General features: G+C 44.3%; 2 protein-coding genes across 2 annotated transcripts; one reads left to right on the top strand and one right to left on the bottom strand.

The window, feature by feature from the left end:
• Nucleotides 1–67,464: 67,464 nt before the first annotated feature.
• Nucleotides 67,465–157,878, bottom strand: LOC144774123 (vomeronasal type-2 receptor 26-like). Its single transcript, XM_078659147.1, has 8 exons — nt 157,454–157,878; nt 146,618–146,779; nt 96,979–97,270; nt 91,764–92,606; nt 81,429–81,647; nt 79,049–79,160; nt 76,118–76,131; nt 67,465–68,385 (listed from the first exon to the last, which is right to left on the bottom strand). Exons 1-8 carry the CDS (start codon nt 157,876–157,878, stop codon nt 67,465–67,467), a joined length of 2,988 nt encoding a protein of 995 aa, XP_078515273.1.
• A 2,707-nt stretch (nt 157,879–160,585) lies between these two features.
• On the top strand, nt 160,586–282,743 carry LOC144774122 (extracellular calcium-sensing receptor-like). Its single transcript, XM_078659146.1, has 9 exons — nt 160,586–160,635; nt 160,735–160,746; nt 197,908–198,069; nt 219,251–219,542; nt 238,933–238,986; nt 247,384–248,226; nt 253,588–253,806; nt 266,265–266,385; nt 281,824–282,743. Exons 1-9 carry the CDS (start codon nt 160,586–160,588, stop codon nt 282,741–282,743), a joined length of 2,673 nt encoding a protein of 890 aa, XP_078515272.1.
• Nucleotides 282,744–288,358: the final 5,615 nt, after the last annotated feature.

Raw genomic sequence — 288,358 nt, 5'->3', positions numbered from 1 at the left:
GACGTTGGATCATGAGGCTCCCCGGCCCTGAAACATGATTCAACCCCTAAATAACGCCTTTTACCCCTCCTAAGCATCTTCATATCCCTGGTCCCGCTGGGGAAGTCAGTGGTCTCGGCTTCGGCGGGCTCCGGTCGCCTGGTCCGCCCGGATCGCTGCCCTGCCGGAGAGCCGGGTCAAGCCCGAGACTGCTCCGACTTCCCGCCCCGAGTTGCGAGTAGGCTAACCAAGTGATCCGAAGACAGGGCTCGGAGGGGAGCTTTGAAGGAGGGGTACACTAGTGGACGGTGACCGCTGGGTGCAGCCCTGCACCGGAACCCCAGAGCCGGCGGCTGAGGCACGGCTAATCGCGAAACTTCAGGCCCCGGTCTCGGGCCTACCCGGAGCGGACGCATGACTCCACGGCGTCCTTGGTGGAGCGGAGGACCCGATCTGGGGGTCCGGTGATCCGAGCTGCATCGGCCACACGAGCGCTGCCGTCAGGAGCCCGATCGGCCCCGCGGGACACCTGCTGCGGACCTTCGGCTGCGCCGGACCCACCGCAAAACTTGAGGCCCCGGCTGTGCGGCCTAACATAAGCGGAGCTTGACTGGGACTCTGAGGACCTGCCGGCGGACCTGGGGACTGGGTCGTGCCCTGTGGTGCAGCACACCCGGACTGCTACTAGCGGCTGGCGACTTTTGGGAGAGACCCCCCCTATGCGGGGCCAGGAGTGACAGCCCCTCGGGAGACCGGAGTGGGTGATTGCAGCGCCGCTGGCCACCTGCTGCAAGGACGGCCCAGATTGGGACTGGCGGAGACGGAGGACGCAGCGAGGAACTTTGCTGAATCCGGTGGCCCTCTGTGGCCGACTTTGGGCCACGGTAGGCGGGGAGTGCAGCACCTGCCCCGGGAGCCTAGTCCCCGGCTAGGGACCTGCTGGGTGGCGGCCAGAGAGATCAGCGTTCTTAGTGCGTGGGTGCGGCGCGGGCTCTGGGCCTCTCCCCTGCCGAGACCTCCCACCTTTGGCCGCAGGAGCGGGTCGGCCCACTGGTGAGCTGCAACCTGCAAGACCTGGCTCGGCCTTGTTGGCGGTGACGGCCTGGGTCGCGCCCACGGAGACCTATATCACGGCACTACAGTTGATGGGCCCGTCCAGCTGCATGGCCCTGCCTGCCCCCCTGTGACCGGAGTTGGAGGTGGCGGATCCCCTGTTGGTGGCCATAGCGGCTGATCGACAGACCCTAGCAGCCTGCGGACTGTGTTTTCACCCTGCGGGCCGGCGGGGGTGCGGTGAGTGGCTCCCCCTCTGATTATACCCCGATACCCGACGTTCCCGGGTACTTCTCCAGACAAGCTTTGTGGGTGCTGCGCCTAAGGGGGGGCCCCCTGCGCCCCGCTGGCCCCTGCTTCCCTGATTGGGCTCCTGGAGTCTGTCCATATCTCTTCAGTGCCCGGAAAAGAGATCTCCGACCCGCCTTGAGCCCCTCGGAGACCTGGAACTATGGCTAACACCAACCGCCGAGCTGGCCGCACAATACCAGACATGCTGGCTAAGAGTGTTGTGAAAGGGGACAAGGCCCGCACGCCTCCCTCGCCCACTGTCCCGGCCGATGCTTTGGTGCAGGATTATGGGAATGCCCCTATCACCAGGGCGTTCCTGGAATCCTTATTCAATACCCTGCGCGATGACTTCACAGCCTTGAAACAGGATATGGCCGGAGAGCAACGTGAACTGTGCAGAGATGTGGATGGTCTGGGCGAGAGAGTGGCGGCAGTGGAATCCGCGGATCAAGCACGCAGCGAAGAGGTTGAATTTTTGCGACAAGAGGTGCTCCAACTCCGGGAACAGCAGGTGGACCTTCAAGGGCACACAGAGGACCTTGAGAACTGTTCCCGGAGGAACAACATCCACATGCGGGGTGTTCCATTAAAAGCCGAGGGTAACATCGTATCCAGCTACCTACGGGATCTCTTACGGGAGATTCTCGGGGAGCCGGCTGACTTCGAGGTCCGTATTGACTGGGCACACAGAGCGGGGCTGGTGAGGCAGGCCTCTGCCCCTCCGCCGGACATTTTGGCGTTTCTTCCGGATTTCCCTTTGAAAGAGCGCATCCTACGAGAGGCACTCCAGAAACAGCCTCTTAGCTTCCAGGGCCATTCAGTGGCATTATTTCAGGACCTTTCGGCCATCACGCTCCAAAAACCGGAAATCCTTCCATGCAGTCACATCCTTTCTCCAAGCCAAAGGGATACTGTACTCCTGGGGACACCCATTTTGGATTATCTTCAAATGGCAGGGAGCCCTGCACCAGATGCGCTCCCTTCGTGACACCTGCGCCCTGTTGGGCATCGACTTATTGGAGGAGGACCCGCCTGGGGGAATGTCGTCACAAGGGTCACGCGGGGGGCCCTCGTCGTCACAAGCAGACGGATGGCAACGAGTGAGAAGACGCCGCCATCCTAAGAAGGGCCTCAAACCTGACCCAGAGACAGTGGCCCAAGAACAAGCTGCAGCTATCCAAGAAGTGGTGAAAGACACATCGCACCCTGATTGACATCTCAAGGTTTGGGGGTAGAAGTATTGCAATATCTTCATGCAGAGGGGGGGGGGAAGGGGCCGGGGAGCCGATGGGGCTGCTGTTGCCACATTCCACCTTCCACGTTCCTCTACGTTGCTCTACTGTAGATCTGGACTACGGGGTAGCTGATCTGGACTTGCGGCTGTCAATCCAGCGCCACATTTCCCAACATTGACTTGAACTATGGGCTACCACGAACTCGTGACCGGTCCAGGACTATTTTGTTCTTTGGGGGTTTCTCAGTTGGGGTTAGGGTGGGAGTCAGGAGGGAGTTGGGGGGGTTTGGGGGGAGTCCAGAGCTCAAGTCGTGTGCATGCACGCTGATTGCGCTTCAACGCAACTCGCTTCTTACTGTATGGGGGGGGACCCTTTACAGCCCCTGCTGAGAGCCGCCTGCGGAGCAACATGGTTTCAGCCCACAACCTCACACGCCACAATGCCTAACACCTTCACAATACTGACACTCAATGTGCGTGGGCTCAACAACCCAGTTAAGAGACGAGCGATCCTCTCTTCTCTGGAAAGTACACGCGCGGACATCTGCCTCCTCCAGGAGACGCACCTGCTGGCCCGGGATTGTCACAAGCTCCGCGCGCGGGCGTTCCCGGGCCAGTACTTCTCCTGCGGAGCCACTAAGACGACCGGAGTTGCCATTCTTGTAGCAAGACACTGTAGGGGAGAGGTCCTCCACAAAATAGCAGAGATAAGGGGTAGACTCCTGGTGCATCGTGTTGTCCTGGGTGGAGTGACCTTCATGATAGGCTCTTTATACAGTCCCAACAAGGGTCAGGAGAAATTCCTACATGCCGCCCTTACCGAAATAGAGGTGTCTCTGGACAGACACATTATAATAGGCGGGGACATGAATGTAGTCTTTGATGTTGCCTTAGACCGGTCTTCTCCACGCACTTTCAATGCTAAAGGCCTCTCGACCGACTGCACTGACAGATTGCGGGACCTTGATTTAATCGACCTGTGGCGGCGGCGACATCCGGAGGAGCGAGAATATTCTCATTATTCTGCGGCACATAAGTCGTACGCCCGCATAGACTACCTCCTAGTGACCAGCCCGGTGTGCTCTCTTACTTCGGTGGTGGATATGGGAGTCATATCCCTATCGGATCACGCCCCGGTATCTATGACCATTACCGCTCCGCCGTCCCTACCACCTTCCAGAGTGGGGCGCCTTCGGGACACGCTCTTGCATAGACAGGGTGTAGTGAAACAGATACAGGAATCCATACAGGATTTTCTACGACATAACGCGAATCCTGACACCCCGCTTGCAACCCAATGGGCCTCATTGAAAACTGTCCTTAGGGGAGTATTTATAGCGATCTCCTCAGTGGACAATCGCTTACGGGAAGAAAAGCGTGGGGATCTCACCCGGAAGGTGCGGGAACTCGAGTGCGTGAATCAGTGGACGGGAGCCCGAAGAGTCTGGAGACAGCTCAAGGTGGCGCGAGGACATCTTGCAGCCTTCGATAATGACCGGGCAGAATTTGCGGCATTGAGGTTGAGACACGCCTACTACTCGGGGGGAGATCGGTGTGGACGGTTACTGGCCAGTCAACTCCGAATAGTCCACCAACGTCAAAAGGTGAACGGACTCACGCGCGCCGATGGCTCTCCTGTGTGGGAGGATGCGCAAATAGAAGAGACATGCTGCGATTTCTATGCTGATATTTACGAGGGCACCCCCCCCGAATGTTGCTGCCGTGACCAAGTATCTGGACTCGGTCACACTCCCATCTCTGACACCCGAACAATCGGACTGGCTAGAGAGAGACATTCCCATTGAGGAGGTGCTCGCTGCCATTGCTCGACTTAAGGTGGGGAAGGCACCTGAGCCGGACGGCTATTCTCCATTCTTTTTCAAGACTTTCTGCACCGCCCTGCCGCCGTTGCTCACTCGCCTATTTACCTCATTTGCGGACCCGGGGGCCATCCCTCCAGATCTCCTGCGCGCCTTTATCTCAGTTGTTCCAAAGCCGGGCAAGGACGGTACTAAATGTGGGGCGTATCGGCCGATTTCCCTCCTTAATGTTGACCTCAAGCTCTACACCAGCATCCTCGCCACACGTCTGGCTGCCCATCTGCCGGGCTTGGTAGATTCCGACCAGGCGGGCTTTGTCCCTGACCGCCAGACAGTGGAAAATACTAAAAGGGTAACCCACCTGATCGAAAAGGCCTCCCGAATACCTGGGGAATACATGATATTGGCGGTCGATGCGGAAACTGCATTCGACCGTGTCCACTGGCCCTACCTAGAAATGGTATTAGCCAAGTTTGGGATGGGGGAGAAATTTTGTACCCTAATCTTTAACTGCTACAACAGACCCTCCGCAGTAGTGAGAGTCAATGGCTACACTTCAACCGCGTTCCCCATCGAGAGAGGGACAAGACAGGGGTGCCCTCTGTCACCACTTCTCTTCGCCCTTTATATGGAACCCCTTGCGTATCGGATCAGGCAGCGTCGGGACGCCTTGGGCATCAAGTTCGGAGGCGATCTCCATACCATTAGCCTCTACGCAGATGATGTCCTACTTACTCTTGACCATCCGCGGACAGCACTGCCAGCGTGCGTTACCGAGCTTGAGGTTTTTGACGAGGTGTCCGGCTTCAAAATGAATACGGACAAATCTATAGCACTAGACTTGTCTCTTACGGCTTCGACACAGGCTTATCTACAATCCCTCTTGGCTGTTCAATGGGCCACGGACACTGTTTCATACCTTGGAATTCAGCTCGCCCGACCCTGGCTGGGATGGTCACAGCCAACTATAATACTCTACGTGGCCGCATCCGCGGGGAGCTGGATCGGTGGAAGCATCTTCCCCTATCCTGGCTAGGTCGCTTTGCGGCGGTGAAGATGACCATCCTACCACAGGTCCTGTACCTTTTCCGGGCCCTGCCTCTCCGGCCCCCAGCAGGCTGGATACATCAAACCTAATCCAATCTAGCCAAATTTATCTGGCAAGGTCGGAAGCCCCGACTAAAGAGAACTCTCGCCACTTTAGCTCCAGAGGACGGAGGTTTGGGGGTCCCTGACCTGCATAAATACTACCAGGTGGCGCAGTTGCGCTATCTGGTGGAATGGAGTAAATGGGAGTCCGACAAGCACTGGCTCTTTCAGGACCAGGCGGTAGCGGGACGACCGTTGCAGGAGATACCATTCCTACCTCGGAGTTATAGACGTGCCAACCTCTATGCGTCCTCTATAACCCGAGTCCCCTTGGAGGTCTGGGACGCGACTAATACACTCCACGGCTTGACTACGTTCCCCTCCCCACTTACACCTTTGGTAGATAACCTGGATTTCACCCCTGGAATGGCCAAGGGAGTCTTTGCACACTGGAGACCAGCAGGTTGCCGCTTCCTGTATCAAATGTATGGCCCAGATGGGGTGCTTCCTTTCCAGCTCTTCAAACAAGAATATAACCTTCCCGAAACAGAGCGTATGAGATATTTGCAGGTGCGTCACTGGGCATTGCAGCCACAAGTACGAGATTCGGCTGCTAGGAAATTCACTCGTATGAGAAATGGCTTTTCTCGCGCACGTCCAACTCCAAGCTCATCTCTGATCTCTACAAACTGATACAGACACCAACCACACACATCTATAACCCAGGTAGGGTGCGCTGGGAAAGGGAACTGGGCAGATCCTTGAGTCATAAGGAGTGGGAGAGCATTGCATATAGGGCTAGGCGCTCTGCATACCACATGGGGCTCACCGAAACACTCACAAAAATATCACTATACTGGTACTACACCCCCAAGCGACTGTCCGAAATAGATCCTTCCAAAGATAAACTCTGCTGGAGGGGTTGTGGGCACATCGGAACTCTGGTACACATCTTGTGGGACTGCCCACTCATCCGCTCGTACTAGACACATATCCTAGATGAAGTTGACACGCACTTCCAGACAGAAATACCATGCTTTCCTGCTTATATACTGCTAGGCCTCCCCAATGCCCTAACCTACCCACTGCGCTCCCGCAGGGGCCGTCAAATGGCCATAGCCCTTGGGTCAGCTTTGCAGAACATTCTGGCGCACTGGCGTACCACCATTGTCCCTACCACCACAGGTTGGCTTCACCGGCTGTGGCATGTGTTAGGCATGGAGAATCTGTCACTCACCGTAGCAGGGAAAGGGGACCAATTTGAGGAACTCTGGCAACCTTTCAGAGCCTTACTTCTGACTGAATTTACAGAGATTACCTGCACGAAATATCTCCGGTTGTTGCGCCTAACGGCACCTGTAGCCACAAACCCTGCGACATGCGAGGCATGAGAAATTCAGACGTTGAATGTTTGCACCATGGAGAGATTGCTGGGAGCTCTGGGCTGGGCGGGGGGAGGGGGGAAGGATGGGGGTTTGGAGGGGGGGGAGCTGTGGGTGGAGGGCTGTTTTTTTCTTGGATTGTTTTGTTCTATTGTTCTCTTGATGCAGTGCATTTTGCATTTCCGTCGAGCTGGATATGGCGGTTACTGTCAGTATTACCTTGCACACTGTGCCTCAACAGCAATTGCTATCTGTATTTGGCGGGCTCACAATGCTATTTGTATTTTCTTGCACTGTCTTTCAAAATAATAAACAGATTTAAACCTAAACACCAGCATTGTGAGTTGGCAAGAGGACCTGGACTGTGGGAAAGCTCTGGGCCACAGCCTCCGTGGTGGTCATTCCCTACTGCATACAGCCTTCGACCATGAGCACCAGAGGTTAGCCACAGGGCATGCATTGCCTGTAGGGCCAGACTTATGGCCAGACCCTGCAACCGATACTCTATCGCCAGGAAACCACTGCTGCTCATGACCCTCAGCACTCAACCCAATGCAGAGGTAGTTGACGGTGTCATGCGTAGTGTGGGTTGACCTCTAATTAGGCCTTACAGCCAACCCTCTGCGACAGAAAGCCCTTGCTGCACATTGCATTTTGTGTCTAACCCTGTGCGGGGGTTATTGACGGGGCTTGGCCTCTGGTCTTCCCCGCGGGCAGCAGAGTATGACTGCAGGTCATGCCCTCCAGCCAGGCCCTGCAGTCTATCTGCAGCCTACCTCTTATGCACATACCTTTTGGCACCCATAGCGTGGGGGTTGGGAGCAGGGCCTGTCCTATGGCTAATGCTCAATACTGTAGGCCTGAGCTGGTTATGGTGAAAACCAATGATAAAAGTTATTTGCCTGATTGGTTCATTGGGAAAACTTCTCCCTAGCAAAAGGAATGACAAATGTGTGCAATTTGAATAGAGTGGCAGGTAAAATGGCTGCCAAGACTTGAGATTCCCATGAGCTGTCAGAAGTCCTGTACCTAGGATTTAGACCACATCATATGTCAGTACCAACTTTGCGCCTCACTGTATCTTGAGAACTGAAGTTCATGAGAGGGGCTTCCTCCTGGGGACCACTGTTGCTTGTTGGTTTCTCGCCACTCCACCATGCCCACATTGAAAACAACGGTACTATGCCAACAAGCCCTTCCATCTTCCCATGATGGGTCTTAGCACAATTCTGGTGGAGCACATGGAGAAGAAGTCAGATAGGAGGCAGGTATTTGGGCCCTGGCACACAGACCATCATAGAGACAGTGAAGTAGTGAAAACACCTTTTGTTGACGCAGAAAATAACTGGATTTCAGTTTGTTATTCATGCATACACATTCAACTGAAAGCAATACATGCCAATTTATGTCATAATTGTATTTAAGACATTTGAAGCATGACTGACAACCTGGCGCCTCCCCTAAGTCACAACCTGATTCAGGAGCTCCCACTAGAGTCCTAACATGCCTGCCCGGTAGTGTTGGTCCTGCCCCAGCAGTGTTCACTGCTGGTTCTTTCGTGTACGCACCACTGCACGTACCCTTATTGAACAAATGCCTCTGGAAGGCGTGCCCCTCCACCAGCCTGCTGCTTGACAGTAACCTGCAGGAAAGGGGCGTATACCTTAAGCTCAGAATAAATGTTTGTGTAGCCTCTGAAGAAGACACTGGGCCTGTTGGTGTTCATCTTCTGCCATAGCTGCAGGCAAAATATACAAATAAATATGAAAGCAAAAAAAACATAATTCAATACAGCTGATGTAGGAAGGAACTTTTTTTGTTTTTTAAAAAGGTCAATGTATGTGCTTAGGGCATACATGCATTATTCACTATGTGATATGACAAACAAAACTTGAAAACTCTTTGACTAAACATTCAAGTATGTTTTTCTCTCACCTGACAACACAGTGTACAGAATAATGGAGTATGCAAGGTTATTTATACTGCAAATATATGCTGGAAATGGGGCTCTCATTATGAAAAGTACAGCAGAGCTCTCCTTCCACATGGACAATCAGCTTTGTACAATACACATCATTCTTGCTGAAGTGTAAGTATGATTGTGCCTTAGGATAATTTATACAGCAATGTGAGGTTGATGTGATCATATATCTTCATGCCCTTGATGAAGCATTCTACAGAATGTACGGCACCCTTCGAGGTTGCCAGTGTTCAAATAAGGATGACATTGACCTACCCGGTGTCATCATCCAGATGCTAGAAGATGGGTTCCTGAACAGCAGTTCTTAAGTCACTTTGTGTGAGGAACCATTCCACTTTCTTTAGCAGTGAGAGCTGGTAGCAGGTCATCTTAATTTTGCTGGCAATAAGTTCCTTGAGGGTGAGTTTGACTGCTTGAAGCTGCGGCTACTTAGGGTTGGGCCTGGCAGGCCCCAAGACGGTTTTGTGAGTTCATCACACGTTGAGGTCGCACAACCATACACAATAATAAACTTCTTTCCTTTTAGGATTTAGAAAAAAAGACTGAGGCTGCATACATTTGAAAATGGAAAGTAAGGTCAAGAGATACTAGTTAAGTCTAACTATTCCAAATATTATGGAATAAGGCCAACCATTTAGGCTAAAAGCCAATATGACAATGCTTATCTGAAAACCAAGCTAATATCTAAGTGACTGGTTCAAACCAGGACCCATATTTGTTGTTCATAAAAGGCAAAGTTTACAAATGCAGAATGTGCCTTTCAGTGTCTCATTCACAATAGAGAGACGCTAGATGCTGATGGTCTTATCTTGCTGGTTCCATCCAGGGTTTTGTGTAGATTCATTAGGTAATGTCTGATAAACTGTGTGGGGATGTTTTTTTTAACTCTCTTTATTGAACATTGTGCATGTAAGCATCACCTTATACACATTTATATCTTTAGGTACAGCAATTAGACATATACCACAAACAATTTTCATAATGTACATAGTGCGCTTTTGTGGATATTGCAGTCTTTTATATGACAATGCATTGTTCAACTGTCTTCCGGCAATAATTCCCGAGACGGCAATGTACAAATGATCTCTCTGTATTGGTTCTACCACACACCTGTTCCCATTTCTTGGGGCACCCTCTATTTACATACATAGCCTTTTTGGCTACCATCACCCAGTCCATATCATTGCACCATTCGGTATAAGTTGGTGGATTTTGCACTCCTTAGTGTTTAGCAATATCGCGTTTCGCGACTGTCATACCCAGTGTCTCCCAGTCTTGGGTTTTACAATTGAGATCTGTGGCTTTGCATATATTAAGGAGACATCTTTAGGTTCTGGTGGTACAGGGGCCCGGCAATTTGTGTAATGGTTTTCATTATTGCCTCCCAGTACGTTCTAATTTCAGGACACTCCCATGCCGTATGGAAAAACGAGCCGGTGTCCCCACAGTTCCGCAAACAGAGATGGGTGTCAGAATTTCCTATTTTAGCTAACGTTACCCTGGAAAGATACATTCTGTGGAGTATTTTGAGCTGCACCAGTCGCAATCCGGAGGATATTGTCACCTCCCGTGAGGATTCCAGCGCTTCCTGACACTCAGTGTCATCTAATTCTCCGATGTCTTTCTGCCATTTCTCGTGGAGGGTCTGCGTGGGATCTACAACTAAGATTATTAATTAGTTTCTGGTAAGTTAGGGGGATAGCCTTTCGGTCAATTCGTTCTGTGAGCAACCTGTCCTCCAGTGGTGAGGCCCCTAGAAAAGTTGTGTCAGTGGGGATAGTGGCCATGAGTTTATGCCTGATTTGAAGGTATTGGAACATTTCAGTTGGTGCCGTGTCACATTTGTTTCATGTAGTCTTGCAAATGGGATAACTTTCCCCTAATCTCAGATATCTCCAACCCTCGAGATTCCTATCAGGTCCCATTGTTTGAACCCTTTGCAGCTGCTCAATATGCCCAATTTCCTGGTCTCCCAAAGTGGGGTTAACTGTGTTGGCTTGCCATCATTTTAAAGAGTGCTGCTCTCCCTAGTAGTGTTAAAGGGAGGGACGGTCAGTGTTTGACCTCCCTTTGTAATCATTTCAGTGGTTCTTGAAGATTTTTGTTCATAAAAATCCTCTTTATTTGCTGTAATAACAATCCCTAGATAACGGTAGCCTTCCTTCACCACTCTCACCTCGCAGCCCCTTGGCATGACTGGGCGAGGGCCATTCAAGAATTACAGAATTGACTTGCTCCAATTAATTGTGTATCCAGAGTACTTCCTATAGTACTCAAATGATGTTTAGAATTCAAGTCAGAGAGTGCACCGGTGAGGCCATTTTTATTAGAATATAATCCACTTACAATGACATCCGGTCCTCCCATTCCTTTGACCAGCGGAGTAGACAAATGATGGGGTCTATTCTCACCCAGGCTGCAGCAGTTCCAGCACAAGGGCGAAGAGGAGTGGGGACAGTGGACAACACTGTCTTGTCCCCCTCCCCAGGGAAAACGCATCAGAGAGTCTGCCGTTTGTCACCACCTGCGCCAGTGGCTTTGTATATATTAGCCATACGCAGTACCTGAATTTGGGGCCTAGCCCCATGTGCTCTAGGACTGCAAAAAGAAATGTCCATTAGATTGTATGAAAAGGCCATACGGGCATTGAGGGATAATATAATGGCTTCTTCCTGCATAATGTGTCTATATCCTAACACACCATGCAAGCAACGCAGGTTAAGCGCTGTATTTCTGCCTGGCATAAAGCCATATTGATCTGGGTGTACCAACTTAGTGAGGTGGGGGATTAGTAAATTGGTGAGTACTTTTCCTAAAATTTTGGCCTCAGCGTTGAGTAGCGAGATGGGACAGTAGGAGGAGCATTTTTGGGCTGGCTTACCTGGCTTACTGATTGTTACTATTGTTGCCATACGTTGGTCCCTGGGGAGCTCTCCCTCTTCTAAGCTAGCCCCAAACCTTTCTAGTAAGTGTGGCATTAATTTTGTGGCTGCCTTTTTATACAGTTCAATAGGGATGCCGTTTGGTCCCATGGCCTTTCCAGATTGAATACCACCTATAGCCTGTCCTATTTCCTCATTGGGATATCGCTCCCAAGTTGCTGGGTTTCTTCTGCCGGGAGCGTTGCGGTACAGATATCTCTTAGAAATCCCGCGGCCTCATTTAGTGTCGCAGTGGCCACGTATGTACGTTTTCATATTAATGGGCGAATGCATTCACCATATGCTGTAAGTTCGTAACAAGATCCCCATTATTGAGTTGCAATCCAGTCACTTATCTGTCAGCCCTTTCCCGTCTATCTAACCAGGCAAGAAGCTTAAATGCTTTGTCTCCTAGTTCCTAGATTTTGTGTCGGTTAGATGGTAAATTAACCCTGGCACCCTCCCACATGTGTTCTTTATATTCTTGTTTTTTCATGTTTACTCGGGTTGTGTTGAAGTCTGAGGGGTCCTGGGAGTGTATATTTTCTAGATCCCGCACCTCCTGCTCTAGGGCTTCTGCCATTTTAGTTTTTTCTTTGTTGTGACCGGCAATAAGGAAAACTGCTTGTTCCCTGATGACTGCCTTGTAGGCCTCTCATAGGATAAGCGGAGATGAGACAGAGTGTTCATTTTCGTGAAAATAGTGTTGAGTGGATAAAGAGAGGCCTTTCCAAATTCTGGGGGTTTTCAGATATCCTGGGTAGATGGGAAATATTTGACGCTGGGCTGGGGCAGCTAAGGTGTATTAAACTAAAATGAGGGAGCGGTGTTTTTCTTTTAAGATATTGTGGAACTAGCCCTCTCTTCAATTTGTCCTTGGGTCCATGTAAGTTCTATGAAAGAAGCTGTGGGTGCTGGCCACCTGGGGGGTGGCCTGTTGGTGTGGGTGGAGTGTGGTCAATCAGTGTGGTCATGTGTGTCATCTTCTTTCATCTAGGTGTACAAATGTGTCAGGATATTGGAGCTATGTTACAGGCGATGCCTATTGAATTGTGCTAACAACAGTATCAAACAATCGTAACTAAAAATACAATAACCATTTATTTTTTCCGCCCATCCCTCCCCACTCCCTGCCTCCCTGCATGATGGATTCAGAGCTATCTGCCTACCCAACAGTGCAGAGTGCCTGTTACCTCTTTACCGGTACCTCTGTGGGGGGGAGCATTCCCAGAAACTAAGGATGGTCGTATTTCCGATACCTCTGTGGGTGGGGGGAGCATTCCTAGAAACTAAGGGTGGGCGTAGTTGGCGGAGTACTACTACACGGAATTCCATGAAGTTGAACAAAATCTCCGTGAATTCAGCAACTTTGCTCTGTTGGACTCCAAATTAATAAAACAGAAACCGCATATAATTTTGGTAAAATAACAAGTTTCTCTGTCTTTACAATTTACATGCTAAAATGCATATAGTCATTTCACAAAAGTGAAAATGCAAATTTAGCAAGCAGTGAGAGAGGTGATGATTTTGGGATCCTCCCTAACCTAGGGAGAGAACCAAGCAGATGCTGAATGTTTTGGTGGTGGTTCCATCCTCTTAGGACCACCCCAAGCTCAGGTATGGTCAAAAACACTTTCCCAACCAAAGGCCCTGCAAAGCATTATGGGACAAGATTAGCAGTGGGCAGTGAACATTATAGTATCAAATATCAAAATAATTCTACAAAGAGCTGCAATTCAACTAGTCATTACTAGGTGTCCCTCACGAGTCAAAAGCAAAAGCATTGAAACTCTGTCATGATGCTGCAGTTCCACTAGTCGTTACTAGCTGTCCCTCATGAGTCAAATGCAAAAGCATTTGACTTGAGGGACACCTAGCACTTGAGTAGGCTGAGTCCTGCCTCCACACAAAGAGCTGTATTCTCCCTGTAGTTAGTCTGGAGCCAGGGCATGGAAGGCAGGGCACATGTGCACTTCACAGAAGCTTCCCCCACTTCAAAGGCATTGGATGGTTCTTCCTCCATATTCACATTTGAGGAGAGGAAACAAAGGGGTCCCTACGGGCCCCCCTGTGCCTTGACAGCATGTGTGCATGCCTATAGGTTCCTGTCCACCATTCCATGTCCATGCCACACAGGAACCTTGTAGTGCGGTCCCATTGCGGTGCCTTTTTCAAAGGCTCTGCAGCCTTTGATAGAGACTCAACATCTGGACCACCACTGCTCCAACAATAGTCATAAAATGGCAGGAAGTTTCTTATGCCATTAGGGATTTTCCCACACCCATGTGATTGTGTTAAATGACACTCTTCAGCCCTGCGTGATTTACTGCTGCTGGCTCCCAGAGGGAATACCATAAAAACTTGTTTGTTCCTTAGGCTTAAGATATTGAAACAAGATAAATGACAATTGCATCCAGTTCTTGAGAATGCCTCATTGAGATACCTGTGTTACACTACGGAGTAAGGTCCTGGGACGTGGAGGCAGCTGGACCAAATAATTATCAACAATAAACAGAAATTGCTGACCCCACACTTCACTCTTTACACATATATACAAAACAATTTCACAAATTACATATATACACATTATATACAATCCTCATCTATATTACACCACTTTTTGAGCACAAATAATTACTCTTTGTACGGTATTTTTCAAGTAGTGATGACTAAACATAAACAACAATAATGGACAAAGTCATGCTTAAAGAAAGATCGAATGGGACTTAAAGTGATATTTTTAGTCGAGTTCACAATCAGTGTGATTATTTTATCCTTCCTTTATGCCAAAGGAAGGATAAAATGTGTATATATGTAATTTGTGAAATTGTTTTGTATATATGTGTAAATGTGTGCTAAATGTATAGTGTTTTCTCTCATTCATGAAAATTGAAAAATCAAAAAATGAAAGTAGGAAATTAAAAGGGTAAAAATAAATATACCTAACAAACATAAGACTAGGATTTGTTTGTTACTCTTTGTATTGGAGATAAGAGTGAAGTGTGGGGTCAGCAATTTCTGTTTATTGTTGATCATTGAGATACCTGAGCATGGCTCCATGTGCATGCCTAGTGGTCATGGGAGCATGCACTGGACATGTTTGTCACCTTTGATTTTGAGAGAAGTAGCTATTCCAAGTATAGTGTGTCAATTTGGCAATCAAGGGAGGTTTCTTCTTTCTCAGGGTGATTTTTAGTTTTTAATGGGTCTTTCGCAAAATATATAATTTCTCTTCTTAGAGAAGTCAAATTGTCATTCTGTACTAGTTGAGCAATAGTAGAAAGACTAGCTAGAAAAAGTTATTTTTACCCCCCATATTGTTCATGAATGCAGAGATTCCCTAGCAAGCTTCTGGTTCCTCTGGTCTAAGCCATACAACCACCGCGCAGTCACTTCCAAGCTTGACGCATTAGGGACCATATGTATGACCGAGCCATTTTGCTATTTCCTAACTGCAACTTTTTGTGACTTCCAATTAGTAACTCACAAAATGTAATGTACTACTTTGTAATGCATTAAGAATTGCTAAAATACAGGGATGGTGGTCTGTTAGGCAAAGAAGAGAACCATGTCTGTATTAGCTTTTTCATAAAGTAACTTGAAATAAAAAATACAGCTCATTGTTCTTAAAGGAAAATGGGATGAATTTAAAAAAGAAAAATGAAACATTTCAGTTTCATTTTTTTAGAGCAGACAGTAGTCCGTGGGATCATATCCTGCTCTTTAAAAATGTTTTTGCTGCCATTCAGAAAGGAGGAGGGGGTCTCCTGGGCACCCCTTCCTGTTTGTGACTGGCTTACTGCCTACTTAAAGTAGGCAGTAAACTACGAATGCTCTGCGACTGCGTTCCATTCGGAAAACATTCATACATCCCCCTGCGACTCGTTATTAGTAAGGGACGACCTTGAGGTGTCCCCTCCAAATATCGACTTGCAAACCCTATTTTGATAGTTGGAATTAGGTTACAGAATCACAAAATAGGGTTAGTACATGCCAAAAGGCCTGATTCTCCATTTACAATTGCTAAAACCTGTCGTACATATGGCCCTTGAATTTTAAACTGCAAAGTGCACATCATTACAGCAGACCAAGGATATTAAAGGTTTTCGATGTTATCTTGAGGCAGGAGACCTGACTGTCTAGGTCTTTATTAGAGAGTGGGATGGAAAGCCCCCAATTCTTACTTGGCGGAAGTGCCTCTGACATACGGTATGAGTTTCCATATTCTAGGGAGTGGCGCCTTTGTGCCTCTTTTGGCAAGGACAACATGCACAACACGGCCTTGCATTATCTTTGTCAATCTAAAATGATTGTTGTTGTTGGAGCACAGCATGCGGAGTCTACTATAAAAAAAACTGGCAGCTTCTACCTGTGAGGGGGTTTTCATGAAAACATAGCTCACTACAGAGACTACAATATCCTTAATCAAGAGCTCAAATCAGGCTTTGCACCACGCTGCAGAGCAGAGAGTGATGCAAGGCCCCTGATCCCGACTCTGCTCCTACTTTCTGAAGGTATTGGTTCCAATATTTGGAATTGCACATTAGCTTCTCTGCAATGGTCCTACAATGGTTCACCTCCTACCTAACCAACCACCATCAACATATTCAAATGCAAACCTCTAGATCCAAGAAACTCAGCATGTCCTGTGGTGACCTAAGATAGATTTAGTCTCACCACCATCCTCAGTCTGCACAGGCAACCTAGTGGATATATAAACACTGACAGCAGGATCAAGATCCTACAATAGGTCAATGGCAAATAAGGTTACCACGCAATTTATTAGTCACAGTACACAGCAACTCAGAGTTTACCTTAATTGAATTAGAACTGGAGGTCAAAAGCTTAAAGCTAAAGCAGACAACTGAGGAGTTTTCTCTCTACACCAACAGCACAAGACAGGAACAGGTTCATGGTTGGCTATCTGATATGAACATGGGTGGCTTTGTCCTCAGCCGAGACTCAGAGTCATTTGAATAAATCCTGAACATAGATCTTTCCTTCAAGACACACATTACCAGAATGCTCTTCCACTTGAATAAGTGATACACTGTCTCCCATAAACAAACGTTGTGCTTGTCAAAAAAAGACTTTTATCAGCAGCTAGTGGTCCAGGGGGCAATTGGCTACTCTTAAATACACTTAAAAAGGATCATTTTTAAATGCAGCCCATTTTCATAAAGTCAAGTCTGAGAAAAATGAACTTGTTGAGGGAGAGCATTATTCTTTCTTTTTAATATGTTTTTTGAACAGCAAATACCTGTCCAGCTGTATGATAGTTCTTGCTGGGTGCCTACCGCCTGTGTCCATGGAGGAGTCATCATAAACCATGATAGTATTTATTTAGAGATAGAGGGATCGAGAATGGTTCCTGCAAAGCTCTGTAGACAACACATGACTCTGCTAAGGAGCCTGTGTGTGCTTGGAGGAATTTTCTAAAGGGTAATTCCACAAACGTTCATATTGAGTAGCTAGGGGAACATAGCTGGTCTATCAGCTAAATTTGATAACCATGAACAGAGGCAGTACATTAAAAGGTTCCAGATAATCTGTTTGCAGGAGACATGGGCGGTACACTGTAGTCCCTTTTATTTAGCAGGGTATAAGTGTTTCTCTGTGTCCGCCCAGAAATCAGTGTCGGGGAGGGCTTCTTATATTTGTTGATTTGCACATGGAGGGAGTGTGGACCAATTTAAACTGGACCTCAAACAATATGCAGGCTCTTGGGTTCTCTAGAAATGGGTTGAACGTGATATTGATTAATCTGTATAATGCTGCTGCAACCAAAGGGAAAGAATCCATAATACAGGAAGTAGATAACAGGCTAAGTGCTGAGACAGCCCAGAGGAAGGGGGCGGTAGTATTAATTGGTGATTTCAATTGTCATCTATGCCCTAACCTACTACCCCCCAATGAAGAGTGGTCTTGCTGCCCGGCGGAGGAAGGCCCGCATTTCGAGCATACGAGTGAGGGGATTGAAATAGGCAAGGTATTGAAAAGCAACACTTTAGAACATACTATTGATCTGGTTACTATTGGAAGGGATGGTGTTGTTACCCCAACCTTTAAAGGGAGAGGATGTAGCTAGTACATAGACTACATTGTGGTGTCTAGTTTATTTAAGGCCTTGATATTAGGGGCTGAGATTGAGTGGAATGCATTTAGCGATCACAACCCTTTAGTTCTCGAGATTAGGAACTTGCCCCCTAGAAAAGATAGGAGAGGGAAGATTGTAGGTAGTATCGAGAAGGTAACGACCAGGGAAGATGTTTGAGATGGTCTAACATTGATGGGGAGGCCTTCTATAAATCATTAATGGAAATTGGGAAAGAACCCATCGGGAGTGTTTAGACCTCTCTGTGGAGGGGCCGTTGGTGGTTAGGGCATTCGAGGCAGTGGCCCACTTAATAGACGGTCTATTAAAATCTACTACCCCTGTGAGGGCAAACACTGCCCGAGATGGTTCGACAAAGATTGCTCCCGAGCACAGAGGGATTTAAAAATTAGTCTGAAAAGCCTTCCCCATGACAAGTCTAGAATTGCGCAGTGTAGGAGCGCATACAAAAAGGCGATTAAATATAGGAAGACCTCCCTCCAATTTCAAGCCTGGGAAGATTTAAGGGACGCAGCAGAGAGAAGAGATATGACTGTGTTCTGGAAAACAATACACAAACGGTGTTTCCAGGACAATAATACTCCAGAAGAAATTGGCACAACTATCCTGCCTGAACAATGGCATGACCATTTTAAAGGCCTATACAATCACTCAGAGGAGAATAATTATAATAAAGGGGGTGTTGCCAGTGGGTTTCCTTGGTAGAATTCTCTCTGGGGGAAATTATAGTGGCCATACAGGGTTTATCACAAAACAAAGCCCCGGGTCCAGATGGCATCCCACCTGACCTCTTTTTAAGCAATGTTGAGTTATGGGCCCCTATCCTCACAAGGGTGATAAACACGGCTGTTGCAACTGGCCTCCCGCGTTCATGGTCGTCGGCAAAAATAGTTCCAATTTTTAAAAAGGGGAACAGGGACAACCCTTAGGGTTACCGACCTATCTCACTGATAGACGTGACAGCTAAAGTTCTGGGTAGAGTGGTCCTAATGCGCCTTATAGACTGGGCTGAGGAACACCGAATTATCACCAATGTCCAGTATGGATTTAGATCTGGGAGATCGATGATGGATCAGTGTCTGAACCGCTATCTCTCGGTGGCTAAGTATACTATAGCCAGTAAGGAAGCGGTATATCTAGGGTTTATGGATCTCACTGCAGCCTTTGATCACGTAAATAGAGAGAAGCTGTGGACCCTGATGACCAGTCTAGGAGTGGATCAGGGCCTGGTAAATATTTTGAGAGCTTTGCACTGGAACACCTCTTCTAATGTGCGTTTTAATTTAGAAGGGGGTACTACAGAATCCTTCCCCTGTAATAGCGGCGTTAGACAGGGATGTATTCTGGCCCCATTTCTGTTCTCCCTATATATAAACAACCTAGATCAGGCTTTAGGCAAATTAAAGGTGGATTCCCCAAGAGTAGGAACTCGACCCGTCCCAGTGCTGTTGTACGCAGATGACGCGGTACTGCTAGCCCGTACTTCTAAGGGACTTCAGTGTCTGATTGACGGGTTTGCTAGTTTCATGGACACCCTAGATCAATCGGTCAACCTGACCAAGCCCTTCGTCATGTTGGCTGGTTCCAAACCCTGCAAGAAGTTTTCCTATAAAATAGGTGTACACAAATTAGGACAGGTACAAACCTTTACCTATCTTGATGGGTTTTTAAATTTTAAAACATTAATTAAAGAGCGATGTACCAGGTTAGTGGCCTCGACCGGTGCTATAATGAACTATGGGCGTAGGCTGGGGAGGTGGTCACCGGAGAAAATTATGAATCTGTATAGCTCAATATGTTGTCCAAAAGTGACGTACGGGTCAGAAGTTTGGGGCTTTGCAAATATTCAGCAATTACAGCTGGAGGAAAATAAATATTTAAGGAAGGTGCTCAAAACCCCAAAAAGTACTTCGGCCATAAGGAACTGGGCAGGCCCTATATAGAGGATTTGGTAAAGGTTTGACCCCGCATGGCCTGGCTAAAGATTTGGACAATCCGGAGGCTGACCTGAGCAGAGACATTATTAGAGATTGCCTGAATAGGGATAAAGGAATGAGAAGCCCATGGCTAAAGTATGTGAAGACGTCCCTTGAAGGAATTGGCTGTGAGGATCTCTTCACAAATCCAGGGGAAATTATCCGCCAAGACAAATTCAGAGTTGATAGATTATTCTTGGAGCAGGTAGCCTCATGCAGAGCAGTAGTTGAAGGAGGCAATCCCACAGTCTGCGCTCACAGTTTGATCAAAACAGGGGAAGGTATGAAACCTTACTTCGCTCTCATGTATAACGCACAGGATAGATTTCTAATCACTCGTTTTAGGCTCAACCGTTTACACCATTTACTGGCCGACCCGTCAGGTTTTACTCTAAGTGTTGAGCAGAAGGGTGCCTGCGGCTGCGACAATCGGTCTCCGCAGGACACCCTTCATTTTGTATTCTTATGTCCATTTTATGCATCACCCAGGCGTAGTTTTTTAGTAGGTATTTTAAAACAGGCTAAGTTTAGACATGCTAAGGTTGCCCTATTATTCTTGCAAAGGGCCAACGTTCCCCTAACATTGTTTTGTATTATGAATTTTATAAAGGTTGCTTTAAGGCCGAGGAACACAAGAGGGTTGTGCTGATTGAATTTCCTGTTAATCATTTTAAAATCCAACTCTGTAGCGGGCACGTGATGTTTATAAATTGCATTTTTATTCTCCATTTTTAAATGTATAAATATGTACTTTTATGCTGTTTTTTTAAATACCGAATAAAGGATTATTGAATTGAATTGAATTGAGAAGCTAGTGTTATTTCCTCTGTTGAATTAGGTCACAATACATGTCAAAGCCTGGTTAAAATCATCAAATAAACAAACCTTCTGAAATATTTTTTTTTAGAGATTGTTAGCAAAGCATGACTGAGTAACGTTGATTATTTCACAACACACAACAACGCAGCAAGCCCTCCTGCTGTGCTGCTGTGCATCAAATGAAAAGAGCAGAAATGCGCTATATCTACAAGATTCGATCCAACGCAGTCCTGTCCTTTTCCCCAGCACTGGTGCACAATGGACTGCCATGCGCTGGAGAAACAACAGGTGTTTTCCTCTGTCTATATGTGCTGCACAATGCAGCACACATGGAAAAGGAATAACAAGGAAAAATATAGGTATTTTTCCTCATTGAGCCTCCCTCATGCCTCCCCTGGGGAGGCTTTACAATCTGACACATTCCCAGGTGTACAAACCTTGTAAATCTGGGAATGTGTTTGGTACCATGGTTGTTGCGTGGGAACACCCACAGCAACACCAATGGAATGATGGAACGATGGAACGACCCTTTCACGCAGAGTACTGCGTGAAAGTGGACCATACTTACAAGGCCATGAAAAATAACACAGAGTCACTTTACGGGGCTTTGTAAATATAGGCAGGCACACTGCGCCACTGGGGCATCCAAATAACTGACACACTGGTGGCACAATGGGCTTCAAAATGAGGCCCTTAGTCTGTATGAACCTCTAGCTTTTCTGACTCACCCAGCGTGTGTTCTAACAAGTGGACCTAAATGCCTTGCCTCCTGGAAGGTTCCTTAGTGTGATGAAATACTCTTTGTTACAAGTAAGGGCTTGACACTGCTGGAGAAAGGAGTTTACCCGAGGGACCCCCTTTTCATCATGGGTAACTACCATCCCAACGTGTAGGCCACATGGCTGGCCACGGGGTCAGCTGATCATTCCATATATCATTCACCCCTTTTTCTTACCATCCTAGGTGGCGAAGATCTCAACTGATCCTCCATGCTAAAGTTGGGACTCTCCACTTCCCTCCTATTTTGAGATGTACATGTGCAGTAGATTGAGCTAAACCGGCCTCTGTCTGGGGTCCCCATACATGTATGTGAGCCCATGTGCTGCATTACTGTGTTTAAAGACTGACCCTACTGGTAGCTTTTATTTGTCACTAACGACAGGGGTAACCCAATAACCCAAGGGCATCTGGGCACAATACAATAAAGTAAGAACAGGTGATGCCTACGGTATACTACTTTTTTGCTAAGTTCTAGGACAGATACTATTAATTATCCTTCCTACACACACTTAGTTGTCTAAAGAATTAAATCAAAATTAATTTTAGAAGACCAGCACCCTATATTCCTATACATGCATATTCATCAAATCAATCAATTGAAAGAAAAACTGAAAAAGTCCATTCTTGTTTTATCTTATTTAGAAAACACATACACATATAAACATTACACTAATATATACAAACATATATATACAATATTTCTACGGACATCAATTAACAACATCTAACAACAATCCAACTCAAGACAAATTATAAAAAAGACTTAAAAAATAATTCATACATAAACCAAGAACCTGATTTCTGGTTCAATTGCCCATAAATATTTCAACTCAGGGATGTTATCCAACAAATATGTCCTAACATTCCCAGTACTAAGGTCACCAACAATAAGTGTACTGGAGTTTTTTAAGGAAAAAATTATTTCTCCCTTTGTCACTATAAAAACTCTTTTTTTATATTTTATAAATTTTCCATTTAGCTTTTATTTGGATCTGGGCATGCACTGCTCTCTTCTCTTCTCCTCCCATTGGTAACATTCTAATGTGTGTCTGGTTTGTACCTGGTTTACTGTTTCTCCCCATGTGAATTGCAGAGCTGCTCTATCCCTCCACACACACTGAGACCAGGCTATCCCATTGTTATCAACAAACTCTTCATTGGAGCAGACACTTGATCTGAGTGCTCACTCAACTGCTTTCAGCATGTTTGATGTGACAGACTGTGCCCCCCCCCCATGAAAAATCTCTCCTAATATGGAAGGGACTATGAGCATCATCATTACCTAAAAAAAAAAATGTGCCTGGTGCCCTGCCCTACCCTGGCTCCAGTTTCAGAAGATGGGCTGCAGCCCTAGAAGCAGCCACATTGGCTCAGGTTTGTCTTCTGAGACATGTTTTGCTCTCATTGGACTCCTACTGACATCACATTCTTGTGACCATTTCTCTAATGTAATTATCCTATTGTCATTGGTTTCATGGAGATTCTTGGATGCTAATCAAACCCACCTCATTGGCTGTCCCCAAATTCACATTACTGAATCCAAAAACACACCATAGCCCAGAATGCTCTCACATTGAATCTTACCTGCTTTCATTGACCCTTGCACTTCTGTTTTTACTGTTCCCCTGAAGTAAGTTGTCCCTAGCAGGCTGGAAGGAGTGGCCCTGAAATTAACTGAATGTTCATCTGTTACAAAGATAACAGATGCTCCTTGACGAATTAGTCTCTCTTGTAGAAGCATCAAGGAAAAAGATGCATGACATTAATAGTGTGAACACATCCTTTAATTTTATCCATATGTTCACCAAAACTATAGGAATATAGGGGCCTATTAGCAACAACTTGCGAAAATTATCGCAAACTGCGCTTAGGACGATTTTTTTTTATCACCTCCTATCGCTGGATCTTATCGCGGAGATAGCGCGTTATTACCAACGTTTTTCTCCAATGCGATAAAAGATCCAGCGATAGTGGCGAAATCCACCAAAAACCCAAGTAAAACAGCAATACAAAATGTATGGCTAGCGTAAACCTTGCTAATAGGCAGAGGTGGATTCAGCCTTAGAATCCACCTCCCATTGAGTATAATGGCTAAAAAGTCAGGGGGCTCATTTATGAGTAATGACGCATCGCTGCGTGAAAGCAGCGATACGTCACTTCTCAGTGCGCACTCCTTTCGACATACCTGATGCGTCATATTTAATGTATGATGCATCATGTCACCAGGAGTTACAGCTATGTCAGTATTTCTGACGTATCTGTAAGCGCAAAAGTGACGCATTGCTGGAGTGTGTCACTAAAGTGACGCAACTCCAGCAATGCGTCCTTTCACATGGGGCAAGCCCCATGTGAAAGGGCCTGCGTCAGTCTTACGCCTGCTGTAAGGCAGGCGCAAGATTTTGATGCAACGGCGTCCTAGAAGTGACGCAGTGAAATCTCATAGATTTCAATGCGTCACTTTTACAAGGCTTTTTGCGGGGGAACGCCCCCCCTGCATATATTATACCTGATGCAGGTATAATGTAGCGCAGGGGTTTACTAAGTGACACATCTGCTTAGATGCGTCACTTTGTAAATAGTGCACAAAAGGAGGCATGTTTTACGCCGCCAATGCGTCACAAAAAGTGACGCATCGGAAGTGCAAAACTAACGCAAGGCCTCATAAATGAGGCCCCAGGTTTTTAGCTGGTGTAACAATTCCTGCGATAACCCGGGTTAGCGATACTTTTTATATCGCTAACTGGGCTCGGGGCTCATTGCTAATAGGTGTTAGGACTGTTAGCGGCTGTTTTTGTGGTCTTTTAGTTGGGTACGCCTACTTTGCATACCGCTGACTTGCAAAGCGGCCCCCCAAACGGTCGCTTTCACCAGAAAGCTGTCGCTAACAGCTGTTAGTGGCAGCTTGCTGATCGGGTGATAAAAATATCGCCGCTTTAGCGGCAAAAATTGCCCGGTAAAGCGCCGATATGGCCCTTGCTAATATGCCCCACTGTTTTTATCATTGTTCCATGATGCAAGCAGAACTGTGAATTCTCGCTCCAGGGATCTGAATCATTTTAAACTATACCTTTGCAACCATCAAACTCTTTTTGCCAAATTTACTTTGTCTACTTTTCTGGTCTTCAAAAACTATACCAGCCCCAAAATAACCAGATTGCTCAGAAGACTTCCCAAAGTGCTATAGGTGAAATGCCAGATGGGAAGGTAACTTACAATTAAATAAATGCTCATAATTATCTATTGAAATTATTGTGCTGATTGCACCTAAACAACTTGAATTTAACAGCATCTATAAATATATATTCACAGGGACCTTTACACTCCTTCTCTTGCCCAGTGGTGTCTCTTTCACCAGAATTCACCCTGAATACTATTTCACCCACTCTTGCACTCAAGGCACCTTCATCATTCACTACACACCTCACACCCTCCTTTACTACCTCCATAAACCCTCCTAAAATGACCAGCCCTAGACATGTCTCAAAGCAGGAAAACATTTACTTTAGAACTATTTAATGGTGGGCCACAACTGAAACACACCACTGATTGGACTAAACATACTCGCAGCAGCACAAGATTTCTTGGCACAGAGTTTTGTTGAGAACCCACCGAGTTGTCCTCTGATGATGCTAGGAGGAGCACGTATGTTCTTTCCCACTATTAAATTGGATGGCTGAACTGTTTTCGGATGATGACAGTGACTTCATGCTGGAGGCTGTTGCTGCATATTTTGCATATTCAGTCCGGTCCTAAAGGATTTCAGGGCTTTTGATGACAAACCGTTCTTACTTACAAAATTATTTTACAAATTATGCGTAACTTTTTCACCACCCAGACCTATTGACTTGAGTAAAAGTAAACAATGGATTGGCAAGTTGGATTTTTTTAAAAATTTACTTAAGAAAATGATTTTTCCATCATTTTTAAATTTGACCTGGCTCATCGTTCTTGAACTCTGCTTTCATGATGTGCCCCTTGCCTTATCTTATCCGTGCTCGGATCATGGGGGATGTCACATAGTTACTGCTTGCCTATATACCGTATTAAGTTAGCATGAGCTTATTAAATGTTTAAACGCCATTTTACCGTTTTCTGCTTCTGCACACGACACATAATTGTTGTTTTAGCTTTCAGCCTAGAAGAGCGTTGTGATTTACACAAGAATAATATGTTATTGCTATGATATCAGCTTTGCTTAGTAAACTGTGTCTGTACAGTGAGTGCTGAAGCCTTCAAGGATAACTCGACACAGTGTTATTGTGAGGTCTGATCTTCGCACCTTCCTAGACATAACATAAATGCAGCTGCTGCCAAAATCTGGCTTTAGGCGCGTTTTATATTGCTTTGCATAGAGCACACGAAACACACTTGGGGGTCGATTCCGATCCGGTAAAAAGTGCTCCGAATAGTCGTACGGAGCGTTTTTCCCCGTACGAATCGTACCTGTAGGCGTCCCCGTACGAATCAGCAAGTACGATCACAGATCAAAGCGTCACTCCGTACGACTCGTAAAAAAGACCGTACAAATCAAAAATCCATACGAATTGCAGTCGCTGACGCACCACGCAGCGTCCGTACGTAAATAGACCGTGCCATCCGACCCAGGAAGTACGATCCGTGTTGTACACACTCCGTACGGCTCTTTTGCTACGAGAGCTCTAAACTACCGTAAACCGACACTCCGGCAAGACCCGCACCCGGTACACGACAAGCAGGACATGAACGCCATCGTCCATCTCATCCCTATCCTGTACAGCCACCACCTCGTACTTAGAAACCGACGACGGCGCAGAAGGTGAGCACAACGAAGTCCAACATACCTGTACATGTAGCCAGACGGCCACATCGCCATTGCACGCTTGTAATGTCTGGGTATGTTGCGCCACACACTCCCGCACATCACTAGTGTAATACAGAGGGAGGCCGCATGTATGTCATCGACCACGGGGTACGGAACGTCACCGCACATCAGTACAGCAATACGGTGACATGGCGAACCTACGCCATCGACCACGGGGTACGGAACGTCACCGCATATCACTAGTGTAATACGGTGACAGGCCGCACCTACGTCATCGACCACGGGGTACGGAACGTCACCGCACATCAGTACAGCAATACGGTGACATGGCGAACCTACGCCATCGACCACGGGGTACGGAACGTCACCGCACATCACTAGTGTAATACGGTGACAGGCCGCACCTACGTCATCGACCACGGGGTACGGAACGTCACCGCACATCAGTACAGCAATACGGTGACATGGCGAACCTACGCCATCGACCACGGGGTACGGAACGTCACCGTACATCAGTACAGCAATACGGTGACATGGCGAACCTACGCCATCGACCACGGGGTACGGAACGTCACCGCACATCACTAGTGTAATACGGTGACAGGCCGCACCTACGTCATCGACCACGGGGTACGGAACGTCACCGCACATCACTAGTGCAATAGACGTATGGGACATACGACTGCTATATCAACGTTAGTCTAACTGCTGTATAGTAAACACATCCACCACTGCCCACCACTGCCCAGCATCAGAGTGCACACCACTGCCCAGCATCAGAGTGCCCACCACTTCCCAGCATCAGAGTGCCCACCACTGCCCAGCATCAGAGTGCCCACCACTGCCCACCACTGCCCAGCATCAGAGTGCCCACCACTGCCCAGCATCAGAGTGCCCACCACTTCCCACCACTGCCCAGCATCAGAGTGCCTACCGCTGCCCAGCATCAGAGTGCCTACCACTGCCCACCACTGCCCAGCATCAGAGTGCCCACCACTGCCCAGCATCAGAGTGCCCACCACTGCCCAGCATCAGAGTGCCCACCACTTCCCACCACTGTCCAGCATCAGAGTGCCCACCACTTCCCAGCATCAGAGTGCCCACCACTGCCCAGCATCAGAGTGCCCACCACTGCCCAGCATCAGAGTGCCCACCACTGCCCAGCACTGCCCAGCATCAGAGTGCCCACCACTGCCCAGCATCAGAGTGCCCACCACTGCCCAGCAACAGAGTGCCCACCACTTCCCACCACTGCCCAGCATCAGAGTGCCCACCACTTCCCAGCATCAGAGTGCCCACCACTGCCCAGCATCAGAGTGCCCACCACTGCCCAGCATCAGAGTGCCCACCACTGCCCAGCATCAGAGTGCCCACCACTTCCCCCCACTGCCCAGCATCAGAGTGCCCACCACTGCCCAGCATCAGAGTGCCCACCACTGCCCACCACTGCCCAGCATCAGAGTGCCCACCACTGCCCAGCATCAGAGTGCCCACCACTGCCCAGCATCAGAGTACCCACCACTTCCCACCACTGCCCAGCATCAGAGTGCCCACCACTTCCCAGCATCAGAGTGCCCACCACTGCCCAGCATCAGAGTGCCCACCACTGCCCAGCATCAGAGTGCCCACCACTGCCCAGCATCAGAGTGCCCACCACTTCGCACCACCGCCCAGCATCAGAGTGCCCACCACTGCCCAGCATCAGAGTGCCCACCACTGCCCACCACTGCCCAGCATCAGAGTGCCCACCACTGCCCAGCATCAGAGTGCCCACCACTGGCCACCACTGCCCAGCATCAGAGTGCCCACCACTTCCCACCACTGCCCAGCATCAGAGTGCCCACCACTTCCCACCACTGTCTAGCATCTGAGTGCCCACCACTGCCCAGCATCAGAGTGCCCACCACTGCCCAGCTCGTACATCAAAAACATACCATTGTCAACCTCATTACCCTCAGGGGATGGACACATTTTAGCACACCTAAATGTGAATATCACACCAGCTCCCAGGCACCCAGCAGTCACAGACATCATCACACAAACTACAAATCTGAAAAGCAAAAAATCAGCTTTATTCAGCGGAATCACAAAAGGAAAGCAAATTAGAGTCCTCGCTCATTAAAGGCCAATGGCTAGTCCAATAGAGTCTCAGCAACAGTTTGTGCCTCCATGGGTGTCATCTCACCCAAACCTGCCTGCACATGGCGTTTAATCAGCTGTGCTGACTATGGGGGCACCATCTGTGGAATCCTCCGACACCGCATGGACAGGAGAGGGAAGGACAGGTGGAGTGGGTGCAGGTGAAGTGGATTCATCCACACTGGTTGGGGCATTGCCGAAAGTAGATTCAAAAACCTGGCTGCACACCTCAGCCAGGGCGGAAAAACTACCACCTGAACCCGGGGACACATTGGGGGTGGAGGTACAGGGCTGTGAGTCTGTCCTACTGGGTGTGTGGATGCGTGTGTGAGTTGTCTCCCCTCTCCCTGTGGGTGTGCCTACTTGCCCTTGAGACTGTGTGCGTGGAGCTTTGAGCGTCTTATGGTGTGTGTGTGCGCTGGGTGTGTCTGACCTGTGGCGTGTGCGTGTATGCTGTGTAAGTATGTGAGAGGCAGAGGTGGGTGGCTCTGAAGGAGGGGGGGACAGATGCTGCTGGGTGTAGAGAGGTGCCGTCAGTGTTGATTCAATGGCAGCCACACTCCGACGCAGATCAGACATGGCTGATGACATGCCCTCGATGAACGACACCACCTGTGTCATCAGTTGTGTATGTCCATGGAGGACAGACAGCATGGATGTCTGACCTACTGCAATCTGCCGGAGTAGGTCCGCTGTCTCAGCACTGAGGGCAGCAGGGGACACAGGGGCAGGGGCTGCGGTGCCGGGAACAAAGGAGACACGGGGGCTAGCACGGACCATAGGCACACCAAGGCCTGGGAGGTTGGAGATGGGACTGGAGGAGGGGAGGGCAGCCAAAGATGAATGAGTGACCATAGCTGCATATTCCCCCCCCCTCCTGAGAGTCTGTCTCGGATTCGTCGGCATGGTAAGATGTGTCAGTCACATGTCGTCCGGCCTGCAGACTCTCCTCACACTCTGTGCCACTGCCTCCCTCTGACACCTCAAAGCAGGTGGCACTGTCGGTGTGTCCCTCTGCCTGATCCGCGCCTGTGTCTCCTCCAGATTCAGATGATGATGCTGTGAGCAAGGAGAAGAATGAAAACATATCAGTCACCTGTACACATCAGACATATCAGCTGCAAATCATTTGGCCACATTTCTCAATATGGCATGCATCATGAGTCACATGACACAGAACTCTGCATAATGACAAGTCTACTTCTGGACAAATGTCAGAGACACAACGCTCAATGTAAGGTAGGAGACAAGGTATAGGCAAGGAAAATACTTGTATGAGAGACACAGTCATGATCCACTGCCTGACAACAGGATAGCTGATGATGCATCACAGTACATTAGCCAACCCTGACACCCAAATCAAGACCTGGTCATGTTTGATTTGCTTTGACTCTGTGCCACAATCGAAAAGTCCTGGGTGAACTGCCATGTGATGCTATCCTGGGACCTGAAACAAGTGTTCCATCACCTCACACTGCCATCACAGCTTTCTACATCCAAAGTCACATTGTGTGGCAGACCATCAATACTATGTACAAAGAACATGCAACAGATGTTGAGAATATGCACACACGCACTGCCCAGTGTGAGTATGCAGAAGCCCAAAATATAGCACATTTACATTGTGCACCTGTAGCTAACACAAGATAATTAGAAAGTGTACCATGGACAAAGGCCACTGAGGCTGACTTGTGCATAAAACACTTGTTGAGACTCAAGAACAGTGCCAACATATGAAGAAGGGCAGACACAGTGCACATGTGGTGCTACATATAAGGTACCAACAGGTGTCACATACTCCCCTACAACATGATGATGTGCAAATGAAGATCCATACTGAGACATTGCACCATAGGAGTACATGTCAAAAACAAGCATTAGCCAAAGCAAACCTCTAATGTGGAGTAGGGCAAGGCATGTAAAGAAGCAGCTGCTGACAGAGGGACAATCAAATGCCAATGCATGAAGTGCCTGTCTGACCACACCACTCAAACTATGGGAGTGTGACCATGCCTTGGAGCTCTTCAGGTACCATTTCACACACACATGACTACAAACAGACAAGTACCTACCCCCTTCGTGCTGCTGTCCCTCCTGCAACTGCCTATGGAGGTCTGGGAACACCACTTCCAGGACCCGGAGCATGTTGGGGGTGAGTTGGCGGCTGCCGCCATGCCGGCGTGGAGCTTCCAGCTTCAGCTGGACTCGGGCGATGCGGCGGCTCCAGCACCGGATGTCCTGCCACCTCTTCTTTATGTTTCGGAGCCTCCTGCGAGGCCCCCCCTCTCTCCTGACAGCCCTGGCGATGTCCACCCAGATTTCACCCTTCTCATAGGCAGATACCTGTCACAAATGTAAAGTTACAGAACATCAGTATACCTGGTCCATGTTCCCAAGACACCCATATGTGCACAAAATACATGAGGACAACAGGGCATCGTATGCTACACACATTTGCGTCATTGTCCAGGAGTATGTGGCCTGTGTGCAAAAACAACTGCATTGCATGACATTGAATTTCTACAGATGACATGAGGCCCGCAAAACACTCTTTGAGCATGGCACTCACTGAACAAAATATGCTATATCTGGGTGCAATGCAGCACGTGACATGCTGTCACACACCACACTACAACAAATAACTCTCTTGTAACAACACTGTGCACCCTGGCACTCACTCACAACAACATTGCATCTATCCACTATACATACACAGTGGCTATGATGTCACACACACAACAGGTGCACACTCCAAGGTATTGCACACATCACTCACCTGATCCTCTGGTCTCCCATACAGCTTGCTGAAGTTAGGCAGGAGGGCATCCAGCAGGGCCTTGTTCTCACCATTAGTGAATGCAGGTGCCCTCTCCATGTTCAGCTAATCAGGGTCCAGAGGATTCAGAGACACCAGCTGTGGTTACCACACCAATGTTGTGCAGGCAAGTGCCCTCCCACAGCCACATGCTGCCTTATATGTGTGCTGCAGACGGTCTGTGAGTGCAAGGAGTAGTGTGTGATAGGCCACCATAATTTGCATCCTATGTTCCATCCAATCACATCACACCTAAGCCCATGACACACATATGCATGGTTTGAAAATAGAGCCAGAGCCGAACAACAACTTTCGCAACATTGTATACTTTTTGCAAACTGATTCTTCCAGGACACCTGTAGGAGTTTAAAAAAAATCCGTATCCATGACAACCTGGTTGCATTTTGAACAGTACACTGTCCCCCTAGTTGTTCCCTATGCATTTTTTAAAATTCACACCCAAGTACGGTGACATTGCCATTGCAAATGCTACACATTGAATGGTGTCACGATGCGTACACACGCACGTACCATTGGGATACGCTTAGCTCGCGTACAGCCGAAATGCGATAGGGAAACGAGGCCGACACACTCACGTACCATTGGGGTACGCTTAGCTCGCGTACAGCCGAAATGCGATAGGGAAACGAGGCCGACACACGCACGTACCATTGGGGTACGCTTAGCTCGCGTACAGCCGAAATGCGATAGGGAAACGAGGCCGACACACGCACGTACCATTGGGGTACGCTTAGCTCGCGTACAGCCGAAATGCGATAGGGAAACGAGGCCGACACACGCACGTACCATTGGGGTACGCTTAGCTCGCGTACAGCCGAAATACGATAGGGAAACGAGGCCGACACACGCACGTACCATTGGGGTACGCTTAGCTCGCGTACAGCCGAAATGCGATAGGGAAACGAGGCCGACACACGCACGTACCATTGGGGTACGCTTAGCTCGCGTACAGCCGAAATGTGATAGGGAAACGAGGCCGACACACGCACGTACCATTGGGGTACAGTGCGTCAGACATGGTCAAGTGAACGATTGTGTAGGCAGCCTCCCTGTCCACCTTCATGTCACCATTGGGAGAGTTACACCAGGAAATCACACAGCAGGGATGTAGTCTACACTCATGTCAATGATGTGGATGCATACATCAGCATGGCACACATACATCAGGATGTGCCAGGTGTGGCAGACATTGAAGAAGCACAGGGATTGTGACCCTGTGCCTCAGTTGATGTGTGAATAGCTTGCACAACATGTCATCAATCATGATGCACATGTGCATCACATGCATTCAACATTTTCAACCCGATTAACGTCACCAACATGTAGCGACGCACATGAACACTCGAATGGCCCACAATTCAGTACAGGGAACTGGCACATGATGACAGGAACATGCCCACTGTCACAGAGGTGTCATAGCCGCACAGCATGACCCTGTGTGACCACGTCATGTGTGTGCCATGTGCAACATTGTGCATGCTGTTAGCATATGCGATGAACAGGTCAGTAATGTATTACTCACCTCTGAATATCCCCACATGTCATCCTGGACATGGCAATATCCGTAATACCGTACACTTGTGTGTTGGTGTGTAAATCCTCTGGCTCTGCAAGTGTCCTTGGCGTTGTGTGTGCCCTGATGACGTTATCTGAGTAGTCATATGTCACCTCTGCGTGCACACGTCAGGTCCTCTGTTTGTTTCTCAACACCAGCGCAGGTCCGGTCTAAGTTAAAGCTTACACATTTTGTACCCTAAATCATTGTACAAACACTTCTGACCATTTAGCTTTTATTGTCATACTCAAGACCGTGCAAATAGGGATGTCACTTACAAAGCCTGGGAGGAATGAAAACGCCTCATGTTGGTGAGTGACCCTCACCATCTGTGTCTCCACGGTTTTCACGTCAGGCACAACAACAAGAGCTGCTCCAATTGCGGGGACCAGACATATGAATCCAGGTGTGATTTGTCCCACAAGCCACTCAGACTCCAGCAGTTGGCACAGCACCACAATAGCTCATGGTTGGGATGTAGGACGAGTGCATGTGTGTGGGTGAGGAGACATGTGAGCCCCTTATTAGTACATCATTCCCCATGCCAAACTCGTCAGGTAAACAAAAGAAGTCAGAGATGTGTAATTGCATTAACAAATAACCACGATGCTAGTGCAATGCTACATGGGATTAGGGTGACAGCGACCACACGGCTCCATCAGAATTGCAGCCGTCGTAGCCAGCACCACGACCTACGGTCCCAGCCCTGCATGTGACACAGGAGGAGTAAGTGTACTTCCTCATGTCCATGATGTCCCTCACCCCGCCCACTGACTCAGTGTCAGCTTCTGGCCCACCGTACCCGTCTGGGGGCAGTAGCGCCTCTGTTGATATGCCCCTGACGCCATCACTCGCTGAGTGATGGACGCAGGCGGTGCATACGTCCCAGAACCGCTGTGACAGACATGATCGGAATGTTCATCCTGGTCCCCGCTGGTTCAACTCACAACCTCACTGCCAGATCTCCCCCAGGTGTCAGCCGTGGCGCCATTCTGGGATGGTGCTGGCCCCGATACCACACACTGTACGGCTCCGCTGTGGTAACTGTGTGGCAGAACACCGCTCTTAATGCTGCTTGTGAATGTAAACATCAATGAGCCGGCCACACCTCATTACAATTGGCACAAATGAGTATTGGGAGGGTCATGAAGACCCACTGGCACGTGAGTGTCAGTCTCAAGACCACAGGACAGGTAGACTGGGGGATGCGAGTGTTGTGGACACCTAGCCAGACACTGGTGATGTCTCAACTCAAAAGATGTATTTGGATGAGTGGGCAACGTACAGTGTTGTGTTTATGTGGGCGGTCGGAACCATGGCCCTTCATCTCCCCATTGCTGCGGTGAGGACCAACTTGTCACTGAGGTCCTTCAACTACACTAACGCTACGCTGAGCCTCTGCAGGCCTATCTTGATGAAAGTACTGTATGTATATTGGCAAGCATGTACAGCCACGCAGCATGTTTGTCTGTAGATAGGCACGTTGTCAGACCCCCACTGCCCTACCCGGACTGACCATGTTCCCTGTCCTACCACCCCGTCCCAGGAAGCATCTGCATCCAGGCCTCAAAACCACAGAACACATTCCCGTTAGCTACGCTGTAGAGGGTATCCAAGAGGTACAGGCACTACGCAAATATGTCATCATCCTACCTGACTCTGGGAGTGATGTTTAGCTACTTGACATCCATCATTGCCTGCTACCCACACTCTCTGTGGGATATGTTTGTGTAACAGCTGCCAGTGTATGCGTTGTAGGTACGGGCAAAACGTGGCCACGCCCTTGTCGGATGCCAATGTACAACACTGGTTTTGTTACGGTGTGGCCTGGATAGCCACCACTCACTGGTCAGATCGATGGCACCCAGGGAGGCTAATTAGTCCTAAGCTATGTATGTATTGAAATGTGACACTTTGCTACTGCCTACTGTTCCTTACAGATATTGGTTTACAAAAGGTAAGTAACTAGTCCTTGAAAGTTCTGTGCATCTGCTGTAGGAGCATCTATGTTGTGTCCTTGCTGTGATGTCAGGGTTACTAATGTACACACACCATGCCACGTGTGTTAATGACCCGTTCACATGTGTGATGGCTTCACAGACCATCAGTGACAAATGTAATTATCATGCTGTATGATGATGGTCATGTAATTGTAACTGAAAGTACACACCGCAACATGACTAAGGCTGAAGAGTGCAAATGACGGCACATGTTGTGTGTGTGTGTGTATTGCAGTCAGCCGTCTGGATGTGCAGACAACCTCCTACTGACATTGACATGACGTGTCTCACTGACATGATACATTGTCATGCTCACTGAGACCTTTCCATCTGATCGTTTGTATGCATGTCACATCCATTCCACACACTACAGGTATTTTCCTTTACCACGGAGTAGTGTGTGGGAGCTGGCATCACTGTGTATCCCACGCCACACTCCAAATTGTCTACATTATTTGAAGCAGTGTTGCTTGTGCCATGTACATTGTTATAGTCTTATTCAGACAGTTGAAGACATTTCCTTAAAATTGTGTCTTGCAGGGCACCCCCTCTGGAAAGGCCGTTGCCTGACTTGGAAGCCATGAGGAAGCGCAACTGCATCCGTCGATATCGTTTCGGAAGACAGTTGATCAAGGAGCTGACGGGCAGGCTTGAGGCTCACCTACAACCACGCCACAGGTATCCGACTGCACTGACACCCAAGGTAAAGGTGATGGCAGCCCTCCATTTCTTTGCCACAGGTACGTTCCAATTTACCATAGCTGATGTGGGAGGGATGTCTCAGACGATGTTTAGCCGGGTTTTGGGTGATGTTTTGGATGCAATGTTGCTACACCTTGATGAATTCATTAAATTCCCTACTCCAGAAGAGTTGACAGATGTCAAGGGGGAATTCTATGCCCTGGGACGCATGCCACATGTAATTGGTGCAATTGATGGTACACATGTTACTCTTGTCCCACCACAGGCTCAGGAGCAAGCGTATCGCAACAGGAAACACTACCACTCGATAAATGCCCTGGTGGTGTGTCTTGCCAACATGATTATCTCACATGTTTGTGCACGTTATCCAGGATCGTGCCACGATGCATTCATCATGAGGCGTAGCAGGGTACCACAGATGATACTGCAGCTGCACAACCACCGGGCATGTCTAGTTGGTGAGTATACACTGTGAGCTCTGTATGTCAGTATGTCACAACTTCATGATCTGCATCATATGATTCACTCTTGTACATGATGTCAATTTGCAGGAGACGCTGGATATCCAAACATGCCGTGGCTAATGACTCCGCTACGCAACCCCAGGACAGCTGCAGACCAGCGTTACAACAATGCTCATGTGAAGACCAGGCAGGTGATCGAACGGACCTTTGGACTCCTGAAGAGCCGGTTCAGGTGCCTGGACAAGACAGGCGGAGCCCTCCAATACAGCCCACGCAACATGGCAGTGGAGAAGGCCGTGCCACTCTACCTGGATCCTGATGAGCTGGAACATCCGCCCGTTGAGGATGAAGGCCTTGGCCAGGATGCCAGTGACGAGGAGGGTGAAGATGATATCCGCGGTCACCTCATCCGCAACTTCTTTTCATGAGGGTGAGTCATTTCATCTTTTATGTAAGAGATGGACTATAGAGTTGCATGGGTAGCATGCTGTGTATGCAACAGACTGTAAGCAAGATCACTTGGATGTGTGTTGTGCTGTGTCACACGTTCAGTTGTAATGCTACACACATACGTGCTATGTGTGCACTTGGAATGTACAGGTGTCATACTACATCTGGCTATTCAACAGACATTGACAAAATGACATTATACAGAACTTGACCCCTTGTGTGCCACTCTCATCCACAGCTCGCCCTGCCTGTTGTCCGTTGGGGTACATCGTGGTCATCCTGCTACTGCTCATTATGATTGCATCGTCAGCCACATCAACGGAGCATGCTTGGACATGAGGAGAAGTCAATTTGGGTAAGGACTCATATGAGGCTGTTTAGCGTTGGTATTTGTAGAAACGTGTGGTACTTGTTCATGTGCATGTAGTGTCACCTTGCATACATGCTACACCATTATGTACCTCATGACATGTATGGCCACTCCCATGACAGGATAGTCACCCCTTCTGTCATCTGTTGTACTTTGATACTCTGGTGAATGCATCAATGTGTGTAGACATTGCCACAGCAACATTGCACATACCATGGCATGACATTGAGTCAGAGGTCACAACCACGGACTCTGTGGGGGATTGCAGCCTCACTGTGTGCATTAGAATGTGACTGGATCATCACCTCCAGCTTGTGGGCCAGTCCAGTGTGATTACCATGAAACCATGTGGTGTCGGTGTTGCCCAGTGTATGTTCCACATCTTAAGACAACTGTCCTGTGAATCAGTTAACATGGATGCATTGCCCCCTGCAGCAGTATATCATGTCACTGTCATGTCGTTACCTCAGTGCAGGTTGAGAATACTGCTACGCCAGCTTTCACAGTGAGTAGCAGTGATGTTTTGATGCACATGATGCCATGTATGTTTAGCATGACTAGGTACAAAGTGTTAAAGATGCATATGTGATTTTTGTGTTGCACCAGTGGAGTGCGGTCATTCACATGAATCTCTGGTCGCCGGCACCATTACTGTGCTATGGTAGGGTCTGATTATGTAGCTTGGATGGACATCACTTGCACTTAATATTTATTGTACCTGCATATGATGTTTAGCATTGTGATGCATACTTGACACACCAAAAGACTGGCTACAGAGTGCCTTCATTGCATGTCGATCATTAGCTTCCTCATCATATGTGATACTAACAGCTGTTGTGGTTTTGCTCAAGTTAGCCTACATGGCCCTCATGGCTAACCAATATCAGATACTGACTTTAGAGTTAGCGGTAGTTGGGTTTCCATATGTTTCCATTTGTTACTGAGGTCCACCTCATCTGTGCCTGGGAATGTGTTTATACTACATAGGTCTTTTTGCATGGGTGCACACTTGTAAGCGTTACACATGACTCTAATGGATGACAGACTGTCCCAGTTTTTATGTGTCTGTGTCACAGCATCGTATCTCATGTGATGGCATGATTAATCATCATTATTTTTCACCAGTCAGTACACTTCACAGGTGTGACTGGTACAGTGTAGCTAATGAGGTTTTTGAAGTGTCTGTGACATGAGAATGTTGTCCTAATGCGTATTTGCCTCTGTTTCAGGTCTCCCTCCCAGCAGTTCCCATCCTCTCCTTCCCTCGCCTGATCACCCTTTTGTGTCTGTCGTTTGTACTCAGACCAATGGGCTATTTGGAGGTGGAACCCTTAGAGCATCACACCACTCTGATGAAGAAAGGTACGGACAGTCCTTGACAGCCTTGTAGGTATTTGTAATGCGGCATCACAGGTGACATCATGATTAGTGTAAATTGGACTTATTGACAATGCACATGTATGTTTGTGAAAGCTCCATGGGCTCACAATGTAAATTGTCTTGTTGTGCATGACGTCTGACTCCTACAGAATATTGTGCCTGCTTGGGGCTCAACACACATGTCCTTCTAATGTGCACATATACTATTTTGAATGTAGTTACCTCATGCTTGTTATGTGTGTAACTGTATATTGACCACACGCATGGGGTGGGTGAAGGCTAGAAAACTATGTTGTGTGTGAGGTAGATGTCTTTGTTGGTGCAGTTTGGATTTGAACACACTAGCTCTTGTATACACCTGCTGACGCTGTGTGTCTTGTGCCCCACTTGACCGTAAGGGCCCTGATCCAGTGACTGTGATCTGTGGTGATTACTGTGCCATTTTGTTGTCAGTGAGCCTGAGTGAGGCAGACACTCCTGCCTTCACATCCACATGTCACTTTGTGCATTGCGGGTGCCCTTGTGTTATGTGTTTGTTTAGCAATTAGTCACACCCCTCATGCCGTCATGTCTTCACTCATTGCTGCAGCTGCATACACAGCCACCATGCAGCGCACACTATCCAGGAACACAGACACCTACAGGATGACCCTCCTTCCTTCCATCCATTAATAGAGCATGCTCCTGCCACCCTACACACAGACAACACCAGACATTCACCCTCGTGCTATCAAAATGCTTTGTACTCAGCCATAGCTGCTGCTATGCGTGTGTGTGCAACACATACTGGCACGACTATGCAGATTCACATGACATTGGGTCTACATACCACCAGGTCATGTGCCGTGTCCGACACACACACACACCTTACATAGGCACAATATTGTACAGTGTTAGCTTGTCAACACCAGTAGATCAGTAAACTGTTAGCTTACAGTCACGTGCCAGAACACAACATGCTCACACCACTTCAACATTGCTGTCACAGTCAGTCAAGTTGGCACATGGGACACACACCATGACCCTGTCTCTTTGGTGTGTTGTGATTTGGCCGTTCTGGGGTAGGTATTTGTCTGATGTGTGTCGTTGTTCTGTATGCGTTGCTCCCATTACAGTAGTATAGTACTTGTAGCTCCATAGCGGTAGGTCACCTAATCAGGTGTGCTTGTCTAGAGTGCTCCAGCCCATTGCCCACAGTCTGTCCTGCCACCGTTATCCTGTGCGGCATTAATCACATACACAGTAATGCATCATGCTGATACTAGCTCACATACCTGAGGACACAGTTGTAGGTACTCCCTACATGGACTACTACTTTTGTGACACTGACATGTACTCCTCAAAGTGACTCTCCTGGGCCTGCCTGTGCTAGCAGTATTGGGATTCAATCCCCCCTCCAGCATTGACTGTCCTACACAGGTGTGTCTTACCATCCATGTATGTAGTATGTGGAAATTTCTGACCAATGTGTATCCTCACTCAGATTCTGATCCAAGTGTGTGGACGACTGCTGTTTGTTGTATACCTTGCATTTTTGACATTTTCAGACACATATACATGAATGCTGTTTCAAAGATTACTCACCAAATGCGTATGATGTTTAGATTATTTATTGGGTGATCTTGTGCAGGAAACGTAAATAAGTGCTGTACAGAAAGGGGTGGAATCCAAAATTCACTGCTGGAGATGAGATGCCTTACAGTTTCAGTCAACAGAGTCCAGGCCACAGTGCCTGACATCATTGGGCAGACTGTGACCAGCAAGTCCATGTGGGAGAGTCTCATAGGGGATGCTGTTGCACCCAGGGGCAATATGCCAGGTCCAGTGTCCTGGGAGATGTCCATGGGCCACAGGCCCTCAACGTCTTCGCCGTGGACGACCCACCTTCCTTGGGGGACCCTCATGTGCAGGCATGGACGGTGCATGGGACGCTACGTCAGAGGGTTCCTCCTCCTCCTCCCTCTCCTCCCTCCCTGTGGCTGGTGTTGCACTTTGCCGTGATGTTGCTGGCCTTGTGACACAGGGAGGGGGCTGCATGTTGGCAGCCATCTGACGTAGCACATGGAAAATTTCCCTATGCACCATCAAGAGCTGAGCCTGGTGTGCCTCCACCCGTCCATAATGCAGGTCTTGCCTGGCTATTTGCTCTGCCTGCTGTTCTCTGACCTGGTTGAGGGCCTCCGCAAACTGGCTTACCTCCCTGGTGTCCCGCTGGTATGCCTCAAGGATGTTTGTGAGTTCAGGCATACCGGGTGCTGCAGCTGCCTGTCCAGATTCTCGCCTCCACCTCGCGCCACTCCCACCACCCTGACCCACATGAGCACGGCCTGCGCTTGTGGGCACATCCGATCGACGGGCCCCCCGAGTGCTGGGAGGGTGGAGGTTGTCACCAACCTCAGGGGAGCCCGACAAAGGGTGTCCCTCATTTTCAGACTGGCTCGATTGTGAATCATGGGCAGGGCTCTGACCTGTCTGCTGGGATGTGGTGGGAATAGGTCCGGTGGTTGGCAGAGATGTAGCTGTTACAGTTGCTGCAGGGGTTTGGGATCCAGAGGAGCCAGGTTGGTTGGGGTCATCCACAGTGCGTTGAGGGAGGGCGCTGCCGGTGGGTTCTGGGTCCTGCTGAGCCTGGGACTGGGATCCTTGGCCTCCCTGGCTGGGGGGGAGATCCGCACGTTGCCCTGTGTGTGGGAGAGACAGACACTGTTAAGGCAATATCAAGTGAAATGTGGTTTGGTTATCCATTATCAGCATCACAGTTCCACAAGCTATACATTGTTGACATTGTGCAGTTGTGTATTTAGTGGTAGAACAAACAATTGTAAGATGGGGTATTTACATTCTTCCAATCTCTTGACAATGACTGACACAGCCATTGCTGTGTCTTGTGTTGCCGGCACCACATGTGTAAAGCATTGGTAAGTTTCACGCAACATCCTGAATACGGTGAAAATTCTTATGTGTGCGTCAAGCATGCACAGAGTTTAGATGCAGCATGTTGATGTAAGAGACAGAGCAACATTATTTGGCATGTCAGCTACTACTTTGGATGTCTTTTGCTGTTCCATGCTGGCCAAACAATGCCAACACCCCTGGACCTGTACACCCACTTCTAGAGCATGGCTTTAGAACTTGGGACTTCTGTAAGACGCATCACCTTGTCAATACCCATGTCCGTGTTGGTACTTATGTGCATTCCCAAAGGTAATTTTTTAGAAAGGCACAATGGACTGGAGCTTCTGTTATGTGCATGTATGAGTTGTATGCATATTCATATGAGTGCGTGTTTTGTTGTGGTACATGGCAATTGGGACAGTGTTGCAATCCAACGCCTGTCCCCAGGGGATGAGTTTCTGTAAGGGGTGTGTACAACAGGCCATGCTATTACTTTGTTTGTGAATAGCAAGCGTCCATTGTTCATGATTTGGCTGTCCACTCATGTGGCATGCTGCCATAATCGTGGATTAGTGTTGGTGCACAGGATGTGTGACCTTGTCCCGGTGTTTGTGTTTGCAATGAGCACAGGAGGGACTTGTGCTGCCTACACCTGTGCCCATTGTGTACTACAGAGCTTTCTGAGAAGTGTGTCCTGACACAGTACAGTGTTGACAGCAAATGGTGGGTGTCTTCCAGGCACATAGCAGATGTTTGCTGGTACTTGTGAGACATCCCTTAACATTCTGCTCTATGGAGTTTGTGAGGCCTGTGCAGTGCTTGTGTGCAACTGTGTGTGTGCCCCAGGGAGGTGCGTTGAGGTGACAGAGGGACAAACACTGACTGATGGAGACAGAGGGAGTGGGAGAGGGAGTCAGAGGGAGAGGGAGAGGGAGACAGAGGGAGAGGGAGACAGAGACAGAGGCCGACCGAGGGAGAGGGAGACAGAGGGAGAGGGAGAGGGAGACAGAGGGAGAGGGAGACAGAGACAGAGGCTGACCGAGGGAGAGGGAGACAGAGGGAGAGGGAGACAGAGGGAGACAGAGGGAGAGGGAGACAGAGGGAGAGGGAGACAGAGGCCGACCGAGGGAGAGGGAGACAGAGGGAGAGGGAGACAGAGACAGAGGCCGACCGAGGGAGAGGGAGACAGAGGGAGAGGGAGACAGAGGGAGAGAGAGACAGAGGGAGAGGGAGAGGGAGACAGAGGGAGACAGAGGGAGAGGGAGACAGAGGGAGAGGGAGACAGAGGGAGAGGGAGACAGAGGGAGACGGCGAGACAGGGATGGAGACAGGTAGATTGTGCTTGCTCTCTTGCTACACTGCCTTACTTTGTCACAAAATGATGCATCTCTGTAAGGTCTGTCAGCAAATAGTAAATATTTAGAAGCTGTGGTCTAGTATCTTGTGTGATCTTTACCTATCCCTGTGCATTGGACATTATGCTTGTGTGTGTCCCTGGGACATATGGCATGAGAGCAGCCTCTTACCCTACACATTGCGCCCTATGTGCCTTCCCCTTGCAACTCTCACCATTTGGTAGTGTACTGCTTGGACTCATGGCCACCCACCCCATGCTGCTGGGCACTGTTGTTAGTCTACCCATATGACTTGTGTTTTTTGTACACTCACCAGACTCAACGGCTCCTTCTATTCCATGTACTCCCACCGCTGGCAGTAGGACCATGACCTTCTCCTCCCAGGGCTGGTATACAGGAGGTCTGCGGGAACCACCGCCTCCGGTGTGGTGTGCATTGGCGTAATCCTGTGCCATCTTCTTCTTCACCATCCTCCGCAGATCGTACCACCTGGCCTGGCATTCATCCCTGGTGCGCCTGATGGGTGCAACAGCATTGACCCGGTCTACGATCCTCTCCCACATGCGTGTTCTTTCTGCCAGGCTGGTCTGTCTGACCAATGCGCCAAACAGCTGCGGCTCGACTCTGATGACTTCATCAGTAAGTATCTCCATCTCCGGGTTAGTGAATTTTGGATTCTTGTGTGTGCTCATGGTGTGTAGTGTATGTGATTGAGGGGTTGATGGTGTGTATGAATGAGGGTGTTTGGGTCAGAATGTGAAGGGGGTGGTGTGGGTGTAGATGAGATAGGGTGTATGTGTGAAGGTATGTGTCTGCAATAGTTTGTGTGCTCTCAGTTTCCTCGCAAGAATGGGTATGTTGCAAAGGATGATGGGTTGTATGTGTGGTCCCTTTTATTGGTCAAATGGTGGGTGTGGCTTAATTTGAATTGTTGGGGTGGGTGTTATATGGGGTGGGTGTTGGTGTTGTCCTCTGTTTGGCTGTGACCAGGACATTGATTGTCAAAGGTGTGTACACAGGAGACATGTTCAGTGTGGTAGTGCGACTCGTTAGCAAGTTCCTTGTGGTCGTTTTTGTGTTGGCGTTATGTGTGCGTGTCGTACTTGTACGTACGATTGACTGGTACAGGCCGTTGGGGGGTGGGGGGGTTCGCGTAGGCTTGGCCGAGGGATGTGCGTGTCGTACTTGTACGTGCGATTGACTGGTACGGGCCGTTGGCGGGTGGGGAGGTTGGCGTCGGCTTGGCCGAGGGATGTGCGTGTCGTACTTGTACGTGCGATTGAGTGGTACGGGCCGTTGGCGGGTGGGGGGGTTCGCGTAGGCTTGGCCGAGGGATGTGCGTGTCGTACATGTACGTGCGATTGAGTGGTACGGGCCGTTGGGGGGTGGGGGGGTTCGCGTAGGCTTGGCCGAGGGATGTGCGTGTCGTACTTGTACGTGCGATTGAGTGGTATGGGCCGTTGGCGGGTGGGGGGGTTCGCGTAGGCTTGGCCGAGGGATGTGCGTGTCGTACATGTACGTGCGATTGACTGGTACGGGCCGTTGGCGGGTGGGGAGGTTGGCGTAGGCTTGGCCGAGGGATGTGCGTGTCGTACTTGTACGTGCGATTGAGTGGTACGGGCCGTTGGCGGGTGGGGAGGTTGGCGTAGGCTTGGCCGAGGGATGTGCGTGTCGTACTTGTACGTGCGATTGACTGGTACGGGCCGTTGGCGGGTGGGGGGGTTCGCGTAGGCTTGGCCGAGGGATGTGCGTGTCGTACTTGTACGTGCGATTGAGTGGTACGGGCCGTTGGCGGGTGGGGGGGTTCGCGTAGGCTTGGCCGAGGGATGTGCGTGTCGTACATGTACGTGCGATTGAGTGGTACGGGCCGTTGGGGGGTGGGGGGGTTCGCGTAGGCTTGGCCGAGGGATGTGCGTGTCGTACTTGTACGTGCGATTGAGTGGTATGGGCCGTTGGCGGGTGGGGGGGTTCGCGTAGGCTTGGCCGAGGGATGTGCGTGTCGTACATGTACGTGCGATTGACTGGTACGGGCCGTTGGCGGGTGGGGAGGTTGGCGTAGGCTTGGCCGAGGGATGTGCGTGTCGTACTTGTACGTGCGATTGAGTGGTACGGGCCGTTGGCGGGTGGGGAGGTTGGCGTAGGCTTGGCCGAGGGATGTGCGTGTCGTACTTGTACGTGCGATTGACTGGTACGGGCCGTTGGCGGGTGGGGGGGTTCGCGTAGGCTTGGCCGAGGGATGTGCGTGTCGTACTTGTACGTGCGATTGAGTGGTACGGGCCGTTGGCGGGTGGGGAGGTTGGCGTCGGCTTGGCCGAGGGATGTGCGTGTCGTACTTGTACGTGCGATTGAGTGGTACGGGCCGTTGGCGGGTGGGGGGGTTCGCGTAGGCTTGGCCGAGGGATGTGCGTGTCGTACTTGTACGTGCGATTGAGTGGTACGGGCCGTTGTGGGGTGGGGGGGTTCGCGTAGGCTTGGCCGAGGGATGTGCGTGTCGTACTTTTACGTGCGATTGAGTGGTACGGGCCGTTGGCGGGTGGGGGGGTTCGCGTAGGCTTGGCCGAGGGATGTGCGTGTTGTACATGTACGTGCGATTGACTGGTACGGGCCGTTGGGGGGTGGGGGGGTTCGCGTAGGCTTGGCCGAGGGATGTGCGTGTCGTACTTGTACGTGCAATTGACTGGTACGGGCCGTTGGCGCGTGGGGAGGTTGGCTTCGGCTTGGCCGAGGGATGTGCGTGTCGTACATGTACGCGTAGGCTTGTTGGGGGGGTGTGCGTGTAGTATGTATTGGTGGTGCTTGCAGTGTGGCAAATGTTCCGTACGAATCAATGTTGAAGCGTGAATACTTTGGCCTGTACGTATCTCGCTCAGGCCTTTCGTTCCGAATCGGAAAAGTGAGTTTGTACGGCCTGATTACGAATCGTACGGTGGTCTGCACGAGGCTTATTCGTACGGGTATACGGATGTCATTCGTACGGTTTGTAGAAAATCGTACGGAAATCAACGGAAACGGATCGGAATTCGGAGGTCGGACGGTAGTTTCCCGATCGTACGGATTTGGCTACAAATACGATTCGTATGGTGTATTATTTTACCGGATCGGAATCGGCCCCTTGATGGTGCTTCGCATGCAGAGAGCTGGTGGAAAATGATGTGATCCTCTGCCACTAGGATCTTGAGGTATGCGGCCGCCCTGCTAAAACCGAAAGAGACCTTCTTGGATATAATATAATATACTGGATAGGGAGGGTGAGAATTAGGTGTTGTTTAACCCTATTCATTTCAGCATTTTAGCATGTTGTCACCTTTTGCACTCTATGGACTAGTAACTATGCTGATAACTTTGCTTCTTATAATATGTTTGCTTGTATTATCTAAGATACTGCGTTTGAGAACAATGCATTCGTAAATAAACATTTCAAATGTACATGCGTCCTCATTTACTCCACGTTCTGGTTTGAAATGACTGTATAACGAAAGAGTGTTCATGTGTTCCACGTGACCTGAGGTATTCTAAGTTCATGTTCTGGTTTGTCGAAACATTGGGAGTTTGTAATGACCAATCAGACACTGTGGCTAGCTCGGTAAGGGGATTTTGGGTACTAAGGTGAGTTTTGGCACACCCTAATTCACTGAGGTTCCAAGTCTCTATGCACAGTTCTGTAGGAGAACGGAATCCCTGCTACATGGCGCCCATACGTTGGTGGTCTTATTTCATGACACTCGAGTAGTACACCATTCAATCCTTAACCCCTTCATTGTCGTTTCCGGAAAACGGTGGTGTCGGAAAAAACCTACCTATTGGTGAAATAGGTCTTTTCAAGCTTGAATCTTTCTAAACGGTTTCCTTGAATTACTGCCCAGTTGTGCTACAAAGTTTCCTTTTTCTTTTTACCTTTCTGTGACGTCATGGCCGCTGTAGTGGACATTCCGCAGCTTGCCGAGAAATTTGACCAGCTGGAAGCTGTATTTCCTAACACGACTGCTGGTGAAAAACACAGGATTCTGACAACTAGTTTACACAAAGACTTGGCCCCTGAAATCGGTGACTGTGAGACCTGGGGTAGAACATTTGCAGCGGTCTATGCGAGGTGTTACGGCACTCCGTCTATGGCTGTCCTGCCTACGGTCCTTACGCGTGTTCAGGATGAGCAGGGACCCGAGGCGTGTTCAGGATGAGCACGGACCTGAGGCTGCGGTTGAATTGGGTATGCCACAGATAGTGAGAAAGCGGCTTCGGAATCTGACATGGGCTCTGACCTTGCTGGACAGCACGGCGGAGATTACCATAGTGCGAGAGGCCCTGCGTCCACTACTGAAGGTGACAGCGACTAACCGTTATGTTGTAGTAGAAACAGCTGACACTAGAGTTGCTCCCCCTGACAGACTTTATGAAATTGTCCTGTTAATCGAAGGTGACATTCAGCGTACCATAAAAGGGATATTTTGGGAAAATCTTTCGTCTACGTATGACATTTTGCTTTCGAAGGCTGACTGGCCCCCACCTTTTGTTCTCGCAGCTCCGCGAGGGGAGGAGGTGATCCTCCCCAGTTTCGCGCACACAGTCTCCAAGGAGCATGCGCTGAATTTTGCAGAAGAGTGGGCTAAGGCTCTAGCGCTGGCTCTGTACCATACACACTGTGGTTGGGATCAATTTTCCCCACACCACGAGAATCCATTGCGGTCTCAGCCACAGCCTCAACCTCAATATCCCATACGACATGAAGCTAAGGCTTCCGTTGCGGAAATCCTTGACCAATTAGAGTATCAGGGAGTGATTGAAACGTGTGTGTCTCCAATGAATAACCCACTTTTTACTGTGACCAAGCCAGACGGTTCGTATCGTTTGGTTTTGGATTACCGGCATTTAAACTCGCATTGCCGTACCTGTGCAGTACAGACTACTCACAGCTCCGCCTTAGTGGATAGTCTTGTGCGTAAGCGGTTTAAGCTTGACATTTCCAACGGTTTTTATGTCCACCACTTGGATGGTCTGAATTCCCAATGGACCTCCTTTACTTGCGGCGGTGTGCAAAAAAATGTTGGCGTTTGCCTATGGGCTATAAGAATAGTCCAGGGATTTTTTCTGCCCGCATAGTCTCCCTTTTGGAGAGGGTCGACCCAGATGCATGCTCGTATGTGGATGACATTTATCTCACAGACGACGAACTTTGGGAGCATCTGTGTCGCGTTGACCGCTTAATTTGTAGCTTTGCAGACATGGGTTACAAATAACTTTGCGAAATCGCACATTGCAGAGTATAAAGTGTTGTTCCTGGGCTACGAGCTCAACAATGAAGGTAGAGGATTGGCTCCTCACTTCTTGGAGAAATTCGCACAACTGCGCGCTCCAACAACTCTGAAAAAATTACAGCCTTTACTGGGTTTTTTAAATTTCGGAAGGATATACATTCCGGAATATGCCCAGCGTATCAAGCCGTTGTATGCTTTGATATAACCAACTTTTTCCAAATCATGCTGGCTGCCTGAGCACTCAGCTCTCCTGCAATCTTTGCAGGCTGATCTGCTCGCTTCTAAATTCTTACTGACTCGTGACAACCACAGCAAGCTGGTGATAAGAATCATCCCTGGGACGGTGGGTTTCACTTACCTGACTTTTAACGAAGGAGACACAGTACCTATTGCTAACAAGTCACACTTGTACACTTCGGCTGAAATGCAATTTTCCACTGTGGAGAAAGTTTTGACGGCTGTACAGATGGCGATTCTTAAGGAACGTGCTCTTTCACAGGGAAAACGCATGTTGGTTGGTACCCCGTGTCCTGCTTTGGAGTCAGTTATGAAGGCCAGTGTACCAAATTCTAAAGCTTTGCACCCTCGGTGGATACAATGGGCTGCTTCATTGACGTCTCCGGATGTCACGTTTATTTTTTTACGCCTCTTTACGGTCGCAGGAGTACTTACAGTATGAATTTGTTCATCCAGCTCCTTTGGAGGATTTCCATTGCATCATTTACACTGATGGGTCGGCGCAGGTTGCGCATGGCTCTAAACACGCCTACGTTTCCGCATGCGCCATTGTGGTCGGTGCCATGGTGAAGGATGAGTTCAAGTCCAGAGTCGTGCACATGCAGACTCTAGGGGACTGCACCGCACAATTGCCAGAGCTTCGTGCTCTGATGCTTGCATTGGAATACGCTGATCCTAGTGTGACGACTCTTATTGTGAGTGATTCCTATTACTGTGTCCAGTCTTACAATGAAAACTTGATCTTTTGGATTCAAAATGACTTTCGTGATTCCAAGGGTAGCACAATAAAACATAAAATGATCTGCGTTCGAGTGGCTGAGCTCAAAGAGCAGTTGCCACTTGTGTTTGTAATTCATACTCTCGGCCATCAGCGTGTTGGAGTTCACGCTGTGGGTAACTCGCTTGCTGATGAGGCGGCGAAATCAGCGGTATCGACATATTTAGTTGCCGCAGTTACACGGTCCAAAAGTAAGATTGATGATGATATCTTGGTGGCTCTTGCTGCCACTGAGAAGGGAGGTGAATATCTTACGGGGTCCCCTTCAAAGTACACATGTCACTTAAGTCCCGATAAGGTTCCTTATGTGAAAATTCCTGACGTTGGGGAGAGGTTGATTCCCAACTCGGACCGCAGGCATACATTGATTACAGCGGCGCATGAAGGTGTGGCGTCTGCGCATGCGGGCATCTCGGCCACTGTATCTCAATTACAACAGCGTTTCTGGTGGCAGGGACTGTACAAACAGATGCGCGATTATGTCCTTCAATGCGACATTTGCCAGCAGTTAAGCCTTCAACTGCTGCGCGTCCGCTACAGACAGAGTTGTACATATCTAATAAACCACTAGGATGCGTTTATTTAGATCACTGCGGTCCTTTTTCTTCTGATACTGCATATAAGTATATCTTAGTCGAAGTTGATTCTTGCACACGCTTTGTCTGGGTCTGGCCCCACCGTAGCGCTGATTCAAGTACTGTCATAAGAGATTTGCGCGTCTTTGTATGGATTTTTGCCTGTGGTACCTTCCATTCGGATCAGGGTCCTGCTTTCGCCTCTAAGGCGTATAAGGATGCTATGATGTCGTTTGTGGTCCAAGTCAAGTTTTCGTCTCCATACAGACCTGAGGGTAATAGTGTAGCGGAACGAACGAACCGTGACTTAAAGCAATCATTGACAGCACGAGTTATAGGCACTGGCAGGAACTGGCTGGCCCATCTCAATGGCGTGCAGCGTGCTCTTAATAATCTCCCTAGAAGGTCTCTGGGTGGGCGGACCCCATACGAAATGCTCTTTGGTATCAAGATGTCTGTCCCAGACCTTGACGGTCTAGACTGCGTGGCCCAAGCCACAACCTTTGACATAGATGAACATTGCAATGTTTTACAGGATCTAGAAAAGACCAGAGACAGTCTTGCAAAGGAACATTTGCCCTCCACATCGGATGATGCGTTGCAGATCCCGGTAGTTGGCTGGCTACCCCAAGTTGGAGAACTGGTTCGAGAGAAGATCGATAACAAGAAAGAATTTGGTCCTTCCTATCGAGCTCCGGTTCCTGTGCTTGGCGTGAAGGGCACAAGAACAGTCATTTTACCACCACTTCCAGGTCGTAAGGAGAACAGGTTTTTCTCAATTGACAATGTCAAGATACACAGAGTTGCCGATTCTTCTTAGTATGACACCGGCTGTCTCCTGTCCTTCGATTGTGAGAAATTCTGTTTTGGCCACTGCTTCCAATCCTGAGCCAGAGGTGGCCATCGAGATGCCTATAATTTCCAGTCCTTTATTAAGTACTTTGCCTAGTAATAACGTTGATGAAATTGATTACACTTACCCGACTGACTTATCGATGCCTGATTTGCAAACACGTTTGGCCACAGAATCCAGATTTTCTTTTGACACTGTTTCGCCTAACTCAAAGAAGCCCTCACATATTGCAATTAATGCCAGTTTATTTAAAAAACACTTTTTGATTCCCCCTTGGACATATATTTGGTTGGTACTTTTTTCAATTTACCTTTTTATGTCAATTGGTTTTGTGTTTTATTTTTTTCGAATCGTCAGTGGACACTATGACGAGGAGAGAACATGCATTCGACATCTAAATGGAACTTTGACCCCCCTTTCTTCATCGCATTCAGCACACAGACTGAAAAGAGACTTGACTTTTGTTAACATCACTGCTTGGCCTGTCCTTGATGGGATTGTGTGGGATGCCGTTAAATTTCAAATCCATGGGTCTACTGAGGTTGTTAATGTCCCTAATGTGCTCAGGGTAAACATGGGGTATGTAGTTAAACAAAACATACGTTCTGATGATTGGGATATTCAGGCCGTAGAGGCATTGTTTTCTGATTTGAAATATTATGCTGCCTTTGATGCTGAAGATTTGTACTTAGAATCTGCTAATTATGGTGAATTATTTTGCTTCCAACATTTTGGCAACCATTATCTGCATAAAACTAATTCCAGAAGGAGTACTGTAAATTATACACAGTGGGAGCATTGCCCGTCTCCTTTACACGGCAGTTCGAGTACTTTTTTGAAAAAGTACTCATATTTTACTGACTTTAATCAGTCCAATCCCGCTTCTTTTTATTTTAAATTGACAGAGAAGTCCATGTCCAAGGTTAGACTTACCGATACTCAGGGCTTAATTTGTGCCGGTGCTTTCCGGTGCTTAGCACCGGCACTTAAATGTCAGGGCCGGGGCTACGCTTCCCATCTCCTTAAATGATTTCTGCAGTACAAAGTTAAGTAAATATAATCATCAGCAGCAGCTGCTGCAGCTACAGGCCCGGCCGGCGGCTGTTCGTGGTGTGTGTGACTGTGTTCGCGTTCGTTCAAACTGCTGCTCATGTGCCAGACTAGAGTCTCTGTCTCAACTGCAAGGCTCCGATTCCCGCCCGCGCGCAAGACTGCAAATGCAATCAATCATGTATGTTGTAATTTTTTATTTGCGAGTGTGCCTGGCTGTCCCGTCCGCCGGCCCGGGCGGCCCGCCCCGCGCACATTCTTGTTGATGTCAACTGATCCAGCCAGCAGCCAGGACATGGTAGCGTAGCCCGGCCGGCCCGCCCAGGCCAAGAATGATTAATTAGAGAGAGAATAATATAAAATCGTTTGCGCAGACTAATATACTGTTGTACTGGCCAGCAGCAGTGCACGGCCGTTCAGTTTCGTTTACAGGTACTGGCAGCGGTTTCGTTTTGGCGCCCAGTACTGGTGGTGCCGATGTTGTTAGTTTCGGTTTGAGTGGGTGGGCGAGCGGGCCGGGGCCGCGTTCTGAATGGTGGGGGCAGTTGGGTGGGGGAGGGGGTAGTCAACTGAGGCAGGGGCTGTACTGTGTGTGCGCGCGGTAGCGCGCGGAGCCGCAGATTTCACTTCTTGGCTCAGGCAGGCTGCCATACTGCCCTTTGCCACGCCCCAGCATAACCTGCGCAAGTGCGCAGTCACATCAGCAGGCGCTCCCCCACGCCACGGCCGACGACCACGAACGAAGGAGGGCACCCCCCCCCCCCGACGACCACGAAGTGGCAGAGAGCTGGGCCTGGGCTGCCTGTCGGCTGTCCTCGAGTCCTGTGTCCCCTGAGTCCCCGAAACTGCAAGCAGGCAGCAGCCAGTACGCACACGTCGCACAGAGAAGAGAACTGAGTAAGTACAAACACGAACACCAACCAGTTGGGCAGCCAATCAGCAATGCATGCATTCCAGTGTGTGTGTGCATCAACAAGGCACACATGAGATCAGATCACATCACGATTCACCCCAGGGCCCCCACCTGACCTGCTCATGGGACTCAATGTATTGATCTCGAGATATCTATATTGGAAAGCTGTGTGTCTCTGCAACTTGACATCAGCGAGCATACCCACAGAGCTTTACCCCAAGCCGCATAGGATTTTTTGGTGACCATAACCTGCAGTCTCTGTCCTTTATAAACATACAGGTGTTTGTGCCGACCTGCAATGTCCTGGTTAATTACATTTGGAAATAATTCATGTCTTATAACATCTGTGACCTGTCACAAAGGTACTCATTCCTTTGCTCTTACGCCTACTTTTCTGTTGACAAAACGTTTTCCTTCACACCTTCTCGTCGTCTTTGTTTTCACCTCTTTCTTGCTTTCGCCTCGACCTTTTCCCCCCTCCCAGAAGCACCTTATGCCCTTCGCTTTTACAGACGCCTTGCAGTTTTTCCTGTCCGTTGCTTACAAGTACGTTTTTCTGTAGCAACCGCGTCTTACTCTCATCAGTCTTCACCCCTCCCCCAGCACAGATTTAACAAAGGTGGCTCACGCCAGTGGCGAAGCAAAGATCGCAGAGCCATAGTGCAGTTATGCCAAATAACCCCTCCCCCCCTCCTCCCCCGCAGTCCCTTGGTTAGGTACTGAATGCAGCCATAATAGGAGTGCACAAGTCCCCTCAGACCTCTGGGTCCCGGTGCCACTGCAGCTGCTGTACCATTGAAAAGCACGCCTCTTGTTCTCACAGGAAGAAATGTACTCATTTCCTAGAAAATCGGCTAGCGGTCCCCTTTATTTGTAATAAATATGGTGAAACAAAATTTGAAGCAATTATAAAGGGCATTTATCCGTATTTAGGTATTTTTTGTTTGGCGCTGCATTCCTTCGCAGATGTATTGAATTGATACGGGTGTGGGGGGGGACAATATGGTCAAGATCACACAGTGTAACCAAGTGTACATGCCAGGACTAGAATTAAGTGCTCTTAGTTCAAAAGCCTGTCAAGTAGTCACCAAACGTGCTGCGTTGTGGTTCCGTAAATAAGTGCTTCCTTCAGCTTACTGGGTCTGGACGCTATTTATTTTATCGACGCCAGAAAGATGAAAGGCACTCCTGTCATCCTGTAACCTGTCGGTTAAAGCGCTTAGCCTCGCAGCTGACGCTCACTCCGCTGCCCTTTCTTCCTGACAGGTGAAGTGAAGAGGACAAACAGGGGTCGATGAGAGGTGATAAGAGTTGTAAACACCGCTTAGAAGTTTGCAGTGATATACAGGCGCTTGTGCAGGAGCACGCGGTGAAAGTGTCCCTTGTTACTGAGAGGCACTATCTCACTAGTTAAACGTTCGGCGCCAGACATGAAATGCCGTGTTTTTTATTCTCACTTGTGCCTTTGACCAAAACCGTGTGACCTTGGGCAGACTGGGCCGGGTGGGCCCAGGCCCCAGCACAGCCAGTATATTCTATTTTTAAAAGCACCTGCTGCCGAGTTCCTTCCTGGCCTCCAGTAATATTCAGGCATACATTCAAATGTCAAGATAACTGGTGATTAATCGTCTTCATAGAGAAAGACAAGAGTTTTGTCTAGGGGAAGTTGTGACTGCTTGTAAGGTAGTACAGATGCCAGATGGTTACTATACCTGCTGCAAAGAACGTTTACCATGCTGATCAAAAAGTGCATGCAATCATGTAAAGTAGGTCAGTGACACGTGTTACTGCTTCTGTCAGAGAGATCCTTTTGTTACTTGCTATTTGTATATATTACATCTGACGTTTAGCAGTGTCAGTTGCCGATGTGGGTGGAGCCAATATAGTAAGTGGGTGGAGCCAGAGAAACGTGGGCGTGGCCTCCGACAAACATTTGAGCACCTGCACTTCAAATTTTACAAATTAAGCACTGCCGATACTAAGTTGTTGTACTCGAAGTCATTTCTAGACAAGTTGGCTGTAGAAGGCTACGAGTTATGGAAGGAAACTATTGACCTTAAATCTGTTTGGGGTTCTAAAAGCTGGCAGGTACAAGGCACTGAGGCTTTGCACCGAGCATGTCTCATCCCAAATCATATGTTGTTTTTGAATTCTACCATTTTGCAAACAACATTCTTTGGATTGGCTACTTCTAAAAAATTAAATACACCTACAGTCCCTGATTTATAAGAATATTCTGGTTGGAGTAATATTACACAGTTTTCCATTAGGGAATTGCAATCTCTATTGCATAATTCGTCCTTTAACATATCCAGTTTGGATCCAAAAGGTTGGCTGATGTGGCACAGAAGTACTGATTCATGCCAACGTTGTTTTCTGGGTTTAGCTGATGGATTTACACAAGTCAGGCCTGATCCCCTTTTTGATACTGACCATTCTGTCACCACCTATTCAGTAGGCAAATTATGTCAGAATTGGCTTCAACATTCTACCTTGGCTGCGGGTAAACTGCATCTATCCAAGCTGACTGATGATGTGGATTTAAATGATTTCATAAAAGGCACGGCTAGTGGTAGATCTATAGGATGGATATATGCGATTTACAATGAAATCTGGAAAACATCGCAGATTGAGGCGCCTACACGCCTTAGAGTTATTGATCAAGCTATTTTAGAAAAAGTGCTTGCAGTTGTAGATAATAGTATTAACATGCTTTCTTCTCGCATTTACACATTAGATAATATAGTGTCTTCTGTTGTTGATATTGTGCAAGATGAAGTGTCTGTGTTATACCATGGTCAAAATCAATTGCGTTCCATTATGCAATTTGCATGGACCCTACAGACGCTTAAATCTGGAAAAGTGCCTTGGAATTACATGAACGTGTCCTCCAGCGCTTGCTTTCAATGTGAGATGCATCTTTTTCCATGTTACACATTGAAAGGTTGGAATCTTTACTGTTCTCTGTGGCAAAAGCCACTGCTGCAACGTGGCTTATCCACGGGTTAATCACATTACCATTTGCTTTGTTTAAATTTACAAATTGTATGTGATATATTGCGATAGGGCGATATGAACCTCTGGGTAGTTCATTTCTCCATGAAGCCTGGTCGCTTCCATTTACTTACAGATGCCTAAAAGATGGACAAGAAGTGTATCTTAAAGGTGAAGAGTGCACAGAGACACCAGATTTAGACACCAGACATTAATGTGTATACATATTCAATTACACGGTTCTTGTAACCAAGAACGGCCAAATTTAGCCTGTGTTTTGAAAGGTACTCCGGTTCCCGCAATCGTCCCCACTTTCACATTACTGGCAAACGGCAGGTATTTACTTTTAAATAACGAAGATTGTTGTGGGTTAATTAGTGGTTTTGCTTATGTGGTTACAGTGTCTGAGCGAGTGGTTTGTTGCAAAAATGTTTTGTACCGACCCCCGCATGGGAATTCAGAGGTTTCCATCTGGCCGCGAATCCCAACCTTGATGGCAGAGTTCAATGGAATGAGTAGAATAAGAGCCCTTTTGTCCCAAAAAGAAGTGGCCCTGAGTTCGGCTCGTGAAACATTTGTCCTTCACATAGCTAACACCCGAACAGAGGTGCAGGCACTATTAAATACTGACTTGCCATTGCATTTCGGTGAGCTGATTCATTCAATATTTAACGCGTCCTCCACTTCTGGCCTCGCACACTTTTTTAAGATAGTTAGCAGCGGTCTCGTGACTTCCTTTGAAAAGATATTTGGAGTAATTCCTGCTTTCTTTCATTCTACATTTTCGAGCCTATTTGGTGGATTTCCTGTATTGCTGGCGCTGGCTGCAGGCCTTCTGGTGATATTTTGTTTTATTAGAAATGGATGCCCATCCTGTGTTACATGCCGCACAGCCCCACCTGGCACTGTTTCGCAACATGATGCTTGAGTACTATGGCACGTTGCCACTTGCGACTTTAAGCGCGGCATATGGATTATCGTTTCGATTTTCCTATTTCACATGTGTCGAGCCTGTGTTACATTGCCTGAGCTGTGATTTCGAGAGGCCCTTGATTTGTATCTCTGCAAGACGTTGTATCCTGACGTCGATTTTAATTATCTGATGAGTCCCTTAGTTGCTCATGAGTTGTTTTGTTCGGACGAAAGAATTATGGCCTTGGCAGGGATGCATGGACTAATGGGTCGTTGGAACATACTCGCAGCAGCGCAAGCTTTCTTGGTGCAGAGTTTTGTTGAGAACCCACCGAGTTGTCCTCTGATGATGCTAGAGGCTCCGGTGCTGGAGGAGCACGTATGTTCTTTCCCACTATTAAATTGGATGGCTGAACTGTTTTCGGATGATGACAGTGACTTCATGCTGGAGGCTGTTGCTGCATATTTTGCATATTCAGTCCTGTCCTAAAGGCTTTCAAGGCTTTTGATGACAAACCGTTCTTACTTACAATTTTTTTTACAAATTATGCGTACATTTTTCACTACCCAGACCTATTCACTTGAGTAAAAGTGAACAATGGATTGACAAGTTGGATTTTTTTTAAAATTGACTTATGAAAATGATTTTTCCATCATTTTTAAATTTAACCTGGCTCATCGTTCTTGAACTCTGCTTTCATGATGTGCCCCTTGCCTTATCTTATCCGTGCTCGGATCATGGGGGGATGTCATATAGTTACTGCTTGCGTATATACCGTGTTAAGTTAGCATGAGCTTATTAAATGTTTAAGCGCCATTTTACCTTTTGCTGCTTCTGCACACGACACATAATTGTTGTTTTAGCATTCAGCCCAGAAGAGCGTTGTGATTTATACAAGAATAATGTGTTATTGCTCTGATATCAGCTTTGCTTAGTAAACTGTGTCTGTACAGTGAGTGCTGAAGCCGTCAAGGATAACTCGACACAGTGTTATTGTGAGGTCTGATCTTCGCACCTTCCTAGACATAACATAAATGCAGCTGCTGCCAAAATCTGGCTTCAGGCGCGTTTTATATTGCTTTGCATAGAGCACACGAAACACACTTGATGGTGCTTCGCATGCAGAGAGCTGGTGGAAGATGATGTGATCCTCTGCCACTAGGATCTTGAGGTATGGGGCCGCCCTGCCAAAACCCAAAGAGACCTTCTTAGATATTAATATAATATGCTAGTTAGGGAGGGTGAGAATTAGGTGTTGTTTAACCCTATTCATTTCAGCATTTTAGCATGTTGTCACCTTTTGCATTCTATGGACTAGTAACTATGCTGATAACTTTGCTTCTTATAATATGTTTGCTTGTATTATCTAAGATACTGCATATGAGAACAATGCATTCGTAAATAAACATTTCAAATGTGCATGCGTCCTCATTTACTCCACGTTCTGGTTTGAAATGATTGTATAATGAAAGAGTGTTCATGTGTTCCAAGTGACCTGAGGTATTCTAAGTTCATGTTCAGGTTTGTCGAAACATTATGAGTTTGTAATGACCAATGAGACACTGTAGCTAGCTCGGTAAGGGGATTTTAGGTACTAAGGTGAGTTTTGGCACACCCTAATTCACTGAGGTTCCAAGTTTCTATGCACAGTTCTGTAGGAGAACGGAATCCCTGCTACATGGAGCCCATACGTTGGTGGTCTTATTTCATGACACTCGAGGAGTACATCATTCAATCCTTAACCCCTTCATTGCCGTTTCCGGAAAACGGTGGTGTCGGAAAAAAACGTCCTATTTGTGAAATAGGTCTTTTCAAGCTTGAATCTTTCTAAATGGTTTCCTTGAATAACTGCCCAGTTGTGCTACAAAGTTTCCTTTGTCTTTTTACCTTTCTGTGACGTCATGGCCGCTGCCGTGGACATTCCGCAGCATAGTCGCATTGCCGTACGCAATCATTTGCAGAATTACAATGTCCCCGTGGATGGCATTGCCATGATAATGGTGTTGTGTGTGGAAACAGCTTACCCATACGAAATCTTTTATTCGTGGGTGACATTTCCGGCTGTGGATGCAAATTCTGGTGTGTTCCACACTTACACTCCCACGCCTGTGCCGAATGAATATACTCCGTATAGGGCACAGGAGGTACCTATAGATACTTGGCAGCATCGAGTTTAGTTTGGTGGCGCCCTCCCCCATTCTTTAACCGCTCCGAGGTTAGGTCCTTTGTCCATTCCATGTGCAAATTGGCCTGTTTTGGCTGGATTTACTCCTCATCCTCAACACGGCAATTGTACCGTTGTTGAACTTCGCAGACTAAATGTAGTCTCAATTAGCGTTATTCGGGCTTTGGTGCAATACATAACCCGTAATCATCCGGGTGGGGCCCCAGGTGGTGCGGCGCTTCCTGCGGGACAGAGCGGTATGAAGCTCAGTCCCGTGATGGTCAATGCTATGATGGGCAGGCTTCCCCAGGATAAGGATGACTTTCCTTTCTGGCTTGCCGAGAAATTTGACCAGCTGGAAGCTGTATTTCCTAACACGACTGCTAGTGAAAAACACAGGATTCTGACAATTAGTTTACCCAAAGACTTGGCCCCTGAAATCAGTGACTGTGAGACCTGGGGTAGAACATTTGCGGCGGTCTACGCGAGGTGTTATGGCACTCCGTCTATGGCTGTCCTGCCTAGGGTCCTTAAGCGTGTTCAGGATGAGCACGGACCTGAGGCTGCGGTTGAATTGGGTATGCCACAGATAGTGAGAACGCGGCTTCGGAATCTGACATGGGCTCTGACCTTGCTGGACAGTGCGGCAGAGATTACCATAGTGCAAGAGGCCCTGCGTCCACCACTAAAGGTGACAGCGACTAACCGTTATGTTGTAGTAGAAACAGCTGACACTATAGTTGCTCCCCCTGAGAGACTTTATGAAATTTTCCTGTTAATCGAAGGTGACATTCAGCGTACCATAAAAGGGATATTTTGGGAAGATCTTTTGTCTACGTATGACATTTTGCTTTCGGAGGCTGACTGGCCCACACCTTTATTTTTTCTCGCAGCTCCGCGAGGGGAGGAGGTGACCCTCCCCAGTTTCGTGCACACAGTCTCCAAGGAGCATGCGCTGAATTTTGCAGAAGAGTGGGCTAAGGCTCTAGCACCGGCTCTGTACCATACACACTGTGGTTGGGATAAAATGTCCCCACACCACGAGATTCCATTGCGGTCTCAGCAACAGCCGCAACCTCAATATCCCATACGACGTGAAGCTAAGGCTTCCGTTGCGGAAATCCTTGACCAATTTCAGTATCAGGGAGTGATTGAAACGTGTGTGTCTCCAATGAATAACCCACTTTTTACTGTGACCAAGCCAGACGGTTCGTATCGTTTGGTTTTGGATTACCGGCATTTAAACTAGCATTGCCGTACCTGTGCAGTACAGAATACTCACGGCTCTGCCTTAGTGGATAGTCTTGTGCGTAAGCGGTTTAAGCTTGACATTTCCAACGGTTTTTATGTCCACCACTTGGATGGTCTGAGTTCCCAATGGACCTCCTTTACTTGCGGCGGTGTGCATTAACAATTTTGGCGTTTGCCTATGGGCTATAAGAATAGTCCTGGGATTGTTACTGCCCGCATAGTCTCTCTTTTCGAGAGGGTCGACCCAGATGCATGCTCATATGTGGATGACATTTATCTCACAGAGAACGAACTTTGGGAGCATCTGTGTCGCGTTGACCGCTTAATTTGTAGCTTTGCAGATATTGGTTACAAATTCAACTTTGCGAAATCGCACATTGCAGAGTGTACAGTGTTGTTCCTGGGCTACGAGCTCAACAATGAAGGTAGAGGATTGGCTCCTCACTTTTTGGAGAAATGCGCACAACTGCGCGCTCCAACAACTCTGAAAAAATTACAGTCCTTAATGGGTTTTTTACATTTCGGGAGGACATACATTCCGGAATATGCCCAGCGTATCAAGCCGTTGTATGCTTTGATACAACCAACTTTTTCCAAATCATGCTGGCTGCCTGAGCACTCAGCTATCCTGCAATCTTTGCAGGCTGATCTGCTCGCTTCTAAATTCTTACTGACTCGTGACAACCACAGCAACCTGGTGATAAGAATCATCCCTGGGACGGTGGGTTTCACTTACCTGACTTTTAACGAAGGAGACACAGTACCTATTGCTTACAAGTCACACTTGTACACTTCAGTTGAAATGCGATTTTCCACTGTGGAGAAAGTTCTGACGGCTGTACAGATGGCGATTCTTAAGGAACGTGCTCTGTTCCAGGGAAAACGCATGTTGGTTGTTACCCCGTGTCCTGCTTTGGAGGCAGTTACGAAGGCCAGTGTACCAAATTCTAAAGCTTTGCACCCTCGGTGTATACAATGGGCTGCTTCATTGACGTCTCCGGATGTCACGTTTATTTTTGACGCCTCTTTACGGTCGCAGGAGTACTTACAGTATGGATTCGTTCATCCAGCTCCTTTGGCGGATTTCCATTGCATCATTTACACTGATGGGTCGGCGCAGGTTGCGCATGGCTCTAAACACGCCTACGTTTCCGCATGCGCCATTGTGGTCGGTGCCATGGTGAACGATGAGTTCAAGTCCAGAGTCGTGCACATGCAGACTCTAGGAGACTGCACCGCACAATTGGCAGAGCTTTGTGCTCTGATGCTTGCATTGGAGTACGCTGACCCTAGTGTAATGACTCTTATTGTGAGTGATTCCTATTACTGTGTCCAGTCTTCCAATGAAAACTTGTTCTTTTGGATCCAAAATTACTTTCGTGATTCCAAGGGTAGCACAATAAAACACAAATTATCTGGGTTCGAGTGGCTGAGCTCAAAGAGAAGTTACCACTTGTGTTTGTAATTCATACTCTGTTGGAGTTCACGGTGTGGGTAACTCGTTTGCTGATGAGGCGGCGAAATCAGCGGTATCGACATATTTAGTTGCCGCAGTTACACGGTCCAAAAGTAATATTGATGATGATATCTTGGTGGCTGTTGCTGCCACTGAGAAGGGAGGTAAACATCCTACGGGGTTCCCTTCGAAGTACACATGTCACTTAAGTACCGATAAGGTTCCTTATGTGAAAATTCCTGACGTTGGGGAGAGGTTGATTCCCAACTGGGACCGCAGGCAGACATTGATTACAGCGGCGCATGAAGGTGTGGCATCTGCGCATGCGGGCGTCTCGGCCACTGTATCTCAATTACAACAGCGTTTCTGGTGGTATGGACTGTACAAACAGATGCACGATTATGTCCTTCAATGCGACATTTGCCAGCAGATTAAGCCTTCAACTGCTGCGCGTCCGCCACAAACAGAGTTGTACAAATCTAATAAACCACTAGGATGCATTTATTTAGATCACTGCGGTCCTTTTTCTTCTGATACTGCATATAAGTATATCTTAGTCGCAGTTGATTCATGCACACGCTTTGTCTGGGTCTGGCCCCACCGTAGCGCTGATTCACGTACTGTCATGAGAGATTTGCGCGTCTTTGTATAGATTTTTGCCTGTGGTACCTTCCATTCGGATCAGGGTCCTGCTTTCGCCTCTAAGGCGTATAAGGATGCTATGATGTCGTTGGGGGTCCAAGTCAAGTTTTTGTCTCCATACAGAACTGAGGGTAATAGTGTAGCGGAACGAATGAACCGTGACTTAAAGCAATCATTGACAGCACGAGTTATAGGCACTGGCAGGAACTGGCTGGCCCATCTCAATGGCGTGCAGCGTGCTCTTAATATTCTCCCTAGAAGGTCTCTGGGTGGGCGGACCCCATACGAAATGCTCTTTGGTATCAAGATTTATGTCCCGGACCTTAACGGTCTAGACTGAGTGGCCCAAGCCACAACCTTTGACATAGATGAACATTGCAATGTTTTACAGGATCTAGAAAAGACCAGAGACAGTCTTGCACAGGAACATTTGCCCTCCACATCGGATGATGCGTTGCAGATCCCGGTTGTTGGCTGGCTACCCCAAGTTGGAGAACTGGTTGGAGAGAAGATCGATAACAAGAAAGAATTTGGTCCTTCCTATCGAGCTCCGGTTCTTGTGCTTGGCGTGAAGGGCACAAGAATAGTCATTTTACCACCACTTCCAGGTCGTAAGGAAAACAGGTTTATCTCAATTGACAATGTCAAGATACACAGAGTGGCCGATTCTTCTTAGTATGACACCGGCTGTCTCCTGTCATTCGATTGTGAGAAATTCTGTTTTGGCCACTGCTTCCAATCCAGAGCCAAAGGTGGCCATCGAGATGCCTACAATTTCCAGTCCTTTATTAAGTACTTTGCCTGGTACTAACGTTGATGAAATTGATTACACTTACCCGACTGACTTATCGATGCCTGATTTGCAAACACGTTTGGCCACAGAATCCAGATTTTCTTTTGACACTGTTTCGCATAACTCAAAGAAGCCCTCGCGTATTGCAATTAATGCCAGTTTATTTAAAAAACACTTTTTGATTCCCCCTTGGACATATATTTGGTTGGTACTTTTTTCAATTTACCTTTTTATGTCAATTGGTTTTGTGTTTTATTTTTTTCGAATCGTCAATGGACACTATGTCGAGGAGAGAACATGCATTCGACATCTAAATGGAACTTTGGCCCCCCTTTCCTCATCGCATTCAGCACACAGACTGAAAAGAGACTTGACTTTTGTTAACATCACTTCTTGGCCTGTCCTTGATGGGATTGTGTGGGATGCCGTTAAATTTCAAATCCATGGGTCTACTGAGGTTGTTAATGTCCCTAATGTGCTCAGGGTAAACATGGGGGATGTAGTTAAACAAAACATACGTTCTGATGATTGGGATATTCAGGCCGTAGAGGCATTGTTTTCTGATTTGAAATATTATGCTGCCTTTGATGCTGAAGATTTGTACTTAGAATCTGCTAATTATGGTGAATTATTTTGCTTCCAACATTTTGGCAACCATTATCTGCATAAAACTAATTCCAGAAGTAGTACTGTACATTATACACAGTGGGAGCATTGCCCGGCTCCTTTACAAGGCAGTTCGAGTACTTTTTTGAAAAAGTACTCATATTTTACTGACTTTAATCAGTCCAATCCCGCTTCTTTTTATTTTAAATTGACAGAGAAGTCCATGTCCAAGGTTAAACTTACCGATACTAAGTTGTTGTACTCGAAGTCATTTCTAGAAGAGTTGGCTGTAGAAGGCTACGAGTTATGGAAGGAAACTGTTGACCTTAAATCTGTTTGGGGTTCTAAAAGCTGGCAGGTACAAGGCACTGAGGCTTTGCACCGAGCATGTCTCATCCCAAATCATATGTTGTTTTTGAATTCTACCATTTCGCAAACAACATGCTTTGGATTAGCTACACCTACAGTCCCTGATTTAGAAGAATATTCTGGTTGGAGTAATATTACACAGTTTTCCATTAGGGAATTGCAAACTCTATTGCATAATTCGTCCTTTAACATATCCAGTTTGGATCCAAAAGTTTGGCTGATGTGGCACAGAAGTACTGATTCATGCCAAAGTCGTTTTCTGGGTTTAGCTGATGGATTTACACAAGTCAGGCCTGATCCCCTTTTTGATACTGACCATTCTGTCACCACCTATTCAGTAGGCAAATTATGTCAGAATTGGCTTAAAAATTCTACCTTGGCTGCGGTTAAACTGCATCTATCCAATCTGACTGATGATGTGGATTTAACTGATTTCATAAAAGGCCCGGCTAGTGGTAGATCTATAGGATGGATATATGCGATTTACAATGAAATCTGGAAAACATCACAGATTGAGGCGGGTACATGCCTTAGAGCTATTGATCAAGCTAATTTAGAAAAAGTGCTTGCAGTTGTAGATAATAGTGTTAACATGCTTTCTTCCTGCATTTACACATTAGATAATATAGTGTCTTCTGTTGTTGATATTGTGCAAGATGAAGTGTCTGTGTTATACCATGGTCAAAATCAATTGCATTCCTTTATGCAATTTGCGTGGACCCTGCAGACACTTAAATCTGGAAAAGTGCCTTGGAATTACATGAACGTGTCCTCCCTCTTTGCCCCTTTTAATTTGGCTGCCAAGCAGCGCTTGCTTTCAATGTGAGATGCATCTTTTTCCATGTTACACATTGAAAGGTTGGAATCTTTACTGTTCTCTGTGGCAGAAGCCACTGCTGCAACGTGGCTTATCCACGGGTTAATCACATTACCATTTGCTTTGTTTAAATTCACAAATTGTATGCGATATATTGCGATGGGGCGACATGAACCTCTGGGTAGTTCATTTCTCCATGAAGCCTGGTCGCTTCCATTTTTACTTACAGATGCCTAAAAGATGGACAAGAAGTGTATCTTAAAGGTGAAGAGTGCACAGAGACACCAGATCACTCATTAACGTGTATACATATTCAATTACATGGTTTTTGTAACCAAGAACGGCCAAATTTAGCCTGTGTTTTGAAAGGTACTCCGGTTCCCGCAATCGTCCCCACTTTCACATTACTGTCAAACGGCAGGTATTTACTTTTAAATAACGAAGATTGTTGTGGGTTAATTAGAGGTATTGCTTATGTGGTTACAGTGTCTGAGCGAGTGGTTTGTTGCAAAAATGTTTTGTACCACCTCCGCATGGGAACTCAGAGGTTTCCATCTGGCCGCGAATCCCAACCTTGACGGCAGAGTTCAATGGAATGAGTAGAATAAGAGCCCTTTTGTCCCAAAAAGAAGTGGCCCTGAGTTCGGCTCGTGAAACATTTGTCCTTCACGTAGCTAACACCCGCACAGAGGTGCAGACCCTATTAAATACTGACTTGCCATTGCATTTCGGTGAGCTGATTCATTCAATATTTAACGCGTCCTCCACTTCTGGCCTCGCACACTTTTTTAAGATAGTTAGCAGCGGTCTCGTGACTTCATTTGAAAAGATATTTGGAGTAATTCCTGCTTCCTTTCATTCTATATTTTCGAGCCTATTTGGTGGATTTCCTGTTTTGCTGGCGCTGGCTGCAGGCGTTCTGGTGATATTTTGTTTTATTAGAAATGGATGCCCATCCTGTGTTACACGCCGCACAGCCCCACCTGGCACTGTTTCGCAACAGGATGCTTGAGTACTATGGCACGTTGCCGCTTGCGACTTTAGGCGCGGCATATGGATTATCGTTTCGATTTTCCTATTTCACATGTGTCCAGCCTGTGTTACATTGCCTGAGCTGCGATTTCGAGTGGGCCCTTGATTTGTGTCTCTGCAAGACGTGTCTCCTGACGTCGATTTTAATCATCTGATAAGTCCCTTAGTTGCTCATGAGTTGTTTTGTTCGGACGAAAGGATATGGCCTTGGCAGCGATGCATGGACTAATGGGTCGTTCGAACATACTCGCACCAGCGCAAGATTTTTTGGCACAGAGTTTTGTTGAGAACCCACCGAGTTGTCCTCTGATGATGCTAGAGGCTCCAGTGCTGGAGGAGCACGTATGTTCTTTCCCACTATTAAATTGGATGGCTAAACTGTTTTCGGATGATGACAGTGACTTCATGCTGGAGGCTGTTACTGCATATTTTGCATATTCAGTCCTGTCCTAAAGGCTTTCAAGGCTTTTGATGTAAAACCGTTCTTACTTACAACATTTTTTTACAAATTATGCGTACATTTTTCACCACCCAGACCTATTGTCTTGAGTAAAAGTGAACAATGGATTGGCAAGTTGGATTTTTTTTTAAATTGACTTATGAAAATGATTTTTCCATCATTTTTAAATTTGACCTGGCTCATCGTTCTTGAACTCTGCTTTCATGATGTGCCCCTTGCCTTATCTTATCCGTGCTTGGATCATGGGGGGATGTCATATAGTTACTGCTTGCCAATATACCGTGTTAAGTTAGCATGAGCTTATTAAATGTTTAAACGCCATTTTACCTTTTGCTGCTTTTGCACACGACACATAATTGTTGTTTTAGCTTTCAGCCTAGAAGAGCGTTGTGATTTACATGAGAATAATATGTTATTGCTCTGATATCAGCTTTGCTTAGTAAACTGTGTCTCTACAGTGAGTGCTGAAGCCTTCAAGGATAACTCGACACAGTGTTATTGTGAGGTCTGATCTTCGCACCTTCCTAGACATAAGATAAATGCAACTGCTGCCAAAATCTGGCTTTAGGCGCGTTTTATATTGCTTTGCATAGAGCACACGAAACACACTTGATGGTGCAGAGAGCTGGTGGAATGCAGAGAGCTGGTGGAAGATGATGTGATCCTCTGCCACTAGGATCTTGAGGTATGGGGCCGCCCTGCTAAAACCCAAAGAGACCTTCTTAGATATAATATAATATACTAGATAGGGAGGGTGAGAATTAGGTGTTGTTTAATCCTATTCATTTCAGCATTTTAGCATGTGGTCACCTTTTGCATTCTATGGACTAGTAACTACGCTGATAACTTTGCTTCTTATAATATGTTTGCTTGTATTATCTAAGATACTGCGTTTGAGAACAATGCATTCGTAAATAAACATTTCAAATGTGCATGCGTCCTCATTTACTCCACATTCTGGTTTGAAATGATTGTATAACGATAGAGTGTTCATGTGTTCCACGTGAGCTGAGGTATTCTAAGTTCATGTTCTGGTTTGTCGAAACATTGGGAGTTTGTAATGACCAATGAGACACTGTAGCTAGCTCGGTAAGGGGATTTTGGGTACTAAGGTGAGTTTTGGCACACCCTAATTCACTGAGGTTCCAAGTCTCTATGCACAGTTCTGTAGGAGAACGGAATCCCTGCTACACTACCATGGTTAAAAAAAAAATGCTGGTCTATCTGCATCGTCCTTGCTCACTACAGTGACGCTGAGGTTACTTGGTAGAGATGTCACAAGTAACTCATGTAGTGAGACGATAAACATCTGTACCAAGTGACCATAATCAGCAGATGCCTGAAAGCTTGAATTCAGATCACCAGTCCTTTGAGATGCACATCACCAATGGGAAAGAAATCCCACCTGCTCATGCCAACTTTCAGTTGCTTGGCTCTAGAGTGCCTTGAGTCAGATTCCATTGACATGCGCTCACAACATAATGTAAATAAACAGAAGGGGGACGTTTCACAAAAATAAACTTAGACCAAATGTCTAAGTTGAGACCTAAAATATGTTTAGTGAGACCTGTCACTATATTGGCATGCCCAAGCTTGCCTACAACTGCTGCCAGACTTGCAAACCTGAAAAGAATATCTCATCTCTCATTTTCCATGGTCCCACAGTGGAACATGTAAATAGGGCACCAGACGCCCTGGGAGATTGAAACAAACAACATTATTGATCTCACTAATTTGCACCTTTTATCCTGCCAAGATTCAAGGCATGGAAAGCATTCATTGGCCTTCTGCATTTGCAATTAGACCTTTCCCATAAACCTCATGTTATAATACTGCAATGCAACCCAAACTAAGTTTAACAACACCCACTTTCCTGTCTTACACAGTTTATTGCCTCACACCAATATAAAGTGCATTGTTTATTATATACTTTTAATAGACCCAAAATGCCTTTTTCCAATAAGATTATGCCTGGTGTTTCTTTCTGGTCTAACCAGAATACTATAACACTTGGGAAAGAATATGCATCCGAGAAGTCCAGCACTGGAGCACAGGATGGCAAACACCTCCACGGCCACCATGCACTTCCCCCGTGTGCTCAGATACGCTGGGATGAAGGAGATCCACACACTGACAAACACCAGCATACTGAAGGTGATCAGCTTGGCCTCGTTGAAACTTCCAGGCAGATTTCTTGAGAGAAAGGCTACTATAAAGCTGACTGTGGCCAGGAGCCCCATGTATCCCAGCATGCAGTAGAAGAAGATAGAGTCCCCTTCATTACACTCAATGATAATTTTTTCTTTGTAGGCTACAATGTTCATCTCTTCAAATGGTGGTGATTTCACCAACCAAAAAAGACATATAAGAACTTGTATCAGAGAAGAGACGAGGACTATGCAGTTAGGAGTTTTCGATGCAAGCCAACGTCTTGTTTGGCCATTGGGATGTGTTGCTTTGAAGGCAATGACAACAACTATAGTCTTGGCCAAAACAGATGAGACGCTAATAGAAAATATCACTCCAAACACTGTCTGTCGGAGCATGCAGGTGAGTGTCTGAGGAAGGCCGATAAATATGAATGAGCAGAGGAAGCAGAGCATCAGGGAGGTGAGAAGAAGATAACTGAGTCCTCGATTGTTGGCTTTGACAATGGGAGTATCTTTGTACCTAATGAATACTCCTAGGACGAAACAAGTAATGAAAGTCAAGAAGACAGCAGAAATGGTAAGCGTGAGTCCCAGGGGCTCTTCAAATGAGAGAAACTCTCTCACTTTTTGGACACAATCATCATGTTTTTCATTGGACCATTGCTCATCAGGACATTTCATACATTCATCTCTCTCTGAAAATGAAATTAGGTAAAATTAATATTTGAAAATAAAACCCAGCATCATAATTCTTATTGAAAGACTTTATGAACTTCACATCTAAGCAAAAGTTTAATTAATGATTTACAGTCTGATTTGCAAACATGGAGCAACACATAGAAATATGACTGCATACAAATGACTTGTATGTTGTGAGATTGTATGGAACCAGTACAATTAGCCCTACTTTATAAGCATAAAAAATATCACATTTTCCACCAATCACCAGTTATTTTTGCTTTCCATCACTCACATTAGTAGTGAAAGGAGCACGTTAATGTCACTTACAAGCTATGTAACTGCCCTTGAAACTGATCTGATTTCAATTCCTCTCTCATAAAATATTATGAAATACATCAGTTGGTGGCATGGCTTGGTGCTGTTAAGTATGGGTGTCTTCGCCGCAGCACTCAGGAAGTTTTTCTCTGTTACCTCTAGTGAAGGTTTGGAAGAGCAGGAGATTCATGGGCAGGAAGGTCACCTCCTCATCATTCCTAACCTCAGTATTGCTCTTTTTCTTAATTTATCTGATGCAGAGACCAATTTCTCCCACATACATTCCTTACTTCTCTTCGGTGAGGGCTGTCTGTCATTGTTAGTATTGCTGAGCAACATATTTTTTTAAATGCCTCAAATATATTTCTTATCTAAAGCTGACTTTTTAATGCTGCTGCAAAGTATCTACGTGACTTTACGTAAAATACTATGTCTCATAAGCTTTTCGTAGTTGAGATATATTTGAACTACACAGCAAGTTTGAAACTGTGCTACTGTTAGTCCGCATATGGGCAAAACCTGACATTTAAAGCTGACCAATGCATTTGTTCTATCTCATTCCACATCAGAACCATATGTCCAAATAATTGAGGGGATAATCAATCAAAAATAAGAGTTGTGTATTTCTGATTTGCAGAAACCATCATTTACAACCAAAATATTTTTGAGTTCTGGTAATTGAATTAGCAAGAGGTTATAACGGGGAGGTTTATGAGGGAGAGGTGTCGCACAGTAGCCAGAATGGCTGACTCTGGAGCACAGGCCTCATGGTTGATCCCAAGAGCCGGTGACAGCTCAGCTCAGCACCATGTGACTGTGGGCAATAGCTCGCTTAATCTCCCCAATGGCCCCCAGCGCCTTAAAACCTTAACCGCATGCGTGCGGGCGGAATTCCGCTCGTACGCTGAGATATGCGAAAGCGCATGTTACGTGACGAGCTGGGCTCGTCATCAGCATAGCAGGAGGCTACCTCATGACGAGCCCAGCTCGTCATCAGCATCGAAGGGGTTAAGGGGTAATATGCTTGCGCTTCACAAATATGGATTATTATTATTATTATTAATATTAATATTAATATAACAAGATCCTCCTTAACCCAACGAGTCAAACTGTTCTGTTTCGATGGAGTTACTCATTGAGGAAATCATAGCTCTTAGACAATATGTTGCAGAAACTAAAAAAAGACTTCAAGAGAGTTACTGATGAAGATCACAAGATATACATTTAGCATGATACCTCAAGAAGAATAAAATCTACGCACATGGAAATCTTTCCTCTTATAGAACCAACGGAAGATCTGGTGAACAAATGGAGGAGAGATAATATTAGAATGTATGGGTTGCTGGAAGTTGTAGAAGGGAATGACCCACTTAAATTTTTTCTACTTATCATTCCTAGGCCACTTACCTGTGAACAGTCCTTTGACCTGTCAAAGCCCTTTCAGACCCAGCTCACATGCCTAAAGGCTCGTACCTCACTCCTTCTGCTCTCTCTCTTCTTCTGCCCACATTGACCAGCTCCTTTTCTCCTTTCTCTTTCATCCGAGCCAGGGTAATTAAACTGTGAAACTGGCCGCATCAATTCACCATGGTTGCACCTACATTTTTGATGCATTTAGAAAAAGGCCAAATTGCTAAAAGTAAATCAGCACGGGATGGTGCCAGGACTGACATTTTGAAACCAGACTAAACCTCAGGTATATTAATCACCGCAAGAGGAGTCTGATGCCTCCCTTTCAAGGTGTTCCTCCTATTCAGTTCACTTAAATTCTACTCAAACTTTGCCTATGCTCAGCCTCTTGGATTCCAGGACAAAACTGTCTGCATTTATGTGACCAAATAAATTCTGCCCCAATCTTTTAGTGTCTCCATTAAAGATCATTTTAGTCCTGATGACCCTGCTCCAAATGCTTATGTCAACCTGGCAAAACATCTAGAAATGACATATGTAGACTGCTAATTTTGATGGTGCTTCACAAGTGTGGACTTCAAAACATTCTATTGTCGCGATCAGTTACATTTATCAATGTTGTACAAAACACAAATGCACTTTTGATTCACCTTGTATTACTTTCACTGTGTCATCACTCGTTAGGAGCTCTTTTTTATATTTACTTTGTAAGTTAATATATTCATAAATGAGAGAAACGCGTAACAATTGTACTCATTTGAGAGGGTTTTCTTCTTTCCCTAAAATAAAACTATAATTCTGCCTACTGCTTACCATTGGTTTTGCACCTCCATGAGTCTTATGTTGCTTTTCATTGGTTGGCACCCTGATACATCACTTCAGAGTGAAAAACAGAAGCACCGGTCAATTACAGTTTTCTTATGCTGTAGCTGTTTCTTTTGTTCCTTTGGGGACTACTTCAATAAAGCAAGAGTGATGCTTGAAACATTGTCCGCCATAAAATGCAGGCTGTCTGCCGCTTCCCCGCTCCCTGCTGACAGCATCTCTGCTGGGGATGCTGCCTTATCTAAGGCCTGCCTTTCCAAACTCTCCCCTATACATTTCTTTTAGGTTGAACATTCAAGACCTCTTATATATACTTTATTATATACTTTTAGATTGAGCATTTAAGACCTTTTGTATATACTTTAGTATGTACTTATATGTGTATGTACTTTGTGGGCACTGGAGATCATCCCTAGGACTTGTCTGCTTCCGCTTAGAAAAGTTTTTTCTGTTCACTGCCTCTTTCTAACTGTCTTGATAGAAAACAACTAGTTTAGGTCAGTAAAATAACAGAATTGCTTTCTGCTTAGGGACTTTCTTTTTTTAGTTTTTCTGGAAAATGCCTCTAACTTTCTTGATAGAAAACGACCAGTGGTGGTCAGTAAAATACCAGAATCGTCTTATCATTCTCTAGATTCCAGTCCTTAGAAATTGTCTTCCACAAGTACCCATAGACAATAATATTTTTCTCAAATCTTGTATTTTCAGTGACATGACCAACAAAGACCCTGATTTTTTATTAAAACAGAGTTTTGGATTATACCATTTCCAGCTGAAAGGCAATATTTCTCTCCATGTCTTCCCATACCTGGCATGTCAATCAGTTTGGTGCTTACTTTCCCTCCATGTTAAAGAACAGTAGATATTTCAGCACCCAGGCTAAAGTGCTGCATAGCTAAATACATATAAATTCCCAAAGGTGAGACCAATTGCATTGCAAATGCTTGTTGGCCTTCAGCCCAATGTAACATGCTCCTAGTAGCACACCCACTTCCCTCCTGCACCTTTTCCAGGCTCCCGTCCCACCACTCTTTACTTGCTCTTCCTGCTGTGTTGCATTCCCACCTCTTCATCCAGCACCGCTGCAGCCTAACCCATTGCCCACAAGCTCTGCTCCTCTCCAGTCCCAGGACCTACAATAAAAGTGATCACTGCATGTACGCGGCACTGGCCCTCCAAATGTGTTCGTACACACATTGACCATACCTAGTGAAACCCTGCAGTACTTTTTTGCAAAACATCACAGTAGGAGCCTTCAACTGCACCCTCTGCCAGTTTACCTGCAGCAGCTAACCCACACACCCCAACTTGCAACACCATCAACACCTCAACATAACACTATCCTCTCCAGCAAACCCGCACCACAACACTGACTTACATGCATGTTTCTCAAAACACAATCTCTCAGCAAACATGCAATTGAAATCTCGGACCTACTCAGCAGCAACGCACTGGACCTCCTCTTTCTAATGGAAACCTGACTCAACTCCACATTGGCAGCCGACATCACCACTGCAATCTCAATTGGCAAAACAATTACACAATAGGACCAAAAGCCAGTAGAAGAACTCAGAATCATCTACAAAGACTCAGTCAAGTGCTCTACGTCCACTGGGACCTCCACCCCTATCATGGAACATCTACACATCAAACTTAAATTGCAAACCTTGAACAACTTCATTTGAAGCTGAAATTCTCTGAAAACTTTACCCTGAACAGAACCCCCATCTATCGACCATCCGGATCGCAAGCTATATTCGTCAGCCTCATCCAGGACTTTATAGCCCCTCTCCCCATTGACGCCAAAGCCTTCATATTCCTCAGCCACCTCAACTTCCATTCAGAAGAAAGGACCAACCCCTGCTGCACAAAACTCTTCGAAAGCCTGAACAATATTGAACTAAACCAGCACATCACAGAACCAACATGCATTGCAGGGCACACACTGGACCCCATCTTCACCACGAGCAACAGTATCAAGTAAAACTCCACCTCACTGCTCACATGGACAGACCAGTCCATCATCCACTTCCAAACCACATGCTAGTCCACGTACCAACCAGTGTCAGTCTACCCAGCTACAGCTGGGGTAAAATCTGTGAAGTAGAACTGCTCAACGTGCTCAGATCAACCTAACCCCACTGACCACCTCACTGAGGACATGACTGGATCAAGAACTATGCAGACTCCCTTGCACCCATAATCAAACCCATTAAGCAAAGAAAAAGCAACGAGCAGGCCAGTTGGTACTCAGAAGACCTTTGAAACTCCAAACGCCACTTCAAACAGCTAGAAAGAAAATGGAGAGCCAGATAGAAAATGTGTATTCAGCTTTGAAGAAGTAACAGCCTCTTTACTAATATAAACGCGCTGTTGCGGTCACGTACAGGGCTTAATGAAGTCTGTTGATTACCATCCTCCTACGTTGCGGTGTGCTAGCCTGCTAAATTTATCATGGCTGTCGTCCCTGGTCTTTTCTCCCTGCCCCCTCCATTAGGAAAAAAAGGGGTTTCCTCTCTCCCGACCCCTCTACTGTGACCCTTGATAGTGGTGATCCATGTACCATTATCAAACTTATAACTTTAAATTTCACATAGCAACATGAATTAACATTCCAATGTTGTTGAACCATTAACCGTGTGGTAGAATTCTACTTGGTTCGTGGTCTATTCTGCTAAAGCACATTATAGTTATCTCATCAACCATGGGAAAACTACAGAAAAAAACACACAATATAGAGATAGTGTTGCGCTGGAGGCTAAATCGTAAGCGCTTATACAGTCCTAATGAGCCCTATTAACAAAGCCTCCTATCCAAGAGAGCTCCAATCCCCTTTTTTAGCTTATCTGACAAGATGCCCTGTGGGAGATTTGATTTTTTAAGCGTTCTGGAGGTTCTCTCGCCAGTCCAGTTAGTCTTGGCAGGTTAGCTCTCTTCTGTCTCTGATGAATTCTCCTGTGCCTTTGTGCATTTCTGTGTGTTTCATTGACGCTTTTCTTTTGCTGATTTGGCGGTGCTGGAGTCTTTAGTGCTGTAGGCAGATACTTGTTCTTCTTCATAGGAGATCCCTAGTATTCTCACTGTCTCTTTGAACTCAGTGCCATGGTAAGATATATTGTGAGATTCAAATGCCAAGCCGAATGGGTTCGTCCATCGATTGCTTATCCGTTGCTGGTCTGAATTGTAGGTACCGGGACAACGTGGCTGGAGCTATATCTTGGAAGAGTGCACCTGTTAGTCTCTGGAAGGTAACGTTTTCCACCTTGCACGCCACTTGTTGTATAGCCTCCTTCACCGGGAATGAGTGGAGCTAAACCAATACATCTCTGGGGCACTTCTGAGGCCCCTCCTGTTGTGGTTCCACTCAGTGTACCCGGTTAATTTTCACCTTCATTGTTGCATCATTAAGCAGATCCGAGAACATTCTTTCGACAAATGCCCACAGATTCAGGCCATCCACTGTTTCCGCCAGATTATGTATCTGAATGTTGTCTCTGCGAGACCTGTTTTCAATGTCCTCGCATTTTAGGATAGTGGATTTGGAGTTGTGTCTTCATGAGGTGAGTCGCTTTTTTCATGTTGTGTGCATGCTGCTCCAGTTCTTGCACTTTGGCTTCTAGGTCCAGCCTTCTCGTGCCATTGCATTCAATACTGTTTCTTTACTGTCCGGAGTGGAACTTCAATTTGCCACCAAAAAAAGGAATTCTCTCTCTCAGGCTGTTCAGCTACTTGGCAGTCCCTTCGCAGGTTGATGTCAAGTGCCTACCTCCCATTGCACATCGTCTTTGACATATCCCCTGTTTTTTAAGGGGTTTCTCTATTTTCCCAATCTAGGCCTCCCCCCATGCCTGTGTCTTTAACTGAGGCTCCCTGCGAGCCCCCTCTAGTGTACTTCATGCTGTTTTTGCCATAATTTCCTTTCTTTTTGAGGGGGGGGGGGCTCAAGTTTTCTCTCTCTGGGCAGACTGCTTGTCCCGGTAGGCCCCCTTTTCCTGGGCTCACCCCCACAACAGTTCAATGTGCCATGTTCTCCCCACTGTATGTAGCGGCTCCCTTCATATGCTTGAGGTCATTACCTGGCGCTGATGCGGCGTATGGACTCTGCCCTTTGGCTCGTGTGTCTTTTGATGAGGTGTCGGGGATGCGTCGCTATTTCAATTTTGCCCTGAGCCCCTACGTACACATTAACCGTCTGTCTCCGATGCCAGAGGCAGGTTAGCGGATCAGATGTTGACCACCACTGGTTGTTTGCCTGCTTCGCCCATTTGCCGCTCTATGAGACCCGAACCAGCGCCATCTTGAAGTCAGGCATAGTTGGACTCCGTTTACAGGCCCTGCCCCATATATGCTTCACGGCAGATCCCGCAGCCTTTCCCATGCTCTGCTCCCCCTCCATGTATAGAGTAGCATCATTATCTCATAATAGTAAATACCAGCGTCAGTTGAGGAAATGGTGTAATTGACAGCTTTTTTGTATTCAAATTGTGGTAACTGATTTAGTACAACTAGTTTTTCTTACATTTGTACAACACATATTGTCTGGCTACAGTAGATGCTTGTGTTTCTGCTCTTATTATCACATTTCTGTCAAAACCTCTTTTCATAAATTGCCAGCAATGTTATTTGTTTCAGTTTTGTAATCATTTAGCTCATAAAAATTCATAGCTGGGGATGTTGTTAACCCAGTGTCTTGGATGTACACTATTTGCAGAGGTTGATTTTCTGTACTGTTTGCTCTGAATTCTATAGTTAGATATGTGAAATTTAAACTCAAGTAACCATTTGACCTGCTATTTTTGAGTACGTTCAATAGAGACAATATTAATATTCAACTTTATGTGGAATCCAAGAAGATTTAGTTTTTCCCCCCTCCAAATCATAAGCACATTATATATGAAATGCAACCAGATTGTCACATTGTTTTCATAATTATGTAGGTCTGGAAGTGAGGTACACTTTCTCTTAATCTACCCCTTGAACAGGGTGACATAAAAGGGAGTGAAGCCGAAACCCATTGCTGTATCACTAAACTGATGAAAAAGTATGGTCTTACAGAAACATAATTTTAGTACTCACTATATAATTTGATTTGCGCTGTTTGACTGTGTGCGAGGCTTGGAGGAAGCGACAATCATTTATTTATGAATAGTACTGAAACATATTTGTGGGAGTCTTTTTTATTGTTCTTAGCAACGTCAGTTGAAGAAGCTATCCTTTAAAGATGAATTAATGATGAGATAATCAATATAAAATAAGAATCAACTTTTCAAACCTAAATTGAAGATTATGGGACTGACTCATTAAGTTATCTTTTCAGTAATTTACATTTTTTCAATAAGTGTATTACATTTTAGATATTGAAATAATCAGAGTATATAGTTACTGAAGAGTGTAAGCTACAAGTCTCCACCCCTGCAAAGGGGACAGAGCTAAATTTACGAGTGCAAGTCACTACTGAAAAAGTAGCAGTAAGTCCAGCACCACACCATCCCATAGAACATAATGAATGTAGGGACTTTAAATAAAACCCAATAGGAAATTATGTTACATCAAAAAATGTAAAAAATATATTGGAATAGTCCATATTTATTATTTAATGCATGTAAAAAAGTTAACAACCATTTTCAAAAAATAATTATTGGATTACTTACAATTAATTCTAAACATCACTTTTAATAGTTTTTAAAGCATATTAAATTTGTATTTCTTTAAGGGGAATTTATAATTTAATTTAAATACTGAACTTTTTTATTTTATTTAACATATGTCATTTAATTATATAATATAATTCATAATAAAGAGCATAGTGTTGCAGCATTTCTTCTTTTTTTTTTGCAAAACATTTGAAATAAATATGAAATGATTTACATTCATATTTTACATAAAAATATTTTGTTACGTTAAATAAACCTTTTAATATGTCCCCATACCAATTACACTCTGAGTGCGGCCCGGGTCCCCATGCAGACCTCCTGACTTTCGCAGGCAAAGCCCTAGGCAACAGCAGCTGCTGTTTACTCAACTGAGAACTAATAATAAAAAGTGGTTAAATGTAAGGGCAAGCATTTATTTAAAGTTATGTGCAGTTAAGAAATGGAAGTGACAAAGGTGTCCAGCTCTGCTTAACATTAGGTACTCCTTCGTTTTTAAAGACATCTTTCATCAAATGTGTAAAAATATAATAAAGACTCTTTAAAACGTGTATTTCATTAACATGCAGAACCATTTCAACGTAGCAATTCAAATTATATCGGTGCATTTAGAAGGTTTTTTTTGCATAAGTGACAGTTTTCAAACATGAATGTAGCAACATTCCCCATTTCCCGTCCTGCTAACAATGCCGATAGTGAACTAATAGGCAAGTCAGTTGGCAAGTGCACCCTTAGGATAGAAAGGGTTGCTAATATACATGAACATTACAGTTTATTAAATCAAAAAGAGGGGAAATAATGTGGCCTAACAGCTAGAGCAGTCGACCTTGAAGCTGGAAACCGGGTTCGAGTCTCGGCAGGGACGCTCAACATCCTATGATTCTGGACAAATCACTTAATCGCCCTTTGCCTAATAAATATGAATAGGTCTGTATGTATATAACTGGTGCTCATGTAAAGTGCTCTGATACCTTCAGGTTGAGTTTGAGCTATATAAAACTCCAAAAAGAAAAAGAAACAGGAAAAAGAAACATAGGAGAAGGTTTTGTACAGCACACATTTTGATGCCCTCTTATATGTCTTAATGAAATAAAAGAGGGAAAGTGAAATAAAACAATTGCCTAGGATCACACAATTTGGTCAAGTGGGCAAACCAGGATTGATCATGTGTTTTCTGGGTCCACTTTGTGCAATTCAGTTCAGCCACTAGATGTGCATGCCTCATCCTAGCCTCCTCCCCTGACACCACCCTCCTGGCATTAGTGCGGGCCTCAGTCACTTTACAGACCTGTGAGGAAAGGTTTGTGAGTACCCATGGCTTCTAATGAGTATTTCAGTCTACAGGAGCCCCGGGCGGGTCAGGGGCACTAGGCACGAGGCCGCTGGGCAAAGCAGCAAACCTGCTTATTTAGTATTCATAGAGCTGTGTCAGGTACTCCCCATAATGTCCTGAAAGGGCTGATATTGCATATTTGATGTTACATGTGGTGCCCCAAGGCAAGGCAGGGGCACCACCATTAACCCCTTCCACGCTCATGACGAGCTGGGCTCGTCATGAAGTAGCCTCCTCGCACGCTCATGACGAGCCCAGCTCGTCATGAATAATGGGAATCATCAAATCTCAGCACAGGGGGGGAATACCATCAGCATTGATGTGGTTAAGCACTGAAGTGGTGTTGGGGGATGCAGTGAGTATAGAACCCCTGCAGGAATGTTTATTACATTATATTCATTAGTCTCTGGGGCCATTGAAATTCTGAACCCCAGAGAAGGTTATTATTGATTAAGTCTGTCCTAAGTTTGTCTTAAGTCTGTCTTAAGTCTGTCTTATGTCTGTCTTAAGTCTGTCCTACTACTTTGGTATTGACAGAAGGCATTTAGTAGTAGTAAAGTTAGGATTTTGTCTTAAGTTTGACTTAAGACAGACTTAAGACAGACTTAAGACAGTCTTAAGACAAACTTAAGAAAAACTTAGGACAGAGTTAAGACAGACTAAAGACAGATTTAAGACAGACTTAAGACAAAATCCTAATTTTACTACTACTAAAAGCATTTTGTGAATACCAAAAGTAGTACGTTTAGGATTTTGTCTTAAGTTAGTTCTGTGAATCAGGCCCAATATGTTTATATCTTTGTGGATATGTGCCTCTATGGACACCCATGTGTATTACTCACCTGTTATGATCTTGTTTCTTAATTTGTTGGCTTGGTAGCTGAGAGGGTGTCTTCCCTCACTTTGGGAGCTGGTACATCCTGTTCAGTTCTCGAGTATGTTGTTGTCTGCTTTACCTGTTCCTCCTTTCCTGATCATGTGTAAAGAGCTCTGATGCCCTCAAGGGTCATGTTAATGATATATACATTTTAACAATAAATACAATTAAAACAAACTCTTCCAGGTCTGGTGTGGCCTAAATAAAAGCCCAAATGTAATCAATACAATAAGGACACCAGGTGCTAAAACTCACCAGGATCACTGATCTCTCCCTGTGAACAAGGGATGCACTCAAAGCAGCAGACAGGCTGTCCTTCTCTGGGAGCCCTTCTGTATCCTGGAGGGCACTTCTCACTACAGACAGAACGTGGGATCTGCGGAAAGGGGGGAAAGACTATGTTCCTTCAATGAATCAGACCACTTAGCAGAAGTAACATCCCATGACCTTTTCCCAATTGATGGCATCATAGGCAGTGATGGCACCTGCCATTATTTTAGTTACATTGCTGACATTTATAAAAGCCTAAGGCTACGTTAAAGAACATGTATTGGGAAATGGTATGGATGTCTATTCAATGTGCAGGTACTAATGCAAACTTAACAGCACGTTATCTGAATATCAAATCGGTACCTTCTTATGAACTTTTTTGGGACTTTATCGAAAAACCATTTCATAGAAAACTATACTTTCAATTTAGGATCGGGACGCTTCCCATAAAGGCGTTTACCAGTAAATGGTCGAAAAGCATAGACGATAAATGTCCCCACTGTAAATATTTGATAGAGGATGTAGCTCATATACTGTTTGTTTGCCCTCTGTATGCTAATCCACGACGTAACTGGATAAAACCAGTGTGCCTGAACATAGGAACGCGTAGGTGCATAGAGGCACTAAGAATACTAGAATCAGATTGTACATCTTATCTGGCCATTGCTATTGCAAAATTCCTAGGCTGGTCATGGATTATACGTACTCGCACTATACAGCTGCTTGGCACAGTTTAAAGATTTTTAGTAATGATGGATTTTAACGACTTGATGTAGCTAATTTCGTAAACAACAGTACTATGTTTAATTAGTTTCTTAAATGACGTTTTTTAACTTTGTTCTAGTATTTATTGTATTGTGTAAGTTAGGATGTATAAATGCTTTTATGACTGTTGTCGAATAAAGCTTTGAAATTTGAATTTGAAAAGCCTATAATACCTGCAAAATTAGTAGACAATTGGAAATGCCTTAGGTTTGTCTTTATACAGTCTAAATCAGCATAAATAATAGCTTTTATGGTCACTGAGTTGTCTACAACAAGATTTCAACCTGTGGCTTTCAATTTGAGTTGAGTTGTCCACCTCGGAACTCTTAGTCTAAATAAAGGGGCATATTTACTAGTAAAGTGGCAAAGTATGTCTTTAAGCCAAGAAGGCTAGCGACACATCCCGTCACTTTAGAAACGCAGCGCTGCACCATCTTTACAAGAATATGGTGCAATCCTGCGTTTCTCTCTGCACTGGTGCTAAATTTAACGGCCTAGCACCAATGCAGGCACCCTGGCACCACAGTGCAAGGATAACTGGTGTAGGGGAGGATTGTTTATGTACAGGAGGCAGTCCCTTCCTGCACATAAACAATCTTTAAATGGCGTTGTGAAATGCAATTTTTTGTAAACGAGTGTTTATGTGCAGGAAAGGTCATCTTTCTGCACATAATATCAATGGGCAATTGCTGTTTCTATGTGTGCTGCATTATGCACACATAGAACAAGAACAACAAGGAGAAATTAAAAATGTCTTCGCGTTACGCTCGCTTAAGACCAGGATTTCCCTGGGTAACATTCCTATGGAACAAAAAAAACTTTAAACAGTCTACTTAAAAATCATTACTATAGAAATTAAAAGGCAACTAATCTTTAGATTGTCAGCTAGTGTTCCCAACCAGAATTTCCATAGTTCACTCCTTTGTACAGTAATCCTATTCTTGCCAGAGCTGTGCGTGGCCCTGTATGGCTTGATAAATCCAGAGTAATGTGCAAATAATTGCGTTGCATTACTCTGCCATGGGAAGGTGTTCCACGGGTGGAAAAAGGGGGTGTTCCCACACATCCACTCATGGATTGTGACGCATTCCCAGATTTACCAACAATTGCTGGTCCGTCTGGGAATGAATCAGGGTTCTACGCTTCCCCAGGGTTGGCGTAACGAGGAGAAATATCTGTATTCTACCGCACACGTAGAAAGAGGAAAAAGCCTCAGAAGTGTCCCTTCCTGCTAAAAAAACAATCTTATCTGCAACGCAGGTACCCGTGCCCCATGGCACAAGGATTTTTGTATTGGTGCTAGGCAGACAAAAGGGTACAAGCACACAGAAATGACAGGAGTATACCATATCATGTCAAATATGGCAGAGTCCTGCTCCTTCCCTTTCATGCAGCACAGCAAGGTGGCTTCTCTGCTGCGTGAAAGCTTTATAAATATGCCCCTTAGTTCATGATTCCATGCCAGTGGATGGTCCTGATCATTGCATTTTATATACAAACAGATCTCTGTAGCTTTGTGATACTTCCCAATTGCTCATGTACATTGTTGTACAGACATAGTGACATGTTATACAAAAATACATACTTGTTTTCAATATGCCCTCCTCACCTGGTTGTGGTCAGCCCATAATATGCTTGTTGTGTTGATCTGAACTTCTTTGCCTTGTTGGGAGTCGTAGCGGCCCACTTTTACCAGCCGGATGTCGTCATCGCCGAGTATCTGAACGTTGAGGATGTCGTAAGCACTAAGGGCATCGCCATTCACATCAAAATATAGTTTGGCACCATTATTAAGCGTCACATTGATTTGTCTCACATAGTGGAGAACCTAAGAGATTGGAGCATACAAATTATCTTTCACTCACTTGCATTGAAAGAGAGGTATCGATTCAGGATCATTTACAACTGATTATATAGATTTTCTGGTTGTCAATGGGGAGCTCTAGGCTGGTATTGATACAGCATGCACCTGTAGATTATTTCTGTGTTTGCATTGTTTCCGATTGGATGAGTTATACTTCCACTGCAAACGCGCCATTCCTCAATCCACTTCACCAGGTCTTGGAAATATTACTGGCAAAGTCACACCCCTTGGGGCAGGCCCGTAGCCAGGAATATTTGTTTGGGGGGATTTGGCCCCAAGCAATGACAACAACATAAGTGTGGTTCAGTGTGTTGGAAAACAAACTTTATCATTGAATTCTTTAAAAAATGTTTACATTTTGGTAAGATTATAAAGACTGCTGGAATCAGGACATGCAGTGAGAGTGGGTGTATACATTTTGGGGTAGTGTGGGAAGGGAACACAGAAGGTTTTTGGTTTGGTTAGTTGAACACAAGGACCTTATCTTTATTAACCATCACAGAAACAATAGGTTGCCAAGCACTCCCTTGCCAAATCACACAACCGGTTTACAAATGCATTCCAAATCAATATTTTGAAGGGGCGGGTACAGCATCAGTATTAATTTGCATTGCAAAATGCTATGTAATAATTGTTTGCAACCATATTTTGGGTCGTAAATCATTCTTAGGTTCCCAACTCCTAAAACGTGGTTGTAACCCATTCACAAAAGTAACTTCGTCATTTAAAGACATTTTCCCTGTTGTGAATGTAAAACAAAAGTTTGGAGTGGGAAGTGGTCTAGTGGAACTTTTAAAATGATATTTTAAATGCAACACTGTTTCTTTCAAGACAAAAGGCCTGCATTTAAAATAAAAAAAATATTGAAAATGAGAGCACAGACATGGGCATTTGCTGACAGCAGATCAGTATTGCTCTAATGACCGTCCACTGTAGTAAGTCACAATTTGCCACCTATTTCATAAAGAGTAATGGAGTAGGTCTGATTGTGCCTCACTCCAAACCCTTATTGTGCTAAACGAACTACTAGTACGTAGGTCGGTTCACCAAAAAATGTGGCTGCCACAAAAACATATTTTGTAAATTGTGTACATCTGGCCATCAGTTTCTGTCATGAATTACTAATAATAATTGCATAGTAATGTCCTTTGAAGAAGGTTGTACACATAAAATGTTTCTATTATTTTCACCCTTCCTTTTGCAAGTGGTTCACAGAGACTGGGAAACTGTTCTTCCTCCCTTAGAGCTTAATACAACATAAGAAAGAACAACAGCACTGTTGTTCCTTGGGGTCCCTCTTCTTGGGGGTAAAATAGGTATATATCCAGCAGCAAAAAACAAATTGGTCTGATGCAATGGCCTAATGTCTGCAGCTCAGAGAGGAGGTGGTCAGCACTGCCAACCGGCACCAAAATGCAGGGCTGACTTCATTCAGTTGTGTCTTTTTAGCCAACACTTTTTGGGTATTCTAGGATTTGCAGACTCATTTTTCAAATAATGTATGAGTTGTTTCATATTGTAAAGTGTTGTTGGATATAAAATGGTTTGGCAGAAGATGACAACAGTGACAGTTGACAGGTATTTGTGAGTAACTGTGAAAACGATAGACTAACTTTGTTCTAATTAGACAACTTCTATCCATGTGATGAACTAATCTCAAAGAGGCCTCAGGCTTTACTTTTGACTTGTCTACTCTTGGTGTGAATGGTCTTAAGTACCACACCTATGTATGAAATAGAAAGAAAGTTTAAAGGCATCTACTATACTTTAAGTTCAAAATGTTTCCTATTCTGCTTTGTGTTGTTTTTTGGCCCATGTGTCTAGCATTGTGTTGACATTATTGGGCTACATTCACACCCTGCAGCCCCTTGCTTCCTCCATGCCTTAAGCTAACTACCTCCACCTCAAGGGCTGGTCTCTTAATGTCCCTATTGACTTGGAGGTACAGTAGTTGAGCCTGCTGCAGATCAGCCCCTCCTTCCTCCCCCTCCTTTTAAAGGTTGCTCAGCTCACTTATTTTATCTCTCCCATCAACATGTCCCTCTCGGGCATCCAAATAAAAGGAAGAAGGATACAAGTGTCTGTCTGTGGTGTATTCCCTGTTTGTGCCGGATAGACGCGAGGGCTTGAGCCATAGTTTGGTTCCCTTCCATCTCTGTTCTCTTATTCTCCAATTCCCTACCCAATCCACCCTGGGTGAACTCCATACACTACTGTTTTGTTGGTTGATGTCACACATGGACAGACTCCTTTGTAGTTTAATAATCCCTCCAATGGAATACTCCTTTGTTTTTCTTGAGTGAACATTATACATCACTTGTTTGATGTTTCAACAGCACCTCCCATTAGATGTTCTTCTGTCTCTCCCTGATGCTTCTAGAGAGACTTTGCATAATAAGTTGAAAAACCAATCTCTGTATAAAAGACCATGCCTCAATTTTTTATACCCGTTAAGTTGGAATGCATCTATTCATATATAATAAAGAAACAACATAGCTGCTCGACTATAATAAGTTATTACAGTTGAGTTTAGACGTTAGAATGCCTGCTGCCTGCAGCCAGGAATAAAGGCCATTTAACCAATGAAAATGGTTGTTTTCTATTCCTCTTGACAAATGTTTCTAAAAAGAAAAGGTGAACAGCAATAAAGAGACATTCATGCAAAGGTGTTTATTGTTTTCCACACTGTTGGTCATTGCAAGGAAGTTAGAATGTCCACAAGTTTCCACACAGTCTGATCCACAACCATTTTACTCTGACTTGCATCAAACTTATTCTATTATGTTTTTGAAAAAATTAGTATGTGCATTTGGTGTGCTTAATTTTGCACTACAGATTCTGGTTTTATACTTCTTATCTGTAATGAACATAAAAGAGCAAGTCACCAAAGGCAAGATAACCAAACATTTTGTGCTGCTTTTGTGTCACAAAAGTGACGCAAACCTGTGCAATATTTTTTTATTAACTTTCCAGCTCAAAAATTAAGTTCCCTTTAGGAAACACAAAGAAGCCCTTAGCTGTGAATTACTCTGCAAAGGGGGGTGTTGCTAGGGTTTCAGGAGTTAAAAAGTAGAAATACTTGTATTTCTCCTAACTGTCCCACTTTGCATGTGTGCTTCACTGTAAAGGGAGCATTGCATGGGTTGTATATGTTCATTCTTATGCAACCACCCATGTTTTTTTAATGTAACACCCCATCTACTAACAATAGTAGGCTGGGTTTTGGGACAAAAATAATGCCACTATGAAATAGGTGTTAAAATAGAGAAAATATTTTGTTTCTCCTAACGTTTCCCACTTTGCACGTGTGCTGCACTACACAGCAGTGGGAGCATTTTAAAGTTAGTCTAAGCATAGTAGTTTTTACTGGTACTGGAAAGGTGCCCTTCCAGTACAAAACATATGCAAGACTCCTCCAGACACCCTTGCACAATGGTGCAACTGTGTGTGCACGGCGCTCTTCTGGCTGATGGTGCGTTGGTGCTAGGGAGAGGGGAGGAGAGTCCCATATATCTGTAGATACAGCACTTTTCTCCTTTCTCCTTGTCACGCGACACAGGGCAGCAACTTTAGTTGCTGTGTTGTATTATCTGGGCTCAAGGTTTTAAGATGTTTGAAGGAAAGGGGATGTTATACTTGTCCTTTAGCTTTGCTGCTCCTCTATATGGAGTCCTTGGTGACTTGCAATATCCTTATAATGTACGGCTGGGGAACTTTATTCCATTTATAATACTAATTGGTGATTTAACAACATCTCCACATACGTTGGTGAGTGCTGTATACCCTAAAAAAAACAAAAAGCAGATTTTTATGTAGCGTGAACTTGACCCTTACCGAATCGGGTATCAGAGCACTTACATAGCACCAGTTACGTTAGGACACACATACATTTTTGTCAGATTAAGTGATTTGGCCAGAACCACAGAAAGTTTGGCGTCGTTACAGAGACTCGAACCCAGATCCCCAGGTCCGAGGTCGAGCGCCCTAGCCGTTAGGCCAACTCCTCTCCCCTCCCTACTGTACCCTTGTGATGCACATCAACAGTGGATTCCATCTATAGTGCATGTAGGTGCGGCTGAGTCTCTCTCAAACCTTCTGTAACACTTATGTGCAGCTACACTCCATGTAACATGTGCCCACCATGTCATCATATTTTCATTTATTTTCTTAATATTCATTAACTTATGCAACTTTAAATCTCACAAACTCAAGCATACGGTATTGGAATGCTTTACATGAGCAATTAAAACATGGTCACATTTATGTATTTATTTTAGGCCCAGAGAGTTTGAGTGATTTGCACAGAATCACTAGATGTTGAGCCTCTCCTATCACACCTCACACTCTTCACCTAACATGTCCAATAAAGGTCACACCACAGAACCACCCTTTTGAACGTGCAGCAAGCAGTTGATACAAATTGCTTGCTTCAATATCCTTGTCACAGGTCTGAAGCAGTATATAAATAATGAAACCAAATCACCCAGCAATGTGATTAAGGCCTTGCGAGGGACAGACTCAGTGCTTTCTGAAAAACATTACAATTCAATCCAATTGTTTTCCAAAGTCCAATCAGCATTTTATGAATTTTAATATTGTGGCCCAAACCCTGGTTGTTTTTTATGCTTTCAATGTTTTTAGTGTAGCCCTGCATTGTGTTTGTAATTCTAATCTGCAGTTCATACATTCCTGAAAGTGATTCCCAGGCATGCCTGGATTTTGAATTTCCAGCTACAATACCAGTATGATCTTCTTTCTCTTACACTAGTAGAGATTGCATGTATTATACTTGTTAATTGTACAGTTCCCAGCCACTTACTAAAAGGCAAATCATGAAGGTATGAAATTGGAGTGTTTAAGTGGAAGAGGAAAGCTGATTTGTTCATCATCATAAGAAGAATACTAAACTTTTTAAAAAAATAAATTTTTAGCTTATACTCCAAATGAGAAAAATGCATGGATGTTACTGAGTATTTTTTTAAAAACTTCCTCATCGGCCCACTGCCAAGAACATTTGGGGGGGGGGGCATTCATCACGATGGGGGTGCTGGGCCCTGCTACCCCCGTGCCTACAGCCCTACTTTGGGATCAACCACTAACTTGCCAAGAAACAGAATCAGAGGGAGAAGGCAGCATGCAGCAGCAGCTTTCAAAAGAAACCTGAATGGGAGTGAAATTGCCCGGCTTCCTGACACTGACTGCTGGCCAGTAAGGTCAAGTCCTGTGAGTTAGCATGGGTGCCATGAGCCCTAATTGAAGCTGGTAACTTGGCCTCCCTGGCCCGTTGTTTGGGTTGGAAAAGCAGTGGTCTTTGGAGTGAAGTTGACTTCTCAGTCCTCTGAGCCCCAGTGCCACTTTATCTGCTGCACCATAGAGATATCTATGCTCTTGTGGTTGCCAGACTAACCCTGCTGTGCTCTGTAGTGGAACTGACTGCACCAGGTTCTGTTTTCAGCATTTGCCTCCCTCTGCCTCTCCCTAGTGATGCTGGAGAGAGTTGAAGTGTGTATGCCTCTTGTTCCTCCCTTGCCCTTAAGCAGCAGTTACATGAATGCTGTGATGATAGGGTGGGATCTGACAGTTCCCAATCCTTTTCAGACTCTTAGTCCTTGCAGGAAAGTGGGTAAGAAAGATGTGAGCCCATCACAGGTTACATGTATGCAAACTTCCATTTAATGGGAACCAGGTGGCATATATACTAAACGTTGATGAAACAAAGGACAGCAAGCAAAGCTGCTGTGCTGCTTCGTGTGGATGGGAGAGAGCCAAAGTGATTTGGGCCTCATTTACAAAGAATTGGCCGCACCACAGGTCATTTCGCTGCGCTGCCCTAAGCCAATGTGAAAGGGCAGGAATGAACCATATTAAAAGAGATATAGTGCATTCCTGTCCTTTCATTCAGCGCCGGTGCACAATTTGCAGCAGTGCGCCAAAGCAGGCACCCTTTCACCATGGTGCACAGGTGTCTGTGTTGTTGGTATGATTGTTTTTCTGCAAGAAGGGGCATCTTTCTGCACAAAAAAATCACAATAGGTGTTTTCCTCATTCTTTGTGTGCTGTAGAATGCAGCACATGTGGAAAGAGGAGAGAACAAGGAGAAATGTAAACAGTTCTCATCGTTACGCCTGCTCTGGGTAGGTGTACCTTTTTGGCGCTGCCTCATGTTTAGATGATGTTGTAAATTTGTGACAGCATCAAAATCCATGGGTGTTGAGTAGGAAAACCCACAGCAAAGCCCATGGAACACCTCCTTGACGTACAGTAAGGCCTGGCAGTGCGTTGAAAATTAGGACCTTTATATTTACAAAGATATGAAGCATCTCTGCTCTCTCCTTTCACTGGCACACTGGCGCACCTAGGGCCAACTGGCACACGTGCACCCTAATGCAAGGGTGCCTGCATTACAGGCAAGAATATTTTGTACCAGAGGTACCCCTTCCTGCACAAAAACAATCCTTAGAGACATGTTCCTCTTTCTATGTATGCGGCTGAATGCATAAAACATGGAAAGAGAGAATAATAAGGAGAAAAATATATAATTCTCCTTGTTACACTCATGGTGGAAGGCATAGTGTTTCGACGCACTCCCAGTTCTTATATTCTTCAATATTCTGGAAGCCTTTGTGTTGTCTTTGCATCATGCAACGACAACATAAAGGTAGAATAAATCTGGGCCTAAGTACCCTATTGTGACTCCTGAATCTCCCAGGGTAGAAAAGGAGTGCATTCCAAGGCCAACTTAGGGAAGGCAGTGTGTGCTAGTACCCCAAATAGCTGGTATGCAACAAAGAACACTCAATAAATCATTGCCCAGTCGATGATTTTTTGTTATAAAAAAGGAAAAGTATATTATTATACACACAATACTCAATACTGCACATTACTTTACAAATACGTACAAAAATGCAGATGATAATACCCACGATGAAGCCCACAAAATATGCATAACGAGCCCTGACCCTTTAATCATAAACTCCCACCACCTATTCTATATACAATATAATGGGGCTTCATCATCTGAAAGGCATGCCTATGGGCTATGTTAGGTCTCGCCCCACTTCAAGCATAAGTGAACAGTCACTGAAAATCCCCTCATTTGCATGCCTATGACATCAATGGGGAGCAAGCACTCTGAAGACAGGGACCTCCTGAAGTCCCATTCTGTGTAGCAGATCTGTCATCAGCCCCTCCTTGGATGCTTAAGCAATTGTTTTTATATTAATAATAATCCACATTTGTAAAGGGCGAACAATCACCCGTTAGGGTCTCTAGGTGCTGGGGGCCGTTGGGAAGATTAAGCAAGCTATTACCCAGAGTCACATGGTGCTGGACTAATCTGCCTCCGGCGCCGGGGATCGAACCATGATCCCCAGATTCCAGCGTCAGACGCACTGGCCGCGGCGCCACACCTCTCCCAATTTTGTATTTCTGAATTTTAGACCAATTATGTATTCATGGCCTGCAAAGATTGACACAGATTTTTCTAGGGCCTCATTTATGGCATTTTGGTGTAGGGCAGCAAGGCAATCTGCTGTGCTGCCCTATGCCAAAGTGAAAGGGCAGAAATGCACAGTATTTAAGCAACACAGTGCATTCCTGTCCTTTCTACCTGAACTAGTGCCACTTTGACAGCCTAGCACTACTGTAGGCTCCCTTGAGTGTGGGTGCAAGGCTGCCTCCATTGCAGACAGGATTGTTTTTGAGCAAGTTGAAGCATGCTGAAGAATGCAGCACACATGGAAAAAGGAGAAAAGAAGTAGAAATACAGACACTTTTCCTCGTTTCATCTCACCTCGTGAGGTATAGGGATTTGGGGGTTCCCCAGGTTACATCACTTTGTAAATCTAGAGCAGTGTCGAATTCCATAGGTTTTGCATGGGAAACCCCACTGCAACACCCATAGAACTCCTCCCGGGCTCAAAGTAAGGCAATGCAGCAATGTATGCAGTGTTGCCTTTCTCATGAGTTATGAGGCCACTCAAAGCCAAGCATGGTGGCTTTGCATGGCTCCATAAATCTTTATGAGAGCCTTACGTCACACATGTACTACTTTACATGCTGCAAAAGTGATACATGGCTCTCATAAATAGGAACAATAGTGTTTTGCCCCCACACTGACTCTCTGAATCGTAAAAGAGGCATCTTCAGAATCCACATGGACTATAATGCTGTGTGTTGTCACATATATTAGATTGAACGAGACACACTGTTTTACATGCTTCACCTAATCTGCATGCCACTGGATGCAAGCTTCCTGGAGTCTGGGGCAGGAGGTGGGCGGTATAGTGCCAGGAGAAATTGTAACAATGTAGAAGTAAAACTCTTGACAGTATCCAGCGAGCCCCAACCTCGAGCTTTTGTTGTTTCTACAAAACTAAACAAAAGAGTGAAAGAGCTCTTCTCCTTGTGTTACTTTTTAACCCCAGAAGCCAATGGCCTAAAGAGCAGTTCCAGTGGAATCTAGTGGCAGGTCTGGGGTCTCAGCTATAACCCCTGACAACCCCTAAGTGACATCTACGCAGTACCAGAATTTTGGTGATCAGTGGTGCATGACCACTGGATGATATCTGGGGTAAAATTATAAAAAAGAATCATTATATTTTAGCAGCCAGTACAATGGTTTCTGGTAGAAAGATTGCCAAGCATTCAGAAATTGAGAGAATCCACTTAAAACATTTGAGAAATGTCCTTTTTATTCTCAGGGAAAGCCCTAAATACAGCCCAAGTTTACATGATGACAACAATTCTCCAAAGATCAACTCTGCATTTAGGTTGTTATTACAGAGAGCTATTAATGGAGCTCAGTTTTTGGCCCAATTTTCAGGATAAAAAGTCATTTGTTATTTTTGGGATGGCTGTGGATATTGGACAGTCACGGTTAGCAATATGTGTTGAAACACATGTGCATCATATGGTAGCACAACATAGCAAGAGGGCCTCACTCCAGTGCTTAATTAGTAAAAAATGTAAGTGCCAGGGCCCTTCTCAGGACGCCTCTGCAACCTACACCTCCATTTCCCCGGCTAGCTCTGCCAGTGACAGTATCAACACAACTGCATTCCTACAAGTGTGACAAATCAGCCTACTTTAGGCCATCCAAACCTATAATAATTGCAAAAGTGGCAGATGATGTTTTATTTTAATGTATATAGATTTATTTATTTATTTATTTTTTAGTCCTCATAAGCCTCTTTAGTGGAGAGAAAAAACAATGACGATCTTCCACTTGCACATCTAGATGGGCCCCTAGATGCCTCTGCCCTCTTATGCTTTTCAGCAGTACAGGTAGGTATAGGTAGGGTAGGGGGGCAAGCTTTTTGCTTGCCCTTGGTCTCTGGCTCCCTCCTCCCTCATATGCATTTGTCTGCTTTCTCCCTCTCACTTTCCAACCAGCAGAATATGTAGATTTATTACACCCTGTTGGTGTGATTATCTCAAAATTGAACATACAGCACCCCCATGTGGTGGACTGCCACTAGAGCCGGGGCTGACAATTGCCTGCGAGTACTGAGCATCAGAAACCACCTGTTTAAATTAAGTACTGCCACACTCATGATAATGGGAAGACACACAGTGATACAGATGTCTTACAATTGTCAAATATGAGGATTCATAGGTAATATCTCTGGTGAAATAGCACATGGCAAAGTAGTAGCCAAAAGAATCTGAATAGACTTCATATTTTTTACCGCTCTGTGCCTATCCCAAAGTTAAGTTGTTAAATAGAGGTAGGTATTTCTACCTTAGAGGGACATAAATGTGAGATCCTGGGGCTCATCAATGGCATCCTAAATAGCACCCCAAATTGCATCCTCAATTATACCCATCATAATAAACAAATTGATTTTGACTTGATAAAGACTGAGGGTTGATTTTTTGTTTCATTAAGGAATAGAAGAAAAGGAAATTTGTCTGAATGGGAAAATATGTATTTCCTGGATTTCATCAATGGCCTTTCTGAAACATTAGCTAATAAGCTAAAACTGAAATAAAGCTCGGCCTTAGCCAAGTTCACCATACAAGTGGAGAGTGACTATGTGTCATATTTTGTTGTGTTATATTTGGGTATCACTCTTTTACCTGCCAAGGTTGAATGTTATTGACATCAGCACACTCTCCATTGAAGAAGAGTCCTTGTCCAGGTTTACATTTCATCAATGAATCCAAAGCGTGAGCTAATGCATAAACTGCAAGGTAGGTGTGATAGGTGGAGCCAAGATCATCCAGCTCAAACAGATGTGCTACCATTTTATGTAAAGTCAGGTTCTCAGAGCATGGTAAAGGTCTTCCATCTTTCTCTGTGTTAGTCGTTACCTGGGTAACATTAGTGTCAGGCCACTTACAGTTGAAAGCCTTCTCCCAAAAGAGTTTAATAAATGTATCACTGGGATCTCGTAAGGGATGAAGATGAGTAAGAAACTCCTCAAAGCCTGGCATATTTGTGAAGTGGAGGACTATCGCCAGGGATCCATTAAATAATGGCCAGGTCTGCCTCGGGAAGAGTCCAAGAGTCACTGTGAACGAAGCAGAGAAGGCAAAGACTTTGTCGGTCACATTCTGTGAGTAGAAGGCCTCCATCAGCATCTTTACATGGACTTCAGGGCTGTGGAGAATGATCACTTTCACACCATGCCTTTGGGAAACTTTAACAATGCTGAGTATCTTCGCTCTAGGATAGCTCAGGTGGACCTTTTCCATAAAAGCCACACATCCCCCATTTCTCTCAATCACCCTCTTCATGGATTGTCCTCCCACCATTCCCACTTCATCATCAGAGATGATCATCCCAATCCACGTCCAGCCAAAGTATCCCATTAGCCATGCCAGAGCTGTGTTCTGGAAGGTACTGCTTGGCACAGTGCGCAGAAAAGATGGAAATTGGAGCTTGTCACTTAGAGTCGAGAGCGTCGATCCATAGCTGATCTGTAGGGAGAGATCTTATTCCACACATACAATTTCTAACAGTTTGTCAGAAGCCATATACCATACAGGTCACATACATAAGCCCTCAGTCCTGCCATCCCAGTTCTGCAGGATTTCTGAAATTATAGTTGCCTCCTTACTTCCCTTGCAAGCAAGAGAAGCAAGAGACAAAGGCATGTTCAGTGTTGGATATGTGCACAGACTTAATCATACAGATTATTTCTTCCTGTGTGACAAATTCTATTTTGCTGTATTGGTGATTGTTTTGACTGTTTAATAAATATGGATATATTTGGAAAAGGTTCCCAGTCTTGATATACATTCTAACCTCTTTGTGAATTGATTGCACCAATTATAATTTTAGCTCCAGGAAATGAACACAAATGGTGGATAGGCTGTGTTACACAATTTATTCCTGGAAGGGACCAGAGGTCAAGTGAGGGTATTTTAGGAGAATTAATTTCTACCATCGACAAATGTCGTCTGACTAGTTCACAGCTACAGAAGGTTGTAATGGATAGGGCAAAGATACTCAGACCTAATAAAGACAGAAAGACTAACAGTTCATTTTTTGATAGCATTAGAGGTCGAAAATAAATCCACAAAGGTTAAATTAAAAACTGTACCACAAGGCAGAGAAGGTTGAATTGAGTTGTAGTAGGGCGGTGTAGGAAGTATACCTTTTCTGAGTAATCACCCTTTTACTGTTCCTTATATTTTTTCTGGCTTTAGAACTCTGTGCACTTTACTCCTACTAAACAGTCAAAAAGTTGCTGTGTTCCCCCTGAAAATGTGGTTAAAGGTATCTACTTCTAATAGGCATATTTAACTTGCCTATAACTTTCTAGTATATAGTACAAAGTGTACCCTGGGCCAGGAGCATCTATTGTGCCATCCGCTGCAGTGGGAGTGCAAAAATATTGTGCCTTATTTTAAAAGTGCACAACATGCACTGCGACCTGTCAAAATAAATCCTTCTGACTAGTAAAAACCTTGGGCCTGATTCACAAATGTAAACTGAAACTTTTGTTTAAGTTTCCGATTGTTTGCTAGCCACAGAGGGATATATAGCAGTATCTTTATAACTGTGGAGTCTCCGCACATAAAAAGACAACGTTTAATTAGGCCCATTTGTTTTAAATATTAAGATGTCATCCTATTTAGTCCTTGTGGTCCAAAAGGCCGGGAGCATGGTGTTTACAAGTAGGACATGTAGAATTGTTAATGTTAACATGTCCACACAGTGACTAGCACCTGAAAGCTCTTTTTCACTGTAGCAGGCTTAGAGTCCTATGCAGAAAACCAGAGTACAGATTAAAATCCCAAATCTATAACTTGGAAATGGGACCAGCTATTTTCATAGTTATTCAAAATCTAATTTGATGGTGAAGTCAGATTTATGAATAAATATTAAGGGAAAGTAGCTTCTAGAAAGTTACCTTTTCCAGTCAGATGCATTTGCTCTCCTGCTTCTCCCAACCAGTAATTAGCCTTAAATATGAGTGAAATTCCTCCTAGGAGCAATCAATAGGCAGACCTGAATGGACTGAGATGATTCAGCTGAATATGCAGGTTAGGGCTGTGGGCCTTTTTGAAGCTACAGTGGCAAATCCTGCTTGAGTGTTAATCCTGCTTGATAGGTCTGCTGGATTTACATATAACACTCAGTGCACACTTGAAAGTGGTGAGACCAGAATGCCAATATAATTCTTGTGGATCCATGGTCTGGAGGCTGAAGGACTCTGCTTTTGTTCTACGAGGCTTCAGTCTCTGGGTGTGCATATAACCCTTGTGGTACACTTGATAGGTGAATCAACAGAATGCCAAGACAATTCTTGTGGATCCACAGTCTGGATGCTGAAGGACTCTGTTATTGACCTACGTCTGTCTATGGGTTGTTGTGGGTGCAGTGTTTGCCTCAAAATGGACCTTAGAGTAGGATTACCATAGTACACTTCCCACACACATGCCCAACTTTCAAAGCCCATGTTTAGTCTGGCTGAAGACATTCACTATCTTAAAAATGCTTAAAGTGGCTTGGGTTGGGTGGGCCTAGAAGTCAATCCCACTTACTAGCTCATGCCAGGCATAAATATGGCATCTCTGGGCACCCACGTCAGAAGACTCCTAGTGCTGTGGAAGATCAGAGGAGTACCGGACCTGCTATTTGTGATCTGAAAAGAGTCCTGAAAGGACTAGGTCTGCTCACTCTTGTATCAAAGACAAAGAAGTGGACTCCAAAAGTCATAAATAAGGCTGATCTCCTTTTAAAACTAGAGGGATGCAATACTCTTCAATAAGCACTTCCCAACAACTGCCTAGCTTTGGACTAGATCCTGCTGTCTAACCTCTGCCTAACATCTTGTGAGTCTTTGAAGACTCCTGGCATGTCATATAAGGGCTTTAGAAATGTACTCCTAGTTATTTGGACCTTAAAGGATTTGCCAGAAGGTAAAATGTTTGACCAGGATGAACCTAGTTGTTGTATCTGACCCATGATCCACCTCAATTTGCACCTTTGTTCTAGTCTAACGTGACCATTGACTAACAATATTGGTTTGTGCTTTTTATACCTAAATCTTTAAAACTTCAGACATCTGGTTGCCTAATTGGATTGTTGAACAATTAAGTGTGCCTTCAGAGGATTTATTAAAGTACTCAGTTATACTATTCTCAATCACAGTTAAGTGCAAGGTTTGTTATTTGCTTGCTAATTACTTTCTTTTGACAATCTATTTTCTAACAGCGCAATTTTCATACTGTTTAGCTAATCACATAGAAATATATATATCTAGAGAGAATATATATCGCAAAGCAAGAAACAGCAAAAAACACGGGTGTGTATAAAAATAATGAATTGTATCTTTGGATTTCATAAAGGGTACTCATATGAAACAATTGCAATGAAACAAGAAGGAAACACTCTATTATTTCAACCTTCACTGTTACAATTGTATACACTTTTTCACAATCACAATCGAAAAATTTTAGGAAAGAAGTGTACAAGTCGACGTTTCGGTCTCTAAGCTTTCGTCACTGAGACCATCTTCCGGACTAAAGTGTTTAAAGTGGTTGACCCCTGAGTTCTGTTGTGAAAGAAATTCAATAGATTTGTAGATAATGGGCGTATTCACTTTGGCGATAATGTTGGACCCTGAGTGAGTAAATGTTGACCTTTCAGAAGCACGAACATACGGAAAACAGCGTGTACGCTCTGATTATTTTAAAATTCAATCTGATTAAGCGTCTTTATTTGTTGCCAGGAAAATATACAGACGTACCAGCTTGTCAATCTGTAGTCTCCTTTGTAAGTAGAGGCTGGGGAACACTCGTTAGCGCATCAATGCGCTAACAAGTGTTCTCCAGTCTCTTTGCATGTCAGCGATATTTATCGCTAATGATATGCAAAGTAGACGTTCCCGACCAACAGACTTGGTAAACAGCCGCTAACAGTCCTATCGCCTATTAGCAAGGAGGCCCTGGCCGTGGTTAGCTACGTGAAAAGTTGTTTTAACCTGGGTCATCGCCGGTTTTTTAACACCAGCTATTTTCCTGACTTGACCATTCCTGACATGGGGGATGGTTTATGCTGCCCTTCCCTCCCGCTATCGCTGGAATATATATCGCCAGATCGCTAATTGTTGCTTATACAGCGTTAGTGTGGTGATATATTCAAGTGATAGCTGGAGATAAAAAAATTCGCGCTAATCACGCTCTGCGATATTTATCGCAGTTTGTTGCTAATATGGCCCATAAGTCTGGTGACTCAGATAAAGCTGCCTCTAAGACAGACCTACACATTTGACACTTCTACAGACGTATTCACAGAACTAACCCTCCTGAGACAACAGGTTACATGGCAATTCCGGGTTCCAGCTCTTTAGTTAAATGCACACCATGCACAGCCAGTGGTTTCCTCTGAGCACACAGAACACTTCAAAAGCCACAGATCACATGGGATAAATATCCAACACTAGGGAAATAACATTTCTCACTGAGCTGAAATATGGCCATGTGAGTATTAATGTTCTTTTTACATGAAGAAAAAGACGACAGCATTTCACTTTCTGACGAGCCCATTAAATACGATCAGCCCAGATTTTGCCCCAGTGCAAATATTAAGAATATAGTATAATGGCATGGGTGTAAATCGAAGATTCTTCACTGTGACTTAATGTTTGTGAAGCCTGCCCAGATGTTTCCCGCCATCACTGTGTTGTCATAGTAACCGGTACAATTCACTCAAACTTTATCAAATATATCTATTTTTGCTGCTGGGTAATTCTCAAGGTCATTTAAACACCAACTCATTCATACATTGGGTTCTCCAGCAGTCATTTTATTTCTTGCTCCTGCCATGCATGTTGCTTACCTGAGGGAAATGGAACAGTCCTGAGATTCTGCCCAGTGGAACAGACGTGGAGGACAGTATTTCTCCCACAAGCCCTAGCGGCATTGAGTGGGGGCTGCAGTGGTACCCCGGCACTTGCTGCTGCTTCCCAGTCAGCACCTCCAGAAGCCCCTGGATGGCCCTGGTCTGGAAGGTGCAGGAGTCGAAGATCTGGAAGCCAAGTGTAATGTTTGGTAGCAGGTCAGGGGAACGATTAATTTCCTGAGTGGCGAAGACCATGGCCAGTACATCCCGATAAAACCTAATATGGAACCTGCAGGGTAAAAGCAGGATATGTTGAATGTATTCGCTTTAGGGGCATAGCTTTCAATGGTGCAGTGGGTGCAGTCACACCTGGGCCCAGAGGGATAAGGGGCCTGATTAATGCTATTTTTACTATCTAAACAGTAGTCTGGGTGACATTTCACTTGCTTGCTCTAAGGCCTGTGGCACCCTTGCTTCTCCACCCAATGCTACATGAACGGAGGTAACCTCACACAGCCCAGCCGAGTGCCACACATCATGGGTCAGACTAAAACACATTAGTCATTGCCGCATTGCCACACTGGAACATTTTATTACACAATTTGGAGCATTGCTCTGTGTTCAGCAGCAGTTCCCTTTGTGCCACAAGTGTGAAAACTGGGAAAGGCTCAGCATTTACCTGCTACCAGTGTCTGTCCCCAAGGGCAGTGATAAGTGGTCAAGGAAAGCAAAAGACAAAAAAATTGATGGACAGAATGCAGAACAAATCAAAACATTCACTCCCAGTCAAGAGATCTGGGTTAAATCCATCATTCTTTTGCTCACCATGCCACCCCTGCTTGGACCTGGCCATTTGCAAAACAGTCTTGACCCTGTGCCTCATGGGAACAGTCCAGCCTGAACTGCCAAGCCCGGTCCTCCCTGGAGTCAAGGAAATGCATTGTTCCACCAGTGAGCAGCACTCCGTCAGTGCAAGCACATTTGAACACAAGGTGGCCCTTATTCTAGTGCTTCATATGGCACCAAGTGCTATAATTTCTCGTGTGTGTGCTTACAAGGATTTTCTGCCTGGTTTGTACCGAATTTGTATCTCACATGGTGTTACACATAAGTCATGGAATGTCACACTTAAGTGCATTTAAAACATGGCACTGTCAGACATAAGCAATCTCAAGCACAGGACAACATATTCCAGTAAGGAAGTCATTCAGATGTTGGCACCAGTAAATGGCAAAAAAGGAGTTTGTGTCTGTTGCTAATGCCACAGAAATTGCATGTGGAGGGCCACGTTGTTTACATATTGCCTCTTAAGTTAAGCCTGACTGTTCTGTGCCAAGCTACCAGAAGGGGACCACAGCATAATGTAGGGTGTGTTTTGGCTTACCCTGACTAGGATTATGGTCCCTACATGTACAGGGTGCATACCTTTGACAACTAGAGACCCAATTTCTAATATTGGTGATCAGCGGTGGGGACAGGAATTGTGTTTGTGCAGTGCCGTACAGTACTATGCATACACTACCCATCCACATCCGACACCATTTCTAAAGTTTTTTTATTTTTCCCTGATTTGCATTTTGATTCTTTCTCTACATCATATCTCTGGCTTGTTCTACAACTGGAGTCAAGGAGTTTAAGCTGGCCAAGGTGGAAGATTACACAGTGGCTCAGTTGAAAAGCTTTTGCAAGCTGATAGGGGTATCTGTCGAGGGAGCCGCCAATAAGGTGAAATTTCAAAAGGCCTTGAGGGCCTGGGCAGAGTGATAAGATGAGGGAGCCTGAGAATCACCTGCATCAGTTGAGGACACCCCTGGATATGAACTCCCGTTGAGAGCAGGAAGCAGTATTGCCTCCTGTGGCCTATTCCCAGAGGAGCTGATCGAGCGGAGGGAGAAGATAGATTTAAAGCTACAGATGATCATATCCAAAATAGAGGCTCAATAGAAAAAGGCTTAGAGGGAGGCCAAACAAGGGGAGATTGACAGAGTCTTCGCAGAGAAGGAACTAATGCTGGCTCATGAACTGAGTCTAAAGGAGCTGGATATCAAGGCTTGACAGTCTGATTCCAGCAGTGATGGTGACAGCGTACATGAAGTACCTGATGGAGACAAAACGTTCCATGTACCTAATGATTTGCTGCCCAATTATGTGGTGGAAGATTACATTGATAAGTGGTTTTCTGCTTATGAGGTTGCACTCAAAGTTCACAGGGTTCCGGAGGAGCACTGGGCGGCGTGGTCTGTCAAAACACATGCCAACACTTGGGAGGGATGCACTACTGACATTAGAGGTTGGGGACCAAACCAAGTACCCTTCTATAAAGGCAATTTAAGGGCCAAATTTGGACTGACTCCTGAAAAGTATCGCCAAAGATTCTGGAAAAGTCAGAAGCTCCCCAACCAATCCTTGGTAGAATGTATTGATTTCTCCAGTAAGGCACTGAATGGCTGGGTGAGGGGCAGCAAAGTGAATGATTTTAAAGGGTTGTATCATTTGATCATGAGAGAGCACAGACTCAGTATCTATTTTACAGAGTTCTGACAGCATCTAGTTGACAGTAAGCTGGCTGAACCCAGGAAGCTTGCTTAGGAGGTAGCCTCTGAGCTAGGACCCTAGCATCAGGGTGTCCAAAAAGGTATCTTGGGGGGCACCCACAAAGGTGGTCAGGGTTCCCAGCAGTAGAAAGAGGGGGGGACTTAAAAACAAGCATCACTCAAAAGGCCCCCAAAATAATTCCCATGGGAATAGTGGTAACTAGTCCTGGATTGATCCAAAGAAGAAAGGGTTCTTCAACCATAAGACAGGGAGGTTTGTACTCCAATGTTCAGAGTACTATAAGTATGGTCAGCTAAGCTTGACTCGACATGCCCCAAAATGGTACCCCCCCTTCTGTGGGCAGACTCCAGAGTTGGCAAGTGTAGTGCTGTCGTGGAGAGGGACAAGGGGTGCAGGAAACCGGACCCTGAAATGTCTGTGGTGGAGGTACATGGGGCATATTATCAACAACTAGCGATATTTATCGCTAAATGGGCTTAGCGACATTTTTTTTATCGCCGTACATCGCCGGATTTTATCGCAGAGATAACGTGCTATTAGCAACGTTTATCTCTAAAGCAATAAAACATCCGGCGTCAGCAGCGAAATGCGTGAATATCGCTGGGAATCCAGCGATATTCAGGCATTAACGCCAATAGGGTCTTAGCCTGAATATCCACCTCCCATTGGATATACAGGCTAAGAAGTGGTCTGCGCAGGTGTTAACTTTTGGAGATATTCGCGCTTAGAGCGGATATTTTCATCGCTACGCCTGCGTTGATAATAGGCGATAGCGATAACAGGTTGGGTATGCCCACTTTGCAAGTCATTAGCGATAAATATCGCTGACATGCAAAGCGGGCCCCAAACCGCTCGCTATCGCCTCAAAGCTGTCACTAACTGATGTTAGCGACAGCTTGCTAATAGGGCAATTAAATTATTGCCGTTTTGCGGCCAAAAAGCGGCGATAATTTCATATCGCCCGCCTTGATAATATGCCCCTTGGTCTCCCTGAGGATGAGGCTCCGAGCCAACCAGGGAGGACAGTGCCGCCCTAGGTGACCTACCTGGGCTTGCAAGCTGGCAGATTGACGGCGGGCCCATCAAGAAGTAATTCTGCCAAGTGCAGAGAGAGTGCCTTACTTTTAAGGATTTGAGGTACCAGGTCTCTGCCCATGCAGCAGGAGAACTCTTTGGGTATCATCTGATATACTGGGAGAACAATTTCCTTTAAAGTGAGGCTAAGAATCATGGTGCTGGGGCAGCATGTGTGCTGACGGTATCCCAGTTTTACCAGTCCTTCCTACTGGGTTTGTTTCAAGACATTTCCCTGGCAGGACATTTGGGGCAAGATACGACCTTTACCAGGCTTGTCTCCCACTTCTATGGGCCCTGAATGAAGACAGCCTCAGATACATTCTGTAGGGCATGTCCCACCTACCAGGCCAGTGGGAAATCAGGGAAAAAGTAAAAGGCACCCCTGATACCACTACTCTGTGTTGGTATCCCATTTGAAAAGGGTGGCTATCAGCGTCATTGGACGTTTAGACCCCAAGACAGCCATGGGCAACAAGTTAGTCCTGATCTTGGTGGACCATGACACCCAATATCCAGAGACCATCCCTCCAAGATCAGTGAGTTCACCTGTGGCGGTGAGAGCTCTAATTGGTTGCCCAAGGTGATAGTTTCAGATAGAGGCATTAACATTATGTCAGCAAACATGAGGTCCATGTGGGAAGAGTGGGGCGCAACTTAAAAGTTCACCACACCCTATTCCCCCACCATATCATTGGTCTGGTTGGGAGATTCAACAAAACCTTGAAAGGCCTGATTTCGGGCCTACCTGAGCCAATGGGATATAATTAGAAAAATCCTCTTGCCATACCTTCTCTTTGCCTACAGGGAGGTGCCACAGAAAGGAGTAGGATTGAGCCCCTTTAAACTCCTTTATGGCCACCCTGTTAGAGGACCACTGAGCATTGTCAAGGAGGGGTGGAAGCAAGTTCCCAGGAACCCCCCCAGGATTTTGTCAACTACATACCGACCCTCCACAACCAGATGCACTGCTTCGGGAAGAAGGCAAAAAGTAACCTAGAGGCCAGCCAAGAGGTGATGAAACCCTGGTACGGCCCGAAGCCACACTGGTGGAATTTTATTCTGGCCAAAATGTATGGGTCATGGAACCTTAGAGCCCAGAGCTCACCAGGATGGCTGGATTGACTTATAGGAGATACAGTAGCATAAAGGGGAGGCCACCTACCTGGTGGACATCCAGACCCCCTAGTATCCACCTAAATGTCCTTAATGTGAACAGACCTAAGCCTCAATTTGAGTAGTCTGAATTGAACAGGCTCTTAGTGACAGAGGAGCAGAGGGGGGAGGAGATTGAACCTCTCCCTTGACTCCTCTCTGCACAGGGACATGATGGATGAGTTAAGACTCTCAACCTCACTGGCACACTGACCAAAGAAGGCTTTTGGTTGGTCTAGGCCCTCCTCATTCAGCTGTGCTAACACTGCCCCTATGCCGTGTTCTGAAACATCTGTCTTCACAATAAATCATTCAGAGAAGTCATGGGCCCTGAGCACAGGTACTATGCACATGGTTTCCTTGAGAAAATCAAAGACTTTCTGACAAGCCTCTGTACAGATCACCATTCTGGGCAGATTTTTAGAAGTCAGCTCAGTTAATAGGTCAACAAAGGTGACAAATTCCTTAACAAATCTTGGGTAGTAGCCTGTGAGGCATATCAAGACTCTCACTTCTGGAGTACTTTCTACTGGCTAATCCAGTAAGTGCTACCTTGTTGGGTAAATGTAAAGGGCTTTTCCTACACTGCAGCTGCGTAAAGGGCCAGAAGATTTGTCTCCAGTGACCATGTGTGCCTGTAACTTTGCCACCGCGCCAAAAGGAGCTGAGGTCCCTTGAGTGAGCTGTCCATCATAGTTGGGAAACGGCGGGAAGACGTTTGATACCGCTAAAGTGTGGTGCGGGGCTTCTAGGTGTGTCAACATGCCTCTTGTGTATAAATGGTCAGAGAGCGAGCAGGGCAGCAGGTGAGGAGAAATCAGCTTCCTGGTAACAGGAACTACACCGGGATTGTGCTCGAGAAACTCAGGGATGCAAAGACCTCCCTCCTGTATTGCAGCTAATTTTCGAGGGCAGATATGGGGTTAAAGCACATTTGCCCAGCCTCGAACGTGCTCACTAATGTTTTGGGCTGATTAAAACATTACTGAATTTGAGCTTCAACTCGGGCACCTGCTATATCTGTAAGTGCTTCCTGTTGAGGTTTATTTTTTGGCCCACAGGAAGCACTTAGAGAGTTAAGGCAGGTGCCCGATTTGAAGCTAACTTTTGTTACCATTTTAGAATGGCGCGGGCAAGCTGCCAGAGTTGAAGTTGCAACTAAGCAACTTCAACTCTGGCAGCTTGCCGGCGCCATTCTAAAATGGTTACAAAGTTAGCTTCAACTCGGGCACCTGCCTTAACTGTAAGTGCTTCCTGTTGAGGTTTAATTTTTGTGACAGGAGCCTCGTGCCAGAATGAATTCTGCCCTGCATAGTTATCCAAGAAGATGCCACTATTTTGTGCAATACCTCTACTCAACTGGAGTACTTTCTACTGGCTAATCAGTAAGTGCTACCTTGTTGGGTAAATGTATGGTGCTTTTCCTAAACTGCAGCTGTGTAAAGGGACAGAAGATTTGCCTCCAGTGACCGTGTGTGCCTGTAACTTTGGTCCCTTGAATGAGCTGGCCATCAAAAAAAAAAAATCCGCCCGTGAGCGAATTTGCGAATTTTGCGTCAATTTCACGAGATTCGTCTTTCTTGTATCTTTCGGGATCCATCTGTAGATCTTGCGGAGCATGCAGTGGGTGTTGAAGCAGGAGGAGGAGACTGCGTTGACCTGCTTGTTCATGAGAGCGTTGAGTCGAGGATGATTCCCAGGTTGCGTGCATGGTCGGTGGGTGTTGGGGCTGCCCCTAGTGCCATTGGCCACCAGGAGTCGTCCCAGGCTGAAGGATTGGAGCCGAGAATGAGAACCTCCGTCTTGTCCGAGTTCAGCTTTAGACAGCTGGTCTTCATCCAGTCGGCGACGGCCTTCATTCCTTTGTGGAGGTCGGCTTTGGCGGCGATGGGGTCCTTGGTGAGGGAGAAGATCAGCTGAGTGTCGTTGGCATAGGAGATTATGTTGAGGTCATGTTGTCAGGCTACGTGTGCGAGCAGGGCCATGTAAATGTTGAACAGCGTCTGGCTGAGGGAGGATCCCTGGGGTACGCCACAGATGATCTCGGAGGATTTGGTACGGAATGGGGGAGGCGGACGCTCTGGGTTCTGCTGGAGAGGAAGGAGGTGGCCTTGTCTCGGATCCCTGCGGCGTGGAGGCATGCGCATAGTGTGCAGTGGCAGACAGTGTCGAAGGCGGCAGAGAGGTCTAGGAGTACGAGTGCTGCGGTCTAGCCGTTGTCCAGCAGGGTCCTGATGTCGTCGGTGGTGGCGATGAGGGCAGTCTCAGTGCTGTGGTTGCTGCGAAACCCTAACTGGGAAGGGTCCAGGATTTTGTTTTCTTCGAGGTATCGGGTTAGCTGTCTGTTGACAGTTTTCTCGATGCCCTTGGCCGGGAAGTGAAGCAGAGAGATGGACCAGATGTTCTTGAGGTCTCTTGGGTCTGCCTTAGGTTTTTTGAGTAGGGCTTTGATCTCGGCGTGTTTCTAGATCTCTGGGAAGGCCGCAGTCTCAAGGGAGAGATTGATGATGTTGCGCAGATGGGGTGCGATGGAGCTGCATGCTCTGTTGAAGAAGTGGTACGGGAATGGGTCTGACAGAGAGCCGGAGTGAATTGAGCGCATGGTCTTGATGGTGTCATCGATGCTCAAGCTGGCCCAGGTTAGAAGGGGGTCATGGTTGATGGTGTATTGAGGGTCTGTTGTATTGCTACTTGTTGGGGGCTGTCTGGGTGTTGAAGCTGTCATGGATGTCTGCTATCTTGCGGTGGAAGAAGGTGACGAGGGAGTCGCATAGGGCTTGCGACGTCGGGATGTCGTTGGTGTTGAAGCTGGGGTTGGAGAGTTCCTTCACAAAGTTGAAGAGCTCCTTGCTATTGTGTGCATTGTTGTCGAGGTGGTCTTTGAAGGAGGTCCTCTTGGCTGCCCTGATAAGGTGGTGGTGATTGCGGATGGCGTCCTTGTGTGCTGCGTGGCTGTCCAGAGTTTGTTCACTGTGCCATTTCTTCTCTAGTTCCTGTCAGGAGGCTAGTAGTTCTGGGGTGAACCAGCTGGCCCTCTTGCTGGTGTCTCTGTGGGGGGGTTTCTTCAGTGGGGCGAGGGTGTTGGCGCAGTCCTCGCTCCGGCGTCTGAGGCTGTGGCCAGCTTCGTCGGTTTTGGAGGGTTCGGTGGGCGGGCTGAGAGCGAGGTTTGAGTGTAGTTAGTCTTCGGTGATTTTGCTCCAGCAGCCGTGGGGAATCTGTTGGGTGCGGTGGTGTGTGGTGGGTTTCTGGAAAGTGAAGGGGATGCAGCGGTGGTTGGTCCAGAGGAGTTTGGTGGTGTGGCTGATAGAGACGGATGGGCTTGAGGAGAAGACGGGGTTGAGCATGTGGCCGGCGGAGTGGGTGGGCGTTGTGACGAGTTGCTTCAGTCCAAAGTTGGCGAGGTTATCGATCAGGGTTGTGGAGTTGTTGTCATTGTTGTTCTCAAGGTGAAAGTTCAGGTCTCCGAGGAGGATGTAGTCGGTGGAGGTCAGGGCGTGCGTGCTGATCAAGTCGGCGATGGAGTCGCTGGACTGGGGGCGGGGTCTGGGGTTCGGTAGACGAGGGTGCCTCTGAGGGTGGAATTAGGGTCTGTGTGGATCTGGAAATGCATGTGTTTGGCGGTGCTGAGCACGTCATCGGTGGTAGTCGGGACCCTGATGCTGGTCTTGTGGTCGATGGCGATTCCTCCTCTGACTCTGTTGGTGCGGTCTCTGTGGGTGATCTTGTAGCCGTCTGGGATGGCTAAGGCGATGTCGGGTGCGGAGGAGTCGTTAAACCAGGTCTCTGTCAGGAAGGCGACGTCCGGGTATGTTGTGTCGAACAGGTCCCAGAGCTCGACGGCATGCTTGCATGCGGAGCGGGTGTTCAGTAGTATGCATCGGAGGTGGTTAGGGTCTTTCTTGGCAGGTGGTTTGTCGGCTCTGAGGCTGATGTAGCTGCAGTTCCGGCAGGTGAAGGGGCTGTGTGTGCATTTCGGGACGACATTGAAGCAGGTGTGGATCCGTCCGCAGCGGCTGGCATATATGAGGAGGTGGGTGGGAGGAGCAGCTGGGAGACGGGGGCAGCGAATGGGCAGTGGGCAGTCAGGGGGGCGGGGCTGCAGGGGACGCAGTGGTGAGGGTGGTGAGGTCAACAACAGGTAACAGAAGAAAAAGGGGCACAAAATCGAGGGTACAACGAGTGGCATAGAAGGCAAAAGGGCACAAAAAACAAGTGGAACAGAAGGTAAAAGGGGCACAGAAATGAGGGATAAACAAGTGGCTCAGAGGGCAGAAGGGCACAAAAAAACGAGACATTGGCATTCTTCACAGAGTGGAATAAGAAAATTAGCACCTGCCTCAGAAATACCTCTTTATTTTACTGCCACACAGAGTCTGGGCTTGTGTGTTTTTACCTGGCCAGCCAGCCACTTCTGCTTCTGCATCCCACTCACTTATAATCATTAAATGTGCTCCAATTAGTTCACAGTGTTCACACTGCTAAATTATACATCATCAATATATGAAAACCAAAATATGTCAAATGTATTCAGGTTTAAAGTGGGGGGTTGAGGCAGGGTTTAAATATTGAGGTGCAGGAGCAGGAACAGTATGGTTGTTGATCACACTGCAACCATGAGGGTAGAAAAAACATTTCTGTATGACTTGAAAACATCAAGGTAATGCCTGTGATAAAAAAAATAGGCTAATAATCACAGTAATGTCGCTTTCTCCTTTTCTACCTGGCTCTCTTAAAATATTATTAGGGAGCAAAATCTTTGTTGTTGTCGTCACTTCAAGAATAAGTTGCATCCTTGTTAAGTTATGTTATGTATTGCTTAGCAGTAGAGACACTCTAAAACGTAAGATCCAGCGGAAAGCAGCACCTGCCCTAGGAAAGTCAAAGTTACAAGAGCGATATAAAATGATTTGTCTTTTACTTTTGGGGAGCTAGGATTCAGTGAAAGACCCCAATTTACTGCAGAAGATCAGTGTTGCTGTTGCAAGCATGACAGCAAGATTGCTGATGCTCTCTCCATCAGTAAGCACCTTTAATCGCCAACTCACACGCAACCAAAGCGTGATCATTGTAACTTTGCATCTCTGACAACCTCAAAACAACATTGATGGAATTACCTTCCCACATGTTATTTGTCTTAGCTTTGGACAGCACTGCAGTATTTTTGAGTACGTGGCAATACTCACAGAATACACTGCATCCTACACATAAATAGGAGTCAAATATCTTTCATTATCACCCCTCTTTGCCCACTCTGTTTGTTCACATCCACCTATCTTCTGCTTTTCTCCCTTCTTTCTAACCTTCCTCTCTACTGTCTTCATGCTTTCTCTTTTATTCTTTCTTGCTTTCCTCATCACCTCCAGATGACAGCAGCATTGAGACATTGTAGCAATAAATGACATTTCAGCGCCATGCATTATTACCAATTTTTTTTACATGGGCGCACAAATGTGTAAATTGGTAGGAAAACGTTGTTAACTATAGGATCAATAGTAGTCATTCTCTGTTCCGAAAAACTAATTTCAGAGAACTGTCAGATGTCCCCATGTAGCGAGGACCCCGAGTTCAAGCATTCAAATTGCAATCTTCCATCCTTCAAGCAAACATTATGGAGGTTCTGCCACTTGTGGACTGTAGATGACACTGTTGTATCATTGCTGTTCTCGCTTTTATTGAAGTAATTTCTATTCAGTTAATTATTATACTTGTGGGAGCTGGTAAAGTCCCCCTCATGGCAGTTGGTGGAGTTATTGCTGAATTCCGCACTCCAAGCGGAGCACAGAGTGGCAAAACTCAGCAAAATCTTCTGGTGGTTAATAGTGTACCACCCACTCCTATGGAAAAGATAGAACATTTGTTTTAAACTTTACATGTTCAGGTAGTGAAACACTCTCATTTTAATTTTTCACTACTGCAAGGCTAATCTACCCAATAGAATAACATTGGAATTACCTTACTACATCTTATAAATATAACTCCAACTTGTAAAGAGAGAGACTTTTCAAGTTTAGTGTCAGGGAACCCACAATTTAAAATCACAAAATACAGCTCTGCTTGTCTGATGCTCCAGTAAGTGCATGTAGGGCCAGGTTTATAAAAGTTGTGTGTCAGGTTTGCATTCTACTTTTGTAGAGAGTACCCAACACAAAATGCTTTTCAAGATTTACAACGCGTTGATATGTAAGTAAAAGTAACTCTGTTTTGCAATACACTGGTCTATGGGTGGTACATGTGATTTTCTGTCAACCATACATGGGTTTTGATACAAGACACTCTCTACTAAGAAGAGTAGACAGTGTTTTGTACAAAAAATGAATGCCACTTGAAACACAGGTGTTAAAAAGGGAAAATGCTTTTATTTCTCCTAACCTTCCCCACTTTGCATGTGTGCTGCACTGTATAGCATGCATACAGGGAAGGAAAAGTGTTAAAGTTAGTCTGAGCATAGTATTTTGTCCTGGAAGGGTATCCCTCTGGTACAAAACCTATGGTAGATTCATGCAGACACCCTTGTACGATGGTGCAAAGGTGTGTGTGTGGTGCTCGGTTACGCAATGCAGCCGAGTAACTTTGGTGCTGCACTGTGTTGTTTGACAGATTTGTACATATGGGCATTTGAGTTTCACGCAATACCGGGGTGCTAATTGCACACCCACACATGTTGATTCTGCAGGTGCAGTGTTTGTTAGATGAGCGATTACAGCACTGTTACTAGTCAAGGACTTCGAATAGGGAGACATCATGTTAGTTACATGTGTGGTTTGACTATACAAAAACGTTTGACCTTCTGATTGCACATTTGAATATTGAAGGTTATTTGGCAGCAATACCTGTTAACATTCCAGTAACTGCTGTCTATCCATTCATTCACCCGGACATTCAAAAAATCCCCCTGTGGCTCAAGAGGCAGCCTTTTTTTTTGTTAGATGTGAAGATGTGAAAATTAATAATTTATTGAGATATTTAGATTATATATGATATGAGCAATATGTACCTGGGTAATAAAATGTGCATTTATGACACTGCTGTACACATTACTTTAACAACCCTAACAATAAAAGAAAAACAAAAGGAGAGCACAGGCACATATGTCTGGATATAGCATACTTTGACTGCCAGTGGAGGAGGGGGCAGAGATTGGTCAAAGACCATGTCCTGCAGCCAACCCCTGTTGTGTTGGCTGAAGGCTTTTTGCAAAAACAATGTATTGCCCCTAAATGGTTAGGTACACAGAGTGATCCCTGCTGCACATGTTAATAGTTTAGCAGAGCTGTGGTGAGTTATTCAGAAATGTTTCAATGCAGGTCTTAATGTGAAGCTAACACTTGTTGCCCACCACCAATATGCACTAGGAAAAGTTGTGCAGAGCAGGCTTTTCTGCCTGTAGAAGGCTAGATATATGTCCAGAATGCAGACAAAACATGAAGTTTGATAATGTACATTATAGGCCCTAGCTAAGTGTGTAACCTCAATCTATGAAGCTTGGCCTGGTGGTGATTTAATTAGTGGATCAAAGTTTCATCAGATACCAGCTTTGGACCTGGGCAGGGGGTACCCTCACTCTGTGAGGGTCACCCTGGTTGCGGTCTGCCATGTGTATGGAAAGCTGATGTGCTTCTGCCCTGGGGCTGGCATAGCAGGGCCCTCAGTCCATAAAGCGCAACCTGGTGGTGGTCTCCTGTGTGGATGGAAATCTATGCAGTACCAACTTGCCCTGATACCACAGGACCTTTCGGTCCGTGAAGCTTGGCCTGGGGTTGTTCTACCAGGTTGATGGAAGCTTGACCACCTACTGGCTTTGGCCCAGTGCAGCAGCATTCATCAGTCCCTGAATCTGCGGCTGTTTCCTGTCTTCTGGGTGAATTGAAGCTGGACAAGCAATGGCTTTGTGTGCAGCACCATGAGGCCTCTTAGTCCCTGAAGCTCAGCCTGGTTGTGGTCTACCAGGTGGATGGATGCTTGAGGTGTTACCACCTTGGCTGTCTTAGTCTCTGTGCCCAATATAACATAAGAAAGATTTAGAGAGAGGGCTCTCTTAGTGTCTGTGCCAAATATAACATAAGAAAGACTCCTAGAGAGGCTGTCTCAGTCTCTGTGCCCAATATAACACAAGAAAGACTCATAGAGAGGCTGTCTCAGTCTCTGTTTCCAATATAACATACGAATGACTCCTAGAGAGGCTGTCTCAGTCTCTGAACCCAATATAACATAAGAAAACTTCTAGAGAGGCTATTTCAGCAGCCTCTGTTCCCAATATAACATACGACAGATCCAAGAGAGGCTGTCTCAGTCTCTGTGCCCAATATAACACAAGAAAGCCTCTTAGAGAGGCTCTCCTAGTCTCTGAACCCAATATAACATAAGAAAGACTCAGAGAGAGGCTGTCTCAGTCTCTGAGCCCAATATAACATAAGAAAGACTCAGAGAGAGGCTGTCTCAGTCTCTGTGCCGAATATCACATGAGAAAGACTCAGAGAGAGGCTGTCTCAGTCTCTGTGCCCAATCTATATATATAAAAACAAATGTATGTCTGTCTGTCTCTTTGTCCTTTATGCATTACTACACCATTCATCCGATCGCCATGAAACTGTGGGAAGTTGTTGAGTACACTCCTGTGAAGGCTTCTGGCAAACATTTCTTTTAAAGATCGCCCCCCCCAGGGCCCTCATAATCTTTTGAATACTGAATTTGCAACCACAACTTTGCAACGGTACAAGACTTTTGGTATAAAAGATGATGAACAATGTCATCAAAGCTACAATTTTGAATGGGAAATTGAAGGGGGAAGATGTGCTGTTGCCACGTATTCCAATTATCCCAACAGATATACCATTTGAATTCAAACGTTTACAGTTTCCGGTGTGACTCGCATTTGCAATGACCAGCAACAAAGCACAAGGACAATCGCTGCAAGTGTGTGGACTAGATTTGGAGAATCGGTGCTTCTCACATGGACAACTGTATGTGGCCAGCTCACGCATCGGAAAACCTTCAGATTTATTTTTGTACGATGTATGTCTGTCTGTCTATTTGTCCTTTATGCATTACTACACCATTCATCCGATCGCCATGAAACTTTGGGAAGTTGTTGAGTAGACTCCCACAAATGTTTCTGGCATAATTTTTTTTTTAAGATCGGCCCCAGGGCCCTCATAATCCTTCAAAAACTGAATTTGCAACCATGACTTTGCAACGGTACAAGACTTTCGGTGAAAAAGATGCTGAACAATGTCATCGAAGCTACAATTTTGAATGGGAAATTCAAGGGGGAATATGAATTGTTGCCACGTATTCCAATGATCCCAACAGATATGCCATTTGAATTCAAACATTTACTGTTTCCGGTGCAACTCGCTTTTGCAATGACCATCGACAAAGCACAAGGACAATCGCTGCAAGTGTGTGGACTAGATTTGGAGAATCCGTGCTTCTGACATGGACAACAGTATGTGGCCAGCTCATGCTTCGGAAAACCTTCTGATTCATCCGTGTATGCACCAGACGGAAAAACAAAAAATATTGTGTATCCACAAGCACTCGAATAAATAAATAGAATTAAAACGACACTTTCAAATGTTTTCCATATTAAAATGGATAAGGTTCAATAAAAATGACACAATGTAAATGGAATGTTATCATAAAGAGTTTACTTGAATTTCCTTTCTTCTGAGATCGCAGCAACGTGCGACGGGTAAGCTAGTATGACATAAGAAAGACTCAGAGAGAGGGCTGTCTTAGTCTCTGTGCCCAATATCACATAAGAAAGACTCCTAGAGAGGCTGTCTTACTCTCTGTGCCCAATATCACATAAGAAAGACTCCTAGAGAGGATGTCTTAGTCTCTGAACCCAATATAACATAAGAAAGACTCAGAGAGAGGGCTGTCTGAGTCGCTTTGCCCAATATAACATGATAAAGACTCATAGAGAGGCTGTCTCAGTCTCTGAACCCAATATAGAATAAGCAAGACTCTGCAAGAGGCTTTCTCTGTCTGTTCATCAATGCAACTTTATGAAGACGCGGAGAGAAGCTGTCTCAGTCTCGTCATCCATTGAGAGACCCAGAGAGAGGACTGCCTTGCTATCAGCAGTAAATATAACTTACGAAAGACTGAACAGTGAAGAGATGGATATCTCTGCAGCTAATGTAACATTTGCAAGAATGAGAGCGAGAGAGGAGCACTGGATTCTGAAGCCAAAGTAGCATACAAAATACTCAGAGAGAGGAGTGTGTCTAGCCAATGTAACATACAAAATACTCGGAGAGAGGAGTATGCCTGCAGCCAAAGTAACATACACAAGACTCAGACAAGAGTTTGTCTTCAGCCAATGTAACTTACGAAGCACTCAGAGAGGACTGTGTCTTTAGCCAATGTAACTTACGAAAGGCTCAGAGAGAGAGGAGTGTGTCTTCAGCCAATGTAACATACAAAAGGCTCAGAAGAGAGAGGAGTGTGTCTTCAGACAATGTAACATACAAAAGGCTCAGAAGAGAGAGGAGTGTGTCTTCAGACAATGTAATATACAAAAGGCTCAGAGAGAGAGGAGTGTGTCTTTAGATAATGTAATATACAAAAGCCTCACAGAGAGAGGAGTATGTCTTTAGCCAATGTAATATACAAAAGCCTCAATGAGGAGTGTGTCTTTAGCCAATGTAACATACAAAGACTCAGAGAGGAGTGTATCTTTAGCCAATGTAATATACAAAAGCCTCAATGAGGAGTGTGTCTTTAACCAATGTAACATACAAAGACAGAGAGAGAGAGAGAGGAGTGTGTCTTTAGCCAATGTAATTTACAGAACACTCAGAGAGGAGTGTGTCTTTAGCCAATATAATTTACAAAATACTGAGAGAGAGAGGAGTGTGTCTGCAGTCAATGTAACATACAAAGACAGAGAGAGAGAGGAGTATGTCTTTAGCCAATGTAATATACAAAAGCCTCAGAGAGGAGTGTGTCTTTAGACAATATAATATACAAAAACCTCAGAGAGGAGTGTGTCTCCAGCCAATGTAACATACAAAGACAGAGAGAGAGAAGTATGTATTTAGCCAATGTATCTTCCAAAATACTGAGAGAGTGAGATGAGTGTGTCTGCAGTCAATGTAAGAAAAAAGGCTCAGAGAGAGAGGAGTGTGTCTACAGCCAATGTAGCTTACACAATACTGAGAGAGAGAGGAGTATGGCTTTAGCCAATGTAATATACAAAAGCCTCCACGAGGAGTGTGTCTTTAGCCAATGCAACATACAAAGACAGAGAGAGAGAGGAGTGTGTCTTTATTAAGCATGGGCGGATTTTGCGAATTGGCAATCTGCAAAATTGAGTATTTACGGATTCGTAATCCGCAAAATCCGCGAACTCTCGCGAATTTTGCGGATTCCTTTTTTTGTGTTCGCAAGTTTTTCTGCCATTTCGCAAGGGTTTTTTACCAGTTCGCAAACGCGAACTTACTTGTCGGGTGGCAACGGTCGCGACCATGTTGTTTCTACGTCTGTTTCACCACTGCCACCCTCTGTTTCACCACTGCCACCCTCTGGCTCACCCATGCCACCCTCTGGCTCACCCATGCCACCCTCTAGTTCATCACTGTAGATTATGGGGGAAAAGCACACCTGCCCTGCCTCAACTGACATGAATGAATTACGGGCTGATTAATGTGTCACTGAATTTGAACTTCCAGGCTGGCACCTGCTTCCTTATCTGTAATTGCTTTCTATTGCAGTGTAATTTTTTTAACAGGACCTTTGTTGTATACTTGTAGCTATTCTCTGAGCCTGCTGTGAGGGTCAGAGCAGGGTCATAGAATAGTTGCAAGTAGGCAAAGGAACTCTGAAGGGGCCCCTCAGGAAGCACTACAGGGAATGGTTACTAATGATAAGATTGAACTTTTGCACCTGCTGAGTGCTTTCAGTTTTGCAAAAATCCAAATATCCAGCAGCATCCACAAAAAGTAATCCCTCCAGGTCAAGATCCAAATCAAAGTGACCAGCACATGAAGAAAGCACTGGGAGGAGCCTGCTGGACATGAACAGGAAGTTGGAGACTGTGGGGCACTTCCTTTCTCCCACCCCATCCCCCAAAATGGACTCCTTGCAAAAAAAAAGTGCAGGCAAATGTCAACCTGAGGAGTTATTCTGATAAAAATCGTAATTTTCAAGGTTTGTGCTGCCTGCTGGTGGATTTCATGTGCGAAATTGCAAATTTTGCAATCTCGCAATTGCGAGATTGTCGCTGCCCGCCGCATCTACGTGTTCGCAAGTGATTACTCCAGCGAAATTGTATAGTATTCTAGTTGGCAAGTGCGACCAAGCAAAAAATCTGCTTCGCACGGATTTACGAATTTTCGGCAAGTTCGCGAGAGTTTGGGAATTGCGAATTTGCCGAAAATCCGCAAAATCCGCGAGCGGAACGGATTTTAGGCCCATGCTTAGTCTTTATCCAATGTAATATACAAAAGCCTCAGGGACGAGTGTGTATTTAGCCAATGTAACATAGAAAGACAGAGAGAGAGAGGAGTATGTCTTTAGCCAATGTAATATACAAAAGCCTCAGAGAGGAGTGTGTCTTTAGCCAATGTAACATACAATGACAGAGAGAGGAGTATGTCTTTAGCCAATGTAACATACAAAGACAGAGAGAGAGAGAGAGGAGTATGTCTTTAGCCAATGTAATATACAAAAGCCTCGGGGAGGAGTGTGTTTTCAGCCAATGTAACATAGAAAGACAGAGAGAGAGAGGAGTATGTCTTTAGCCAAAGTAAGATACAAAAGCCTCAATGAAGAGTATGGGGCACATGCATCAATGTACGATTTTGCGATTCTTAATTTGCGAAAATTACCGAATCGCAAATTAAGAATTGCAAAATGGTATGCATCATTTTTTTGGCTATTTTTTTGGGATTCGGTAAAAATCGAAATTTTTACCGAATTCCAAATAAATAGCGAATTCCTAACTGCATTTTCGCAATTCCCATTGATTTCAAAATTCGTAATTTGTTCATGCATTCCATGGGTGCGAGGGGGTCCACAGTACCCCCCCCTGCACCCCTGAAATGTATTTTTAAGTGGATGTGTTACACACACATGTCCTAAGGACATGTGTGTCTGTAACATGCAAGTTTAAAAAATGCATTTTTTTGCTTTTTTAAACATTTTCGCAAATTAACACGAGGGTCAACCTCGTGTTAATTTGCACTTCCAATTTCCAAATTCGCTATTTTTAAAAAAATGATGCATTGCATTTAAGGACTCGCACAAATGCGATTCCTTAAATGCATTCGCATTTTTTAGAAATGCTAAAAAATGTGAATTGTGCACAAAAGTTTGATGCATCCCAAAAATGGTTTTTGCATTCGCAAACGGACGATTTTTCCGATTCGCACCGTTTGCGAATGCAAAAACCAATGATGCATGTGCCCCTATGTCTTAAGCAAATATAGTATTCAAAAGCCTCAATGAGGAGTGTGTCTTTAGCCAATGTAACATACAAAAGGCTCAGAGAGAGAGGAGTATGTCTTTAGCCAATGTAATATACAAACATTTCAGAGAGGAGTGTGTCTTTAGCCAATGTAGCATACAAAAGGCTCAGAGAGAGAGGATTATCTCATTAGCCAATGTAACTTACACAATACTGAGAGAGGAGTGTGTCTGGAGTCAATGTAACATACAAAAACAGAGCGAGAGAGGAGTGTGTCTTCAGCCAATGTAACAGACAAAGACAGAAAGAGAGAGAGAGAGGAGTGTGTCTTTAGCCAATGTAACTTACAAAACCCTCAGAGAGAGAGGAGTGTGTCTTTAGCCAATGTAACTTACAAAACTCTCAGAGAGAGAGGAGTGTGTCTTCAGACAATGTAACAGACAAAGACAGAGAGAGAGAGAGAGAGAGAGAGAGAGAGAGAGAGAGAGAGAGAGAGGAGTGTGTCTTTAGCCAATGTAACTTACAAAACCCTCAGAGAGAGATGAGTGTGTCTTCAGCCAATGTAACATACAAAAGACTCAGAGAGAAATGTTTCTATAGCCAATGTAGACCACAAAAGACTCAGAGAGAGAGGAGTGTATCTTTAGCCAGTGTAATATCCAAAAGCCTCAGAGAGGAGTGTGTCTTTAGCCAATGTAACATAGAAAATGAGAGAGAGAGAGAGGAGTATGTCTTTAGCCAATGTAATATAGAAAGGCCTCAGAGAGAGAGGAGTATGTCTTTAGCCAATGTAACATAGAAAATGAGAGAGAGAGAGAGAGGAGTATGTCTTTAGCCAATGTAATATAGAAAAGCCTCAGAGAGAGAGGAGTATGTCTTTAGCCAATATAATATACAAAAGCTTCAATGGGGAGTGTGTCTTTAGCCAATGTAATATAGAAAGACAGAGAGAGAGAGGAGTATATCTTTAGCCTGTGTAATATACACACGCCTCAATGAGGAGTGTTTCTTTAGCCAATGTAACATACAAAAGGCTCAGAGAGAGAGCAGTGTGTCTTTAGCCAATATAATATACACAACTTTAGCAGAGGAGTGTGTCTTTAGCCAATGTAATATACGAAAGACTCATAAAGGAGTGTGTCTTTAGCCAATGTAACATACAAAAGGCTCAGAGAGAGAGGAATGTGTCTTTAGCCAATGTAACATAGAAAGACAGAGAGAGAGAGAGGAGTGCGTCTTTAGCCAATGTAACATACAAAAACCTCAGAGAGGAGTTTGTCTGCGGTCAATGTAACATACAAAAGGCTCAGAGAGAGAGGAGTATGTCTTCTGTAACCTGTAAACTACAAAATACTGAGAGAGAGAGGACTGTGTCTGCAGTCAATGTAACATAGAAAAAGCTCGGAGAGAGGAATGAGTCTTTAGACAATGTAATACACAATACTTCCAGAGAGGAGTGTGTCTTTAGCCAATGTAATATACACAAGCCTCAGAGAGAGAGGAGTGTGTCTTTAGCCAATGTAATATACAAAAGCCTCAGAGAGAGAGGAGTGTCTCTTTAGCCAATGTAACTTACAAAAGCCTCCACAAGGAGTGTGTCTTTAGCCAATGTAATTTACAAAATCCTCAAGGAGGAGTGTGTCTTTAGCCCATGTAATATACAAAAGCCTCAGAGAGAGAGGAGTGTGTCTTCAGCCAATGTAACATACAAAGACAGAGAGAGAGAGAGAGGAGTACATCTTTAGCCAAAGTAATATACAAAAGCCGCAATGAGGAGTGTGTCTTAAGCCAATGTAACTTACAAAAGGCTCAGCGAGAGAGGAGTGTGTCTTCAGCCAATCTAACATACAAAAGGCTCAGAGAGAGAGGAGTATGTCTTCAGCCAATGTAACTTAAAAAAGGCTCAGAGAGAGAGGAGTGTGTCTTCAGCCAATGTAACATACAAAGACAGAGAGAGAGAGAGAGAAGTGTGTCTGCAGCCAATGTCACATATAAAGACAGAGAGACAGAGAGGAGTATGTCTTTAGCCAATGTAACTTACAAAATACTGACAGAGAGAGGATTGTATCTGCAGTCAATGTAACATACAAAAGAATGAGAGAGAAAAGAGTGTGAATGCAGTCAATGTAACATAAAAAAGGCTCAGAGAGAGAGGAGTGTGTCTTTACCAATGTAACATAGAAAGACAGAGAGAGAGAGAGGAGTATGTCTTTAGCCAATGTAACACACAAAAACCTCAGAGAGGAGTTTGTCTGCAGTCAATGTAGCATACAAAAGGCTCAGAGAGGGGAATGAGTCTTTAGCCAATGTAACTTACACAATACTGAGAGAAAGAGGAGTGTGTCTGCAGTCAAAGTAACATACAAAGACAGAGCGAGAGAGGAGTATGTTTTAGCCAATGTAATATACAACACTTCCAGAGAGGAGTGTGTCTTTAGCCAATGTAATATACAAAAAAACTCAGAGAGGAGTGTGTCTGCAGTCAATGTAACATACAAAAGGCTCAGAGAGAGAGGAGTATGTCTTCAGCCACTGTAACCTACAAAATACTGAGAGAGAGAGGACTGTGTCTGCAGTCAATGTAACATAGAAAAAGCTCAGAGAGAGGAATGAGTCTTTAGACAATGTAATACACAATACTTCCAGAGAGGAGTGTGTCTTTAGCCAATGTAACTTACAAAAGCCTCCACGAGGAGTGTGTCTTTAGCCAATGTAATATACAAATGCCTCAGAGAGAGAGGAGTGTGTCTTTAGCCAATGTAACTTACAAAAGCCTCCACGAGGAGTGTGTCTTTAGCCAATGTAATATACAAAAGCCTCAGAGAGAGAGGAGTGTGTCTTTAGCCAATGTAATTTACAAAATCCTCAAGGAGGAGTGTGTCTTTAGCCAATGTGACAAAGAAAAACAGAGAGAGAGAGGAGTATGTCGTTATACAAAAGCCTCAGAGAGAGAGGTGTGTGTCTTTAGCCAGTGTAATATGCAAAAGCCTCAGAGAGAGAGGAGTGTGTCTTCAGCCAATGTAACATACAAAGACAGAGAGAGAGAGAGAGAGGAGTACGTCTTTAGCCAAAGTAATATACAAAAGCCGCAATGAGGAGTGTATCTTAAGCCAATGTAACATACAAAAGGCTCAGAGAGAGAGGAGTGTGTCTTCAGCCAATCTAACATACAAAAGGCTCAGAGAGAGAGAGAGTAGTGTGTCTGCAGCCAATGTAACATATAAAGACAGAGAGACAGAGAGGAGTATGTCTTTAGCCAATGTAACTTACAAAATACTGACAGAGAGAGGATTGTATCTGCAGTCAATGTAACATACAAAAGAATGAGAGAGAAAAGAGTGTGAATGCAGTCAATGTAACATACAAAAGGCTCAGAGAGAGAGGAGTGTGTCTTTACCAATGTAACATAGAAAGACAGAGAGAGAGAGGAGTATGTCTTTAGCCAATGTAACATACAAAAACCTCAGAGAGGAGTTTGTCTGCCGTCAATGTAGCATACAAAAGCCTCAGAGAGAGGAATGAGTCTTTACCCAATGTAACTTACACAATACTGAGAGAAAGAGGAGTGTGTCTGCAGTCAATGTAACATACAAAGACAGAGCGATAGAGGAGTATGTTTTATCCAATGTAATATAGAATACTTCCAGAGAGGAGTGTGTCTTTAGCCAATGTAACATACAAAAGGCTCAGAGAGGAGTGTGTCCGCAGTCAATGTAACATACAAAAGGCTCAGAGAGAGAGCAGTGTGTCTTTAGCCAATGTAACATAGAAAGACAGAGAGAGATAGAGAGAGAGAGAGAGAGAGAGAGAGAGAGAGAGAGAGAGAGAGAGAGAGAGAGAGAGAGAGGAGTATGTCTTTAGCCAATGTAATATACAAAACTTCCCTAGTGGAGTGTGTCTTTAGCCAATGTAATATACAGAAGACTCAGAGAGGAGTGTGTCTTCAGCCAATGTAACATACAAAAACAGAGATAGAGGGGAATATGTATTTTGCCAATGTAACTTACAAAATACTGAGAGAGAGAGAGGAGTGTGTCTGCGGTCAATGTAACATACAAGGACAGAGCGAGAGAGAGTATATTTAAGCCAATGTAATCTACAATACTTCCAGAGAGGAGTGTGTCTTTAGCCAATGTAATATACAAAAAAACTCAGAGAGGAGTGTGTCTGCAGTCAATGTAACATACAAAAGGCTCAGAGAGAGAGGAGTATGTCTTCAGCCACTGTAACCTACAAAATACTTAGAGAGAGAGGACTGTGTCTGCAGTCAATGTAACATAGAAAAAGCTCAGAGAGAGGAATGAGTCTTTAGACAATGTAATACACAATACTTCCAGAGAGGAGTGTGTCTTCAGCCAATGTAATATACAAAAGCCTCAGAGAGAGAGGAGTGTGTCTTTAGCCAATGTAACATACAAAGACAGAGAGAGAGAGAGGAGTACGTCTTTAGCCAAAGTAATATACAAAAGCCGCAATGAGGAGTGTGTCTTAAGCCAATGTAACTTACAAAAGGCTCAGTGAGAGAGGAGTGTGTCTTCAGCCAATCTAACATACAAAAGGCTCAGAGAGAGAGGAGTATGTCTTCAGCCAATGTAACTTAAAAAAGGCTCAGAGAGAGAGGAGTGTGTCTTCAGCCAATGTAACATACAAAGACAGAGAGAGAGAGAGAAGTGTGTCTGCAGCCAATGTAACAAATAAAGACAGAGAGACAGAGAGGAGTATGTCTTTAGCCAATGTAACTTACAAAATACTGACAGAGAGAGGATTGTATCTGCAGTCAATGTAACATACAAAAAAATGAGAGAGAAAAGAGTATGAATGCAGTCAATGTAACATACAAAAGGCTCAGAGAGAGAGGAGTGTGTCTTTACCAATGTAACATAGAAAGACAGAGAGAGAGAGAGGAGTATGTCTTTAGCCAATGTAACATACAAAAACCTCCGAGAGGAGTTTGTCTGCAGTCAATGTAGCATACAAAGACAGAGCGAGAGAGGAGTATGTTTTAGCCAATGTAATATAGAATACTTCCAGAGAGGAGTGTGTCTTTAGTCAATGTAACATACAAAAGGCTCAGAGAGAGAGGAGTGTGTCTTTACCAATGTAACATAGAAAGACAGAGAGAGAGAGAGGAGTATGTCTTTAGCCAATGTAACATACAAAAACCTCCGAGAGGAGTTTGTCTGCAGTCAATGTAGCATACAAAGAGAGAGCGAGAGAGGAGTATGTTTTAGCCAATGTAATATAGAATACTTCCAGAGAGGAGTGTGTCTGCAGTCAATGTAACATACAAAAGGCTCAGAGAGAGAGGAGTATGTCTTCAGCCACTGTAACCTACAAAATACTGAGAGAGAGAGGACTGTGTCTGCAGTCAATGTAACATAGAAAAAGCTCAGAGAGAGGAATGAGTTTTTAGCCAATGTAACTTAGACAATACTGAGAGAAAGAGGAGTGTGTCTGCAGTCAATGTAACATACAAAGACAGAGCGAGAGAGGAGTATGTTTTAGCCAATGTAATATAGAATACTTCCAGAGAGGAGTGTGTCTTTAGCCAATGTAACATACAAAATACTAAGAGAGAGAGGACTGTGTCTGCAGTCAATGTAACATACAAGGACAGAGCGAGAGAGAGTATGTTTAAGCCAATGTAATATACAATACTTCCAGAGAGGAGTGTGTCTTTAGCCAATGTAATATACAAAAAAACTCAGAGAGGAGTGTGTCTGCAGTCAATGTAACATACAAAAGGCTCAGAGAGAGAGGAGTATGTCTTCAGCCACTGTAACCTACAAAATACTGAGAGAGAGAGGACTGTGTCTGCAGTCAATGTAACATAGAAAAAGCTCAGATAGAGGAATGAGTCTTTAGACAATGTAATACACAATACTTCCAGAGAGGAGTGTGTCTTTAGCCAATGTAATATACAAAAGCCTCAGAGAGAGAGGAGTGTGTCTTTAGCCAATGTAACTTACAAAAGCCTCCACGAGGAGTGTGTCTTTAGCCAATGTAATTTACAAAAGCCTCAGAGAGAGAGGAGTGTGTCTTTAGCCAATGTAATTTACAAAATCCTCAAGGAGGAGTGTGTCTTTAGCCAATGTGACAAAGAAAAACAGAGAGAGAGAGGAGTATGTCGTTATACAAAAGCCTCAGAGAGAGAGGTGTGTGTCTTTAGCCAGTGTAATATACAAAAGCCTCAGAGAGAGAGGAGTGTGTCTTCAGCCAATGTAACATACAAAGACAGAGAGAGAGAGAGAGAGGAGTACGTCTTTAGCCAAAGTAATATACAAAAGCCGCAATGAGGAGTGTGTCTTAAGCCAATGTAACTTACAAAAGGCTCAGTGAGAGAGGAGTGTGTCTTCAGCCAATCTAACATACAAAAGGCTCAGAGAGAGAGGAGTATGTCTTCAGCCAATGTAACTTAAAAAAGGCTCAGAGAGAGAGGAGTGTGTCTTCAGCCAATGTAACCTACAAAGACAGAGAGAGAGAGAAGTGTGTCTGCAGCCAATGTAACAAATAAAGACAGAGAGACAGAGAGGAGTATGTCTTTAGCCAATGTAACTTACAAAATACTGACAGAGAGAGGATTGTATCTGCAGTCAATGTAACATACAAAAGAATGAGAGAGAAAAGAGTGTGAATGCAGTCAATGTAACATACAAAAGGCTCAGGGAGAGAGGAGTGTGTCTTTACCAATGTAACATAGAAAGACAGAGAGAGAGAGGAGTATGTCTTTAGCCAAAGTAACATACAAAAACCTCAGAGAGGAGTTTGTCTGCAGTCAATGTAGCATACAAAAGGCTCAGAGAGGGGAATGAGTCTTTAGCCAATGTAACTTACACAATACTGAGAGAAAGAGGACTGTGTCTGCAGTCAATGTAACATACAAGGACAGAGCGAGAGAGAGTATGTTTAAGCCAATGTAATCTACAATACTTCCAGAGAGGAGTGTGTCTGCAGTCAATGTAACATACAAGGACAGAGCGAGAGAGGAGTATGTTTTAGCCAATGTAATATAGAATACTTCCAGAGAGGAGTATGTCTTTAGCCAATGTAATATACAAAAGCCTCAATGAGGAGTGTGTCTTTAGCCAATGTAACATAGAAAGACAGAGAGAGATAGAGAGAGAGAGAGAGAGAGAGAGAGAGAGGAGTATGTCTTTAGCCAATGTAATATACAAAACTTCCCTAGTGGAGTGTGTCTTTAGCCAATGTAATATACAGAAGACTCAGAGAGGAGTGGGTCTTCAGCCAATGTAACATACAAAAACAGAGATAGAGGGGAATATGTATTTTGCCAATGTAACTTACAAAATACTGAGAGAGAGAGAGGAGTGTGTCTGCAGTCAATGTAACATAAAAAAGAATAACAGAGAGAAGAGTGTGTCTGCAGTCAATGTAACATACAAAAGGGTCAGAGAGAGAGGAGTGTGTCTTTAGCCAATGCAACATATAAAGCAGAGAGAGAGGAGTATGTCTTTAGCCAATGTAACATATAAAGACAGAAAGAAAGAAAGAGGAATATGTCATTAGGCAATGTAACATACAATAGCCTCAATGAGGAGTGTGTCTTTAGCCAATGTAACATAGGAAGACAGAGACAGGAGTATGTCTATAGCCAATGTAATACACAAAAGCCTCAGAGAGAGGGGAGTGTGTCTTCAGCCGATGTAATGTACGAAAACTGCAGAGAGGAGTGTCTTTAGCCAATGTAATATACAAAGACAGATAGAGAGAGGAGTATGTTTTAGCCAACGTAATATACAGAAGACTCAGAGAGGAGTGTGCCTTCAGCCAATGTAACATACAAAAAAGAGAGAGGGGAATATGTCTTTAGACAATGTAACTTACAAAACACTGAGAGAGAGAGGAGTGTGTCTGGAGTCAATGTAACATACAAAAGGGTCAGAGAGAGAGGAGTGTGTCTTTAGCCAATGTAACTTACAAAATACTGAGAGAGAGGAGTGTGTCTTCAGCCAACGTAACATATAAAGACAGAGAGAGAGAGAGAGGAGTATGTCTTTAGCCAATGTATTATACAAAATCCTCAATGAGGAGTGTGTTTTTAGCCAATGTAACATACAAAGACAGAGAGAGAGAGAGAGGAGTATGTCTTTAGCCAAAGTAATATACAAAAGCCGCAATGAGGAGTGTGTCTTAAGCCAATGTAACATACAAAAGGGCTCAGAGAGAGAGGAGTGTGTCTTCAGCCAATCTTTTTTTTAAGTTTAAAGACAATTTTATTGGGTATAAGAATGCAACTCGTACAAGAAATAACAACTGTGATATGAAACAACTCAAGCAAGCTAGATCATTTTATGAGAGAAAGAGGAAAGAAAGAGAGAGAAAAGGGGGGAGAGGGAAAGAAAGAAAGGCAGGGAGAAAGGGAAAGAAAAAAGGAAAAGAAAGGGCAAAAAGTCAGCAGAAGAAAATACAGTTACATTATTCAAGGCATATCACTATAAAATAAGCGTAACCATTTTAACTATAGGAAATAATGAAACGAGTCGAGAACATAAGAAAAAAAGCAAGCAAAAAACATTTCAAGGAGGTTTGGGCACTTCCTCAGTACGAGGGGAATGAAGTGTAGAAGGTGTAGCTGAGGAGTCTAAGAAAGAGGTGATAGGCAACCACAATAGATCACGTTTGATAGCAATCGTGATGGGATAAACATAAGCTCTATCCAATCTATGGTTAAAACAAACACCATACCACCAAGCCTGATATGATATGGATGAGGTATCTTTCCACGCTTTGGTGATTTGCTGGAAGGCTATCGCTAGAAGGAGATCAATAATGGCGGTGTTGAAAGGAGAGGAGGACCATATGTCGGAAAGGCTACCCAGGAAAACATTTGTATAGGAGAAAGGAAAATTAGCAGAAAAAATATTATTAATTTGCTTCCAAACCTTGGACCAAAATGCACGAACAAGGGGGCAGAGGAAAAGCATGTGTTTGAGATCCGATCTTGGTTCCATACAAGACCAGCATGTAGAGGGAATAGTGGAATTCACTTTATGTAATCGTGCAGGGGTGAGCATAAGACGATTATAGAGAAAAAATAAAGTTTGGGTAGTGTTGGCTGCTCTAGAGGATTTCCGTATTTTATTCCATATGTCTTGCCACAAGGAGGTAGAGAACGTTTCCCCTAAGTCCGATTCCCATGCTAGTTCAACGGTCGATTTATCTCGGGTAGGGGACGTTTCATGTAATTTTTTATAGATCTGCGAAGCGGAAGATGAGGATAAGAGAAAAGAGAGCGTAAGAGGAGAAGAAGAGGAAGAACAAGAGGTAGAGGAGGGAAGGGAGTCATAACCTAGTTGAACCGCAGCAGTCAAAAGAGTAAATTTAGAGAGGAAGGAAGGAGGAAGAGAGAAACGATGTTGAAGAATAGGGAAAGGAATACAAGCACCATGCTGAAAAACTTGATGCACCCAAAAAAGCCCGTGATCATACCATGCCTTCCAGAAAAGAGTCCTATTTTTGAGCTTAATAAGAGGATTATACCAAAGAGGAGATTGTAAAAAACTCGTATGGCTATCAAGGGTAGTCTGATACACTGGAAGGAAAAGTTTCCTGGAAATCTTAAGAGTAGGCAGAGACAGCTGCTTTGGGATACGGGGCAAAGAAATAAACTCTTTAAACGAAAAGGGATGAAAAAAGGTGGATTCAACATCAACCCACAAGGGAAGAGAAGTATCATCAAATAAAGTAGGAGACAGCAAGGAAACTGAGTGAGAAAGAAAAAAGGAAGTATGGTAAGAGGAAAAATCGGGAAAATTAACACCTCCCAAATGTTTGGGGCGACGAAGTTTAGAAAACGACATTCTAGCTCTTTTATTTTGCCATAAAAAACGGGACAAAATAGAATAAATAGTTTTAAAACAAGATTTGGGAAGAAGAACAGGAAGATTAGAAAGAAAAAATAAAATAATAGGAACTAGCATCATTTTAATTGAGTCTAACCTTCCCCACCAAGATAAAAATAGCGGATGCCATCGTGATGTAGAATCTGTGAGAGTAGTCTGTAAATGTTTAATATTAAGAGCCACTGTTTCTTTAATGGATGGAGCGAACCAAAGGCCTAAATATTTAATCTTAGAGGGATTCCAATGAAAAGAAGATATCAAAAAATCCGCATGAAAACAGAATTTGTTAAGGGGAAGAATCTCGCATTTATCGACATTAAGTTTATATCCTGAAACGGTTGCAAAATCGGAGACTTCAGAGAGGAATGCCGGAACAGAAACTTGAGGATTAGAAATAAAAAGAAGAATGTCATCAGCATAGGCGGATAACTTTATTTGTTTATCTCCATACGGGAAACCCGAAATATTTGCATTGAGTCGGATTTTTGTTAAGAAAGGTTCTAAAGCAAGAATAAAAAGAAGGGGTGAAAGAGGACATCCTTGACGAACTCCACGAAATAAAGGAAAGGAGGAGGAAACAAGGCCATTAGCAAAAATAAAAGATCGAGGAAAAGAATATAATAAAGAGACGTAAGAAAGAAACTGCGACCCAAAACCAAACCATTTAAGAGAGGATAAAAGGAAGGGCCAGTTAACTCTGTCAAAAGCCTTTTCAGCATCTAAAGCTATAGCAGCCAAAGAATGAGGGGAAGCATGCGATTTAGTAAGGACATCAAAAAATAAACGAGTGTTATCTGAAAGATGTCGACCTTTGATAAAGCCACACTGCTCCTTACCAATAAGTTGAGGTAAAATTTTGTCTAAACGTAAAGCTAAAATTTTTGCAAAAATTTTATAATCAAGATTAATCAAAGAAATAGGCCTATAATTTTTACATAAAGTATGATCTTTATTATCCTTGGGGAGAAGGCAAATCAATGCTTCCTGAAAAGAACCTGCAGACTGTTGGGAAGAAATAAAGAAGGAAAATAATTGAAATAACTTAGGAACAAGAAAAGCAGAGAAATGAGAATAAAATTCAATAGAGAAACCATCTGGACCTGGAGCTTTCCCCCGTTTAAGGACACGAATGGCTTCTAAAATATCTACAGACGTAATGTCTTTGTCTAGAGAGGAGAAATCTACATCAGAAACAGAAGGGGAAGGAATAGAAGATAAGTAATGATCAATGACGGAGGGGGTAGGAGGAGACTCAGGAGTGTAAAGATTCTGATAAAAAGAAGAAAATTCACCCAGTATATCTTCATCCTTATGAAGAATAGTGTTAGTGGAAGAAACAATCGATTCAATTTTGGTGCGTTCTTTCTTAACTTTAAGATAATTCGCCAACATGTTACCAGCTTTATTCTGAGAGGAATAGTACTTAGCACTGGATTTAAGTAAAATTAAATTCGCAGATTCGGTGGATACTTTATTGAAGGATAATTTAGCGGAAATAAGATTATTAAGATCAAATTGAGATTTGGAAGAGTAATATACGTGTTCCAAATGTTTAATACGAGCGGTAAGCGTAGAGATAGACTGTGCGCGTAGACGCCTCTTCTTGGCAACATAAGAAATGATGAAATCTCTAGATGCAGCTTTAAATGTGTCCCATACTAGTTGGGGGGAGGTTTGAGGGGATTCATTCTCTTTAAAGAAAAGAGAGGCGAAGTGAAGGTAGGATGTAGAGAATGTAGTGTCGAGGAGTAGGGAATTATTGAATCTCCATCGCTTAGTCCCCTTATTAGGAGGAAGTAAATCAAGCTGAAGGGAGACTGGGGCATGATCGGAGATTAAAATGGAACCTATATCTGAGTGGGTAATGAGTTGAGAAAGAGCTTTGGAAACAAAAAGATAATCTATACGGGATTGGGAAGAATGGGCTGGAGAAAAATACGTGTATTCTTGTAGGGTGGGGTTACAAAGTCGCCATGAATCAACTAGGGATCGTTGGGCAACAAAAGAGGTGAATTGAGTATGGATTGGAGACGGGGAAAATCGGGAGTGAGATCTACGATCCAGGAAAGGATCCATAATCGTGTTACAATCCCCACCAAAAATAAAATAATCATCAGTATATTGCATCGTGGAGGAGAGAATTTGTGGCCAGAACAACTTATCAGGAATGGTAGGGGCATATACATTAAAAATGGTGAGAGGAATTTTGTTGACCATTAATGAAGCAACAACCCATCTGCCCTCCGCATCATTATCTTGTTGAACAAGTTGAACATTCAAACGTTTATGAGTCAAAATAGCAACCCCATTACGTTTTCCCGTCCCCGGAGAAGCAAAGACATGACCCACCCAATTACGTCTTAGTTTAGAAACTTCAACATCTTTAACATGTATTTCTTGTAACAACACTATATCTGCTTTCAGATGAGCTAAATGAGCAAGAACACGTTGTCTCTTGATAGGAGACCCCAAACCTTTAACATTCCAAGAGACAATATTAATTGCCATTGAAAAGTTTAAAAAACATCCGAAACATATATAGAATCATGCATAAAAGTAACAGTGTAGCAAAAGAAGAAAAGGGAGAGGCAATGCAAGGAACTGCTGAAAGCTGAGAAGAAAGAAGAAAAGGAAGAGAAGAAAAGAGGAGAAGGGAGGAGAAGGAGAGGAAAAAGAGAAAAAAGAGGAAAAAGTGAATACAAAAAGAAGAGAAAAACAAAAACCAATGTGATAATAAAACACATACCATACAAATACAAGAGAACTGGGGGTGGAGGAGCCATAAAGGAAGGGAGCACAATGGACCGGAGACTCCACGGAGACGCGGCAAGGGGAGGAACCACCGGGCAAGTGAGGAGAATAAACGGAGAACAAATGGTAAGGACCACAGGACCAGCAACTAAAGGAATAGGGGAGAGAAAAAATAACAAATATGAGAACAAATTAGGAGATAAAACACATTAGCTACAGAACAATTGCACAGAACAACCAACATTAGGAAATAGAGGGAACATCACAGGAAAAAACAAGAAATGCAACAAAAATCATCATGGGTGCAGGGTGTCCATCGTTTCGGCGTGACAGGAATCCAGGAACTGCTGCAGGCGAATAGGATCTTCATAAGATGTCGTCTTGTTATTATAAGTGACCCTAAAGATGCAAGGATGAAAGAGTCCGTAGCGGGCATTGAGGGCCCGTAAAGCAGGTCTCATGTCCAAAAATCTTTTACGCCGGTCTGCAGTAGCTTTAGCATAGTCCTGAGCAAAGAACAAGTTAGATCCATTGTGTGAAATTTTTCCTTTTTGTCTGGCAGCATGAAGAACGCGAAGGAGGTCAGTATATTCTAGAAAGTACAGTATAACACCTCTAGGTTTTACCGAAGTGGATACATTTGCTGAAGGAGCTACTGGACCTAGACGGTGAGCACGTTGAATATTCAAAGGAGGCGAAGGTGGAATATTGAGAAGAGTGGGAAGAAAAGATTGAAAAAATGAAATTGGAGCGGACCCCTCAAGATTTTCGGCAAGGCCATAAATACGGAGGTTATTGCGCCTATTTCTATTTTCCAAATTCTCAACCTGCTGCTTGAGAGAAGCAATCTCCTTCTGCATAGTAGGAACCTGGACAATGACCGTTTGAGCTGAAGCCAGGGAATCTTCAATATCCACCACTCTCTGCTGTGTGTGCGACCAATTATCCTCAAGGCTCTGGAGGCGGGAGTTGGTCTCTGACATGTATGGCCGGAGGGCTCGAATCTCTTCCAAAAGAAGCTCCATAGAAATTGCGTTGGACATATTTGTAGGAGAAGGAGGATTCACTTTAGTCCGCTTTCCTGAGTTGGAATTCGAAGATGGAGAGACAGCTTTGGAAAGTGGCTTCATGGAGCGCGAATTAGGAGTAGTAGAGCTTTTGGTGCTAGCAGAATCAGATTGTGAATCATCAAATGAGTCCTGCAACACATTGAAGGGGTTATTATCCGCCAAAAGCGCCTGAGAGAGAGAGCGCTGCTGAGGAGGAGCATTGCGGTTTGAACGGGACGTAGCCATTGTAGTGAAGATTGGATTGAAAAAATGCACTACGTGAAAAAGGAGAGCCCAGCACAAGCAGCCGCTAAAATGAGGAGAAATATCAAGAAAAGGTCCTGAGAACTCAGCAGCAACTCAGCAAGGACGCCTGGATCCAAATGACAGCAGCAGGGAGCGAAACCAAGGGCTACAGGAAATAGGAAGAGGCCATGAGAAGCAGAATAATCCCTCGAGAGCACATTGAGGAAAACATTACAAACAAAATGGCGGCCGGAATTTGAGGATAGAAATAAACATGCTATGAAATCAGCATGAGAGGGCAAAAGCTGAGAAGTATTCAAAAAACAGCAGGAAATGTCCAAAACGCAGTGCAGAACAGAAAAAAATTCAGCATCTCAAAGAATAGGAGGAAGTCACCTCGGAAATGCGGCACATCTCGTAAAATGGCGGCCGCAGGGCGAGCGAGCCATCAGAAACTGTAGACTGAGAAATGCCGGCAATTAGGGCTGCTCGCGAGCCGGCAGACACATGGAAATGCGCCGCGTACCTTCCGACGCACTTTAGCGCTGGTCCGGCAGGCAAAGAGGAGAGAAGTCACCCGGTGAAGCTCCCGTCACCTCACGTCGCGACGGAGCTGTCCGGGATTGCGGCCATCTTCCTTGGCGCCGTAGCCACGCCCCCCCGTCTTCAGCCAATCTAACATACAAAAGGCTCAGAGAGAGAGGAGTATGTCTTCAGCCAATGTAACTTAAAAAAGGCTCAGAGAGAGAGGAGTGTGTCTTCAGCCAATGTAACATACAAATACAGAGAGAGAGAGAGTAGTGTGTCTGCAGCCAATGTAACATATAAAGACAGAGAGACAGAGAGGAGTATGTCTTTAGCCAATGTAACTTACAAAATACTGACAGAGAGAGGATTGTATCTGCAGTCAATGTCACATACAAAAGAATGAGAGAGAAAAGAGTGTGAATGCAGTCAATGTAACATACAAAAGGCTCAGAGAGAGAGGAGTGTGTCTTTACCAATGTAACATAGAAAGACAGAGAGAGAGAGAGGAGTATGTCTTTAGCCAATGTAACATACAAAAACCTCAGAGAGGAGTTTGTCTGCAGTCAATGTAGCATACAAAAGCCTCAGAGAGAGGAATGAGTCTTTAGCCAATCTAACTTACACAATACTGAGAGAGAGAGGAGTGTGTCTGCAGTCAAAGTAACATACAAAGACAGAGCGAGAGAGGAGTATGTTTTATCCAATGTAATATAGAATACTTCCAGAGAGGAGTGTGTCTTTAGCCAATGTAACATACAAAAGGCTCAGAGAGGAGTGTGTCTGCAGTCAATGTAACATACAAAAGGCTCAGAGAGAGAGCAGTATGTCTTTAGCCAATGTAATATACAAAAGCCTCAATGAGGAGTGTGTCTTTAGCCAATGTAACATAGAAAGACAGAGAGAGATAGAGAGAGAGAGAGAGAGAGAGAGAGGAGTATGTCTTTAGCCAATGTAATATACAAAACTTCCCTAGTGGAGTGTGTCTTTAGCCAATGTAATATACAGAAGACTCAGAGAGGAGTGTGTCTTTAGCCAATGTAACATAGAAAGACAGAGAGAGATAGAGAGAGAGAGAGAGAGAGAGAGAGAGAGAGAGAGGAGTATGTCTTTAGCCAATGTAATATACAAAACTTCCCTAGTGGAGTGTGTCTTCAGCCAATGTAACATACAAAAACAGAGATAGAGGGGAATATGTATTTTGCCAATGTAACTTACAAAATACTGAGAGAGAGAGAGGAGTGTGTCTGCAGTCAATGTAACATAAAAAAGAATAACAGAGAGAAGAGTGTGTCTGCAGTCAATGTAACATACAAAAGGGTCAGAGAGAGAGGAGTGTGTCTTTAGCCAATGTAACATATAAAGACAGAGAGAGAGGAGTATGTCTTTAGCCAATGTAACATATAAAGACAGAAAGAAAGAGAGAGGAATATGTCATTAGGCAATGTAACATACAATAGCCTCAATGAGGAGTGTGTCTTTAGCCAATGTAACATAGGAAGACAGAGACAGGAGTATGTCTATAGCCAATGTAATATACAAAAGCCTCAGAGAGAGGGGAGTGTGTCTTCAGCCGATGTAATGTACGAAAACTGCAGAGAGGAGTGTGTATTTAGCCAATGTAACATTGTAAGACAGAGAGAGAGGGGAGTATGTCTTTAGCCAATGTAATATACAAAAGCCTCAGAGAGGAGTGTCTTTAGCCAATGTAATATACAAAGACAGATAGAGAGAGGAGTATGTTTTAGCCAACGTAATATACAGAAGACTCAGAGAGGAGTGTGTCTTCAGCCAATGTAACATACAAAAAAGAGAGAGGGGAATATGTCTTTAGACAATGTAACTTACAAAATACTGAGAGAGAGAGGAGTGTGTCTGGAGTCAATGTAACATACAAAAGGGTCAGAGAGAGAGGAGTGTGTCTTTAGCCAATGTAACTTACAAAATACTGAGAGAGAGGAGTGTGTCTTCAGCCAACGTAACATATAAAGACAGAGAGAGAGAGAGAGGAGTATGTCTTTAGCCAATGTATTATACAAAATCCTCAATGAGGAGTGTGTTTTTAGCCAATGTAACATAGAAAGACAGAGAGAGAGAGGAGTATGTCTTTAGCCAATGTAATATACAAAATTTTCAATGAGGATTGTGTTTTTAGCCAATGGAACATAGAAAGACAGAGAGAGAGAGAGGAGTATGTCTTTAGCCAATGTAATATACAAAATGTTCAATGAGGAGTGTATCTTTAGCCAATGTAACATAGAAAGACAGAGAGAGAGGAATATGTATTTAGCCAATCTAATATACACAATTTTCAGAGAGGAGTGTGTCTGCATCCAATGTAATATACAAAGACAGAGAGAGAGAGGAGTATGTCTTAAGCCAATGTATTATACAAAATCCTCAATGAGGATTGTGTTTTTAGCCAATGGAACATAGAAAGACAGAGAGAGAGAGGAGTATGTCTTTAGCCAATGTAATATACATAATTTTCAATGAGGAGTGTATCTTTAGCCAATGTAACATAGAAAGACAGAGAGAGAGAGGAATATGTATTTAGCCAATGTAATATACAAAATTTTCAATGAGGAGTGTATCTTTAGCCAATGTAATATACAAAGACAGAGAGGGAGAGGAATATGTCTTTAGCCAATGTAATAAACAAGGCTTTCAGAGAGGAGTGTGTCTTTAGCCAATGTAACAAACAAAGACAGAGCGAGAGAGCAGTATGTTTTAGCCAATGTAATATACAAAAGCCTCAGAGAGGAGTGTCTTTACCGATGTAATACACAAAATACTCAGAGAGGAGTGTGCCTTCAGCCAATGTTACATACAAAGACAGAGAGAGAGAGAGGAGTATGTCTTTAGCCAATGTAACTTACAAAAGGCCCAGAGAGAGAAGAGTGTGTCTTTAGCCAATGTAATATACAACAGCCTCAGGGAGGAGTGTGTCTTTAGCCAATGTAAAATACAAAGACAGAGAGAGAGGGGAGTATGTCTTTAGCCAATGTAATTTAAAAAAACTTTCAGAGAGGAGTGTGTCTTTAGCCAATGTAATATACAAAAGACTCAGAGAGAAATATTTATACATGAGGAGTGTGTATTTAGCCAATGTAACATAGAAAGACAGAGCGAGAGGAGTGTGTCTTCAGCCAATGTAATATACAAAAGCCTCAGGGAGGAGTGTGTCTTTAGCCAATGTAAAATACAAAGACAGAGAGAGAGGGGAGTATGTCTTTAGCCAATGTAATATAAAAAAACTTTCAGAGAGGAGTGTGTCTTTAGCCAATGTAATATGCAAAAGACTCAGAGAGAAATATTTCTATAGCCAATGTAACTCACTAAAGACTCAGAGAGAGAGGAGATAATCTTTAGCCAATGTAATATCCAAAAGCGTCAATGAGGAGTGTGTATTTAGCCAATGTAACATAGAAAGACAGAGAGAGCGAGAGGAGTATGTCTTTAGCTAATGTAATATACACACGCCTCAATGAGGAGTGTGGCTTTAGCCAATGTAACATACAAAAGGCTCCGAGAGAGAGGAGTATGTCTTTAGCCAATGTAATATACACAACTTTGTCGCAGGGATTCTGCTCCTACACAGAACTGTGCAGAGAGACTTTGAACCTCAGTGAATTAGGGTGTGCCAAAACTCACCTCAGTATCCAAAATCCCCTACCAGACTAGCAATCAGTGTCTCATTGGTTCTTACAAAATCCCAATGTTTAGACAACCCAGAACATGGACTTAGAACACCTCAGGCAACTTAGAACACATGAACACTCTTTCGTTATGCTAACATACCAATCCAAAATGAGGAGTAAATGAAGACACGTGCAAGTTTGAAATGGTTATTTCTAATGCAGTGTTCTCAAGTGCAGTATCTTGGTAATACAAGCAAACATATTATAAGAAACAAAGTAATCAGCATAGTTACGAGTCTATAAAATACAAAGTGAGAAAGCATGTTAAAATGCTAAAGGGAAAAAGGTTAAATGGCACCTAAGTGTTACCCTCCCTCGCTAGTATATTATATTATATCTAAGAAGGTCTCTTTGGCTTTTAGAAGGGCGGCCCCATACCTCTGATCCTAGTGGAAAGGGATCACATCATCTTCCACCAGCTCTCTGCATGCGAAATTCATCAAGTGCGTGTGCAGTGTTAAACGCGTCTAAAGCCAGAGTTGGCCGCAGCTGTCTAGGACGTGCGCTGATCAGACCTCACAACAACAACTGTGTTAAAATAACCTTGAAGGCCTCGGCACTCACTGTTCAGACATAGCTTACCAAGAAAAGCTGATACAATAGCAAAACACATTATTCTCAAAGCTCTAATAACAATATGTGCCGTGTGCAGATGCAGCAGAAAGGTAAAATGGCGTTTAAACTTCTAATAAGCTCATGCTAACTTAACACAGTGTGCAGGCAAAGCATATCTATATGTCAACTTTCAGAGAGAAGTGTGTCTTTAGCCAATGTAATATACAAAAGACTCATAAAGGAGTTTGTCTTCAGCCAATGTAACACACAAAAGGCTCAGAGAGAGAGGAATGTGTCTTTAGCCAATGTAATATACACAACTTTCAGAGAGGAGTGTGGCCGATTCACAGAATGAACTTACTACTTTTGGTATTCACAGAAGTTAGGATTTTGTCTTAAATTTGTCTTAATACAAACTTAAGACAGACTTAAGACAGACTTAAGACAAAATCCTAACTTCTGTGAATACCAAAAGTAGTAAGTTAATTCTGTGAATGCCAAAAGTAGTAAGTGCATTCTGTGAATACCAAAATAGTAGTAAGTTTAGGATTGAGTTCTAAGTTCATTCTGTGAATCGGGCCCGGAGTCTTTAGCCAATGTAACATACAACGGACTCAGAGAAGAGTGTGTATGCAGCCAATGTAACATACATAAGACTCAGAGAGGAGTGAGTCTTGAGCCAATTTAACATACAAAGACAGAGAGAGAGAGGAATATGTCTTTAGCCAATGTAATATACAAAAGCCTCACAGAAAGAGGAGTGTGTCTGTAGCCAATGTAACTTACAAAAGACTAAGAGAAAGAGGAGTGTGTTTGCAGACAATGTAACATACAAATGATTCAGAAAAGAGTCTGTCTGTAGCCAATATAACATATAAAAGACTCAGGGAGAGGAGTGTGTCTGTAGCCAATGTAACTGGGAAGATGAGTTGGATTAACGGCTAGGGCGCTCGACCTCGGACCTGGGGAATCCGGTTCGAGTCTTGGTAATGTCGCTAAACCTACTGTGATTCTGGGCAAATCACTTAATCTCCCCGTGCCTAACAAAAATGAATGTGTGTCCTGGTGCTATGTAAAGCGCTCTGATACCCGGTTCAGTTCTGGTCAAGTTTGCGCTATATAAAACTCTGCAAAAAAACAAAAACCTTACAAAAGACTCAGAGAGTGTGTCTGTCATAAAAGTAACATACAAATGACTCAGAAAGGAGTGTGTTTGCAGCCAATGTGACTTCAAAACGATTCAGAGAGAGAGAAGAGTGTGTCTGCAGTCAACATAACATACAGAATACTCATAGTCAATGTAACATGCACAATTTGCACTGCAACGTGTGTCCGCAGTCATTGTAACAAGCAAATAACTTAGAGGAAAGTATCTGTAGCCATGTAACATACAAAACATTCAGAGAGAAGTGTGTCTGCAGTCAATGTAACATACAAAAGACTAAAAGGGGAGTGTGTAAGCAGTCAATGTAAGATAGAAAAGACTCAGAGAGAGAGAGAGAGAGAGAGAGTGACTACAATCAATGTAACATACAAAAGACTCAGAGAGGAGTGTGTCTGGAATTAATGGAACATACAAAAGACGCAGAGAGGAGTGTGTCTGGAATTAATTAAACATACAAAAGACTCAGAGACGAGTGTGTCTGAAATTATTGGAACATACAAAAGACTTAGGGCCATACGTAGGTAGCCAAATAACGGTCGGTAATGGAGAAATTCGATAAATTTCACCGTTACCGACCGGTAAATAGGCATGCGCGATATAGGGAACGATTCAAGAAAAAACAAACGGTAAATACCGATTCCTCATCATCGAATGGGAATTCATCGATTCATAAATACTGAATCGAATAATACCTGTCCGGAAAATACCGAATCGGCAAATAAGAAACGCTCAAAACAATAAAAGAGATGTAGGAAAATGTGTTGATTAAGAAATCGATGAAATTCGGTATTTAAGAGTCGGTAATTACCATGGATTGAAAGCAGGTGGTAACCAGGTGCAGGCCATAAAACAGGCCCCAAAATGCAACAGTGTGATCAGAATGGCAGCTTTCTACGTAATAGCAAGGCATCTTGCAGTTACCAGGAGGTGATAGCTGTGATAGGTGGGGTGTCCCGGAGCTGCCTGTCCTGTTTCTACAGGAAGTTCCTGGAGGCCATGATGCAGAGAATGCATCATTACATCAGCTTCCCATGCAGAACTGCTGAAGACCAAGACTGACTTTTACCAAATGGCACAGTTCCCACATGCCATCGGCTGTATTGCTGGCACACACATCCCAATCTGCCCACGTGCAGTCACTGAGTACATCTACAGGAACAGAAAGTCCACCCACTCCATAAATGTGCAGGTAATCTGTGATACTGCCAACATAATCACAGACATTGTGGCCAAATTCCCTGGAATCACCCACGACTCCTAGATCTTCCAGAACAATGGGATCTACACACGCCTGGCAGCGGGGGAATTCGGAGAAGGATATCTGCTAGGTAAAACACTGTGACACACCCTGATAGATACTGCAGATGTAGGTGTTGTTGTGCATGTGATTAATGGCTCTCTCTTTTCCACATAGGCGATAACGCATATGCCGTCTGCTTGTTCATCTCACTCCTTACCAGAACCCATCAATCCTGAGCGGGGGACAATACAACGTGGCACACAAATTTACACGCAACGTTGTGGAGCGCACCATTGGGCTGGTAAAAAGCAGGTTCCGCTGCCTCCACAAAAGCGGAGGCGCACGTCAGTACTCACCCCTCATCTGCTGTAAAATCATTGCAACTTGCACAATGCTGCACAATCTTGCCACTAGGAAAGGAACATCAGTAGAATTAACAGATATTGAGGATGATGATGATGAAGATGAATTTGCACACCCTGAGCCCAACACAGCAGGAGTGGCGCCAGCAACAGATGGAAGACAAAGACGGGCAGAGATCACACACAACTATTTCTAAGTAAGTAAGGAGACACAACCAATTGTTGTATGTACACAACGTACTTTTAATATCTTGGCACTATGCCAGTATACAAAGGCCCAAATGTGCCAGTCCAATTTTTGCCATCCATAAAGGAAGTCCTGGGTTACTTCACCCATTCCAGTTAAGGGAGTGTGGGCAGCATCAGTGTCTGCAGGCATGCCCACCAGTGCTGGATGCCATTGGCTGGGTATCCTCACTGGCTGTGTGGGCAGTGGCAGCCCCATGCCGTGTGCTGCTCCTCCGGGTGTCAGTAACAGGGGGGTCATGCTGCTCCTACTGGTGGTGTCCTTGCTCTTTCCCACATCCAGAGTAACAGTATTTGCTGACTGAGCAGTTAGCAGCACCTCAACTGCACTTGTCACCCTCACAAGGCCCCTGGAGACTTCACTGCTGCAGTGTGCCAGTCCCTCCTGCATGTTGATGCAGCACCTGCAGAGCAGGGAAGTGGCAGTGGCTATGCGGTTCACTGCCCTTGTGTGTTGCTCAGACCTCTGCCTCTCGCTGTGCCTTGTTGCCCTGTCCTCGTCCAGCTTGCTGCACAGCAGCAGCACTGACTGGACATGTCCCGTATGCCCGCAGCCATCTCTCATTCCCTCCGCCATTGAGCTGATGCCGTTATCAATGTTTTTCACATTTTCATTTAGGTGCTTCATCTGTCGTTGGACCGACTGGATGGCCTTCCCCTACATGCACTGCATATTTACCATACTAGCCTCCAGTCCGCAGAAGACACCACGACCCCCGCCAAGTTGGTTTGGACTGCTCTCCCTGACCCTGTGGCGTCTTGCACTGGTGTGGGTCCCCTCAGCGGTGGACTGCTGATTAGCATTGCTGTCCTCAACTGCCACGGTTGACGTGTCACCCCCCACCGTGTCTTCTGCGGAAGATTACATTTCCCGGAGTGTGCCTACAACATGCCTCCTGGTTCTTTGCACTGCAGGTGTTGTTGCAGCCGGTGATGCTACCAGTTGAGGTGAGGACAGGAGTAGTGGTGAGGCCAGCAGCTGTGGTGACGCTGGCAGGTGTGGGGAGGCCAGCAGCTGTGGTGACGCTGCCAGGTGTGGCGAGGCTGACAGTGTTGGTGATGCCGCTATTGCCTGTGTGGTGTGCCCTGCACTGGTACTCACCTCCTGTGTGCCTTCCCTCCGGGATGCACTACCTTCCTTGTCCTTTGGACGCCTGCGAGTTGTCTCGCCTGTGGACAGAAAATCATACATTAGCTCTGTGGTCCTACAGCCTTGCTTGTACAATTAAATTCTCATCTCTAAAACACTGTCGCTATTGCCTCAGCTTGCTCATCACTGATGTTTGTCACATGCCTTGTTGTTTGGTGTGTTGTCTGACATGATAGGTGTTTCACTGACTACATTTCCTATAATGCATTGCTGGTGTATACTAAAACCTGTACTGGAGTGGAGTTCACACTACCACATTGGGGAAGGGGAAAGAGAAGGTGAAGGGGAAAGGGAAGAGGAAAGGGTGTGGGTGATTGCTGTGCATGCTTCTTACCTTTTTTGATGGCAGCTCGGGCTGACCTGTCTGCATCCCCAATCCCACAGACGCTGTCTTTGCTCCTTGGTGGACTCCACTAGCTCCTCAAGCTCAGTCAGGGCAGGTGCCCTGTTCCTCCCTCCTCCTGTCTGGTTCGCTTGTTTCTGGAGCTCAGCCATTTTCCTGTTTGTCACGCTCCGGAGGTCATACCACCTCTTCTTGAGATCGTCGATGTCCCGTGGGGTCACTCCAATGGCATTCGCCTTTGTTTGTATAGCCAGCCAAATCTTCCTTTTGACAGATTCTGCCACCTGCAGGGACTGCTTGCCAAACAACTTGTGGTGTTCCTTCACTACCTCCTCCACAAGGACCTGCAGCTTCATGGTGCTAAATTTCACCTTCCTCTTTCTCTTTGCTCCTTCCCTTTCAGTGTCATTGCTTGACATCGTGCTGTTTTCCTGGAGAAAGTTTCCCAGTGTCTCAAGGGCTCTGCTCTGCTCTCCCAGCCTCTCCAGCAGCTTCAAATTGAGTGCACCTGCATGAGTGTGGTCGATTCCTGGTTGGAAGGTGGGGTGGTTGCACCGGATTGGCTGATTCCTTGATTGTTTCTTTTATTGAATTGCCAATTCGTGCCATCTCGAAAGATCTTTTCACCAGGCTCAGTAGTACTAATTGGCCCAGAGTCTCTACAGGTCACGGTGATCACATTGAACACATTTTTTCCCCCACCATATCGAAATCTATTCCCGCCCCAAATTCACCACCCTGCCCCAGAAACCCTAAGCCCGACTTTGTGGGTACTGATCTTCAAAACCTTCTCTCTTCCTGCTCCCCTAGGTCCAATGCTAACCTGACCCTGCCAAGGCAAATACATTCCATCATTCCTAACCCGAATAGAGACCCTTCCCGCAACCTGAGATGTAGCAACTCTGACAACCTCACTAGGGTGACCATCAACCAGACTTCTTCCCGCATGAATCCGCCTAGTCTCAAGTGTGTGCTATTAAATTGCAGATCAGCTAGAAAACACGCCTCTGATATCTTTGACCTCATCCAGCACAACGATTTAGATATTATCATCCTCACCGAAACTTGGCTAAATCCAGCTTCTACTCCTATTTTAGACCTCCAAGTACCTCCCACTCATGATATAGTCAGGCTTGATAGAATTCTGAAACTGGATGGTTGTCTAGCCTGTATTTAAAGGAAATCTCTCTCGATCTCTATGGTGGAGTCCTCTTCCCCCTCCTCCTGCAAATATCTCTGTCTCAACATTTCAAGTAAGAATATATCAATCTGTTAACTTCACAATTTTTACCACCCACTGGGAGATAATCTCCCTTTCATTGAGCACTTAATGGATATCGTCTCGAGCAATGTTGACTCTGCAGTATCACAAATCTTCCTAGGGGATTTCAACCTGTACTGGTCCAATCACAATGACCCAGTGTTATCCTGCCTCAAATCATTTTTTTTACATGATAATGATTTATCACAGCATTGTGACCAAACAACCCACACAAAAGGGGAAATCCTTGACCTTATCATCTCCAAGGATCAGACCATCTCCTTAGATTCCATAACACCTTCTGATTGTCCGGACCATCACAGCATCCTTTTCTATATTAACAGGGAGGTGATATTGAAGAAGGCTCAACCTGATAAATCAAAGATTCTGAAACAAGATCTCAGATCAATTAACCATGACAAACTAGCTACTCATTGTAAATCCGTCCTTGCCTCCCAAGCTGATCTGTTTAAGGTCCAATCTCTCACAGACCACTAAAATTCAAGCATCGCCAAGATCTTGGACGACATTGCCCCACTCAAGCTTAAAAATACCTCATAAAAAATTTCCAAACCATGGTCCAACAAAAACTTAAACTCTGAACGTCGCAATCTTAGAGCAGCTGAAAGATCCTAGTGTTCCAATCCTTCATCTGTTCAACTAAAACTTCTGAGAGATGTCAGAGGCCTTTACAACAAACAGATCAAGAAAGTTAAGGTTGACTACTTCAGATTACAACTAGACCAAGCGGCAAATCGCCCCAAGAAACTATTCCAACTGGTCAAACAGCAATCTGTTACTGCTCCAAGCCTCTCTGATTTGAATGACATCTTACCCTCATGCAGTGAATTTGACGCGTTCTGTTCGGCGAAATCACAACTTATCTCCATTGACCTCGCCTCTAAGAAGGCCCTATTGCCCCCTTCATTAGCTGCCTCACCCTCCGACTTCCATGAAAAGTGTTTCCCGACCGTCGTCGATGATAAGAATAATGCCTCTTGGGGCTTCTTTTCCCCTTTTAGTGAAAAAGACATTGGAAAAATTCTCCAGACTATCAATCCGTCTAACAAGTCCGGGGACCCGCTGGAAAATCAAGAGCACTCTCAGCCCCACCTGGACCAGGATTATAAACGCCTCCTTATCTCAAGGCTTGATCCCCGACTGCCTAAAAGCAGCCCAGGTCTCACCTATTCTAAATAAAAAACAACTCTGACTAATCGGATCTCAATAACTTCTGACCTGTCTCCAACATCTCCACCCTTGCGAAACTTCTTGAAAAATGTGTCTAATCCCAGCTCTGTGCTCACATTGAGAATTACCAACTTTTAGACCATCATCAATCAGGTTCCCAGAGGGGTCAGTGCACTGAATCGGCTATTGTACACATTTTTGATGACATTCTGAAAATGCTTGATAAAAACGAATCCAGCCCCCTGATCCTCCTTGACCTTTCCGCTGCATTTGATACATGACATCCACCTATGTATCTTACAAAATAGAATGGGTTTCTCGGATCAGGTGCTCCTCTGGTTCTCATCCTTCCTTCTACACAGATCTCAAAGATTCAAGCCAAACCACTCTCTCTCTCAGCCCTCCCCAGTACTTATGGGGGACCCCCAAGGATCTGCCCTTTCACCGATCCTCTTCAACCTTTTCTTGGAACCTCTCACTAATTTACTTAACTCAATGAACATTCTCTTCCACATGCATGCTGACGACACTCAACTCTACTTGAAAATGTCATCCGCGGATAACATCATCGCGCTAAATTCTATCCTCATGTCGACTCAAAATTGGTTAATGGAGAACCATCTCCTGCTCAATGCCTCCAAAACGTAATTCTTGCTCATCTCCCGCCGAACCACACCCCCAAGATCGAGCTCTGGATGCCGCACCTCACGGCTCTCAACTGTACTCTGATCATCATAGACTCAGCCAAATCGCTCGGAGTCATAGTGGACAGTCACCTGAATATGAAGACTCATATCAGCAACGCTTGTAAGGGACCCAACCACTTAATGCAGAATCTCAGATTGAACAAACCATTCGTGCCACAAAAGGATTTCAAGCTGGTTGTACAAGCTCTTGTCTTACCAAGGTTAGACTATGGCAGTGCAACTCTCTGTGGCCTTCCTAAATTTGCCCTGGCTCCACTCTCTGAACTCTGCAGCAAGACTGATTATAGGCTCCAAACGAAATGAGCACATATCCCCAGCCTTAAATCTCTCAACTGGCTACCATTTGAAGCATGAATTCAGCTAAAGATTGCAATCCTGATTCACAAAGCCTTCCACTACAATACTCCCACGTACCTAGTGCAAAAACTTGAATTATCTTGTGGGGGAGGGCATCTAGGAGCGCCTCTACTCTCCTCCTGAAACCTATCATCCTCAGCTAAAAAAGAGAACGTGTCTCTGAGCCTTCTCTGGTGCTGCCTCTCAAATATGGAACTGTCTTCCTCCGGATGTACATTTACTTTCCTCAACGACAGCCTTCAAAGTTGAAGCCAAAAGATTCTTAATGAGCAATTTTTTGCCATAAGGAGATGGGGCACCTATAAGGCGTCTATCACTTTGTTCCTCGCTCCATGGCACAACTAACAGTTACGGATGTACCCTTTGCATAATATTATACCTTATAGTTGTACCATTGTTTACTGTTTTTTTTGTTTTTTTTCCTGTTTTTCTCCTTTTCTCATTTACTATGTTTATTTCATGTTGTCCTCTCTACCAATTTATTGTAAAGCGCTCTGATATCCTTCAGGATCTTGTTCGCGCTTTATAGAACTTTATAAATAAATAAATAAATAAAAGACTAAGGGGTCCATTATGATATCGGGCGGATTGTCTCTGCCAGGCTGGCGGTAGCCAACGCCAGCCTGGCGGAGGCAATCCGCCCGATATCATCACCAGATTTCCCCCCCCCCGCCATATTAGGATGGAGGGGGGACCACGGAGGACGGAAAGACCGTCCGCTGCTTTTCCGCCCCGGTCACCTTACGGCCGAGGCGGAAAAGGAATAATATGGTGGCGGTGTCTAACAGACACCGCCAGCCATATTATGATGTCTGGTTTGTAGTGCCTTTCCGGGGCGGCGGTAAAAAATACTGAATTGTTAAGATTCGGTATTTACCGAATCAGTAAAATAGCCTCCTATTCTGGAGTCTGTTTGCAGTCAATGTAACATACAAAAGACTCGGGGAGGAGTGTTTCTGTGGCCCAAGTAACATACAAAAGACTCATAGAAAGAGAAGAGTGTATGTAGCCAAAGTAACATACACAAGGCTCAAAGAGGAGTGTGTCTGCAGCCAACGTAACATACAAAACACTCAGAGAGGAATGTGTCTGCAGTCAATGTGACATACAAAAGTCTCAGGGAGAGACAGTGTGTCTGCAGCCGATGTAACATACAAAAGACTTAGAGAGATGTGTCTGTAATAAATTTCTACTATCCCTCACAGAATATCAGCTGTGACACTTCTGCACATACTGTAATAAACTGTTAAACCTCACAGAGTACCAGTTGTGATTATTCTATACAAACTGTAATAAGCTATTACAGTAGAGTTCTGATGTCACCAGGTCTGCTGCGAGATCCAGTCGTCAAGGTGGAAGGCAGGCCAGAGAGTGTAATACAGCCACAGTTTAAACTTTTAAACAGAAAAATAGATATTTATGGCAACATGGAAATGATTTTTCACACTGTATGCCATCGCAGGAAAGATCACTGCAAGTTCCAGCACAATCTGAAGTACAGTTTAACTTGACTTACAATAAACCAATTAAAATATTATTTTCCTTGCCAAAGCATGCTAATCGTTTTTAGCTGTGTTTGATTTCTCAGTACAAGACCATGAAAGAGCAAGACCCGAGGGCCATATTTACTAATGCTTTGCACTGTGTGCATGATTTTTATGATGGAAGTCCGGCACAAAGTGCTAACTTCACATGTACCCTCTAAATCAGTATTGGTGTCGGATGGTATCCCACAGTAATGCAAAGTTGTGCTATGCACTGCTTTTTGTTCCTTTGCCTCACATGGGCTTTCCATGGGTGGTGCATGTGGATCCAAATGCAACCAACCATGGGTTTTGACACCAATCCCTATCTACAAACATAGGTAGACAGGGATTTGTGCCAAATTACACCTCGAGGCAGGCATAACGAGGAGAAATGTTTTCATTTCTTCTAATTGTTCCACCTTTGCATGTGTGCTGTATTGCACACCCCACATATAAAGTGTGAGAAGCCTTAGAGCATAGAATTCATACTGAAAATTCCCTATTCTAGTACAAAACCTATGCTTCAGAGAATACACACACCCTGGCACTATGACAAAAGAGTGTGTGTGTGTTGACATGTGGCTTCCACAACTGTGCAGGTAATGGGAAGAGAATAAGTGCACCGTTTCATAGTAGATGATGGCACATTGTTTCTCTCTCCCATTGATGCAAGGCAGCACAGAAACTTTGGTGGCTGCATTGACTTCATCAAAGAATAATCCACCAGGGCCTATGTATGTAATCTTGCAAGTGAGAAACATAATTGTATGCCCATGTACTATAAGGAATAGCATACCCTCTGCTGTACATTATAAAGTTATTGTAAGTCACTTTGGACTTTCAAGACCCTATGAAGGAACTCGTCAGCTTTCTAGGGTCTGCAAAATACTGTTCTTCACTCACAGGAACTTTTTATGCTTGCTGTAATAAACTGTTCTTACCTCTGCTAGGACATCAGGAGTGACACTTGTATACCTACTGTAATAAACAGTTCTTACCCCTCACAGGATATTAGCTGCAGCAGTTCTACAGAGACTGTGGTAAAGTGCTCTTACCCATCACAGGATATGAGCTCTATACAGACTGTTCCTACCCGCCACGGAAAGTGAGCAGTGACATCACTGTGATATTTATTAACATACAGCAATGATACTTTTATACCTACTGTAATAAACAGTTCTTACCCCTCACAGGATATCAGCTGCAACAGTTATACAGAGACTGTGGTATACTATTGTTACCTTTCACAGGATATGAGATCTATACAGACTGTTCCCACCTGTCACAGGATGTAAGTTCAGAGTCAGAGTCAAAAATACTTTATTCGATTACTTATAAATCATAAAAGTATACTATACAAATACATGATATTATGCAACCGAAAAATTTTCTTATAAAAAACATCTTGCAAGGATAATATTTAGTGTACATATAAAAGTCAGTGGCAAATACATATAGATCATCACATAGTTCACAGAATATCAAAATTAGTAGCAAATATTTCATAGTTCACAACAGCAATATTTAATCTGGTACATGGAAGTTAATTTATATTATCTGGTGCAGAGTAAACATTTACCGCAACCCCAACTGTATTAATCCGGAGTCTCTTCCGTCTAGCACGTATTGATGCAATCAAAAAATTGGCTACACAAAACATCACTAAAGGAGTTTCCATTAGTTGAAGATAAAGCAGTGCGGGTTTAAACTGTTCAAACCCCTTTTCCCTTAACAGCGGATTGATACATTTTTTCCTACTTTCCAAGAAGAAAGGGCAGAAAAACACAAAATGTATATGATCCTGATCAGAAAAATTGTCACATTCACATGGCACATTATCCTTTGGGGTACAACACTTATCATAAATGCCCAGCAGAAAATGTGCCTGATTAAATCTAAATTTTGTTAGAAGCCACCGATGATAGGGTCTAGTAACAGTAGTCAAGTAAGGTTGTATTGACATTGAAGTAATCAACAAATAGTGTGACCTTACTGTTGGCTTAATGATTTCTCTCGCTTCTCGTTCCAATTCTCAGATTTTTATAAAATTAGTTTTTACCCAGTTAATATCTTCCTTGCTCAGATTTTCCGGTTTCGAATATAATTCCGGTCGACCCAGATATACTGCTGTTGTTTTAATAAATGTCAACCACTGAATATCAGCCACTCTGTCCCGCCCCATACAATCACTAATAATCTTGTGATTCAGTGTAAGGTTGAGGTTCAGCCAAGTTCTGATCCATAATAAAAGCAGCGCCATATTTAACATATCTGCAATGTACCCTATCCCTAACTCCATGTGAGCTGCAAAGGATGATGTAGATTGGGGGAGGCGCAAGAGGGATCGCAAAAATTTGTTTTCCTCTCTCTGTATCAGAACTAGATCTTTATGGCCCCAAATTGCTGCCCCATACCTAGCTATGGCTATAGGATGTAAGTTGTGACATCACTCTGTGTGCTGTAATAAACTGTTCTTACCTCTCACAAGACATCAGTTGTAATATTTCAATATATACTGTAACTAGCAGCCCGCCCCGGCCTTGCCCGGGGCAGAAAGGGGCTGAGGGCAGCATCGCAGCAGGAGAGGCTCCGCTGAGCGGCCGTTTTGTTGGTCCTGGCCGCTTCTGCCCACACTTTGTTTCCCCCGCCCGTCCCTTGCTGCGCACCCGCGGTTGCTTGACTTACCTCATCCGCCACTCCTCCCCGTGCTGTTGTGTTTACCGCTCCACTGCTCCTCCGCTTCTCGCCGCTCCTGACCGCTTGTCCTCCGCAGTTCCTCCCCGCGCTCATGTCCTCCGCTCTTCCTGTTGCTCCTTAACGCCGCTCCTCCCAGCGCTCCCGATGTCAACACGCAGACGTCGCGGCCGGCGCTACTTTCTAGGGACTAGGGACTACTTTATTTTTATTCGCAAATGTTTTAAATAACGTATATTTTTTATTTTTATATCGCCTATGTCCTTCTGCTTGCCCTGAGGTTTTCATAGATGTCTTGGGTGTTTAGATTGGTGGTGTACTTTTCGAGTTTACCTCGCTCAAAGGACAGACTTCTCTCTTTATAATAGTAGTATAGATAAACGGGTCTTACTAGTCCCAGGATATTAGTTGTGGCAGTTCTATACTGACTGTAAATATACTATTCTTACTCTTCAAAGGATATCTTCTGTCTCATTTCTATAATGTTGTAATATACTTTTCTCACCCTTCACATGATATTGGTTTTGGCTCTTCAGTGAACGTAAGCTCAGGTGATGAGTACTCAGAATGAACAACAAACACTCCCCCTAAGAGCCTGTCTCCTTCTTGGTAATATGAATCCTGCGTCCAAGCCTGGAGATTGCAGACTGGCTCGAGACCACTTCCTCTGAAGAAGACAAGTAGGAGTAGCAATATACAGACACACATGCCCATCAAGCTTCTTGTGACTCAATGATCTCCTTCAGTTAAACATTTCAAAAAAGTTGTTTGCCTCTAATTTCCAAACCACAGCTTCTCCCCATGTTCTTTCTTCATTGGGTTTGTGCAATGTCCTTAATGTAGGTGAAGCACCAGACCTGCTAGTTGATGCTAAGCTGCTCACCTAAACCAGAGCTGTAATACATACGTGTTGGCTCTGGCCAAACAACACTAGGCATTGCCCTAAATAGTACAAGGATTTATAACATGTTCTCAACATCAGCTGTCATTCTAGACATGGGAATGAGGAAATAATAGTAATTTTAAAGATAGTTATCAGGGGCATGCCTTTTTATTTTCTAGCACTGTGGAAAGGGGTGGTTTAGAGTAATGAGTAGGTGTATTTAATTACCATGCTACAATACACTACCTGCACAGTGTACAATCCTTTTGCTAAAATATCAAGAACCGTATCAGACCTGTCAGCCTTAGGGTGCTCTTCCTCCTCTCAACTTTTTGCTTTCCCCCTCTATTTACTCTGACCTCGGTTTTGATGGCCTTAGGACTCTGAGCACTTTCCCTCTGTTAACCAGTGCTAAAGTGTATGTGCTTTCTCCTCTTAACATGGTAATATAGGCTCATGCCCACTTGGCATATTAAATGTGCTTATACGTTCCTAGTAAAATGCACTACATGTGCCCCAGACCCGTAAATGAAATCTGACTGATGGGCCTGAAGCACTGATTGTGCCCTCCACTCAGATAGCCCTTTAAACATGTCTTTGGCTTGCAGTTCCAGAGCCTGTGGGCCCGATTCACAGAACTAACTTAAGACAAAATCCTAAACTTACTACCATTTTGGTATTCACAGCAGGCACTTACTCATTTTGGTATTAACAAAAGGAACTTGCTCATTTCGGTATTTACAGAAGTTAGGACTCCTAAATGCCTTCTCTGAAAACCAAAGTCTTAAATTAGGATTTTTCTCAGTTTAGGAGTAGTAAAGTTAGGACTCCTGACTTTACTACTCCTAAACTGAGAAAAATCCTAACTTTAAGTCGTTCAGTATTCACAGAAGGCATTCAGGAGTCCTAAAGGTAGGAGTCCTAACTTTACTACTCCTAAAATGAGAGAAATCCTAATTTTAAGACTTTCGGTATACACAGAGGGCATTTAGGAGTCCTAAAGTTAGGACTCTTAACTTCTGTGAATACCGAAATGAGTAAGTGCCTTCTGTGAACACCAAAATGGTAGTAAGTTTAGGATTTTTTCTTAAGTTAGTTCTGTGAATCGGGCCCTGTGTGTGCAGTTTAGACTGCCATTTTGACCTGGAAAATAAACATTTTGCCAGGCCCAAACTTCCTCTGTAGGTCTCGCCTAGGCAGCGCATGCATGCGCTGTCTATCCGAGACATCAAGTAATTAGTATATGTGGTGAGACTCCCCCTATTGGCTTTTTATTGGTTTCTTTGCTTGTCTGCTTCAATCTCTTAGTTTTCACAGGCTAATGCACGTTTTAGTTCCTCCTTTATTGTTTTGGGGACACCTACGCAGCACAGCCTAACTACTGTAAACATGCTGCTAGTGGAATGAAGTGTATGTCTTGGAACTCTTCTGTTTTTTTCGTTGCTTGCTTATTCTGCATTGCAGTACTCAATGCACGACTGTTGTGCCCCCAACGGCATCACCCCTACTGCAACCCACCCTCAGTGTTGCCCACCGCTACCAGCCCTGTCTCCTTGTCTCCTTGTTAATTGATGCTTCCTGCCCTGCTCATTGCTTGTGTAACTTTAATTTTCTTTTTTTTTTTTTTTATTAAGTTTTTCTTGGCAGCAGACAGACAAAATGCAAGCATACATCAAAAAGAGGCATATACAGAAACTGTACAAAAGATTTTGGTTCCAGCCGTCCTTGTCAAATCAAATCGTTAGAATGAAAACTTATAAACCTAACCAGCTGGCAATTAGAGACCAAAGCTTCCGACCAAAAGATTTCCTTCTTATGCCCTTCATTTTATATAATGCAGTTTCTAAATAAAACATAGATAAGAGCTTTGTTTGCCACATTATAAAGTTGGGTGAGTCCGCGTCAAGCCAGTGAGATGTAATACATAAACGATATGTTGACATGCAGATAAATGTAAAGCCTTCTTCTTCCTCCGATCTTTGCTGATTTAACCCCTCATCATAACCAAAGATAGCTAGTGGTGCCGTTATTTTAATTGGAATACCTAAATTCCTCAACACAAAATATTCTATATCGGCAATAAACTGACCCAATTTAGGACATACGAAAAACATATGAACAGCATCAGCTTCATAGAGGCTACAGCGGTTACACATCATCCCCCGCCCAGAATTCCATTTTGCTAGCTTGCTAGGTGTATAATAAAGCTCAAATTGTGACATAAAAAGTCTGACTTATCAGGGGTCCATTCAGCAGTGCTTTACCAGCTATCTCAATGCTTTTCTCTAAATTAACACATTCTATAACCATTTTGTTTTGCCACTTAACAGCTCTAATTGCTAAATCATCTTCCAACGTCTCCACAAATAATCGATATAAAGACCCAATTTTCTGCTTGCTTTTAACTGCTTCTAACAGCCTAATCTTCTCTAATCATATCATGGATTTTGACATTTTCTGCATTCAGAAACTTCGAACCTGTAGATACTTCAAAAAATCCATACGGGGTACCTGATATTCTTTCCTTAAATACTCAAAAGAAACAAACTCATTCCCCTGCAAAACATCCCCAAACTTACAAATCCCCAGGTTATACCATCTAAACATCACCCCATCTTGAAATAATTCCGGTAAAAAAGTGCAGCCCCTCACTGGAGTATAAATATTAGTATTCGGGCAGAAAGAAACCTCTTTTCTAAATTTCTCCATATCTAATAAGCCGTTACAAAAATCTTAAATTTGTTTTTTTTGTAGTAACTAGCACCCACATGCATCATCCCGGCCGGTTGCGAATTCCAAATTGCGAAAAATAACGAATCGCAATTTGGAATTCGCAAAACGGGATGCATGAATATTTTCTAATAATATTAGCGATTCGGTAAAAATCGCATTTTTTACCGAATCGCAAATATTATGCGAATTCTAATTTGCTAATTCGCATTTCCCATTGATTCCTATGGGCCAAAAGGCCCATAGGAATCAATGGAAATTGCGAATTTGCAAATTAGAATTCGTATAATGTTCATGCATTACATGGGTGCAGGGGGGGGTCCAAAGGACCCCCCCCCTCAACCCCTGAAATTTATTTTTAAGTGGATGTTTCACACACACATGTCCTAAGGACATGTGTGTCTGTAACATGCAATTTAAAAAATGCATTTTTTTTCTTTTTTAAAAATTTTCGCAAATTAACACGATGGTCAACCTCGTGTTAATTTGCACTTCCAATTTCCAAATTCGCAATTTTTTTAAAAATTATGCATTGCATTTAAGGAATCGCACAAATGCGATTCCTTAAATGCCTTCCCATTTTTTAGAAATGCAAAAAAATGCGAATTGTGCAAAAAACTTTGATGCATCCCAAAAATGGTTTTTGCATTCGCAAACGGCCGATTTTTCCGATTCGCACCGTTTGCGAATGCAAAAACCAATGATGCATGTGCCCGTAGGTTCAATACCCCGGGTTAGACACTGCTTTGCCTCAGTGCCCAAGAGCATTTCATATATAGATGGCCTCATAAAATCCTCTGAAAACATTAAGAACCCCATATACTGCAGTAGTGCACTCCAATGGTAAAACTGGAAATATGGAATGCCCCATCCCCCTCTCTCTCTGGGTAATGCACAATACTTAAGTGCTCTCCTAGCCTGGTGGTACCCCCAAAGAAACCTTGAGCACATTCTATCTATACGAACAAAATGACCGGAAGAAATTAAAAAAGGAATAGCACGAAAGACATACAAAAATTTGGGAAAAATGAGCATTTTAATTTTCAGCGTACATTTATTTATTTAGTACATTTATTGAATGGTTCTGCGCCATATCTCTGTTTGCCTGCCTCGGCTCCTTCATGCTTCGCTTCACCTTTCTTCCCAGCTGCCCGTCGCGCACACCTATCATGGCCGGTTATCATGCTAAGGCAGACGCTACCATGTACTCGCACGGGGGGACTGCAAACACTTTGAGCGAGAGGAAAAGCCACAATTGTGCTTCTTCAATGAATAGGCAACACTTATGGTCACAGTGCCTGCGAGTTAAAGAACACTATAAAAACACAATACAAACAGCAAAGTAAACAAACCAGGCTTGGAAAACCCTCTGAGTTGGATAGCCTGGAGCTGTGTGGGCTTACGTCCCTGTGAAGGGGGGTTAATGCATGATCTGGGTAAAAAAACTGCTGCACAACAAAAGATTACAATCTTTACTACAAAGCTTATTTGCACTTAATTAGCTTGTCTTGGTTTTATTTTGCAAGTGGTGAAAACATGCTAAAGTTTATCCTACAGCAGACTTTTAGGCTCCAATCTTTTCTAAACAAATGTCAATATATTACAATATATGAACACAGTTACAAATCCAACCTGGAAGCATTATTTTTACAAAGATTAAAGCGTATTCACAGAAATCCATTGTTTTCCTTTTAACACTACTAATTGTGTTTGTGTGTAGCTTTGAACACGTAAGGCCGCTCCTCTTCAGCTTGGCTCTAGCTCAGCAAGTGGCAGGCAGGGCAGGGTGACAGTGTCGGTTTCTAGCAAGGCCGGACTGCTCTACCGCTGGGCTGGACTGGCATGGTGGAGGCTGTTTATGCAGATAGTGGGGGCCGGCTTTATTACTGGGGGATGGGCTGGCCACATTTCCTGCTTGTTCTTTTTCCTCAACGCAGTGTTGTGTGGTATGTTAGTATCCCTCGAATGCACCAGCCAGACTGTGCAGAAAGGACACAGCATCATTTTTTTTAAAAAAACATCCCACTGTACAACTAGATTCGTGTAACTGTACATCTGTACAACTAGTATCAATAAAAGTGTTTCTAGAAGTGTCCCACTCCATAACTGTCAAGTGTCCCACTCCATAACTGTCAAGTGTCCCACTCCATAACTGTCAAGTGTCCCACTCCATAACTGTCAAGTGTCCCACTCCATAACTGTCAAGTGTCCCACTCCATAACTGTCAAGTGTCCCTCTCCATAACTGTCAAGTGTCCCTCTCCATAACTGTCAAGTGTCCCACTCCATAACTGTCAAGTGTCCCACTCCATAATTGTCAGCTGTGGCTTTTGCAAGTCGAGTGATCCCCATTCAGATGCTGAGAGGAGCCATCCTGTGCATGTGCATACTGTATGGACATCTTTAGGTTGCAAGTGCCTTAACCTGTATAACCTGTCGTCTGCAAACATTGTTAACTCACACAAGCCCTCAAACGCCACCCTTCTTCAACGTTCATCTCCAAGTAACCCTACTATCTACACTATTCCGACCATCTCCTCTGTCAGAACCACGCATCCACCTAAACCCTCCAGACCACCCCCGTATAAGTACAATATCCCTATCACCCTTCATAGCCCAAGTGCCGCCGTCACCAAAACAGTCTTGACAGAGCTGCGCTGTCTGCTCCATTACTGCAGATCTGCAATAAAACACAAACTTGAAATCTCCGATACCATCACCCTTCACCATATTGACATGCTCTTCCTCACAGAGACCTGGTTCAACGATACCTATCACTATCACTATCACTATCACTATCACTATCACACTATGTTTGATCTCCTATTACCCACCGGCTATTCTATATTTAAAAATGACAGAATTGACAAAGTTGAGGCAGGTGTTACAGTCATCTTTAGAAACTCCCTTCAACTTAAGGCTTTTCCTATCAGCTCCTTCCGCTCATGTGAATGCTTATCTCCCGAGCTTCAATTACACCACCGCTCACCCCTCAGATTCCATGCCATTTACTGCCCGCCTTGTAGCGGCCCTTTATTTATGGAGGAACTCACTGACTTCATCAGCGACCAATACTCGCAAAGTGACAATCAGACCTTCCTGGGTGACTTCAATCTCCACTGGGGCTCACCGCAAGACTCTTCTACGAATTTGCTGGCCACCTTCCTTTCCGCAAAAAATCTTATCCAACACTGCCCAGAATCAACACACTCTAAGGGCTCAATCCTGGACCTTGTTATTTCTAAAGCAGACATGCTCTCTATCGCTACCCCTATTCATGTAGACTGGTCTGACCACCTCCTCATCCCATTCTGTCTTCACCTATCACACTCTATAACTCTTGGCCAACCTAAGATTGCTACCTCCTGGTTCCGTGACACTAAAAATATTGACTTTGGTTCCCTCTGTGAAACAGATTTGCTATCACTTCCAAGGCTAGACCCGAACCTAGATTTTGACGAACTCACCTCCCAATGTCTCACAGTCCTTTCAGTCGAAATCAATAACATCACTCCTCTCCAAGCAAAAAGAAAAGGCCCACTTCCTCAGCATCTTGGTTCAACAAATCCCTGTATGAAGAAAGGAAGTACCTAAGATTCCTGGAGAAACAATGGAGGCAAGCACCCTCCACCGATAATTTGGTCATGCCTCATTCAGCAAGATCCAGGTACCACAAGCACATCTTCCTTGAAAAAATGTCGCACTTCAGAATCCTCCTTGACTCAGCCAAAAATAGACCCGAAAAACTATTCGATCTCATCAAAAATCCTAACTGCTCTCCCCCAACCTCCAAGTTGGAGGATTCTACAAAGAAAGCAGCGGATTTTGCTATATTCTTTACCAAAAAAGTGAAATAACATGGATCAGGTTGTTCATCCTACCCCTCACGAGAAGCGCAAATCCTTAGCCATTTGGCAGAACTTTGACCCCATCTCTGAAGATGCCCTCCTCAATTGCATCCTTGAAACAAAGACATCCAACCATTCTCTTGAACCCCATCCCTAGTGCCATTGCCATTGACTTTTATACCCATTCTCTTTCCTATTGGACCACTCTGGTCCACCTCTCCCTCTGTCAAGGCTCCCTTCCTGTTTCCTTCAAAACTGGGCAGGTCACCCCTCTGCTTAACAAACCCACTGCTGATGCGAATTACCTCAACAACTTCCGCCCCATCACTAACCTACCCTTTCTTGCGAAGATCACAGAAAGATGTGTTGCGAAACAACTCTCTCGTCATATCAAGGACAATGGTCTTCTTGACAATCTTCAGTCCGGCTTCATCCAAAACTGCAGCACTGAAACAGCCCTGCTGCAAGTGATTGATGACTCGCTGCAGATACTCCATTCGGGGGGGGGTCATGTCTTCTAATTCTCCTTGACCTTTCTGCAGCCTTTGACACTGTCAATCACAACACTTTCCTCAACACTCTTCAACTGAGAATGGCCATGGAGGGCACTGTGCCTAAGCGGTTTGCTTCCTTCCTCTCTGATAGATCCCAAATGATCAAAATAGCGAACAGTCTTTCATCTCCTTTGGCGGTAGGTCAAGGTGTTCCTTAAGGCTCTATACTTGCTCCCACATTGTTCAATCTCTATTTAGAACCATTGGGAAATCTTCTAAGTAAATCCGGGATCCACTATCATCTATATGCAGACAACACTCAAATCTACCTCAAGGTTGCCTCCACTCCGATCTGAATCCCTCCAAAACTGAGTTCCTCCTCCTCGCCTCCTCACTTTCTCCTCCCCCGGTTCAATCATGGATGGATCAGATGAATCTACTTAACAATAAACCCATCATTGTCGACAGCGCAAAATCCCTTGGTGTCATACTCGACAAAAAATTCAATCTAATCACCCACATCAATTTCAAAGTCTGCTCAATACCAACTGCACCTTCTTTGAGGGATTCATCGCTTCTTCCCGGAGCAAGACCTTAAAACCCTGGTCCAATCGCTGGTCCTCTCCAGACTACTGCAATTCTCTTCTTACTGGCCTCCCCAAATCCCACCTGTCCCCCCTTAAATCTGTACCCCATTCAGCAGCTCGTTTCATTTTTGGGGTCAAAAGAAGCAACCACATCACACTCATGTTATCCACCCTCTGCTGGCTTCGCATCGAGGCAAGATCTATCTACAAGACTGCCTGTATCACCCACAAAGCCTTGCACTCCTCCTCTCCTCACTACCTGGCGAATAAACTGAAACTCTCTGGAGGCTCTAGACCATCACGCAATGCAGAAAATTTACTGCTTGAACACCCCACTTTCAAGAAGGAAAGATCGATGGCCCAATCCTTTTCAGGCAATGCAGTGAGAATATGGAACTCACTTTCGCCTCAGCTCCAGACCACCACCTCCTCCCAGGCCTTCAAAACTGACGTCAAAGTTCTCCTCCTTCAAAGACACTTCCAAATTTAATTCACGCCCTCTCTATAATCTGAAGGAAGTGCCTTCCCAGTGTGTTCTTGTGGTTTGAGTGTCTGTCGTTTATTGCAGTATTATGCTTCTACCTGTATTTTGTACTCTTTTGTAACATGAACACGTCACTTTTCTCTTGTAACATACTGTTTGCTACCTCTCACATTTTGTTTGCTTTTGATACCTGCACAAGTGCCACCATTGCCTACGTTATATTTGTTCTTGTGTTTTGAGTATTATACCTCCACTTGTACTTGTACGCTTTTGTAACTTGCACACATGTCACTTTTTCCTCCTGTAATGTACCGTTTGCTACCTCTTGTATTTTGTTTGCTCACAATTGTCACTTTTGCCTGATGTAAGTTAACGTTTGCTTTTGTGATTTGTTCACTTGTAATTTTCTCCTCATGTATCATTACTGTTCCTAATGTGAAGCGCTCTTACATCTTCGGGTAAAGTCCGCCCTATATAAAAACGCATAAAATAAATAAAAAATAAAAAAATAGAAAAATAAGCTGCTACTGCAATGTCAAACTTTTTTTGCAAGCTCAAGTGGAGCTATCATTTTGGCTGGATGTTAGCATCTTTATTGCTGCCTTTACTGAAGAGATAACGTGATGTCTGTTTGACCCAGCATTCCTTTAAGATCTTCCAGAACACTGAACAGAAATACTCAAAGCTGTCTGGTACTTGCTTCTTTGGCTGCTGTTAAAAGTTTCAGTAGCAAAGTTGTTTTCCGGTCCTACCCCCAGGCCTGGCTCCAGCAATGTCCCGGGGTGCCCACCTCAGTGCTCCCCATGCCATAGCAAACTTCGGCTTCGCTTCACCACCTTACATGAAGCGACTATAACGTCCCTGAAACCTATGTTTTTTTCAGTGAATTTCTAAGGTTTTTTTAAATGCTAATTTCTAACTATAACGTCCCTGAAACCTATGTTTTCTTCAGTGAATTTCCCAAAAAATTTAAATGCTAATTTCTAATTATAACGTTTCTTAAACCTATGTTTTTTTCAGTAATTTTGAATTTTTTTTGTGATATTTTGTAACTTTAATATCCTAAAAATATTTTTTGTAATTTTTTTGTGTTTGGTATTAAAAGTATATAATGTGTTCTTTTTTATTAAATAATAAAATATATTTAGAGTGGATGTATGACGTTACAACGCACACTTTTACAACGCATACCTTTACAACGCATTTTTTTACACCGCAACATCCATTACAACGCACACCATTACAACGCATACCATTACAACGAATTCTTAAAAAATACCTTTACAACGCATTCCACTACAACGCATACTACATTTACAACGCATACCATTACAACGCATTACATTACATTGCATATAAGGTAAGTGTTGGATAGTGTAGGGGTTAAAATTACTATTCTAACTCCAGGGGGTGAAACAGTAGGGAAAGTTTTGGATAGTGTAGGGGTTAAAATTACTATTCTAACTCCAGGGGGTGCAACAGTAGGGTAAGTGTTGGATGGTAAGTTTAGCGTTGTAATGGTATGCGTTGTAATGACTGCGTTGTACATGTATGCGTTGTAATGGATGTTGCGTTGTAAAAGTTTCGTTGTAATGGTAGTGCGTTGTAAAAGTTGCGTTGTAAACGCTGTATACCATTTAGAGTCGAGCCCCCATCGTGTACCTACCTCGGTGGGTTTGCGGATTCAAACCGCCATATTGGTGAAGCCGTGAAGGACGCGCATTTCAGCCAGCCCACTCCGCTTACGCTTACAGGGAAGGAACGACAACGCTACATGTCCCAGGTCTTCCCTGTAATGATCTGCTGATCACAGGTCTAGTTGTCAGCATGCCACAGCCACTCCCTCATGTCTGGTTTACACCCACACCACACCCATGCAGCACAGGCATCACAGAACGTGTCACCCTGCCAATAAAAAACGTCAGGCGCACATGCTTGACACCATTCCCATTCTCTCCCATGACTTGAAGTACACAGAGTTGGTGGCAGCTGAGGCACTTTGCCTGACACGGGCCTCCCGCCCCGTGGCGATGACTTGAGTTCCTCTGAGTTAGTGCCACCAGAGCCGAGCAGGTGTGCAGCCTGTGATGATGCGTAGGCCTCAATACACCATCCTAGCAAGAAAAGACAGGCTGTGTGTTGCCTGCCAGTGCATTCATGGCAGACTGGGGAAATGTGGTGACTGCCGTTATCTGACTGACAGACGCAGCTAACATGACTGTGTCTAGTGTTTCCTTTTTCTTGTTGAGTTTTTGTTGCACCAACTTTGCAGCTGCAGTCTCTATGGCTAGCTGTCTATTCTTTTCCTGTTCTTACCTTTTTTTGAAGAAATGTATAATGTGATCCTGTATCTCAGCCAATGGTTTTGCTTCCATTGCTACAATTCCATCCAACTTGTCCTGAACGTCATCAGGCAGTCCTTTCTTGAACATGTGGTAGAAAAGCCCACTATTCCATTCTGTTGCATTACATTTGTCTCCTAACTCCTGATGCCATATTTCCTTAATTCTTGAGATAAAGTCAATTGGGTCCTCACTCACTTGCATTGTCAGAGACATGAGGGACAAAACATCTGCAACATCTGGACATTTTATACGCAGTTTGGCCCAGACCAGTGCTCCTATTTTGTTAAATGATTCCCCATCATACTTCGTTTCAGTCATGGTGATTATGTTAACACTGACGCTTTTGAATATGTCCTCCGCTTCTTCTCCCATGATGGAGATGAGCAGACTCTTCATATCACCTATCCCTTAGTTGACACCAGCAGTGTTTTTTTCTAGGGCCGCTATCCATTTGCCAGCACTCTCCTTGAGGGGAGGGAGAAGCTTTTTGAGATTCTCTTTGTCCATTTGAGACCATAGAACATATAGGGGTGGGTCAGTGGTATTTTTATACAACAGTGGCATCTGGTGTGTTACCCCTGTGTGTCGGGAGCGGTCATATTTACTAGCATACTTCTGCCAGACCCGTAGGCCTGGACGCATATAGTCATAGTCCCAGTCATCATCCCCTGCCCCCTCCAAGATGCATTCCTCTGCAGTTTCCATGTCTTGTGGGTCAAATGTCTTGTGGGTCAAATGACCCTTCTCTAGGCCAAATATTGATTTGGGGTGCATTGGCTTTTTATCCATCAGGCCAAATTATCTGAGAAGGGATTAACATAGTAGTCTGACCCATCTCCAAGTATCACTATTTCGTTTGGTGTCAGGCCATCAGTCCATGATCGGGGCTGCTTGCTAAGAAACATAGGGTGCAAATCTCATGACCTGGTGGCACACAGGCATGCTGAACCTGAGACATCATATTCGTATGGGTGTCGGTGTGTACCTAACATTGCCAATTTTTCAGCCTCTGTTCACCTCTTCCTAACTTTCTGCATCACTCTGTCTACTGGCAGTGAGATAGGGCCCAACAAGAGTGGGTCCAGAGCGTTCCATGCTGTCTGTGGTACTGGGGGTCCAGATGGTGGCGTAAGGGCGGGTGGGGTCTGTCGTCTAAGCGCTGGTGTTCGAGGTGGGGTAGTTTGGGAGCTTTTCTGGATATAAGTTGGCTGGGCTTGTGGTACATCTGAGGTGACTGCCGTGTTGGACTGTGGTGTGGTCGGGCTTTGTGCTTCCCCAAGGAAGTTTATCAAAGGTACCTCCTGTGCCACGGTGGTTGAGGCCTCACTATTGTGCAGCACCGCTGGACCTGCAGCACTGGCTAATTCTTTGAGTGTTGGCCGGTGCTGTTTACCAAATTGGCCCATGTCATCCAGTAGTTCAGCGCGTTTATCTTTTACCTGGTCTACTCTTAACGACAACCGCCAAATGTGTGCGGTATGGCCAGTAGGGCTGGGTGAGAGTTGTTCGCATAACATATCCCCTGGCCCTTTGCCTGTTTTTTGGAATAAGTCTAGCTCTGCTTTCCATCTGCTAATGTCTGTCTCAGTGACTGCCTCAGAGGAACGCAGTTCACTATCCCTGGTTTCTTCATTGAATGTTAGCGGGTGCATTGGGGAGTGCTTTCCTTTTTGCTTGTGACCAGGAGTAACGGACAGCCACCCAGTATAGTGGGTCTGTGGATTGGAAGGAAACTGCTGTTGCTCAGGAGAGAGGAACAGGCCGTAATTTCTAATTGCTGTGTCCTGGAACTCACAATCCTCATTGAAGAATGTTGGGGCCGTGGGACAAGGCATCGGAAGCGACATGCGGGAAATGTGCTGTGAAACACTAGAAGCTCCATCGCTCTCTGAGTCCCCCTTTGACTGGCAGCCTACAGAGTTGGATGCTGGTGTGAGTTTCAGTGTAAAATGAGCATGCATTTGTCCAGATATTCCTGACACTATGGTGTGTATCATGGGGCCTCTGTTGGGGACGTATTGTGCAGTTGGTGGTGTGGTACAAGCTGCAGTATGTGGAGGGGGGTCTGGTGGGGGAGGTGAATCATCTGGGAGTGGTTGGGATCCGACAGCTGGTAGGTTATTGGTGGTAGGCTGTAAGTCTAGATTATCAGTGCAGGCGAGCTCGATGTACATGCCGATGGCATGATATGGTGGAGGAGCCGGAGGAGCTGCAGGCATGGCCGTGTGTATCATGGCAGGGTGCTCCTGTGCATTGTCTTTGAAAATATGCCAGAGATCTAAGGTAGCCTTCCTCTTCTGTAACTTGGTGCCGGAGTACTTGGTGTCTAGAAAGGTGTTAGCATGATCTAGTATAATTCTGTCAAAACTGCCTTCTGATGGCCACGGGTGGCTCATATTTTTTGTGAGTTTGTGAAGTTCTCTACAATTTTTAAGTATGCGTTGTTCCTGACCACCGAAAGTTTTCATCACGTGCTGTAGAGGCGTGGCCAAAGTGGTGTACTTTGATGTGTAGTCTTGCTGTGAAAACACACTCTATCTATGCTTTTCTTTCTCAGTGGCTGGCATTGAGATCTGGTATAAGTTCTTTTCCTACAGCCTGAAGGATGCAGAGGTATATACCATCCTGTACTTCGTGGTCCTGTGCAGGAGTGTAACCAGGGAAGCAGAGCTGTCCGCCAAAGCAGGTGTCAGCAATCTTATACTGAAGAGGTAGTATGGTGGGGCCCTCCCAACCTTCGAGTTGTAGGACAAAATATATGTGAAAGCCAGTGATTGTTTTATATGGTCGGTGGGGCCCTCCCAGCCTTCAAGTCGTAAGATAAAATATATCTGAAAGCCGGTGGTTGTTTTATATACTACTTGTGCCGGAGTACTTGGTGTCAAGGAAGGTGTTAGCATGATCCAGTATTATTCTGTCAAAATTACCTGCTGATGGCCATGGGTGGCTTACAATTTTTGGGAGTTTGTGAAGTTCTCTGCATTGTTTAAGTATGCGTTATTCCAGTCCACCGAAAGTTTTCAACACGTGCTGTAGTGGCGTGGTGTCAGGGCTGTGTCTTTCCTCTATTTAACCACACAGGAGCAGAACAACGCTAGTTCCAATGACCTTCTCAGAACCTTCCCGGCTAGGCCTTTTAACATTCCATTACAGGTAAGTTCTGAGGGGGGAAAGGGTTTGGGGACAGAGAAGAGACTGCTTCCAACGCTCTGCCTTTTCTGCAAGGTCTTCTTTTCTTCTTACTTCTTGCAGACCTGTACACAAGTAAGTTTTAGCATAAACTCAACACTTTCTTGTGATCTACTTCTCTTTTTTTATATTAGATAACATCTTACCAGGGGAACTTTGGAAGCTTGCTACGCTTCTTACTTCTCAGGTTATTTGTCTGGTTGAGATGAGAAGTTGTTTAACTTAGCTAGTTTAATTCTGTTTTCACTTGCTGCTTATGTTGGCTGGTCTTACTGCTTATGTTAGCTGGTGACTATGATGCAAGAAATAATGCGGTAAGTGTTTGCGTTTTATTCTTTCTGCCATCAAAGCAGGCATCAGCAATCTTAGACTGAAGTGTGTGTCTTGGCCAAAAGCTTGATAGTATGGTGGGGCCCTCCCAACCTTCCAGTCGTAAGATAAAAAATATGTGAAAGCCGGTGGTTGTTTTACATACTGTAGAGCTCAGTATCCTATTTGTAGGGACACTAGTGTGAGAGTGACCAGGTGCAAGCCTGAGGGAAGCAATGTGGTTACTGCAGGGGAAGGGAAAATGCACCCTATTTATGTTTCCTCAGACTAGTTATTGGAATTACTGGGATGTAGGTCGCGCACAAATTTGTCTCCTATGGCGTCAATAACGATAAGGTACATTATCATTCGTAAAGTACAGCTACTCCTTTCTGGTGTATATTCCCTCAGAAGAGAAATCAGGGAATTCAAAATTATGGCAGGAAAGGGCAGTAATAATCTTACTTAGTGGGTTCTGTGGCCACGAAGTGGTCAATGTGGTCGGTATTTCTAAGCCTGGCGATATTAGGCGAATACGTACGGAAATGTAATCCGGTGTTTTGTGCACAGAGGTGCCCAATATTCTATTTTCGAATATTGTTTGATTGATTGATTGATTGATTGAAGGATAGCGTAGAGAAGTGGACTCGGGTATTGGGGGTGAAGGTGAACCCAGAAATTCCCAAGTGGCAGAGAGGATGTCACGGATGTTTAAGGGTAGGTAGTTCATTAAAAGTGGAGTTATGGACAGCTGTAGCAGTGCCATTTACTAAATGGATAATGAAATTGATGATACGAGGAGGGGTGTTGGATATAACAGGCAGGGAAGGCGCGTTGACGGTAGCAAGGAGCGAAGGATGAATACTTCCACCCCCCCTTTTGGCTGGCAGTTACAGAAGCAAATGGTAGCCAAAAAAATGTAGTGAAAGGAGGTGTTGAAGGAAGAAAAAGGTGACGTGGGAAATGAAGGCAATAGTAAGAGAGCTGTAGGTGGGGTGACCTACCTAGCAGGGTTGCAGACTGAAGGCGTGAAGAGATATGTGGGTGCAATCCAGACACCTGCTAACTGGCAGCCTTGACATTCGCCAAGTGGGTGTGAAAGTGTCAGGACAGCAACAGGGAGTGCTACTAACTGGTGGCCCTGACACTCACCTAAGGGGTGTGTGAAAGTGTCAGGACAGCAACAGGAGAGGCGGAGGCTAGGATATGAAAAGAGCTATTAGGCACTGTGGGGCATATTAACAAGGACTTTATCTCTACTTTTGACTTTAAAAGCCAAAAAAGCAGAGCTAAAACTAGTGCCCTATCAGCAACAGGGTGCTAACACGCAAACTTGCATGTTAGCACCCTTTTACTCTACGCATCCCCTTGCATCTCTGCAATGGGGGCGTTCCAGAGTAAAATAATAGGAGAAATGTAGCTAAGCGACATTTCTGATATTATCAAGGATATTGCTAACCCTGTTAGCGATAAAAAAAAGCAGCGCTAACCGCGGTTAACGCAGCTTTTTTACATCTGGTATTTTTCTGACTTAGCCATGATATCCTATCTCAGGCAGATATCATGGCTAAGTATGTCTATCCCCATCAGCAAGCAATCACCAAACCTTGTGGGATTATCGCTGTATTTCCAGAGATAATCTCACAATTGGCAGCTTGCGCTCAGAATTTTATCGCTTTGGAGATAAACGTTGCTGATAGCATGCTATCTCCGCGAAAAAATTCAGTGTTGGCCGGCGATAATTATCCTAGCGCTAAGTGTCTGGCCTTGTTAATATGCCCCTGTGTTATTAGAAGGACAAAAGGCAAGTAACAAAGCAAAGACAGTAAAACATGAAATACGAAAAACAAACATCAAACTGGACATATTAAATACAAATAAATGAGCAGGCAATAAATACGATGCATCGTGAAGAATAAAAAACGCATAGATGTGGTACAGTTACAGACCTAGATATTGAATCTCACTACGAGGGAACCCGAGATCAGAAAGCAAGAGGGAGAGAGATAGCAAACCGAGAGAGTACAGAGGAGAGAGACCACAGGAGGTGCATGGGGGAGGCGGAGATGTGAAGCCGAAGAGAATGAGCATAGAAAAAGGTAGAAACTGTGCAAGGAAGGGGAAATCAACATATATTGCAGGAGGTAGAAAGAAAGAAGAAAAGGGGTGGGTGAGACCTGAAGTTAGAAAAAAAAAGGAGAAAATGATGAATGAAAACAGCGCAGCTGAGGCAGCCGGGCTGGAAACCACAGGGAGGGAAAGGCTGGTGGAATCTGCAAAGTAATCACAAGTGACTTCTCCTTTTGGTCGCAGTAAACGGCGCAGTTACGAAAATGAGTGTCAGAAAAAGACACAACGTTTACAGATGATGTTAATGAAAGAAAATAATGTTACACCCAATCCATGCAAAACTAAGTCATGAAGAGAAGAGATGAAGACAGTAGGAAAGATTGTGAAACAATGAGAGCTGAAAGGACAAAATGGGCAGGAACAGAATGCACGCATTAAAAAGGGACCCTGAGCAAGAAAGCACAACCACGATGATGAACCCTCAATATATGAAAAATAACCATGAATAATAAGTTATACAGATGGAGGATAATGGAGTGTAAATGCAGGCAAGAAGACCAAGCCAAGTGCAAAGGTAATATAACCACAATGAAGACTATAACCACAATGAGGACTTCAACCTGCAATATAACCACAACGAGGACTTGAACCTCAAGATACAACAAAGGCCAATACAATGACACCCAGGACTTGCACCAGGGCTGGGAGTCAAAATGTGAACAGCCCAAGGCAATCACATCCACCAGGACTTGAACCTGGGCTCGAAGTCAAACCGAGAACATCAACTCTGGACTCAAACCGGGAAACCCACAAAAAATTTAACCACAAGACTTATGTAATCAAAATCGACACTGTACTTATCTGAAGCAAAAACGAGAGCAGTAACCACACACAGACATAGAGGGCGATAATCGTGGCAAGACAGACCGCTACAGGGGATCGAGGAGTCAGACAGAGAGACCCCAATACTCCCACTTCTCACAACTACACACCAGGGGCAGGAATGGGGGGAGTCGGGGGAGTTTGTGGGCAATCCGCCTAAGTGTCCTAGGTCAGCCGCAGGCAGGAACAGTCCGCACAAGGGTTTCGTGGTCGCCACCTGATGAAGGGTGAATATTTTCCTTCTGCGGTGGTCACGGGCCACATAAACACTGCTTGTCTAAAGATAATGAACACAGGTGTGAAATCAAGGTCTTACGTTGAAGTGGCACTTTTATTCATCAAGTCATTAGCACAACAGAAAGAATATATTCATCAATTCATTAGCCTTAGAAAGAATCCTAGAAATCACAATTTCAGTCAGTCATAAAAAACAATGCAAAATCCATATTATAGCGTACAAGTGCCTAGAAGGCAAACCTGAAATGAGAAAATTAACCATGCAAGAATTACAATTTCAATATATATCAAATGCAATGAATTGGGTGAGGATGAAAACCCGAGTACAAGAGAAGAGATCAAAAACAGGCCAAATGTTAATCTAGATTGGGATCTACCACCTGAGAGTAGGCTTTGAAGATCCAATGCAGATATACGGCCGGCCGGGAACTCAGGCTGTGCATGGCACTGCAGAAGAGTTCTGTGCTCAAACTGGGGTGCAGGTCTTATATACCTGTTCAATGTAGAACTGTTAAACCGCATTGACACAGGTGCCTGACCACACGCCTACAGTTGTGTTGCTAAAACCCTGAGAACACAGAAGTGGAACCATAAGAACACAAAAGTGGTATCACAGTGGGCCAAGTGTTCGAGTGGGTGGTCGGCAAAGCTTGACCACAAATTATAAACAAAGAACATTTTTAGCGTAGGTTTCTCGGAAAATGTATAAGAAAGCGGAACCTGAAACGTGTTATCATGGCAAGGTGCTGTCTTTGGTTTAGATTGAGCAAGCTTGGAAAGTTTCATAATAAAAAATGAAACAATACTTATGACTTTGCGAGAATGTACCAGCTGGTCCAGTGTGTGGGTGAGATAGGTTATTCTTGTAACTGTGGAAAGTTTCTGCGGTTGCCTCATCTGCCTCACATGGTTGCAGCGTTGGACACAAGAGAAATGCATGTTTGAGAATATTGAGGCCTAGTAGATTTTTTATTCTTGAAGAGGATAAAATGAGGCAGTGGGCTTGGGCTTATGAACAGATGCGTCAAGGGATGTGTGAGCTATCACTTACTTATTGTGTAAGGCAAGAATGGTCAATATAGCACATTTCCCAGGTTTTAGCTGGTGGGGCAAATACAGGGACCTTCATGCAGCATGGGTAGAGCAGAATGTTATGTTGGGACTTTATATGGTAAACCGGGATCCTCCGATGCGTCAGTTCCTGAGTCCTTGGGGAGGCGAAGCAACAATTCTGGTGTACGCAGGATAAGTGATGCATTAAATCTGGACTGTAGGAGGAAGTGATGTATTGATTCCAAGACGGTTATGGTCTGCAGGTGATGTGTCGGAAGACTTGCTGCACAGGTGCAATGCGTGGACATTTGGGATACGCTGGAGTTCAATGCAGCAGTGTCAAACAGCCACTGCACCGATTTCAGTCTCATGATTCATTGTTTCTTTCAACCACACAGCAGGGCCTGCATTGAAGTCGGTGCTGTGATCTCGGACTTTGGAGACTGGTGTGCAGGACGTTACATGTGGCTGATTTTCACCTGCTGCCAGGCACTGTGTAGATCTTTCTGCCTCACAGCAGCGGAGAGTGGAAATTTTTCCGGCTCTGTGGCGCAGTTTTGGAAAAACAGGTGCTGGAAGGGCGATGTATCAACCTTTTTGGTTTCTTCAACCTCTTTTAGCTCCCAGCAACAGGAACAACCTCCAGAGGCCATGAACTGGAAAAGGCACCTCCTGGCAGGTCAGAACCCACAGCAGTGAAGTTCAAAGAAGCTGGTGATGAAGTATTTGTGTCCCTGAGACTTCAGGAAGCAAGCACACACAAGCAATTGGAGACTCTTCACAAGCAGGCTCACAGCCAAGTTCCAGTCTTTTCCCTCTCCTTGGCAGAAGCAACTGCAGGCCAACTCAGCAAAGCAACACATAGAAAAGAGGCAGTACTCCTTACAGCTCTTCCACTCTTCTCCTTGGCAGAGGTTCTTCTTGTTTCCAGAAGTGATCCAAAGTATTGGGGTTTTAGGTCTACTGCTCATACACCTTTTTCTGTTTGAAGTCTTTTTTGAAAGAGTCCCTGAGCTCAGTAAAAACGAGTTCTGTCCTCCCTGGTCCAGCTTCACTACAGGAGGTGGAGTCAGCATTGTGCAGAGTAGAAACAGCCTCCTCAGGTGCTAGTTAAAACTCTTCCCACCACTCCAAATACAGAAAGGTCTGTTCAGCCTGGCTACGATCCACCCAGGAAAGGCAGGGCACGCCTTAACCCCCCATGAGACTGTCTAGAGTGAATGCAAATCCCCAACTCCTGTCCCTCCAAAACCAGGTAGTGAATACAAAAACTGGCAGAGGCACATATGGTTAACCAAAAAAAATGCCCATTTTCTAAAAGTGTCATTTTCGAACACACAATTTAAAAGCCACCTTTGCTAAACTATTTGTTATTACATTCTGAGTTTAGAGACCCTAAACTCCTAATCTCTAGCTGTTCCCAATTGAAAGTTTCACTTGTAAAGATGTTACAGTGGAGCTCCAATAATAGCTTGTTGGACAGCCAGCCCTTCAAAAGTGCAAAACGAAATACAGAGTATTTCACTATCAGGACATGTAAACACACCAGCACATGTCCTCCTTTCACTACAGTGCACCCTCCTCACCATTGGACCTACCTTAAGGGTGCCTTACATTAGGGCTTGTCAAGCAGATGTACTTGCCAGGTCAACAAGGCAGTTAAAAACTGTGTGTGCAGATACTGCAGTTGCAGGTCTGAGGCACAATTACAGGGCTACTCATGTGGGTAGCACAACCAGTGCTGCAAGCCCAATAGTAGCATCTTATTTACAGGACCTGGCAAACTCAGTGCACTTTAATAGGGACTTACCAATAAATCAAATATGGCTATCAGGGATAACCAGCAGTGGCAAAGCGCCCAAAGCATTGAAGCCAGCAACAATGAAATCCAGTACACAGTCAGAATAAAGCAGTAGGTAGAGGCAAAAAGTCAGGGGAAACCACACCAAGGACGCCGTCTAATGGGGCGATGGTTATATTTCCTGCCTAGGGGCGTGTGCTGGGTCCTGGTGATGAACATACTGGTCCCACCTTAGGGTGACTCAGAAGACATAAACAAAACATAAGAAAAGGGAGGAGCAGGGCAGTCTCTACTGTGTCCCCCTAGCAAAACTTCATCTGCAGCTGTCTGTCCCCAGTGGGCACCCAAGGCCCCCTGTGTGGCTCCCAGAGTATCTCTGATTGGAGAGGGGATTATAGGAAAGCTGAGGGGAGAAGCAGGCATTGAGGTGAGGGTCCTCTACGGACTGGGTTATAATCTATGGCCTAGCCAGTGGAAGAAAGTCCCCCTAGATGTGCATTGTCCCTGTGTGAGGCTCAAATGGCATCTGTGACAAGGGTGTGAGGGGCACTTGTTGAATTGAGGCACCCAGTGTTCCACCGCTGCCAGGAGACCAACCACCTTTCTGTCGCATTTGGGGCTGACCACAGCTCCTCCCTCCATGGGTTCTCCTATTCAGGGGCAGGTGGGGTGGTAAGGGATCTGGATGAGTGTTTCATCTGGTTAGTTCTCTCTGTCTCATCAGTGTTCAAGTGTGAGAGAAGTGGGAAGAGCTGGAGGGAGACCAACCATCCTGCTGTCACTCCAACGGCAGGGCTGCTTGTGCCCCCCTCTTTGCGGTCATCTTATGCAGGGGCAGGCTGTAGGGCAAATAATCCATTGCAAAGGTCCAGTAGGTCAGTGGGTGGTGCGGTCATCCCTCCGTGCCCTGTTCGATCTCGACAAAGAGCCCAAGTTCTACCGCAAGTCTCATTCTTGGGGGAGGGGGTAAAATCATGCTTGGCTGACCAGTCTGCAAGCTGGGACCTATCCATTGCAGCGTATGTTCCAGGCCTAGCACTGCTGCACTCTCCCGCCTTCCGATGTTGCTCTTTCCCTGCTCACCTCGAGATACTCCAACGCAAATGGGTGGGTTCGGGAGCAGCCTTCAGACAGGGCATTGTAAGGTCTAGGGATCCATTTATGACAGCCAGACACTGGATATTGGGGCTGTCTCCCTCGGGCATCCCCTCTCAAAGGAGCCTCCAGATCATGTGTCCATCTAGTTCGCTAACCAGAATTCACCCCTCATCAGGCAGCCATCTTGTTCAATGCAAGGCTTCTTATTAATATTAATATTAATATGAATTAATATTATTGGTTCCTACACTGCACAAGAACTTTTGAACTAATCACAGAGCACCTTTTATAAATCATTGTAAACAGTAGCAGTATAACATTTCCAGAAATTACTACTCATTACTTTTTACTCATGAGTGTTATGAAATAATTTGGATTTGTCCTATTCATGAAAACACAGTGAACCCAACAGAACCATTGTTTGTGTTATGCAAATGCACATATTTCACTGTCCAGATGCTCAGTAGATTCCTAATGAAATTTGGAGGGTACGAGTGCACACCCAAGATATTGATGTTGCCCTATATCTTTTAAATGTACGTTTGGCCTTGGCTTTGGCCTTGGATATGATTGACTCTTTAATACCAGCTTATACAGTATAGGGGAAGCAGCCCTCACTTTGGTTTGCATAGGCCCTAAAAGAGGTACAACTCAAAGCATGCTAGTTAGAGCATATGTTGTGCTGTTTTTACAACCAGGGGGATTTTGTGTTGAAGGACTTTATTCAAGTTCAAGTTCAAGTTCGGTATTTGTATAGCACACCACTCACCCAGAGGGTCTCAAGGCTCTTGAGGGAGGGAGAGAGCATTACTTATCGAATAGCCAGGTTTTCAGCTGCTTTCTGAAGGAGAGGTGGTTCTGTGTGAGGCGGAGGTGAGTGGGGGGAGAATTCCAGGACTTGGCTGCTAAGTAGGAGAAGGACCTTCCTCCCATGGTGGATTTATGGATGCGAGGAATTGCGGCGAGGGCTTGATTGGATGATCGAAGTTGGCGAGTGGGTGTGTAGAAGGACATTTGTGTGTTGAGGCATTCGGGTCCTATGTGGTAGAGGGCTTTGTGTGCGTGGGTGAGGAGACGGAACGTTATTCTCTTGTTGACAGGGAGCCAGTGGAGGTCTTTCAGGTGACTGGAAATGTGGGCTTGACGGGGGATGTCCAGTATGAGTCTGGCTGAGGCGTTTTGGATGCGTTGGAGTTTTTTCTGTAGTTTGGCTGTGGTTCCGGCGTAGAGGGTATTTCCATAATCCAGACGGCTAGTGACCAGTGCGTGGGTGACCGTCTTTCTTGTTTCGGTGGGGATCCAGCGGAAGATTTTTTTGAGCATGCGAAGGATGTTGAAGCATGAGGATGAGACGGCGTTGACTTGTCTGGTCATCGAGAGGGAGGAGTCCAGGATGAAGCCCAGGTTACGTGCGTGATCTGTGGGTATGGGTGCTGTACCCAGTGCCGGTGGCCACCATGAGTCGTCCCAGGCAGAGGGGGATGATCGTAGGATGAGGACTTCCGTTTTGTCCGAGTTTAGTTTTAGGCGGCTGTTCTTCATCCATTCGGCTACTTCTTTCATTCCTTCGTGTAGATTGGTTTTGGCGGTGTTTGGGTCTTTGGTGAGGGAGGGGATCAGCTGGGTGTCGTCTGCGTAGGAGATGATGTTGAGGCTGTGTTGTCATGCGATGGATGCGAGGGGGCTCATGTAAACGTTGAAGAGGGTCGGACTGAGTGAAGATCCTTGTGGTACGCCGCAGATGACTTCGGTGGCGTCTGATTTTAATGGTGGGAGGCGGACTCTCTGCGTTCTTCCGGTGAGGAACGAGGTGATCCAGTCCAAAGCTTTTCCTTGTATTCCAACGTTGCTGAGGCATTGTATGAGGGTGCTATGACCGACTGTGTCGAAGGCGGCGGAGAGGTCAAGTAGGATGAGGGCAGCTGTTTCTCCGTTGTCCAGTAACGTTCGGATGTCGTCAGTAGCTGCGATGAGGGCGGTTTCAGTGCTGTGTTTGGCTCGGAAGCCAGACTGTGAGGGGTCGAGGGAATTGTTGGATTCAAGGAAGGCGGCGAGCTGACTGTGCTTTCTCAATGACTTTGGCAGGGAATGGGAGGAGCGAGATGGGGCGGTAGTTCTTAAGTTCGGTGGGGTCTGCTGTGGGTTTCTTCAGAAGGGCGCTGAGTTCGGCATGTTTCCAGCTTTCTGGGAAGGTAGCGGAGTTGAAGGAGCAGTTGATGATATCGCGGAGATGGGGTGCGATGATGGAGTCTGCTTTGTTGAAAATGTGGTGGGGACATGGGTCGGTAGGCGATCCTGAGTGGATGGAGTTCATCAGGCGGATGGTGTCTTCAGTGGTGATTGGGTTCCAGGCGCAGAGGTTGTGAGGGTGTTGTTTAGGTTCGGGAGTGGGTGGAGTGGACTGGTCTCCGGGATGGTTTTCAAAGCTGTTATGTATGTCGGCGATTTTGTTGTGGAAGAAAGAGGATAAAGAGTCGCAGAGGTCTTGGGAGGGAGTGATGTCGTTGGTGCCGGCGGTGGGGTTGGTAAATTCTTTGACGATGTTGAATAGTTCTTTGCTGTTGTGGGCGTTGTTGTCGAGTTGATCCTTGAATGCCGATTTCTTAGTGGATCGGATCAATTGGTGGTGTTTGCGAGTGGCGTCTTTGAGGGTGGTCAGGTTGTCAGTGGTTGGGTTTTTTCTCCAGATTTTCTCGAGGGTACGACACAGCTTCTTGGATTTCTTGAGGTCATCGTTGAACCAGGGGGCTTTTTGCTATTTTGTTTGTTCTGGTGGATTTTAAAGGGTGCTAGTTCGTCAGCGCTGTGGGTGATCCATTGTGTAAGGTTGGAGGCAGCCTTGTTTGGGTCCGAAGGTGTGGCAGGAGGGTTTTCGTTAAGTGATGTGGAAAGTTGGTCGGTGGTGATTTTATTCCAGTTTCTTCGAGGAATGGGTTGTGGGGGGTTGTGGGTCGAGGTCTTTTTGTAGCTGAAGTGAACGCTGCCGTGGTCCGTTGAATGGAGAGCTGTGGTGTGATCGAAGGAGATGTATTTGCTGGAGGTTAAGATAGGGTCGAGTGTGTGTCCGGCAAGGTGGGTGGGGGTGTCGACAAGTTGTTTGAGTCCGAGATTGGCCAGGTTGTCCAGAAGGGTGGTGGTGTTGCTGTCATTGTTCCTTTCCAGGTGGAAGTTGAGGTTCCCAAGTAGGACGTAGTTCTCGGAGGTGAGGGCATGTGGGCTGACGAAGTCAGTGATATTTTCGTTGAATTGTGTGTGGGTACCTGGTGGTCTGTAGATGAGGGTACCTCTGAGTGTGGTCCTGGGGTCGGTGTGGATTTGGAAGTGAAGGTGTTCGGCGGTAGCGAGGATATCATCGGAGCTGGTCGTGATTTGGATGGTGTTCTTATGGACGATGGCGATGCCTCCTCCTGTTTGGTTGGTGCGGTCTTTACGGATGATTTTGTAAGTGTCCGGGATGGCTATGGCGATGTCGGGCGCTGATGAGGTGTTCATCCAGGTTTCTGTTATTAACTATTAGAACATTGGAATGTTGGGATCTCCATTGAAAACAATGGAGTGCTCCGGGCTTATACCAGCCATTATAAGCCCGGAGCTCCAACATTCCAATGTTTCTATGTTCACAGCTCTGGCTGTGAACAAAGGCTTCAGGGAGCCTGAGGGGATTCCAATCCCCTCACGCTCCCATAAGGCTTTGTTTTGTTAGAACATTCTACCCTCTAGTGGCAGAACATTCTAATAGCCTTATAGCCCTTCGTAGATGGGCTATACCGGTTATTAAAGTCCCTCTCCCTTGTTAAAGGCCCTCGCCTTTGGCTCGGGCCTATAACGTTGAAGAGGGCCTTTAATAGCCAGAATAGCCCTCTACGGCGGGCTATAAGTCTATATTCTGCCCGAGATAGTTAGGTTGAGAAGCTATTAGAACATTCCATCAACTGGGGTAAAATATTCTTAATTAAAAGGGAAAATGAGAAAGACAAACATTACTGGCCTAGAGAAACTCTCCTTTAGTGGAGCTCTCAACTTTAGTGTTGTAATGTGATCGTTATGTAATTCCTATTCAAAAAATGTATTTGACACAGTAATAACCAGCATCTGTGATATAACCCCACATTTCTTAAAAAGAAGAAGCTTTTACTATTCATCACTGCCTTGGTCTAATCTGTAATCCTACAACCTGTTCTATAATATATTATGTTCTTTAACCCATATATGGAATATCTAGTTACATGAGGTCTTAGGCAAAGGCACACATATAACACTACTGCAATGCCTTTAATGTTGTTCAATGCATTACTTGTTATTATAATTTTAAGCAAACAACAAACATGTTAAAGTCATGGATCATTCCATCGTACATGGAAAATGCACGTGCCGCTACTTTGTTAACCTGGAATCTTATCTCAAAACATTTATTTTATTTTAATACCTTCATCATTTTTTATTTTGAACTTTTCTATTTAGTATTTTCATTTTCTCAATTTTATATTTGTTAAGACCTTATGTACACAACAAAAAAACTACTCAAAAACAGTTCATATTTACAACAATACATTTCGGAAAATCATCATTCAAACTTTCAAACATACACCTCTCACACTATTACAACAAGCAAAAAATACGAAATTTAAATGAGTGCTGGAATACACAATATTCACAACAAAGCCATTACACAGTTAGTATTTTTAACAACAAAGCCTATTTTGTTCCAGTTTAAATGACTTTCTGTATTTGGGCTTATGAACAGTCTATGCGGTTCGAACTCGCGTTATTTAGGAGTTCTCCCAAGATCCTTTTCGGACCCGGAAGCTAACGCGACTCAGACGCGGCTTGTTTGTGCACCGAGGAGACCCTGTTATTCAATGTTCTCTGACCTGACAAGGCGGACACATATGGGGCACCGACACGGACGCTTGAGCTTTCCTTCCTAAGTGGTATTCCTGCCAGCCTAAACAAAACAATAAGCACATAATAAAATACAGCAGGACACTGGTGCATGCAACAAAATTTGTGTACACGTCAGGGGCATATTCATCCTCCTCCTGTTTTTCTGATGAAAGAGAGATTATGGTCCTGATGAGAACTCCTAAATAACGCGAGTTCAAAATGCGTAGACTGTTTATAAGCCCAATAAAATTGAAAAAATGAAAATACGAAATAGAAAAGTTCAAAATAAAAAATGATGAAGGTATTAAAATAAAATAAACAAAAAAATACAAAACATTGCGTTTTATTCGGATGTTTTGAGATAAGATTCCAGGTTAACATAGTAGCGGCACATGCATTTTCTTTTGTTTATTAAAAGCTTGTGGCAAGCTGTGCCGTTGGGAGGCCTGACCCAGTGGTGGTTTTTCGATCGTACATGGAAGGCATGCCATAGTGAGGTACTATGTTTTTTCAGTAGGAAACATTAGTCACTAGTAGAGTAGTAAAGACTGCCCACCAGTAGATTTGGAAGGAAATATGTCAGTCAACATGATCATTTAGGTGCCTTGGAAATAGAACTAACCCATAGACTTTCAAGCTCTTATTTAAGTTGTAGTTGACATTTGTGAAATGTTTCCAGTGGGAATAATCAGCAGAACTGGATTCTTAAATCATGGAACTACCACCACCCATTGGTCACAGTGTTATCTAAATAAAATCATGGAAACTAAAGCCTGGGTTTTAATATCCAGCAAGATGATTCATACACTTACCACTGCAAAGTGGTCATTAGGATTATCCCTTATATTGAGACTGTGGAGCAGAAACCCCCAATCAATAATAAAGGGACTGTTTCCAAGCCAGGGGAATGTTGTATCTCATTGGAAAAACCTGCAGTTCAGAATAGACTGAAATCCTGAGATGGAATTGGCTTTAATTGCCCTTTTATGAGGTGTAGGAGTGTGTGTGGGTGTGTGTGGATGCGTATGTGCGCACACACTTGTGGATATCTAAACAAATGTGTAGCCCTTATCTGTCAAATCCTAGAACACAAAGTTTGGGACTACTTAAGAGTGATGACAGGTGGTGTCAATGAAATAGAAAGTTAGCATTCTGATTGTTAGGAGGTAAAGTTAGAGTAGAGAACTTTGAAATCAAGTGAGTGATTGTTGCTCTAGTTGGAAGTACATGTTTAACTCTGCAAGCCAGAAATTTTTGTCTCACATGGATGAGGAGGGCATTTACAAATTTATAGAAAATTTGCCCTCAGTTAGCTTTCCTAAAATCAACCTGGCAGGACCAATACATTATTTATATTGTGACCAAACGTTTCTTTCACTCTTTCTATTTGCTCTTGTTAGAGACCCTCAGCACCAGACATTCAATGCAGTGCATTTCAATGAGCAAACATGATGGATCCTTATCACCAAAATAAAAGCCACGGTTTCGTAGTTGCCAATTTTGCCACATATGGCATCTTAAGGATGGGACTTCATTCATGTAATGCCAGTTTTATTGTGAGAGGCAAGGGTACTTCCATGGTGGTACTAAGGATGTTCTTGGCTGAGGACCAGTACCCAGACACATCTGGACAATCATAAAGGATATGAGGTGTATTCCAGTCTGACCTGGGATACCTCAGACAAGCCATGGAATGCAGAAGCCCTGCTGTCATTATTTTCTTGTGAGTCTGTACTAAAATCATGGAGTAATTTAAAAGGCTGAACTTCATCCTGGGTGCTCTGACTGCTTTGTCTATTTTCTCAAGAATGTCTGTCCAATCAGTCTCTGGATCATCAGTCTGCAGTAGTCCTTGCCATTTGGCTCTTAAGTGCAGCAATCCAGGTTGAGAGTGTAGTTTTTGCACTTTTAAGCTATAGAACTCACATATGACTCCCTTATGTGATCTCCATTGTTTCAGGTAGTGCAATATGTGGCTGTGGAGTAGTTCACCAGGAAAGGCACATGGAGACACCTAAGTAATCTTGTCAAAGAGCAAGTTTACTAGTCTGCAAATGCTCCAGCCACCATTTATAACTGTCGTTCCCAGAATCACTAGTCCAGCTGCATGAGCAGATTCTAAATGCTATGTCGCTGATCAAGGTAATCACAAAGCGTCCACAAGACAACACACATCTTCCCTCAAACACAAAGAAAATTATATTTTAAGAAAACTATTTACATTATGTTATTTATAATCAACCAGTACAGAACATAAGAGAGAGATTAAACAAAAGAAACAAAATACAAAAAATATAAATTCCAAAAATCATACAAAGCCCATACAATAGTGGGGTGACCTTTTTTTCTGCAAGATCTTCTAAAATCCACTTCAACCTTTCCTTTAAGAACTGACACTGTCATATTTTCTCTACAATTGTCCTTATCAGGCACCTCATTCTTTTTAGGTAACAAAGCAACTCCATTCAAATGCCAGATTTTACAGTCTTCTGTTTTGACCGCATTGTTTAATAACACTCAAAGGAGCAGAGAATCCTGAAAATGACATTGCCTCCTGAAGGTGTACAGATGTTAACTTAATCACCAACTTCCATCTTTACTGCAAACACTCGGGGGCAGATTTACAAGCCCCTTGTGCCACTTTTGCATCATTTTTAACATGGGAAAAGTGACGTAAATAAGCCCCTTTTCTTTCATCAACATTTCTTTCCTCACTTCCACTTTTTTCATGTATCACCACCTTCCAAGACTCATCAAACGATCACTCCATCCCTTCCTCCAACTCATCCAAGAGTTGACCAATTCACTTCTGGGGATTTCTTCTCAAAACTCCTTAAAAGGTGACTTCCCTGTAGATTGATGCGGAAACAGCCAATAAACAACTAGCCTATCATGTAATGCTTTCTTCCAACATAAACCTGTTGCTCCCTAACTGTAAAGACTATTTGATGGTTCTGTTGAGCCTCTCTACAACCATAAGACTCTTGATGATAAAGTAAGCTCTTTTTGTATTTGATTCCCAACATTTTAAGAAACTCCTCCATTTGATGTGTATGCAAATGTAAGCTGCAATCAGTCAGCAGTATCTCCAGCAACCCTTCACTGTTGAACACAGAGTTAAAAAACTTAGGGCCATATTATCAAGTCAAGTCAAGTCAAGTCAAAACCACTTTATTCGATTAATTAAAATCATAAAAGTTCACATAAAAATCACATATCATAAAATACATTAGGGTGATACAAAAATATAAAGCAAAAGACAATCTCAATTAAAACAATTTCATGATCTTTAAAAAAATCCAATAAAATTCATGTTTCAATCATTGCTGGGTATCTTAATATTCTCATCCATACAGCAACTACAAAAGAAAAAAAATTACGATATTAAAAGTTTTCCAAAATACAAAAATGTTAAAAAGCAAAGGGCAATTTCAATTAAAACAATTTCATGATCTTTAAGAAATCCCATAAAATTCATTTTTCAGTCATTGCTGGGCATCTTAATTTTCTCATCCGAACAGCAGCCACAAAGAAATTTGCAATATAAAAATATTCCAGGGGTTATCCAATAATTGCAGGTACAATAGGGCTGGTTTGACCTGTAGAAACCCCTTGCCTCTTAGAAGTGGAATTATAAACTTCTTTCTGATATCAGAATAAAAATCACAAAATAATGTAAAATGCGTAGTGTCCTGAATTGAGCTGCAGTCACAATTACAAAGTGCTGCATCCTCTGGTTTTCTCCAGCCTTGGAAATTCCCCAATGAAAGGTGAATCAGATTGAAACAGAATCTTATCAGTAACCAGCGATGGAAGGGCTTTGTTACTAACCTTAGGTAGGGCTCAATTGATGGTGATGTAATTAATAGAAAATGAGCCCTAACCAGAGGTTTTTTTAGTTCCTCACCCTCCCGTTTCTGGACCCTTGAACTCAGGAAATGTTCTTTAACCCATCTGATATCACCTTTAACAAATCCTTCCGGTGTTTCATAAATGTCTGGGCGCCCAAGTTTTATTAACATTGCCTTAATATATAAGACAGCCACTGTATATAATTAGCTCTTTCTAAAATGACACAATCTTTTAAAATCTGGCGATTTAACGAAAGTTCTGGGATCAACCATGTTTTTATCCAACAGATTAGGGGAGCCATGCTCATCAGATCGGATACATATCCCATCCCCAGCTCTTGATGGATGGCAAAAATTGGAGTCGATTGGGGGATAGACAACAGTGAGCGAAAACATTTGTTTTCAACCTTCTGTACCCCTTCCACTTGCTTATACCCCCATATTGCTGCGTCATATATCGCTATCGCCAAACATTCCGCCTTATAGATAGAAAGAATGGCATCACAGGGCTTTCCTCCTAATCTCCAGGCAAAACTAAATAGGGCTGATGAAGATCTTCCTACAGCATTTTTTTTAGCTAAAAGCTGGAGGGCCCAGGAACATCTATTATCGAACAAGACCCCCAGATATGAAAAAACCTTCACCCTTGTAACCTCTGCCCCTTTACAATAAAAGGTTCTGACTTTATTCTTGTGTAATCCCATGGTCAGAACATGCGATTTAGCATTGTTAACTACCAGATACAGAGAGTTCATAAACTCCCCAGTAGTCTCTGTAAGCCTAACCGGGTGCGGGCTAGTAGGACGCATCGTCCGCGTATAGGAGTACCGGGATGCTACTGTTGCCTATACGCGGAACGTCTAAACTAGCATCGTTCAGGATTTTATCTGTGGCATTTTTAAAGAGTGTAAAAAGTAAAGGGGCCAGGATACACCCTTGTCAAACCCCTCCGCCAGATTTAAAGTGTCTTGTGCAATTGCCCTCCTGGGTCACCCTAACGAAGGCAAACAAATCCCGGTGCAAATCCGCTAAAAAATATACCAAACAGGGGTCAATCCCTAGATCAAGCAAATGGTCCACACCCTCGATCTGTTCACCAGATCAAAGGCTGTGGATAAATCCATAAACCCCAAATAGATAGACCCCTAAGAGGCTATAGTATACCTATTTATTAATAGATACAGATTAAGGCACTGGTCCACCGTGCTTCTACCTGATCTGAATCCATATTGGAGATTGGACTGGATCTCATTTTCTGTCACCCACTCTGACACCTTAGTCAAGATCACTTTGCCCAGAATTTTAACGGAAGAATCTATTAATGAAATAGGCCTGTAGCACCTGGAATCCCCTCTCTGCCCTTTTTTGAAAACAGGGATAATGATAGAGTGGGACCATGAAACAGGAAACCCCTGGACGACACTGGAATTAAAAACATTAGTTAAAATTTTGGTCCAAAGTTTAACATAGCCCTTTTAGAGATCCGCAGGGACGCCGTCTGGACCAGGAGCCTTATTGCTTGCAGATTCATTTATTGCCCTCTCAACATCTTCCTCATTAAACACTAGTGCGGGCAAAGGAAGACTACTGGGGGGGGGCAAAAAAGGTTCAAATACCTCGTTACTCGCATAAATACCTTTGAAGTGAGTCAACCACTCATCGTCTGGGATGTTAATATCCAGTAAACCATTTTCCTCACCCGAAAGCATGGGCTATTAACAATAGCCCAATACTTTGAGCTATCCTTTAAGACTTCTTTAGACGTTAGAGCGTACCATGCCTCTGTTTTAATTTCATTTTTATGGGTCTGTATAGTTAGTTTATATTCTTTTCTAAGACTAACTATAAGGGCCTTATCCCTGGATTTAGCGTTCAGAGTTTTTACTAAATTTTGGTGGGCCCTAGAGCATTTAGAATTAAATCATCTTTTTTCTTGTTTTGGTTTAGTCCTAGAGGTAATGGTTATGTCTATAGCGACCTGTCTACATATAGCTTCAAAGGCTAAGATAATTACCCCCTCCGGGGTAGAGCAATCCGCACATTTCATGATATCATCTTTAACCTTCAAACATAAGCTATCAAGGAAGTGATCAGGGACTACTTTTGCCCATTTTAATCTCCCCTCTTGATCTTTAGTTATCACAATAATAGGCCCCTTCATATTAGCTGTAGCATCTATATGGTAAAAGCCTTTATCCAGCTCTAAGATGACCGATTATGATCACTGAAAGGAGAGCATGTGGCATTATGAAAAAATACGTGCCCTAAAAGTGCAGAGGATATAAAAATATAATCAATGATCGTCCCACTTTCCCTTGCTTTAAATGTTACAACCCTCTCACTGATATCAAACAAACCTGGCTCATAAAGGTCAGCAGATGAAAGAAGTTCTTCAAGAGCCTCCCCTTTAAGGGTATGTTCGAAGTGAGGTGGCGACGAATAAGAGGGACCATGAATTTCATTAATTCGACAATTGGAATTACACCGATGAATATTAAAATCACCCATTAGGATAATATAAACATAAGTGGTTTGCTGCGCTTTAAATGTTTCTAAAAACCGTGTCAGGTAACAAAGGTGCTCGTTGCTATACTCACTTTCCCCAGAATTATAAAAATTAATTATCAATGTTTTGGGATAATTCGAGGTAATGTGCTCGGCTATTAGGTAATTAGGAGAACCTGAGTCTAAGATCATTACAGAACCCTTTAATCTTACAGAAAAAAGGAGCATCAACCCTCCCTTAGCTCTACCCGCTGTCGTTGGGCGGGCGGGCTGAAAGCAAGATTTAAAACCGTCAACTCAGAAATTATTATCCTTGTCCCATGTCTCTTGCAGGGCTATAATATCACAATCTCTAATAAGCTTTAACCAGTTCTGTTCATCCCTTTTAGACCGGAGTCCTGCTATGTTCCAACTCATTAACCTAAATTTAACTCCCACCTCTGCAATGGTGCCATACTCAGGGGTAAGGGGTCGAGAGATAGTGACTATGGGCTCTAGTCAATCGTTCTCATCTAACCGCGACAAAGGGGAAAACTTGTTGGATAGGACTAATGTATCCTTTCTCTTTGTTACTTGACTACAAGGATCTTTGGGTGGATAAGGTACTCTAGGAGTACCCCAGTCAAAATGATTTTCCCTATTAGGGGGGCTACAGGGGGTCCGAACTAAACTCCCACATATCTGTTCTGGACGGGGTCTTAAATCTGTATGTGAGCGTCTAGAGTGGGGTAAAAGAAGCCCAATGATAAGGCCCTGATGCTTCCTACCTCCCTCTTCAGATGGGCCATATTATCAAGAAAGGACGATACATTATCACCGCTTTTATCGGTTTATTGATAATATGGCCCTAAATGACTCCATTAGTCATGAGTTCACGGACTGCCTGTACCACAGGCCACTTGGAATATAGATCAATTAGGAACACTAAGGAGGGTGTATCCAATACCTCCCTCAAAGGTCCCAACAGATCTAGGGCAATATCCTGCCAGAGTAAAGAGAACTTTAACACTAGCAGCACACTCTCAGCCACTCATCCTGCAAATCTAGACCAAACCACCAAAAAACTGATCTAATCCTTTCTCTAGTTTTTACAATGTCTAGATGTACTGTTGATGTTCTTTAAGACAATGCAATATACAAAGTTTTTAAGACATTCCAACTGTTCACTAAACACCTCTGGATTCCGCTGCACAAAATCTAACCGTCCTCTCCACCTGTTTGATTTGTACTTGTGGAAAAGAATTTGGACCTAGGAAAACACCCAATATTTGTTAACGTGGCCAACTTAAAATTCGGTCACCTTCCAACATCACATTTATCCTTCCCTCAATAGCTTTAGAAGACAGACATATCCATGACACTAAATACCCTAGCATCTCCATAGGTTTTCCTCCATAGTACCCCAGATTCACATCCATTTGTTTGAGACACACATGACCATCAAATTAATCATGATAGAATTTCCTTTAAACTATGTAAACTATGGTAAGTTTAGAACAAGAATGAAATATCATTAGGACTTCTTTACACACAATGTTGACCCAAACGTTCTGGATATCCTCCATCCCATCCCGTGACCCGCTGTATAATTTGATGATAATACACTTCCTGTGTCTCCTGTAACTTTTTCTTTGCAACACTTGCATGCCTACTATATTTTGCTAAATGTCATTTCCTAGCACTGACGGCAGGACGGCTGTTGTTATTGGCCATATGTCCAAACTGACCACACCTAAAACACTTTCTTTCTTAGTTTTCATAATTAACATGACGGCCTCCCTTTCTATCTCTTTCTAATTGTTTTCTCTCTTTTCACTTACTTCCTGAAGACAAGGTCCCATGTCCTACCAGCATTGTAGGAATGTCTGCCACTGTGTGCATAGCATTTGCCTTCTTTTAATAGAAGCTGTGTGATGTTCATGTTATGATTATTCAGACTGTTCAAGAACTGTGCTAGATCTTCCAGCTCCTTATATTCTTTTGATTTCCCATCCACTATCACCCACATTGGTGCTAACTTAATGATCCACTTATGAGGTTTGGTCATTAATGCCCTTTTAGCATTTGTTTTTACTCAGAAGTCTGCTGCAGTCTGCAGCTTGTGACATTCTTTGCCCTACACACCATGCTTTTGTGCCTCTGTTAGGGTGTGTCAGGTCTGTTTGTGATGGAGTAAGCAGACTACCATTGTTCTGTGTCTGTCTGCATTTTGTATAGATGTATTTTGGGGCTAGATCCTGTAGGCTTTTTGTCATTCTAATAATTTTATAAAGACTATCCCCATGATCTGAGGAAGGAGCTGTATCAGAAAGCCAAGAATGTTGTATTTTCCCAAACCTTACTCTGTCTTCCAGAGCAACTAGTTTTTGTTTTAAGTGCCATGGATCAGGCCCCCCCCCCTGGAGTCATCATTAGCCAGGTGTTTAAGTAAGGTCATCCGTCTCTCCACATCCTCTACTTTGTTGTGAAATAATCTCATATCAACCAATATTATCTTATTTTCCGCTGCCAGATCCAACGCGTTGGCATCTATGGAGCCCAACCAGACTCCAACTGCTGAGATTTCTATTTTTTCACGGATGTTTCTTGGGTTGGTGGACCCTTATGTCACTTGGGTCCTCCACCACTTCAGTGAAGAGCAGTTGCCAGCTGGTGTGGGAGCTGGGTTGTGTGTTGAGGGAGGTAAAACCCTACTCATGCAACAACCACAATACTAGTAAGGGTGAACAACAAACAGTCACTAATTAACTTATGCTTAACCCTCTGCTAGCTTGGCGCCAAAGTATTTCTCCAAACATTCAAGTTTAATTATCAGCAGAGGGACTGTCGTAGGTTGTACATTTCTTCCGAAAAGCAACCATGCCATCGCCATTCAGCATACCATATAGTCTTTACAGTTTAGCTTCCAATTATACCTCACATTTATACTGCCTAAATCTTAAATTTGTCTTTTTAAACCTTCAGTTTCCAAATTCTAAATTTGTACTTCATTGTTGTCAACTTCACATGTTGTCTGCTCTTTAACTGATATTTCTGGTAAAAATAGGGACGTTCTCACCGGTTCCATGACAGGTGCTATTGATTTGAGTTACATTGGAATGATGTTGCAAGAAATTTCAATGCATTGACATATCATAAACATATCAGTAGTTTAACAAAACAAACAAACAAACAAAAGCATGCAATATACAAAGTGAAGTTGAGCTCTTCATTTTTGGTCTTTTATTTGTGGTATATTTTATATTTTATATGTGGCTGCTTGAAGTGGATTGCTTTGTAGGTAATCTGTCAGACTTTGAATAGGAGTCTGCTTTGTAAGTAATCTATTGGATTTTATATAGGAGTCAATCATGTAGACCAGATAAAGGAGAAAATAAAATGAGGGAGAAAAGCAGGTATATATTTTTGTGTAAAAGGTGATTTTCAATGCTGAAGCTGTAGTGTTGAACTTGGCAAGCAGCAAAAGTATTTTTATTTCATAAGGGAAAACTTACTAGTGAGTTACCTGTTCAGCCATAGCAGTTGTCCATCGCTAGTGCTGTTTTGCTGCTAGTCTTTTCATGCAGATCTTTAGTCAGTAGGCAAGAATTCTATGAAAAGAATGCTACATTTGCTTTAAATTTCACTTGCATGCATCTTATCCATCACTGCAGACAAGCAGGGTCACACAAAAAAATATTGAATGAGAAAGGCAACAAATACAACTGGACCTTGTTAAATACCACACTAAGATCAATTCATGCAAAGGTGTTATTCCATCTTTGTTGCTCAAAAGTTGCAAATGGTGTCTATTAAACTAGCATATGATGTAAACAGCCAGTTAAGAAAAGGATCCTATGTAAACACCCACAATAAAAAACAAAGGGACTCTCCAGGATGTCACTATGCACACTACTGACCCGGAAATTAACTGCACAAAAAGTCATTTAAAGCATCTAAAGGTGAAAATCAGTAATTAAGTATATGTTAGGAGGACCACCTGCCTATCCTCCTCTGTCCTGACAGAAGATCACCCACCTTAGAAAGAGATTCCTGCTGTCAGCTCAGATCTTTTTTCAGAAATGCTATCGCCTAAACAGTATGAAAATGTTTATCAAAACTGCTGGTTTAGCCAGCCACCATATCTTAGCTTGGAGGACTTTTCCACAGGCATCAGTCAGGTAATATGGTGAGTTTCAAAATTCCATTGGGAAGAAACACACTTGTGCACAAACTGTATGTCCACTCACAATGAGGGCAACTATTACTCATGATTTGCAATGATATCCTTGATCATCACACAACTGTGGATCTCCCATCCTTCCTAGGAAAATGATACAGAATGATTCTGTCCTTTTTACCAATAAGAATCCGCAGGTATTGCTGATTTGAGGTAACACCGAACACTCATAGGGGCATATTACCAAGGCTGACGATATGAGATTATCTGCGCTTTAGCGGCCGTTTTCGGCCGCTAAGCGGTGATAATTTTATCGCCCTATTAACAGCTTGTAGGCGATAGTGAGCGATTTGGGGCCCGCATTGCATGTCAGCGATATTTATCGCTAATGACATTGAAAGTGGGCGTACCCAACCTGTTAGCGACTGAAAGCAGTCGCTAACATCGCTATCGCCTATTATCCCCGCAGGCGTAGCAATGGAAATATCTACACTAAGCGCGAATATCTCCAAAAGCTAACGCCAGCTCAGACCACTTCTTAGCCTGTATATCCAATGGGTGGTGGATATTCAGGCTAAGTCCCTATTAGCGATAATGTCTGAATATCACTGGATTTTCCAGTGATATTCACGCATTTCGCCACTATCGCCGGAAATGTTTTTGTTTTAGAGATAAGCGTTGCTAATAGCGCGTTATCTCTGCATTAAAATCCAGCAATGCGCGGCGATAAAAAAATGTCGCTAAGCTTATTTAGCGATAAATATCGCTAGTTGTTGATAATATGCCCCATTGTTTTCGGCTTTAATGTATGTGTGTATTATTTCTATGTTTTCCTATTGTCAGCATCAGTTATGTTCACTTTTAATAAACTAAATGCAGCAGCACCCTAAAAGCCATGTCCTGCTGCAATAAATTTCAGATATGTGGTTGCGCAGTTAAAATGCTAGTAATCAGCCAACTGTTTGCTTTTGTTAAGATCTGAGATTGCCACAAAGCATATTTAACTTTAGGAATAGTTAAGGAGAACCGGAATGATGAAATTCTAAAGAACTGTTTCTTGTCTTTAGGTGTCAAATCTACTGCAGTGCAGGTGGGTCCCAGCTGTATGAACAGGCAGTGACAATATTTGGTGTCTGTCTTTCGCTCTCTTGTTCCATTCCCCTTTCACTTGGTTCCTGCAGCTCAGCATAATATATATTTGCACGGCTGTCAGTGGGGTCAGGGGATTAAAATATCTCCAGTTATATCTGGTTTGCTAGGTTTTTGCAAATGTAATACACTATCAAGGACATAAGGACCTATTCAGGAAGGTAAACTTGCTAATGAGTAAATCTGCATCTGCAAGTTGACTCTTACGCTTTAAAGTAAGTTTACTACTTTTGGATATTCACCATTTACAAGAATAAAGTTGCTCAAAAGTTCATGTAACTTACTACAGTAAAAAAGGAGCAGTAGTAAGTCCAGCACCACACAAAACCATCTACTGACACCGCAACCTCTTCAAATAGAAACTAAAGAAAGGCAAGGACTTAAAATAGAGCACTATAGTGTTACATAAAACTATTCCTTTTCAACTTAAAAAAACCAGTACATTAAATTGAATGGTAAATAATGTTATTTGAACAATATAATTTCATGCTAAATATTTGAATGAACTGTCTTAATTTTTTGAAGAAAACATTTGAACTCCATTTAATTCTATTCATGCAATTTTGCAATTATTTATACATAAAAGGTAGATACAAAGATTATCTTTTAGGTGTGATTTATTAATTAATTTAATATATGTAAAGTATTTTAATAATTATGGAACAAAATTAGTTATTAGTTTAAAGTTACTACTAGTAATATGTAGTCATAGGTCTCTGTGACCAGGGCAGAGATAGCTTTATGATAAAATACAGGAAAAAATATAAAAGAATATTTTAAAAAATGCCGCAACATGAATAACTTAATTAAAATGTTGACATTTGTATTATATTCAATAAAAATAAAATGTATTTATGCTATTATTATATCATACAAAATTCCATCTAAAGTGAAAACATATCTATTATTTTATTGTGTATCAAATAATATTAAGTGATTAATTAGAAATAAGTTATATTTTGATTAAAAAAACACATTACATTATTTATTAAATATAAGAAAAGTTTAATAAACTAAGTAACATTTAAATTAGATGTTTTATTTTTAGATAAGATTTTATCGTTAAATTAATTGTATTTATATTATACTTTAAATATTCTAATTGATGTCAACATTATTCTTAAGAAGTGTTGTGTTACGTTCATACCTTCATTAATATCTATAAGAGGGTGTTCCTGTACCCGTGGCTAGTCATGTGTGATGCTAGACTTACTCCAGCTCTGAGGTGGAGTATTTTTTTTAACTGCTTTGGGGCTTTTTTTTAGCTGTAGTAATTTTAGAAGCACAGTCGGGCAATAGGAATGGACTTAGTTTTGTGAGTGAGTGCACATCCCTTAATAAACCCCTCTTACTCCTCCCTTAAGCCTCCTATTGTATCTGACACTTTCCATTTTTAGAGCCATTCACCTAAGCCTCTCACACATTTACTACTAAAATGTTTACTGATGTGTTCGGAAACTCCCTACTCGCGACAGAAATCAATGGAGAAACAAAGATAGGAGAAGTGGAGATGGAACCTTGGCGCACATGTTTTTGAATAGCATTTTGTAGTATGTTAGTAGTGCTATTGCGGTTCTACAATAAGAAGTTTGTAAATAGTCTCATAGACTATAACTTCACATATCATGTTTTCCCCCTTTTACCCCATCTTCATATAACGACCATGACGTAACATCTGCGTAAGCTGGTATAGGCGGAACGGGCACGGAGGATCCACAGCGCTCCCGCAACACTGCTTGGAACGAAGGTTTGTGGACTAAATTCTGCTGCTGAGGTGGTCCCCTCAATAAAGGTGTCTCAGATGATTTGAGGCCACTTACCAGTTCTGCTCATCTGCTTTCCATTCAGTAAATAATGTGATGACATCTGCAATAAAGAGACTATTGACAGATGTAGATGTTTGTCTTTATTTTACACTTCTTATAATTACCATCTTAATAGATACAATTGAAGTTAGTTCTAAATGTGAATTATACTGTCCTCAGAGACATTGAAGGGCATATTATCAAGCCTGGGCAATAAAATTATTGCCGCTTTATCGGCAGGAAACTTCCGATAAAGTGGCGATAATGGGCTTGATAATATGCTCTATGGAATTCCAATCGAAGCTTATGTCAGATGTCCTTCACATTTAACATGGGCTTCGATTGGAATTCCATAGAGCATATAAACACAAGCCCATTATCGCCGCTTTATCGGCAATTTCCTGCCGATAAAGCGGCGATAATTGTATCGCCCAGGCTTGATAATATGTCCCCGAGTTCTTCGGTTTGAGCACTCTTCAGACAGCCGTCTCATCAAAGGGACGCACTCTATTACCCCTCATGTCATGAGTTTCATGCCCATCCAGTACACACACAGCAGAGTCCTTTTTCTGTTTCACTTTTAACTTCCTGTAGGTTACAAAAGTGACTTTCATTCTGCATCATAATTGATTTGTTGATGCAGAGATTACATTTGCCAAAAGAGACATTTTTATGATTTAGTAGAAAAATAAAACTTGAACGTGAGGGAATTAATCTATTAAATGTATGTCATGTCCCAGTCTTTAAATTAAAAGGTTGTTCTTTGCATTCCTGAAGGCTTTAAGTTTGTTGAAGACTAATATTATTCTAAACTGTCTGCAAGGCAAATTCATGCAATAAGAAGAGTTGATTAGAGCAGACATATGCACATCAGCAGCCTTAAAGCCCTGGGCCAAACGTATTTTGAGGGCCCCTGCTCGGAACAGCTTTGAATTGATGATTCAGTTTCAGCTCTTTCATGCCCTTTTTGGCCTGGTCATTGAAATTTTACAGGCACACTCGTCCAAATTCTGAATGTGTTTACATCTAATTTTTAGGGATAGTGAGGTGTGTTTTCTTTAGTGTCACACAGTAGGGGCTTACTAATATTACAGCAAATAATCTCTGTGACATATGAATACGTGAGGTCTTCCTTTGATCTTAAAGAATGGAACATAAACACACATTTCTCTGCAAAATGTCTGTTTCAAATATCATTCTCCTTTCATTTATTTTGAAAATAGGTGAGTGTGAGAGTCATTCATTCTGTTTAAGAATGTTTCAAGGTCATCAGGGAAAGACTCTGCAGAACAGAGCTGGGTCTAACAGGGCCCCCCTTGAAAGGCTGGGGCCCTGGGCCAGAGCCCACTGTGCCCGTGCCTTAAAACGTCTCTGCGGACACATCTTAGCTAAGCTCCCAGCCGGCAGTGTACATCCTTTTCAATCCTGGCCCTATCTGATGCTTTCTGGAATACAGATTAACCCAAGGTGAGTTGAGTAGCAGCGCTGACCACATAGCTGTCAAGGGAGCTAGGGTGAGCTCTGCACAGCACATGCAAACGGTAGGTGGTATCATGGTTGACGAGAGGTGGTCTCGGCAGTAGTGGGTGACCCGGGCAGAGCAAACCTGGCTCCAGAGAGGAGCCTATCCCTTAAAATAGCTTCACGCAGTGTGAAGATGTCAGGCGGGGGGAGCAGTGATCTCAGCAGCTGTAGGAGGTGGAGCTGAATCCCAGGCAGGCCTTGGTAGTTGGGGAATGGAGGCCATCTACCTGACTGGACCACAAGGATATTTTGTGATTAAAGGTGATTTAGTAATATTCTTGTTAATAATTTTATTGTGTATTTTGTAGTATGATTTTATGGTTTTAATTAACCGAATAAAGTGAATTTGACTGACTGAATGGCCCACATTATACAGTACCTTCCCCCTGCCTCTGCCTTATGCAGCCCCAGCGGTGGCAGACCCCTAATTCACCCAGAGAGCAACAGTGGAGATGGCCGGCTTCCTGGGGACAGCTCGGAATCGTATGGGGATGCAGACCCCAAGAGGTGGTCCCGAGGGCAGTTAAAGAGAGTGGAATAGATTCCCGGGCAGACTGCAGAAATTGGGGCTGTGTGAGGCCTTTTTATGAAACTCACCGGTACTGACTAGCCCATTCCCTTGCTCTACCATAGAGCAGCCAGAGAGGTAACAGACCACGGTATTCCAGAAACCGCAGTTTGCCCCCTAACACCCAGTAAGACATTGAACCCTGGCCTTTATTGAACAGGCCCTGTGGGTGGAAGGCATGGGATAGGATTGGGAGGCTCTCCATGGATTGTTTAGGCCTCCTTGGGCTTGCTGTCAATACATAAGCCACTGGGCTTGGTCTGCGTGGTTCGTAACTTTATTCTACCTAATGTGGAGGGGGGCACAGTGATATTGACAAGTGCCCTGGATGTGGAGGGCCCCCTCCTCTGGTGGCCAATTCCTGACCTAGGATCCTGGAGCTGCCACCATCAAAACCATAGTGAGTGAAGCCGGCGCTGTACATACCTCCTACCTGTGAGGGCCGGGTGGCTCGTGGCCAGGACTGGACCACTATACTTATTGAGGGTCCTCACTCTCAGTGACAGAGTTATGGAGCCACTTGGTCCACCTCTTACAGAGGGCCAGGCGGAGCCGGACTGCCACTTCCCTGTATTGTGGTACAAGACAAACCTAGCCGGAAACAGAGCAAACTGGGCAAATATGCCAAACCACTGAAAACGGCCCAGAGCTAAGCATGGGCGGATTTTGCGGATCCACGATTCACGAATTTGCGTATTCACGGATCGTGGATCCGCAAAATCCGCGGATTTAGCGGATCGGCGGATTTGGGGGCGGGGCTTCCATGCCAGGACCATCGTGCTACTATGCAATCGCGCCGAAGGGCGCAGGGGTCCCTTGAGTGATCTGCCCATCATAGTGGGTAAATGGCGGGAAGACGGTGCACACCTCGAGTGTGTGGGCGGGGCCAAACGGACGGGGCTTCCATGCGAGTGCACATGCCTCTTGTGTGTATAAAAGGTCAGAGACTGATCACAGCAGTAGATGTAGAGACAGAAGCTCCTGGTCACATAACAGCACGGGGATTGCGCTCGTGAAGGTCAAAGATGCAAAGGCCTTTGTCCAGCGTCACAGCTGATTTTCGACGGTATATTTGGGAAGAAGGCACACCTGCCCAGCCTCCACAACGCTCACGATTGTTTTTGGGCTGATGAATGAGTCACTGAATGTAAGCTTCAACTAGGGCACGTGCTGTATTGATATCTGTAAGTGCTTCCTGTTGAGGTTTAATTTTTGTGCCAGGACCATCGTGCCAGAATGAACCCTGCCCTTCCGATTTATTCAAGAACAAGCCACCGTTTTGTGCCATACCTCTACTCAACTGGAGTACTTTCTACTGGATAATCAGTAAGTGCTACCTCGTTGGGTAAATGTATAGTGCTTTCACTACACTACAGCTGCTTAAAGTGCCAGAGAGTTGTCTACAGCGACCAGGTGTGTGTTACTATGCAATCGCGCCGAAGGGCGCAGGGGTCCCTTGAGTGATCTGCCCATCATAGTGGGTAAATGGCGGGAAGACGGTGCACACCGCGAGTGTGTGGGCGGGGCCAAACGGACGGCGCTTCCAAGCGAGTGCACATGGCTCTTGTGTGTATAAAAGGTCAGAGACTGATCAGAGCAGCAGATGTAGAGACAGAAGCTCCTGGTCACATAACAGCACGGGGATTGCGCTCGTGAAGGTCAAAGATGCAAAGGCCTTTGTCCAGCGTCACAGCTGATTTTCGACGGTATATTTGGGAAGAAGGCACACCTGCCCAGCCTCCACAACGGTACTATTCCATTCCTGGTCTGTTGTAACTAATTTACGATGGCGCCGGCAAGCTGCCAGCGCCATCCTAAAATAGTTAAAAAATTAGCTTCAACAGGAAGCTCTAATAGATTAAATAAAGCAGGCGCCCAATGACCTGCTTTATCTTATTTATTAGAGCTTCCTGTTGAAGCTAATTTAGTAACTATCTTAGGATGGCGCTGGCAGCTTGCCGGCGCCATCGTAAATTAGTTACAACAGACCAGGAATGGTTGAACTTTTGCCCCCGGAATCCGCCGCTCGCGGATTGCGAATTTTTGGCAAATTCGCGAGAGTTCGCGGATCGCGAATTTACCGAAAATTAGCAAAATCCGCGATCGGAGCGGATTTAGCGCTCATGCTTACCCAGAGCACTTGGACACAGGTAAAAGGTCACCATCACCATGGAGTCTGTGACCCCAGAACACATGGTGAATAACGCAGCCCTCCTGCTTGCCATACAGGAATCCTGGCTCAGACTTGAGTTAAAATCGGTGAGGTCAGAACTGATATCTCCCTTCTCTAGCAGGATCTACATAATACAACCTATGGTTTGTGGACTTCCCAGAGGGTGTGGAGGGAGCCTGTCCAGAGAAATCCATTGAGGCCTGGCTCTGTGGATTCCTACCGGCTGACCAGCTCTCCCACTGCTACCTCGTTGAATAGGCCCAGAGAGCATGAACCCGGCGTCCCCTTCCAGGGGCGTCCGCTGAGGGCAATCATCACCAGTTTCGTCAATTACCACAACAGAGACTTGATTCTAAGCATGGCCAGACTAAAAGTGGACACCTCATATAAGTCCTCAAAGATCCAGATTTTTATGGATTATATTAGATCAGTCCAGTCACAGCAGAAACCCTTTGAGTAAGTGTTAGAACTGCCATCCTTGGCGTTGTTTTGCCCTAACTTTATGCCTTCAGACATCCTTTTTTTGCTGCCTTCATTTTTGCTGGCCTTAGGACTCTGTGCACTTTACCACTGCTAACCGGTGCTAAAGTGCTTGTGCTCTTTCCCTATCCAATGGATATATTTAATTTAGTTCTAACTCCCTAGTAATGTGTGCTACATGTGTTCATGGTCTGTAAATTCGATACTAGTGGGCCTGCAGCAATGATTGTGCCACCCACTTAAGTAGCCCTTTAAACATGGTCAGGCCCACCATTGCAGAGTCTGTGTGTGCAGTTGTCACTGCCATATCAACCTGGCAAAATAAACCTTTTGACAGGCCAATGTCTTCCTTTTAATACATATAAGTCACCCCTAAGGTAGGCCCTAGACAGTCAGGATGGAAACTTGCAATGATACATTAAAGTTTTACATGCCCTGGTAGTGAAAAACTCTTAAATTCATTGTTTCACTCCTGCAAGCCCTATTTTTCACATAGGATAACATTGGAGTTGGGTTATTACATTTTTCCAAATAGGAAGAGATGACTGGTTTATGTATGGTGTCTCTGGAATTCTAATGTAATATCCTAACATATGGTGAAGTTGCCATTTTCTTGCCTTGGCTATTTGTTGTCTGCAGCCGGTCTCTGGTCACATTGCTGTAGATGGCAGTTGAGCTTTGTGCATTCCTACTAAGCAGTGATATGCCCATTCCATGACCTGTCCCTCTACAATTATCCTGCTCTCTGTTTTCCAGAAGACAAGTTTCAGTTTATATGAGTAAAGTGGTGTGTTGGAAAACAGCAGTTATGCCACTGATTTGAGTCCAAACTTAAGAAGATGTTGCTGACCGATCATAGCAAACTAGACACCAAGGGGCATATTATCAAGTACGGGCGTTACATTATCGCCGCTTTTATCGGCAGGAAACTGCCAATAAAGTGGAGATAATGTGCTTGATAATATGCTCTATGAATTCCAATCGAAGCCCATGTTAGATGTCTTCCCATCTAACATGGGCTTCGATTGGAATTCATAGAGCATATTATCAAGCACATTATCGCCGCTTTATCGGCAGTTTCCTGCCAATAAATGCTGTGATAATGTAACACCCGTTCTTGATAATATGCCCCCATGTTTTTCGAGCTTGTACGAAATTTTCAGACTGAATACCAAGAAGAAGAACTGCATAATAATAACATGTATAGTGTATTTCTAAAATAATATCATGGCACAAAATAAATGTGTTATGTGTGGCTGTGAAAATCAAAAGTGGCCTAAAAGTGCAGTAAGGCTAAAATAAAATAAAATAAGGGAGAAAAAAGTGGGCCCTAAAGGGAACTTACTACACAACTACAGATCTACTCTGAATGCAGTGGTCACATGATGTAATAGGCATAGAGTGGTGTGTAGAGGTGTGGTGCAGCAGCCAGGGCAGTTGACTTTGGAGCAGAGGACTCCCGGTTCGATCCCCGGCAGCAGCTCAGCTCAGCACCATGTAACTCTGGGCCATAGCTCACTTAATTTCCACAACAGCCCCCATTGCCTTGAGACACGTAAGGGTGAGTAGTTTGTGCTTTACAAATACAGATTTACAATGTGAAGTTTTATAGTTTTCAGAGTAGCATAAGGGAGGTAAAGGACCACCATTTTACAGCCTGCCAACTGTGATGGTTAGGGACACTGAGATTTTAGTCTGATTCCACAATGTGGAGACTCCGGGGCAGATTTATGATAACTGGCGCATCCCCAGGGATGCGCCAGTTTTTTTGCGCCGCTGCTCCGCCACCCATGGTGCGCCGCATTTACAATGCGGCGCACCATGGGGCAAAAACGGCACAGATGCGTGACGCATCTGTGCCGTAAAGGTGGCGCATTGCTGGAGATGCGTCGCAAGCGCGACGCAGCTCCAGTAAGGCTCGGTGGTGCCCCATCTATACAATGCTGCGTCAAGACCTACGCCTGCTTCAGCAGCATTGGCCTGAAAGTGACTGAGTGAAATCTTATAGCCACTTTTACGAGGCACACCTGCCCCGGAACACCCAACCTGCGCCGGAACGCCCACAAGTGGCGCAGGGCTTTACAACGTGACGCATCTGCCTAGATACGTCACGTTGTAAATGGGTCGTAGGGATGCGCCACGTTTATGCCGCAGTTGCGTGACGCAAACGTGGCGCATTCCCATCATAAATCTGCCCCTGTGAATTTACACACCATGGGAAGATGGTAAAATATCAGATTAAACCAAAAACATGCTAAAATACACCATATTGGAATTATGCTCCTTACTGCATTAGGAAAAATTCAAGTCTGTGAAAAGTGTGAGTGTTTAAAACAGCTATCTAATTCATCAATTAGGCATTCATATATCATTCACTTACATCTTCATTTTTAATAATTTCACTTGATTCTTTTGACTGGCAAATTTTGTTATGCATTCTCTTAGGTTGTGTTACTGTTTCTTACATATAAGGGTTTGTTCCTTGTTTTTGGGTGGCTCTGCTCTGTCCAAAGACAAATGCTACTATTGCTTCTTGATCCTTTCTCCAACTTCGCAAGACTGCTGAATTAGGGGGAACATCCTTTACAATGTGGATGTTACACCGCAGTTCCCTTACGACGCAACTTTTACAACGCAAGTTGTAACAACAAATTGCGCTGGGGGGCGCTCCAGGATAGTAAATAGTTTAATTTACTATCCAAATCCTTCCCTACTATCCATGGGGACTGGAGTTGGAATAGTAAATTAAACTATTCACTATCCTGCCCCCAACAACGCAAGTCGTGGTAACGACTTGCGTTGTAAAACATGCGTCGTAAAGTACTGCGATGTAAAACATCGCGTTGTAACGACGTACATCCCTGAATTAGCCAATGCTTGTTTTTACAAATATTTTTAAAGGTGGACTATTCCAAATCGTTTGTAATCCACAATGGATAAGTTTGTTAAATTTGACTATTTTCACTATCTTTTTAGTCTTATAAGACAAATTAAACACTTGAACCAAATTAGCCCCTACACTATATTGACGCATCTGTGTAATTCTTGATCACTGCATAGCTAAATTGTCTCTTATGCTGGATATTTTTGACACTTCCCAATGGGGATTAAACACAGCAACATCAGGATTCCTACTCATCCTGTCAACAAATGACAGCAAAAGGCTTGACAAACCGCCTGAGCATCATTCTATTGGGAGTACCCCATTAAGGAGATTTCTATTTTGCCAGGAGTATTTAAAATCATACATTCTTCCTGTTCTGGAATCCGAAAGCAACCACCATGTACAGAAAAAGAATAGACCAGTAAACTGTTTTTTGTCAGTGTGTGGTTCTCCTTTTACCTTACGCAACTGAACACAAAGGAGGTATACATTGTGGTCGTGGAGGTGGTTGCTATCCTGTGCTCTAGGGCTGGACTGCTTATTCTTTCCTTTTATAGTATGCTGTTCAGATTTGACAGGAATAAAACACATATTATAAAGACAACTATTAAACAAAAAATGTATTATTATTTAAAGAAGCATGGGATAAATATTTTAGAACTACATGCATCTAACACTTCCAGGGGTCCCAGATCTTCCCCTTTTCAAGCAGGACTCCTTCACTTGCCAATCATTCTCCTAGGTTTTCCACCCAGAAGAAAATGGTAATTAAGGATGTGCTACAAACAAATGGCGTTGAAGAGGTAGTGGCTAGGGTTATCCTCCTTACAGGTACATTTAACACAAATAATTGAACAATTTGAAGAAAACCTGCCCAGGCTGTAGGTGTATTGGATACAATGAGAGCCCACTGTAGTCACTCACTAGGAAAAAACGTTGGGGCCTATTATTAACAACTAGCGATATTTATCGGTAAATGTGCTTAACGATATTTTTTTTATCGCCGGATTATATCGCAGAGATAACATGCTATTAGCAACGTTTATCTCCAAAACGATAAAATATCTGGCGATAGCGGAGAAATGCGTGAATATTGCTGAAAATCCAGCGATATTTAGGCATTATCGCTAATAGGGGCTTAACCTGAATATCCACCTCCCATTGGATATACAGGCTAAGAAGTCGTCTGAGCAGGCGTTAGGTTTTGGGGATATTCGCGCTTAGCGCAAATTTTTTCATCGCTACGCCTTTGTTGATTATAGGCGATAGCGATGTTAGCGACTGCTTTCAGTCACTTTCAGGTTGGGTACGCCCACTTTGCATGTCATTAGCGATAAATATTGCTGACATGCACAGCGGGCCCCAAACCGCTCGCTATCGCCTACAAGCTGCTGCGATAATCTCATATCGCCCGCCTTGATAAAATGCCCCTTTTTTCCTAGAGACCCCTAACCCACCAGGGTTGCACCTTAGTGGCATGCTTCATCATTGTGGTTCATCTTGATCCTCTAGGGATTGAGGCATGCTATGAGTTTGCGATTACCCAGGAGCACTTATTTGTGTATTACTTGATAAGGGTAGTGAATTGGGAGGGAGTGGGAAATAAAGTTAAAATACGTGACTAGTAGGAAAATTGTTTTATTCCTGCCCCTAGCCAGTAAAGGTTAAAATCAGGGGTTATGACTGAAGTTATGGACTTTGATGAGTCTATGTGCTTCAAAAATAAGCAGTCAACATGTTTCGAGCCCTTCCCCCATTGGCTCTTCATCAGGACTTATCGGGAACCCAGTCCCAATAGGACCACTCCCCTAAATCCTATAATAGGGACACACTGGGTGGCATGCCATCAACATGCTCCTAATATACATATGGTTACTAATGAATCGTTCTGTATTTGTAATGACGAGAAAACGAAAATTTTAAAACATCGGCTTGTCAGCTTGGCTGACAAACCCAAAACTGTCCAAAGCTATAGATATGCAACACCCTTATTGTGTGGGTGCTCAGTAAGTGAAATATGTGATCACTCCTTGCGTGTGAACGTCATCGCTCAACTCTATGGTTGTGAAATGTGACATTGTGAAATACTATTGCGTCATGGTCTTTGCCAGGGATGAGGGGCCTTTAGTCAAACCCTATCAATGAGAAAAATGTACCCAAGACTGTTAAAAAAGGTTTCAGATTTAGGCAGAGTAAAAATCTTTGTTCGAGGTCATTGCGGAAAAAGTGCCCAGTAATGTTTGCCCCTAACTTACTTCATCAAGCACGTCCTCTGCTTACTTGCCTACATGATACCCTGGAGACCGCATCCTAGCGATGTGGGTCTTCAGATGTTAATATAAACTGAGGGGTATCCTTGGAGTGCGCGCTGCCGGGAAAGTGGAAAAGACTAGACCGCTAATCAAAACCCAAAATTGCTGCTCACCTTGGCTCTACGACGGGGCCATCTTGGAAAAGTATATACAGTATCTATCGCCGTGGGAGGCAATAAGTGGCAAATAGCATTTAGTGTCAAGACTGATTTACTTACGCTGGGTCCAAACTGGGGTGTTATAGTGAGCAAATGAAAGATGGATTAAACCCAGATCTCTTGACTGGAGTGAGTGGTTGAAAAACTTCAGCACTCGGTCCATCATCTTGTGTTGCTTTGTAAAAATGGCATTTTCAGAAACATAATTACATTCCAATTCACCATAAGTTTTGATTATAAATTAGGATACCAGAGACACCAAACATGAACCAGTTATATCTTCCCATTTGGAAATTACACTTATTATGTGTAAAACTAGGCCTTACATTAGTAAAAAATTAATTCAAGAGTTTTTCACTACCAGGACAGGTAAAACTTACTAAAAGTACATGTCCTTCTTTTTAAATATATTGCACCCTGTCCCCTGGGCTTCCAGGGCCTACCCTAAGTTGAATTATATGAACTAAAAGGAAGGTTTGGTCCTGGCAAAAGTTTATTTTTCCAGGTCAAAATGGCAGCTTAAATTGCACACACAGGCTCTGCAAATACAGACCTCAGATATGTTTAAAGGGCTACTTGAGTGGGGGCACAATCAGTGCTCCAGGCCCACTAGTAGCATTTAATTTACAGACCTGGGGCACATTTAGTGCACTTTAATGGGGACTTATAAGTAAATGTAATATGTCAAATGGGTATGAGCCAATATTACCACGTTAAGAGGAGAAAGCGCTTGTTAACAGTGGTAAAGTGCTCAGAGTTCTAAGACCAGCAAAACCAAGGTCTGAAAAAATGGAGGTGGAAAGCAAAAAATTGGGTGAAGGTCTAATTCTGTTCTTGATATTTTCGCGTAGGAATGCACACTGTACAGGTGGTGTATTATAGTATAGTAATTAAATGCACCTACTCATTACTCCAAACCACCCCTCTACCCAGCTGGGAAATAAAAAGGTTTGACAACAATAACCATCTTTAAAATTACTATTATTTTCCTAATTCCCCTGGGGACCAGAAATACAGCTGAAGTTGAGAACATGTTATAAATCCTCCCGCTAGTTCAAGGCGGTGCCTAGTGTTGTTTGGCCAGAGCCAACACGTGTGTTTGGCCGCACTGGTTTAGGTGAGCAGTTTAGCATCAACTGAAAGGTCTTGGCGCTTCACCTATATTGAAGACATTGCAAAAACCCAAAGAAGAAAGAACATGGGCAGAAGATGTGGTTTGGAATTTAGAGGCAAACAACTTTTTTGAAAATTTGAACTGAAGGAGATCATTGAGTCACAAGAAGCTTGATGGGCATGTGTGTCTGTATATTGCTTCTCCTACTTGTCTTCTTCAGAGGAAGGGGTCTCGAGCCAATTTGCAATCTCCAGGCTTGGACGCAGGATTCATATTACCACGAAGGAGACCGGCTCTTAGGGGGAGTGTTCGTTGTTCATTCCGAGTACTCATCTCCCGAGCTTACATTCACCGAAGAGCCAAAACCAATATCATGTGAAGGGTGAGAAAAGTATATTACAACATTATAGAAATGAGACAGAGATGTCCTGTGAGGAGTAAGAACAGTAAATTTGGCAGTCTGCATAGAGCTGCCACAACTAATATCCTGGGTCTGGCAAGACCAGTTTATTACAGTATATGTAGAAATATTACAACTGATGTCCTGTGAGAGGTAAGAACAATTTATAACAGCACACAGAGTGTTGTTACAACTTACATCCCAAGATAGGTAGGAACAGTCTATATATTACTCATATCCTGTGATAGGTAACAGTAGTATACCACAGTCTCTGTAGAACTGTTGCATCTGATATCCTGTGAGGGGTAAGAACTGTTTATTACAGTAGGTATAAAAGTATCATTGCTGTATGTTAATAAAAATCACAGCGATGTCACTGCTCACTTTCCGTGATGGGTAGGAACAGTCGGTATAGAGCTCATATCCTGTGATGGGTAAGAGCACTTTAGCACAGTTTCTGTAGAACTGCTGCAGCTAATATCCTGTGAGGGTTAAGAACAGTTTATTACCGTAGGTATAAAAGTATCATTGCTGATGTCCTAGCACATTTAAGAACAGTTTATTACAGCACGCATATATGTTCCTGTGAGTGAAGAATGATGTTTTGCAGTCTGTAAAAAACTGGAGTTCCTTCATAAGATCTTGAAACTCTAAGGTGACTTAAAATATCCTTATAATATACGGCAGCGGGTATGCTATTCCTTATAGTACATGGGCATACCATTATCCTTCTCACTTACACGCTTTCCTCCATTGGCCCGGTTTTATTATTCACTGATGAAGGCAATGCAGCACCAAAGTTTCTGTGCTGCCCTGCGTCAAAGGGAGAGAGAAACAATTTTCCATCATTTACTATGAAATGGTGCATTTCTTTTCTTCCCATCGCCGACACACTTTTTGAAGTTACGCGTAAACACACACCCTTTTGCCATAGTGCAAGGGCATGTGCGTTTTCTGAAGCATAGGTTTTGTACTAGAAGAGGTCATTTTCAGTATGAATTCTATGATATAAGGTTTCTCACACTTTACATGTGTGGTGTACCAAGCAACACACATGCAAAGGTAAAACAATCAGGAGAAATTAAAACATTTCTCCTCTTTACACCTGCCTCGAGGAGTAATTTATCAGACATCCATGTCTACGAATGTTTGTAGATAGGAACTGGTGTCAAAACCCATGGGGCCTCATTTATGAGTCCATGCGTCACTTTTACGCCGCCGGTTCGTCACTTTTTGTGACGCACCAGCAGCGTAAATAATGTTCCTTGTTGCACCATATTTACAAAGTGACGCATCTAGGTAGATGCGTCACTTTGTAAACTCCTGCGCCACATTATACCTGCGCCAGGTATAATGTATGCAAGGGGGCGTATTTACGCAAGTAAGGGTCGTAGAAGTGACGCAGTGAAATCTATGAGATTTCACTGTGTCACTTTTAGGAAGATGTTGCGTCAAAATCTTGCGCCTGCCTCACAGCAGGCGTAAGACTGATGCAGGCCCTTTGACATGTGGCTTGCCCCATGTGAAAGGGCGCATTGCTGGAGTTGCGTCACTTTTGTGACACCCTCCAGGAATGCGTCACTTTTGCGCTTACAGATACTTCAGAAATACTGACGTATCTGTAACTCCTTGCGACATGATGCGTCATACTGTAAATATGACGCATCATTGGTGTCGCAAGGAGAGCGCAGTGAAAAGTGACGCATCGCTGTTTTCACACAGAGATGCGTCACTTTTCATAAATGAGGCCCAGGGTGTTTGCATTGGAATTCAGATGCACCACCCATGGAAATCCCCTTTGAGGTAAAGGAACACAAAGCGAGGCATAGCACAACGTAGCATTACTTTGGGATACTATCCAACGCAAATCCTGATTTGAATGAGAGAGTACATATAGCACCTTAGCACTTTGCACCAGATTTCCATGCATCCAACTGCAACGTATTTTAAAAATACTCACATGCCTGCTCTCCCATCTCTAGTGTGAGCTTGTCGTTTTTTTCTATATAGGCAAGCTCTTATCAGTGCCTGACACATTCAGTTCAGTTGCTTGCTTTCAACTCTCTAGTGAGAGTTCTTCTTTTCTTTTCAACAGTTTTTTTAATTGTTCAAATACTCTGATGTTCTACTAGTATTTTTAAATATGTGTGTACATATGTCTTTGTCTTTTTTTTTGCTTTTAAATTCTCTAGCTCCATTTGCACTCATTCTCACTAATTTTGTGTTCGGTAACATACTTTTCACATGATTTCCCTGCCCTTTTGTAACTTGTTTTTTAATGTATTTGTCTTTTTCAATTTGGTTGTCATTTCCATGTTTTTCTCCCTTTAATTTTTTCCTTTCTATTTCATGTGTTAATTTCTTACACTAAATGTAATTTTATATCACTTTCAGCCCTGATGAAGTTTTCCATGAGAGAATGAAGGGGCATATTACCAACAACTAGCGATAATTATCGCTATGTTGGTTTAGCGGCAATAATTGTATCGCCGTGTAGCGACGATTTTTATCGCTTAGGAACCTTGCTATCATCAAGATTTATCTCCTAAGCGATAAAAATCGGCCGAAATGCATGAATATCGCTGAAAAGTCAGCGATATTCATGCATTACCGAGCTAATGCTCTTAGCCATGTTATCCACCTCCCATTGTATAACATGGCTAAGAACTGCTCAGGGGCAGGTGTTAGCTTTTGGAGATATTCGCGCTTAGCGCGATTATCTCCAAAAGTTGGTAATAGGAGATGGCAATGTTAGCGACTGTTTCCAGTCGCTAACATCTTGGCACGCCCACTTTGCATGTCATTAGTGATAAATTTGTCTGATATGCAAAGCGGGGGCCAAGATGGTCGCTATCTCCTACTAGCTGTCGCTAACTGGTGTTAGCGACAGCTAGGTAATAGGGAGATAATTTTATCTCCGCTTTCTTGGCTTTTAAAGCCAAAAAAGCAGAGATAAATCCCTTGATAATATGCCCCGAAATGCGTTTGCTGAGTTCAAGGTTTCTATATCGTAAGAAAATTAGTAATTGAAAATAAAGACTTTTTGGGAAATCAACTATCATTCTCTGGACTTCAATATCCAGTGCATGCCCACCCTTTGCTATGTTGCCATAAATTTCTCCAATTCTTTTCAGAAAAAGATAGCATAAAAAGGAAAATCCAGTTCCCATCATCCTTGTTTAAAGTTTAATAAGTGTCTGTATTGCGCTGTCTCACCTGCCTTTTACCTTGACTACTGGCTCTGACAGCAGACATGGTGACATCAGAACTCTACTGTAATACATAACATGTAAGAATCACAGCTGGTATTCTGTGAGTCATTCAAGTTCATTACAGTATGTGCAGAAGTCTCACAGCTGATATTCTGTAAGTGATGACAACAGTTTATTACTGTGTCACAGCTGTTATTCTGTGAGGGATGAAAACAGTTTGTTACAGTACATACAGAAGTGCTACAGCTGATATTCTCTGTGGGATAGGAACAGTATATTACAATACCTACAGAAATGTCACCACTGATTTATTTGTGTGGGATAGCAGCAGTTTATTACAATAAGTACAGAAAAGTCAATGCTGATATTCTGTGTGGGATAGCAACAATTTATTAAACTATTAACAGAAAAGTCACAGCTGATATTCTGTGAGGGATGACAACAGTTTATTACAGTATGTACAGAAGTGTCACAGCTGATTTTCTGTGACAGATGACAAGTTTATTACAGTATGTACAGAAGTGTCACAGCTGATATTCTGTGACAGATGACAACAGTTTATTACAGTATGTACAGAAGAGTCACAGCTGATATTCTGTGACAGATGACAACGGTTTATTACAGTATGTACAGAAGTGTCACAGCTGATTTTCTGTGACAGATGACAAGTTTATTACAGTATGTACAGAAGTGTCACAGCTGATATTCTGTGACAGATGACAACAGTTTATTACAGTATGTACAGAAGTGTCACAGCTGATATTCTGTGACAGATGACAACAGTTTATTACAGTATGTACAGAAGAGTCACAGCTGATATTCTGTGACAGATGACAACGGTTTATTACAGTATGTACAGAAGTGTCACAGCTGATATTCTGTGACAGATGACAACAGTTTATTACAGTATGTACAGAAGAGTCACAGCTGATATTCTGTGACAGATGACAACGGTTTATTACAGTATGTACAGAAGAGTCACAGCTGATATTCTGTGACAGATGACAACGGTTTATTACAGTATGTATAGAAGGGTCAAAGCTGATATTCTGTGACAGATGACAACAGTTTATTACAGTGTGTACAGAAGAGTCACAGCTGATATTCTGTGACAGATGACAACCGTTTATTACAGTATGTACAGAAGTGTCACAGCTGATATTCTGTGACAGATGACAACAGTTTATTACAGTATGTACAGAAGAGTCACAGCTGATAATCTGTGACAGATGACAACAGTTTATTACAGTATGTACAGAAGTGTCACAGCTAATTTTCTGTGACAGATGACAAGTTTATTACAGTATGTACAGAAGTGTCACAGCTGATATTCTGTGACAGATGACAACAGTTTATTACAGTATGTACAGAAGTTTCACAACTGATATTCTGTGACAGATGACAACAGTTTATTACAGTACGTATAGAAGGGTCAAAGCTGTAATTCTTTGAGGGATGATGGTATTTTATTACGGCATGTACGTAGCTGTCACAGCAGATATTCTGTGGGGAGAACAACAGTTAATTACAAAATGTACGTATGTGTCACACCTATTATCCTGTGAAGACAAATAACAGCCTATCACAGCTTTACAGGTTGCAGGGCTGCACCATGACTGTTATCCTAATGGGGGCCTGAAGATATTTTTATATTCGCATAAACAAAAGGAATCCTACTGGGGTATTGGGGAAGTGTTCACCACAGTGGTATGGGAGCACTTAGTGTTATGTAAAATACCCCTCACACACCAAAAGGCCCCTTGGTGTCATGCTTCATCATAGGGGTCTTCGCACCCTTCTAATGGGATGCGGCGTGCTGCGACCTACGACTACGCGGGAGCACTTGTAGTTTTCGACTATATGTGGTGCATGTGATTGGGTATGTTTTATATGTGAGTGGTGGGTTGAGTTGAAAAAATTAAAAAGCACCTGGCTCGTGGGTGAAAAAAGTTTTATTCAAGACCCCGGGCTGGTACTATTAAAAGAAGTGAAGTGCGAGGTAAACCTGTCCTGATTATGGACAGTACCTCAGGTGTGCGTCGACATGTTTCGGAGGCAAAGCTCCTTCTTCAGGACGGGGGTACAACTTCCCCACCTTACTCACGTTTCACTATAATGTCGAAAAAATGTATTTTATGTAATTAACAAACAGTGAAAACATATATATATATAAGTGTATGTAACTTCAGGCTACTATGTGCCTACAGCGGTTTGGCTCAAGTTTATGCAAATTGCATGACCTGAGAAAAGAAAAAGAATAATGATCACCCTGGTAATTGGTAGTTCTAACAGGTGCAATCACCTGGAACAAACCATATGCTTATTAACCCTGTGTAAGAATCCTTCTGTGTTACTCTACCTCCCCTCTCCTGTTGATTTAGATATTTTTATATTAACAAGTTTTTAAAGGGCAGTAAATACAACTATCTTCATTGTCAAATGTTGTAATTATTAGTTGTTACCTGTACCCTATATGTTGGTACTCAGAATATGAACCTCGGAAGCGAGGAGCCTTTCCATGAGTCATGAGTGTTACTCAGATGTCAGCAGCAAACTCTTAACTCACTGAGCCCTCTTGACAACTTTCTGTACATCAGTGTCAGGGATGATTATAGAGGAGAGGGTAGGAGGAAAAAGGCCATCTGTCAGCTAACCTGATGACCATAGACCCCACATACCTGGCTGTTAATCTTGGTGCTCCACTAATCTAAATATTGAGCGTCTCCTTTATAGCTTTTTAGTGTAGGGAAGCAAAGCACCTTGTAGCACTGCCCCCACAGCAAAGGAAAAGGGCAGAAATGCACTGTATTTAAGCAGTAGTGTGCATTCCTGCCCTTTCTGCCAGCACCTCTCTCTAGGTCTTCCTTATGATATGTTGCTTCCAGAGACTGATACAGCCTCTATTTTAGTCTTTCTTATGTGATATTGGTTGCAGAGACTGAGACAACCTCGCTCAGACTCTTTCTAATGTTATGTTGGGTGCAGAGACAGAGACAGCCTCTCCCTGAGTCTTCTTTATGATATATTGGTTCCAGGGAATAATACAGCCTCTATTGGAGTCTTTTATATGTGAAATTGAGCGCAGAGACTTAGACAGCCTCTCTCAGAGCCTTTCCTATGTTATGTTGGGGTCAGAGACCGAGACAGCCCTCTATTTGAGTTGTTCTAAAGTGATATTGGATGCAGAGACTGAGACAGACTCTCTCTGAGTCTTTCTTATGTTATATTGAATGCAAAGACAAAGGCAGTCATTCTCAAAGTCTCTTATGTTATATTGGGCGCAGAGACTGAGAGAGCCTCTCACAGAGTCTTTCTTATGTTATATTGGGCGCAGAGACTGAGAGAGCCTCTCACAGAGTCAGTCAGTCAAATACTTTATTGCGATAACTTAATATCATACAAAGACAATGACAAATGTATAAAACAATAACACATACATTAAAAACATTTAAGAAGCAGTTTAAAAATGACAAGTTTAAAAAGAACCAGCGACGAATTAAAGAGACCAACATACACAATATTACATATTAACATCAGCCTAGCTGGTAGAAAGTGCATAGTGCTAAAGTGCAAAGGTGCATAGATACTAAGAAATATTAAAAAATATGCTAAGGGTGTCCCATGAAAAATAGTTAGAACAGGCAACTACTGACCATGTTACTTCAGTTCTAAGAATGCTGACCCAAGAGGTCAACATACTAGCTAGAATGTTAATCTGTACTACAAGGGCAAGTAGGCACATTTTTAAGTCTAATGTTCCTGCTTCTAATAGCTCTCACCAGGAAACTAGCCACATAAAACATAATCCTGGGAGTTTGTAGCATTTGTAAGTAAATAAGAGCAGGTCTGACCAAAATAAATCCTGCCTCCTTGAGTATAGGTACAAGAAACATTTTCCGAGCTTCATTATAGTGGCTACAAAACATTATAAAGTGCATGGTACTTTGCTCGGAAAAATGATCACAAGAACATGGTGGTGCCTTTTCAGGGCTGCTCCAAACAGGATAAAACCCCAAGCTAAAATGAATCAAATTAAATCGAAAACGAGTTAAGATAAACCTGTGGTAAGGATGGGTCACCACATTAAGATAATTGTCAGGACCATTGGGTATAGCCAACAATATACTGGCCCTGACACAAGGTTTCTTCAACTCAATTTCTTCCCTCTCCAAGGTTAGGAGCTCCTTCATTCCAGCTTTAATGTAAACTATATCTTTTAGCGTTAGAGAATCAGTAGCAGTATAAAATTCAGGCCTCCCTAGCTTCAAAAAGTTTTCCTTGATGTACATCAACCACCTAATCCTATGTGCGTTATCTAGTTTCATACAGTCCCTCAGTATGGTATGATTAAGAGGAATTTCTGGGTTCAGCCACAACCTCATCCAAGCAACTAAAGGAGCTGTTCTAATGAGATCTGAAATGTAGCCTTCCCCCAATTCCATGTGAACTGTGTAGGTCGGGGTTGACTGGGGGACGCCCAAAACAGATCGAAAAAATTTATTTTCCATTGTCTGTATGGGTTCCATACCCCTATAACCCCACACTGAGCCACCATATGATGCAACTGAAATGCATTTAGCTTTATATATTTTGCTGATAGCTGCAAATGGCCTACCCCCCAGTTTTTTAGAAAACCCCTGGAGGGCAGCAGATGTCCTAGCCAACATTGATGCTCTATTTATAACTTGAGGGCCCCAGCTACCATTGTCATCAAAGGTGAGACCCAGGTAGGGAAAGGAGGAAACACGTGCTAGCTTTTCCTGCCCACAAAGGAACATTTTATGGAAGGGTCTCCTAGAGGCCCTACCCATAAGCATAACCTGTGATTTTTTTGCGTTTATTTTCAGGTCAAGTGAGGCCATAAAAGATTCAAAGGCATCCAGGAGTCGTTGAAGCCCCACCCCAGTACGAGCAAGAAGAACGGCGTCATCCGCATAAAGGAGGACTGGTATCCCCTGCTCTCCTGCTCGTGGGATGTCGTTAGTAACGCCCCTAAGGGCTGGCTCCAGTGAGTTCACGTAAAGCGAAAATAACAGTGGTGCCAGGATACATCCCTGTCTTACTCCTTTTTCAGACGCAAAGACGTCTGTACACCTTCCGTTCATTGTGACTCTAACTTTAGCAGTAAGGCCAGTGTGTAAATCAGCTAATAAATTAACTATGGATCTATCCAGACCCATATCGAGTAACTTCAACCAGAGCTTGGATCTATTAACCATATCGAACGCCGAGGAAAGGTCCATGAACCCAAGGTACATGGACCCGTCCATGGCCCTGGTGTATTTCTCGATCAAGAGGTGAAGATTAAGGCACTGATCCAGGGTACTTCTTTTAGATCTGAACCCATATTGCACATTGCTCAAGATGTCATTCTCAGTAGCCCATTCATTCAATTTCACCAATATGACTCTCCCAAGAATTTTAAATGAAGAATCAATCAGCGAAATCGGTCTGTAACATGCAGGATCCTGCCTGTTTCCTTTTTTAAAAACAGGAATAATTATTGATGTTTTCCATGACTTGGGAATATTATCACGGTTTAAGGCATTAAAGACCCTGCAGAGCAATCTTGACCAAAAGTTAGGGAAGCATTTAAAGGCATCAGCAGGAACGCCATCTGGTCCTGGTGCCTTTTTCTTTAAGGTACATTCTATTGCAGATAATACTTCACAGACTTCAAAGTGCAAATAGTTCCCTAGTGAAATAGTGTTATCTTCCTGTTCCCTAGTAACAGCAATATTATGAGCTGAATAGATGTCTCTAAAATGCTTAATCCAACCCTCATCAGGAATATTAGTTTCTAAGGGGGAGTTATCCTCCCCTGTGAATAAAGGTTGGTTGACAATCCTCCAGAATTCTCCACTATTTTTTAAAATGGCTTGGTCAGTGAGTTGAGTCCAAGCTTCATCTTTAAGCTGTTTTTTCCTTAATGCAATGGCCTTTTTATAAAGTACTCTACTGTTGCTAATGAGGTCACGATCTTTTGGAACGGTTTTCAGTGCATTAAGCAATGCAGAATGTGCTTTCGAGCAACTGTGGTCGAACCATCTTTTAGGAGGTTTCGGCTTGATATTGCTAGTCACAGAAAGCCTGCCATTTATCTTCTTACATATGCTACTAAATGCAAAGATCACTTCCCCATCGTTAGAGTCGCTAGATAGACACACTCCTACCTCCTCCTCAGCTTCTAGAAGAACTTCTTGAATGAAGGGTTCTGGGATTATACTATCCCATTTCAATTTCCTTCCCTGGTCCTTAACTTTAAGCTTTTTTATCCCATAGCAAGAACCATGGTTACGCCCCAAAAGATCAGACACTACGAGGTCCATGGAGACTGGGTTATGGTCGCTAAAAATAGAAATCACAGTTCTATACATTAAAACCTTGGATAAAAAACATGCAGAAATAAAAATATAATCAATAACAGAGTCATTGTCTGAGCCCTTAAAGGTAGGGGCCCTATTCCCCCCCTCCCCACAGCTGGATTCATAAAGGTTCCATCTAGCGAGAAAGTTTTCTAAACAGCCCCCCTGTCTGTTATGTTCAAGATGGACCAATACGCCATATGGAGGGGATTCTGAGTCATCGCAAACACACATGAGTGAGCAGGGATGTATATTAAAATCCCCCAAAAAAATAATTTCAAATGCTATAACATCCTCACTATAGACTGACAGAAAATGGTCCAATCTACCAAGGCTATATGTTGTACAGTCGGCAGCATTGGAATTATAAAAATTAATAAACAAAATATTAGGAGATTCCACGCGAGACAATTCAACAATAAGACATTGCTCTGATCCTGAGTCCCTTTTCTTGAGGCTACCTTTGATATCTAATTTGAAGAGGCTTAACAGTCCTCCCCTCGCTCTTCCTGCCGTGCTAGTCACGGCAGGGATACAAAAATAGCTGTAACCATCAGGAGAAAAACAAGAATTTGTGTCCCAGGTTTCCTGCAAAGCAATGATGTCAAACCTAGTTATAAATGCCAACCAAGGTGCATTACCTACTTTGGACTTTATGCCAGCTATATTCCAGGTAAGTATACTGAAGGCTGACGCGCTATTCTCTATCTGGCTAGAATGATCTGACACACTATTCTCTATCTGGCTAGAGTGATCTAACGAGAGTCAGTCATTATGATCCAGAAAGGATAAGGGTGCAAATCGATTAGACAATAACAGGGGTTGGGCAAAAGGATTCTGACATACTCTGGGGGCGGATTGGTTTACAGTATTCAGCTGTTGTTCCCAGCCCCTTCTATAGTTTGAGTCAGAATTAATATCCCACCCGAAGGCTGGTGTTTTAGGGTAGGTGACATTCTGCTGTTCCCCATAAAAGAACTTCAATGTTAATGGTACAACAGAACCACACAGAGTCTTTCTTATGTTATATTGGCGCAGATACTGAGACAGCCTAAGTTGCCTTGATGAATAGACAGAGACAGCTTCTCTTGGAGTCTTTCTTATGTTCAATTGAAAGCAAAGACAAAGGCAGCCTCTCTCTGAGTGTTTCCTATGTTAAATTTGGTGCGGAGAATGCGACATCCTCTCTCAGAGTCTTTCTTATGTTATGATAGGCGCAGAGACTGAGACAGCCTCTCTCTGAGTCTTTCCTAAGTTACATTGAGTGCAGAGACTGAGACAGTCCTCTCACAAAGTCTTTCTTATTTTACATTGCTTGCAGAGACTGAAACAGCCTCTCTCTGAGTCTTTGTCATGTGATATTGGGTGATTAGAATGAGACAGTCCTCTCTTTGAGTCTTTCATATGTTATACCGGGTACAGAAACTGACAGAGTCTCTCTAGGAGCCTTCCCTATGTTATATTGGGAACAGAGGCTGAGACAGCCCTCTCTCTGAGTCTTTCACATGTTACAGTGGGTGCAGAGATTCAGACAGCCTCTCTCGAAATTTTACTTTTGTTATATTGGTCACAGAGAATGAGACTGCCTCTCTCTGAGTCTTTCTTATGTTATGTTGGGCGCAGAGACTGAGGCAGCCCCTCTCTCTGGGTCTTTCATATGTTACATTCGTGTTGAGACTGAGACAGCCTCGCTCAGACTCTTGCTTATGGTACATTGGGTGCAGAGACAGAGACAGCCTCTCTCTGAGTCTTTCTTATGTTATATTGGTTGCAGAGACTGCGATAACCTCTATGAATGCAGCGGACATAGAAAAATTAGGAGAAATAAAGGTATTTCTCTTTGTTGTGCTCTTGCCACTGCTCATCCCCCATTACCCCACCCCCAGTGCCATTTTCCAACTTACTGCCTCCAGCTATCCAGCCTTCCCAACACTACTTAAGAGTGGCAGCTGAGTGCCTGCGCAGCTGGTGCACCAAAGGCAAGCTTGTCTGCACCTGTGAGCACCTGGAGCATGCCCAGCACCATAAACACTGGTCCTCAGACCATCCACCTCTAATATTCCAGGAACCTCCATGCCATCAACCCCGGACCTCTACTGCCTGCCACCTCATATCACCGAAGAACACCCACGGCCTGTTCACCTGCCGCTAATGCTCCTTCGCCGGCCTCACACTCTAGACCCAACAACTGCATGACCCTCAAGAACCTGAGCAGCCCACCTCAGATGCATCCTACTCAACACCTGCTCCCTCAAAAGACATGCTTTGGAGATCTGAGATGTGCTCTACTCCAACTCCCCGACGTCCCCTTCTTTATGGAAACTTGGATGAACCCGACCTCAGCACTGGACATTGCAAGCGCCGTCTCTGAAGGCTACAAAATCATCCACAAGGACCATGTCAACCAACCGGGAGGAGACATTGTCATTGTACAAAAAAACAGCCTCCACCTCACAACTTGCTCTGATGACCCTAACACAACAAGGAACACCTCCACTTCCAGATCCAGACCAACCTGAACCCCACCCTCTGCAGCACCCTCTTCTGCAGCTCTTCCCACCCACCCTTCAGCGAAGCCATACCTGACTTCATGTTACCGATGACTGTCCATGTTTGCGGAGAAGTGAAAGAGTTACCAGTGGAAATGTAAAACATCTTCTAACAGTCCCAAGTAATGATGAAACATAGGAAATGTATCAATAACCTGGTGTCATGGTATATCTGTGACAAGAAGGAGCAAAATATAACCTGACGGGTGCAATACTCTGGGCACTATGAACAACTTCACAACATGGAAACGGTGCACAACCTTTACTACGCAGACAGTACACCCAGAGTCATTACATGAAAGGTACATTTTGCTACATTTACTTTGTGAGTCATTGCATTCCATGGTTCATTGCTTCACAGGAATGTACTAGCAAGTATTTTCCAAAGTTTTTACTCACTTTTTTTACAGCCAGATTCATCAAGCGAAATGCGCTCGCAAAAGGGCCAGATTCTCTTTGCGAGTGCAATTTTTGCATTTGGGATTCATCATCCCAAATGCAAACATCTCTAATAAAGAATTCGCAAATTTGCGAGGATTAGCATTTAAGGAATCTCTATTAGAGATTCCTTAAATGCTATTCATGAAACATTTAAAAATTGCGAATTCGCAATTTAGGACCACTATTTACCACGAAGTCAAACCTCGTGGTAAATAGCGAAAACTTAGAAAAATGCATTTAAATGCATTTTTCTAAGTTGCATGTTACACACACACATGTCCTTTGGACATGTGTGTGCACAACATCAGTGTAAATTCACATTTCAGGGGTGCTACAGGGTGTCCTTTGGACACCCCTGCACCCTTGAAATTGCATCCATATTTGCGATTAGCAAATTGCTAATCGCAAATAAGGAATAACTCCCCAGTCATTCCTATGGGCCTGTAGGCCCATAGGAATGCATGGGGGAGTTATTCCTTATTTGCGATTAGCAATTTGCTAATCGCAAATAAGGAACATGTAGGAATCGCAATATTTTTTGCAATTCCTACATGAATCCCGTTTTGCAAGTCCTTAATAGCGATTCCTTATGAATCGCTATTAAAGACTCGCAAAACGGGTCTTTGATGAATCTGGCAGTTAATCTTAATAAATGTATATGCATTTCATTAGATGGAAATATATATATATATATACATATATACATTTCTATACATATATCCATCTCTGTTTAGCTGTATATAACGGATGTACTTTGCAGGTGCATAATTATGCAAAACTACAGCAAAATGTTTATGTGGAATTACCCGAGAAGCATAACCCAGCAATTAGCTTTATTTTCCTAGCGCAAAATGCACCCTTGCATTCAAAATAGTCCAGAGGAAGGATTTTGCGTTCAGAAAATAGCATTAAATTCAACAAAACACGAATTGTCCCAAATTGCTTCAATATAAAAGAACGGGCGAAATCATATATTTTTCTGTGTACTTTCCTGAGCTAACTATAACTTGTGATGTTGCTATGTACACACAATTATTTCCATCAGTTCACTGAAAATTCTGAGACTTTATACATTGCTGAAAAACATTTACTGTATGGATGACCAACTTACATCCAGTTGACCTTCCAGAATCATTGAGAAAATAGTGTAGGCCATTATGCTCATTTTGCGAATATGAGTAAGGTACTTTAACAAATTATGGAGGTTTGTCGATAGGGCCAGGTTTGTGCATGACTATGATTAGCAAATGTATATATGTAAAGACGTTGATTTACAAATCTGTCAAATTACTTATTTAACAAAGACATCTCATTAACTAACGTAAATAACGTCCAAACCATTTTTTACCATAAATCATGGTTTAATAAGTTTCTGTCTGTATTAATGTCTACTAACATATTATGTGCCTTATGCATCTGATTACCTGTAAAAAAGAAGTATAATCGCTAAGTGTTGGTAAATTCACATATATGTTTTATGCTGTTGCTCTCATTAACACTATAGAGGAGCTAGAAAATAGGGTCATGCTGTAACAAACTTTCAAATTCAGTGATTTCATTTGTGATGTCATCAATAATGTAATTTGAGATGCCATCAATGATGTCCTCGATTATATAATTTATTACGTCCACCTGGACCACTACCAGGCTAGGCTTCACGTACTGTGGGCCCATTGTGAGGGATGGTAAAGCCTCCATTCACCAAGTAGATAACCACTACAATGAGCTTCACAGACAGAAGGACCCTGCGGTACCAACCAAAGGCATTAAGAGCTCATGCGTCCATTTACTAGGAAGAACACCATCAGGCCAAGCGTCACAGTTGAAAGGACCTAGGGGCATATTACCAACAACTAGCGATAATTATCGCTATGTTGGCTTAGCGGCAATAATTTTATCGCCGTGTTGCGGCGATTTTTATCGCTTAGGAGCCTTGCTATTATCAAGGTTTATCTCCTAAGTAAATAAAAATCTGCCGAAATGCATGAATATCGCTGTAAGTCAGCGATATTCATGCATTACCGAGCTAATGCTCTTAGCCATGTTATCCACCTCCCATTGGATAACATGGCTAAGAACTGCTCAGGGCAGGTGATAGCTTTTGGAGATATTCGCGCTTGGCGCGAATATCTCCAAAAGTTGGTAATAGGAGATAACGATGTTAGCGACTGTTTCCAGTCACTAACATCTTGGCACATGCAAAGCGGGGCCCAAGATGGTCGCTATCTCCTAATAGCTATCACTAACTGGTGTTAGCGACAGCTAGGTAATAGGGAGATAATTTTATCTCCGCTTTCTTGGCTTTTAAAGCCCAATGAGGAACAATGTTAAGCTTTCATCCACATGATAGGCCACCAGGCCAAGCTTCATGGACTCACAGCCGCCCTGTGCCCATCCCAATTAATTTGCGTGTCAAGCTTACATACTCCCAGTGGACCATCTCCAGGCCGAGTTTCAGGTCCTGAAGGTCCCTCTGTCACAGGGCCAAAGTGGCACTGCATCAAGCTCCCAAATCCTGGTTGACCACCACCAGATTGAGATTCATGGACTGAAAGGCCACTCTGCCCTAAATAGCAGCGTGTCAGGCTTCTATTTAACTAGTGGACCACTGCTAGTCTGAACTTCATAAACTGAAGAGCCCTGCTGTTCCTAGCCCAAGGAGATAGCACCAACCCTGGACCACCACCAGGTTGGGATTCATGAACCGAAGAGCTAGGCTGCACCACTCCTAAGCAAGTTGAGTGTCAAGCGTCAGACCCCCTGCTGGACCCCAACCTGGCTGAGCTTCAGAGTCTGAAGGGGCCCTGCCATGCTAGACCCAAGACAGTACCTCAAAACACATCCACCCTCACAATAGACCACCACCAGACCTATGTTCAAGGAATGAAATGCCCCACTGCACAGGGTCCAAGGTTGCAGCAGGTAACATTTCCATCCTTCTGATGGACTGTTATCAGGATGAGCTTCATTGACCGAAGGGACCCACGGTGCCAGGCCAAGGCAGTAACACCTCAAGCTTCCACCTACCTGGTGAGCCACAAGCAGGCTGAGCTTCATAGACTAAGTGGCCCCTTGGTGCTGGAAACATAGCCATAGCTTGTCCAGCTTCCATCCACACAGCAAACCACCAACACCCCAGATTCTATGACTGATGAATGCTGCTGCATTGGGCCGCAGCCAGTAAGTGATCAAGCTTCCATCAACCTGGTAGAACACCACCAGAATAAGCTTTAAGGTGGTACTGCAAGGTGGTACTGTGTCAATTTCCATCCACAGGGTAGACCATCACCAGGTTGAGGTTTATGTACGGAGGGCCCTGCTGTGCCACTCCAAGGGTGGGAGCACCAAAGCTTTCCATACACATGGAAAATCACAACCAGAGTGAGCTTCATGGACTGAGGTTGACCACTACCCCGGTCCCAAGGCGATATCCAATCAAGCTTTAATTCACTATGTAAATCAACATCAGGCCAAGCTTTATAGATTGAGGTGACCCACTGCACTAGGCCCAATAATGTACCAAATCAACCTTCATGTTTTCTCTGCATTTTGGACATAAGTCCAGCCCTCCACAGGCAGAAAATCCTGCTCCGCACAACTTTTGCTACTGCACAGCTGTGGTTGGCGACTAGTTTTAGCTTTATGTTAAGACCTGGATTGAAACATTTCTGAATAACACAGAGCAGCTTTGAAAGGCTATTGACATCTGCAGCAGAGATCACTCTGTGTACCCATCCCCTTAGGGGTAACACATCCTTTCTGCAAAAAACCTTCAGCCAACTCAGCAGGGATTGACTGCAGGACATAGTTTTTGGCCAATCTATGCACCCCTCCTCTACTGGCAGTCAATGTATGCTGTAATTAGGCATATGTGCCTGTGCTCCTATTTTGTTTTTCTTTTATTGTTAGGGTTGGTAAAGTAATGTTAACAGCACTATCACATATGCACATTTTATAACACAAATACATATTGCTCATAAAACATTCAATATAAAGATTTAAAGAAATCATTTATTTTCACATGTTACAAAAATATAAAAAGTCCTGCTGCCTCATGAGTCACATGGCCGTCTTTTGGTTGCCCAGACGAATGAATGGATACACAGCAGTTTCTTGAATGATTACAGGCATTGCTGCCAAACAATCTGTAAAGTTAAACCACACATATAACTAGCATGCTATCTCCCTTTTCAAAGTCCTTGACTAGTAATACTGCTGTAATCACTCACAGCACCTGCAGAATCAGCATTTGTGGGTGTGCAATTAGTACCCTGGTATTGTGTGAAATCAAATGCCCAGATATACAAATCTGTCACACAACACAGTGCAGCACGCAAAGTTACTATGCTGTGTTGCATAAAAGGGTGAGAGCAAGAAAGCAACATATCTACAGAGATGCTCTCTACCTGGTGCGGGTGCCTAATTCAGTTGCCGAGCACCAAACACACCTTTGCTCCATTGTGCTAGGGTGTCTGCATGAATCTGGCATTGGTTTTGTACTAGAGGGATACCCTTCCAGGACAAAATACTATGCTCAGACTAACTTTAACACTTTTCATTCTCTTTATGCATGCTGCACGGTGCAGCACACATGCAAAGTGGGAAAAGTCAGGAGAAAGTAAAGCGGTTTTCTGTTTTAACACCTGCTTTCCAATTACATTTATTTTGTTGTACAAAACACTGTCTACTCTTCTTAGTGAATAGGATTTTGTGTCAAATCCCATGTGGGGTACACAGGAACGCACATGTACCACCCATGGAACACCCCATTGGAGCAGAATAGTCCAAACAGTGCTCTGCGCTGGTTTGCGTTACTTTTTTCCCAGAAACCAATGCAAAAACCTATTTGCATTGCTGGGTTGTAAATACTATGGGGCAGATTTACAATAACTGGCGCATCCCCAGGGATGCGCCAGTTATTGTGCGCCCTAGCTCTGCCACCCATGGTGCGCCGCATTTACAATGCGGCGCACCATGGGGCAAAACAGCACAGATGCGTGACGCATCTGTGCCGTAAAGGCGGCGCATTTCTGGAGTTGTGTCGCAAGCGCGACGCAGCTCCAGAAATGCTCTTGGGGGCCCTATCTTTCCAAAGCTGCGTCAAGCCTTAAGCCTGCTTCAAGCAGGCGCAGGGTTTTGATGCAGCATTGGCCTAGAAGTGCCTGCGTGAATTCTTGTAGATTTCACGCAGGCACTTTTGCGAAGCGCAACTGCCCCGGAACAGCCACAGGTGGCGCAGGGTTTTACAACGTTACGCATCTGCCTAGGTGCGTCACGTTGTAAATGGGTTGCAGGGATGCGCCACGTTTACACCGCCATTGCGCGACGCAACGGCGGCGTAAACGTGGCGCAAGTCCGACATAAATCTGCCCCTCAGAGTTTGTTTTGGGTATGCATTATAAAAGTAACACAAACCTGACACAAACCACTTGTGAATCTGGCTCTGAATGCACTTATTTGATAATTAGACAAGCAGAGCTATATTTGTAAGGTATAGCATTCACAACAGGTGTAAAAAGTCAGAGTTCTCTGTTAAAATGTTTCATGCTGTGTGCGTCACACCGAGAGTTGGTCATTTGCCAGATCTGGCAGAAATATCTGTTTTTGAAAAAGGTCTTTCTCTAAGTATTTTGCTATCTTATGATATCATGTCAAATTATACTGTGTAAACACCTGTGCTAAATTTCAGCACAATAACTGGATGTTAGAAATTCAGGGCCCGATTCACAAGAGTAAGCTGAGACAAAATACAATATTTACGACTTTCAGTATGCACACAAAGCATTTAGTAGTAGTAACGTTAGGATTCCTAACTTTACTTACTACTACTAAACTGAGAAAAATCCTAATTTTATGACTTTCAGTATTCACAAAAGGGATTTAGTAGTAGAGAATCTGAGACTCAAAGGGAACCAGTAGATGGTGGAATGTGCTCTACAGACACCAGCTGGCACTTGACAGGTACCATGCTGGCTCCTGTGGCTCACAGAGCCTCCACCTGTTGTACCTAATGGTGACCAACTACCTACACTAGGAAGTGTTAGAAGGCATGCAGCATTTGGCACCATTTCACTATCCCCCAAGGAAACTAGGGTCACTTTTGTCTGTTCCCAAACTAACTGGGACGATTTCCTCCCTGAAAGCTACCCTTGCCAACCCTGGTGCCTGCCCACCAGTGGGGGTCTGGCCTCTTAGGACATTTGGAATCACGATTAGAGTGACCATACTTAAAGCACTCTGTACATTGAGGTACAAACCTCCCTGTCTTATGGACAAAGAACCCTTTCTTCTTTAGATCAATTTGGGACTAGTTACCATTACTACCTTGGGAATCATTTTGGTTTTTTTTTGAGTGCATCATGTTTTTAAGTTTTTCTCCCCCCTCTTTCTTCTGCGGGGAACCCTGACCACCTTTGTGGCTGTCTTCCCAGATATCTTTTTGGACACCCTGGTACTAGCTCAGAGGCTGCCTCCTCAGTAAGCTGGCAGAAATCTGTAAAACAGATACTGCGTATTTGCTCTTTCATGATCAAATGATACAACCCGATACAGTCACTTAGTTTGCTGCCCCTCACCCAGCCATTCGGTGACTTACTGGAGAAATCAACACATTATACCACTGACTGGTTGGGGAGCTTCTGGCTTGTATAGCGGTGCACTTGGTTTGAAGAGTTAGAAGTGTGTTCGTCCCAAGTGTTGGCATATGTTTCCACAGACCACCCCCCAGTGCTCCGGAGGAACTCTGTGTAGTTTGAGTGCAACTTCATGAGCAGAAAAACACCTATCAATGTCAGATCCCACCACATAATTGGCCACCAAATCCTTTGAATTATTTTTCTCCATTGGGTACTGTATGTATGCTGCCACCATAATTGTTATAATCAGACTGCCAACCCTTGATGCCCAGAACCTTTACACTAAGTCCAAGAGCCAACACTAGTTTCTTCTCTGCAAAGGCTCTGTCAGCCTCCACCTGTTTGGCCTCCTTCTCAATCTTTTTCTCTTCAGCCTCCAATTTTATTCTGATCATCTGTAGCGTTAATTCTCTCTCCTCCCTCCTACCCATCAGCTCCTCTGAGGATGAGCCACAGGAGGAGAACTGCGTTCTTCTCTCATAGGGAGCTCAAATCCAGGGGTCCAACCTCAACTGCTGCAGGTGGTTCCTCAGAAGAGCCGTGCTCAGGTTCCCTCATCTCATCCCTCTCCTGGGGGCTGGCTTCTGTCCAGGCCCTCTAGGACTTTTGATATTTCACCTTCTTGGTGGCTCCATGGGCAGGTACTCCCATCAGCTTGCAAAAGCTTTTCAACGGAGCCACTGTGTAATCTTCCACCTTGCCAGCTCAAACTCCATGACTCCAGTTGTAGAACAAGCCAGTGACATGATGTAGAGGACAAATCAACATGCAATGCAGGGAAAAATAAGAAACAATTGAAATGGTCTCGGATGTGGATGGTTAGTGTACACCTAGTTACTATATGGCACCGCACAAACACAAGTCCTATCCTCAGCGTTGATCACCAATGTTAGAAATTGGGTCTCCACCTGGCAGAGGGGATTCAGCCTGTTAAAGTAGGGACCAGAATCCTAATCAAGGTAAGTCACAACACACCTTAAATTATCATGCGCTCATCTTCAGGAAGCTTTTCACAGAGCAGTCAGGCAATATGTAAAGTATTTGTGCAACAGTTGTAGTGCAACCGCAATTTCTGTGGCATTAGCAAAAGGCACAAACCACTTTTTGGCCATTTACTGGTGCCAACATCTAAATTACTTCCTTCCTCGAATATGTTGTCCTTTGTTTAAGTTTACCTACTTGAGGCATAGCTGGCAAGTTTCAGAATGTTATGTATGCCATTGCAATGTTTTCAATTTGCTTAAGTGTGACATTCCATGCCTTATGTGTAACACTATGTGAGAAACAATTTTGATTAAAACCATGGAGAAAAATAATCCCTGTAAGCACTAATGGGAGAAATTATAGCACTTGGTGCCATACGAAGCAATAGAATATGGGCCACTTTGTGTACAAATGTGCTGATCACAAGTGGAATAATGCCACTGATTTAAGATTACCTGCATCTGCAGGGAGCCGGGACCACCCACCATCAGCCTAGTAAAACAGTGCTCACTGTCCTGAAGTTTAACCATAACAGCTGTTAATCTTTCCCATGCCCCTTATTACTGTCCGGGGGGCAGGCACTGGTAGCAGCTAAATGCTGAGCCTTTCACACTTCTGGGCACACAAAAACAACAGTTGCTGAAGACAGGGCAACACTACAAATTGTGTGCTAAAATGTTCCAGTGTGGCAATATGGCAATGGCCAACAATGTGCGTTAGTCTTACCCATGATGTGTGGCACTCGGCTGGGCTGTGTGAAGTTACCTTGATTCATATAGCACAGAGTGAAGTAGCAAGGTTGCCACAGGCCTTAGAGCAAGCAAGGGAAATGCCACCCAGACTACTGTTTGAGTAGTAAAAACAGCAGTAATCAGGCCCCTCATCCCTTTGGGCCCAGGTGCGACTGCACCTGCTGCACCATTGAAAGCTACCCCCTGAAGAGAATACAGTCAACATCTCCTGCTTTTACCCTACAGGTTCCACATTAGGTTTTATCGGGACGTACTGGCCATGGTCTTCGCCATTGAGGAAATTAATCGTTCCCCTGACCTGCTCCCAAACATTACACTTGGCTTCCAGATCTTCGACTCCTGCACCTCCCAGACCAGGGCCATCCAAGGGCTTCTGGAAGTGCTGACTGGGAAGCAGCAGCAAGTGCCGGGGTACCACTGCAGCCCCCACTCAATGCCGCTAGGACTTGTGGGAGAAATACTGTCCTCCACGTCTGTTCCACTGGCCAGAATCTCAGGACTGTTCCATTTCTCTCAGGTAAGCAACATGCATGGCAGGAGCAAGAAATAAAATGACTGTTGGAGACCCTAATGTATGAATGGGTTTGTGATTAAATGACCTTGAGAATTACCCAGCAGCAAAAATAGATAGATTTGATGAAGTGTGAGTGAATTGTACCGGTTACTATGACAACACAGTGATGGTGGGAAACCTCTGGGCTTGCTTCACAAAAATATACTCAAGCAAAGTTAAGTCACAGTGAAGAATCTTCGATTTGCACCCATGCTATTCTACCATATTCACAATGCTTGCACTGGGGCAAACCCGGGCCTATCACAATTAAGGGACCCATTGGAAAGAGACATTTTGCCATATTAAAGAACATTAAAAGGCACATGAGTGTATTCAGCTCGGTAGAAATGTTACTTCCCAATTGCTGGATATTTATCCCATGCAATCTGTGGCTTTTGGTGTGTTCTGGATGCTCAGAGGAAACTACTGGATGTGCATGGGGTGCAGATAACTAAAGAGCTGGAACTAAGCATGGGCGTAAAATCCGCTCCGCTCGCGGATTTTTCGGATTTTCGGCAAATCCGCAATCCGCAAACGCTCGCGAATTTGTCGAAAATCCGTGAATCCGCTCGCGGCGGATTTTTTGCTTGGTTGCGGCGCGCGGCGTGGTGCACGGCGTTCACTTTCCGTCATTTAGCGTTTGCCGAGTTGTTTTTCTTTGCGAGTGACGCGCCATTTTAGATCTTGCTGCGTGTTCCCGCGGGAGTTTGGCGCCCGCGAATACGTACTCGCGGCTTGCCACCTTGCACAGCACACCTCGCGAGAGTTCGCAATTGCGAACACGTAGTTGCGGCGGAAAGGAACAATCTCGCACTTGCGAAATAGAGATTTTGCAATTTCGCACAAGAAAATCACCAGCAAACAGGATAAACCTTCAGAAAATTATGATTTTTATCAGAATCACTCCTCAGGTTGACATTTGCATGGCCTTTTTTTTGCAAGGAGTCCATTTTGGGGGGGGGGGGGAGGAAGGAAGTGCCCCACAGTCTCCAACTTCCTGTTCCTGTCCAGCAGGCTCCTCCCAGTGCTTTGTCCATCTCCTGGTCACTTTCATTTGGATCTGGAGCTGGAAGGATTACTTTTTGTGGGTGCTGCTGGATATTTGGATTTGAGGCCTTTTTGACTGTCTTTGGATCACTTTTGGATTAGAAATCAACTTTCACAAGTAAGTTTGTTTGGGGCATTACAGTTGCTGCAAGTAAAATTTTGGAACTTTTTCAGAACATTAAATAAATTATATTGTGGGTAGCCACAGTATCCAGTAGGACCAGGGTTGGTTAGGGGTGCATGATACAACTGTTTTGTTGAATTTAAACACCATTTAGGCCATGGATGGGCTGGGATTGTGCTGTTTTTTGTCCTTTTTTTGGGCCTGCTGGTGGGGCCCTTTGCCCAGGGGTGGTGAGTGTTGCATGGGCCTAGTCTTTCTGTGGGGTGTCTTCTTAAATTTAAACATAATTGAGGCCATGGATGGGCTGGGATTGTGCTTATTGTATTGTTTTTTGTCGTTTTTGGGGGGCTGCTGGTGTGGCCTTTTGCCCAGGGGTGGTGGTGCATGGACTGAGTGTGCCTGTGGTGTGGTCTCACTCTCTTTAATGTAAACATCATGGATGGCATTGGATTGTGGTCATTTCTGGCTGTTTTTCTGTTTTTTGGGGGTGTACTGTTGATGAGGACTGGCCATGTGGGTGGTGGTGGTGGCCATCTTGAGTGCTGGCTGGTACAGGCAACATGTGCCTGGGGTGTAAGGGGCCATTTTGAGGAGAGGCAGTGTCTGAGGCCTGCACTTATTTTGCCTACTTTTCATCCATTATGCCCAGGGGTAGTGAGTGTTGCATGGGCCTAGTGTTTCTGAGGGGTGTCTTCTTGAATTTAAACACCATTGAGGCCATGGATGGGCTGGGATTGTGCTGATTTTATTGTTTTTTGTCGTTTTTTTGGGCCTGCTGGTGGGGCCCTTTGCCCAGGGGTGGTGAGTGTTGCATGGGCCTAGTCTTTCTGTGGGGTGTCTTCTTGAATTTAAACATAATAGAGGCCATGGATGGGCTGGGATTGTGCTTATTTTATTGTTTTTTGTCGTTTTTGGGGGGCTGCTGGTGTGGCCTTTTGCCCAGGGGTGGTGGTGCATGGACTGAGTGTGCCTGTGGTGTGGTCTCACTCTCTTTAATGTAAACATCATGGATGGCATTGGATTGTGGTGATTTCTGGCTGTTTTTCTGTTTTTTGGGGGTGTACTGTTGATGTGGACTGGCCATGTGGGTGGTGGTGGTGGACATCTTGAGTGCTGGCTGCTACAGGCAACATGTGCTTGGGGTGTAAGGGGCCATTTTGAGGAGAGGCAGTGCCTGAGGCCTGCACTTATTTTGCCTACTTTTCATCCATTATGCCCAGGGGTAGTGAGTGTTGCATGGGCCTAGTGTTTCTGAGGGGTGTCTTCTTGAATTTAAACACCATTGAGGCCATGGATGGGCTGGGATTGTGCTGATTTTATTGTTTTTTGTCGTTTTTTTGGGCCTGCTGGTGGGGCCCTTTGCCCAGGGGTGGTGAGTGTTGCATGGGCCTAGTCTTTCTGTGGGGTGTCTTCTTGAATTTAAACATAATTGAGGCCATGGATGGGCTGGGATTGGGCTTATTTTATTGTTTTTTGTCGTTTTTGGGGGGCTGCTGGTGTGGCCTTTTGCCCAGGGGTGGTGGGTGGTGCATGGACTGAGTGTGCCTGTGGTGTGGTCTCACTCTCTTTAATGTAAACATCATGGATGGCGTTGGATTGTGGTGATTTCTGGCTGTTTTTCTGTTTTTTGGGGGTGTACTGTTGATGTGGACTGGTCATGTGGGTGGTGGTGGTGGCCATCTTGAGTGCTGGCTGCTACAGGCAACATGTGCTTGGGGTGTAAGGGGCCATTTTGAGGAGAGGCAGTGTCTGAGGCCTGCACTTATTTTGCCTACTTTTCATCCATTATGCCCAGGGGTAGTGAGTGTTGCATGGGCCTAGTGTTTCTGAGGGGTGTCTTCTTGAATTTAAACACCATTGAGGCCATGGATGGGCTGGGATTGTGCTGATTTTATTGTTTTTGTCGTTTTTTTGGGCCTGCTGGTGGGGCCCTTTGCCCAGGGGTGGTGAGTGTTGCATGGGCCTAGTCTTTCTGTGGGGTGTCTTCTTGAATTTAAACATAATTGAGGCCATGGATGGGCTGGGATTGGGCTTATTTTATTGTTTTTTGTCGTTTTTGGGGGGCTGCTGGTGTGGCCTTTTGCCCAGGGGTGGTGGGTGGTGCATGGACTGAGTGTGCCTGTGGTGTGGTCTCACTCTCTTTAATGTAAACATCATGGATGGCGTTGGATTGTGGTGATTTCTGGCTGTTTTTCTGTTTTTTGGGGGTGTACTGTTGATGTGGACTGGTCATGTGGGTGGTGGTGGTAGCCATCTTGAGTGCTGGCTGCTACAGGCAACATGTGCTTGGGGTGTAAGGGGCCATTTTGAGGAGAGGCAGTGTCTGAGGCCTGCACTTATTTTGCCTACTTTTCATCCATTATGCCCAGGGGTAGTGAGTGTTGCATGGGCCTAGTGTTTCTGAGGGGTGTCTTCTTGAATTTAAACACCATTGAGGCCATGGATGGGCTGGGATTGTGCTGATTTTATTGTTTTTTGTCGTTTTTTTGGGCCTGCTGGTGGGGCCCTTTGCCCAGGGGTGGTGAGTGTTGCATGGGCCTAGTCTTTCTGTGGGGTGTCTTCTTGAATTTAAACATAATTGAGGCCATGGATGGGCTGGGATTGGGCTTATTTTATTGTTTTTTGTCGTTTTTGGGGGGCTGCTGGTGTGGCCTTTTGCCCAGGGGTGGTGAGTGTTGCATGGACTGAGTGTGTCTGTGGTGTGGTCTCACTCTCTTTAATGTAAACATCATGGATGGCGTTGGATTGTGGTGATTTCTGGCTGTTTTTCTGTTTTTTGGGGGTGTACTGTTGATGTGGACTGGCCATGTGGGTGGTGGTGGTGGCCATCTTGAGTGCTGGCTGGTACAGGCAACATGTGCCTGGGGTGTAAGGGGCCATTTTGAGGAGAGGCAGTGTCTGAGGCCTGCACTTATTTTGCCTACTTTTCATCCATTATGCCCAGGGGTAGTGAGTGTTGCATACTTGCATGTCCGTAGTCTTTCTGTGGGGTGTCTTCAATGTAAACATCAAGGATGGCATGGGATTGTGCTCATTTTTCTGTGTTTTGTCGAATTTTTGGGGTGTATAACTGAACTGATGTTCCTCTGTCTTCCATTGCTTTTAGGTGCACAAGAAGACTCAAGAGAACCACCAGTGCCAGGAAGAAGTCCTGCAGCGGTGTGTGCAGCATAACGTCACGTGACGTCACGTCTGGACACAGCACCCTCTGCAACTCGTGCAACTGCTGCCTGCTGACCTGCTCTGAAGAGGATGGCCCCAAAAAAAGTAACCCGTAGCTCCTCTAGCAAGAAAGGTGCCAGTAAGGAGCAGAAGAAGCAAGTTACCAAGGAGACTGGTGTGCCGCCCGCCCCTTTTTTTGGGAGTAAAAAAAAAAGTATGCCTGCAGCAGCAGCGGGATCTGCTGGGGACCAAGCTGGCAGCACCCCCCCCCGCTCCATTGGGCTCAGTGCCACCACCACCACCACGCCAACTTAAGTCCAAGCCCTTGAGTGCTGCAGAGGCAGCCAGTATAGTTCTTCAATCACCATCGACCAGTGATGTTGGCTCATCGCAAGAAAGCAGCAGCAATGTACCTCAATCAACACAGGTTGTTGTAGCTCATCTGACGAGTGTTGAACAACCACAGCCGCAACAACAATCACATGTGCAAGTACAAGCCCAAGTACATGTGGAAGGAGAGGCAGCGCAAGGAGATGCGCAAGCAGAGGTGCATGGAGGGTCACAAGTGCCCACAATAGTTGTTCCTCCCGAAGTAGGGGCACATCAGGAAATCGACAATCAAGGCGAGGTATCATTTGAGGAAGCCACTCCTCCTGATGATCCTTCATTGTCTTCCACAACCCTAGCAAGGAAGAGATCAAGGGTGGTGTCTACATCCTCTTCAAGCACACCTCCTTCTGATGATACGGATCAAACTTGGGAACCAGCACCACAGCCGTCTGAGAGTGAGGCACACCATGATCCAACAAAGGTAGTTAAGCGTAAAAGGAAGCTCGTCCAAAGTCTCATAGTTATGGAGTGTGATGAGGCTCAACAAGAAGTGGCGGATACTGCTGCTGATGAAGACTCTGCCAACGACGACCCAGTCATCATAAAGGTCACTGCAGCCCCAGCGGGCATGCAGCAAACAGACATTTTGACCCTAGCCCGAAGAGCTGCTGCGCGTGATGATGATGATGATGTTGTCGATGAGGAGGCAGTGGAAACACCACAATCATTGGAGTTAAGTAGTACACCAACTCGTCCCGCTTCCATATTTCTTTCTGGCAAGAAGAGACCTCCGTCAACCTCGACCTTAATTAGTGGCGGTGAAAGTGGAAAACGTACAAAAGTTGGGCAATCCAGATCCTCCACTTCATCTGGCATTAGCTTCATGACCACCACCACCAGTATCGCCGCCTCCTCCAGGTCCCACAGACACTTCAAGTCCCCAGTTTGGGACTTCTTTACTGTTTGTCCCAAAAATCCAAAGTTTGCCATTTGTACCCTTTGTAAGCTTGCAGTTAGTCGTGGTAAGTCAGGTACCAACTATGGTACCGGCGGCCAGAGTGGTCATCTTGAGAGAAAGCACGCTGTCAGATGGTTTGCGCACCTAGCTGCGATCAAGAAAGGCCAAAATCAAGGAAACGTTGATGTTTCATCTGATGATGACAAGCAGGAAGAAGACGTGTCAAACACTTCCCTTACACCCAGTACCCCTGTCAGCAGCACACCCAATGTGAGGCACACTAAGAGTGTTGGAGCGAGTGAGACACCAACGCACAAAAGTTCACCAGCGAGCAAAATTGGGTCAACGAAGTCATTATCAGCCCGTAAATGCTTGGTCCAGGGCAACATTAGAACAATGCTTACTTCAGACGTGCCATATGAACGCAACCACCCACTGACGCGTCTGTATAACACTAAGCTGGCTAAAATGCTAGCTGTGGACCTTCTACCTTTTTCTTTTGTAGAAGCGGTAGGTTTTCTTGAATTAGTTGCAACGCTCTGCCCTAAATGGAAGGTTCTGAGCCGGTTCTATTTTGCCAGAGTTGCGGTTCCAGCACTACATGAAGATGTGCTGCAGGCGATTGGGGCAGCTTTGCAGAAGAGTGCTGTTCACACAATACATCTGACAACAGACATGTGGACCAGTGGCCCAGGCGATGATTACATGTGCATCACTGCACACTGGGTCTCTTTTTCAGGTGTTAAAGCAAAGCTAAACGCAGGTGTTGACCCGGACCAAGTTTTCAAAGCTGCTCGGAAACATGCAACACTAGCCATGTTTGGCTTGGAGAAAAGTCACACAGCAGAAAACCTTTTGGAAGAGTTTGACAAAAAGGTCTTGACAATGCTATCCCCCCTAAAACGCAAGATTGGTTATGTTTCCACGGATAATGGCGCCAATGTAGTTAAGGCCATGTTCATTGGTGACCATGTTAGAGTGCCGTGTTTGGCGCACTGTATCAACCTGGTAGTTCAAAAATTCTTGAGTGATAAAGAGAGTCCAGCGTTCGAGGTAATGGCCACCTGCCGCAAAATGTGCAACCATTTCAGCCATTCTTTTAAGGCCCGGAAGCATCTGCGGAGACTGCTACTTCAACGTAGAATGCCAGTGAAAGCACTCATCCAGGAGGTGGCAACACGTTGGAACTCAACCTTCTACATGCTTGAGCGTCTGTATGAGCAGTATACGGTACTCGATCACTATTTCTTGACAGAGGCTACATCTCAGAAGGAGGACCTGCGGATGAGTAAGGCGCAATGGGACATAGTTAAAAGCCTGACAGACATGCTTCGTCCTTTTGAGTTCTTCACGCGTGCAGTCAGCCAGGAGGACTGTAATTTGGGAAAAGCTATCCCATTGTTGTGCATACTGGAGCACCAACTGATGGCGGTTTCTTCTGAGTTTGAAAAAGATGAAAAAAAAAAAACCATTTCATTTTGTCTGAGAAATTATTACATCGCCTACGTGGTGATGAACGTCTTCAAAACATCAACTCAGATCAGCATTACATTTGTGCTACTATTCTGGATCCACGCTACAAAAAGGCGCTGGCAGACAACACATTCTTTCCTTTCGCTGATGCAGATGTTCAAAAGTACAAACATTGGTTAGCCTGGTCAGCCAAGAGGTTTGAAAAAGAACGGCAGGTTATTGAAGGAGAAGCCAGTACATCAGCATCAGCATCAGCAGGCCATCCGCAGTCACAAGAATCCACTTCTGCACCTGTGGCTGGGGCACAAGTGACCTCTCAGCCGTTAAAGACACCGGCAACTGGATCATCTGCACCACACACAATGACAACACTAACAGTGGCTGGGGAGGAGGATTGGCTAAGTTTGATGGGGTATGGTTCTCGAAAAAATGTCACAGGCACAGCAAAAAGTAAGCAAAGTGGAGGAACAGTTGATGACCTTGAGTCGATGGTGCAGGACTATCTGAATGACTCAACAGAGGTCTTCCTTAATGATGAGCCATTGCAGTATTGGCATGGCAAAAAACAATTGTGGCCACAGCTCTTCAACCTGGCTATAAACTATTTGTCTTGCCCACTCGCAAGTGTGTCTTCTGAACGTGTTTTCAGTGCTGCTGGTGGCATTGTAACTCCCAAACGGAGCCGCCTCTCGCCCAAAAATGTGGAGCGGCTGACAATGATCAAGATGAATCAGCACCTCATACCACCAGATTACAAAGTACGAGAAAGCACGCCGCATGAAGACGAGGAGGACAGCAACGTAGATGAGGGGATTTTTTCTCTGTTCGGTGCCACTGACCTCATCCAGCCTGAATTCGCAGAGTATGATGACGAAATCTTGTTCTTATTCCCTGACACCGAGCCCTGAAAATGAGACAATCAATCAAGAACTTTCTTTTTCGTCCTTATTCACTTTTATTCCTGTGTGCTTTGTGTCTCTCTTTCTTTGTTTTGCACAGTTAATTTAATTCAAACTTTAATCACCTAATCCCAAAAACAAGACCATCATCAGAACTGTCTTCACTTGTTTGCTTATTGATTTGAAGGTGCCGCAGTCTACATTCCTCAGGTTCACAAGTTCTGAAGAACATGCTCCTCTATCCTCCTCCTCCAGACTGCGATTTCCCTCCAAGCAGAGTGCTGGATTACGCCCAATGAAGAAAGACTCAGCACTTGTGGGGGTGTTGTACTTCTTTGCGGGTGAGTTGACGGATTTGGGCCCATTGCTGTGAAGCTCTAATAATGGACAAAAGTGTTTTGGACCAAATATGAGGTGGAAATTTCTTGCCGTTTTTGCTGACTTGCTTGCCTTTGAGGTGCTCTTTGGCGGGGTTCCGGGGGTTTGTGTGTAATTTTTGGTGTCTGTCGAAGCACTGCTGCGACAGTCTAATCTTGATTGCATTTGCTTTTCAGGAAATCCGTGGTGGAAAACAGGAGTTATGATGATTGATGATGATGACCTAGCTGAACAGCGCCGCATTTGGAACGAAGGCCGAGAGATATTGTAAGTATGAGATTTAGCTTTTTCGCTGTTTGGGGGTGTTGTCGGGTGGTTTTTTGCGGGTGGGTTGGCGGGTCTTGCCTGGGGCATTCCTGGGAAGGTCTAATACCGGATAGAAGTGTTTTGGACAAAATCCATAAGGAACAGCCTTTTTTTTGCTATTTCTTCTGACATCTTGCTCAATGTAGCGTTTTGGGGGGCTTCCTGCTGTTCGTGGGTGGGTTGCGTCCGGGGTCTCTGTCGAAGCACTGCTGCGACAGTCTAATCTTGATTGCATTTGCTTTTCAGGAAATCCGTGGTGGAAAACAGGAGTTATGATGATTGATGATGATGACCTAGCTGAACAGCGCCGCATTTGGAACGAAGGCCGAGGGATATTGTAAGTATGAGATTTAGCTTTTTCGCTGTTTGGGGGTGTTGTCGGGTGGTTTTTTGCGGGTGGGTTGGCGGGTCTTGCCTGGGGCATTCCTGGGAAGGTCTAATACCGGATAGAAGTGTTTTGGACAAAATCCATAAGGAACAGCCTTTTTTTTGCCATTTCTTCAGACATCTTGCTCAATGTAGCGTTTTGGGGGGCTTCCTGCTGTTCGTGGGTGGGTTGCGGCCGGGGTCTCTGTCGAAGCACTGCTGCGACAGTCTAATCTTGATTGCATTTGCTTTTCAGGAAATCCGTGGTGGAAAACAGGAGTTATGATGATTGATGATGATGACGACCTAGCTGCACAGCGCCGCGTTTGGACCGAAGGCCGAGAGACATTGTAAGTATGAGATTTAGCTTTTTCGCTGTTTGGGGGTGTTGTGTCGGGTGTTTTTTTGCGGGTGGGTTGGCGGGTCTTGCCTGGGGCATTCCTGGGAAGGTCTAATACCGGCTAGAAGTTTGTTGGACAAAATCCATAAGGAAACACCAGTTTTGGCACTTTTTGTAAGTTAGGGTTCGTTAGGGTTAGCCCTAGCAGCAGGATCGCATGTGTTTAGGGGGGTTCTATTGCAACGCGGTTCTGTTGTTGTAGAGCACTGTTGGAGCGATGCTGGCTATGGATACTTTTGCTTGCTTGCAAGTGGTTTGAATACAATCCACGGTCTGTATTTGGGCCTACTGTTACTTTCAAAGTACGTTTTGTAACCATTTTTCTGCTAGGCATCGTTTTTGGAGATATGATTGGGGTTCTTCTACATTTTTGCGACTGGCTTTAGTAAGGGTCTTGGTGGGAGCATTGCTGGGAAGGTCAAATTTTGTTCTAAAACACAGTAGTACACCCACCTTGAGGGGAAAGATCCGCTATAATATTTTGGCCATACTTATTGATCCTTAAAAAGGTGACTCAGACAGAGCACGCAATTTCAAAAATATTGTACTGTCTATTAGGGAAATCAAAGTGTCACTTTTTGAACCACACAGCGTACATACCTTTTATTTATTTATCAGTGGTATTGTAATAGCACTTCCTGTTTTCCGTTCAATAATTACAGGCCGGGTTTCAGTCAACATCCGCCAGGCAGGCAGTGGACAGGGTGTCTCTTCTGTCAGTGGTCACCACATTGATGGACGAAGCGTCAGCTGGAATGGAGGAGTGCCGCCAATAAGAGGAATTGTTTGCTGCATGCAACTTACTTACCAAATTCAAAAGGACAACTCCAACAACATACGCAATACAGATACAGTATCCATTGTTGTCTTTTATTCTATGAGTGTGACTGCATGTGCTTACCTTTAGTTTGTAACCAAAGATTGTCTGTATCTTCAATTATTGTTTGTCCATGCTCTGCTTTTTTTTTCTTCTCTCAACAAAACCTACCCAAAAAGAAACCCCCATTCCCATCCATTTTACAAACCCTAACCCTCTTCCCCCGGGCTGTGTTGTTTTGCTTGATGTCTGACTAAAATGACATCAATAATTCCACACACTTGCTGGGGAGGATAAGGTCATAGCAGCAACAGGCTGGTGAAGGAATACGAGGATATCTTCTAGACTTACTCAGCTTCAGTACTATATCTTCTAGTAGTAGTAGCCAATGTCAAATAAATTCAACGCAAGTACTAGTTATACTTGCAAGCAAATACTTTACCATTTGTTAGGCTACATTATGGCACTGTTCTAGTGTACTGTCACCTGCTATTTTCTCGATCGTACCGTAACCGTTGTAATGCTACAGTAAGGAGGACAAACAAGGTTTCATTTTCTTTTTTTCCATAGGCATGCAACTGCCACTGTGTCACACCACTAGTACCACCGCAATGAGGAAATGTCACCCGCCCAGGATTGACAACGTTAATCCCCATTTCACCTGGAGCCAGCCCTGGGCCTAGCCCTAATTTCTAACACAAATTACAGGTAAGATAAGCGTTTGGTGGGAGGTAGTATAATGGAGTATTATTTCGGAGTAGACAAGAGATTAACGGTTGTACTACTAAAGTCCTACGACTGTTCAGGAAAACAAAGTTACTGTTACACCCCCGCCCCCCACCCACCAGACTGAAAAGCAGTAAAAAACAGGTATGGTCAGATAAAGTTGAAAAATATATTTATTTAGCCCTAACAAAATAATCTCCCTCACCCACCCTAACCCCAACGATTGTCTCTGAAACGTCCCAAAACGATCCCAACTCCCAAATCCCACCCCCCAAAAGTCTATAAAAAAAGGGCAAGGGACACTCCACTACTGGAGGGTGCTGGTGCTGGTGCATGATGCGGCATGGGCATCATACTCCTTGCGGAGGGTGGCAAGCTCGGAGCGGAGGCCCTTAACCAAGTTCTTATACCTCAGGACCTCCTGCTCCAGGTTGGACATGCGGACTCGTAGGCGGCGTTGGCGTTCCTTGCAGCTCCTGTGGGGGGCAGCTGGTATTTCGGTTGCTTGGCGGTGGCGGTCGTCTTTCTTAGCCCGGCTCGGTCCCGCTGGCTTAGTCACGGAGGAGGATGCAGTGGTCACAGTCGAGGATGTTGCCCCGCTCGACTGCGTGTCCTCCTCCTCCTCCAGGGCCACCAGCCGCCGATACTCGGCGACTGTGGCCTCCAGCCTCCGTTGCCGGGCCAATCTAGCCTGCTCCCTCCTTGTTGTTGATTTTGAAGGAGCAACTATATGAAGAAAGAAAGACATAGTCTGTAACCAATGCTCCTTATTAATAACACAAAGTGATTGAGCCGAAAGTTGGGTCACAGAGTACAAGTAGCAAATTGAAAGCACAGTACATAACTATTGAGGACAGTATCTATGTAACCTCCCACTTCTGCATCCTTGCTCTAACAGTAGTGGTAGTTTAATGAACTAATTCTACGACCACTATGGACTTCCATTACAGTCGACTATGACAGTACACCAGTCTTATTCTTATTCTTCTCTCTTGTTTAGGGAAATGGGTACGTTATCTTATGCAAGCCGGCAGAATGACATGGACACAGCACAGTGAAGTTGCACCCGAGAAAAAAAGTTGCACACCATGATGAGTGAGACAGACTTGCGTTACTGTACCGGTCCAGTACATGCAGGTGGTGAAGCTATTACTTTTCTATTACGGGTGGCACTGAGAATACTCTGTTACAAGGGCTACTGCTTAATTAATTTACCTTTCACCCTACAGTGCAAATGAGTACTAGAAAAGGAAACTGAAGAAGCTAACTAATTTGATTATCTATCACTTCACATGAGACGTATTTAATGACAGATGAGATGACTTTAGGTGCTTTGCTTAATATTGAGTGAACAGTGATACACCCACACATGAATGACGTACTACAAGTAAACTAAAGTTATTAAGAGAGGTACGGAGTGTCCACCGTAATAACCAGATATATGCTGTGAATGCAAATGCAATACAAAGTACTGCTACTATTCATGGTAGTATTGGACACATTTACAATTTCTTTTCCTTGCCTTCCCTGCACTGGAACGGACGTGCGGGTGCGGTGGTACATGCTCTTCAAGGGAACACTTACTTCACCTGGCGACCATCTACTCTCTCTAGATACACATGTGCTATCTAAGAGTCAGAGAATACCATGCTCCAGGCATCCATTCAGTCAAAGTATACGCACACATACAGTTTCTGTTTCACCCACCCAGGCTGCTGTCCTTCCACCCATCCTTGCTTCATCATTGACCCAGCCATGCACCATACCATATTCTTTCCTTCCCAGCCACCTCTGGGTCCAAGCAAACACATATCGTTCTTCTTTGCCAGCCATCATACAAGTTCGCGTCCCACTTACTTACACCCTTCTTTCGCTTTTCGTTCATCCCATCCATCACGTTCGTCTAAGAACTTATTGGGATTCTTCTCACCAAAAACTTCACAGCTAAGTCGAAGTACATTTCGAGGAGGGTACTACCTGGTTGATTTGTAATTGTAATACACCCGTGCAGAAAGCACACTATGCAGTCTTCAATCTCAATAAGTAAGGAATATATAGCTTACCTGTTTCCGCCACCACCGTTTGATCCCCCACAGGAACGTCCGCCAGCTCTTCTACCGCCACCTCCTCCCCAGAGGCCTCCGAGTCCTGGTCCAACACAGCCACCTCCGCGCTGGCCCCGTCACCAGATGTTACACCTACAAAGTACATTTAAGAATGTTAGAATACACCACTCACTGCTATATAATATTTGGTCTAGGAGAAATGTTAAAAAAACAGAATACAATGTAATAATTTGTGACTGTCTACTCCATAGTAAAAATGTCCCATTTTCCAGGGAAGGCTGTTGTCTTGCTGCACTTTTATGCACAACTGATGAATGCTTGCTTTTGATTTTTAACACGCACCACTTTTTCTCCTAACAGACAGAAGCTTGACTCCTGAGTCCTAAGAACACGTCCAGGATCAAGTTCAAACTAGGTGAGAGTTCGGCTCGACCACAAGAAATGTGTCCAATTAATCGTCAGCACTAACCACTTTTCCGTTTACAGTTAAATAGTTTTATGACAAAGTAGATTTTAATAAATGTGTTTACTTTTAATAAAGCTTTTAAACTTAAATAGACTCTGTGGTTTTTGTTCCTCTAGACTAGAGTGGATGAGCTAAAGGTTTTGGAATTTTTGCAAGCATGAGTGCCTCTGACACTTCTTGACTGTGCTGTGACTCCGTACTACTCTCTTGTCCTGCGTACGATAATCTAGAGATCATTGGGGATCTATAATCGGTGACTTCGGGAGCTGAATGACTCTGCTACACTATCTAGTCAGTAAGGAGACAGTGCATAGAGGTATTGCTGAATATAATGGGAGTCCAATGGAATTGCCAAATGTCCAATCTTAGTTAGCTACACAGACAGACTAATAAGAATAGTCTAGTAATACCACAGGGAGTCATATTCGAGGCAGGATAAGAATTTATATCCAGTCTACAAGAAGATCAAAGACCATTTAGAAAAAATCGAATGAGGAACGCTAGGAAAAAATAGGTACTGTTTATTAAAATGTAAACTTACTGGGGCCAGCAAAGGAGCCCTCGCCTGCCCGATCCTGGCCTGCATCCTCAGCACCCTCCTCCTGTGTCCTCTTGCCCTTGGGGGGAGCTGATGTACAACATGAAAGAAAGAAAAACCTGAAAACATGGATGAGATTTTTCAACCAAATCAAACATTTCAAAAGAACAATAACAACATATTTTGGAAAAATAGCAAATAGATAGACAACTATTCCACGGGATCTATCTCATGTGGTATACTACGTTATTCGTATTGCCTGATTTGCGGAACGTTGACTTAGAAAGTTCCTATGTAACTCAATAAACAGACTACTAAAGAGGTTTGCCTAGGCCTGGCACTGCAGGCAGCAGTGCGCAACATGTGACAGACAAAGTCCATCCTGCTTGCAGATCAGTGAATACTCAAACTATCAATCCACCCGCCACCACCGCCACTATTTCTTCTTATAGCCATGTGACTGTCTAAAGGAAGGACTGGACTTCAGTCTGTTGGGGCTGATTTAGAAGTCCCTTGCGGAAGTTGCGGCTGATTTTCCTCCATTGTTGCGTGCCTTTTCTGACGCAGCGGCAGAACAAAAGACTCGCCATGGTGTTGGTGCGGCGTATATATATAAAAAAAAAAAACACATATGGGCATATGGGCGATGCATCACGTTGTAAAGCCCTGCGCCATCAGGGGGCGTTCCGGCGCAAGGGAGGGCGTACCTGCGCAGGAACGAATCCTAAAAGTGGCTGAGGGAAATCTACAAGATGTCAATCAGTCACTTTTAGGACAATGATGCATGACTCAAACCCTGCGCGCTTGAAGCCGACGTACGGCTTGATGCAGCATTGGGGAGATAGGGTACCCCAGAGCATTGCTGGAGCTGCGCCATCGTTGGCACGCAACTCCAGCAATGCGCTGCCTTTACGGCACAGATGCGTAAGGCTTCTGTGACGTTTTGGGCCAATGGGGGGTGGTGGCATGGCACACAATTACTGCCGCATCCCTGCTACTTTGCAGGGATGCGCTGGTAATTGAAAATATGACCCTTACTGTCTAGCATTACGCAGTTCTTTTCTTTACAGTACACTCATACATAATTTCTCAGGCCAATGAAATGCTTCTGAACACAACATACAAAACAAAGAAGCATAGTAGCAAGCAAGGCTACTGAGAAGGAGAGCAGTGCACCTGAAATGCATAGAAGATTTTGAAATATAATTTACCTCAATGTAATCGGCAGCATTATTGCTCTTGGTAAAGAACAAAGATTTGCAAATAACAGAGCAGGATAAAACAGAGTAGTAAATGTACTACTACTACTACTCACCAAGCCCGGGGACCTCTACGCCGAGCGCGTCCAGCAAGTCCCGCTCCCGGTCCATGACATCGGTCCAGCGGTGGGTGGCCTGGTTATATGTGCGCCGGACCCCAGAGATCTTGTACATGGCCCGGCACACCTTCTCCCACCGCTTGCGACGCTCCCGGATGCCATAGCCGGTCGCGATCTTGCCGCCTCCCAGGATCGTCTTGGGGAGGCGGCGCTGGACGTGGAAGATCAGTGCCGCCACTTCCTCCGCGCTGAAGATCTCCCTCGGGACCACTTGCTCCCCCCTTAAACGCCCGCACGGGAGCCGGGCACGGGGTGCGGGACCCTTCCCATTCTCAGGGTGCTTCCCGGCTCCCTTTACCATGGTCTGGGCAGAAATAAACTTAAATGATAAAGAAGAAATAGAATAGTGAAGAAGAAAAGAAAAGAGTTTAAAAAAGTAGTTTAAAAGTAACTAAAAGCTGCAGAAAACACAAAAATATAGAGCTAGAAAAATAGAGGGATAGATAATAAGTAAAATTAGATCAAAAAAACTTCAAACAAGCAAAGGATGGCAGAGATTGAGAGAGGATAGAGAAAGCATGCCCAGAACCATAGCAATGAATGAGAAACAAGATGGCCGCGCCCGTTCACGACCGCGTGGGTAAGTTCGCGCGAGATTTTCCTTGCGAGTATGCGCAAAATTGTACTAGCGAGCAGCACACTTTGCGAGATTACACATAGCGGGCGGAAACGGAATTACGTCACGCCAACAAGATGGCCGCGCCCGTGTACGACCGATAGGGTAACTTGGCAAACGTATAGCTAGAAGCGCCTCACGAACACGCGCAAGATCACGCGAACATACACGTCGCAACAAAAACAATTTTGTATTCGCACGTATTCGCGGCTTCCGAAATCGATCTCGCACGGATTCGCGCCCCAAAAAACGCGCGAAATTGCAGAAAAAACGATTTTAGCTAAACTGAAAGCAATGAGCAGGTGCAAAAGTTCAAACTTAACATTAGTAACATTCAAGGTAGTGCTTCCTGATGGGCCCCTCCAGAGTTTGCAACTATTCTATGACCCTGCTATGACCCAAACAGCAGGCTCATAGAATAGCACCATAAAGGTCCTGTGAAAAAAAAATTTCACTGCAACAAAAAGCAAATTACAGATAAGGAAGGAAGCAGGTGCCAGCCAGACTGGAACTTTCAAAATTACTGACACATTAATGAAACACAAATTAATTGATGGCAGTTGAAGAAGGGCAGGTGTGCTTGCTTTTTTCAACCACCATAATCTACAGTGATAAATAAACCTAATAGGTGCCAGTGAGGATGTACCAGAGGGTGGCATGGGTGTCCCAGAGGGTGGCAGTGGTGAAACAGAGGGTGCTGTGAACCTGTGATGATAAACCAGACGTAGAAACAACATAGTCGCGGCCGTTGCGAGCCGAAAAGTAAGTTCGCAATTGCGAACTTGTCCCAAAATCGGCGCGAACACGCGCCAACACAAAAAACGGAAAAATCCGCAAATCCGCTAGAGTTCGCGGATCTTCGCGGATTGCGAATCCGTAAATACGCAAGTTCGCGGATTGCCAATCCGCAAAATCCGCCCATGCTTAGCTGGAACCCGGAAGTGTCCTGTAACCAGTTGTCTCATGAGGGCTAGTTCTGTGAATATGTCTGTAGAAGTCTCAGATTCGTAGGTCTGGCCTAAAGATAGCTTTATCTGAGTCACTAGACCTATGTTTTTAGAAAAAAACATAAATAAAAAGACAGAAAGAGGGCCTTTAGGTCAATCATCTCTAGCCATTGGTCTGCTCAGCTGTCATATATATTTTGCTTCCACCCACCACATCACACAGCATAGGACAATGGGTCAGCCCACTTCAGCCATTGGTTCTTCTCACTGGGAGTGAAAGCACTTTTTCTCTGCCCCTGTGCATGCCCGCCTGCAAAGTAGTGCAGTTCAGTGCGAGGGGTCCTATGCCAATGTCTTCTTTCATTTCTTTTTTTCATGTGTACAAAATTCTTTTTAGAAAATGCTTTCATTCCTTGGGAACATTGCATTCCGCTACATAGAACACTCAGCACCCTACCACCTTTTAGCTAAACTATGATTTTCTTTAATGTTTCTAGCATGCTGTCCTATAGCACAATGTTCTTGCTCGGCCCATGAAGAAGGAGCATCGCCCCAGTGCTGTAAGGCAGCAAATGAAAAATAAAATGATAATATAATAATTTTATTAATAATGTTTTATTCAATTACTCATCCACTCTGCTGAGTCTAAGGCAGGAGGGGGCATCCTCTGTGTCGTAGCATCAGCAGCAGTCAAGAAGGAGTGGTGGGCCCTGTACGTGTGCATGTGGGTATGGATGGCTGTCTTAAGAGGGCCTTACCGGCATGCGCACTTAGACCTCTCCACTCGAGCTGAGTGGCATTTAAGCCCTCTCAGACCAATCCCAGTGCTTCTTTCAGGCTGGGTAAGTGCATGAAAGCAGCATCTGGATTGGGTGGTGAGGGGAGCATAGGAGCATAGGAGCACTGGGTCGGCATCCGGCAGCGGCAGATAAGTCCTCATATGTTTTTTACTGCAGCCTGCTGCCCAGGCATCAGTGTCAGTGCTCTCTCCCTAAAACTGATATGTATGAATTGGTAATACCAATTGGCAAAGGACTTTCAGACCCTCATAAGTCCCTAGTATTTGGCATCAATAGTACCCAGGGCATTGGTGTTAAAGGGGTCACTAAGGACTGAAGCATTATTTGTGCCAACTTGAATCACCCAAATACACTACTGTCAACAGGCCTGCTATTGCAGACTGCATGAGTAGTGCAAACTGCTCAAAATTGATTCTGCCCTCACCATGTGTGGCATAGTTAATGGACTATCTCTAGTTTATGTCAAGCACCCCTAAGGGAGGCATCTTAAAGCCCAGGAGGCAGGGTGCTTTATATTAAATGCATGGACATGAAAGGGAAAGCCTATATGTCCCTACAGTGCCAATTACAATTAACGTGCAATATAAGTGATAGGCGATCCATAGGATGACATAGGCTGGCACCTGGGCAAACCGTGGTTTGCCTGGAGGTTGGCAGTTCCTTTATGGTACTGCCTAAATATGCCATGTTTGGTATCAAACAATGCGTCTTCTCACCCCTGACAGGAATTTTGTGCCAGGAAAGAGGTGGCCTGCACTCATGCTTGCTTCCACCAGATGGGATTCTGACCTTTTGCCAGGCAGTGTGTTCATCCCCAGGAGTCAGGAACAAAAGCTTGGGGAGGAAGGAGGTCCCACCTCTTTCGTCCCAGGCTGGCTAGTGAAGTGGCATATCAAAGAGGTGAGCTTCTAAAGCAACACCACCTCTGATATGCATCCAAAAGAAGGCACAACCATACCCCTGCGCCCAAGCACCTCGGCTCCCCCAGAAGGCCATGGAAGGCTAGTCACACCTTTAGGGGGGTTTACCTGGTCTGTACAGCTGAGGAAGACTTCTGCCATGTTTTTGAAGTGGTAGAAATAGTGGGTCCTGGGTAGATAAGGTGACCTCCACCCCTACTGTGAACACTTCGGGGGCAGATTAGCTGCTGGGGCTAGTAAGGAATTCGCCATTTGCACCCACACCCCTAGTGCACCTAAATCTAGGATTTAAGATCTACCCCTGAGACCAGAACCTCAGTTCTGAACAAACTGCATCAAAGAGGACAAAGAAGACACCCACTTCTGCAACAACATGTCTTGCAAAAGAGGAATACTCTGTCCCTATGGCAACCCTCCTGGAACTGCCTGATTGAGAATCATGCTAGGCTAAATCTTGGTTCCCACACTCAGAGGAACCCCTATGAGAGCCTGAAGTTACAGGTAGCTACAACGTTCCCCGGGACCATCGGATGTCAAAGTACATTTTTTCCAAGGATGACTGCTGTGATGCCTTGTTGTTCACTAGTCAGGCAACTGACCTGTGCACTCTTTTTTGTGGTATCATCCTTTATTGCAGCATTTGAAGCAAAATGGCTTCTGTGTTTGCCGTTATGATGATGCTTTTAAGAAGGTATGTGAGTGTGCATGTGAAAATACACCCATATGCAGGCACACACATACACAGACACACACAAAAAGACACATTTGCAGCTATGAAAGTGGCTTAAGATGCAAAACCTGTACAGTATATCTGACGTATTATGTCTGACGTAGTGAGTGTATACAGATCTGTGTGTATACCACAAAATATTCTTCACATTATTGTGACCTACCTTTGAAAAATAAATTGAGTAAACCATTTTGAAGTACAAAAACAGGAGGAGAGAGCACACTGCCTGGCATACCAGCACCCAAATAGCCCTGATGCATTGTTGTAAAAGCAGTGCATGATAACACTCTCTTCAGTTGAAAGTCTTTAGTATTCATCATTGCTGGTGCAGCCAGTGCTTTGTATCTCGATATACTTATTTCAGGATTGTTGTCCTTCTTCTCTAGAGAGTAACACGTGAAGTTTGGTGGTGCTGACAATGCTTCTCACAGTCTTCTCAGGGCGCAGGTGTATCCTAGAGCTCATCAGCCCAATAACTCATTAAAGAGCCAATCCCAAAAGGAGGAGAGGGCACACTTCCTGACATACCAGCAGACAATTAGCTCAGATGCATTGTGGTAAATGCAGTGTGGGATAACACTCACTTCAGGTTTCCTGTTCATTTGTAGAATTCCCAGCTTTTTCAATTAATACATGCATGCAGTCAGTACAAAAGACAAAAAACCTTTACCTTCAAGTTAACATTACACCTTAAGGTATGGTTATGAGTGTATGTTACTGCAAAAAAAATAATCAAATACTGTTTCACGTTTCCTTGAAGTGGATATCTCGAGGGAAACAACACTGAGTAATTTGCTCCAGCACTCAGGCTGACATACATCTAGCTGGAAACACATCTCAGGGTCAGACAACAATGTCACTGTTCTGGGTCATGCGGTCCCTCCTCTATGTCCGACTGCTTCCTGAGCCCACCGGGGGCATTGGCACAGTCTGTGACCCCCCCAGTTTCTGATCACAGGGAAAATGCCACTGCTGTGGGGGATCTCCCCTCTGCAGGACAGGGGCTCCAGGCCCAGGAAATGCAGAATATGGAGCTGGTGCACAAATTAAGGGGTCCACCAATAAATTATTTTGCAAGATCAGTTTGAGTTGAGGCCCCGCTCTTGGAGGCATACAAAATAGTTGTGTTTAGTGATGTGGGCAATAGAAGGGCCAGGCCACTAGTCACTAGAGAGGCTGAAACAGAACAGCTGCATCGTGATGTAAGGTATTTGAGGACAGCCAACTGGAACACATGAAGTTGGAATTTTAGTCGCTAGCAAATATAGATGGTAGAAACCATTACATAACCATTGTGAAATGTATGTTTGAACTTTGGAACTAATCAGGACTAGTGACAGCTAGGCTTGGCAAGCAGAAACAATGAGTCAGGTGAGTACAGAGAAAGGGGTGAGCAATCAGGCACTGATTTCTGGAAACACAGGAATTCTTCTGGCATGTGCAGATCCCTTGTGTGACCTTATTTGAACATAGCAGGACTAGATGTAATGAGTAACAAAGGTGTGGGGAAGAACTCAAGTTTCTGATGTTATCAGTGACAAACAGGGAGAGAGTGAAGGTGGCAAATGTGGTACAGGAGCTTGGTCATTAATATGTGAAGAACTGGTGCACCATATTCTACTGATGATTGAGGGGGCCAGACTGTCAGGGCATATGCTTTATGATTTACATATGGAACAATTCAATTGAATCCCTATGTTGAGAAACCCAGGAGCAATGACAGTCAATATAATTGCTAATCATTCAATCAAAGGTTCTTGCAACAATACTAGCGATTCATTTACATATGCTAATAGAGGCTTGAATTTGATCAGATCAGTCTGGCTTCATACCACACAGCTCAATCTTAGGCAGCTGTAAAGATGTAAGAAGTGCATGCAGAAGTTGTGAATGATGGTGGCTCTTTCCCTACATGCAACTAATCCTTTTAATCAGTTGAGTGACCTTCCTTCCTGAGTTTGGCTCTTAAACCATTAGCTTTATGTCACAGGAGGGATATCTGATCTTATATAGCCTAGTACCTGGGAGGAAAGGATGCACGAAATACATTAGTCTATATGTTTGTTATCCTCACACATGCATTGATATACTATTGTACATCTCTCAGGTGTATAGTAAATATACTGGCTTCATTGTCAACTGGAATAAATCAGAACGGTATCTATCAATCAATCAATCAATCAATCAAGCAATCAGGATTTATATAACACAGCTTACCATCTGTGAGGGTATCCAGATGCCCTAAAATTCTCACTCCTTGTTTCAATTGCCCTTTAGCGTAGACAACATGGGCACCAAACACCTCGGTATATTGCAAGCAAGTAAGCCAAATTCCTTGAACATAAAATGTATGGAGCATTGAACAAAATTAAAAAAAACACAACAATGACCCTCACCCACTTTTTATTTTGATTGCCACTAATGTTCCCACTGAATGATGACAGAAAGAAAATCTATTGTGATGTCCAAGCTGTTTGTTATCTATATCATTCAATGCTTATATTGGACTAACATATACGCTATATCTTCTATGGCAAGTAGGCAATGATGCTGACTGCATATTGAGTCTTTCTTCTGAATACTGACTAACCCTTCATATACTTGAGTCAATCTTCCTCTTTCGAATGTTGGGAAGAATCTCATCTAGAGTGCCGTGGTTTACAAATGCTTGGCATTTATATCTCATGGAAAAATTAACTGTGACAATCAGAGACTGACTAATCCAGCATGAGAAAGTATAACATCCTTTCATACTTACATCAAAGGATTAATCTCCGGCATGTGGCAAACCTTACCCCCACAGTTGATACTTACTTCATGTTAAAGTCGATGGAGGTCTTGACCTGAATGGTTCACAGACATAATATCGACTCCACAATATCGAATGGACAAAATATCGAGTTTTAAATATCGTTTGGAGAAAATATCGACAGGACAGAATATCGACAGCCAAAATATCGTTTTTAAGGTAAGTGAAGTAATATCGACTGTAAATAATATCGAAAGTAAAAAATATCTTTTTTTATATAATATGTAATTATTTATAGTGTTTTTATGTTATAATATGTGTGAAAAGTGTCATTTTATGTTATAATTATTTTTAATTAATGATTTTTTTTAAATTATTGTGTAATTTTATTCTGTAGCGGGTTGTGGGTTTATAGGGGAATAGGGTGGGAAGTAATTTAATTATAATTAATTAAATATGTAAATTTATTAATTGGTAGTAATAATTAATTAATTGGTAATTAAATATTATATGTTAATTATTGAAAAATTAATTGGTAATTAATTTAATTTAATTGATTAATTGCTAATTATGTAAATTAAAATAATGTATTTCCTGTAGCTGGTTGTGGGTTTATAGGGGAATAGGGTGGGAAGTAATTTAATTATTATTTATTAAATATGTAAATGTATTAATTGGTAGTAATATTTAATTATTTGGTAATTACATAATATTTGTTAATTAATTAAAATGTAATTGGTAATTAATTTAATTTAATTGATTAATTGCTAATTATGTTAAATTAAAGGGGTATTTTTAGGGTTCAGGGTCCGTTTTTAGTTTTTGGGTAAAGGGGTATTTTTAGGGTTCAGGGTCAGTTTTTAGTTTTTGGGTAAAGGGGTATTTTTAGGGTTCAGGGTCAGTTTTTAGTTTTTGGGTAAAGGGGTATTTTTAGGGTTCAGGGTCAGTTTTTAGTTTTTGGGTAAAGGGGTATTTTTAGGGTTCAGGGTCAGTTTTTAGTTATTGGGTAAAGGGGTATTTTAAGGGTTCAGGGTCAGTTTTTAGTTTTTGGGTAAAGGGGTATTTTTAGGGTTCAGGGTCAGTTTTTAGTTTTTGGGTAAAGGGGTATTTTAAGGGTTCAGGGTCAGTTTTTAGTTTTTGGGTGAAGGGGTATTTTTAGGGTTCAGGGTCAGCTTTTAGTTTTCGGGTAAAGGGGTATTTTTAGGGTTCAGGGTCAGTTTTTAGTTTTTGGGTAAAGGGGTATTTTAAGGGTTCAGGGTCAGTTTTTAGTTTTTGGGTAAAGGGGTATTTTTAGGGTTCAGGGTCAGTTTTGGGTTTTTGGGTAAAGGGTTTTTTTAGGGTTCAGGGTCAGTTTTGGGGTACAGGGGTACAAGGGTACAGTGTAAAAATAAAGTAAAATTAAATTTACATTAATTGAATTTAATGAAATTATATTTAATTAAATTATATTTTAATAATTTTAAATAATTTAAATAAAAAAAAATTATTATATACTTACCAATACTTACGTTGTAATGGTAGTGCGTTGTAAAAGTTGCGTTGTAACGTCATATATCCACTGTTGCACTCTTTGCAGTGGGAATAGTAATTTTTACTCTTTTGTATTTGTACGTTAATAATATTGGCTATTATTTAATTAAATGTTGTTACTATATATATATGTTTTAAGAAATATGATTTAAAAAATATTATTTTTTTACTTTCATTAATTATTTAATTATTAAAAGTTATTTTAAGTATTGTTAATTATATTTTAGTAATGAATTTTTTATATTAATGTAATTAAACATTGTTTTTATTAAAGTCGATATTTTTTACAACTATATTTTTGTTAACGATATTTTGTACTCGATATTTTTGTACTTACCTGTTTGTACATACAAACTCGATATTTTGGTTGTAGATATTTTCTCGTCGATATTTTGGGTAGTCGATATTTTGGTAGTCGATATTATTTCAGTGATCCGACCTGAATGTATAGAAGTAGATGGATTGTTATATAGTATGGGAGTTGATGTTGGTGGCTCAATTATTTTTCTGCTGCTTTATTAAACTGCGGATACTTCAATATAATCAGGACTCCGAAGGTAAAAAAGATGCTCCCTGCATACAATACTCTGCTAAAACTGTTCATCAGGTACATTGATACCAGCCTGTAAGAAATGTTTTATTATAATGTGGGTGGACAACTGCCCTTCTCAAGGAAAAATCACAGCTCTTGTCAAGGGGAACTCTCAAAGTTGCTAAATTCGGATGACCTCAACCCCCTGGTAGCTATGGCACAGAGAAGACCAACTTAACTTAGGGCAATGTATTTATGTAGTACCAAAACATTAATAAAGACAAAATGCAAAACAATAAACATTCCTAACTGATTTAGAAAATTTGAGTCAAATTTGATAAACAAAACTACACAAAATTGACAACGATTCAATTAGGGAACCAGATATCTGAATGTTTAAAGATTTAGGTTTAAATACTGCCTAAGTGCACAAACCACCATTGATAATGGTCACGGCAGACTGACCCTAGGTACTATTTCAAGTTAACTGCGATGGAGCATGGGACAAATACACCTACCAGGTTTATTCTGGTCAAAGATTTCGCTTTCTGACATATCCCCTTAAATTTCAAATCCCCAGAGGAGTACATTTCTAAAGCCCTCACAGGTCTTCCTAGGATTCGTTAGAGACTTACAGTGTGTTGGGCCGAGGTCAAACAGCAGAGTCTAGTGCAGGTCCAGTTGCCACTAGTCAGTGAGGCAGTTTTTGGAAAAGTCCTCTTTGAGCTTGTTGTGCCCCTCATGCTCTAAAAGAAGATCAGCCATATGACATTTGGAGACTACTGCTTTGTTGTGGGTACAATAGACAGCTGACATAATCCTTTCAGTACTCTTTTCAGGTCACAAACAGAAGGTTTGGTACTCTTCTGATCTGTTTCAGGTCCAGGAGTCAGATTAAGTGGGTGCCCGCAGATGCCACATTTATACCTGGCATGAGCTAGTGAGTAGGATTGAATTCTAGGCCCACCCAATGGTGTAACATTTCTTGGGCCAACCCAACTCACGGAAGACATTTTTAAAATAGCGAATGTTTTTAGCCACACTATACATGAGCTTTGAAAGCTGGGTGTGTGTGTGGGAAGTGTAGCATGGTAATGCTACACAAAAGTCCATTTTTGAGCCAAACACTGTACCCGCAATAACTCAGAGACAGAAAAGATACATGAGAGGACACAAGCAGAGTCCTTCAGCAGCCAGACTGTGGATCCATAAGAATTGCCTTGACATTCAGGCATCTCCCCTTTTAATTGTGCCCCAAGTGTTATATGTAAATCCAGCAGAGCAGTCAAGCAGGATTGACACTCAACTAGGATTTGCCATTTTAATTAAAAAAGGAGGCCTATAGCCCCAACCTGCATATTCAGAGGAATCATCTCAGTTCATTCAGGGCAGCCTGTTGATTTGTCCTGGGAGGAATTTCACACATATTTAAGGCTAATTACTGGTTGGGAGAAGCTGGAGAGAAAATGCATAAGACAGGTAAAGGTAACTTTCTAAAAGCTACTTTTCCTCAATACTTATAAAAAAATCTAATTTCACCATCAAATTGGATTTTTAATAACTATGAAAAATGGTTTAATTATTTTTCAAGCTGATACCATTTGTAAGATTTAGTGTTGGGATTTTAATCTGCATTCTGGTTTTCTGCATACGACTCTAAACTTGCCACAGTGAAAAATTGCTTTCAGGTGCTAGTCATTGTGAGGCCATATTGACATTATAATTTCTACATATACTACTTGTAAACCACATGCACCCTGCCTCTTGGACCACAAGTACTAAATAGAGTGGCATATTAATATTTAAAATGAAGGAACTCAATTCACAAAGGTAAACGTTGTCTTTTTCTGTGCGGAAACTCCACACTCATAAATACAATGCTCTTAATCCCTTTGTGACTTGCAAAAAATCAGAAACTTAGACATAAGTGTTAGTTTACATTTGTGAATCAGGCCCATGGTTTTACAGATCAGAAGGATTTAATTTGACATGTTTTGCAATTTAAAAATCAGGCTGCAGTGGTAGACCTGAAGCCATTTTTCTGCTGCCACTGCTGGGAATGGCACAATAGACGTTCCAGGCCCTGCGTACACTTAGTGCCATATACTAGGAACTTATAGACAATTAGAAGTATATTCCTTTGACCACATTTTCTCAGCAAGAACAGGAAATGTATAACTGTTTAGTAGGGGTAAAGTGCACTGGGTTCTAAATTTAACAAAATATAAGGTACAGTGAAAGGTAAAAAATCCAGGGTGATTATGCAGAAAAGGTGCACTTCCTACACAGCCCTACTACAACTCATTTCAAACTTCTGTTCCTTGTTTCACAGTTTTTCATTTAATTTTAAATTTATTTGTGACCTCTATGCTATCTAAAAATGAATTGTTAGTCTTCCTGTCTTTATTAGGTCTGGGTATCTTTGTCCTCTCCATTACTACCTTCTGTAACTGTGAACTTGCCGGACATGACATCTGTCCAGGTCCCTTCCAAGCATGAAGTGGGCAACACAAACTACCTACTGTTTGTGTGCATTTCTTGGTGCTAAAATTGTAATTGGTGCAATCAATTCTAAATAAGTCTAGAATGTATATCAACAATCGGAATCTTTTCAAAATATAGCAATATTTAGTAAACACTCAAAACAATCACCAAAGCAACAACATAGGGCCTGATTTACAGAACTAACCTAAGACAAAATCCTAAATTTACTACCATTTTGGTATTCACAGAAGGCATTTACTAATTTTGGTATTCACAGAAGTTAGGAGTCCTAACTTTAGGACTCCTAAATGCCTTCTGTGAATAGCAAAAGTCTTAAAGTTAGGATTTTTCTCAGTTTAGGAGTCCTAAAGTTAGGAGTCCTAATTTTACTACTCCCAAACTGAGAAAAATCCTAACTTTAAGACGTTTGGTATTCACAGAAGGTATTTAGGAGTCCTAAACTTAGGGGTTCTAACTTTACTACTCCTAAACTGAGAAAAATCCTAACTTTAAGACTTTTGATATTTACAGAAGGCATTTAAGAGTCCTACAGTTAGTAGTCCTAACTTTACTACTACTAGGACTGAATCCTAACTTTAAGACTTTCGGTATTCACAGAAGGCATTTAGGAGTCCTACACTTCTGTGAATATCGAAATGAGTAAGTGCCTTCTGTTAATACCACAATGAGTAAGTGGCTTCTGTGAATACCGCAATTAGTAAGTGGCTTCTGTGAATACCAAAATGGTAGTAAGTTTAGGATTTTGTCTTAAATTAGGTCTGTGAATCTGGCCCATAGGTTTTATCACACTGGAAGAAAAATGTTGTTTGATTAAGTCTGTGCACATATCCAACACTGAAAATGCCTTTGTCTCCTGCTTCTTTTGCGTGCAAGGAAAGTAAGGAGGCACCTATAATTCCAGAAATCCTGAAGAACAGGACTGGGCTGGTAGGACTGAGGGCTTATGTATGTGAGTTATATGGCATATGGTTTTCTGACAAGCTGTTAGAAATTGTAAGTGTAAAAATAAGATCACTTGTTATCAAGATCTCTCTCCCTACAGATCAGCTATGGATCGGTGCTCTCGACTCTAAGTGACAAGCTCCAGTTTCCATCTTTTCTGCGCACCGTGCCAAGCAGTACCTTCCAAAACATTGCTCTAGCCCGGTTAATGGGATACTTTGGCTGGACGTGGATTGGGATTATCATCTCTGACGATGAAGTGGGAATGCTGGGAGGACAATCCATGAAGAGGGTGATTGAGCAAAATGGGGGTTGTGTGGCTTTTATGGAAAAAGTCCACCTGAGCTATCCTAGAGCGAAGATACTCAGCATTGTTAAAGTTTCCCAAAGGCATGATGTGAAAGTGATCATTGTCCACAGCTCTGAAGTCCACGTAAAGATGCTGATGGAGGCCTTCTACTCACAGAATGTGACCGACAAAGTCTTTGTATTCTCCGCTTCATTTACAGTGACCCTTGGACTCTTCCCGAGGCAGACCTGGCCATTATTTAATGGATCCCTGGCTATAGTCCTCCACTTCACAAATATGCCAGGCTTTAAGGAGTTTCTTACTCACCTTCATCCCTTACGAGATCCCAGTGATAAATTTATTAAACTCTTTTGGGAGAAGGCTTTCAACTGTAAGTGGCCAGACACTAATGGCACACAGGTAACGACTAACACAGAGAAAGATGGAAGGCCTTTACCATGCTCTGAGAACCAGACTTTACACAAAATGGTTACACATCTGTTTGAGTTGGATGATCTTGGCTCCACCTATCACACCTACCTTGCAGTTTATGCATTAGCTCACGCTTTGGATTCAGTGATGTCATGTAAACCTGGACAAGGACCCTTTGTCAATGGAGAATGTGCTGATGTCAATAACATTCAACCGTGGCAGGTAAAAGAGTGATACCCAAATATAACACAACAAAATATGACACATAGTCACTCTCCACATGCATGGTGAAATTGACTAAGGCCAAGCTTGATTTTAGTTTTCGCTTATAAGCTTTTTTTTCAGAAGGGCCACTGATGAAATTCAGGAAATAAATATTTTACCATTCAGTCAAATTTCCTTTTTTTTCTATTCCTTAATGAAACTAAAAATCAAACCTCCATCTTTATCATTTAAAAATCAATGTTTTTTTAATAATCGTGGGGATAATTGAGGATGCAATTTGGAGTAGTATTTACGCTTCCGTTGAGGTACCTCAGGATCTTACATTTATTTCAGACTAGGGTAAAATACCTACCTCTATTGAACAACTGAACTTTGAGGGAGGTGCAGAACTGTAAGAAAAATATGAAGACCAATAAGATTCTTTAGGTTATTCCTTTGCTGTTCTCCCGGAGGTGTTAACTATGAATCCTCATATTTGACAATTGTAAGGTATCTGCCTCACTGTGTATCTTCTTATTATCATGAGCGTGGCAGTACTTAATTTTAACAGGTGGTTTCGGGGGCTCGGAACTGGCAGTCAATTGTCAGTACCAGCTCTAGTGGAAGACCACCACATAAGGGTGGTCTATGTTTAATTTTGAGATGAGCACGACAACAGGGTGTAATAAATCTGAATACATTAAAATAGAACAGTATCTGCAACTCATGCAATTAAGAATTGCTTTCAGGCTGATACTGGCCCTGAGAAATCTCGATTGCTTCCAGTGTTACTGCCTGGAACACTTACCTTGCTCATCATTCGCAATATCTTCTATTATCTTAGACCTAATTGAATAGGCCAGACCTGTCTTCTTGTACATCCTACACTGCGCCCACTATACTCCTTGGGAGCGCAACTCCATGTAGCGACCAAACATTATTTGAGGAAACTCACCTTAATGAGCCCTGACGAAGTCCTCCATGTGAGAACGAAACGCGTTGGCTGAGTATAAAGCTCCTATTTCTTGGCAATTAACCGATTGGAAATAAAGACTTGTTTTGAAACATAATATTGATTCTCTGGACTTCATTACTTGGCTCACGCCCACCCCTTGCACTGCATTTATTATAGCTTTGGATAGCCTAGAGTAGGCTGAATTGCAACACATTTAGGATTGTAGTTGTGTTGATACTGTCATTGCACAGCTAACAGGGGCAATGGGTGGTGTAGTTTGGAGTGGCCTCCGGAGAAGGGCACTGGCACTTACATTTTTAAAAAATAAGCACTTGAGTACAGTCTTCTTGCTAGGTTGTGATACCATATGGTGCACTTGTGCTTCTACGCATATTGCTAGCCATGTCTGCCCAATATGCACAACCCTCCCAAACCAATGAATCATTTTTAGCCTAAAAAATTGGTCAGAAACTGAGCTTCATAATAGCTCTCTGTAAGAACAACCGAAATGCAAAGTTGATGTTTGGAGAATTGTTGTCATCATGTAACCTGGGGCTGGATGTAAGCTTTTCCTGATAATAAAAAGGATTGCCCAGGATTAAAGTAAATGTCTCAAAGTGTTATGTGAATCTCTTGATTTCTGAATGCTTATCAATCTTTCTCCTAGAAATCATTTTACTGACTGCATAAATATAATTATTCTTTTTACAATTGTACCCCAGACATCATCCAGTGGTCATGCACCACTGATCTCCAAACTTGTGGTACTGCATAGATGTCACTTAAGGGTTGTCAGGTGTTATAGCTGAGACCCCAGACCTGCCTCTAGATACCCCAGGAACTGCTCTTAAATCCTTTGGCTTCTGGGGTTCAAAAGATATAGAAGGAGAAGAGCTCTTACACTCTTTTGTCTAGTTATGTAGAAACAACAAAAGCTCGAGGTTAAGAGTCACTGGAGACTGTCAAGAGTTTCCCTTTACATTGTTACAATTTCTCCTGGCACCATGCTGCCCACCTTCTGCCCCAGGAAGCTTGCATCCAGTGGCATGGAGATTGGGTGAAACATGTGAAACAGTATGTCTTCTTCAATATAAAATGTGTGACAATACAGAGGGATATAGCCCATGTGGAGTCTGAAGATGCCTTTTTTTAACATTCAGAGAGAGTCAGTGTGGGGGCAAAACACTATTAGGCTTATTTATGAGAGCCTTTCATCCTTTTTGTACCAGGTACACATGGTACATGTGTGACGCAGGGCTCTCATAAAGATTTATGAAGCCACCTTGCTTGGCGTTGAGTGGACTCATAAACATGAGTAAGGCGATGCAGTGCAATTCGCTGCTTTGCCTCACTTTGAGCCCCGGAGGCGTTCCATGGGTGTTAGATTTTCCCATGCAAAACCCAAGGAATTAGATGCTGTCCCAGATTTACAAAGTGATGTAACCTGAGGAGTCTGGGGCAGAGCCAAATCCATACGCCACCTGAGGTGAGGCATAGCGAGGAGAAATATCTTGATTATTCCTTATTCTTTCCTTTTTCCATGTGTGCTGCATTCTGTAGGACACATAAACTTTCACAAAACCAATCCTGCCTGCAATGGAGGTACACTTGCACCCTGGTGCAATGGTGCCTACATTGGTGCTAGGCGGCCAAAATGGAGCCAGCACAAGTAGAAAGGACAGGAATGCGCTGTATTGCTGCCCTTTAACTTTGGCGTAGAGCAGGACAGCGAGGTGCCTTGCTGCCCTACACTAAAATGCAATACATGAGGCCCTAAGAGAATGTGCTTCAATCTTTGTGGGCCATGAATACATATAATTGGTCTACAAACAATTGCTTAAGCATCCACGGAGGGTCCGATGACAGATCTGCTACACAGAATGGAACTTCAGGAGGTTCCTGTCTTCAGAGTGCTCGCTGCATATTGATGCCATAGGCATGCAAATGAGGGGATTTTTAGTGACTGTAGTCAGCCACTGCACTGTTCACTTATGCTGAAAGTGGGATGTGACCTGACATAGTTCGGAGGCCTGTCTTTTAGATAATGACACCTCATTAAATTGTGTCTAGAATAGGTGGTGGGGGTATGTGACCAAAAGGTCAGGGCTCGATATGCATATAACATATTTTGTGCATTTCTTCATAAGTATTTTCATCTGCATTTTTTTACATATTTGTAAATTAATATGTAGTATTCAGTATTGTGTGTATAATATTACAATTTTCCTTTTTTATAAAAGAAAACAATGACTAGACAAAGATGTATTGAGTGTTCTCTGTTGCATGCAAGCAATTTGGGGTACTAGCACACACCTCCCTAAGTTGGCCTTGGAATGCACTCTTTTGCTACCCTGGGAGATTCAGGAGTCACAATAGGGTACTTGGGCACAGATTTATTCTACCTTTGTGCTGTTGTTGCGTGACGCAAAAACAACAAAATGGCTTTCATAATATTTACAAAGCCAAACAAATGGCAATTTGCACCACCTTGCTTGGCTTTTTAAAGACATGCAAAACAACATAGCTACTTGCTCTGAATTGTGTCACGTTTCAAACCGGCAGGGGTCCATAGGTGGAGCTTGGGCATTCTCACACATCCCTCAATGGTTTTTGGCGCATTCCCAGTTTTACTAAAGCAAGTAGAACTGGGAATGCGTCAAAATGCTACGCCTTCCACCACGAGTATAACAAGGAGAACTATATGTATTCCTCCTTTTTATTTTCTCTTTTCTTGTGCTCTGTATTCTGTTGCACACACACAAATAGGAAAATGTCTCTAAGGATTGTTTTTGGGCAGGAAGGGCTACCTCTGTCAAAAAATATTCTTGCTTGTAAGGCAGGCCTCTAAATCATATCCATGAGGCGACGCAATCCCACCATGCATAGCTTTGCATGGTCTCCTAGATATGGAGTAAGGGAAGGCAGTGTGAAATGCTGCCTTGCCTTACTGTATATAAAGGAGGACTCCATGGGTGGTGCTGTGGGTGTTCCTGCTCAACACGCGTGGATTATGACGCTGACACAAATTTACAACATCACCTAAACATGAGCCAGCACCAAAACCTTACACCTCCCAGAGCAGCCATAATGAGGAGAACTGTTTACATTTCTCTTTGTTTTTTTTTTACTTTCCACATGTGTTACCTTCTGCAGCACACATAGAATGAGAAAAACACCTCTTGTGATTTTTTTCCTGCAGGAAACTGCCCCTTTCTGCAGGAAAAACAATTATACCAACAACTTAGACACCTGTAAACCATGGTGCAAGGGTGCCTGCTTTGGGGCTCAGCTGCAGATTGTGCACATGTGCTGGCTGAAAGGACAGGATTGCACAGTGTCTTATAAATTTGGTGCATCCCTGTCATTTTGAATTGGAAAAGGGGAGCACAGCAAACTGACTTGTGGCGCTGCCATATGCCAATTCTTTGTAAAGGTTACAAGGATTAAGATCTTGCCCTATCATCACATCATTATTGTAATTGCTGCTTAGGGGCAAGGGAAGAGCAAGAGGTAGGCACTAGTTTGAGGCAGAGTGAGGCGAATACTTAAAACAGAACCTGTTGCAGTCAGTACCACTATGAGAGAGTGTACAACAGGGTTAGTCCGGCAAGCCCGAGAGCATAGATATCTGTGGTGCAGCAGGTAAAGTGGCATTGGGGCTCAAAGGACTGAGGGGCCAACTTCAATCCAAAGACCACGGCTTTTCCTACCCAAACAAGGGGTCAGGGAGGCCAAGTTTCCAGCTTCCATTAGGGCCCATGGCCAACTCACATGACTTGACCTTACTGGCTAGCACATTTAGGTTACATTTGAAAGAGAAAAAGCTGCTGCATGCATGCTGTCTTTGCCCTCCGGCTCTGTCTTTTGGGAAGGTAGATGATGAGCCTAAAGGGTGTGACCTTTCCAGTATAATTTCCAAAACCTGGTGAAGTAGATTGAGGAATGGCCCTGCATGTTAAATGATAGTTACCTCATGTTAACAGTGGAAGTATCCAACTCACCCACTCAGAAACAATGCAAACGCAGAAATGATCTACTCTAGAAAAGGGAGGAAATCCATCAGCAGCTCACTCCGATTCACAGGAAAGCGAATCAGTCCTGAGCAAGGCGCTGACGCAATGCCCATTCTAAGTTTATTTAAATTATTGAATGTAGCAGGCAGCTTGAAGATGTCTGTAGCAAGACTGCGAAAAAAGGGGGAGCATTCATTCTTTGGAATATTGCATGACCTTGAAATGCCGAAGTAAAGTAAATAAAATATCAAGCCTGTGGAGAACATATTAAAACAAGGTATTATCAATAACAGCCTATCGCTCCCCATTGAGGTCCATAATATAATTATGATCAGTTGTAAATGATCCTGAATCGATACCTCTCCTCCAATGCAAGTGATGAAAGACAATTTGTATGCTCCAATCTCTTAGGTTCTCCACTATGTGAGAAAAGTCAATGTGACACTTAACATCGGTGCCGACCTATATTTCGATATGAATGGCGATGCCCTTAGCGCTTACGACATCCTCAACATTCAGATACTCAGCAATGGCGACATCCGGCTGGTAAAAGTGGGCAGCTACGACTCCCAAAAAGGCGAAGAAGTGCAGGTCAACACAACGAGCATATTATGGGCTGAAGACAACCAGGTGAGGGGGCATATTGAAAACAAGTATGTATTTTTGTATAACATGTCGCTATGTCTGTACAACAATGTACATGAGCAATTGGGAGATATCACAAAGCTACAAAGATGTGTATTTATAAAAAGTGCAATGATCAGGACCATCCACTGGCATGGCATCATGAACTAAGGGGCATATTTTTGAAGCTTTCGTGCAGCACAGAAGCCACCTTGCTGTGCTGCATGAGAGGGAAAGAGCAGGAATATTCCATATTTGACATGATACGGTATACTCCTGTCATTTCCTTATGCGTGTACCCTTTTAGCTGCCTAGAGCCAATGCAGGTACCCTTGTGCCATGGTACAAGGGTAGCTGCATCGCAGATGACATTGTTTTTAGAATAGGAAGGGGCAACTCTGGGGCTCTTTCCTCTCTCTATCTGTGCTGCAGAATAAAGATATTTCTCCTTGTTACGCCAACACTGGGGAAGTGTAGAACTTGGACGCATTCCCTGGTGGACCAGCAATTGTTGGTGAATCTGGGAATATGCCCATGCTCCACCCATGGATCACTTTCCTATGGAAGAGTAATGCAATGTAATGATTTTCACATTACTCTGGATTTATCAAGCCATGCAGGACCGTGCAAGGAGGCTTGATAAATCTGACTTAGGCTTTGCATCCACCTTGCTCCCTGTGCGAGGCACACGGGTGATACTAAACCTTCATAAATATGCCCCTAAGTCTATTGTCAGAGGAAAGTGATAAACATACGCCTACACTTTATGCAGACGTCCTATCTTGATTAGACTCTCAGTAATCCCAGGAGTAGCGATGAAAATGTGTTTGTTGTGGATTGTCATAATTACTCCTGCTCTTCTACACATACTCAGGGTAGACAATCTCAAGAAGTTTAGCACCTGTCTATTTACACTACTTAGGGGCTGGTTTCGGTCCGGGTCGGAAGGGCATCGAACGTGATCCGGCTGGAAAAACTACGACCTGTATGTGTGTTTGCCGCCCGACTCGTACAGATGTGCGACCCAGCCAGTACGATGCGAGCTACGTGAAAATCACCGACTAAGTTGTTTCCGGGTCCGAACGGATCTGTACGTCTCGGTCATTAGCTGACCGTGCCATGCAATGTATGCAATTTATGACCGAGCCAGTATAATGCATGCGTCAAACAGCCAGTGTGAGCCGAAGTGTCAGGCTCGCAAAACGTCCGGGAAGTTGCCTTTGGGAGTCCGCGTCGGACCCCCTGTCACCCACAGCCCTATGACTCGGACACAGGGGGAGACCAAAGGGTCTCCCCAACACAGGCATGTATGGTGCGGATAACACCGATGCGTACCCACTGTAGGGGGCGCCCTTGAGCAAGACATACCCATTCAGTCAGTGGGAGCCCATATACGTGTCGTACAACTGGCTCCCATTGACTTCTATGGGAGTCTGACCGAACCGAGTCCGGCAGCATACAGCGGCATCGTACTCGCTCGGTCGGACTGCAGGACTCCGGCTCGGTCAGAAAACACTCCGGATCCGGCTCGGTCAGAGTGCTTCCCGACCCAATCGGAATCTGCCCCTTAATGTTTCTTTCTCTTTGCCTTGCTGCTCCTTGTTAGTTTTCATTGGACTGTCCTAAGGCTTAGGGCCTCTGTGGCACAGTTCAAGAACAATGTGGTCTTGAGATGAAGTAGCAAACCTTAAATACATATTTGCACATAATAAATAACATTTGATCAAAGGAAGTCAAATACTGTGAAATATATTCAGTTAAGTCAAAAACATAATATTGAGAGAGGTCACTTTTATTAAACACAAGTCAGTCCTTTGGCCCTTGATGCCTACAAAGCATTCAAAAGTATACAAAATAAAAAATATGGCATATAATACCCTTAACTTCAAGTATGCATAGATGCCTAATGTTGAAAGACAGACTACAAGTTTACTGTGCATAAGATTTAAAGGTACATTTAAGAAATACCAGAAGAAAGAGTTTGCCGTGGAAGCATAAGGCAAGAATAGGATTAACTGTACAAAGGAGTAAACTATGAAAATGCTGGTACTGAACACTAGCTGACAATTTGCATCTTTGACAAGACAAGAGGGTAACATTATGCATAACTTATTTAATTCGGTACTCTGCAGTACTTAAAAGAAGATTTAGAATTCTGGAGCTTTGAATGAGCTCACAATATAGACCACTGTTGAGGGCTTTATGGGTTGTTAAATGCTTTAATGCTGAGTTATAAGCCTGAGTTGAAGGCAATGGCCTATAATGAGGGAGAGAGAATTTAACAACCGGTATAGCTGAAGGAACAAGGGCTAATAGGCTATTAGAACATTGCACCCACTAAGGGTAGAATGTTCTAAATTAAACAGGGAGAAACATGAAGACAAACATTGGGTTGTTGGGGCTCCAGGCTTCTACCCGCCATTATAGGCCTTGGGCCCCTGCATTGTCTTCAAAGGAGCTCTCAACATTCTAATGTTCAAATATAGCCTTAGAGCTCACCATAGTGGGCTCCATGGCCATCAAAGGCCTCAGCGGGAGCGGGCCTTTAATGTCCGGAAGAACGTGCTATGGAGGACTATAAGGCTATTAGAACATTCCGCCCCTATAGGGCTGAATGCTCGAATTAGTCAAAACAAAGGCCTCACGGAGCCCAAGGGGGTTGAAATCCCCTTTGGCTCTGTAAGGACTTCGTTAAACATTGGCCATTACCGGCCATTATAAGCCTATTGTCTTCTCGACATTAAAATGTACTAATGAGAAATAGAACACTACAGTCCTGTAATGGGATCCTGTTTTTCACACTCTTCCACTTTTGTTTGCTGCTCAGCAGAGATTAGTATCCTTTAATTTATATAATAATTATTTTTAAGTAGAATATTTAATGTTTGTTTTGTTCTTTAGGAATGTTATCTTATGGCTGACTTTTGTGTGTTGATAAATTTCATGAGAACGCGTATATAAGCTTCTTAACCCTTCGTGGGAGCCTGTCGGGCATTGCAGCACCGGCCTGATGAGGAGCAGAGCCCAATGATGAAGCATGACATCCTTCGGGGTATGTGAGGGCAATCCATAAGAGACCTGTTCACTCCCCCTCTCCCCTCAGGAACTGCACACTCTTTTGACTTACATCTTCACTGGTTGCCACTACACACGCATATCAATTTCAAGGTTTCGTGTATTGCCTTCAAAGCTCTGGGTGCTGTGGGACAAAACTATTTAAAAAATAAATTCTTCTGGTCAGTTTCTCCTAGGCCATTGCGATCCTCACTAACTTTCAATCTTAGCGTTCCCTAGTAAGAAAGAGTCTGGTGCGGCAAAAGAAGCTTTATGTATGGGACAACCAAATGCTGGAATGCATTGTCACATCACTTAAATAATCTTAAACTTGCTCTTTAATTTGAAGATCCATATTTAGGTTGCCTTCTTGTTTTCTTCATCCCTCTGTTGTTGGACTAGTTCCAGGGTGCCTAGGGGCAAGGAAGCACTTTATAAAATGCATTTTCATTTTATTAATTTCATGCCCTGGGACCCCTTGCACAATTCTTTGAGATGGTGGAGAAAGCCTATCTCAAAAGTGAGGATGAGTAATATAGCAAAGAGCTAAATATTTTTTTAAGAATACAACAAGATCAAGCTTCTGATTAATGTGAACAGATTAATGAAACAAATGAATGAGAAGGTTAAAATCTAGGAGTAATACTCAATATTCCTAGATAACCTTGAAGAGATATTGGACTGTCTGGCTGTGAAACAGTCAGATAAACTGTGCAGTTATATCATCAAAGAAGCAATTTTTTACAGATTATTGATAAGAAGTATAAATCACAGAAGAATGCTAATTTGTGGGTCAGCAATTTTGCATCACAAATATTCTGTGTTATACCTTTTTAAACTGAAGGGAAGTGCCTGCCAGGTTGTAATTGTCCATTATGTGGTGTTTCTGATGCAGATGACCTTCATATATCCATAGACTGTACTTGAAAGAATGTTGGTCTTCTGTGACAGCTGCAATCTAACAGTTTGTGTAATAAAAGTTTGTGAGTTCCACTAAAATCATTATGCTTTGCCAAGATATTGATATCTGGTAATTGTGCCTAGAGCACATAGTAGATTTCCGAATAGAATACCTAGCAGAGGTAGACAATGTAATCAAGGATTGGAATTCTTGTTATTTGATGCATTACTGCAATAGTAAGTTGAAAAGGGAGCGTTTCTTGGAAATTCAGAGTCTGTGGTACTTTACATTCAAGTTGGACCTCTTCCTTGTTAAACTTTCCAATCGGAGAAGAAGTTTAGTTGGTCCTACAGGTTAGCGGGTGCATTAGCAGTGAAAGCATACACTCAAAGTTGAAAGGGTGTAAGGGGATAAGCTTTTTCCCCAATTGTGAAGAATCAGAGGTTGTTGTTTCCGGTAAGGGAGAGGGTTGTTGAGCTGTATTTATAAAACTTTTTTGGGATAGGTCAGGCATGGTTTCTATTAGTTCTGGAATTGGTTATGGAGGAACCCGGAATGATTCAGACATCAATAGGAATAGTGGTAGGTGTTGGAGGATCATCCATTGGTAGAGTAATTTGTGATGAACATTTATGTCCACAGAATTTCAAGAGATCCAGAGAATTTGAGGATATTTCAGACGAGCCTGCAGAGCTCCTCAATATGTGTTGTGCACATGGTGGCAGAAAAAGTTACAGGAGTACCTTGAATGTTTGAGTTGCTGGTGCCTGGAGATGGATCTCAATCTGTGGAGGTAAAAAAGGCTGTAATATTCAATGCTGTGGTCTGAATTGTTTAGAAAGGGTCTGATCTATAGAACTGTTAATTGCTATAGGTTGCAATCGTCGCAGGCCATTCTTTGGTGGCAGGAATGCCCATTGATAGAATTTCTTACGTTTGTAGAGTGATGAATGGAATGAAACTGTGGGGTCTAACTTTGTCTGAGTACCCTCCTATTGGGAAGTAAATTCGAATGTTAATCTATTTGAAGGCTAGCCTGCTAATTGATTTTGATTATTCATGCCTTGGATTGGTAGTTAGCTGCTGTACTCTGCCTTTTTTGTCTTACAAGAGTTTCTAATGTGAGGGGCCAGACTTTAGTAATAGGTATTACCAGACGTGTGTGTGTGTTTTTACTAGACCTGTGCAGTAAAGTCTCTTTGCACGGTTCCTGTAGTTTTGCAACTCCACACTCTGCTTAGACCGTGGAGTTCAGCAAAACTCTGTACTTCCCTGCAAGGTGGAGTTTACTGGTGCTCACCTCAGCCATTTGGAAATTCAAAGATGGAACCTGTGTCCAGACATAGACCCACCCAGAATCTCCAGTCGCACGCTCACACAGGACAAAGTGAAACAATGTGTGGCCTTGGTAAGGGAGAGCTAAAGGCAAGCTACCCATCCGCGTGCTCCAACTGTTCCACTTCCTACCCAACTGGCCTCCCTTAGATCCTGGATAGCATGGTGTCAGAGTAGAGTAGAGCAGAGCAGTGATTGAGAAAGTCAAATCCATGCTCTGCCTGCCCTTATAACACAATGCTGGACCCACAGTCCCTTCATGTTCTCCATGAAGCTGCCATGTACTTGACAGGCTGAGGAGCAGTGAGCCACAGGCCATGAAGGGGCAGCACTCATGGAATTTGTGATGGTTCAACAGAACTACTACTCCTGGTGAGTCTTATCTTTAGATTACCTGTCATTATCTGGTCAACAACAAAGGAGTTCCCACTGTGATGATTATGCATGCATTTATAAATGAGTTTGTATCAATAAGGAAGAGAGTTACATTATCAAACAGCCCTTGCAGGGCTTGATCAGATTTCAAATCCAATGCAGCAAGCAACAGCAGAGCTGACAATTTTGGAACAGGGGAGCCTTGAGACCCAGCGTTGGTTTAACCTGTGATTCTGATCACATCCCTTAATCTCCATGTGCCTACAAAATAATGCATGGGTGCTCAGTTATAGCACCCCACAATGAGGCACAATGTTGTGTTAGGCAGGCTGAGGCAGTCCACGGCATTACTGCTGCCTCTTCCTCCAGAGGTAAGTGGGGGAACTACATGTGCCCCCAGGGACCGTTTAAAGTGGCCCATGATGGACGGTGGCCCTGTTGTGGGCACCCAAATTTCACTTCTGGCAACCTTTTCATGGTAGTCTTCCTACCATGAAAGGCCGTCAAAAGGGATATTGTAATCCTGACTTGGATGCCTGCCTCCACACTGCTGTCATCCCGGACTACGAATCCGACCACCCCCCTGTCTGGATCACTGATCATGGCAGAGGCAGCGGTCTTTCCCCTGACGATTGTGGGTTCAACCTCCATTATGTTAATCCGGCGGCCGGACAGAGGGGTTGTTGGCAGTCAAACCACCACTGACAGCCTGTTGATGGCAGTCCGCCTGCCATCATAATCAGCCCCAATGTTCTTTGCCACTCAGTTCTGAAATAGAGGAATACCTCTTTTACCCAAAATATAAACAGTTTCACAATTGTGTTAACAAGGCAGATCCTGATGAGCGCAATACATGAATGTAAGCTTTATGAATATTGCCAGTAATCAGAAATATTTCTGCAATAACCAACCTCCTGGTTGTACCAGGCTTGGGGTCTCTACCCTCTGAATATAGGAGCCCTTCATCCCAATACACTTTATGGGCACCTTGAGCATTCCCTGCAGCCTCAGCAGCCACCTGCTGTCTGAGGGGTTCAAGAGAAGGACAGGTTAACTGAGCCTGCCCCAAGTCTGCCCTAGAAGGTCCCCCTGTCCCCAGAAACTCAACCTGATCAGGTTCAAGCTGTGCAGGGACAGTTCCTTCAGGGGTCTCTAGGTCATCTTCCTGTGAAGGCTGATCCTCACTTGTGGGCAGTTGGGAAGGCACAGCCTTTTCCCTCCTGTTCTTCTTCTTGGAAGGTGCTTGGTCCATTGTTCCAGGATCCAAGACCTGAGGTTCAGAGAGGCACTTTTTGGCCTGTGACCTGGTCACAGCAAGGACATGTGATGATATCCCTAACATCTCTGCATGAGTCCTGTACTCAACTTCTGACCATAGAGAGCTCTCCAGGTCATTGCCCAACAAACATTCAACTGGGAGATCTGCACTAACCACAACTCTTTTTAGGCCAGTTACCCCTCCCCAGGAGAAATTAACAATTGCCAAACTATGTGTCGTAGTGACATTGCTGGCATTGGTCACCAGGTAATTATCACCTGGTATGTATTGTCCAGGGCCCACAAAGTTAGGTGTCACCATAGTGACACTGGCACATGTGTCCCTGTATGCTTGAGCCACTTTTTCATTAATCAAAGGCGTCTGCCTGTACTTGCCCAGATTACTGGGGCTGACAGTAGTGGACAAATCTATTTCCACATCACAAATCAGAACAGCCTGTGTAGGGGTTCTGACTAGGCCAGACTCTCCCTCAGTTCCCAAGGTGATACCTACTACCCCCTTTTAGTTTGTGGACCAACACTGCTGACTGTACTATTCGGTGCAGGTGCCTTAGGGGCTGCAGTGTTGGGGGCTCCACCCTTTTTACACTCACTGGTCCAGTGACAGGTGTTTTTACAAGTACTACACCAGGGTTTTCTTTGACCTTCTTTCTTCTTCTTCTTCTTGGAAGTTTGGGACCCACCCTCATTATTAGTTTGGGACCCTGTTGAAGACTTCTGGTCTTTAGCTTTCTGCTCCCCACCCTTCTGGTCTGTTTTCTTTTGGTCACCACCCTGGTTCTGGTTCTGGTTCTTTTGCTTAACTCTGGTTCTAACCCATTTGTCTTCCCTCTTTCCCAATTCTTTGGGAGAGGTCAGATCTGAGTCAACCAAATGTTGATGCAACTGCTGGTTCTGACAATTATTTAAAATGTGTTCTCTCATAAGCAAATTGTACAATCCTTCATAGTCTGTAACCTTACTTCCCAGCAACCAGCCCTCCAGAGCCTTAGTGGCACATTCAACAAATTCAGACCAGTCCTGAGTCTCTGTCTTCTGGGTCTCTCTGAACATTAACCTGTACTGTTCAGTGGTTAAGCCTAACCCATCTATCAGAGCACTCTTCAGGACCAGGTAGTTTCTAGAATCCCCATCACTAACTGTGAGGAGTCTGTCTCGGCCTCTACCTTCAAAGGAGAGCCACAAGATTGCTGCCCATTGCTCTTGAGGGATCTGCTGTACTCTGCAGGCTCTCTCAAGTGTAGTCATCCATTTGTGGATATCATCCCCAGCTTTGTAGGGGGGCACAATCTTACTCATGTTTCTATTGTCATAGGACCTGTCTTTATCCTTAGGGATAGTGCTGCCACCAATGGATCCTAATCCACTCTCTATAGGCTGCCTTGCTCTAGCAAGTTTGTCTTTGGCCAGGGCAACTTCTAGTTCTTGCTTCTGGATCCTAAGCTCAGCCTCTCTCGTTTTGGCCTCATGTTCCCTTCTCTGAGGGCTAGTCAACCCCCTCCTGGAGTGACCATGAGAACCTCTAGAAGCTTGGGAGGTGTTGGATTCACTTGAGTGATTCCTCCTCCTCCTTTGCTCCTGTTAAGTCCACTTGGGGGTCTGAATGGGTTAGACCCACTTTCAGTCCAAAATAGGCTTAAGTGAGCCTGGTTAAGCCTGCTGACTAGCACCTGGCTATTTCTACCATCATCAGAATCACTTTCTTCTTCCTCCTCCTTCCTCCTCCTCATCCTCAGGCTGAGTATCTCCAGTGGTCTGGTTTTTCCTCATCTATCTGGATGACAGGGACAGGGGCATCAGTGTTATCATCTTCAGAGGGAGAGCCTCCTCCTCCAGGCCCTTTGGGGTTAGGATGGGAGGTCTTTAGAGTTTCAGACTGGTCTAAAAGCTCTCTGAGGTGTGCTGTAGTAGGGGTGGGACCCGTCTTGAGACCTCTTAAGGTACACAGCTGCCTCATTTCTTTAAAGTTTAACATAGCAAATTTGATTGGTGCCCTTGGAGGGTCACTCTCAACAGGGACAGATCCAGTGGACCCCTCTGCTCCAGACATTGCTCTAGTGTGGGTGGATATGTTGCAATCTACCTACACTGGTGTTTACCTACTAAACCTATCTAGGGGTTGTAGGCAGGGTGTGCTACTCCCTATCCTCTGCAACAACTAAGTTCAGTAGAACTTAAGTATACTAGTCTTGTTCTATATGTACCTAACAGGTACCTGTATGATCTTTCAAATGATACTCTCAAAGATTGTAATGGTAAAACAACAGCAAGCTCAAATCCCAACCGCTGCTCACCAATGTGAGAAGTTGGCCTGTTATATGATGCTCACTAGTTCTAGTGATCACCTTGTACCATGCAAAGCAACCCTTATGATCATTGGTTGTAAGTCAACCTTATAGACCAGCTATCCTAGTAGCGTGGACAAAGCAGTCAGGCTAAACTCTGTAAAGGCATGTGAAGCAAGCTGTTTTACCATACACAATCCCCTTGAATACCAAATGAAAGGACACCACACAGATATATATTGAAAATATATATATATTTATTTACTACAAATATCTCCTATACTCTTTAGGAGCACAGAAGCAAATGCGTTAAAACAAAACACAGTTTAAATATACAGAAGTTGCACAATATGGATGAGTCCTAGGGGCCACTTAAACCATATACTAAAATAGTGGTATAAGAACCACCAATGGGAAAGGAAATAGGCCTAGGGCCTGGGGAATCGCTGGAGCTGTTCGGGACTAACAGTGAAGTAGTCGGGAAAGGCCCGCGGTACTCGGGTGCAGCGCTTAAAGCACACGCATGCACCAATGCAATGTCAATGGTGCGTAAAAGTTACAAAGTTAGTGTTTTAGGAACCTTCCGACTGACCTAGAAGGACAAAACTTTAGATCTAGGCACTAGAGGTGTGTACCAGTGTAGGAACACCAGCGTTGCTGAGTTACCTCACCCACAGGAAGCGGGTGCATAGGTGCCAAGTAGTGTCAGGTTTCGTCACGCAGGTCGATGGTGACTGGAGATGAAGATGCTGCAGGCGGGTCGTCGAGGAGAGTTCCGGTGGATCGAAGGATGGATCTGAAGAGGTGAAGACCTGAAAGCAGAGGGGACAATGTTCAAAGTCACTAGCCAGTGACTATCGTGGAACCAGGATGGAACCAGGTGATGTCGGGTGCAAACAGGTGATGAGGTGCAGCTTGTCTCCGCAGCCACGTGGATACGAAGAGGTCAAGGACATCCAGGAGTCGATCACGAGCTGTTCCACAAAGTCTCTAGCTGATGGCAGTGTTGGCAACTTGATTGGAGCAAACAGGCCTTGGCTAATGCAAGCCACGCAGGAAGTGAAGAAAGCTTAGTTCTCGGACCAGCAAGGTCAGAGGGGCTGCTCCTTTTTACAGGAGCAAGGGCCAGTCTGGAGCAACCAGACCAGCAGTGTAGATTGTAGATTTCATCGACAAGATGGTCACCAGCCAACGGGCTAGTGACCGGGATAACGCGTCGAGTGGCAAAGTGCAAAAAGGCCCCACGCAGATCGTGGAGAGGCTGGGGGGCTGATCTTCGGTGCAAATGCTCTTTGGTGGTGGGGCTTCTCAAACCCCAAAGCACAGCATCGAAGGTGCCTCAGGTGCTGCGCAGTCAGCTTCTCGGTGGTCTTTCAAGATGGCCGGTCCCACGTCTCTCGATGCCTCCATGGGTCTCTTCTTTTAAGGGACTGTGGATCGGGCTGTGAGATGTCTGGGAATCCAGGTCTTGTTGGGCTCTGGGCTCGGGCTCCAGCGGGAGGCAGTGGCAAAGCAGACGTCGAGTTGCTGGTTGGTGCCTGTATTCACAGGGTGGTCACTCCTTGGCCACAAGGGAGATCTCTTCAGTCTTCTGTGCAGCAGAATGTCGAAGTCCAGTTTTCTTCTTAGTTTCAAGTCGAGTTCAGCATGATCTGAAGTCTTGGGACACAGCTCCTACTCTTATTCCAAATCTAGGGGTCGGATTACCTGCTTGGTCCCTCCTCTGGGTGGGACCAGGAAGGGGGTGGTTACACCCCCTTTCCTTTGTCCAGCTTCGCGCCAAGACTGGGGCTGGAGAGCCCCAGCACCGGTTTGGACTGGCCAATGCACAGGGACACCTTGTGTGCCCCAGGCATGTCTCATTCTATTCAGCCCTGTCCTACCCAATACACAAAACCCTGTCCGGGGTGGTGCTAGCACCTCCCAAGGCAGGAAACCCTTTGTCCAAGCCTCCCTCGCTGGAAGGACTCCCAGCAGCAGGAGGTCAGACTTGTGTCTGTGGTGGCAGCATCCATTTTGTAATGCTGAGGATCATGTTTAACTTTGTTATGTACATGTCGTGTCCCTCTAGCAGGGTGGAATGCTACCCCCGTCGCCAGAACTGGCGAGGGGGTAGTATTCCAATTTGTATGACACCTTACTCGACATGTTTTGATAAAGCCAAACCAAAGATAGCATTTAACCGCGAGGTTCATAATGCACTTAAGAGTATATGGTATGGCAGTATCATGGAACAGCTAAAGGACGTGGTTCCGAAAGCTGCAGACAGGCTCAGCTCATGCTAGAGCACCATCTCACATATTTCCAAGCACTCTGCCTCCAGGATTGATGAGGCCTTCCATAGGAGTGGCTGATAGGAACATATGTGTCCATTTTAGGTTAGATATAGACATACTATATATAAGTAAGAGGTGATTACACCGACTTACCCCAGCTGAGTGATCAGCCAGGGTGGCATAATACATGCTGCAGCCCCTGGTAGGCCTTGGAAACACCTATGCCCTGGGTACCTGGGGTACACTGTTACAGGGGCCAATAAGGTGAACCAGTTCCAATTCGTAATGCACCTAGTGTGCATTGGCATTAATTTAGAGAGAGAACAGCAGGCTGTGGGTCTGATTAGCAGGCCCACAGCCACATTAAGTCATAAACCAGTGAAGCAAAAAGCAAAAATTTGGGGTGACCATAGGATAGCAGACCCTACTCTCCTACAAACAGTAAACATATTAAGCAACTGATTTCCTTTAGCAGCATTGCATGCTGAGATCAGCTCAATGCACACAGAGTACTACAATGGATATGCTAACCCAGAGAGTTACATAAGCAGCTAGTACAAGCGACAACAGGAACTGCTGCTAAAATACTTTATTTGGACTAAGAGTCCCGATGTGGACAACTTTACTTCAAATTTAAAGTCATAAGTTCAAATCATTTTGTAGACAATTCAGCCTTTTAGTGGTCTAAGGCTGATAAGATCATTACCACTAAGTTGAGTGAGCATAAAAGCTATTATTTGTGTTGATTTAGTGTTAACAAGGACAAATCTAAGGGATTTCCAATTGTCTTCTAATTTTATGGTTATTATAGGTTTTTTAATAATTGCAGTGATGTAACTAAAATAATGACAGGTGCTATTACTGCCTGTGATACCATCAATTGCGAAAGGTCATGTGATGTCACTTCTGCTACGTGGTCTGATTCATTAAAGGAACATAGTCTTTTCCTCCTTTCCGCAGATCCCACGTTCTGTCTGTAGCGAGAAGTGCCCACCAGGATACAGAAGGGCTCCCAGAGAAGGACAGCCTGTTTGCTGCTTTGAGTGCATCCCTTGTTCACAGGGAGAGATCAGTGATCCTGGTGAGTTTTGGCAACTGGTGTACTTATTAACCCTGGGCAAAGTACTACGCTACGCTTGCGTAGTTTGCGAATTTTGCGCTACTTCGCACTACGCGCTGCACTTAGCACAGTGCAAACACGCGTAGCGGTAATTTTTTGCTTGATCGCGGTCCTCAATGTCAAGTTGGCGACCGCAAGAGAGCAAAATGACATCCCGGCGAGACTTTTTCCTTGTTCGTCATCAGCAACATCAAGTTGCCAATCGCGAGCGTGGAAAATAAACCTCCCGGCGAGATTCTCAACACGGGGGGTCAGGTTTCTGATTGTGAGTGGTTGCGTATCCTCACAACTGCTCACGATGAGAAACTACCAGTCCGAGTTGAGAAATCTACTCGAGCGGCAGAAAACAACCGCTTGCACTGTGCAAGATCCACACGGCTTGGTCGCCCCAATCACTGCTGCCGCTCCTGCCTGCCTTTGCCGCCTCCTGCCTGCAGATTCCTTCGCTCGCTGCCCGCTGCTCCTGGGAATTTCCCGCTGCTCCTGGAAATTTCCGGCTGCCCGCTGCTTCTTGGAATTTCCCGCCGCTGCCTCCCTGCGGCCCCGCCCCCCTGTGATTCCATTCGCCGTCCCGCTCCCGCCACCCAGCTGCTCCTCCCTCCCGGCTCCTTACTTATGACGCCCCCAGAGAGACCGCGCAGCGGACACGCGCAGCGGGAGCGCCGATTGAGCGCCAAAGGTGCGCCAAAGGTAAGCCCGTCTGCGCCCGTCCGCGCCTGGCCCGCGCCCAGCGCCAGGACCCCTGGCCCTCCCCGCCGAGGCAAGACGACCCGACTGACCTACGACGCCGCCACTCTCAGCGCACTCAATGCCGGCCGGACCCACGCCTGCTGCCGAGTCACCCCGAGACGCACCCACGGACCCTTCACCTGCTGCACCTGCAAGTTCACCTGCCTCAGAACCTGCCCCGCACCCGCCAAGACAAACACCAGCAGCAATCACCTCAAGTGCATCCTGATCAACACCCGCTCCGTCCACAGACACGCCGTGGAACTCTGGAACCTCCTCGACGCTACATCACCAGACGTCGCCTTCCTCACGGAAACCTGGATGAACGCCTCCTCTGCACCCGACATCGCCATCGCCATCCCGGACGGGTACAAGATCATCAGGAGGGATCGCATCAACCAGACCGGAGGTGGCATCGCCATCGTCCACAGGAACACCATCCGCATCACGACCGACGCCAACGACTCCTTCGCCGCAGCCGAACATCTCCACTTCCAGATTCACACCGACCCTAAGACGACCCTCAGAGGCACCCTCGTCTACAGACCCCCGGGACCACGCACACAATTCAGCGAAGACATCACAGACTTCATCAGCCCGCACGCCCTCCCCTCCACTGACTACATCCTCCTCGGGGACCTCAACCTCCACCTGGAGAACAACAAGGACCGCAACACCACCGCCCTGCTGGAAAACCTCGCCAACCTCGGACTCAAGCAACTGGTCAACACCCCCACCCACTACGTCGGCCACACGCTTGATCCCGTCTTCTCTTCCAGCAAGTACATCACCTTCAGCCACGCCACCGGACTCCACTGGACCGACCACAGCTGCGTCCACTTCAGCTTCAAAAGATCCACGACCCACCACCACCCGCAACAGGTACTTCACAGGAATTGGAGCAAGATCACCACAGACCAGCTCACCACCTCCCTCAGCCAGAGCCCACCCGCCAACACAACGGACCCCAACGAAGCAGCCCGCAACTTCACACAGTGGCTGACCGCCTGCGCCGACGACCTCGCGCCACTAAAGAACCCTCCCAGCAGACCCAGAAGCAAGAAGGCATCCTGGTTCACCGACAACCTCAAGGACTCCAAGAAGACCTGCCGCACCCTCGAGAAAGCCTGGCTCCTCAACCGGACGACCGACAACATGACCGCCCTCAAACACGCTACCCGCAAGCACCACCAGCTCATCCGCACCACCAAGAAGAAATCCCTGAAGGAACGACTGGACAACAACGCCCACAACAGCAAAGCGCTCTTCACTATCGTCAAGGAGTTCTCCAACCCCAGCACCGGCACCAATGACATCACTCCGTCACAAGACCTCTGTGACTCCCTCGCCTCGTTCTTCCACCGCAAGATCGCCGACATCCACAACAGCTTCGGCGCCCCACCCACGCACCCAACCGTCGAACCAATGCCCCCCACCGCCACCCTTCGCACCTGGACCACGGTGACCACCGAAGACACAGCCCGCACGATGAACACCATCCACTCCGGATCACCGACCGACCCCTGCCCACACCACGTCTTCAACAAGGCCGACTCCACCATCGCACCCCAACTCCGGAACATCATCAACGCCTCCTTCAACACCGCCACCTTCCCGGAGAGCTGGAAGCACGCCGAGATCAGCGCCCTCCTGAAGAAACCTACAGCGGACCCCACCGATCTCAAAAACTTCCGCCCCATCTCGCTCCTCCCTTTTCCTGCTAAAGTCATCGAGAAGATCGTCACCAGACAGCTGACCGCCTTCCTCGAGACGAACGGATCCCTCGACCCCTCGCAGTCCGGCTTCAGAGCCAACCACAGCACCGAGACCGCCCTCATCGCAGCCACCGACGACATCCGGACCCTGCTCGACAAGAGGGAAACAGTGGCCCTCATCCTCCTGGACCTCTCCGCTGCGTTCGACACGGTCTGCCACCGCACCCTAGTCCAGCGCCTCAGCAACATCGGTATCCAAGAGAAGGCACTGGAGTGGATCATCTCGTTCCTCGCCGGAAGAACACAAAGAGTCCGCCTCCCCCCGTTTCGCTCCGAGGCCACAGAAGTCATCTGCGGCGTCCCGCAAGGATCTTCACTCAGCCCCACCCTCTTCAACATCTACATGAAACCTCTCGCAGCCATCGCACGCCAGCACAACCTCAACATCATCTCTTACGCCGACGACACCCAGCTGATCCTCTCCCTCACCAGAGACCCCGACACCGCCAGAACCTGCCTACACGAAGGGATGAAAGACGTCGCCCAGTGGATGAAGGACAGCCGCCTGAAACTGAACTCGGACAAGACCGAAGTCCTCATCCTGGGATCTTCGCCCTTTGCCTGGGACGACTCCTGGTGGCCCCCAGCCCTGGGCACCGCACCCAAGCCAACCGACCACGCACGCAACCTGGGCTTCATCCTGGACCCCTCCCTCTCATGACCAGACAAGTCAACGCCGTCTCCTTATCGTGCTTCAACACCCTGCGTATGCTTCGCAAGATCTTCCGCTGGATCCCGACCGAGACCAGGAAGACTGTCACCCAGGCACTCGTCACCAGCCGACTTGACTACGGAAACGCCCTCTACGCCGGAACCACAGCCAAGCTACAGAAAAGACTCCAGCGCATCCAGAACGTCTCCGCCCGACTCATCCTGGATGTCCCCCGACACAGCCACATCTCCAGCCACCTGAGGAACCTGCACTGGCTCCCCGTTGACAAGAGGATCACGTTCCGGCTCCTCACCCACGCACACAAGTCTCTCCACGACCTGGGCCCCAAGTACCTCAACGACCGCCTGACCTTCTACACGTCCACCCGCCAGCTACGGTCCACCAGCCTCGCCCTCGCAGCCGTACCACACATCCGAAGAGCCACCGCCGGAGGAAGATCCTTCTCTTACCTGGCTGCCAAGACTTGGAACTCCCTCCCCATCCACCTTCGGCTGACCCAGGACCATCTCGCCATCAGGAAACAACTCAAGACCTGGCTGTTCGAGCAGTAGCATACCCCTCCCCCCAAGCGCCTTGAGACCCTCCCGGGTGAGTAGTGCGCTATACAAATGGCATGATTGATTGATTGATTGATGCGATTTGCACTGATTGAACAGTACGGACAAGCATCCGGCACAGTGCAATCAGTGCGAACAGCATTTTGCACAGTGCATTACGCAGTCTGCGCAGATAAGCCCAAGGTTAGTACTTTTTGAATGATTTAATTTGGGCTTTTATTTAGGTTCCACCAGACCTGGAAGAGTTTGCTTTAATTGTATTTATTCATATAATGTTATATAGCGTGAACATGACCCTTGAGTATATCAGATCACTAAACACATGATCAGTAAAGTAGAAATAGGTAAAACAAACAACAACATACTCTATGTGACAGAAGAGACTACCTCAAGGTTCAAGCTGATAAATCAAGAAACAAACTAAAAACAGGCCAATAATACACATGGGTGTCCATAGAGACCCATATCAAGAATGAAATACACATATTGTCAGGTCGTACAAGAAGACAGGAAAGTCCCATAGCAGATATCAGAAAACAGTTGCACTCTGAATGTGAATATATACATTTGTATTTACAGCACATCATTGTCTACTAAAGGGAAGGTGGTAAACCAGAGCTATAGTGACAGCATGTATAGATGATGGTTGAGAATATCTGTGGTGAGAAATGTGAAGGTTGATCCTCAATCTGTTGGCCTCTTTTCCAAGGTCATGTGTGATGAGTTCAGCCAAAGTGCTGAAGGTAGAGTGGTTCATGTTCTTGGGGGAAATCTGTAGCAGGATATGTCAGAGGATATGTCAGAGTGTGTTGTATTTTTTCATATAGTGACTACTAATTGCAATGTTTTAGTAATGTCTATGGACATTTGACTCTCAGAACTGGTAAGGTTTTCTGCTAAGCAAGACGGGTGTCCATGAATAGTCTGGTGATTAAGTATGCTGAGTTACAGACTCATCTAACAACTATGACACATCACCAACACCATATACTTACCTCTGAGGTCTGCTGCATATTTGTTCCTCAAGTATAAGATGTGTTATCCCACCTCTGGATATTGGCCTATCTGAAGATAGTCTATCAGGTGTCGGTTTATCACTTGCTCATTTGATTTAAGGTTTGGCTGCAGACAGCTTTAACAGAGTAAAACCTATGGGGCTTCAATTAGTTCAATAACAACAGGGCGTAATGAAAGATAGTAGCTTTGTATCAGTACACTTCAGCCATTAGCTAGCTTTTGTTTTCATACTTTGAGATTGCCTGGCTAGGCTGTCTTTCAAGACCATGGCATTTTGTGGATGTTTACCTTGTTCCATTTGTGTTCCTTTTAGACTGAAGTTGTCCTTGTGTTAGACTGCAGGTGAGCCATGATCTGTGCTTTCTTCTAATTGAAAGCCCTGCACAGTACTTTTAATTTGCTGTCATGATAAAATCATGTAAACATAGCTCAAACCACCCACAGATGTATCAAGAAGTCATGCAATGCAGGGCAGAAAGTAAAAGGGATGGAACAGAACTGCACCATATGTAATAAGATGTAGCGCTGTTCTGCTCTCTCACTGCACTGGCGCACTTTAAAAATCCATGTGCAAACGCAGACATCCTTTCACCATAGTGCATTTTTTTGAAGTATAGGTTTTGTACTGGAAGGGGTCTCTTCCTGTATACAACCTATTATTTGATATTGTCTTCCCACTTTACATATATGCTGTACAATCGTTTATATATTTATGCTGTACTAAACACATGAAAAGTGGGAAAAACAATGAGAAATGAAAAGGCTTCTCTGTGTGTGTAGGTTCTATGATAATATCAATCAAAGAACATTGGAAGGTACACCCTAGAGCTTTCAAGAAGCTAGGCACTAAGGAGCCTATTTATGAGCCAAATTGTGTCACTCTTGCACCACTCAACATGATGCAAGAGCCATGCAGTGGCGCCCCAGTAAAATAGTGGAGGGCATGTGGGAGGGGTCGTGTGGGGGTCGGGGAGGTGTTAATAATAATATATGTTAAAAAAAAAGAACTTATGTTAAGCCACCTGTTATCTCCTGCTTTGCGTCACGCCTCCTCTCCTCTTCCTGGTCCCAGCAACCCTGGGGACAGACTCCAATCCAATCCCCATGCTGCAAAGCAGTGCATACATTGGCATGAGTGGGCTGGAAAGATGCTTCGCTTAGACCAGGGAGTCTGTGGGGTTTCTCCAGCCCGGCTGTTTAATGCAGCCAGGCTGGAGAAAGTGCGCATGTGTGTTTTGGCCGGCCTGAGACGACCAGCCAAACACATACGCACACATAGAAAGTGAATATAGCACTCCTCCGGCCCCCTCCCATGCCTCTGCCCCACCCCTCCTTCCAGAGCTGGCTCAGAGCCGGCAAATGAAAAATAAAACGATGCTAGAACATGATTTTGTTTTCCATTTGCTGGCGCTGGGCCAGGCAGTGGGGTGACATTTCTCCACCATTGTGGATGAGCCGCTGCTGGAGCCACGCAACCCTTAGATATGATTTATGATGCCATGCAAGGCCACCTTGCATATCCCATAATGACTCCATAAATCTAAAGTAAGGCAATGCAGTGCAAATCGCTGTGTCGCCTTACTCTGCCGTTGGAAGGAGTTCAAAGGGCGTTGCGTGGGTGTTCTTGCAACACATTACATAGTACAAGAGCAACACAAGCCAGCTCATAAAGAGACTCCTTAGTGATGAGCTTTCTCAAACCTCGAAGCTGTACCTTATTGTTCTTTGATTGATTGTTTCATGGAACCCACTCATAATTTTCCACATGCACAGGTAACTAGATGTACAAAAAAAATGTTTAGAAATGTAAGAGCTTTGGTTATTAGTTGTGAAGGATGTGAGTTTGCAATTGTTGTATTACAGGGGTGCAAGCACCCATAGTGTAGCATTTGTTTCTCTCACAGTAGCAAAGCAAGGCAGTCCAAGACCTGAGGTGTCTCCTCTAATAGCTAACAGATATCCCTGGTGAATGTCAGGTCAGGCCATAAAGAAAGGTCTTACCAATTTTCAGGCCATCGCAATTTTTGTAGTATGCATTCCAAGTCCTACTGATGGGAGGTGGTCTGGTCTAATCATCTTTTCCCTGGCATGCAGCAACACTCAATACAATATTGTCCAGTCAGTGCTTTTTCTTTTCAAAAGGTAAATTACTGTTATTACACACACACACACACACACTCACACTACTAAATACTATGAAGTGTATTAGAAACCTATACATTAGGTAGATGGAAGTACCTTTGATGACACCCTTAGATCCGATTTCATAACTAAGGGGTCCTGAACCTCATAATCACATTGCTCCCTAAAGCAACATCATAGTGTAGGGGGTTTCATTAGACATACAGCAGGCCTACTGGTTTTGTAAGGGTTTTACCACTTTAATAACAGAACCCTATTGTTAGAATTTGACATTGTATGGCTATTACAACTCATGGGGATCACATATTTAAATGCCTTTATTCTAAGTGTAAATATTGCACTCTTTATTATCTATATGGTCAATAAAGCAATTTCAAATCAAACAACCATATGCATGTGGGTGAGTGACTTTCTTCACTGTCCACAGTCCCCAGTCCACATAATGTTGTCATAGGACCAACCACAAGACTTCCTGCACTCCAGAGTTCAAGAACACAAGCTCTACTTCACAGAGGTGTTGATCAAAGGCAACCTTCTCTCGGGTTCACAATTCCAATGCCCCATACACTAATGGCTGTAATTTAATAAACAATCCTAAAGGGCTGCTATACTTCCTGCAGTCCTCCACAACACTTGTGTAATTCGTTGGGGGTGTCGCTGCCCTGGGGCACCACATTTAACATAACATACGCAATTTCAGTACTTTCAGGGCATTATGGGGCATGCTTCACACATGTTTCTGAATACTAAATAAGCACGCTTGCTGCTTTGTCCAGTGGCCTTGCGAGTGGGCTTTACTTTGTTGTGGGTGCCCCTGCACTGCCGGTAGCACCTACAGAATGAAATACTCAGTAAAAGCCATGGGTACTCACAAATATTTTCTTAGGTACCAAGAGGTTTGGTCTGTAGTGTGACTGAGGGCCACAGTGATGCCAGCAGGATGGTGTCGGGGGAGGAAGCACGGATAAAGCACATATATCTAGTGACTGAATTGAATTGCACAAATTGCAAAAATTGGCAATAGAAAACATATGATCAATCCTGGCTTACCCTCTTGACCAAATTGTGTGATCATAGGAAATGTTTGTATTTCAATTTCCCTCCTTTGTTGATTATGATACATAAGAGGACATTAAAATACATGACTTTAGGGTGTATACTATATACACCTTTCACCTGTGTTTCGTTTTCTTTTCTTTTTCTTATTTTGGAGTTTAATATAGCACAATCTCAACCAGAAGGTATCAGTTACATTACATATTGACACAATCATTTTGGAAGGCGTGGGGAGATTAAGTGATTTGCTGAGAATCACAGGATGTTGAGAGTCCATGCCGAGACTCCAACCCGGTTTCCCAGCTTCGTGGTCGACTGCTCTAGCCATTAGGCCACATTCTCACCCATATCTTTGATTTAATAAACAATAATATAATAGTAACCCTGTCCATCCAAAGAGTGCAAATAACAACTGACTCGCCGCTTAGTTCACTATCAACATTGCTATCAGGATGGGGGAGGGGGAATGTTTCTAAATTCATGTTTGAAAACTATCACTTTGAAGAAAAAAAATACTTCTCTGTGTAATGATGTAATGGAAACCAACATATTTTTATTGAATTCAAGTGACCACGCAATGATAAGAAGAGGCAATTTCATCTAGCAATTATCTTCATACAATATTTATTCAACAAAACCGGGAGGTGAAGGACAGTAAAAATAAAAGATGACATCCACATCATGTGAGAAAACTCCCATGGTGTGGGGGTTGTTCGATTTTCCATTTTTAAAAGACAAACTCTTGCTTTGGAAGATAAATATATTGCAATCATTGTAAATAGCATCAACCTTGGTACTTTTGTGATTTTCAAATACTTAACTAATAATTTACTAGTCTTTTTTTGACCTCCATAACATCTTGTACTACACTTAAAAAGAATGAACTGAATTGTGGCTTTAATTAATTTTTCCAAAGAATTTTAGGAGTTAGTAGTGTAGTTGGTGTGTTCAAATATTTTAATACTACTAATACAATATTTGGACTTACTCTATCCAATTCTAATTATAACTCCTCTTGCTGCTCATTGAAGCACTCCAGACTATATGAAGTTTATCGAGGAGTACTGAAATTAAAAAATAATTCAAATGACTGAGAAGAAATCTGGTTAGGTTGGAGTCTATTGTTGACCCTCCATCTTCTGATCCCAACAAAATAGTTGCAAAATCAAGATGAATTATAACTGGGGATTGACCTGGAAAAGGAATCACTCCAATATCAGCAAAAAGCAATTACTAAGTTAATGCCTGATTGCAAGTGTTACAGTGTTGATGCAAGCCTCCATGCCCGCACAATGCTGCAACACCGCCAAACCCATAGGCAGACCGCCCTCTGGATTACAACTGCAATCCAGGTTTGGCATCCTGCTTTGGCACTGTCACACCGGAACCTTTCAAAGGCTCATATGTGAGCTTTAGAAAGCCAGAGCTGAGGGAATGCCAAAGCATGGTGGTGCATGGCATGGACGATTTAGTATATTACAGCCTCACACCTCTGTGCCAATGCCGTGGGATCGGGAATACCCCGCCAGTTGTGGCGGTCCGATGGTATTACAACATGTGGACGGACAGCCACAATGGGTTTGGCAATCTGATGGACCACCAAACTCATAATTTAGCCCTGAGAGCATCATTTACAAGGTTTTGGTGGAAGGCAGCACCCAGGGAATGTGCTGCCCTGTGTCAAAAGAAATGGGCATGACTGCACATTCCTTGCCTTTTCCCCTACACTGGACCAAAAAGGGAAGCCATGCACCAGTGCAGGCACCCATGTGCCATTGTGCAAAGGTGTTTGTGTTTTAGGGGGTGAATATTTTGGCGCATGAAGGTGCAATCATGAGAGGTGTTTCCTCTTTCTATGTATGCTGCAAAATGCAGCGCATATACAGAGAGAAACAAATGAGGATAAATAAGGATATTTCTCATTTTTGTGCATCCCTGGAGTGCCGTTAGAATCTGATGCAGTCAAACATTTACGATTCCTCGTGAATCCAGAAATGCTTCAGATTCCATGAGGTTTGCGTGGGAACACCTACAGCAACACCCATGGAAGGTCACTTTCACACTGTGTATGTATACATCAGGCACAGCAAAGAGAGTGACAGGATAAATATATAAAAAGAGGGTAAATATTATTAATATTAAAAACAGCAAAAGGAGAATCATTGCAGAAAAAACAGTGTCTAGGATCAAATAGCAACCATCAAATAATAATAAACAGAGAGGAGTTTCACACTGTAGGAGTTTACAGATCAAAATGTTGCAACGTCCTCTCCTCTATATCCATTGAAAAACGTCTTCAGCTTAGCGGATCGTCATAAGTAGTTACCTTATTAGTACAAGTCACTTTAAAAAGACAATGGTGAAGGAGACCAAAATGTCAAGGAATTTATTTCCGTGCTCTACAGTTCCTCTCTCTCCGTTGTAGGAAAATAATAGTTTGTTGCCTGACCTTGAAATTCTTGGCCATAGTGATGACTTTTAAGTGATCAGTGTATTCAAAATATGGAAGTATCACATCCCTAAGATTGGAAAGTGATGATGTATCCCTTGCTTTGTGGAGATGTGAGTTCTCAGTATGTTTAAAGATGTTGAATTAGGGACATTTAAAGTGTTGAGAATGTTATGCTTTGTTATGTGATGTTATGCTAAGTCATTTTATGATTTGTTATGGTATGTTATGTTAAAATTCTGATGATTTACTTAACACACAAATCACCTGCCAGGCAATCCAGGAGCTTGAGCATGTGTGTAGGTGTGTGGTTCCCATAGATTTATTCGAAGAGCTACTACTTCAGTTTCTTGCAGAATTCCAAAGTGAGGAGTAGTCTCTGAAATGTTTTTTCTGAGGTTGTTCTATGCTTTTGGTGCAATGTAGGAGAATTAGCAGCCTTCTGCTCTGCTTTTGTGAATGTGGTGTGTGTGTCTGTGAGTGAGAGTGAGGCTGAGTGTAGTTGTCTGGCAGGCTGGTGACAGTGTATACTATGGAGGAGGTATGATGAGGTATGCTGGCCCAGTGTTGTGGAAGGCTTTGTACAAGGAGTTTGAATTGGCTGTGTTTATGAATGGCGAGCCAGTGGAGAGCTCTGAGATTGGATGAGGTATGGGTGTAGCTTGGGAGGTTGAGTATGGGCCTTGCAACAGCATTCTAGATGATATGACGCCTGTGTAGTAGCTGCTTGGGGATTCTGGTGTGGAGTGTGTGTTGCCGTAGTTGAGTATGCTTTTGATGAGTCCTTGTGTAATGAAGTCTCTAGTGTTCTGTGTCAGCAACTTGAAGATCTTTAATAGAATAAGTTGGATTTGGAAGGAGACAGCACGCACTGCATTCACATTTGCCGGCATGTTGAACTTGTCATCCAGGATGATTCCTAGATTTCTGGTGTAGTCATTTGGTATTGTTCCTAGCTCTGTCCTCCACCAGGTGGTGTCCCACTGGAAGATCCTGTTTCTGAAGACTAGTACTACTTCTGTCTTGTCAGAGCTATGTTTCAAGCAGTTGGATCTCATCCACTTTGCTACCAGGGCATGCAATTGGTGAAGTTGGCGATGGTGATGGTTGTCTTATCTGATACGAGAGGATGAATTGGGTGCCATCAGCGTATGAAATGAGGGTGACGCCTTGGGATCGGATGATGTTGAGAAGCGGAGTCATGTAGACATTGAACAGGGTAGGGCTGAGAGACAATCCCTGTAGGACCCTGCAAATAAGGCTCTTGGCCCCTGATGTGAAGGGTGATAATCTGACTTTTTGGGTTATTACAGTGAGAAAGGAGCAGATACTCCGATGAGTGTTGTGGAAGACAGTGTTGAATGCTCCAGAGTAGTCGAGCTGGATGAAGGCTGCTGTTTTTCCTTGGTCCAGGGTGGTCCAGATGCAGTTGATGGCTGTTATAAGAGCTGTTGCAGTGTGGTGATTTTTTCGTATTCTTGATTGAGTGATGTCCAGCAGATGGTATTGATCAAGGTGGGTTGTAAGTTGATTGTTAATGGCCTTCTCTATCACTGGGTAGGGGAGCAGGGAGATAGGATAGAAGTTGCTCATTTGGCTCTTGCCGGCCAACGGATTCTTGAGGAGGATGTTGACCACTGCATGCTTCTCGTCTTCCAGTAATGTGGAGGATGTGAAGGCGCTATGGATGAGATGGGTGAGGGGATGCTGATTGGTGATGGCCAAAGTTGACTCCTGAGTGGATGGTCTGCATGTTCATTGATGTATCTTTTCTGCTGACAGTTTTCCATTTAGTCAGGTGGCTTTCTTGGTAGGTGGTGAGCAGGTTTTTGAACAGATCACTGGGGTCTTGTTCATATATGAAGGTGCTGTAGGAGTTTGATAGGTCTTTGCAGAGTTCTTTAGAGAGGGTAATGCTGTTGACAGAGTCTGGGGATGTGGTGAAGTCCTTGAATATCGAGAAGATGTCCTTGCAGCTGCTGGAGCTCCCTTTGCTGTGTCAGCTAGTGCTCTATCCTTGGTGTCTCTTAGTTGTTAATGTGGGCGTCTGAGCGCAGCCTAGTAGGTGGTTCTATTGGTAGTTTCATAGCTGGCTCGCCATCTTCATTCTAGCTGCTTGCAGTGTCTGTGGAGTTTCTAGAGTTCTGTGAGTATCAGCTGGCCTGCTTGTTCTTTCTTCTTTGCATATTGTGTTTGATCATGGGTGGGAGGGCGTCTGCACAGTTCTTGATCCAGTTGTTGATGTTCTCGTTGAGGTTGTCAGTGAGTTAGGTTAATTTGTGCTGAAGGTATTGAACCATTCAGCTCCAGAGATTTTGCACCAGATGAAGCTGGGTAGCCTAACACTGGTGGGTGCGGTGGCTTATATGTGTTTATTTGGAAGTAGGGGATGGAGAGGTGTGTCAATGTGAGCAGTAAGGTGGAGTTGTACTTGATGATCTTGATGGTGGTGAAGATGGGGTCCAGTGTGTGCCCTGCTATGTGGTTTGGTTCTGTGACAAGCTGCGTTAGTCCTATATTGTTCAGCCTTTCGTGGAGTGCAGTGGAGCAGGGATCAGTCCTTTCTTCTAAGTGCAAGTTGAGGTGGTCAAGGAGTCTGAAGGCTTCGCAATCAATGTTGAGAGAGATGATGAAATCCTGGAAGAGGCTGGTGAAGGTAACTCACAGTCCGGGTGGTCTGTAGGCAAGGGTTCTGTTCAGGATAAAGTTTTCGGAGATTTGCAACTTGAAGTGCAGATGTTCCATAAATGGGGTGGCCCTCACTGTGGATATGAAGCACTAGATTGAGTCTTTGTAGATGACTGTGAGTTCTCCTACTGGCTTTTGGTCTGATCATGCAATCTTGTTGCCAAATGAGATTGCTGTGGCGATGATGTTGGATGCCAATGTGGAGTTGAGCCAGGTTTCCATCAGAAAGAGGTACCCAGTGCATCGCTTCCCAGAAGATCCCAGATTCAGTTGCATGTTTGCTGAGAGATCGTGTGTTGAGAAGAATGCACGTGAGTCAGTGTTAGGGTGTGGGTTTGCAGTACATATGTGGTGTTAGGTGGGGGTGGTGATGGTGTTGGAAGTGCTTGTGTGGGGTGTGTGGGTCGGCTGCTGCAGGTGAACCAGCAGTGGTTGCAGGTGAAGGCTCCTACTGTGAAGTGTGGCATGGCACAGCAGTAGGGAAGAGATGGGTGTGGTCCAGGTGGGGATGAGCGCAGTTGGGCCTGCCTTTGGCGCACCTTCAGAGTACCAGCATTGCAGATGCGCAGCAGTCACAATTAGGTAAGTCCTGGGACGGGAGAGGAGTGCACAAGCAGTGGTTAAGCTGCAGGGGCACTGGAAGAAGAGGCGGGAAGGTAATGCGCCAGAAAGAAAAAATAAAGAAGGGGAGCCTGTATGCCAAAAAAGGCACAGGAAGGGAGTGGGGGTGATGCCGGGAGCACAAAAGAGGGGACAGAGGGCCAAAAATGGGTGAAAAAGGTACAAGAAAATGAGTGAAAGATCAAAAAGTCACAAGGGGCCAAAAAGAAAGAAGCGGATAAATGGATACCAAGATTAACAAAATGAGTGAACAGAACACAAAATCATGGGGTGTGAAAGAGAAAGCAATCAGAAAACAAGTGACTGATTGAAAAAACATAACAAGCAAAGAGAACAGAAAGATGAAAGAACTTGGCAGAGGCCAAGGCTCGGATGAAGGAAAAGAGAGAACAGGAGCTGGACAAAGTGGGTAACAGAAGAAAGAGCTGAAGGAGTGAGGCAGGAGCCTTTAGACAAGTGAGCTCGGTCTGATAAGGCCTTGACTGGTCAGATAACTTCACAGGCAAGGGGAGGCTGGACCTAGGAATGAAAGATTGAAAGAATTAATGTGGGTAATTCCCGTCTACAGCTTCCAGCAAACTATACATTCTAAGATTATTTCTCATGCTTTTGTTCTCCATGATCTTCTGTTTGTTCTGTAAGGAGAAAGATTTCTGCTTGCATAGATTTTATTTTTCCTGCGGTGTCATGCAAATTATGTATCTGGTGACCTGCTTCAGTAACTCTCGTATCCATGTGAAGCAATTTCAGATCCAGAGTTTGAAGTCTTTTTTTTGTTTCATCAACATATTGTCTATGGACTCTGATTGCCTTCATGAGTAACTCTGAGGAAGCAGAGCAGTTTGGCTTGTTGGGTTAAGGAGGATCTTGTTATAACCTCTTGCTAGTAGAATTACCATGACGCACAACTACGTTGTTGTCGATGGTTGAGACAAAAAAGAAAATCTCTAAGCCAAAAAGATTCATTGTAATAACCAACTAGGCTCTTATTTTGTATAAAGTAGTGCAGATACACTGCAGAATCATTGAAGTGTCAGCTTTTGGTAAGATATATATTCGAGGTATTTGAAAAAAAGATGTTGCTCAGCAATAGTTAAGATGGCAGACATCACTCACCGAAGTAAAGGCGTAAACACAGGAGTGCAGCTTAGATAAATAGGTGTCTGCATGAGATAAATTAAGAAAAGCTCAATACTGAAGTTAAGAAGAAGGGGGAGGGCCTTCCCGCTCATGTATCTCCTGCTTTTCCAAACCTCCACTAATGGTAACGGAGAAAACGTTCCTAGGCACTGCTGAGAAGACGACCATCCTTGACAGAGCCAACCCACTCAACCAACTGATGTAATGCTTACTATTTTATGAGAGAAGATTTAAAACCAGCTAAGTTTCAAGGGCTAGCCTTTCAAAACTCATTCTCTGAAATACCCCCCTCAACAACGTAGCTATTAAGTGAAGCATTTGTTGACATTAATGTGCTCCTTTCCCTACTAATATGAGTTTAGGGAAGCGAAAAAATACGAGTTGATTGAGGGCAAATGAGATACTCTTTATGCCTATAAAGTAGGCAAATCAAACTCTAAATCAATAAATAAACTGTTGCATAAATGTAAAGGTCATACAATCTTTCAATGTGAATTATATTGCTGAAGTTCATTTTCAAACATTAATTTAATTTAATTCCTTTTTCAGAAGGAGATGAATGTATAAAATGTCCCATTGACCAATGGTCCAATGAAAAACGTGATCAATGCATCCAAAAAGTGAGAGAGTTTCTCTCATTTGAAGAACCCCTCGGACTCACACTTACCACTTCTGCTGTCTTCTTGACTTTCATTACTTGTTCTGTCCTAGGAGTCTTTCTTAGGTACAAAGACACTCCCATCGTCAAAGCCAACAATCGAGGGCTCAGTTATCTTCTTCTCACCTCCCTGATGCTCTGCTTCCTCTGCTCATTCATATTTATCGGCCTTCCTCAGACATTCACCTGCATGCTCCGACAGACGGTGTTTGGAGTGATATTTTCTATAAGCGTCTCATCTGTTTTGGCCAAGACTATAGTTGTTGTCATTGCCTTCAAATCAACACATCCCAATGGCCAAACAAGACGCTGGCTTGCATCGAAAACTCCTAACTGCACAGTCCTCATCTCTTCTCTGATACAAGTTCTTATATGTCTTTTTTGGTTGGTGAAATCACCACCATTTGCAGAGATGAACATTGTAACCTACAAAGAAAAAATTATCATTGAGTGTAATGAAGGGGACTCTATCTTCTTCTACTGCATGCTGGGATACATGGGCCTCCTGGCCATAGTCAGCTTTATAGTGGCCTTTCTTTCAAGAAATCTGCCTGGAAGTTTCAACGAGGCCAAGCTGATCACCTTCAGTATGCTGGTGTTTGTCAGTGTGTGGATCTCCTTCATCCCCGCGTACCTGAGCACACGGGGGAAGTACATGGTGGCGGTGGAGGTGTTTGCCATTCTGTGCTCCAGTGCTGGACTTCTCGGATGCATATTCTTTCCCAAGTGTTATATTATCCTAGTTAGACCAGAAAGAAACATCAGGAATAAACTTATTGGAAAAAGGCGTTTTGGGTCTATAAAAAGTGAATAATAGACAATGCACTTTATATTAGTGTGAAGCAAAAAAGTTGATAAGACAGGGAAGTGGGTGTTGTCAAAGTTGATATGGGTTGTATTGCAGTATTATCACATGAGGCTGATGGGAAATGTCAATTGTAAATTCATAAGGCCAATGAATGCTTTCAATGCCTTGAATCATGGCAGGGTTAAAGTGCAAATCAATAATGGTATTCGTTTAAATTTCCCAGGGCCTCTGGTACCCTACAGCATGTTCCAATGTGAGACAATGGAAAATCAGAGATGATATATTCTTTTCAGGTTTGCAAGTCTGGCAGCTGTTGTAGACAAACTTGCAAGTGCAAAAGAGAGATGGGCCTCACTAAAAGTATTTTAGGTCTAAACTTAGACATTTGGTCTAAGTTCACTTTTGTGAAAAGGCCCCCTTCTGTTTATTTACATTATGTTATGAGCGCATGTCAATGGAATCCGACTCAAGGCTCTATCGAGCGAAGCAACTGAAAGTTGGCATGAGCAGGTGGGATTTCTTTCCCATTGGTGATGTGCATCTCGAAGGACTGGTGATCTGAAATTCAAGCTTTCAGGCATCTGCTGATTATGGTCACTTGGTACAGATGTTTATCGTCTCGCTACATGAGTTACTTGGCATTTGTGTCATCTCTACCATGTAACCTCCATGTCACTGTAGTGAGAAAGGTCCAAGCAGATAAACCAGCACTTTCTTGAACTGTGGGAGTGTGTCCTACCTGCGTCTGAACTTTCTCCAATGGGACTGCCGCAGTCTGTTTTGCTTCTTCAATGCTTCTACTGTGCCTGTGTTGTACTCCACCTCTTTTTCTGGCTTGCCTAAGCAATGAATGTAGGTGGAGGGAGGTTGCCCCTTTGTGCGCTGATTTTAAGGAAATTTACTTTTTCATAATGTTGGATGTAGGAAAGTTAACCACTGGGTCCTGATTTTATGTCTGGTTAAGAAAAAAGTAGGGGTAGAAATACATTTCTCTTTAGTGATTGGTATTCTTTTAAAGAACAAGATTCTGTGATTTGCCCAATCTTAAGACATCATGACAATACCTGCCTTTGAAAGAGTTGGAGCTGTATTTATCAAAATTTCATACAGTGCAACAAGCCACCTTCCGGTGCTGTGTGAAAGGGAAAGGGCAGGAACACACTGTATTTAACATACACCAATGCAGGCACCCTGCATCATGGTGCAAGGGTGCCTGCGTTGCATGCAGGATTGTTTTTGTGCAAGCAGGATTTGCCTCCCTAGGTCAGAGTATCACAAGGCAGCAATTTGCACTGCCTTACGTTATTCCACATTTATCAAGCCATGCAGGACCACGCAAGGGGGCCTTCTGTGGCTTGATAAATTTGACCTTAATGTTGCGTCGTTCTTGCTCCCACACTATGATAAATCTGATCCCTGCCTGGTCAATTGTAAAATTGTAACAGAACAACAGTCCAACAAGGATTTCCATGATTTGGTAAACCATCTTTCTATTGTTATTGTCTACACTTCGGGCTGTATTTCTTGACTGAAATAAAGCAGTGGAAATTGTATATTGTTTTCTTCCTTGTTTCCATAATATGCAATTTGCGTTACCATATATTCAATGTTATTTTGAATATCAGTTTTTTCAAGCTTTTGCATTATCAATTTACCTATCTTTTACAGTTTTAAGTTATCAAAATAAAATAATATTTACACATTTCTAATTGCTAATTTCTAGATATTTCTCAAGTGTCTAGTAGTAAAGTTCTATCCAGCTGCAGAATATTACACCACCTAATACATTATCACAGGATCCTACTGACCCACCAGTCAAATGGAGACTTAGTACTTGAGATTCAATGGCTATTTAAGAGCAATGTATACATTTAGATATAGGATGGACAGAAGGAACATTCAACATTACTGTTTCACCTACGGCACCTCTGGAACACTTCTGAGCAATCGGGTTATGTTGGTGTTGGTATAGTCGTCAAAGACCGGAAATGTAGACAAAGTACATTTGGCAAGAAGAGTTTGATGGTGAAGAATGTTCCGTTTAAAATTATACGGATCCCTGGAGCGAGGATTCACAGTTCTGCTTGCATCATGGGACAGTGCTAAATACAGTATTTATATGGTTTTGGTGAACATCTGGGTAAATTTAAAGGATATGTTCATACCATTAATGTCATGCATCATTCTCCTTGTTGCTTTCACCAAGCAGCATCTATTATCTTGGTAACAAATGCAAATTCAGTTAATTTCAGGGCCTCTTCATCTAGCATGCTAGAGACAACTTACTTCAGGGGAAGAGCAAAACAGAAGTGATATGGTCAATGATAACCGGATAAGGATTCTGGGCCATGGTGTGTTTTTGGAATCACTCATTTGAATTTGGTTAAAGCCAGTGAAGTGGGTTTGATTTGCATCCCAGGATCTCTATGAAACCAATGTAGGATAATTATTTTAAAGAAAGGTTCACTAGAATTTGATGTCAGTAGGAGTCCAACAAGAGCAAAAAATGTCTTTGAAGACAAACCTGAGTCTGGCTGGGATTGGGCTCAAGGCACAGAGGGGCATATTAGCAAGAAGCTCATTAAAATTATTGCAGTTTTAGCGGCAGGAAACTGCCGCTAAAATGGAGATAATGGGCTTGCTAATATGTGTTATAGAATTCCAATAGAAGCCCAGGTTAGATGTCCTGCACATCTAAACATGGGCTTCTATTGGAATTCTATAACGCATCTTAGCAAGCCCATTGTCGCCATTTTAGCAGCAGTTTCCTGACGCTAAAATAGCAATAATTTAAATGAGGTTTTTGCTAATATGCCCCATAATTTTCATAGGTAATAATGATTCTCATAGCCCCTTCCCTATTAGAGGAGCTTTTTCATGGGGGCCACAGTGAGCACTCAGATCAAGTGTCTGCCCCATTGAATAATGTGTTGATAAGAACAAGATAGCATGGTCCCAGTGTGTATGGAGTAAGCATGGGCGTAAAATCCGTTACGCTCGCGGATTTTTCGTATTTTCGGAGAATCCGCAATCCGCGAACTCTCGCGGATGCGGCGAGAATACGCAAAATCCGCGCGAAGCGGATTTTTTGTTTGTGTTCGCACTGCTCGCGCTGCTCGCGGTCCGCGGCGCGGGCAGGAACAATCTCGCACTAGCGAAAGTACAAAAATTACTTAGTAAAGGAAGTGGCCCAGTCTCCAACTTCCTGTTCCTGTCCAGCAAGCTCCTCCCATAGGGGTGGGGTGAAGGAAGTGCCCCAGTCTCCAACTTCCTGTTCCTGTCCAGCAAGCTCCTCCATTTCCTGGCCACTTTTCGATCATTCTTGACTGGGAAGGATTACTTTTTGTGGTTGCTGCTGGATATTTGGATTTGAGGCTTTTTGGATTACTTTTGGATTCGAATTTTGATTTCACAAAGAAGTAAGTTGATGTTGTTTGTTTGTGGTGATTTTTGTGTGTGTTGTTTTTTTTCGACTTTTTTGGGGGGGAAATCTGCAAGTTCGCGAGCTGAGGATGTTTTTGCTTGTGTTCGCACTGCTCGTGTCCCGCGCAGCAACAATCTCGCACTCGCGAAATTGTAAAAATTACAATTCTGCTGCACATGAATTGAAAACCACCAGGCTTATTTATGGGTGCATGGATGATACAACTGTTTTGTTGAAATTATTTTTGTTAACATGATTCTGGCCAGGGCATGGATGACATTGGATTGTGCTGATTTTTGTGTGTTTTAGGACTTTTTGGGGTGGTGTTGGGGGCTTGCTATGGGGGTGGGGGCCATTTTATTGTCTGGTCCCGTGTGGGTGGGGGTCTAGGGGCCATTTGTAAGTTGTGTGCTTTGTGCCATAGGCCTGCACCCACTGTGCTCTGATGTCATCCATTATGCCCAGGGGGGCCCAGAATCGGTCTGTTCGCGGATTTTGTGGGTTTTTGCCACGTTCGCGCCGTGAAGCAACAATCTCGCACTCGCGAAATTGTAAAAAATGCAATTTTGCACCGGAAAACCACCAGCAGGCAGCATAAGCCTTCTGAAAATGGATGGATGGCATTGGATTGTGGTGATTTGATTTGTGTTGTGTGTTTTCACTTTTTGGAGTAGGGGTTGGGTGCTGGCTATGTTGGTGGTGGCCATTTTGAGGCATGGTCCTGGCCATGTGGATGGGGGGGTCAAGCGGCCATTTTGAAGGCAGGCAGTGAGCTTTGAGACATAGGCCTACACCCATTGTGCCTTGCTTTCACCCATTGTGCCCAGGCGGAGTCAGGGGTACATGAAAGCACAACCCTCTGTGTGTGTGCTCTCTTGGATCAATGTTAAATTCCTGTTTCCCAAAAATTTAGCAAATCCTAATTTTGAAAATTCCATATTGTGTGGTGTGCACGTGTGTATTCATAAATGCCTACTTGCTAACTGTTTATTCAAGCGCTACATATGCAACATTTATATTTACTGATGTTCCTCTGTCTTCGTTTGCGTTTAGGTGCACAAAACTACGCATCATCATCGTTGAGCATCAGTGCCAGGAAGAAGTGCTGCTGCGGCCTGTTGTTCCGACATCTAAAGAAGATGGCTCCAAAAAGAGGTGCCCGTAGGTCCTCTTCCAAGAAAGATGTCTCTACTAAGGAGAAGAAGAAGCAAGTGGCACCACTTACCAAGGCGACTGGTTGCTCAACCAAGACATTTTTTGGGCAACAACAACCAAAAAAACAAAGGCCCACCATGAGTGCTGCACAGGTAGCCTGTTTAGTTGTTGAATCACCAACGACCAGTGATGTTGGATCATCGCAAGAAAGTAGCAGCACGCCATCAACACAGGTTTTAACTCATCTCACAAGTACTATTCAACAACCAAAGCCGCAACAACAACTGCATGGGCTACTAGTACAAGCAGAAGTACATGCGCAAGGAGCTGTCCGAGAAGGAGCTGTCCGAGAAGGAGCTGTCCGAGAAGGAGCTGTCCGAGAAGGAGCTGTCCGAGAAGGAGAAGGCCGAGAAGGAGCTGTCCGAGAAGGAGCTGTCCGAGAAGGAGCTGTCCGAGAAGGAGCTGTCCGAGAAGGAGCTGTCCGAGAAGGAGAAGGCCGAGAAGGAGAAGGCCGAGAAGGAGAAGGCCGAGAAGGAGAAGGCCGAGAAGGAGCTGTCCGAGAAGGAGAAGGCCGAGAAGGAGAAGGCCGAGAAGGAGAAGGCCGAGAAGGAGAAGGCCGAGAAGGAGAAGGCCGAGAAGGAGCTGTCCGAGAAGGAGAAGGCCGAGAAGGAGAAGGCCGAGAAGGAGAAGGCCGAGAAGGAGAAGGCCGAGAAGGAGAAGGCCGAGAAGGAGAGGTCCATGGAGACTTGCAAGTAGAGGTCAGTGAAGATGGCCATGGAGCGGTGCAAGTGCCCACAATGGTTGTTCTTCCAGAAGTAGGGGCACAGGAGGAAATTGACTTTGGAGCCGGGGTATCATGTCAGGAAGACGAAGCCACTCCTCCTGATGATTCATTTTCTCCCAGCTCCCCAGCAAGGAAAAGATCAAGGAGGGTGTGTAGAAGTTCCTCTTCAAGCCCCGCTCCATCAGATGATGATCTGGATCTGGATTGGCAACCATCTCCGACGTCTGAGAGGGAGGCACACCATGAGCTGCGAAAGGT

Source organism: Lissotriton helveticus, chromosome 8, assembly GCF_964261635.1.
Source record: "Lissotriton helveticus chromosome 8, aLisHel1.1, whole genome shotgun sequence".
Taxonomy (NCBI): domain Eukaryota; kingdom Metazoa; phylum Chordata; class Amphibia; order Caudata; family Salamandridae; genus Lissotriton; species Lissotriton helveticus.
This window is presented reverse-complemented; position numbering and strand designations above follow the sequence as displayed.

Coding starts and splice junctions, on each gene's coding strand:
- LOC144774123 (XM_078659147.1), bottom strand. CDS start 157,878: ATGAAGAGTCTGCTCATCTCCATCATGGGAGAAGAAGCGGAGGACATA. Junction 92,607..96,978: donor GACTGTTCCATTTCCCTCAG/GTAAGCAACATG, acceptor CTCTCCCTACAG/ATCAGCTATGGATCGACGCT. Junction 79,161..81,428: donor TATGGGCTGACCACAACCAG/GTGAGGAGGGCA, acceptor CCCTTTCCGCAG/ATCCCACGTTCTGTCTGTAG.
- LOC144774122 (XM_078659146.1), top strand. CDS start 160,586: ATGACCTTCTCAGAACCTTCCCGGCTAGGCCTTTTAACATTCCATTAC. Junction 238,987..247,383: donor ATGATGATGCTTTTAAGAAG/GTATGTGAGTGT, acceptor CTCTCCCTACAG/ATCAGCTATGGATCGGTGCT. Junction 266,386..281,823: donor GGGAGAGATCAGTGATCCTG/GTGAGTTTTGGC, acceptor CTTTTTCAGAAG/GAGATGAATGTATAAAATGT.